Below are 288358 nucleotides of genomic sequence, written 5' to 3'. Positions count from 1 at the left end.
AGCATTAGATTTAAGATGCGAACATCATGTAATTGAGATATGCTCTAAGGGTAGACATAAAACAGCATTAGCACCACTTTTGGTCAGTACCAATATTGTAGGATGCCGTTTGGGGGAAGAAACGCACCGACAATTGCATGGTGTAACTCGACGATATAATTATATTCATTAAAAGCCAAGGAGAGCATGTCCAGCGTTTGGAGCTGGAAAGTGACAGACTGAGAAAGGTTCGACTTATGCTTAACACTGGTAAGTGTCGCTTTGCACAATCACAGATAAACTATCTAGGGCATATAATTAGCCAAAATTAAGCAAGGTCAGATCTGCGATTTACATTAGCAGTACTAGATTTTCTAACCCCTCAGCCTGTTAAATCATTACAATCTTTCCTTGGCTCAGCAAACTACTATAGAAGATTCGTGAAGGGGTTTGCTAAAGTGCCACAGCAACTAACAAAATTATTGTGGAAGGGATTACGTTTAGCTGGACACCTGAGTGTCAGAGAGAGCACTTCAAAATTTAAACGATGTATTAACTTCAGATCCAGTTTAGACTTTTCCAGGTCTCATAAAAGGATTTATATTGTCATGTGATGCCAGTGCTACAGCTTTGGGAGCGGTTTCAGAGCAAATCATTCACGGGAAAGAAAGCCCAGTTTCATCTGCCTCTCGTCAGCTTAATAAAGCTGAACAAAATTATTGTATGACTGAAAAGGAGATGTTAGCGTTAAAATATGGTATTCTTTATTTTAGATGTTATCTATATGGATGTAATTTCACAGTGATGCAGCTTTAAAATGGGTCCTAAAGCTAAAAGATCCATCGTCTAACGAGGTGCGCTTTGAAACTTAGTGTAGTTCAACTGGATGTTAAACACACAGATGCAGACACACTTAGTAGAAAGAATGGGGCATTGCTAATCTCTGGATCTGATCTAAAAGATCTGAAGAGAGCACAAGCAAACGGTAAAGAGTGTCAGATGTATTGCGGATAGCCACAGCATGTCACACAGAATGGGGTTTTGTGTAGATCAACCAAATGTGGACCACATGGTGTAGTTCCAGCATAGAAGTACTATGACAAGCACATGATCGCGTGTTATCGGGTCATGGGGTAAGCGAACAAAAGATAGAAGAGTAGCAGAAAGGTTCTGGTGGAGAACAACATCTGCTCACGTTCAACAGTACATCAGGAACTGTATTTCACATGCACAACGCGCTAATTTATGCCATCAAAAGATACAATTACAGAGCCCACCAGAGTCTGACTAGCCATTCCAAATTATGGGAGCAAATATTTTGGGGCCATTTCACAGAAGTCAATCAGGTAACAAGTATGTGTTAAAAATTTTCGATCACTTCTCAAGATATCTGGTAATGTTAGCAATATCAGATCAGAAAGCAAGCGCAGTAGCTCACATTATGGTAAATCATTGAATACTTAACTTTGGGATGTCACAAAGGATTATTATGGACTGGGGGACAAATTTCATGTCCGATATCATTTAGCAGTTGTGTCGCCCACCGAAAGTTAACAAATTAGGTACAAGTCCATTCCACCCACAGGTGAATGGTTACACAGAAAGAGTTCATAGGTCTGTATCTACGATGCTAAGCAATTATGTGAATCCTCAACATCTAGACTGGGAAGGACTTTTAAATTTTGTAATTTCTACCTATAATTCAAAAACTCATCCACGAACAGTTTATAACCTTATGGGGTGCGGAGAGAGAACTTGCAGCCAGTGGCAGGTAAAATTCTATATTCTCTTGTACAGAGGAAGATGGGATGGCTGAATGCTGCTGGGAAACTACTAAAAACCGTGTTCAGTACAACAGGTAGCTATTATATGTCAAGTCTGAATGGTACAACGGGCCAAAAGCAAGCAGTAGCAAGACATACAGAAACAATAGTGGACTGACATACGATCAAACTATGAGTGTGGAGTAAGGATTGTTAAACATAACTAAAACAATGCATAAAATAACAATGGAATTGCAGCAGTATACTAATGGTACAATGATTCCCGTAAATAAGGTTTTAGGTATAATACAGAATCATCTGGAAACATTGGACAGCAAAGCAGGCACAGCTAGGTAAGAGAGGGAATTCATAAACAGTGTAAATGTTGCTAGAACAGAATTGGAAAAAATTCAAGCTATCCACCATGCTATGCATAAACAACTAAGGACTACAGGCTAACATCGAAAAAAAATTTTGCAGGGGTTATTGCAAGCTGAGAAAGAATTTCCTGCAGGTCTGCAGCATGTTATTTCCATAAAGGAAAGCAGTAAGGCATTCTACTTTGTGTGTTTGTGTGTATGACTGTGTGTGTGTGTGTGTGTGTGTGTGTGTGAGTCATGTTTCAATACTACATATTAAGATGATTTTTCTTTGTTTGCTTTTCCTAAAAATTCCGTAACTAACTTTGGATGGAGTCTCATTAACAGATGGATTAAATTTTCGGTTAATGAAGTATTATTTGTAGCTAAACAACGCGAATTGCACGTAGTTCTGGCAGGAGAAGGTCTTGGTAAGTACATTAACGAAATAATTTATTGTTTGTCGTACAGGAGTAGTTCAAAAGGATAATCGATCATGTGAAGTACAGTTATTCTTGGGAAATATGTAAGAAAATTGTCATGAAGTTCTTGACACACATTCAGCGAGTCGTAAATCATTGGATTTATTCTGTATACAAGCCACAAACGGTAGTAGTGAACTGTTATAAAACAAGACTTTTACAGGAATGATAAGAGTAAAATTACGGCTTAGCAGTACATTAATCAACAGAACAGGATGTGATATAGCGGGAGTAGACTTCCGTCTAGCAGCAACCATCATGGGTACTACAATAATTACTAGTGTACAACCGACATTCTATTGGCCAGAAAATCCCTTCAGGATTTTATCTATTCTGGATATGTCCTTTCGAAATTACACATTAGTTGCTACAGTACTACAGAGCATAAATAAAATGATGATGCAGAGAGGGGCAAATTGCTGCCGATCAAATGTTAAGACATGTTCAGGAGTGTCACCGTTGACTGAAGGAGAACACAGTTACCATCAGTGCAGCAACCACTAGGATAATTGCCGTACTAGCGGTTATTTGTGCAGTTTATGTTTCCCTAAGGAGTCAAATAACGAAAGTGGGTTAAAGCTCACACACGGCATCCCTCTGCAGTGGTTTGTACCAGGAAGGAGAAGAGAAACTGCAACATACGTTAAGTTGACAAAGAATTTTGTAAGTGGACCAAGATAATTATATTAAAGATTAAATTTTTCTTTGTTTGCTTTTCCTAAAAATTCGCGATGACCTGATTTATATTTTTTCTATTTTTTTTTAGAGAAGAGGGGCACGTTGCATGTCAGCCTTGTATAGTACAATCAAACGGGCAAAACGAAAACATTTCGTCACTGAGACTGGGTCAGGACAAAACACAACACCGACGTTTCTGGCGAGCCACGCAGCAAATTTCAGCAGAATGCAGCGGGTGAGAGCAGCCAAATAGGGTCACGTCACCTTCGTTATGTGACGAATGAGATTGTAAAGTGAGTGCAAGAAATGGTACGATGAGCTTCTACGTGCCATTTCTATAGTATACCAAACCCGTTAAGCAAGCACGGCAGACGGAAAACCGCTGACCGTAATAGCAAGACCTATGCGGTCATGACGAATGGCATCAGGTAAAAATTAGGCACCACTTCGCTCCATAAATATCACAGCAGTTTAGCTTACAAGGCAACCGGTCAGAGCGATCGATGCCATACATGACGTTCGTACTCGCTGTGCTGATAGCAGCGAAGGGACGTCTGGCACAGTCTGCTTTAGATTTTCTGCACGCTACGGACAAAAAGAGTCACTACTGGGAGAGATGGCTACATCGCCACATTCACCAGTCGCAGTGTTCAACACCATAGTCTGCCTTCTTCGCTGATCGGAGGAGCTGGAGGTTTTTCCTTGCCATCGGGATCAGTACTTCAGAGTTCACGACATTCTGGATGACAGGCGAATATCATCGAACTTCACGGCTACACGGAAACCGAAATTGTGGTACAACGGATGAAGAACAAGGATGGCGAGCAGGTGGGGACAGAGCACCTCCCACGTCGGCGTATGTAAACTCAATACGTGCCCCGCCATCATTCACTGCCGCGGCGTCGTGGTACATTCGGTGCCAGAACCACTGGGAACGGCGAAACGCCAATGCAGAAGCCGGCTTGAACCAAGTGTGTGGTGTCAGCTGCCTTAAGCGGCTGAAGGCCACTTACAATACTGCTCCTCATGGGGCACTGACAGACGATGCCAACCACGAGTCAAGACGCTTCGTGCATTGTTATGGAAATAAATAACTAATTCTGAAAGTTCTTTCACTGCACCTAAGGGGGAATGCAGATCATTACCATCGCTGAGCGGAAAAGTTGCAAGGAGCGAACTGAGATAGTGCCTCCTGACTAAGAACTAACTCTACTTACACACTCCCAATTATCGCCTTTGCAGTGCTCTAGATATGTTCTTATGTTGCGCACTTACTCTTGTGCGAAATCTGGCAGTTCATGTTGATGATTTGAAGACTGAGTGTACAATGCATAAAGCGTGTCAAAAAAGATTATTTGTGTCACACCAGGAACTACTCCAACTGCATCAGCAACCCCTAATTCAGTTCGATGGCTCAAAAAATATTATTTGAGAAGTTTGTTATACTTGATCTTAGGTCTATCTAACACAACTGAAATCCTACCTAGCATTGCACTAGCATATTTTGGAAGTTCAGCTTCTTTTGTTTCTGCATCTGTTTCTTGAAGTTTAGTGGTACACAAGAAGAAGATATTGCCATCACTAATACGCTATTAAATCGATTGTGCAGCCCAGATATAGACTCATTAATGAATACAGAGATCCTCTAATTCTTCGATATTACGGGTGAACAGAGCTTATTCCTCATTGTGTCCAAATGTCTGTCTGTCACGTTGTTACAACAGAGTTCATATTGCAGTATTTCACCCATGTTAAGACTATTCTGAGTTTTCAATTCCAAAAGCTTGCGAAAGTCTAAATGTGGCGGGTTATTTTTTGCTACAAAATATACAGTGTAAGCAATTACCTTGTTCTTTCAAAAATATTTTTCTGCTACACAGGTAAAACAATTTCTGGAAAACTTTGCCCGCGAAAGGCAAAGGTCCTGAGTTCGAGTCTCGGTCGGGCACACAGTTTTAATCTGCCAGGAAGTTACATATCAGCGCACACTCCGCTGCAGAGTGAAAATCTCATTCTGGAAACATCTTCAAGTATTTTGACCAACAAATGTAAAATGAGCTATTTGGTGTATCATGATTTCATTATATACTCATTATATATTAATTACACAAACACAAACACGCAAAATACATGTATGTAGTATTACAAATACTGTAGTGGAATGTGTTGCAAATGGACATAAAATAATAACAAGAAAACATAATTCACAGGGGTGATGACTTGCTCTCAGTCAACTAAGACTCGTAGTACTGATCTGTTCATTATGCTTCGAAACTGGTCTATTACGTTTCAGCACTCCTCAACGAGTATTGCATAACACTGACATTTTCAAGACACTTCCAGGAAATCCACATAAGAGAGATAGTAATAAGCACAAATTTTAGATAGCAAAATTTGTCAAGAAAAGTGTATGCAAAAGACATGATATACGAAGTATTTTACATTTACTTAGCAATGACATCTTAGTATTACGGGAATCCTGCAAAGAAAGACGTATTTTAAATGATCAAGAACTTATACTCTCAGAATGAAATTCCTCAGTTTCTCCTCTTTCACTGCAACAAGTAATTGTGTCACATAACATATCATATGCCATTTAGTTTTGGAAAAATTGCACACAAATCGTATAAAATTTTCTGAAAATCGCAACACTTCCATAGAGCAACACCTTTTTTTAATAGGTAGAAAGCAGATAATGAAATTATATAAAAATAAAATTAAAAAGAAGCTTCAGTATTCAATCCAGTTATGTACATTAAAGGTAATATCCCTTATCTCCGGATCCAGTAATGTTGATGCATTTTCTTGCAGTCAGTTACTTTGCTACACATTAGTATGTAAAACAACGTTTTCCAATAATGAATGGTGATTCAGTTTGTAATACTGAACCAAAGTCTGTCTTTCCTCATGGTTGTAACATCATGTTTATAAAGCTTAGTAAAATTTCCAGACATATATTTAAATATATAAAAATTATTCCCATCACAAAAGGAAAAACATATCTCTGTTACAATTATCTTTTCCTCCTTATCCTCGTTAGTAATTTTCAGTGTCATATTGGGTAAAACGTCATGTATTATAACCAGTGTCAACAAAATATCTATATGCTATCATGTCTTCCTTTCCAGAACACACACTCTTTTTCAGCTTCCATCATTATTGTAGATAAAGGATTAGATTATTTCTCGAGGGAAATTTGATTATGAGATCTACATATAGAATGTGTTTATGTCAAATCCTATTCACTGAGGAAGCAGTGGGTATGAATAAAGTCACTGAATCAGTTTTGTTCATATTGTAAAACACACATGTGTGTGCACCTGTTGGTGACAAAGTTTTGAAAAATAATTAGAATATAGTTGCGCTAATTTTATCACAGAGCACATTAAACTGTCAAATGTAAAATTGTCAGTCATAAGAGAACATATTTTCCTCTCGATCGACAGTTTGATAACACTATGTTATGACTGACGACATTTTGATTACTAATCAAAGACGGTACCCCTAGACCAAGGGTGCTGCCTCGATAATGATGCAAGAGCATCGCACCCTGCGACGTCACCCTGGGGCTCGGTGACGCTTGAGACCATACGGTGTCGATACAAGCGGAAACGGAAGCGAGAGCTTAGAAGTTAATGTGAGATTCCAATGTCACATTGACACCAAATAGCATCATAATTTTGTCTTACGCCGTAGTGGGCGTCGCACACCGTCGTAAGGTCCTCACTCACCCTCTTAAGCGCATTTCAACCCTTTCTTGACGCCTCTGTGATGTAAGTCAGAGTCAGGAACGCTAAGCCCAGAATTGAAATCACGACAGGTTTCCTTTTTTTTTATCGAAATGAAACGGCATTCGGATTTGGCATATAAGGGAATCGAAGAGAACACCGCTTCCCTTGGGGGCTTGATTCCCACAAATTTCGCGGTCGATCACGACAGTTCACAATGCGATTAGAAACAGGACGACGTTCTTGAGAGTGTTTGGCCCTGATGACACCACTGGACGATTCAACCTTTCCGTAAGAACATCGTGTGTCTACAACACCATACAAATGATCGCACCCCTTTGGACAGAAGCGTAACCACAATTTTTGCACTGGTATCCATGACGATCCACTACGCACTGTTCAAACCCATTAGCCGAAATTTGAACGTAATCCGAAGGAGGGAAAGTTGTTCATGTTTTATCAATCCTTCTGTTTATGGCTCTCGTGTGTTGTGATCACGCGTGCAGGTTGAGGAGGAGGTGGCGGCATTGACTCATGCTTGAATAAAACGACGAGGGATCCCTCTGAGAACTCCCATTCAGCAGCATTCTCAGTGCCACCCAAGCACCTCTGCTGAGCGTTTTGAGAATGCACCAGTTTGGAGACATCCAGTCAGTGATTACTGTCGCCAGTGTGACAGGCATTCCTTTCGACACACCGTAGATTGCGCATGCTGCCGCTAGGCGCTGGTTCAGTGACATAGTGCCTTTTAGCTCAGAGGAGCCGAAACAACAACCTGTCATTCTGACGCCTAGTAATCAATGAATGTATGTCTTTGTAGAGCTACATTTTTGAAATGCTCAACAAAAGTGTGCAGGTGGCATCGTAGCTGTTGCCAAACACGGGGATAGCGGAGGGAGAGGTCTTAGAGGGATCCGTTAATCCCGCAAGTTTCAGTGTTGCAATTACCCGTAGTCATGAGTAAGAAGGGGGTGAAACAGGAGGACTGACAATGCAGAACTACACCGGATCAGCATCAAGTTTCGTTGAATGGTGTTGAAATATTTTATGACTTGTAAGTAGGCTGTTTAGGTTTTTTATTGGTAACGCCACCTCTGTATGAAAATCACTGGCTGTGCTGTGTGCAGTCTGTGGCTGCTTTGCATTGTTGTAATACTGCCATTGTAGTGTTGGGCAGCGGCAGCTGGATGTGAACAGCGCGTAGCGTTGCGCAGTTGGAGGTGAGCCGCCAGCAGTGGTGGATGTGGGGAGAGAGATGGCGGAGTTTTGTAATTTGTCATGAACTGCTATATTTATATATGATGATATCAAGGTAAATACATTGTTTGTTCTCTATTAATATTTTTCATTTGCTAACTATCCCTATCAGTAGTTAGTGCCTTTAGTAGTTTGAATCTTTTATTTAGCTGGCAGTAGTGGCGCTCGCTGTATTGCAGTAGCTTGAGCAGCGAAGATTTTTGTGAGGTAAGTGATTTGTGAAAGGTATAGTTTAATGTTAGTCAGGGCCATTCTTTTGTAGGGAATTTTGAAAGTCAGATTGCGTTGCGCTAACAAAGTATTGTGTGTCAGGTTAAGCACAGTCTTGTGTACAATTGTTCAAAGGGGACGTTTCATATGGCGACCCTGCCAGGATTTATGTAGGACTAACAGCAAAATATACAGTATATACAAACATCATATGTACACACAATTCCATAACATTCTGGAAAATGGTGAATATACAGATGCAAGATGCAATTTCCAAATTTGATAAACTGAAATGTTTTTCCAAGACATTAACTGGATGAAATAGAAAAAAGAGAAAACATTCAATTAAAGAATAAAGGTGTAGAAAATTATCAGATATGAAACAGAGATGCAAAGCATGTGTTAGGGGAACGCTTTGAAGTTTTATCACTGTTATGCATAATGGATCGAAATGAAAATAGCATCTGAGCTCAGTAGATTTAAGTTAGCTTAAGAGGGGGTAGCCTCTAAGGGAATGAGTTGCGATGAATTGGAAGAAATGCATTGAGAAAACAGGTTTGGTAGGATTTTCTTGGAAATAAATGTTGAGGTAAGAAATGTGTGAACATATAAATACAGAAAGCATGCTTAGATAGAATTTTTTTGGTGGAAACAAAGGATGAAATAAGAGGAAAGATATATGAAGTTTTGGGTTGGACTGCAGTACCAAATGTTACACTGAAAACGAACCCTGTCCTTTCCTATTGGTGTTATCCCACTATGTGTTTGTGTACCCTTGAGTATTTGTTTTCTTCCTGTCTCTGTGTAGTTTCATAGAATTTTTTCTTCTTCTAATATTAAGCTACATTCACTATGATGAGGAATACTGTTATCCTCGAATATAATTGGCATTAATAATATGTTATTTACTTTGTAAAGATGTTAGACATTATTAATTCTGTTCTGTTCAATGCTCATGTGTGAAGTTGATGTTTCAAAAGTTATTCTGATCTTTTATGTATGTACTCATGTCATAATTCCACTGATGTATATGTTAGTTCGATTCTTTTGTAAAGCCTGTACTACAAATGTTATCTGTATTATTATGTTCTTTAATGATGTATTTTGTACTTTTGTAATTGTATTCTTATGTTATAAAATTGTAATTGACACCAGTTCATCATATTATTAACTTGTAAGTTACATTTCACTGCACACGTTTCTGTTGGTCATAGTTTATGGACAATATGTGAGAAGTAGGGACTGTTAGTGTTTGCACGTGTGTTAATAATTCTGCAAGGGACTGGATAACAGCATTGCTGGTTCTAAGGACAATTCCAAAAACTTTGTGAGTGCACAAGTGGTGTTTTATGGACTTGCTATATTCTCCGCAATACTCTTCGATGGTGAATGTGCACCTGCACAATCGCAACAGATGGCTGCTGGCCTTCTCTACAAGGACTACAGTGGGTCTGCATCTATAATGACCCACCAACGCCATTATTTCTACCAGGACTACAGTGGGTCTGCTCTGTGATGACCTACCTACCAATACTCTTCAAAACTTCGATTGACTCTGCTGTGGGTTTGCTCTGTTGTGGCCCATTACCTGTATGCATGTCGAGAGTCAGCACTGTCTTTCCGTTGGAAGGACAACACTACTTCTTCAAGACTGCATGGAAATCCACTACTTCTGTGTGCAATTTCTTTTACTAATGAGACTTTGTGAAAAAAAACTGTAATTACTATTATGATGAATGATTAGGACTATCTCTATGGACTGTGAGAAAATTTTAGCTTTTGACCAACATAATATCAATAAGTGTGTGCATTTGATTTCTTTGTTATTGTAATTATGAAAAATTTTTCAAATCTGTATTGGCCACTGCCCAATCCCATTTGTAAAATATTTTTGTGGGGAGCATGGGGGCTATGTAAGTAGGCTGTTTAGGTTTTTTATTGGTAACGCCACCTCTGTATGAAAATCACTGGCTGTGCTGTGTGCAGTCTGTGGCTGCTTTGCATTGTTGTAATACTGCCATTGTAGTGTTGGGCAGTGGCAACTGGATGTGAACAGCGCGTAGCGTTGCGCAGTTGGAGGTGAGCCGCCAGCAGTGGTGGATGTGGGGAGAGAGATGGCGGAGTTTTGAAATTAGTCATGAACTGCTATATTTATATATGATGATATCAAGGTAAATACATTGTTTGTTCTCTATTAATATCTTTCATTTGCTAACTATCCCTATCAGTAGTTAGTGCCTTCCATAGTTTGAATCTTTTATTTAGCTGGCAGTAGTGGCGCTCGCTGTATTGCAGTAGCTTGAGCAGCGAAGATTTTTGTGAGGTAAGTGATTTGTGAAAGGTATAGTTTAATGTTAGTCAGGGCCATTCTTTTGTAGGGAATTTTGAAAGTCAGATTGCGTTGCGCTAACAAAGTATTGTGTGTCAGGTTAAGCACAGTCTCGTGTACAATTGTTCAAAGGGGACGTTTCAGACTGTCTGATAATATTGTTTTTGTAAACGTTTTTTGTTTTCTCTCCTTAAGTTTCTCTATCGGGATGGATACTGAAAGCAGAAGAGAAGTTTCATAAATACTAATTCATGTTTAATACACTACTGCCCATTAAAATTGCTACACCAGGAAGAAATGCAGATGATAAACGGGTATTCATTGGACAAATGTATTATACTAGAACTGACATGTGATTACATTTTCACGATATTTGGGTGCATAGATCCTGAGAAATCAGTACCCAGAACAACCACCACTGGCCGTAATAATGCCCTTGATATGCCTGGGCATTGAGTCAAACAAAGCTTGGATGGCGTGTACAGGTACAGCTGCCCATGCAGCTTCAACACGATACTACAGTTCATCAAGAGTAGTGACTGGCGTTTTGTGACGAGCCAGTTGATCGGCCACCATTGACCAGACGTTTTCAATTGGTGAGAGATCTGGAGAATGTGCTGGCCTGGACGACAGTCGAACATTTTCTGTGTCCAGAAAGGCACGTACAGGACCTGCAACATGTAGTCGTGTATAATCCTGCTGAAATGTTTCGCAGGGATCGAATGCAGGGTAGAGCCACGGGTCGTAACACATGTGAAATGTAACGTCCACTGTTCTAAGTGCCGTCAATACGAACAAGAGGTGACCGAGACGTGTAACCAATGGCACCCCGTACCATCATGCCGGGTGATACGCCAGTATGGCGATGACGAATACAGGCTTCCAGTGTGCATTCACCGCGATGTGGCCAAACACGGATGCTACCATCATGATGCTCTAAACAGAACCTGGATTCATCCGAAAAAATGTTTTGCCATTCGTCCACCCAGGTTCATCGTTGAGTACACCAGCGCAGGCGCTCCTATCTTTGATGCAGCGTCAAGGGTAATCGCAGCCATGGTCTCCGAGCTGATAGTCCATGCTGCTGCAAACGTCGTCGAACTGTTGGTGGAGATGGTTGTCGTCTTGAAAACGTCCCCACCTGTTGACTCAGGGATCTAGACGTGGCTGCAAAATCCGTTACAGACAAGCGGATAAGATGCCTGTCATCTCGACTGCTAGTGATTCGAGGCCGTTGGGATCCAGCACGGCGTTCCGTATTACCCTCCTGAACCCACCGATTCCATATTCTGCTGACAGTCATTGGATCTCGACCAACGCGAGCAGAAATGTCGCGATGCGATAAACCGCAGTCGCGATGGGCTACAATCCGACCTTTATCAAAGTCGGAAACGTGATGGTACGCATTTCTCCTCCTTACACGAGGCATCACAACAACGTTTCACCAGGCAACGCCGGTCAACTGCTGTTTGTGTATGAGAAATCGGTTGGAAACTTTCCTCATGTCAGCACATTGTAGGTGTCGCCACCGGCGTTGTTATACGCTGAAGAGTAAAAGAAACTGGTATACCTGCCTAATATCGTGTAGGGGCCCTGTGGGCACGCAGAAGTGCCGCAACACGACGTGGCAGGGACTCGACTAATATCTGATGAAGTACTGGAGGGAAATGGCGCCATGAATCCTGCAGGGCTGTCCATAAAACCGTAAGAGTACGACGGGCTGGAGATCTCTTCTGAATAGCATATTGCAAGGCATCCCAGATGTGCTCAATAACCGCCACAGGACGTGTTTAAATTCAGAAGAGTGTTTCTGGAGCAATTCCGGACGTGTGGGGTGTCACATTGTTCTGCTGGAATTGCCCAAGTCCGTCGGAATGCACAACAAATGGATGCAGGTGATCAGACAGGATGCTCACGTACGTGTCACCTGTCCGAGCCCTATCTAGACAAATCACGGGTCCCCTGTCACTCCAACTGCATACGCCCCACATCATTGCAGAGCCTCCACCAGGTTGAACAATCCCCTGCTGGCATGCAGGATCCATAGATTCATGAGGTTGTCTCCATACCCGTACACGTCCAGCCGCTAGATACAACTTGAAACCAGACTTGTTCGACCAGACAACATGTTTACAGTCATCGACAGTCCAATGTCAATGCCAATAGCAAATAGCATTGTTTGTCATAAAGCTGTATATCAAATAGTGGAAATGGAAATGAAGTCCCATGCTTCTTGACAGAGCGTGGGGGAATGATGCATGAGACCCGCACCACAGTAATAGGCAAGGTCCTAATAGAGGTAGTTTGCCACTGCCTTCCTCCGACCCTAATGGGAATGAGTGATGATGAAGACGACACAACAACACCCCATCATCTTGGGGGGCAGGTGAAAATCCCTGACCCTGCCGGGAATCGAACCCGGGACCCCGTGCTTGGGGAAGCTAGAACGCTACCGTGAGGCCTGGCGTGTCCAGGCGAAGCGTAAAGCTTTGTGTCGTGCAGTCATCAAGGGTACACGAGTGGGCCTCCGGCTCCGAAAGCCCATATCGATGATATTTCGTTGAATGGTTCGCACGCTGACACTTGTTGATGGCCCATCACTGAAATCTGCAGCAATTTACGGAACGGTTGCACTTTTGTCACGTTGAACGATTCTCTTCAGTCGAAGTTGGTCCCATTTTTGCAGAATCTTTTTTCGGCTCCAACAATGTAGGAGATTTGATGTTTTATCGTATTCCTGATATCCACGGTACACTCGTGAAATTGTCGTACGGAAAATCCCCACTTCATCACTACCTCAGAGACGCTGCGTCCCATCGCTCCTGCGCCGACTATAACACCACGTTCAAACTCTCTTAAATCATGATATGCCGTCATTGTAGTAGCAGTAACAGATCTTACAACTGCGCCAGACACTTCTTGTCTTGTATAGGCGTTGCCGATCGCAGTGAAGCTAGTTTACAGATCTCTGTATTTCAATACGCATGCCTATACCAGTTTCTTTGGTGCTTCAGTGTATTAATTCAAAGCGTGACTGTTTTTAAGTGCTTCGTTGTGCTATAAAGTAATCACTGTAGAAAAGTAAACTCCTGCTAAGTCTTACAGTCTTGAATCTTGACTCTCGCAATCATCTCTCGTCGTATCCGCCCCATTATTGATCATTTCACAATTAGCGATTCTTCTTAAAATTTAGTAATTAATTGAAACAATGCTTCTATGAAAATCTGCTGGCAATTTCTTCATTCTGCTGATCTCTACACATTCAAAATGCTTCCACTGACCCTGCCTGCAAGGCAGGGGAAGAAAACCAATGTGCACTCCGTGTGCATACCGGGGGGGAGTCATTCCAGATGTGGAAAGGGTCCTTCCGGATGCCATGAAGGGTACAGGGTGCACCCATCTGCAGGTGGTCGCTCGTGTCGGCACCAATGATGTGTGTCGCTATGGATCGGAGGAAATCCTCTCTGGCTTCCGGCGGCTATCTGATTTGGTGAAGACTGCCAGTCTCGCTAGCGGGATGAAAGCAGAGCTCACCATCTGCAGCATCGTCAACAGGACTGACTGCGGACCTTTGGTACAGAGCCGAGTGGAGTGTCTGAATAAGAGACTGAGACGGTTCTGCATCCGTGTGGGCTGCAGATTCCTGGACTTGCGCCATGGGGTGGTGCGGTTTCAGGTACCGCTGGATAGGTCAGGAATCCACTACACACAGCAGGCGGCTATACGGGTAGCAGGGGCTGTGTGGCGTGGCCTGGGCCGTTTTTTAGGTTAGAAGTCCTTGGGAAAGTACAGAAAGGGCAACAGCCTCAAAGGGTGCGGGGAAAAGTCAGGACATGCAGGGACCAAGCAGCAATCGGTATTGTAATTGTAAACTGTCGACGCTGCGTTGGTGAAGTACCGGAACTTCAAGCGCTGATAGGAAACACCGAAGCTGAAATCGTTATAGGTATGGAAAGCTGGCTGAAGCCAGAGATAAATTCTGCTGAAATTTTTACAAAGGCACAGACGGTGTTTAGAAAGGATAGACTGCATGCAACCAGTGGTGGCGTGTTTGTCGCTGTTAGTAGTTTATCCTGTAGTGAAATAGAAGTGGATACTTCCTGTGAATTATTATGGGTGGAGGTTATACTCAACAACAGAGCTAAGGTAATAATTGGCTCCTTTTACCGACCTACCGACTCAGCAGCATTAGTGGCAGAACAACTGAGAGAAAATCTTGAATGAATTTCACATAAATTTCCTCAGCATGTTATAGTCTTAGGCGGAGATTTCAATTTACCAGATATAGACTGGGACACTCAGATGTTTAGGACGGGTGGTAGGGACAGAGCATCGAGTGACATTATACTGAATGCACTATCTAAAAATTACCTTGAGCAACTAAACAGAGAACCGACTCGTGGAGATAACATCTTGGACCTACTGATAACAAACAGACCCGAACTTTTCGACTCTGTATGTACAGAACAGGGAATCAGTGATCATAAGGCCGTTGCAGCATCCCTGAATATGGAAGTTAATAGGAATATAAAAAAAGGGAGGAAGGTTTATCTGTTTAGCAAGAGTAACACAAGGCAGATTTCAGACTACCTAACAGATCAAAACGAAAATTTCTGTTCCGACACTGACAATGTTGAGTGTTTATGGAAAAAGTTCAAGGGACTCGTAAAATGCGTTTTAGACAGGTAATTGCCGAATGAAACTGTGAGGGACGGGAAAAACCCACCGTGGTTCAAAAACAAAGTTAGGAAACTACTGCCAAAGCAAAGAGAGCTTCACTGCAAGTTTAAACGCAGCCAAAACCTCTCATACAAACAGAAGCTAAACCATGTCAAAGTTAGCGTAAGGAGGGCTATGCGTGAAGCGTTCAGTGAATTCGAAAGTAAAATTCTATGTATCGACTTGACAGAAAATCCTATGAAGTTCTGGTCTTACGTTAAATCAGTAAGTGGATCGAAACAGCATATCCAGACACTCTGGGATGATGATATTGAAACACAGGATGACACGCGTAAAGCTGATATACTAAACACCTTTTTCCTAAGCTGTTTCACAGAGGAAGACCGCACTACAGTTCCTTCTCTAAATCCTCGCACGAACGAAAAAATGGCTGACGTCGAAATAAGTGTCCAAGGAATAGAAAAGCAACTGGTATCACTCAACAGAGGAAAGTCCACTGGACCTGACGGGATACCAATTCGATTCTACACAGAGTACGCGAAAGAACTTGCCCCCCTTCTAACAGCCGTGTACCGCAAGTCTCTAGAGGAACGGAAGGTTCCAAATGATTGGAAAAGAGCACAGGTAGTCCCAGTCTTCAAGAAGGGTCGTCGAGCAGATGCGCAAAACTATAGACCTATATCTCTGACGTCGATCTGTAGTAGAATTTTAGAACATGTTTTTTGCTCGAGTATTATGTCGTTTTTGGAAACCCAGAATCTACTTTGTAGTAATCAACATGGATTCGGGAAACAGCGATCGTGTGAGACCCAACTCGCTTTATTTGTTCATGCGACCCAGAAAATATTAGATACAGGCTCCCAGGTAGATGCTATTTTTCTTGACTTCCGGAAGGCGTTCGATACTGTTCCGCACTGTCGCCTGATAAACAAAGTAAGAGCCTACGGAATATCAGACCAGCTGTGTGGCTGGATTGAAGAGTTTTTAGCAAACAGAACACAGCATGTTGTTATCAATGGAGAGACGTCTACAGACGTTAAAGTAACCTCTGGCGTGCCACAGGGGAGTGTTATGGGACCACTGCTTTTCACTATATATATAAATGACGTAGTAGATAGTGTCGGAAGTCCATGCGGCTTTTCGCGGATCATGCTGTAGTATACAGAGAAGTTGCAGCATTAGAAAATTGCAGCGAAATGCAAGGAGATCTGCAGCGGATAGGCACTTGGTGCAGGGAGTGGCAACTGACCCTTAACATAGACAAATGTAATGTATTGCGAACACATAGAAAGAAGAATCCTTTATTGTATCATTATATGATAGCGGAACAAACACTGGTAGCAGTTAGTTCTGTAAAATATCTGGGAGTATGCGTACGGAACGATTTGAAGTGGAATGATCATATAAAATTAATTGTTGGTAAGGCGGGTGGCAGGTTGAGATTCATTGGGAGAGTCTTTAGAAAATGTAGTCCGTCAACAAAGGAAGTGGCTTACAAAACACTCGTTCAGTCTATACTTGAGTATTGTTCATCAGTGTGGGATCCGTACCAGGTCGGATTGCCGGAGGAGATAGAGAACATCCAAAGAAGAGCGGCGAGTTTCGTCACAGGGTTATTTGGTAAGCGTGATAGCGTTACGGAGATGTTTAGCAAACTCTAAGTGGCAGACTCTTCAAGAGAGACGCTCTGCATCGCGGTGTAGCTTGCTGTCCAGGTTTCGAGAGGGTGCGTTTCTGGATGAGGTACCGAATATATTGCTTCCCCCTACCTATACCTCCCGAGGAGATCACGAATGTAAAATTAGAGAGATTCGAGAGCGCACGGAGGCTTTCCGGCAGTCGTTCTTCACGCGAACCATACGAGAGTGGAACAGGAAAGGGAGGTAATGGCAGTGGGACGTAAAGTGCTCTCCGCCACACACCGTCGGGTGGTTTGCGGAGTATAAATGTAGATCTAGATGTAGTCTGTAATTCGCTTCTCCGTATTACACATTCCAGTTATTACCAAAAGAGAAACTGCCTCTTCTCCAAAATTATCTCTCTTTTTCGCTGATAAAATGGAACATCCGTTCCGTCCGGCTTAACACATCATTTGTCAGTTCCCTCTTAGTCAATATTTATAAGGATTACATTTCCCCTATCAGACTAACACAGTCTCTTTTCTATAGACATGATACAAAACGTGGGCAGAATCATGTGTGTTATATTTTCTTTACATTTGAGTTGATACGTGCATAATTACATACAAACAATATTCAATAAGAAACGATTACATACATTTCTGAATAAGGTAAACGGTATTTATGGCAGGATTCTTCCCACAATGTTTATGTGTATGCGTACATTGTACAGAGTGGATCGACGTACTTACCACATTTCTTACGACATTACCACTGAGAAATTTCAGTAACGTTATTAAAAGGAACTGTTCTTCTTTAGCACTTATAAACTATGTTACAGTACTAGGTTGTAAAACATTCTGAATTTTCCCGCACAATAATGAACCATTACGAATTAGTTCAGAACACATACGAGGGACATCTCAAGGACTGAGATTAGTTACAGAGCAACACCCTAACAGGATGACAATACCTGATAACGGTGCGCCCTAGCACATCTATAAAAGCGTGCTGAAAATTATTGCCTCCGAGTTTTTATGTAAAAACTTTTAATGCTTTTAAACAAAATAGACGTTATTAACATTCTACAACCTTATTCTTCATATCTACATGTTTGCAGCCCTTTGTCGCTACAAGGCTCCGAAATGTAGCGTCTAACATGAAGGTGGATGACGTCACCATATCGGTGCGGGAGGAAAAACCTGCTGTAATCGAGTTTCGAATTCGAAGAGTTCGTCCACACACACATGGCGGCGGCGCTATGCACAACCCGAGACTCGTAGCGAGTGGTCCTCGGCCACGTACTTTCTGAAGATGCTCGCTTTGTTCGAGTGAATCATATAAAATACAAAGTTACATACGAATTGTGGCGGTTTTACAGTTTTACTAAAGTGGATTGTTTAAACCAAACCGCCACTACTACTATGCTTAGGGAAGACTGCATGACTAGATACTATCACCTACTGAACCCATGAGGTCACGAGCGACGTGGGAGAGGGAGATGGATCAGTGGTTTCTCACCGCATGGCTGGCGTCGTCGGTTATGGGCCAAGGAGTGACGTAGTTGCTCATGTCAGGTACAACTGGCGATGCCCGAAAGTGAGTAACTTAATGACGTATTGCACTCAGTAACCACGACTGGCTACAAAGCGGCACATGCAGAGAGCAAAGAGCATACGCATCCGTATCGTCACAGGGCTGTCGTTCTTCCACATTGAAAGGTGGCTACACTGAGTCACAGCGCCAGAGATTGCGCCAAAGAGTATCATTCAGCCGCCTCCACTGGCAGTGCTTGTTCAGAAGCGGTGGTAGTCAGTGCTTGTTGAGATGTAGTAGTGGAGAGCTCTTGTCGAGAAGTCGTAGTAGAGAGTGCTTGTTGAGATGTAGCAGTAGCGTGTCGTAGTTGAGAAGCTGCGGTAGTGAGTGCTTGTTCAGAAGTTGTAGTATTGTTTTGATGGGCTAGACACCAGATGTTGTTGGATTGGGGATGCTGTAATGATCAGAGTGTGCTTTTCGTCAATATATATGAAGGTAAAAAATTCATTTTTTTTATTATTTCAATGTCTTAAACAATAATGCCTCTTGGTCACAGGTTCAGTCAACAAAGCATCTGGCTCGTGTTCTTGTATTAGACTGTATTTATGGTTTCTATGTGCAATTATAGTATTTCTGGTTTTTTTTAATTACTTCAGTATAAATGGTGTTTAAAATATCTGGTCTTATTGAGAAAGAACCGTGCCAGATGTGTACGTTGAATCACACTTCCACACACAGAACAGCTACACTTGTGTTTTGTTGTTTCATAGGTTTTATAGTTGCTGGGGACTTAATTAATTAATTGTGTTAACGGAAGTTTTCTCTCATTCTTTGTTGTTATTCTACGCATTCAGATTGCGTACTAATACTGGTCAGGACCAACCGGTTACGAGACTGCGTAACCGGACAGACAGTAAAAGTATTTGCATTATATTTAAATAATTAAGCCCCCATGCACGTGGCGACCGCTGCTTCGGATCGTCCCTTGGAATCCTTCTGATTCTAAAAATTGCAGACAGTAGTATTGTTGTAGTAATTTGTAGTTTAGTGATTGTAGTCTATATTGCATGTGTAGATTTGGTAATGAACATTTGTAGTTGTCTTGTCATTCTTCTAATGGTATTTTTGCAGAATTTAATGTTTGATGTCTTGTACACGGGTTTGACAATTTTGTGCAATTATCAAGATTTCAGTTGTTCGTTAATCGTGTTTGTCGGGAAGCATTTCGTGTGAATGGTATTGTTGGAGATAAAGTCTCATTGTGTGTAATTTTCGTATAGTGACGAGTTTTGTATGTTTTGTAAATGATTACACGATCGATGAAAAAGGCAATAATGATGAATATTGAGAATGACGAAATTGTTAACATGGCGAACTCGCCAACACAGCAGAATAGTATGGTGAATAATGAAGTAGAAAGCAATTTAGTGAGCCGGGAAAATAGTCCGGAAACAGTTCAAAATTTTTCACAATCAAAAAATTTTCAGAATACGAGTTGAACGACAGAAGATATGGAGCAGTTGATGAGTGCAATATTAAATTTGGGATCTGAATTAAAAAATTTGGGATCACAAATAGGAACAATTGAAACAGATATAGGAACAATTAAAACCAAGATGAAAGCAATGACAACACGGTTAGACTCACGAATAGGGACATGTTTCAAAAACATGAAAGATGAATCAAAGAAAGAAATTAGAGAAGAAGTACAACCGATTTTGAATGCTCACAATAATAGTTCAATTTCAACAGAATTTAGACAAGAGGAACAGGACAGAGAACAGGAAGAAAAAGATCGCGTGATAGTACAAAAATTTTCAGAATTAAATTTACAACGTGCACACGATAAGGAAGAAATACTTGAAAGAATCGAGGAATCCGTACCAAATGACAGAATAAATAACTTAACACAACAGTATGAACAGTTAACTACTAAATGTGACAATACCGAAACCCGAGTCGCGACACTTACAGAAGACGTAAATAAACAGAAAGAACAAATAGGTGACTTATCGGAAAGAGTTGAGATTTCAGATAAACTGACAAGTCTTAGTTTAAATGGGGACAGAGATTAAGATGATACAGCTTCATTGCCATTTTCAGAAACCGAAGAGTACCAGAACATAAATAAGCATGTTGAAAATAAGGTAAAATTTAATGAACGCGTCAAAAGGGAATTTGAGGCATTACGAAAGCAAATGAAACAAATTGAAGGCGAAATCGTAGGAAAATACAGCAGAAGAAATTTAGAATCACAGATAGCAGAGGGGTTTGAAGAGAATAATTTGTTTCATTTACGAGATGCAACAAGAGAGCGCCAGGCGCGCGAACTTGATAATAACCGACATTGGGACTGGGACAGACGCGGTAGGTCTTTGTCACTACGAGGAGAAAACTTTGACTATAAACACTTCTTAACTGTTCGGAAATTTAAGATCTTTCGCTATTCTAAGACTGACATACATCCATGTTCATGGTTAGATCAATTTATGTACGCACTTCCACCAAATTGGCCACTAAGTCACAAACTGGAATTTATGTGCGGCTATTAAAGTCCTCAGGGAATTCACTACACTAAGTGAATATGTGCCGTAGCGTGCACAGGGCCCCGAGCTGTAGTGGTGCAATTTCCCTTTTAGTTTTCTGCACTGCTGCCTACTCTTTCACTATTCTTCGCATCTATCAAACAACTCTTCGACTATCAATCTATCTAGAGAGACGGTAAAAAATAACCGGATATGACTATTTTACCCAAAAGTGATTTCGGAACTTACTGTTTGGACTTACAATATTTTCTGCAGCATTCATTCATAGTTTAAACGAAATTTTACCTGTTTATCTTCGTGACAATATTACTTCATATGTTGACGATATTATTATTGCTAAACGTTCTTGGAGTGAGCATAACAAAATTTTGGCTTCATTATTACGTATTTTTGCAAGAGTTGGCATTACAGTGAATTTGAAAAAATCTGAATTTGGTTGTTCTCAGTTGAAATTTCTTGGTCATATTATTTCTACAGAAGGTATTCTTCCTGATCCAGAGAAACTAGACGCTATTCGTAATTATGCTGTTCCTACTACAAAACGTGATGTTCGTAGTTTTCTTGGTGTCTGTAATTTTCTTAGACGCTTTGTTAGATTGGACAATTTGGCCACACCTCGTTTATGTGAACTGTCTGGAAAGAATTCTAATTGGTGTTGGGATGAGGAAGCTCAATCAGAATTTGAACAACTTCGTGATGCTTTAGTTGCTGCTCCACTTCTTTCACACCCGGATTTATCTAAAGATTTTTGTTTGGCGACGGACTCATCATACAAAGGCCTAGGTGCACACTTATTTCAAGAGATAGAAGAAGCAGCGTTGTAGTACAGAAAACTATTGCATTTGGAAGTCGTGTTCTCTCTAAATCAGAAAAGAATTATTCGATTACGGAACTTGAAGCTTTGGCTGTTGTATGGGCTTTCACAAAATTTCGCATATTTTTGTATGACAGACATACTAAGGTTTACACCGATCATCGATCTCTGGAATTTCTTATGTCAACAAAATTAACTCATGGAAGATTGTCACGATGAGCGCTGTATCTACAGGAATTTGATTTTAGTATTGTTTACATACAGGGTTCTTCAAATATTATTGCTGATGCTTTATCACGTGCACCGATGGGTTTGAAACAAAGGGCTGAAGAGGACTGCAAGGAAAACAATTATTTTTTGATGCATATTCAGGGTGTTGCGTTTGAGAATTTTATTTCGTCTTTGCTTCAGGACATCGCTAAGGAGCAAAATAAGGATCCAATCTGGAAGGACATTAAGGAGAAGTGGAGGAGAAAGGAAAGCGTAGCGATTAGACAGTATTATTTACTTCACAATGATATTCTTTTTAAACGAAAATCGGTCGACAACTCTGTTTGGTTAGTTTGTATTCCTGATTAGTGGGTCAATAAATTGATTTGGTACACACATTTCAGTTACGCACACTTTGGTCCCAGAAAATGCTTTCATAAATTACGAGAAAATTGCTACTTCAGTAATATGGAAAAACGTATTCGATCTGTTCTTGCCAAATGCAAATTATATCAAAAGGCTAAGCCGCCAACTATTTCTCACAGAGCACCGTTGTTTCCTATCATTCCAGTGAAGTTAAAGGACATGGCTGCAGTCGATTTGTTCGGTCCAGTGGTTCGTTCTACTAATGGTTTTGCGTACATTTTGGTAGCAGTGGAATTGACATCAAAATATGTGTGTTTTACACCTCTACGCAAAGCAACAGCTCGTTCAGTATCTAATGCTTTCATCAAACCGTTTCTTAAAGAAGTGGGTCATGTTCATAAAGTTATATCAGATAATGGATCACAGTTTCGTTCTAAAATTTGGCTTTGTACTCTACGGCGTCGTAAAATTAAACCAATTTTCATTTCACTTTTCCACCCTCAATCTAATGCTTCAGAGAGGTGGATGAAGGAAATCAATAAATTGTGTCGACTTTACTGTCATCAGAATCACAGAACGTGGGATCAGTATCTTCATATTTTTCAAAACATTCTGAATGAACTCCCTAATGATTCAACTCCTTTACCGCCTATATTGATATTAAAAAATAAAGCACCGACAAATCGCATTTCTGAAATCGTTCCTTTTCCGCCTTCACGAAAACTGCGGCATTCTGAAGTTGTCAACATGGCTCTACAAAATATTGCATTTGCGGCTGCTAGAAGAGAGAAATCAGCTAAACGTCCTGGTCGTTTAAAAACCTTGTCGGTTGGTCAAAAGGTGTTAATTAAGTCTCACCGTTTGTCTCACAAAGGAAAGGGCTCGTGTCGCAAATTTTTTCTGCTTTATAACGGTCCATATAGAGTTCGCAAAATTATTCATGATAACACTGTCGAAGTAGAAACTCTTAAATCTCGGCGCTCTAAGGGAATACATCACATATCGAACGTTAAAATTTTTGTGGAATGACATAATTTCGAGAAACGAACAGTTATACGTAAACATGCAGAGAATACAAGGATACCGCGCCGTGTTCCGGCGGCGGCACATACTCAAAGCAACAGTCAAGTCTGCGCGCCGCACAAGGCAGTCGTTGACCGCAAACAATTACTTCCTACGTCACGGGTACCTACAGCCGATCGAGCCCTCAGTGCGAATGCACTGACAGCTGTAAACAAATACACAGTCTAATTTCTCCGAATAAATTCAGTATAAAGCTATAGTGACTTGATAAATTATGTTATTAACGTTCAGTATTTTTCAGGATACGGTTGTATAAAATATTTAAAACCTTCAGGTAAATTCTGTGAGTATCCGACGTTAAGAGGACTTGCCATCGAGAAAATTTCAGGAAGAATGTCATTTCGAAGAAGAAAGTAATAAACTAAAAAGGTAACTATTAATTGAGTTTATTTTTCAGGTAACATATTTCCACTTTGCTACGTACTTTAGACGTAATTTGCTGCTCGCGATTACGTGATTTATACTTTGTGTTATCTGATTTTGACAATGATTGATTAATGAACAGGGTTGTTACTTGTGTATATTATGCATCGCTTGGCTGCTATGCTTTTTCACTGATGTCACATTTTTTTTACTATGTGCCTGCTGCGCCTATTTATTTAAATTATAATTGTCACCAGATTAGTTGTGCTGATATGGTTATGTATGTAAGTTATACTTTGTGATTTATCTGCTTGCGCCTTCATGTTTACTTATTAAGATTACATATGAACATTTATTTGCTTATGTTGATATGATGCTAATGACCTGTTTATTATGTAAGATAACATATTTGCTGCTTTGCTTATGGATTGCATATTTACACATTTCTGTTTTGTTGTCACAACTGCTCTTTAATTTGGTATATAGAAATGCTGATATACGGTGTACGAACATGAAGTTTAGGTCACACTATGGTATTAATTATAGATTGTTCGCTTGGCAGGGCCTCGTGGTAGGAATTGTGCTGCATCCACTTGTTGACATTATGTTCTTTACTGGTATATTGTCTCGCTATTGCATGTTTTACTTACGCTTAGTGCCTTATATTTTAAGATCAGAAAATGAACTGCTATATTTCTACGAACGACATTGGTCCAAGAAACTTCATAGAAGTCACATGAGCTGGAGGTCTTATGGAAGCTGTATAAATTTATGCTAATAGGAACGAAGCTAATGACATGACATACAAACACTAGGTTTAGACCATTGACAGTTATTACACTGCATTCTTCGTGAGCAGTTGAAATAGTAAGTGACACTTGACACAAGAAATACTCCACATGTTTGCTTCTGTTTTGCCATAATTCTTGAAGTGGTGTACACACTGTGAAATATTACGATTTATTCACTCAAAGTCTTATGTGATCTTTCATACAACGTACTCGCACCTACTTACTGAAAGTTATTCAAACTGAAGGCTGTTAGAGGTCATGTATGCATTTCTTTTATTTAATGATGGACAAGGTAACCAAAATGTATTTTATAATTCATAATGAGTAGAAGATTTTGGTCAGATGTATTACACAGAGGTTGTGTGTGGACGTTGTGTCTTTGGATTGTATGGGATGATGAATTGAAGTTTGCACTAGGATTTTATCTGTACTTGTTCGAGGAGACTGACTAGAGGAAAGAGTTGTTATGGAAGTGAAATGATATTGGCGACAAGGTTTATGTGTATCGACGTATTGAAGAGGTATTATTGAGGTATAGAGATTGTCTGAAGTTGATGATTATTGGAGTTTTGGTGGACAAGAGGTAAGGTAAATGATATTGATGATAAGGTTTATATGTATCGATGTAAGAGGTATTATTGAAGTATTAAGATTATATGATGATGATGAGTATTGGAGTTTTGGTGGATAAGAGGTAAAGTAAGTGAGGAGAATATTTTTTTGTTGGTTTATATGGAACAAGGAGGATGAAGATAGCAGACTAGGACACTCAAGTAGAAGGAAGATAGTCTACACACGCACTTTGTTAAATCAATAAGCAGTATATACATTTTTGGAGAGAGGAAGCTTTTGCATATATTGGCACACTGACAGTTGTTCAGCAACAGTACATTTGATTTGGCTTGGCAAATATTGCTCTTGACATGATGACTATGACGTTGACTAACTATTATTGACTGTTATACATTGCTGCCACTACTACTTGATACACAAGTTGAACATAAAATTTTAGACAGAACTGCATTTACACAGTTAACACTATTCAATTACACAGTAGTACTTAATGTGGATGAAAGATGAGTGAGTGTGTTTTGTGTGTTTTCCTTTCCTAATCCCAAATAATTGGTACCGACCTAACTCCTAAATATTGTTTTACTTGTTTATTCCGGCTTGCACTGACACCCATAAATATTATAGGTTTACTGATATTTGTGTATTTGTAATAGTTAATACGACAATTCTCTGATATCATTTGTGTGCTTGTTATAATTTGTATGTTTAGTGTAAGAGCATTGATAATTATTTTGTAAAAGCAATTGTGTGTGCCTTCAAACTGTTGTTCGTGCTTGCACCTTTTCAACATTGCTGGGTGCCACTTGGAAATGTTTAATTTCTGCTGATAAACTCTGATGAACTATCTGATTAGTGATAGTGAATATTATGGACTGTTTATCTGCACCTGTTCAACATTGCTGGGTGCCACTAATGGAACTGCTTATACTGAAATAATGTCACTTGTTGCTGTCTGCATCTGCTCAACATTGCTGGGTGCCACTGATGGACTGCTTCTACTGAAATTATGTCACTTGTTGGTGTCTGCACCTGCTCAACATTACTGGGTGCCACTGATGGACTGCTTCTACTGAAATGGTGTCACTTGTTGGTGTCTGCACCTGTTCAACATTACTAGGTGCCACTGATGGACTGCTTCTACTGAAATGATGTCACTAGTTGGTGTCTGCACCTGTTCAACATTACTGGGTGCTACTGATGGACTGCTTCTACAGAGATAATGTCACTTGTTGGTGTCTGCACCTGCTCAACATTACTGTGTGGCACTGATGGACTGCTTCTACTGAAATGATGTCACTTGTTGGTGTCTGCACCTGTTCAACATTGCTAGGTGCCACTAATGGAACTGCTTCTACTGAAATAATGTCACTTGTTGGTGCCTGCACCTGCTCAACATTACTGGGTGCCATTGATTGAATAATACTTATGTAAACTATTATGTAAAATCAAATGCATGCAAGCATTTGTGTTCCTTACTGTATTTTATATATTAGGTTATTGAAAGGTCAGTGCAAAGCCAAAATTTATTTAGTTATGTGATATTTACTTATTAATATTACCTTTTAATTTTTGTCTGTTTTTTTTGACGAATTTTGTGGTATTTTCACCACCAATGCTGGCAAAAATACCATCAAATTCTAGCCCGTAGAGGAGGGGCATATGAAAGGTGGCTACACTGAGTCACAGCGCCAGAGATTCCTCCAAAGAGTATTATTCAGCCGCCTCCACTGGCAGTGCTTGTTCAGAAGCGGTGGTAGTCAGTGCTTGTTGGGATGTAGTAGTGGAGAGTTCTTGTCGAGAAGTCGTAGTGGAGAGTGCTTGTTGAGATGTAGCAGTAGCGTGTCGTAGTTGAGAAGTTGTGGTAGTGAGTGCTTGTTCAGAAGTTGTAGTATTGTTTTGATGGGCTAGACACCAGATGTTATTGGATTGGGGATGCTGTAATGATCAGAGTGTGCTTTTCGTCAATATATATGAAGGTAAAAAATTCATTTTTTTTATTATTTCAATGTCTTAAACAATAATGCCTCTTGGTCACAGGTTCAGTCAACAAAGCATCTGGCTCGTGTTCTTGTATTAGACTGTATTTATGGTTTCTATGTGCAATTATAGTATTTCTGGTTTTTTTTAATTACTTCAGTATAAATGGTGTTTAAAATATCTGGTCTTATTGAGGAAGAACCGTGCCAGATGTGTACGTTGAATCACACTTCCACACACAGAACGGCTACACTTGTGTTTTGTTGTTTCGTAGGTTTTATAGTTGCTGGGGACTTAATTAATTAATTGTGTTAACGGAAGTTTTCTTTCGTTCTTTGCTGTTATTCTATGCAGTCAGATTGCGTACTGTACTGGTCAGGACCAACCGGTTACGAGGCTGCGTAACCGGACAGACAGTAAAATTATTTGCATTAATATTTAATTAAACCCCCATGCAACATGCAAGCATACGAACCGTGGCCAATGGCGGCTGAGTGCCGGCTCTGTATGACCTCTGTAGTCACTGCACTTCGGTGAGCTTCCGTCTCTACAAAAATAAGGTCTCTGCTAACTATGGGGAAAAGTACAGGCATAGGAGTACCTGTTGCGACATACAGACCTAACCATCTGTTTCGCTTGCAAAGGTTTCACATTCTGCCTCAGCTTCAACCTCTAAAGACGGTGTTCACTGTATCCCTGTGCCCAACACGAGGAATTAGAGCTAGATTCCACTGATCGTGTGTTTTCAAAGACAAGTTTGCTTATTTTCTATTTTTTTTCACATGTACCTGTCAATGTTTCTAGTAAACGGAACAGATACATCAATGAGGAAGGAAATTTTCTTCTTCTTGTTTATTATGACGATTTATGGTTGACTGTGTGCTTTTCTGAGCTGTGGTATGAAACGCTATTGCGAATGTAGATCTGAAACCCTGTGAGTTTAGGTCGAGAGGTTCGTTTACATGTGTAGTACAACGCTTTAACGTTTTCTGCGTTTGAATCTCCATGATCTGTGGACAGCAGAAATGGAGTAAGTATAAATTCATCAAGAAATTTCATATCTTTAAGAACGTATACATTAATAAATTTAGCTTGGAGTAGCATCTGGAATCAGGTGCGACTGAATTAGAACTTCGTAATAAACCGTTTTTTTTATAATCGGTTTATACCAAGAACCTGCAGGTAGTTTTGAGCAGCTACATGATCGCCTTGAAGGCTTATTGGCCTATTTAATGGTAGAAAAATAATGGTAGCTACTGATTTTAATTCAGATTTCCGTAAAAAATATCTTCCAGTAATAATTTATTGCAGTGTGTAACACTGGCATCTAACTTCATTCCTTCTGTAAATTGTTGGGTATTTAACTGATCAGAAAGAGATATTGATAATATCTACCCATACAGGTCTAATGGACAAAATCGTATTACAAAACAGATGGTCACTAGTCTCTAAGACCATGACATGCAATTTCCTATGCAAATTTTAATACTAATCAGAAGAAGTAGAGGTAGAAGTAGTAGTAGAAAATGCCATTATTAATAAGAAGATCATTTTACAAGCTGTTGGACATGGCATTGTACTACAATTGAAAAAAGCTAAAATAATATTAGTCGTACCTACAGGTATTTACAAAATTACCGGTCTAGGTTGGCAAGTGTGGGACAGGTAGTCAGCAATGACCCTATATTAGGGACTATGCTGGCATTTACCGGAATTAACTGAGGGAAACCACGGAAAATCTCCCTCCTGAATGCAAGGCCATCCTGTTTAGGAAGTACCACCTCATTCGGTTTATTTGTTGTGTACTCCAACAAAGAAATTATTTAACAATATAAAATGTTAAATATAATATAAATAATAAATAATATTGAAAGGGTCCTGTAGCCACCTTTCATTAGTCCGGTAGCCCATTTTCATTACCATTTCTCTTTCTTTTCCTTGTTTCTCTATTCTCTTTACTCTCATAGTAGTGTGATTGAATGAATGTGGTTGTGTGTCACGTTGCTAGACGGTGGCGTAGTCTGCTGCAGAAAGTCTGCGATAGTCGTACAGATTCAGCAGCAGTTGCACAGAATAGCCAACTCTCGTAGTGGTCAAGTCGGCAAAGAGGTTTCCGCTACTTGTGAGAAATCCACCTGCGTTAGGCTGGTGGCAGAAATGGCATCTTGGGGTTTTCCGGTCCACGCGGAGCGTGGAAGAGGCTGGAGAAGCGGGAGGCAGTCTGCCGCCGGTACGGGAAGCGTCCACAGCTGTGCTCCAGTCGTAGAAGGGTGAGTTAGACCGACCGCGTGGCGCGTTGTTACTTGGCGAGGGGAGAGCTGTTAGCCTTTGGTCTCGCTTTTCAAATCTGGAAGATTGCTTTGCCTTGTCACAGCAAGGAATGCAAAACTTTGGCAGATTTTTCTTTTAGCAAATTTCTGTAGCAGACTTGGATCCGTCGGAAGAACGCCACACAAAGGTGTCGATAAGAAGTGAGCACTCGCTTCTGTATGAATGTCTGTTTGCCTTCAGCTGTGCCTGTATAAGCTTTCACCTTTCTAAATATTTAGAGCCTTGCCTTCTCGTAAATTTTCCTTACTTTCCGTGTCTTTCGTCCGTGGGGAGCCAACCACGTGGTAGAACATTATAGTTGTTGGGCTACCGGCATCACTAACTGTCCGATCGCATGTTTGTTTTAGAAAATGTTAACATGATTGTATGATGTGATATTGTTGGAATTTGGCACTATACCTAGGAATTGTGCCTCCACAAACCACGTGTTATCAGGAATCGTGTACATGCCTCACATCCTTAGTTTAGGAATAAATGATTTTATCTACAATTTTCTCTTGTGTTCCGAGATTACGTTTTGCGCCTAAGCCACTCACCTCGTAGCTTTCCCATTAGCACATCCAATGCGTTTCCTTATGCACAGGTCCAGTGATTAGTCTCCTCTTGTATTTTACAACAAATGCTTTAGATTAAGTCATATTTTCAGGTGTGTTGCTGGGAGCTGATCTTATGCACTGTTCATGCATTTTCTATTTTATTTTAAATGTTTGATTGTCGTGAACAGCGCACGGGCAATACTATTAATTACATCGTATCCGCTGTGAGTGACCTTACAACGTATGCATTTTTGTGAGTTTTTGGTGTGTGATCAAATTAATTTATTTTCCGACTCAACTAAATCTTTGATTAGTTGTATGGTTTGAGTCGGTGGCGACCCTATTCTTCTCACGTTGATTTCATAAGCAATAAGTATTTCCATTCCCAATAATAAGGAATAACCCGTAGTAACGTGGTTAGTTACAATATAAATAATCAATAATAAATAAAATATTAAACGTAATATAAGATATTAAATATAGTATTTCCTCTCTTCCAGTCACTGCACACAGTGCACACACTGGTCCTGCTATACAGATAAAGACTCTTACAAAATCTGCAAAATTTGTGATCAGGAAGAAAAAATAGTTTACATTAGAAAAATCCCGAGGAGATCACGAATGTAAAATTAGAGAGATTAGAGCGCGCACGGAGGCTTTCAGACAGTCGTTCTTCCCGCGAACCATACGCGACTGGAACAGGAAAGGGAGGTAATGACAGTGGCACGTAAAGTGCCCTCCGCCACACACCGTTGCGTGGCTTGCGGAGTATCAATGTAGGTGTAGATGTAGATGAAGTGATGTAAACAGTTCTCATAGCAACAATGAAAAAATATAACATATGTATTATACGATAACAGAAGAAATCTGCAGAAAGTAAATCAGTGTTGGGATTTTTTAGTATCTGAAATAATGTCCAATATACTTAAAACGAACGTTAAACTACTTCTCAGCTACTTCAATGCGGAATCTGGGAAGGAATAGGAATTTAAGAATATTGTAGACGAGTTCTAGAACACTTAAGAGCAAACAGAAATGGCTAAAGACTGATCAATATGCGTAAAATGTTCTAGTTAAAACTGATGTGCAAACATTATCGTAAACTACCAAGAAAAGCTAAAACTTGTATATCTCCTAATCGAAACCTAGGAGAATTTCAGCTGGATCATATGTCTATATCTAAAAGGAATACAACGGAAATGATGAAGGTTAAATGAATCAGAAATGGGGAATTTGATTCAGATCATTATCTATCTAAGATTAAAGTACGATTTTTCCCACATAAAAAATATAACCAAGAAAGTAATCAGATACAACTCCACGACAGCTAATTTTAATATAGAAAAAACAGAAAAAATTAGAGAATAAATTGATACAACAAGGTTACTAGCATGAACTCAAGACACAAGCAACAGAGAAAATTATTTAGGACTGACCAAGAAGAAAGGAAGACATGATGGAATTAAGAGTGTGAATAAGCACTAGAACCCAAGGCACAAGCAACAGAGAAAACTATTTAGGACTGACCAAGAAGAAAGGAAGACATGACGGAATTAAGAGTGTGAAGAAGCACTAGAACAAATAGCTCAAAAATGGAGGAAATGGAGACATTCAGAAAAAGAAGAACATTTCGGAAATTCAGACAAAAAATAAAAGAAACATAAAAAATAATCCGTTCCAAAAAATCTAAAGAATGTTTGAATTAACTTAGCTTATCGAAATGCAACAAAAATTTGCCAAAAATAGTTCTAGAAATTTTTACCAAGCTTTTAAACATCTATTAAGGGCTATGAATACCAATTATTTGTTTCAAAAGTGAAAATGGCAAATTAGGATTAAATAGCAGAGAAAATTGTGAAATACCTGCAACATTTTTTGACAGGCTCTTAAACTGTCCACTTGCAACAATTAAATTAGGATTTTTTGCAACACAGCAAAATCTGGAGGAAGATTTCCCACTGACACAAGAAATTCATGAAGCCATCTACAGCTACATCTACACTGATACTTTGCAAATCACACTTAAGTGCCTGGCAGAGAGTTTTATATTATTCCAATCTCGTATAGCGCGCGGAAAGAACGAACACCTATATCTTTCCGTACGAGCTCTGATTTCCATTAATTTATCGTCGTGATCGTTCCTCCCTATGTAGGTCGACATCAACAAAATATTTTCGACTTCGGAGGAGAAAGTTGGTGATTGAAATTTCGTGAGAAGATTGAATTGCTCCATTATTTTATCGACTTGGTTAAAAAGAGCTGTTGCAGTTCTATCAGCACTCACATTGCGCAACCCAAGAAGTCACTCCACCATTATTTTCCTGTGTAACTCAAAAGTAACGGAATACGATAGATAACTATGATCTATTGCTTATATATGATGTTTCATCAAACATAACATACGTATTCTTCAATTTATTACAGATTACGTGTCTCCAAATATCAGTTACTGAATTTATCACACCATTTTGAACGCTTGCCGATTTGCCGCAGGACACTGCAGACGTTACTGCATGGTCTTTCAACGAAGGATCAAACTTGGCGCTTGCAAGAGAAACTCCATGTAATCTTTGTTCATACGTTCTGAATTTTCCTCGTGCGCCCGAAAGGATAGTTCCTGATTCGCTAAATAGACAATACATTCCTGTTCTTTCTTAGTTTATCATTGTGCAATTCTTTTTCTACCCTTAGTTGAGCTCTAAAGAACGTTAACTATAGCAAGGCATGTTAAAAAAGTAGAAATATGGATATCAGACTCACCGCGTTTCTTCACTGCAGTATTAAAATGGTTTAAATGACAATACCCTTCCTTATTCCAAACTGTTTTCTTCATAGCAAATAAATGATAGCCCCAACAATAAAATCTGTGTATCACATCATAACTGTAAAGCCAGTCTGATAATTCGTACAACGCCTTACGAAAATGCCTCTTAAAAACCGTTTCCAGCAGAACCACATTTTGCCTTGACACATGTTTAAACTTTTGTTTTAGTACATGGTCTGCTATAGCCAATAACTTGTTTCATCTCTGTGTAAAACAGTAGAGGAAAAGGACTGTGTAATAGTTTTCACGCAATGCTTTCATTTCCCAATTCAAAACTGCCGCAATCTTCACGCCCACAAGAATCACAAGACGTAAGCAAAACAAAGCAGTCAGCCAGTCAGCAACACGCCGAATCGTTGGCAGAAGCAACATCGTCTTGGCTATGGTCTGCCCGAGCAGTGGAAGGAGCGGAAGCAGCATGCACAGTGACACTCGTACAGCAAGGGAGTCAGCGGCGAAGCTGTGCCAGCGCCTTGTGTCATGCCTAGCGCATTGCATGGTGCTAGGGGCCAGGCAGACTGTAGACAGTTGAGCTGAAGCATTACCAAACAAAATCACGAACATAATGTACTTTATACTGATTAAGAATGATGTAATTTCTTAATATTTTTCTGACGTTGGCGCACAGCCCGCTGACCCACAATGAGATGCCACTGATTTTGCAACACTTTCAGAAGATCTGACAGACGCAGTTATTCCAAACAGATCTTCTGGAAGATATAGCAGATAGAGCAGTTCTCAAAATTTCAGCTGAAAAATCTAAATTCATGATAAACGCATTAGAATGAACCAAATTCCATAAAACAGAAAAAGGTAAAATAGAGCTAGTAAGTAATATCAAATATCTTGGAGAAACTATACAACAGAATGGAGTAAAAAATTCACAGTAGATGTAAGAGTTAACAAAATGGAGAGTGTATATGGATTGACAAAGAAAACTATGAAAACGAAAGAGAAACCCTAAACCACAGTCATACGATCAGAATGTTTATATGAATGTGAATGCCTAAAAATGAACTATTAGCTGGACAGAATAGAACTACCTGAAAGACGGATAGTTAGAAAAGTAGTGGGTGCAATACAAACTACAGATGGCTGGAAAAGGGACATAATGATGAGATCTACAAAAATACAGAGAAAATATCAGAAGTAGTTGCTAAAAGAAGATTACTGAACGAATGAGAACAGGCTCACGAAACAAATATTTGTGTATTCGTGGAAGAAGAAATTAACAATAGCATGGATTACAGAAGTAAGGAAATATCTGGAATGAAAAAATATCAAAGAATCGGAAACACCCCAAAGTAGAGGAAGTGAGACTGTTACGTGATCCTAGTTGGGCAGTAAGAATATAAATATAAAACTTCCTGGCACACTCCGCTGCAGAGCGAAAGTCTCATTCTGGAATATAAATATATATTAATAAACATATATTAATAAATTTCTAACTTTATATTAAATCTGTTTCTCCAAAAGTAACCCTAGGCCAGCAGTGTCTACATTAACGCCACAGAATACTCAGAAACTATAGAACTTCGTATGGCAGAAAGGAAACTATATCTGCGAGTCAGTAACAGCAGAGCTCTTAATACTACAGCTTGTAGTATTGACAATAATAACACACACATCAAAGCAGACGAGTTGTGAGACAGCAAAAGACATAGAATATGGAATGTAATGAAGGAGCAGGCTGCTAGAACCTAAGACGAGAAGCAGATAGCTTCAAGAGTAAGTGGTACATTGGTACATTGAATTTTGCACAGAGCACAACTTCATTATAGCTAACACTTGGTTCAAGAATCATAAAAGAAGGTTGTATACATGGAAGAATCCTGGAGATACTAGAAGATATCAGATGGATTATATACTAGTAAGACGGAGATTTAGGATACAGGTTTTAAATTGCATGACATTTCCAGGGGCAGATGTGGACTCTGACCACATTCTTTTGGTTATGAACTGTAGATTAAAACTGAAGAAACTGCAAAAAGGTGGGAATTTAAGGAGATGGGACCTGGATAAACTGAAAGAACCAGAGGTTGTACAGAGTTTCAGGGAGACCATAAGGGAACAATTGACAGGAATGGGGGAAAGAAATACATTAGAAGAAGAATGGGTAGCTCTGAGGGATGACGTAGTGTAGGCAGCAGAGGATCAAGTAGGTAAAAAGACGAGGGCTAGTAGAAATCCTTGGGTAACAGAAGAAATATTGAATTTAATTGATGAAAGGAGAAAATACAAAAATGCGCTAACTGAAGCAGGCAAAAAGGAATACAAACGTCTCAAAAATGATACCGACAGGAAGTGCAAAATGTCTAAGCAGGGATGGCTAGAGGACAAATGTAAGGATGTAGAGGCTTATCTCACTAGGGGTAAGATAGATACTGCCTTCAGGAAAATTAAAGAGACGTTTGGAGAAAAGAGAGCCACTTGCATGAATATCAAGAGCTCAGATGGAAACCCAGTTCTAAATAAAGAAGGGAAAGCAGAAAGGTGGAAGGAGTATATAGAGGGTCTATACAAGGGCGGTGTACATGATGACAATTTTATGGAAATAGAAGACGATGTAGAGGAAGATGAAATGGGAGATATGATACTGCGTGAAGAGTTTGACAGAACACTGAAAGACCTGAGTCGAAACAAGGCCCCAGGAGTAGACAACATTCCATTGGAACTACTGACGGCCTTGGGAGAGCCAGTCCTGACAAAACTCTACCATCTGGTGAGCAAGATGTATGAGACAGGTGAAATACCCTCAGACTTCAAGAAGAATATAATAATTCCAATCCCAAAGAAAGCGGGTGTTAACAGATGTGAAAATTACCGAACTATCAGTTTAATAAGTGACAGCTGCAAAATACTAACGCATATTCTTTACAGACGAATGGAAAAACTGGTTGAAGCCGACCTCGGCGAAGATCAGTTTGGATTCCGAAGAAATGTTGGAACACGTGAGGCAATACTGACCCTACGACTTATCGTAGAAAATAAATTAAGGAAAGGCAAACCTACGTTTCTAGCATTTGTAGACTTAGAGAAAGCTTTTGACAATGTTGACTGGAATACTCTCTTTCAAATTCTAAAGGTGGCAGGTGTAAAATACAGGGAGCGAAAGGCTATTTACAATTTGTACAGAAACCAGATGGCAGTTATAAGAGTCGAGGGACATGAAAGGGAAGCAGCGGTTGGGAAGGGAGTGAGACAGGGTTGTAGTCTGTCCTCGATGTTATTCAATCTGTATATTGAGCAATCAGTAATGGAAACAAAAGAAAATTTCGGAGTAGGTATTAAAGTCCATGGAGAACAAATAAAAACTTTGAGGTTCGCCGATGACATTGTAATTCTGTCAGAGACAGCAAAGGACTTGGAAGAGCAGTTGAACGGAATGGACAATGTCTTGAAAGAAGGATATAAGATGAACATCAACAAAAGCAAAACGAGGATAATGGAATGTAGTCAAATTAAGTCGGGTGATGCTGAGGGAATTAGATTAGGAAATAAGACACTTAAAGTAGTAAAGGAGTTTTGCTATTTGGGGAGCAAAATAACTGAAGATGGTCGAAGTAGAAAGGATATAAATTGTAGACTGGCAATGGCAAGGAAAGCGTTTCTGAAGAAGAGAAATTTGTTAACATCGAGTATAGATATAAGTGTCAGGAAGTCGTTTCTGAAAGTATTTGTATGGAGTGTAGCCATGTATGGAAGTGAAACATGGACGATAAATAGTTTGGACAAGAAGAGAATAGAAGCTTTAGAAATGTGGTGCTACAGAAGAATGCTGAAGATTAGATGGGTAGATCACGTAACTAATGAGGAGGTATTGAATAGAATTGGGGAGAAGAGGAGTTTGTGGTACAACTTGACAAGAAGAAGGGACCGGTTGGTAGGACATGTTCTGAGGCATCAAGGGATCACGAATTTAGCATTGGAGGGCAGCGTGGAGGGTAAAAATCGTAGAGGGAGATTGAGAGATGAATACACTAAGCACATTCAGAAGGATGTAGGTTGCAGTAAGTACTGGGAGATGAAGAAGCTTGCACAGGATAGAGTAGCATGGAGAGCTGCACCAAACCAGTCTCAGGGCTGAAGACAACAACAACAACGGTACATTGGTAAGAGATGTGAGCAGTCTTACAAATCTTTCGACAATCATTTCATAGGTATTACTGAAAAGATGGGGTTGTGAGGTTCGATAAATCCTGTCATGAAGTATCTGAGACCAGCCATTACAAATTAGTTGAGTAATGTGACTATGAAGTTCACGACACCAGTAGAAGCAAAATCTACCATAAAATCAATAAATATGCAGTAGCGTGCAAATTAATTGGGACAAGCTCATATTTTACAAGGAATTTAGATTGGTTAGCTATTACCAATTTTATATACTGTACCCAGTTGTTGCACTTTTTGTGGACTGTAGTCGTCTTGACTATGAACAACAATTGCATATTCCATTCAGTTCATTTAAGTGCTTGAATATGTAGGAACAGCGTACATTTTCTCTACAGGAAAACTTTGTGTGCCTCCATTGTTGGTACAAGAAAATCTTGTGTTTCAAGACTTATTAGGGCATATAGTGATACTAACTTATTGTCTGCAAAGAGAAGTGGCCGATGAGGACGGAAACGAAAACCCACCACTAGTCGTTGTTTACACCTACAATGAAGAAAAAACGGTTGGCATGAATCAAGATAAATAAATCTTGAATTTCCAAGTACTGGAAAAGTGTGATTTTCAGTGATGAGTTACACTTTAGTGTTCAAGGATGCAGAGCAAGTGCTGTCAGGTGAAAGACTCGTGAGGCAGTGAGACATGAGCATCTTGAACCGACTGTAAAATGCTTTCCCCAAAAAATGTTTTGAGGTTTCTTCATTCCAAGTGGCCCTGGGGCACTGGTTTAAGTTGACGACGTGATGAATTCAACGAAATACGTGGATATCCTTAGGCGCAGAATTGTGCCACTCTTACAGACACTTGCAGATGATGGAGGAACTATTCTACTTGATCTGGTCCCGTGTAACACTTCAAGCAGTCAAGACTTTCGTAGGAGGAAGCAACATTAATATGCTTCATTGGCCTAGTAATCCACCAGACGTAAACCCCCTCGAGAATTTGTGGAGTATTGTAAAAATTCGTGTTGGTAAAATACGTTGTTCAATAGAGGAATGCATGTTAGTAACGTGGTAAAAGTGAGGTTTCATGATGACGAATTACGAAACGTTGACTCTATAACCTGGTCTAATCTATGCTGGAACGTGCTCGGTAGCTCTCTGAAACAAAAGGACAAATTAGTTATTAACAATCAGTAAGCTACTAACCGTATTATACACATAGTAATGAATGTGCACAGTTACAGGTTAATCGTTTTGTCCCATTTATTTTCCACACTACTGTAGCAATATTTATTGATATAATACAACAAAAATTAAATGCCATATACAATTATCCACTTGCACGCTATGGCATTGCCGCTACTACTTTAATTTAAACTTGGAAACTTATTGGCGCACAATCGTCATATTATTACGTAAAATATTTTTTCTCACATATGCTGAGCATTTTCAACATGAAACACGAAAAATTCAGACATTTTAATGCAATTTATATGCGCTTTTAAATTTGTTGACATATGTCAATATATATCGAAGACCATGTGCATAGATTTACATGCCCACCAGGGCCTCTATACGCATGACACTCTTCACTTATATACGTTTAAAATGTGGTTTTAATGGGAACGAACTCTTGCTTTCATCTTATGATGTGACATCGGTGTATTCCACACGTTTAACTTTTGACATAATTGGCGCAGCTTCAGTTTTAACTATCCCCATTATTAGATGGCCAATGATGGCCGAAAGCGGTAACCTCTTGTTGCACTATTTATGATTGTCAGCAAAAATAAATCATTTTAACAACACTGCTGAACGTGAGTATTGTTCTCTTGATGACTTTCTGTGGAAATTCGCAAACAGTACAGTCCAAACACAACACTCATAATGTTATTGTTCTCTGAGCCGTAAAATTCGGAAAGGTATATAGATAATCTGGGCAGTATTAGCAAACTCAACAGGGTTCTGAGAACAGCAAGGCAGTGCAGAGGGTGACGTAGTGAACTGTGGATAATTGGCTATTTTGAGAGCACTAAAATTTTATGTTTTGCAAGTAAAATCCAGTTCAGTCCCATTCTCAAGAGCTGTAACAAACACATAGCGAGTAGGTTCTCAAGTGTCACTTAAACGTTGATTGGGTAACTATTGAGGTGTCTGTTTAACACTCCCAAAAGGCCTAAATAGTGGGAAATACCGAAGACGTTAAAATTTTCGAAAATGTGCCCATTTATCGTGAAACCAGTTCATTACAGATACGAATTCTTGATAAAAGTTGCTGTCCACTACTTTCATTCGGAACAGGTGGTTATCCTTGTACTCCTTAAAATAATGAATTTCCCTGTACATACACAAGAGGGCTACATTTTTATTCCTACCTAGGGGTAGACAGAAGGGATATATTATGTTGCAGTGACGTGATACCGTCACCTATTTTTAATGCCAGAACAGGAGATGAGGGAGGATGGCTCTTTTAACTTCTACAGTTCGCTTATTCGAATTTAAAGAAAAGAATGTACCGTTCACTCCAAAATACAGAATCAATTGATAACCTGATTCATTAAGAGCATGTGTTTGGGTATGCCACTTTATTGCGAGAGAAAAATAACCTTGCACAACGCGTGGAATCTCTTCTTACCGAATTTTTTAGCTATCGAGAACTCGTAAACATCCGGAGCCTTTTTGCTGAGTGTTGTAGGTGCTGAATAAAAGCGACCGTCTTGTTGGGAAGAAAAGAAAGTGTTCTTTCGATATAGTTGTTGAAAAACTGGTACAACTCGTTCCTGTATCATAAGGTACTTTACACCTGTTATTGTTCCTTCAGAAACGTATGGCCCTTCAAGTCTCCTGACAGACAGACTACACCACTGATAACCCAGGAAGATTAACTTGGTGAACAGCTGGTGCAATTCGTTCCTTCAACATAAGGTACTTTGAAACTGTTACTTTTCCTTCAAAAACGAATACCGCAATAAGTCCTCTGGCGGATAGACCACACCACGCTGATAGCCGAAGAAGATTAACAGTACATTCTTCCGTAACAGGCGGATTATCTCTTGCCTGTACATACAGTTGTGACGATTGATTGTTCCATTCAATTTAAACGTCGCCTCCTAAGACGAAACAATGACATCATTTAACTGTCCACCAACGCAAATCCATTCAGAAAATTCGAGACGCCAACCCTTGCCGTCCTTAGTCATTGCGTGAAGCAACCTGGAAATGCAGGGTTTCGTATTGCTTGCTTCAAAATGCGGTGAACACTAGATTTGTTAACACCTAATTCACGCGCACCCTGCCGTATGGACTTCCTTGCGAATACTGTGAAATTCTTATGAAGTAATGTGTACTGCAACAGTCACATGTTACTTTTATTAGCACGACGCATCACGGCGGGTGCTGCTATCATCAGGTGTATACACAGTTACTTTTACACTATAATTAATGTGAAATGAAGTTAGTTCCTTTTTTGTGTATCCCCTGAAAAAGACGCCTGTTCAGAAAGATTAATGTGTTATAGTATGTATAGCAGTATGAATCAAACTTCTCTTATACAGAAGAGTACAGCACACTACAGATTTATCATATCACTTCCGACACAGTTCAAAACTGGTCACCAATCCAAAAATTCCACAAGAATGTACATAGCTTTTTCTGTAGTTTGCCGAGGATAACAATAGTCAGCTAGGCATTTACTAAGTGACATGGACGTAACATCTACTGTCGTTGGAAATGTTTTCTTTCATGCGTTGCTTAATGAGAAACAATCTTCAGTCTACGATGGTACAGAATTGTCAATCAATATTACTTGTGACAAAACAGTTATCGTGTAATTAAAATATATAATATAATAAACTTGCATGGAAAACAGTGTCGCAGGACACTTTAATAAAACAGTGCTGTAAGTCACTGGAATAAAACAATCCTATAAGATACTGTAAAAAAATATGATGGAAAACTTACTAGATGTTAAGAAGTACTTTTCTGACACGTTGATATACGCCTTGTTCCATTACATAGGCCAACATCAGTTTTTACAATAAGACTTGGAGACAAAGGTTACAAAAACTCTTGGTTGCTTGGGTCCAATGGAGAGCCTATGTAAGAATCTGATATTCAGTTTAATCTCCCATTGGTCAGTCTGGCGTCAAACAGATGACAACAACCAGAAAGACGAGATACTTATTTTTGCTTGTAAAACTGTCTCAATACTATAAACAACTACTCCTGTGCGAACGTTTGACTCCCACACAAACTCGCTTAAGAGCGATATTCAAATAAGCGCCAGCGGTACTGAAGAATATTTCAAACTGCGCAAAGGTATCAGGCCCTAACACAAATAGACAGATGGAAAAAAAATTGGAATACCAAGAAGGAGTTGTGCGACGTACCCGAAAGTTTGTAGGCTTGTATCTACCTCTGAAAAATGATGTCTAAGAAGTTTCTCGCCAGTCGCGTTAGCATGGCGCAAGTAACCCCACTATGAGCATGCAAACCATGCTTGCTTTAAATACACGCTGTAACGGTCGTGAACGTTAGTTACCTTTAAGATTGGACATAGTGAGCTGATGTTAGTCAATAATGCCTTTAAGATGACAAAGACAACATTATCAGCACCTCACTGAGTTTGAACAAAGTCGTGTAATAGGGCTGCAAGAAGCTGGATGTTCCTCCTGCAATACTGCAGAAAGACGTCGCATGAAAGTTGCCACCACATGATTTCTGGCAGCGGTGGCCACGAGAACGTACAATCCCAAAAGGATCGAGATCCCGACAGCCACGTGGCACTGCCGACAGGGGTGGCTATCGTGTTTGGCATATGGTTCTGTCACATTGTGAAACGTCCCCATGGAAAAATTTAAAAATGACAGTCCTGGAAAACCTCTTCCGTTATTTGATTTTCAAACAGCTTTGCAAAACTGAACCCACTCAGACATTTCTCTCTTTACTTATTGTGATCATCACTAAACTGACACACAATATTTTTAACGCAACGCAATCTGACTTTCAATAACCCCTACAAAAGAGTGGCCTGACTAACAATAATCTATACCTTTCATGAATCATTTACCTCACAAAAATCCTCGTTACTCGAACCACTGCAATACAGCGAGCGCCAACACTGCCAGCTAAATAAAGGATTCTAACTACTGAAGGCACTAACTACTGATAGGCATACTTAGCAAATGAAAGATTTTGAAAGAGAACAAACAATGTATTTACCTTAATAATGTTCAAAACTGATCATATGTATATATATCAGTTCATGATATCCGGTATTACAGAAATGGTTCAAATGGCTCTGAGCACTATGGGACTTAACATCTGAGGTCATCAGTCCCCTAGAACTTAGAGCTACTTAAACCTAACTAACCTAAGGACATCACACACATCCATGCCCGAGGCAGGATTCGAACCTGCGACCGTAGCGGTCCCGCAGTTCCAGACTGAAGCACCTAGAACCGCACGGCCACAGCGGCCGGCTCCGGTATTACAAATTTACTCTTTCTGATGCACACACGTCCAGATCGTCCGCTCTCAAAATTCTGCCATCTCTCTTCCCAAATCCACCACTGCTGGCGGCTCACCTCCAACTGCGCAACGCTACGCGTTGTTCTCATCCAACTGCCCAACACTACAATAGCAAATATTCCAAGAACGCAAACCAGCCACAGACTGCACACAGCACAGTCAGTGATTTTCATACAGACCGCTACGTGACCTTACCAACATAAAAACCTAGGCAGCCTACTTATAATTGTACTGCATCTGCAGCAGAAATTTGAGCAGCAGCCAGCACCACAGTGCCAAGAACAACTCGGAGGCAGATGCCGGTTGCCTGCATTCCAGTGACCCTAATCCACCGCCGACTCCAGTGGTGCCGAGCGAGAGCTCATTGGAGGTCAGTTTGGAGGTCTGTTGTATTTTCTGATAAAATCTGGTTCTTCTTCGGTGTCAATGATGTTGGTTGGAATGAGGCCAGTCATGCCCCTGCAACCAACCGTCTGCGTGTTAGACACGCTGGACCCACAACTTGGGTGCTGTTTAATATGACAGCAGGAGCACTCTCTTGGTTATCCCACGCAACATGGGGGCAAGTCTGTACGTCAATCTGGTGATGGTACCTGTTGTGCTGCCATTCATACGCGGCGTTACAGGGGGTGGTTTCCAACAGGATAACGCTCGCTCATATACCACAGTTGTAGTCCAACAAGCACCACAGAGCGTCGTAATGTTGCTCTGGCCTGCTCAATCACCAGATCCGTCTCCAGTCGAGCACATATGGGGCACCATCAGACCATAACTCCAGCGTCATCCACGAAAAGCATTAAGCATCCCTGTACCGACCGACTAAGTGCAACAGGCATGGAACTCCATCCCACAGTCTGCCATTCGGTACCTTTACGACACAGTTCATGAACCTTCGCATGCTTGCATTCAACATTCTGGTGGTATCATCGGTTGTTTATGCACCAGCAACTCACAATCGCAGCACCTTATCTCGCGCTTACATTAACCTTTGATCTTACAATGTTAATCAAACTTGAATATGTTACACAGACAAATTTATTACCGAAATTTCATTACCCTATATTAATTACTTTCTGGTGTTGCGATTTTTTCCGTCAGTGCAACAGGTGAGAGTTAAGAATAAATAGGTAGCACAATTAACATCTTGTTGTTGTTGTTGTCGTGGTCTTCTGTCCTGAGACTGGTTTGATCCAGCTCTCCATGCTACTCTATCCTGTGCAAGTTTCTTCATCTCCCAGTACCTACTGCAGCCTATATCCTTCTGAATCTGCGTGGTGTATTCATCTCTTGGTCTCCCTCTTCGATTTTTACCCTCCACGCTGCCCTCCAATACTAAATTGGTGATCCCTCGATGTCTCAGAACATGTCCTACCAACCGATCCCTTCTTCTTGTCAAGTTGTGCCACAAGCTCCTCTTCTCCCCAATTCTATTCAATACCTTCTCATTAGTTATGTGATCTACCCATCTAATCTTCAGCATTCTTCTGTAGCAATATTTCCAGCTCGAATTTATCAATAATCTCTCGAACAACGTACAAAGTAATGATAGAGAGATGATTAGGATTTACAGCACCGCCGACGACGGTGTTATGACAGACAGAACCCGAACTAAAACTGAACAAGCAGTCGACAACTGCTTCAGCTATGGGTTCAAATGGCTCTGAGCACTATGGGACTTAACATCTATGGTCATCAGTCTCCTAGAACTTAGAACTACTTAAACCTAACTAACCTAAGGACAGCACACAACACCCAGTCATCACGAGGCAGAGAAAATCCCTGACCCTGCCGGGAATCGAACCCGGGAACCCGGGCGTGGGAAGCGAGAACGCTACCACACGACCACGAGCTGCGGACCAGCTATGGGATTGGTACAACAGTCATGATGGTTACTAATCATTTGCAGCGCGGACATACTATCAGGAATAATGATTATTGACTCTAAAGTGGTCGTCCATGCGAATAGCTGGGCTGTCACAATAGTGGAGACTGGATTCAGCTTGTATTGGCCTTGTTGTCTGCTTCGGGGTACCAACTAAGTACTACCAGCGCCTCCACTAGACACATCTGTGTAAGTCAATCACGCATCGTGACAGTGAGAAATTTCAGTCCCATTGCTTTAGTTTGGTACTGGTTTTGAAACATTACACTTGTCCTGGCATCAGTCTACATTGTCGACGCCTCGTATGACCTATACGGGTAGAAGTTGCTTATTTATCCAGTATCTTCCGTGCACACAGTACGGTGTTAATTACCCATCTTTTTTCGTCGTATTTGTCGAAGTAGAGGCGCAAGAGGAATTCCTTGCAGAGAAATATTCTTTGCCGAGTCTTTGGAGCGTAATGTCTGTGTGTATTCACTTATTACCAGATGTGAAAGAGCCTGAAATCGCATCAGAGCGAAGACTGGAATATGGTGGGTCTCTGATTTTTCAGCGAAAAGGATTTTTAATGTCGCTGTTTTCCTGTTCATATTCTGACTCGTCTTGTTTATCCATTGGGTCAGGTGAGGCTATACACAAGAACGATTCTAAAAGTTCATCGGATGATACACTGTTTTTTATGTTCCTTGTCACATTCCATGTCCCAGTTATTTGTGTTTATTTGCAAACTCCAAAGCAAAAATTTTGCCTTGATTTCCAGTTTTTCTACATTGTTATTTTCTTGACTTTATCTTGTTCTTTCTTAAGAGGAAGAATGATCGCATCGTTAGAGAGAATTTTGTGTTTTCTCAGTTCCTCTTTCCTTGAGGACTGCATGGTATTCTGAATCCCAACCGATGAGCAGTTCGCTCATGTCGTTATGAGGTACTGAGACTTCTTTCGCTTCACTGATAAGCAATACCGTGACCCCATGGACTCCTGGATTCACAGTTTCGATGATCGGATTCAGTTTCTCTTCCAGCAGTGTATCATATAAGTTCCAGTTGGCTTTGTTTTGGTTCGTTTCCTGGCTAACGACATCTTCGACAGTCTTCCTAGGTTGTGAGTTTTTTACGATTTGGATTGGCAAGTGATGCGAACCTATAGTATCGAGTATCACTTCCCTTGCTGTTCCGCTAGACAGTGCAGGGGATGCTAGCCTCAAGTCCACTGCCGTGGGGACTTTATTTGGTTCGCCAATTTGTGTGGGTGAGCCGTCACTTAGTATTGTGAGGTTTTGCGATCTAATACAGCCAACAGTATTTTCCTCATTGTGCTGGCGCTTCTGCAGACCCGCGGTGAAGGTGGTCTTTAATGTCACCTAGTAGAAGAAGGTGTTACCCCAGAGAGACAATGATTGTTAATACCTGTTTCTCAGAAAATCTGTCATTAGGTGCTTTGTACGCCGAGAACAAATTCAGACGGAGATCCTTGTAATGCTTAACGTTAAGTGCCAGTACTGAGAACAAAAAGTGGATATCTTGTTTTACCAACAACGCTGCACTGCCGTAGCAACCATCTCTATTTTCTATAACGACAGGGTAGCCTGGGGTTGTGAACGGCTCGTTTGGTTTTAAACATGTTTCGGTAATGACAGAAATGTCTACATTAGCTTCGAGCAGAAAATGTCGAAGGCTGTCTTTGTTAGCCTTGAGCGATCCAACATTCCAATGGATGATTTTCGAGACCATTTTTGGGTGTAAGTTGCGGGCCCCACGTATTTTGGGTTGAAATTCGTATCGAATCTGTTCGTAAAAGTCTATTCGAAAGTCAATGTCGCATAAAAAATTTCTGTCATCTTCAGGTCTTTAACATTTTTGTGTTAAAACATGTTCATTTTACGCTAAACCTCACGCAGAGCGTAAAATGAGCGTATTTTACAGCAGACAGATGTTAAAGACTTGAAGATGGCAAAAGTGATAGTTAAAACCGGTCATCTTGGGTAAAGATATATTTTATGCGATCTTGGATTTTGATTGGTTTTTAACAACATTAATAGATCGCCTTTCAACACTCTGAAAATGAGAAAATTCAGTCGAATCTGTAGTACTACAATGGGTTCATTAGTAGTCAGCTTATACGATACAGTCACATCATTTGTCTTAGGCATAATTATACTTACAATGTTGTTAACGAGGTAGATCCCAGAATCACTATGTTGAATGAATCTGTGAAGTTGTGGTGGGTAGAGTTTGGAACCCATTGGAGCCAGAGGGAGGCTGAGTTCTGCTTAGTACAATTCTTCATGGGAAACAATGCTTTGACGGGGTCTTCTGTGTTCCGTAGATGTTTTCGGTAGCTGATGGTTTAGTTAGGTGTGGCTGTATCTTGTATAGTAATTTTTAGCGGTGTGGTAACTGCATTTGCATAAGCCTGAATTCAAACACAGCTGCTACTTTTCGGATGGAAAAACTATTAACAAGCATAATTTTGTAAATTTACTTGTGTCCTGTTCGCGATAGGGCACTGTGACCACAGGTACAATGAATACGCATGGTTGACTGGTCGTCACGCAGACATCACTTCTGCGTGGGCCTGTGGAGGACACACATGTTGTGTTATTTCTACACTGTTTGTTGCAATGTCCATATCGGAAACAATTATAGCATTGTAAGACAGAGGGCATACACAAGTCCATTGGACGGCGAACTCCGTTAATACAAACAAACTGTGAGAGCCACTTTGATCTAAATGGTTCAAATGGCTCTGAGCACTATGGGGCTTAACATATGTGGTCATCAGTCCCCTAAAACTTAGAACTACACTCCTGGAAATGAAAAAAAGAACACATTGACACCGGTGTTTCAGACCCACCATACTTGCTCCGGACACTGCGAGAGGGCTGTACAAGCAATGATCACACGCACGGCACAGCGGACACACCAGGAACCGCGGTGTTGGCCGTCGAATGGCGCTAGCTGCGCAGCATTTGTGCACCGCCGCCGTCAGTGTCAGCCAGTTTGCCGTGGCATACGGAGCTCCATCGCAGTCTTTAACACTGGTAGCATGCCGCGACAGCGTGGACGTGAACCGTATGTGCAGTTGACGGACTTTGAGCGAGGGTGTATAGTGGGCATGCGGGAGGCCGGGTGGACGTACCGCCGAATTGCTCAACACGTGGGGCGTGAGGTCTCCACAGTACATTGATGTTGTCGCCAGTGGTCGGCGGAAGGTGCACGTGCCCGTCGACCTGGGACCGGACGGCAACGACGCACGGATGCACGCCAAGACCGTAGGATCCTACGCAGTGCCGTAGGGGACCGCACCGCCACTTCCCAGCAAATTAGGGACACTGTTGCTCCTGGGGTATCGGCGAGGACCATTCGCAACCGTCTCCATGAAGCTGGGCTACGGTCCCGCACACCGTTAGGCCGTCTTCCGCTCACGCCCCAACATCGTGCAGCCCGCCTCCAGTGGTCTCGCGACAGGCGTGAATGGAGGGACGAATGGAGACGTGTCGTCTTCAGCGATGAGAGTCGCTTCTGCCTTGGTGCCAATGATGGTCGTATGCGTGTTTGGCGCCGTGCAGGTGAGCGCCACAATCAGGACTGCATACGACCGAGGCACACAGGGCCAACACCCGGCATCATGGTGTGGGGAGCGATCTCCTACACTGGCCGTACACCACTGGTGATCGTCGAGGGGACACTGAATAGTGCACGGTACATCCAAACCGTCATCGAACCCATCGTTCTACCATTCCTAGACCGGCAAGAGAACTTGTTGTTCCAACAGGACAATGCACGTCCGCATGTATCCCGTGCCACCCAACGTGCTCTAGAAGGTGTAAGTCAACTACCCTGGCCAGCAAGATCTCCGGATCTGTCCCCCATTGAGCATGTTTGGGACTGGATGAAGCGTCGTCTCACGCGGTCTGCACGTCCAGCACGAACGCTGGTCCAACTGAGGCGCCAGGTGGAAATGGCATGGCAAGCCGTTCCACAGGACTACATCCAGCATCTCTACGATCGTCTCCATGGGAGAATAGCAGCCTGCATTGCTGCGAAAGGTGGATATACACTGTACTAGTGCCGACATTGTGCATGCTCTGTTGCCTGTGTCTATGTGCCTGTGGTTCTGTCAGTGTGATCATTTGATGTATCTGACCCCAGGAATGTGTCAATAAAGTTTCCCCTTCCTGGGACAATAAATTCACGGTGTTCTTATTTCAATTTCCAGGAGTGTACTTAAACCTAACTAACCTAAGGACATCACACACATCCATGCCCGAGGCAGGATTCGAACCTGCGACCGTAGCGGTCACGCGGTTCCAAACTGAAGCGCCTAGAACCGCACGGCCCACTTTGATCTAAATGTCACAACCAAATGTTATTACATTTTACTCATGCAAGGTTGTAATTTCACTAAACATTCTGATGGCAATAACTTCGCAGTATCACGTCATTTCCGATAGTAATTCGTCCTCAGTAAGGGAGGTTGGAGCATTACTGACACAGTCTCAATTTTCATGTATTGTTATGTCTGATAACTTTGCTGGAGGGTGGAGCCTATTTTCAACAGATAAGATGGAAGACCCTTTGTCGACAGCTGCGAGTGAGTTAGCAGTGCAACTTACATGTTGATGTGCGATAGTACCTTCTTAGGTGGCGTTGACACGTAGCACATTCTCCATTTTATTTCGTTGGTACTCGTCTCCTTCCTCCCTCCGTTGGCGTTTCTGTGAGGGCTGCTGGTCTCTTTCTGTAGTTGCCTCGAGAAGTGCAACACGTTGGTGTGCGTCTTTGTGGTGGAAGAGGGTGACTGCGTCTCTCTTCACTTCACTGATATGTGTATGAAGTACATTAGTTTCCATTGTAGCATTGTGCCGCAGGTTTTGCGAATTTGTGTTGCAGGAGGACTGTCATTGTCCATGGTGGTGATCGCAGCGCAATAAATGTTTTAACGATTCCGCGGTGCCTATGGAAGTTTACCGAATATCGGAACGAGTTATTACTGTTTACACTTCACGAGACCTAGCCGAGAAACAATGTTCACACAGTCAAAGCGTCTCGATGTCAACACTTCTCCGTCTCGAAGCAAAATGAAGCAGCATGTTACTCATACTGTATTCGAACATTGCGAGATAGTTTTTTCTACTCCTCTGTATTTACTCATATTTTTCCACATTTAGAGATGGCTACCATTCATTACATCGACTATAAATTTTGTCTACAGTTGTAAGTAGGTTTTATGTTGGTAATGCCGCTTAGCGCTCTCTATGAAAATCACTGACTTTGCTGTGTGCAGTCTGTGTCTGGCTGGACTCATTGTTGGAGTATTCGCTAGTGTAGTGTTGGGAAGTTGGATGTGAACAGCGCGTAGCGTTGGGCAGTTGGAGGTGAGCCCCCAGCAGTGGTGGATGTGGACAGAGAGATGACATAGTTTTGAAAGGTTACTATAAGCGGACAATCTGGACGTGTGTTCGCCAGAAAAAGGATATTTGTAAAGATGGATGTCATGAATTGACAGATATATACATATGATGACTTTTGAACACTGATTAGGTAACTATATTGTTTGCTCTCTGTCAAAATCTTTCATTTTCTAACTATTCCTATCCGTAGTTAGTGCCTTCAGTAGTTTGAATCTTTTATTTAGCTGGCAGTATTGGCGCACGCTGTATTGCAGTAGATTTTTGTTAGGAAAGTGATTCATGAAAGGTCAGGGCCATTCTTTTGAAGGGATTTTTGAAAGTCAGATTGTGTCGCGCAAAAAAATATTGTGTGTCAGTTTAATGGTGATCAGAATAAGTAAAGAGAGATCTGTCTGAGTACGTTAAGTTTTGCTCAGCTATTTCAAAATCAAATAACGTAAGAGGTGTACCAGCACATTCATTCATAATTTTTCTAAGGGGATGTTTCATATGTCGACCCGTAGCCGAGGATACCTCACTGGAATCTTTTGATTTTTACTTGTAGCTTGAGTAATTAGTATAGTTATTGTTTACTGCTAGCGCGTAATTGTAGAGAGAATTTCCTTTGTAGATGTAGTTTTTCATTGTTGTACAGTAAAACAGTTGTGCCATGCATGTAGACTCCCACCAAGTATTTCGCAGCAGCGCTTGCAATTGATTGGATATTATTTTCAGTGCTATGTTAATGTGTTTTCTTATTTTTGCTCTTCAAATTGTGATTTTCTTGTTACCGTGTGAAATACGTGATAATTATGGCGTGTGATAAACATAACACTAGGCTGCAAAGTAAACTGAGACTTGACAGTGAAGACTAGAGAAGTTTGTTAACGCCATCATTTAATGAATTAACAAATATTCAGAATAGTAATTTGGTAACTGTGCATAGGGAAATGGACCAGGCGGCAAATAATGGTGTAGACAGTGAAACAATTAGTGAACAGGGAAGCAATGTCGATCGATCGGTCGGCAACAGCTTGCCTCAGTTATCCGAAATGACAGAATACCGTAGATTCAGGGTTTGCTTCCTCACCTTTTTCTCAATTAAGTCAAAACACATTTCCTGCTTTTCAAAATACGAATGCTGCCGGTGCAAATGCACTGCCGGTAGGCAGAAAAGAACATGTTCCAGACACTAATACATTATTATTTCAACAAATGGAACAAATCAGAAACAATTACAGCAACAAGTGGAACAAAATCAGAAACACATTAAAGAAACACTTCAACAAACACATGAAGGTGTAACTGCTGAGTTACTTCAAATCGAATCGAAATGTCGAAAAGTCTGTAATGATGTAAAAACACAAATTTGTGAGCATTTTCAACCTATTTTTTCGCGGCATGAAAATGCTTTACAGATTCACGAAGCAACCATAAAAGAACTACAAAATACACTCCTGGAAATGGAAAAAAGAACACATTGACACCGGTGTGTCAGACCCACCATACTTGCTCCGGACATTGCGAGAGGGCTGTACAAGCAATGATCACACGCACGGCACAGCGGACACACCAGGAACCGCGGTGTTGGCCGTCGAATGGCGCTAGCTGCGCAGCATTTGTGCACCGCCGCCGTCAGTGTCAGCCAGTTTGCCGTGGCATACGGAGCTCCATCGCAGTCTTTAACACTGGTAGCATGCCGCGACAGCGTGGACGTGAACCGTATGTGCAGTTGACGGACTTTGAGCGAGGGCGTATAGTGGGCATGCGGGAGGCCGGGTGGACGTACCGCCGAATTGCTCAACACGTGGGGCGTGAGGTCTCCACAGTACATCGATGTTGTCGCCAGTGGTCGGCGGAAGGTGCACGTGCCCGTCGACCTGGGACCGGACCGCAGCGACGCACGGATGCACGCCAAGACCGTAGGATCCTACGCAGTGCCGTAGGGGACCACACCGCCACTTCCCAGCAAATTAGGGACACTGTTGCTCCTGGGGTATCGGCGAGGACCATTCGCAACCGTCTCCATGAAGCTGGGCTATGGTCCCGCACACCGTTAGGCTGTCTTCCGCTCACGCCCCAACATCGTGCAGCCCGCCTCCAGTGGTGTCGCGACAGTCGTGAATGGAGGGACGAATGGAGACGTGTCGTCTTCAGCAATGAGAGTCGCTTCTGCCTTGGTGCCAATGATGGTCGTATGCGTGTTTGGCGCCGTGCAGGTGAGCGCCACAATCAGGACTGCATACGACCGAGGCACACAGGTCCAACACCCGGCATCATGGTGTGGGGAGCGATCTCCTACACTGGCCGTACACCACTGGTGATCGTCGAGGGGACACTGAATAGTGCACGGTACATCCAAACCGTCATCGAACCCATCGTTCTACCATTCCTAGACCGGCAAGGGAACTTGCTGTTCCAACAGGACAATGCACGTCCGCATGTATCCCGTGCCACCCAACGTGCTCTAGAAGGTGTAAGTCAACTACCCTGGCCAGCAAGATCTCCGGATCTGTCCCCCATTGAGCATGTTTGGGACTGGATGAAGCGTCGTCTCACGCGGTCTGCACGTCCAGCACGAACGCTGGTCCAACTGAGGCGCCAGGTGGAAATGGCATGGCAAGCCGTTCCACAGGACTACATCCAGCATCTCTACGATCGTCTCCATGGGAGAATAGCAGCCTGCATTGCTGCGAAAGGTGGATATACACTGTACTAGTGCCGACATTGTGCATGCTCTGTTGCCTGTGTCTATGTGCCTGTGGTTCTGTCAGTGTGATCATGTGATGTATCTGACCCCAAGAATGTGTCAATAAAGTTTCCCCTTCCTGGGACAATGAATTCACGGTGTTCTTATTTCAATTTCCAGGAGTGTATTGTTCATGAAAATCACGACACTTTGCAAGCTAAAATTGACTCAGTTGGATCTACCGATTCAGTTACGCAACTTGCAAAATCTCAGAAAAACTTAAAGGACACAGTAGATACTCTGAAACTAGGTTCAGAAAGACACACGGAGGAAATCAGTTCATTATCAGAGAAAGTAGTCGAACTTCTGGATCAGCTAAATAATTTATCTACGAAGGTAGATGATAATCTGAAGGCCGGCCGGGGTGACCGAGCGTTTCTAGGCGCTACAGTCTGGAACCGCGAGACCGCTACGGTCGCAGGTTCGAATCTTGCCTCTGATATGGATGTGTTTGATATCCTTAGGTTAGTTAGGTTGAAGTAGTTCTAAGTTCTAGGGGACTAATGACTTCAGAAGTTAAGTCCCCTGTGCTCAGAGCCATTTTTGATAATCTGAATGACACAATACCGATAGTCTTTACTGACACAGAAGAGTACCAACAAATTAGGAAATTCAGAAAAAATCAGAATCAAATTAATACGCAACACAAAAGAGAAATCCGGGAAGTACGAGATCAGTTGCCACAAGTAATACAAGAATTACATATTTCAGAGGGCACTAGCGCTCCAGTACGGTAAGAGGGACATAGAAATACGGAAAAGCCACAAAATAATAACACAGGGCATTTCGGAAATTATGAAAGAAATTGGCAAGGTGCACCGAATTTTGAGATGGAACCGATATGCGACTCGCCGTCATAATAACTTTGACTATAAGCTGTTCATTACACGTAAATTCAAAACATTTAAGAATTCCGGCAACGACATTCATCCCCAAGCATGTCTTCATCAGTTCTCTTATTGTTTTCCTCCGAACTCGTCATTAGAGCACAGATTGGAATTTATGTGTGGCTACTTGAAAAACGAACCTCCTGTAACAATGCATTCGATCATTCGCGATTGTCACAGTGAAGGAGAACTTTATCATGCCTTCCTCTCAGCATATTGGTCTCAAGCTACTCAAGATCGCGTAAAACATAGCATCGTGATGATGAAACGCTTTCAACAATCTGAATTTTCTAGTCCTGTCAAATACTTTGAAGACATGTTGCATAAGAATCAGTATCTGTCATACCCATCCAGCCCCTCAGAACTTATTCGCATTTGCTTAATCAAATTGCCTGAATATTTAAGACATTTTATTTTGGCAGGACGTTGCAAAGACGACATCGAAGCTTTTTAGGAGCTGTTACAAGAATTGGAAATTGACACTGACAATCGCGGGACGCGAAAACAGGATCACAATAAATACCGGTCAGATCCGACACAATTCCGCGATGACAGAAACAATAACTGGACACCACAAGGCTATTCTTACAACGCAAATCGTGACCAAAACAGACACCACACGTATGACAACCGTTGGCAGAGTAATAATAATTACAGGGAAAGATCACCTCTCTGCAGTAATGACTATGACAGAGACAATTACAGAAACAGACAATATGGGAACCAAAATAATTATTATCAAGGGAGACAGAATACCTTCAGACGCAACGGTCCACCACACAGTTACGATTCCAGGACAAATTCTCCATCACGTGACTGACAAGAAAGAAACTATGGAAACTACTGACAAGACGACAGACGATATAATCTTAACAACAGTCCAGAATATAATCAGAACTGTCGGGATTCAAGCAGGGCAGTGCCCTCTCGACATGTCGAAATTGTAGAAATTAGGTCTCCTAATCCCAATGAAGACGTGCGACAACAAAGAGACAGTATACAATGACTCACACCGTTAGCAGCCACAAAACGTACTCATGAAGCTGACGATGTAGCTGCCGTGGCTGTTAATTGCGCAAAAATGGAAGACATTAGGGACATCTTACTCGGGGAGCACGATGTAAAACAGAACAACATTGTATATCCCGTAATTCAGATTACAGTAAATGATGTAACAATTAAGGCAGTACTTGACTCTGGCAGTCGCATTTAAGCAACTAGTGAAACAGCTTTTAGCAAATGCTACAAATCGAACGATTGCCCCACACTTCCGTTACGTAAGATTAAATTATAAGGTGCAATCTTTGGAAAAATTGTAGATGTAAGCCAAGAAACCACCTTAGAACTCTTTTGTCAAAACCACAGATTCTCTACGAACTTTCTTATTGTTCAATTATTGTCGACATAAATTATATTGGGAGTAGACTTTTTGAATGAATACAAAGCAATCTTAAACTTTCACGATGCTGAAATAAGTTTAGAGAAAGAAGGTAAGTCAATAGCTTTGAAATTTGTACATTGGCTCTCAAACCATAACGAGGAAATTAATCGGCTTTACCTCTTGTTAGACAACAGTTCGTAATTTTCGACGGAACTTGACACTAACAATCACTCTGCAAGGATTCACAGGGATGAAATCGATTATATTGATACTAATGACTTAATTCATAATGAAATTCAAAAAATTGAGAACTGTAATGATACTGATAAGGAAGACCTTTTTGATATTTTACAAGCACAGTTTTTAGTCACAAAACAGGACCAATCAAGGGATTTCAATACCAGTTTCGTGTTCGTGAGCATACTGAATTTTGTGTTAGACCATACGTAATTCCGGTACATTATTGGGACCGATTTAGAACAGAAATACAATCTATGCTTCAAGAGGGTATTATTGAGCCTGCAGTGAGCTCATACAACAATCCATTACATGTTGATGAGAAGAAAAATGGATTGATCGGGCTTGTCTTAGATTCGAGACAAATCAATACTATCATCATTCCTGAAACAGACAGACCACAAACGTTGGAAGAACTTCTTCAGAATTTTAATGGTGTAGAAGTGTTGTCTTCTATTGATCTCAGATCCAGCTTTCATCAGATCGAACTTCATCCAGAATGTAGAAAATACACAGCTTTTCTTTGTTTCGGCGTTTGTTATCAGTTTCGGAAACTTCCTTTTGGTTTAAACATTTGTTTGGCAGCATTCATTCGTGGGCTAAATTCCATATTAACTGTGTTCTTAAAACGTCATATCACCTTATATGTGGACGAAATTCTTATAGCAGAAGCCTCATGGGAATGACACAATCTCGTCCTCAACAGTGTGTTACGTATTTTTGCAGAATCTGGAACTACAATTAACTTGGAAAACTCTGTTGTCTGAAGGTCAAAGGTGAAGTTTTTGGGACACATTATATCTTCTGAGGGCATCCTGAAAAGTTACAAGCAATCAGAGTCATTCCAGTTCCATCCACAAAAAACAAGTCCGCAGTTTTCTAGGTCTCGTAAATTTTTACTGTCGTTTTCTGAATATGCAAATTTTAATACCACCAAAACTTTGTTCTCTCACTGGAAAAAATACTATTTGGAACTGGGACGAACAGGCACAGTTGGAATTCAATTCTTTCAAAGAAGCGCTACTTAACGCGCCAATACTAGCTTATCCAGAACTGCCAAGAGATTTCTGCCTTAGCACAGATTCTTCTCTTGTGCCCATTTATTTCAAGAAGCTATAGAAAATGACACTGCTGTTCAGAAAACCATTGCTTTTGCAAGCCGCTTGCTAACAAAATCTGAAAAAAATTATTCCGTTACTGAATTAGAAGCTTTAGCTATCGTTTGGATGTTTAACAAATTTCGTGTGTTTCTTTCTGGTAAACATGTAAAGGCATTCAGTGACCAACGTGGATTACAATTTCTTATGTCTTCAAAATTAAATCATGACAGGTTAAAACGTTGGGGATTGTTGCTGCAAGAATTCCACTTCACAATAATCGACATTTCGCGCAAGGACAACATTGTTGCAGATGCACTGTCACGTGCACCGGCTGGGCTTGAGAAAAGTAACACAGAAGTCAACCTCAAGAAAAAATTTCAGTATTCTTTACATTCAGAAAATCGACTTTGAAAATTTCATCGCCACATCTTTAAAGGCCATTGCTCATTAACAAGATAAATATCCAATTTGGAAAGACATCAAAAGTAAATGGCTTGAAAAGACATACACACAGATTTGGCATTATTACCTGATTACAAACAACATACTCTTCAAATGTTGCACTGTTGATGACAATCTATGGGTACTTTGCATTCCTGACGATTTTGTTAATAAACTCATCTGGTACATTCATTTCAGCTACGCACACTTAGGTCCACTAAAATATTATCATATTCTTCGGATGACTTGTTATTTTAACAATATGGAAAAGAGAATTTGGACAGTGTAATCTATTTGTAAACTTTGTCAAAAAGCTAAACCATTTACCATCTCAAATCGAGCTCCGTTGTTTCCTATCAGTCCTTCTAAATTAAAAGAATTTGCAGCTGTTGATCTCTTGGGACCCCTTGTCGGAACATCTATTGGATTTTCGTACATTCTAGTAGCTGTTGAACTTACTTCAAACTTTGTTTCTTTCACCCTGTTACGTAAAGCTCAAATTGTGCACCGGCCTGTATCCAACGCCTGTGTTAAAAATTTCTTAGATGAAGTTGGCCACGTTGCTAAAGTCATTTCACACAACGGACCACAATTCAGATCTGCTGTTTGGTCATGGATGCTTCAGAATCATAAAATCAAATCTGTTTTTATTTCATTGTACTGACTACATTGTAACCCATCTGACGGGATTATGAAAGAAATCAATAAGCTTTGCAGATTTTATTGTCACAGGAAGCATCAGTATTGGGACAGATATTTATACTTATTTCAAAATGTGCTGAATGAAATGCCTCATGACTCCACTGCTTTACCATCTATTCTTGTGCTGAAGAATGAAGAACCACCAAACAGAATCAGAGAGCCTGTACCTTTTCTGAATACAAGTAAACTTCTACACAAAGACATAATTGATTTGGCTATTAAAAATATAAATTCTGCTGCAGACAAAAGGAAAAAACTACACGGCAAAGGAACTATATATAAGTCAGAAAGTTCTCATTAAAGTTCTTGCATTGTCACCTAAGAAGAAACACTTGAGTCACAAATTCTTTCTGATTTACAACGGACCTTACAGAATCCGATGTATACCACATGAAAATTGCGATGAAGTTGAAATTCTGTGTACCAGGAAGAGTAAAGGTTTACACCACATTTCCCATGTAAAACCGTTTATTGAGAGGTAATTTGCTTTTTGAATTAGTCGTTGCCACAAAATTTTTCACTTCACGTTACTAGTACTCTTTGTCACGCTTAGAAACTGTTAACATGCAACAATGTTTTGTAGTTAACTATCCAGTCAAGAACCTAGGGAACTTATTTAGTTATTTAGACCATAATTACGACTGCATTGTTATAGTGAGCAGACGACACAGTGTTATAGGGTGTACAGCTTGCTTGTTCGTTGCACGGTTACGAAATGACTATAAGGCTTACATATTTATAAAATATACTGCTAATGAGACTTTAATGTAAAATTTTGGTGTACTTGAAAATACATTCTCTATTTAAAGCACTTTCCGTGACATTACAGACGACTTGGTATTTGGTTTGTTTGACAGCTACACAATTATATCATGATGCTATTAATGAGTGACACAATTTACATTGTTGCTTTTGTGCTGTATCTGTTTTATATCTGCACAGTTTCTCTGTATTTTTCTGGAAAGTAAACCATGTTTTAGTAGTAACTTTTATGGTATAGCTACAGTGAGACATCCTTTTCTGTAGCACAACAATCTTTACAGTATAGTACTTTCTTGATCATGGCAATGAGCGTAATAATTACAATATCTATACGCATAGTATTTCATTTTTGTTTATGATGAGGTAAGTACATTGACTTCGCAGAACTTTGCTTATGGAGGACGATAACTTCGACACTTGGCACATATTTACCGTCAAGTAATGGCAGAAATTATCTTCCAGCAAGACTCACAGTTTAGCACTACAGGAAACGCATTTGAGTGATTAAAATTTTGTACTTGGAACATTTTTAGGAAGGCTCTTGAACTACAAAGATACAAAGAAGGTTTTTGGTGAGACGTTTAATTCCGTTGTTGCAATCTGTAACACCTGAGGGCATAATTACATTAATCCTCGTGGGGTACACGCCTACTCTGTGTACTAAGCGTGTGGCAAGCATTAGGAGCCCTAGCTAATATGGTATTTGCTTGTACAACTTTACACATTGGTGTCATGTTTCTCTAAAAAGAATTACACAGCTATCTGATCATTTTACCAAGAGAGACAAACACTTTTTTTACTACATCAGTGACACTTGCTAACGCAGTTACACAGTTGGATAACTTACACTTATGAAATTGTATTTTGTCCTTACTTTGTGAACTCTTCATATGTTTTTCGGAACCATTCTGATACTATGAGAGCTTTGCATAATGTATTTGGTATGGGATCATGATTTTTGAAGTACGTTTGTGTAGATGACTTTATTGAAATGAGCACAGAGCACTTTTTTTAGTTTTGAAATTACTAAAAGAAGCTGCAACGATTTTGAGTTGTTATTGATCTGTTATGATGATGTTATTATTACAACGATGTGTATTATGTTGGTGAGATACATGTACGAGGAATGTGAATATATATATATATATATATATATATATATATATATATATATATATATATATATAATGAGGTTAGGGATACTGGTTTGTGAAAACGATGTTGAAAACCAAGAATCTTACTTTAAGAGTTACGAAATGTGTGTACATGCATGAATGTATCACAATGCTGGTGGAAATTTTTGGACGGTTGTATTTATGGAATTTTGTATCTACACATTTGTAAAGTAAATTCTCAACCTGCGAAATTTTTATATATATGAGACTGTCACTCTAGCGGAAACTGCTGTCATAAATATTTCCGTAAGGAAGTTAGGTGACCTTGACGAAATGTGCTGTGGGCACCCAGTTACACAACAGTTGCCTGGAAAAAAGCCGTTAGTGTAGGCCTTTCAGAGGGACAGGTGGATAAGAAAGAGGCCATTAACCTCACTATTAACATTTATTTGCAGAAAGCATCGCAAACATGACATGCTCATGTGTGTAAACATATGATTACAGTTTGGAGTTCGTACTTTCTGATATTTACTGAAATGCCTAATGAAATGAGGAGAAATATTTTATGTCTATGCACCTGATTATGGCTGTCTGTATAGCTGAGAGATTTTTTTTACTACCTTATGTGTTTGTGTACCCTTGTGTATTTGTGTTCTTCCTGTCTTTATATGTTTATCCGATAAGAGTTATGTTGTAGAATTTTCTAATACTAAGCTACATTCACTATGATGAGGAATACTGTTATCGTCAAATACTTAGGAGAAATATTTGGGTATTATTTACTCTGTTAGTTTTCCTTTAATGATCATATGTCAAATTAATGTTTGAATATTCTCATTTATTTACTTATGTCATAATTCCTGTAACACTGATGTATATGTTTATTTCTAATCTTTTGTAAAGCCCATATTACTACAAATGTTATCTGTATTATTATGTTCTTTAATGATGTATTTTGTACCTTTGTAATTGTATTCTTATATTGTAAATTTATAATTGTATAGACACCAGTTCTTCAAATTATGTTTCATTTCACTGCACACATTTCTGTTTGGGCATACTATATGCACATGGTGTGAGAAGTTAAAAAAAAGAACTGTTAGTGGTCACACGTGAGTTGATGATTCCACAAGGGACTGGTTAACAGCACTGCTGATTCTAAGGACATTCCAAAAAGTTTGTGGATGCACAAGTTGTGAAATGAAATTTTCACTCTGCAGCGGAGTGTGCGCTGATATGAAACTTCTTGGCAGATTAAAACTGTGTGCCGGACCGAGACTCAAACTCGGGGCCTTTGCCTTTCGAGGGCAAGTGCTCTACCAACTGAGCTACCCAAGCTTGGGTCGGTCCGGCACACAGTTTTAATCTGCCAGGAAGTTACATTATTTGTTCTCTATCAAAATCTTTCATTTGCTAACTATCCCTATCAGCAGTTAGTGCCTTCAGTAGGTAGAATCTTTTATTTAGCTGGCAGTATTGGCGCTCGCTGTATTGCAGTAGTTCGAGTAACAAAGATTGTTGTGAGGTAAGTCATTCATGAAAGGTATAGGTTATGGTTAGCCAGGGCCATTCTTTTGTAGGGATTTTTGAAAGTCAGATTGCGTTGCGCTAAAAAATATTGTGTGTCAGTTTAGTGATGATCAGAATAATTAAAGAGAGAATTGTCTGAGTACGTTTAGTTTTGCTGAGCTGTTCGAAAATCAATTAACGTAAGAGGTTTACCAGCACAGTCATTCATAATTTTTCTAAGGGGACGTTTCGCTGTATATTGTGTACTTCTACAGTCACTGAACGACGACACATTCTCGTACACCACAACATCATCAGCAAACCGCTCCTCAACCTGTCGGTCAGGTGATTTAAATATACAGAGAATAACAGTGGTCCAGTCACACTTCCCTGGGCCATTCCTGACGATGCTCTTGTCTCTCACGAACACACTCAGACGTGGACGACGTAATGGATTCCATTACTCGAGAAGTCTTCGACCCACTCGCGAATTTGGGAAACTATTTGGTTAACTGTCCCCAGTGGGATACCTCATCAAACTTTTTCCGGAAATCTAGGAATATGGAATCTGCCTGTTGCCGTTCATCCATGGTTCGCAGGATACCATCTAAGAAAAGGGAAAAGTGATTCATGCACGATAGACGCTTTCTAAATCCATGGGGATTTGTGGACGAAAGCTTGTCCCTCTCAAGGAAATTTGTTATATTACGACTGAAAACATGTTCAAGAATTCTACAGCAAACTGATGTTCTGAACTTATTTCCATTCGCTTGGGACGCATCTCCGGGTGACAGATTCATGATAAATGCAAGCTAAGTAAGGGATCCGTGCAGTAGACTACTCTTTGTACATCCGAATTTGGATTCCATAGGGACATGGCGACTTCATTGTTTTCATCTCTTTCAGTTGCTACTCTACGCCAGGGACGCTTATTACTATGTCTTCAATACGGGAGGTTGTGCGATGGTCAAACGACAGTATGTTTGCACGGTTTCCCAGTGTGAATGATTTCTTAAACACGAAATTTAGTACTTCAGCTTTCCTTTGCTATCTTCCGTTGTCACACCTCACTGATCAACGAGTCGAAATTTTTAAAGTCGTTTCGAGAAGTGGAAATAAAACTATTATTCACATTGGTGTGTAGAATATATGAGACTGGCGATATACCATCAGAATATCGGAAAAACATCATCCACACAATTCCCAAGATTGCAAGAGCTGAGAAGTACGAGAATTGGCGCATAGTTAGATTAACTGTTCATGCAGCCAAGATGAGGATTAGTTCGGCTTTGTAAACGGTAAAGGCACCAAAGAGGCGTTTCCTTGATAGAAGCAAGACTGAAGGAAAATTAAGACCCGTGCATAGGTTATTGTTGACCTCGAAAGAGTGTTCGACAATGTAAAATGGTACAAGGTGTTCGAAATTCCGACAAAAATAGAGGTAAACTATAGAGAAAGACGGATGATATACAATACGTACAAGAACCAACAGGAAAAATTAGAGCCGAAGAACAAGAAGGAAGTACTTGGATTAAAAAGAGTGTAAGACAGGGACGTAGTTTTTTGCCCCTCCTGTTTAATAGATACATTGAAGAAGCAACGACGAAAATAAAAGTAAGGTTCAAGAGTGGGATTAAAGATCGAGGTGAAAAGATATCAAGATTCGCTGATGAGATTATTATTCTGAGTGAAAGTGATAAAGAATTACAGGATGACCTGAATGAACAGTCTAATGAGTATAGAATAAGGGTTGTGACTAAATCTGAAAAAGACAAATGTAACCAGACGTAGCAAAAATGAGAATAGCGAGAAACTTGACATTAAAATTGGTGATCACGCAATAAACGAAGTTATGGAATTCTGCTATCATGCAATCAAAATAAACTATGGTGGACGGCATTCGAGACGAAGGGGCGTCCGCTAGTGTCAAACGTTGGTCTTAGTTCGTGGAAGAAATTTGTGTGAATGTACATTGGAAACACTACATTGTATTGGAGTGATTAATGGGCAGTGGGAAAACCGGAACAGAAGAGAATCGATGCGTTTGAGATCTGGTACTACAACAGAGCACTGAAAATCAGTTGCATTGATAAGGTAACGTGTAAGGAGTTTTTCTGCTGAGTCAGTGAAGAAACGAACATGGAAAACAGTATCGGGAGGAAGGTATGAGATGATAGGACGTATATTTAAGCATCAGGGATTAACCCTCATGGTCTTACAGAGAACCATAGAGGGTAAAAACTGTAGGGGAACGAAGATATTGGCGTAGATTCAGTAAATATTTGAGGAGGTAGGATGCAAGCTATACTCTGACACGTAGAGGTTGGCGATGGAGAGGAATACGTAGCAGGCAGCATCAGATCATTCCCAATAGTGATGACTCAAAAAATAAACACATAAATAACCAAAGCAACAAGGTGATAATATGGGTAGAAAACCGATCTTTCCAAGCCCATAGGCAACATGTGTTTTCATAAGCGGATAGTGAAACACGTTCCGTTCAGAACGTTGTGCAACGCTTAGCTGCAGTCGCCATTATCTTATTGTTAAAGAAGTCTCATTTCAATGCACTTTACCCAATTGCTACGTGCGCCGAGCAGTAAACAGCGATTACCAAGGACTACAGACTGTAGGGTTCTGCGGAAGTCGTCCAGTCGTCCTGTGTACAAGACTCTGGGGGCAAAACACCTCAACAAACGCCGCGCTATGGCAGACTACGAGGTAAGCAAGCATTGTCGTTCCGTGTTGTCATGATCTAACTGGCGTCATGCCGACATCCCATACAGACGATAACATTCTTCATATTATAAACAGAGGTGTAAGATACAGATGAAGAACTCTGACAATTATCTCTTTACTATCATTACCCGTATTTCTAGCACGTTTCCTATGGTTGTTTCCTCTGCGAAAGCAACTGTGACTTCTTGAAGCTGGTTTCTCAGAGAACGCTCCGCACTTGTTATAAAAATATTAAAATCTGTTGTATTAGGACGAGCTGATTCCAACAAAAGTTTGTATTTAGCTAGGGTTGCATTTTTAAGCAACTGTTTCCTGCAAAAACCAGAAACAGGGAACACCTCATTTTTACTTTTTGCAAGACTTGGTTCGTTTGCAAGTATTTCATGCAAAATTTACAAGTACCTACATTAATCGAATACTGCAAACAGTTTTTAAAATGAATACTGCAACTAAACTAGAAACAGAAATATTAAAAATCTGTGCTTCTGAATATGTAGAGTTTCAGGATGGAGTTAGACACAACTTGATTAACGAAATATTAAATTTGAACATATAATAGAAGAACTTGGAAGTTTTGGAAAGTTACAAATACGAATGAACATCATTTTCATTTGCATCACGGTAATATTTTCAACAATGTCTTCATACGCCAGGATAATTGCTCTGACGGTACCTGAACTCTGGTGCCATGTCCCAGGAAGGGAAGGTACCAATATTTTTCACCGACATATTCACTTTGTATGGTATGTGGAAGAATGTTACAATACCAAGGCAAGTAAATAATCTGTTATATTTAGCTAAACGTTTGTATCTAGTATATAGCAAAACGATGGTTCACTAGTTTAATATTTTACAATAATTTATAATTTTTTGGAATAAATAAATTATTCAGAGACTGAATTACACATTAAAGTAGCAGAGTGGCAGGCAAAGGTCTGTTGAGTGGGATGAGAAACGAAGGGTCCCGAATTTACAAACACGCAAGCGTCACTGAACACTCTAAAATGAATAATGAGCTTCTTTCTCTGCAAAATTTGTGACAACACTGCAATGTTTCATTCAGTTTTGTTTGTAATAACATACAAATTGAATATGTCGGTGAACAATATTTAATCCATGCGGTGGTTTCAGCTATATAGCAAACGAAATGGACTGGGGAAGGAAAGACCGAACGCAGACTACTTTAAATCTTTAGGTGGCCTCCTCAAAAATTCCTTCTATTAGGCAGAGGCACAAATATCATGTACGCACATGAACAATTTGTAGGTTTCAGTCTGAGCCAATCTGTAAACGTCGGTAGTCAATAAAACCATGAAGCACTCTGTTCGTCTACTACGTCTTCATCTGTAAATGTTAGTTTACGACTTATACTAAAGATTGTTCAGGAGGAACGTGAATAGAGCATTTCGCTCACGTCTCCCTACTCCTTTGCGAGTCATCAGTGGCTTGACTTGTACGTTGGTCATTACATGACATTCTGGAAGAATACGTCTTGTTTACTAGTGAGAGAACAGTCAAGGCTTTTTGGCTGAGGCTTAAGATGTGTGCGTATGTGTGTGTGTGTGTGTGGGCGGGTGGGTTGGTGGGTGGGTGGGTGGTCGAAGTTACAGTACCTTTAAGTCTTTGCTGTAATTACCTGCCAACTCTTGGTCGCTACAGCACGCTGCTTTTAACATTTAGTTGGTGAGATATATAGTTCGTTTGACGTTCCGTGGAACATTTGTGCGATTAATCGTAATGATGTGGAACGAACCATTTTATATTCGTATTAACAATTCACGTCGTATGATATTCATGACGTAACCACTTACTTGTGTCTGTTTTATACATATGGGAATTAGTAAGCCATACACACCAACATTTTCATACAGCATCTGTGGCATAGAACGCATTTTCAAGGAGAAACCTTTTTAGTTTGTTTTCATACTCAGCTCTTTTGGACGTAACTTACTGTGTATAGTTTGGTAAGTGACAAAAAGCCTGGTGCCAGCATTCATCACCAATTTTTTGAGCTAAAGATTAATGCGGAATAACTAATATCATTTCTCTTCTGATTTTTCGTGATGCACATCATTGTTCCTTCTGAGTAGTAGTGGGTTATTGACAACAAATTTCATGAAGGAATAGATGCACAGCGAATCAGTAGTAGAAGAGAACTATGTATTATTCCCACAGCACACATCTGAGCAATAAAAATTTTCTTTCATGAAGATGGGTTTCCCCAGAGTATTATTCCATACGACATTATTCAATGAAAATACGCAGATCATATTACTTACTGATATCTCTCTCCCCAAGATTTACGATGGTTCAAAGTGAAAAATCAGCTGAAGTGAGATGTCATAAAAGTTCAAGACCGTGTTTCTTCCCGTTTAAATTCTCATCAAATTGCAAACCTAAAAATTTTGGAGTTTCTGCGCTAGTTACATTGTCCTCACTGGGTGTTACCTTTATCAATGGTGAAATACTTCCGGATGTTGTGCTTTCTAAACTGAGAGTGAGAACATTTGTAGAAAACAATCAGTATTATTTATAAGAACACTACTTATAGTTTCTTATGTTACTCTGTTTATGTCAGTATTGATTACAATACCGGTAATGTTTATTTACATGCCGGTTTAATAGCCTTTATGATTTGTTTGTGAAAAACGCTGGCTAGAAATAATGATATGAGTGTATCACAGAATCGATTAAATTTCATATCAACATTTGCTTCATTATAAATTTTATCACATGTCTCCTCTCATGTACTATTTTCAAACATGCCGATCCTTTTGTCATTAATTATTATGGCTGACTTCCACTTAGCGGACAACCATACCGTAATGTACTCTCTTATTCATCCTAACTGTAAATCATGAGCAGACAGTGCGTTTGTTACTGAGTAAACAGTTATTTTCTTGCTTTGAACTCAATCAAAGGAAACATTATTAGTCACGTTTCGATTGTCTTTATCCACCCGTGTTGCAAAAATTACTGAGATTTACTGGTAGGATACAAATAAGGTTCCCACATAATTTTTTCTGTCAGAACCTTTTCGAAAATCTGATATTACCACCGAGTATTAACTACTCGTTTTCTGACATATCATACGGTATAAAAACCTTATATCACATTAATAGTTACGTGTTTCCCAGTACTAATTTACATACACTCCTGGAAATGGAAAAAAGAACACATTGACACCGGTGTGTCAGAGCCACCATACTTGCTCCGGACACTGCGAGAGGGCTGTACAAGTAATGATCACACGCACGGCACAGCGGACACACCAGGAACCGCGGTGTTGGCCGTCGAATGGCGCTAGCTGCGCAGCATTTGTGCACCGCCGCCGTCAGTGTCAGCCAGTTTGCCGTGGCATACGGAGCTCCATCGCAGTCTTTAACACTGGTAGCATGCCGCGACAGCGTGGACGTGAACCGTATGTGCAGTTGACGGACTTTGAGCGAGGGCGTATAGTGGGCATGCGGGAGGCCGGGTGGACGTACCGCCGAATTGCTCAACACGTGGGGCGTGAGGTCTCCACAGTACATCGATGTTGTCGCCACTGGTCGGCGGAAGGTGCACGTGCCCGTCGACCTGGGACCGGACCGCAGCGACGCACGGATGCACGCCAAGACCGTAGGATCCTACGCAGTGCCGTAGGGGACCGCACCGCCACTTCCCAGCAAATTAGGGACACTGTTGCTCCTGGGGTATCGGCGAGGACCATTCGCAACCGTCTCCATGAAGCTGGGTTACGGTCCCGCACACCGTTAGGCCGTCTTCCGCTCACGCCCCAACATCGTGCAGCCCGCCTCCAGTGGTGTCGCGACAGGCGTGAATGGAGGGACGAATGGAGACGTGTCGTCTTCAGCGATGAGAGTCGCTTCTGCCATGGTGCCAATGATGGTCGTATGCGCGTTTGGCGCCGTGCAGGTGAGCGCCACAATCAGGACTGCATACGACCGAGGCACACAGGGCCAACACCCGGCATCATGGTGTGGGGAGCGATCTCCTACACCGGCCGTACACCACTGGTGATCGTCGAGGGGACACTGAATAGTGCACGGTACATCCAAACCGTCATCGATCCCATCGTTCTAGCATTCCTAGACCGGCAAGGGAACTTGCTGTTCCAACAGGACAATGCACGTCCGCATGTATCCCGTGCCACCCAACGTGCTCTAGAAGGTGTAAGTCAACTACCCTGGCCAGCAAGATCTCCGGATCTGTCCCCCATTGAGCATGTTTGGGACTGGATGAAGCGTCGTCTCACGCGGTCTGCACGTCCAGCACGAACGCTGGTCCAACTGAGGCGCCAGGTGGAAATGGCATGGCAAGCCGTTCCACAGGACTACATCCAGCATCTCTACGATCGTCTCCATGGGAGAATAGCAGCCTGCATTGCTGCGAAAGGTGGATATACGCTGTACTAGTGCCGACATTGTGCATGCTCTGTTGCCTGTGTCTCTGTGCCTGTGGCTCTGTCAGTGTGATCATGTGATATATCTGACCACAGGAATGTGTCAATAAAGTTTCCCCTTCCTGGGACAATGAATTCACGGTGTTCTTACTTCAATTTCCAGGAGTGTATAATTAAAATTAAAAGTAAACGATTTCTCAGAGATAATTCACAAGGAAACATTTATACTGGCTGACCTTTACAATATCCGCTTGTTTCAACATTTTCGCATTTGTATTGTGTGTTTATATATCTAACAAGTTCTTCTTTTACCATTTTCATTCTACACGAGTAATATTTCTGAATCTTTCATATGATCCACTTTGGATTTCTCGTACCGTTTAGGATATCTTCAGTTAGTGGCCCATACTTCAACTTTCTTGTACCTCTTTCTTAAAATAATTTTCTGAAATTAAAAACTTCGGAACTTGTTCCCTCATTATTGGATATCGATAATGTTGTAGCTAATAGTAAACTCACTAGCAGGAGCTACCATAGCAACTACAATGAAGCACTGTCTCAAAACTGGGTCATTCTACTGTCTAAGGGTGTAACTGTCTACACGCTCGATTGTTGTCCAGCTGGAATGAACACCTAGTTAGCACCTAGTCACTATCCTATATGAATATGTACAGAAGCCAACTGGTCATCGTTTTTTGCGGTGTATTTGGGATGCGTAAGTTCAGTGACTACATAGCTATTGTTGTGAATGAATACAAATTTACTGGATTCCGGTGACGTCTTTTCTTGTTTCATAACACAGTGTACAACAAAGCACTACCTTCACTAGTAATACGAGCTGTGCAAACAAGTCGCAGTCGCGATAACGTCCCGCGGCGCTTTCGCGACGGTCTCGTTAATCTCTTCCATCGCGGAACTCGTCCGAATTTGCCAATACGTTTACAGATAGAGGTTAAACACTGCGGCACCTTAGACCAAAAAGAAGCGTGAAAACAAAGCATTTAGTTATTTCTAAACGGCTGAGCCTGAGCACAGACTCACAGTTAATTCCGTGAACTTCTTATTTCGGGTATGAAAAGGAACTGGGTTTGGGCAGCTTGGGCACAAATGTCTGGGAATGTAGTGGCAAGCAGGTAGAAGAAATTGTTATATTTAACAAAGACAGTCCATAGAATATAAGTAAATATTCCAGAATTCGAATCAAGAGCAACAGCCAATATGAATAACTTTGTCGTAGATATCCTCCATGTAGTGAAGTAATTTAAATCATTTAATAAAGGCAAGACCTCCGGTCCATATTGGATGCCAGTTAGGTTCTTTCAGATTATACTGATACAATAGCTACATACTTAGCAATCATACACAGTACAACCGCTCGTCCGTTGAAAGATCCGTGCCTAAGAACTGGAAAGTTGCACAGGTCACACAAATACTCAGGAAAGGAAATAGGAGGAATGGGCTGTATTATTGACCCATATGACTAACATCAATTTTGCGGTGGTAACGGTTCGAATATTATTATTTACCCCGAAGAAAATGATTTATTGACAAATAGCCTACACGGATGTAGAAAATACGTATTTGTCAAACAAAACTACCTCATTATTCTCACAAAGTAATGATTGCTATCGACGTGAGATGTCAAATTGATTACATATTTTTAGGTTTCCAGAAAGTTTTTGAAGCGGTTACTCCCAAGCGTTTTTTAATCAGGTAGCGAGTCAGCAGAGTATCATTTCAGTTGTGCGACAGAATTCGTGATCTCCTATCAGATGGTTGCTTTCGCTGTTACAATAGCTCCATACTTAGAAACCAAATACAAGAGCTCGTTTGTCGAAAGACCTGTACCCAAGGACTGGAAAGTTACACACGTCACAACAGTATTCAAGAAAGGAAATAGGAGGAATCCGTTGTATTACAGACCCAAATCACTAACGCCGATCTGCAACGGTAACTGACAGAAAGTCGTCGAATAAAACAGAATTAATGTCACACGTTCCTCAATGTTCCTAGTCTATATGAACGATTAAGGAGACAAACCAAGCATCATTCTTACATAGTTTGTGAATGATGATGATATTTATCGTCTTGTAAAGTCATCAGATGATCAATTGCAAAATGATTTAGACGAAATATCTGCAAGTGCGAACATTTGTCAGTCGACTTAAAAGAACGAAAAGTTTGAAATCCAGATGAGAACTAAATCAAATCCGTTAAATTTCGGTTACTCGATATATATCACCAAATCTTAAGACCTTGAATTCAGCTAAATACTTACGGATTACAAATACGAATGGCCTAAACTGGACTGCATTTACACTGCTGTGGTGGAAGAGAACCAAAAACTGCGGTTTATTGGCACAACGCTTAGAAAACGGAGCAGATCTACTAAAGAGAGTGCCTACACTACGTTTGTCCGTCCTCTTGTGCAGTATTGCTGGGCTGTGTGGTATCCGCATCAGATAGCACTGACGGAGAACATCGAAAAATCTCACAGAAGAGTAGCTCGTTTTGTACTATCGCATAATTGGGAAGAGAGCGCAACGGATATGATACGTGGCTTGGTATGGCGAACATTAAAACAGAGTCGTTTTTAGTTGCGACAGGATCTTCTAATGAAACCTCAATCAGCAACTTTCTCGTCCGCATGCGAAAATTTTCTTTTGGCGGCCACCTACATAGGGAGAATAGATCATCATAATAAAATAAGGGAAGTCAGAGCTCACGCGGTAAGATTTAAGTGTTTGTTTAATCCGCGCGCTGTTAAAGAGAGAAACAATAGAGAAATATTTTGAAGTTGACTCGATGAACCCTCTGCGAGGGACTTCATAGTAAACTGCAGAGTAAACAGCTGTAGATGTAGAGCTGTGACACTTCAAGATCTTCCCGTCAACAGCTGAACAGTATCGTTCACGTTCTTGGGTAAGAAACCACTGTACACATGGTGAAAAATGGTTCAAATGGCTCTCAGCACTTTGGGACTTAACTTCTAAGGTCATCAGTCCAATAGAATCTAGAACTACTTAAGCCTAACTAACCTAAGGACATCACAAACATCCATGCTCGAGGCAGGATTCGAACCTGCGACGGTAGCGGTCGCGCGGTTCCAGACTGTAGTGCCTAGAACCGCTCGGCAACTACGACCGGCACACATGGTGATTCAGCTGCTTCTACCGCTGTCCTTTTTCTGAAATCTGCAGTGCAGTATCCGGTATTCAAAAACCATTCGCGATATTTTCATACTTTCTCGCACACTAAGAGCAGACTATTAATCCTAGAGAAAATATGAGTAGTACCTTTCTTTGTAGAAAATTTCATGTACATTACTGGCCATTTAAATTGCTACACCAAGAAGAAATGCAGATGATAAACGGATATTTATTGGACAAATATATTATACTAGAACTGACATGTGATTACATTTTCACGGAATTTGGGTGCATAGATCCTGAGAAATCAGGACCCAGAACAACCACCTCTGGCCGTAATAACGGCCTTGATACGCCTGGGCATTGAATCAAACAGAGCTTGGATGGAGTGTACAGTTACAGCTACCCATGCAACTTCAACACGATGCCACAGTTCATCAAGAGTACTGACTGGCGTATTGAGACGAGCCAGTTGCTCGGCCATCATTGACCAGACGTTTTCAATTGGTGAGAGATCTGGAGAATGTGCTGCCCAGGGCAGCAGTCGAACATTTTCTGTATCCAGAAAGGCCCATACAGGACCTGCAACATGTGGTCGTGCATTATCCTGCTGAAATGTAGGGATTCGCAGGGCTCGGATGAAGGGTAGAGCCACGGGTCGTAACACATCTGAAATGTAACGTCCACTGTTCAAAGTGCCGTCAATCCGAACAAGAGGTAACCGAGACGTGTAACCAATGGCACCCTATACCATCACGCCGGGTGATACGCCAGTATGGCGATGACGAATACATGTTTCCATGTGCGTTCACCGCGATGTCACCAAGCACGCATGCGACCATCATGATGCTGTAAATAGAACCTGGATTCATCCGAAAAAATTACGTTTTGCCATTTGTGCACCCAGGTTCGTCATTGAGTACACCATCGCAGGCGCTCCCGACTGTGACGCAGCGTCAAGGGTAACCGCAGCCATGGTCTCCGAGTTGATAGTTCATGCTGCTGCAAACGTCGTCGAACTGTTCGTGCAGATGGTTGTTGTCTTGAAAACGTTCCCATCTGTTGACTAAGGGTTCGAGACGTGGCTGAACGACCCGTTACAGCTATGCGGATAAGATGCCTATCATCTCGACTGCTAGTGATACGAGGCCGTTAGGATCTAGCACGGCGTTCCGTATTACCCTCCTGAAACCACCGATTCCATATTCTGCTAACAGTCATTGGATCTCGACCAACGCGAGCAGCAATGTCGCGATACGATAAACCGCAATCGCGTTAGGCTACAATCCGACGTTTATCAAAGTCGGAAACGTGATGGTACGCATTTCTCTTCCTTACACGAAGCATCAGAACTACGTTTCACCAGGCAACACCGGTCAACTATTGTTTGTGTATGAGTAATCCGTTAGAAACTTTCCTCATGTCAGCACGTTGTAGGTGTCACCACCGGCGCCACCTTTGTGTGAATGTTCTAAAAAGCTAATCATTTGCATATCACAGCATCTTCTTCCTGTCGGTTTAAGTTCGCGTCTGTAACACGTCATCTTCGCGGTGTAGCAATTTTAAGGGCCAGTAGCGTAGTTAAATTCTGCTCTACATCTACATCTACATCTATACTCCGCGAGCCACCTTACGGTGTGTGGCGGAGGGTACTTATTGTACCACTATCTGATCCCCCCTTCCCTGTTCCATTCACGAATTGTGCGTGGGAAGAACGACTGCTTGTAAGTCTCCGTATTTGCTCTAATTTCTCGGATCTTTTCGTTGTGATCATTACGCGAGATATATGTGGGCGGTAGTAATATGTTGCCCATCTCTTCCCGGAATGTGCTCTCTCGTAATTTCGATAATAAACCTCTCCGTATTGCGTAATGCCTTTCTTGAAGTGTCCGCCACTGGAGCTTGTTCAGCATCTCCGTAACGCTCTCGCGCTGACTAAATGTCCCCATGACGAATCGCGCTGCTTTTCGCTGGATCATGTCTATCTCTTCTATTAATCCAACCTGGTAAGGGTCCCATACTAATGAGCAATACTCAAGAATCGGACGAACAAGCGTTTTGTAAGCTACTTCTTTCGTCGATGAGTCACATTTTCTTAGAATTCTTCCTATGAATCTCAACCTGGCGCCTGCTTTCCCACTATTTGTTTTATGTGATCATTCCACTTCAGATCGCTCCGGATAGTAACTCCTAAGTATTTTACGGTCGTTACCGCTTCCAATGATTTACCACCTTTGGCATAATCGTACTGGAATGGATTTCTGCCCCTATGTATGCGCATTATATTACGTTTTCGCTGGAGGCGAGGTTATTCAAGAAAAACGTACAAAAGCCACCTCCATCTCCACACTTCTCACCAGTCAGGACTTATAATATGTTGCTGGTGGCACTCACTCTTACAAATGTACAAAAATTACCGACTACTCTAACTATTCTCGATATTCGACCTTTCTTGGTCTTTAATAATTAGATCATTACGCCACCAGCACAGTCGGCTACTCCGTTAACATTATTATTTTAAACGTTCCCGTGAGGTAATGGAAGCAAAACTGATTTTTGTAAACTTTACGCGAAATCTAATCACGTTGACAGTTCGATCCTATCTTAACCAATTCAGTTTCGTACTCAGATGCTCTGACGAATACATTGATGTAATTGTTTATTTCATACTGTTAAAATTCACGGAGTAGTTCGGTAAAGTTTACGCCTGTGTCGCTTTTACATTTTCTAAGTATTCGACTAAGACGGTAGAGTAGTAAGGCTCGTCAGTTAAGAAGTACATCGAAGAAAGACGAAAGTAATGAGAAGCAGCAGAAATGAAAACACCGAGAAAGTTACCATCGAGATTGGTGATCACAAAGCAGATGAAGTGAAGGAACTCTGCTATCTAGGCAGCAAAATAAGCCATAACGGACGAAACAAGGAGGACATCAAAAGCACACTAACACTGCCTAAAAGGGCGTTCCTGGGCAAGAATAGTCTGCTAGTATCAAACGTAAACCTTAATTTGAAGAAGAAATTTATAGGAATCTACGTTTAGGACACAGCAGTGAATGGTAGTGAAACAGACCAAGCGGAAAACCGGAACAGAAGAGAATGGAAGCATTTGAGGTGTGGTGCTACAGAAGAATATCGAAAATTTGGTGGACTGGTAAGGTAAGGAATGAGGAGGTTCTCTGTAGAATCGGTGAGGAAAGCGATGTATGGTAAATACTGACAAGAAGAAGGGGCATTTGTTAAGACATTAAGGAACAAGCTCCATCGTACCAGATGGAGATGTACAGGGAAAAAACTGCAGGGGAAGACAGAGATTGACTAGATCTAGCAAATAAGGACGTAGGTTGCAAATGGTACTCTGCAATGAAGAGGTTGGCACAAGGATAGGAATTCGTAACGGGCCGCGTCAAACCAGTCAAAAAAGCTGATAACTAAAAAAAGAAAGTACAAATAAAAATAAAAAAAGTGGTAGGAGGGAGTGCCACGAACAACATTCTAGAAAACCTGACCGGTGGGGATGAGCGTGGGAGTGGTGGGGGTCTGGAGCTGGGCGTTTGCACGTCACTTCAGTACATCTTTCTTGAACAATCGAAAACTAAGATCTCCAGCGAAAACGTATCCAGAGCAAAACTAAACTACGTTAAATTTACTGCATAAAAGTTCCTGCTCATTTTTTTCTGTTGGACAAATAGTTTGCACATAGTGAGGAAGAGAATATGAAAATCTCGCGCGTGGATTTTGATGGTCAGATAAACATTGTTGGTTGCATAAAACATCAGCGGTGGGAGCAGCCGTATCATCGTGGATATCAAGCAGGGTAATTTAGTGAAGCCAAGCAAAGGACTATAAGAACCATCGAGGGGTAATGTGGGTTTCTTGTACATCATTTTGCAATCGCTTTTACGCAAGAGGTCAAGTTGAAATCATTAACCAACGATCAGTCAAAATTCACAGATTTACGTTAACAACGTCAACATGTTTTCTGTGTTGCGCAATCCATTCCACAGTTGTTATGAAAAATACCCACGGCACTGTTTTAAGGTTACAGCTTCTGGGAATGTAGGAAGTAACCGGCTTGGCACCCTGCCATGAGGGAAACCTAAGCATGGATTAATATGACGAGTTTGCCAATGTGGGTTGTGAAGAGCAGACTGCAGCTATATGAAGCTCCCCTTGTAATAGTTACGTTAAGATTGAATCGAAGAAAAATGTATCATTAGAAGAAGATACATCATTAGAAGGAGATACACGGAAGAGCCAAAATACTGTGACCATTGCCAATGGTGTGGAGAAATGCCAGCTGCTGGCATTGTTATGGGCAATTGACACGTTTAGCTCTTTATTGGATATAGTAAACGAAACTTCTGTTGTACCACATATGCCTCTACTCATTAAGTTTTGAATAATACATAAGCATTTAATACAGGTAATACGAGTACACTTCAGTATTTAAATCGCATCATCACGCAATATATCAAACCCGTATTCACTCTCTTGCCACACATTCTGCAAACTCCCTGGTGTGAGAGTGTCATTGGCATCTCTGACGCTATGTCACAGTATCAGGAACTGTGGTTTTGTAAACAATATTTTTCACATACCTCCAAAGAAAGAAATCTAAAGGTGGTAATGTCAGGTGACCCCAGGCGCTATGGAAATGGGCGGCCTCTGCTAGTCAACGTTAACTTTTTATGGTATTTTAAGTACGAATCCAGTCTCGCATCAGTTACGTTTTATTGTCAGACGCTCTTTTTGCTATTGGAAGTAATTTTAAGAATTATTGTTCCTCAAAACAAAAATACGCATTATGAAAGGTATAATGAAAATAAGAAATCTGAAGGTGGTAATGTCATGTGACCTCAGGGGCTATGGAATTGGGCGGCCTCTGCTAGTCAACGTCAACTTTTTATGGTATTCTAAGTACGAATCCAATCTCACATCAGTTACGTTTTATTGTCAGACGCTCGTTTTGCTATGAGAAGTAATTTTAGGAAATTTTTAACTAATGACTGTGCATGCTGCAATTTAATCACCACATTGGCGACACTGGTTTAACATGCGCTCTAGCTAAAGTGCCCTCTGTTAGCATTAGTCTCTTGTATAAATAACAGACGCATTCTGAGTATTACCAGAACGTACCATGTACTCACATGTTTAACTTGACGATGATTTACATCAGAATATTTTAATTGTATGTATGGCTGCTATACGTGGTTATAAACATTTTATAACTTTATATTTTATGTCTCACTAAGACCTGTTAGATTTAGCGTTAACTTATTGAACTTGTCTCTTACACAATGCTTATCTTTGTAACGCATCCGAGAATTGAAGTATTCTGAAACCGGTAATAAAGTGTAAGAAATCTGTGTAATCAAGATTGACTTGTGAAAACAAAAATAAAGTTTTGGGAAGGATTGATTATGAAAATCGTTGACTTCTAGAGCCCCATAAGTGGAAGCGCCATCTTGCTGAAAGCTAATAGTGTCTTGCAAATTCTGCAACACATGTAGGTAAAAATACCCCTTAATTTGCTTTCAAGGAAGAAAAATGGGCCAGTCACTCGATCCTACATTAACCGTCCCGAATGTGTTCTTCTAAGGCAGAGGATTTCCTGATACCCAGATCCGGACGTTATTGCAGTTAACTGAGCCACAAACATGAAATGTGGCCTCATCGGAAAGAATACACACTCTTCAAGAAATCGTTGTCCTCATCCAAAAGATTCAGCATTGGGCGATCAGCTGGTTATAATGCCTCAACAGTTTAGACTTTGAACGCATACAATTTAAGACATTTGCGAACCACTCTATGCACTGTTGAAGTTCCGGCTAAGCCTATCTAATCGATTTCTGCGGCGACCTCGTGAATGCGGTTTGAACTGCCTGCACGGTGTCCTCCGAAACAGATGGCCTGCCGCTGCTGTCTGTTTCTTAAGCGACCTCGCTGCTAAAAATGTTTCCATCCATGTTCTCATTAATTTGACTTTCGCTGCACAATAATCGGTGACCTAGTTTGTGTTATCTCTCTCATGGGGAAAGCCATTTTTACGATATTGCTCACACGGCTCTCCTGGTAGCGAATGTGTTGAATGAGACACAGCTGTACAGGAACTTCATTGTTCCCTAGTAGACCTGTAACAAAAACCAAACGTTACCGAGACAAAGATAATTAATATTTAATGTTTAAATCATGGTAAACATTTACGGACACCCTGTATACCCAAGGATGAAAGGCAGGCAGGGAATGTTTGCATCGGCGATCCGGACAGTGAAAGGGCTAACCCAGTGACCTCCAGGGCTTTGACAAAGGACCGATGACGACACAGCAGCTGGAAACCAGCCTCACGAAAATCGCGAAACTGATAGGCTGTTCGCATACAGCTACAGTGAGCATCTATGGAAAGTAGTTGATGAACTGTGAAATCACGAATAGGAGAAAAGATTTTGGACGTCCTCACATCATCACAGAACGCGGAAGTCGGGGGCGTCCTTCTGTGTAGGAGGCCAGGCGGTGATTTGTGGTAAATATAATGACGGGGTACAACCCCGGTACAGTCACAAGTGTTTCAGGGCACACATTTCAGCGCACACTGTAGTACTATCATGTGCAAAAGTATCCGAATGACCTGAATTGCGATCCGCCTGATTTGCATGCAACCAACATAACGTAGCTGTCTAGCGGGTCCTCTAATCGCTTTGCGGTACAGTCGTTCGACTATACAAAATGGATACCACGAAAGACAACATTGTTCTTAAGGCAATCAGTGCGATGTAACATCACACCATGATATTGCAAAAACTAGAAAAACATGTAATTAGAGATGAGTTAGTCCCCAACGCTTGTACAGGTTACAATGATTTTCAAAAGCGTTACCATTTCATTACAATCTGAAACAATTAACTATGTAGCAATCCTTAAACTAAGTAAATGTTTGCATGAACAAGATATTCTGAGACAATGTCTGGACTAATAAAGGTCTATGACAGTTCGAAGTGTTTTTCCTCTGTATAAGGTTTGACGCAGCTGCTAAATGTCTCAGTCAAGATTGGTTTTTGCGTAAACTGGTCGTTAACGGAACTAGTTACAGAAAACGCGATAAACAGCGGTAAACGCTCTATAGAAACCGCAATATTAATGGAGTATAAACAGTAACGTCACTGAACTAATTATTCATGAAAAATTATTTGCTCACATGTTTGAACTATAAATGACATGACGAAATTTTTTATTCTGGATCTGGACAGAAACCCAGCAGACGTAGCCACTGCTAACTAAAATACACTTCTGCACCTGCCCGGGTCTTGATCAAGCAACGATCATCAGTGCTGAAGAGACGTGAAATATAAAGGCTTTCACCAGTATTGGTTAACACATCTGAACTTGAAACGAAATGACGAAATTATTTCTACTACATCAAAACCATTATTGCCCTGTTAACTGACCACGAAAGACATTTAATATACTCTCCTTCACAAGTAACCAAGTATGCATGTGCTGAAAATTGGAATGTTATGATTTAAAATGTTGTGACGGGATTTTCTACCCAGCACGTTATCGGATTGTTAACTAAGTAAAGTCAGATGTTAGAAATCGAATTTATTTACCAGCAGCGAGCTGTATCAATATGAGATGAGGGTGCAATTTGTTTTGCTTGCCCAGGAATCGAACCGGCGCTTACTGTCGCTGTTTCCCATCCATAAGTAGACGTTAAGTATCAACTGCTTGCTCACCAGTAGTGAGATGCTCGCATGTTTCACTAAAAATAACGGTACCTATCGTCATTGTTGAATATTCATGAACAGACATTAAATATGCAAATTATTTTTCGGTGGTAGGTCAGTGTGCACATGCTAGGGCGTAAAATGAAATTATGAATGTGTTTGTGCTGGACCAGGATTGCAACCCAGATACGTTCCATTCCTAGAGATCCGAATTTGAATTCAAGTCGAGGACCAAAAATTGCAATGTCTCAAGTTCAGATTAAATACGAACACTGTGAACGAATTAACCATTCCTAAATTAAATGAAATAAACTTTTTAGTGCCAGTTTACTGACGATAGGGTTTGTGCCTTCGGCGGCTGCCGCCTTTGTTATGCGCTGAAGCCATGGAATGTGCGGCTGGTCCCGGCGGAGGTTCGAGTCCTCCTTCGGGTATGGGTGTGTGTGTTTGTCATTAGGATAATTTAGGTTAAGTTGTGTGCAAGCTTAGGGACTGATGACCTTAGCAGTTAAGTCCCATACGATTTCACACGCATTTGAACATTTGCCTCTGTTATGGCGCCATTTACACAGGCTCTGTCACTGTTGGTAGTGAAAGGATATTGTGTTTAATGCGGATTCTGAACCACTGTGCGACCTAACATTCTGGAGAATTAGATCTTTTCGTGAATGTTAAAAATGGACGCCATGAGTGAGAATCGAATCTATACCCCGCAATCACCAAACCACAATCAACCCGCAGACCACTGCAACTTACAGTTGGAAACGTCCTGATTGTAATGTTGTGGCCGACGATGCGCCTAGAAGCTGCGAAAACATCCGGCTCTCTCAACTAACTGGTTAATTACCTGCTAGTTTATAATCTCATGACTGCGTGATATAAGGACCAGTCTAGTCTTCATAGCTCCGATTTGATGCCAATATGAAATTTTTTCTATGACAACTAATGTTTTAGTTCGAGAAATACAAACGCAGCGTGTGAGGTTACCAGATAATTCAAAGATTACTGTCATGGTAGCTATTATTGTCTTCATTATACTGCTGCTACACATGTGATTGAAGGAAAGGTTTAAGCTCTTTGATCATTTTTAGAACCATCTACCCAAATACAGAAATTATGTAGTTCCTTCCATGTATAGGGAATACATTTCGATTTAATGTTGGGAATCTCCAATTCTTCGTTAATCACATTAAAATTAAATTAATTCTGAAACCTTTATTTGAACAGCATATCCCAGATATGCTCAATAATGTTCATGTCTGGGAAGCTCGGTGGACATGAAAGTCTTTAAATTCAGAAGAGTGTTCCTGGAGCCACTTTGCAGCAATTCTGGACATGAGGGGTGTCGCTTTGTTCTGCTGGAATTGCCCAAGTCCGTCGGAATGCACAGTGGAAATGAAGACATGAACGGCGGTAGGTGATCAGACAGGATCCTTACATACGTATCAACTGCCAGAATCGTATCTAGACGAATCAGGGGTCCCATATCACTCCAACTGCACATGGACCACACCATTACAGAACCTCCACCAGCTTGAATAGTCCTGCTGATATCCAGGGTCCATGGATTCATGAGGTTGTCTCCACACCAGTAAACGTGCATCCGCTCAATAGAATTTGAAACGAGACTCGTCCTATCATGTAACATGCTTCTAGTAATCAGCAGAGCAACGTCGGTGTTGATGGGCCCAGGCGACGCGTAAAACTGCGTCGCGCAGTCATCAAGGGTACACGAGTGGGCCTTCCGTTCCGAGAGCCCATAGCGATAATGTTTCGTTGAATGGTTCACACGCTAGCACTTGTTGATGGTCGAGCATTGAAATCGACAAGAATTTGCAGAAGTGTTGCTTTTCTGTCACGTTCAACGATTCTCTTCAGTCGTCGTCGGTCCCGTTCTTGCAGGATCTTTTTACGATCGCAGCAATGTTAGAGATTTGATGTTTTGCCAGATTCCTGATGTTCATGGTACACTCGTGAAATAGTCGTACGGGAAAATCTCCACTTCATCGCTACCCCAGAGACGCAGTGTCCCCTCGCTCGTACGCCGACTGTAACATCACGTTCAGATTCACTTAAATCTTGATAACCTGCCATTGCAGCAGCAGTAACCGATCTAACAACTGCGACATACACTTGTCTTATACAGGCGCTGCTGACTGCGGCTCCTTATTCTGCCTGTTTACTTATCTCTGTATTTGAATACACATGCCTATACCAGTTTCTTTGGCGCTTCATACGAAATAATCTGCCCACATTTCCCAATCTCTGTACCGGTGTGTTAAAGTTTCCCGCTTTAGGTGTTAAAAACCCTAGCAAACCATCTCCAGTCACGTGTGTGTTGAGGCGACAATAGTGATTGACGATAGGCACAGCAGACTAAAGGAGAAAGGAAGTCAGTGGCAATGAGAGAGAGAAAGAATTGGACAAAGACAGCGTCAGGGGACAGAGAGAGACAGTGAATGTGGCGGAGTAGGGGACAGTAAGGAAGAGAGAGAAATGGATGAAAACAGTGACAAGTGCAGAGACAGACGCGAGAAAGTGCCGTATGAAGGAAAAGCAATCACTGGGAGAGAAATATATAGATAGTGGCAATGTGAGGGAGATGTTGAGTATCAACACTTCACTTTAAAGTGAGACTGGGTGAAGGGATTTAAATGATCTGTCCTGTAAGAGCGCGAATACTTTTGCTTGTCAATATTTTTGGCAAGCTATGAGGATTGTGGATGCTGTAACCCCTCTTCTCTTTCAGAGTCTTTTAAAGAGGAGCATTTTCGGTTTTCTTATGCGCCGACAGGAACATTTTTCAGTTGGTTTCGAATATGTATGGTTAGCTGTGTGACGTATGTTTTTTATATATTTTCGGTGCCTACAATGTCACGTCTTTCAGTGTCACACAAATTTTTATTTTAAGAGGAGATCACTTAAGACTATTTCCATGGGTTCGCCCCTCAAATTTCTCCCTCATATCACAAAATTGTCGTCTGATGTACAAACTAAAAAAATAAATTCCTTTGAAAGCACAGTTTCGTATATAATTTATATTCAAAACCTTACACCTGTGTCACAGAACAAATCCTACATCGAGAATACTTCGCACAAGTTTAAGGGAAGAAATGTTGCCGGTAATTATTACAGTATTTAAAGAACATCAAAACATGAACTGGATGAAATGAACAAACAGTACATGAGACTATGTTAATCAATTCAACTGTAAAAAGCTAAGGAGCGTATTATTAGCAAAATGAGAAATATGCAAAAGTGAAATGCTAAAATGAGCACTTCTCAATTGGGAGTAAATCAAAGCAATCAGAATGACTGAAAGAGAGCACAATAACACGAGCCATAAACGAATAAGAGTTAAGCAATTAAGCAAATAAGAGTATAGGCAAAAATGAGATGCCAACAAAATGAGAGATGGCCGAACTCCGTCGGCACTTGCATACGGTTGCGCTCGTGGCGGCACCTCGCGGCCCGTACGCAACACGTGCGCCTGCGATCGCAATGCACTCTTAGCGCTCTCGGCGGCGTCTAGCGGCCCGTACGCAAGTTGTGCGATTGCTGTCGCAGGTCGACCATTAATCTATGATATTACATGGCCCCCAAAGTGGAAGGCGGTTAATTTATTAAATGCCTGACACATTTTGTCAGTTTACTCCGACCGCAAAATTTTACTTTTCATTTTAAATTACTATCACTTTTTCTACCACCTTTACGTTCAGTGTTTCACAAAATAATAACTGATTATCACATGTTGTTGTTGTTGTGGTCTTCAGTCCTGAGACTGATTTGATGCAGCTCTCCATGCTAATCTATCCTGTGCAAGCTTCTTCATCTCGCAGTACCTACTGCAAACTACATCCTTCTGAATCTGCTTAGTGTATTCATCTTATCACATATAATGACATAAATACAAAACATTTTAATCATATTTCAAAAGTATGACGACAGTAATACAAAACATTTTATTATATATTCTTCTACCTCTATTGAACAGAATGTACTGTACAATATTTCAGTTGATGCTTTGGTGTAAATATTTCATTATTTTACAGGTCTTATTTAACTACAAAAGCTGTAATGATTAACTGGCATTTACACTGTTTGAAAATTCATTTTATATACATTGTGACATCTACTGTACATGGAAACGTCTGGAAATCGTTTATGTAGATAAAATTTTTCTGTAGTGTACTTCGTTAACTTCGAAGGTACTACTTTAAAAATGTGTATGGAAATATATAGCGCACACATATCTATCAAACCTTTTGCATCGAGAAGTTATTGTTCAAAAAGAATATATCTAAGGTTGCCTCGAAAGACCCCAAATTATCCGAGTCCTTTGAGTAATGATGTTCAACAGACATACATTTCAAATATATAAGGTAACATTTGTATATCCCTATCCTTTCCAATTTACTGGCTATTGACATAGTTAGAGTGTGGTTAAAGAAGTAGTCCAATAGCACCTAGAAATTCTGAATATTGCCCTTTTTGTTAAGGTCCTCAGGTCAAGCAATGGTGTATCACTCATTGTTGATAGGGTACATCGTTTACCATTACACATATTTCCTTGTTTCTCTGCCCTTTGTGGACTTATCACTACTCAGAATGTAAGTACTACAAATTATAGGCGCTACGAATTTCGTGCGACTGTTGTCGTGTTGTTTTGCTTATCTTCACATAACTATTAGCTATAGTCAACATCGTTATGTAGTCAAATTTACATTCACACAACTCCGTTTTTTTCTTTTTTCTTTTTTTTCTTTTTTCTTTTTTTTCTTTTCTTTTTTTTACGAATGTAGGAAATATCTTTAAACAGTTAACATGTTTAGCTGAAAATTTTGAATAAAACAGTGAAAGAGCAAATTTATTAGTAGCAACATACGATGTTCAGTCCAAGATGGTTATCTGTACAGCCATTCTGTTTTTTTTATCTATATACTTTTTAATATCTTGATGAGGATATAGTTCCTTTTGTTTAAGGGTACCAGGATCCATTAATATATACACGCTGGGATGGGGTATATTCTCTATTAAAAAAGGTCCAGTATATAATAGCTCTCACTTTTTATTCTTTTTTTGACAATACTGACGATTTCACATGACTTCTAATCTGGACTTTATCAGCGACTAAGAATGTTCTTTTCCCATTTAGTCTATTATCAAAATATTCCTTCCTCAATTGTGATTGGAGATGTAGAAAAATGGTCGCCTGCCTGATCTTTTCGTCAAAAGAGATGCTTTCATTTGCAAATTTCGGCCAAATTTCTGTCCACTCATTTTGTTTGGTCATTTTAAACATGAGCTCTTCTGGAGTGTGGTTTGTCGCCGAATGCGTAAGATTATTTTCAATTTCCTGAAAGTGTTTTACATAACTGACCCAAGCAGTACGGTTGTTATGGCAATACGTCCTTACAAATCTATTGAACTCAAGGAATACCCTTTCTATGGGGTTCGCTTCCGGAAGATATTTGGACACAAGTATTTGCCTAATTTGCAGAGCGGCCAAACATCTTTTCCACGTGGATGAGGTAAATGTGGTCGCATTGTCTGACAATATCGCTTGCGGTATTCCCACGTGCGGTATAAAATCAGCAATTAATTTTTGAAGTATGGAAGAGCTTTTGGCCGACTTAAGAACATAATCTGAGGTACTTGGTAAAAACATCAATAAATGACACTAAGAATTTTGCACCAGCCCTGGCTACTGGGAATGGCCCGAAAACATCGACTGCTAAAACCTGCAATGGAGAGTCTGGTAAAATTGGGTGTAGTTCACCTTTTCTACATATATTTATGGCTTTCGCCTTTTGACAAATTACACAAGTGCGAATCAAGTTCTGGATTTTTTTTCTAAGATTGGGGAAATAACAACATGTCCCAATTTTATTAGCACACTTAATAACCCCAAAGTGCCCCCAGGTGTTATGGGTATACCATACTAATTGGTCTAGACAATCAACCGGAATACATGCACACCATTTTCCAGATGCAGGATTCTTCCTATAAAATAACACCTGTTTTTCAAGTCTATAATGGTTGCCGATTTTTGGATTACGACCTGTCAATAGCTCCTGTTTAACCGAGTTCCACCGAGGGTCGTCATCTTGCAATGCTGCTATATTTTTACCTAAGTCAACAAAATACTGTCAATTTGCCTCATCTTTCGTTAGAAACACGTTAAATTCCAATGTTAGATCTGAGGATGGGGAATATTCGTTTAGTCCTTGGGACATCCGAGATAGGGCGTCAGCAACAATGTTGTCCTTACCACTGATATACACTATCTCGTAACTGTATTCTTGCAAAGCAAAACACCACGCTGCAAGTCGTGCATGCAGGAGTTTGCAACTATGCAAAAAGCTTAGCGCCTTATGATAGCAATACACTTTGGTATGTTCACCAGCTAAATAATAATGGAATTTTTGGAACGACCACAGATTGGCAAGTGGTTCCAATTCTGTAGTATACTAAGATCATTCACATGAGGTTAAAGTCCTACTCGCGAATGCAATTGTGCAAGAGGTGGGTTGTCCATCAATATTTTGAACTTGGAGCAGACATGATCCTAATCCCACATTGGATGCGTCTGCATACAAACAAAATTCAATACTCATATCAGGATGATGGAGTAATTTTGCATTTAATAAAGCCTCTTTGATTTTTTCAAAATCCGATTGGCATTCTGGAGACCAATTCGAGTACGTATTCTTTTTGAGAAGACGTAACAACGTCTCCGCATTTAGTATTTGATGTGGAACACATCGACGATAGAATGACGCCAATCCCAGGAAAGATTTTAATTGCCGTTTTGTTCTGGGCATTGGAAATTTCGCTATGGCATTCAATTTTTCACCATCTGGAGGATACCATACGAATCAATCATATGGCCCAAAAATTTAATTTTCTCTAGTGCAAACTTCGATTTACACAGATCAGCTGTAATACCAGCATGCAAAAACTTATTTAATACATTCTCTAGTATTTCCATATGTTCCTCCCAACTATTTGTTGCGATTAAAATGTCGTCTACAAACAGTGATATCTTACAGGTTCGGGACCCAACGCTTCAGCAAGTGCCGCAGTAAAGACACCTGAGCTTATATTTAAACCGAATGGTAAAACTTTGAATTGATAACTTCTTCCTGCGTGAATGAAGGCTGTATATTTCCTAAATTGTGCCGCAATAGGAACTTGCCAGCAGGATGACGGAGGTCGAGGCTAGAAAAATATTTTACGCCATGATATCTCTGTATCAATTCGTCTATACTCTTGGGCCTTGTTCTCACCGGTATTATAATTTTACTGATTTCTCTTACGTCGAGAACTAGTCGTTCTTGTCCATTTGGTTTGTCTACAGCAAGTAAGGGGTTCGAATACGGACTGTCAGATGGTCCTATGATGTTCCATGCAAGCATCTCTTGAATTTCATTACTAACTGCGTTTCTTCTCGTCCATGGTACTTGGTACGAACTATGACAGAAGGTTTTATGTGGCATGACATTCATCCTATATTCATATCCCCTAATCGAACCAGGTTTTTTTTCGAATACCCGTTTGTATTCACGAGAACCTTAAACAATTCAGAACGCTGCTCTGAGGACAGCTAAGAAGATTCTGAGACTATTTTTTAACATTTGTTCATGTCCGTCTGATTTTATTTCTTGAACCTGATTCCCTGAGCCTGTAGTTTTATTTTTTGAAATAACTTCATTTGTATACATAGGCAAAACCTTCCATGTGTGTCGGTTATCCTCAGTAATTGTAGAGAGACGATTTTCTGTTTGACTTTCAACTCAAATACCTCGTTAGAAAAGTCGATCTTTGCGTCCTTTTCTTGCAAAAAGTAAAACCCTAAAACACAGTCAAGTATCAGCGCATCAATTATGAGGAACGTGCATTCATTCACTACATTTACAAATTCTATCTCTAATTGGGCTTGTATTTTCACGCTTCTACTTCTCCCCCCCCCCCCCCCCCCGCTCCCCCATCGCTCAAAAAACCTTACAATTGCTAACCGGCAATATTGGCACCTGTTTTACTTTAGTGATCTGTCTAAATAAGTCCATAGAAATCACATTAATATCAGACCCAGTATCAAATATTAAACTGCGTTCACTGAAATACCTTCGATTAATATTTTATTGGCAGGTTTCATAACTGCCGGATGATTGGTGCTGTATTTAGTGTCTTCATTATACAATTCATTTCTCATGTCAGTGCCATCAATGTACCGTAACATTTTTAATCTTAAATCTTGCCCACGCGCCTGCGCTACGGGACTTAATGCGGCGGTAATTTGTTTTCCGCTGGCTGAGAAATCGGCCGCATTTCAGTATCATTTACTTCATCGATAACTGTTGGTGGCGGATGCTGTCGCCAGTTTTGATTTATCGGGTTTTGTGTCTTGGTATTCTGTCTCCCTTGATTTCAGTTTTGTGTCGTTTCGTTATTATTGTAGTATCCTGGAGTGTACTTACGTTCCTGCCTCCTATCCGCAGTACCTCGTTCCCACCAGCCTGTTCTACTGTAGCCATATGCGTTGTTATCGTCTTGGCTTTGGTACGCCGAGCTGGGTTCTCTGCCAAACGGCTCGCGACGCTGAATATTTCCATTCCTCGACGACTGACTGTGATTTAGAGATCTTGCCCGCACATCCTCCTGCATCATATCAATTGCATCTAGGATGGGCATAAACTCATCAATGTTTGCGTCGGGGGCGTGAATTAATTTTTCGCGTTTATCAATAGGCATCTTACTCTTAAGAATGCACAACGAATCTTTACGCGAAATTGGCTCGTCCCAGTATTTCGTTTTATTCAGATACTTCTCGAAATACTTTCGGAGCGTTCCTTTGCTGTAATTTAACTGCTCGGGGCTCAATACAGCCTCACGAAGTCGTTGCTGTACCCCTAAAGACCAATATTTCGCGAGAAAACTTTTTTCAAACTCGTCATATGTGGAACTTTGTTCAGTGACTTCAGTGGCCCACAAGGCCGCATCATTTAACATGAATCCACTTACCTAACGCATCTTTTGTAATTCCGTCCATTTTGTGGGTAACACGCCACGAAAAGAGCGAATAAATACTACTGGATGCAGCCCACTCATGGCAGGTGAGAATGACTGACCCCTCCTGTGTTTGATAATGTTTTCTTCCATAATGACATTTACATAAGGTGTCGTAGCCCCCGGTAATGAATATGATTCCTGATCCCGAGTTACCTCAGAATTTACTTCGGTGGCTTGCCCCCACTTTTGTGTACTAGCATCTACTACGTTCTCTGCACATGTCGGCGTGGAAACATCATTCTTGACTACCTCTTTAATATCGGTAAACCCATTACCAAATTTGTTTAATTGATCATATACTCCCGTTTGCCATTGAGATAATTCCCGAGTAATTTGCATTTTTACTTCAGAAATCTGAGCAGTTGGATCTATCGATTGTCTTTCATGTTCTTTTGAAATGGAATTTACGGATTCCGTTACCCGAGAATCTACTTCTACAGATATTTCCGTTTGTTTTAATGACAATTCGTCGAGTGTCGTAGACAGTTGATTTACTATGACCTCGAGAGTACCTTGATTTCCTTTTAACTGTTTTACATCCGAATTTAACTCTCTGACCGCGTCCTCGTGTTCGCGTCTGAGATTTATTATTTCTTGAGCCATTTGTGTTAGATTTTGAGAAATTGGCCCTATCTTACGAGACATTTCGCCCACTTGTGCCGACACTGATTCCTGACTTTTATGTATGTCATCTACTCGTACCGACACGGCTTCCTGTTTTCTATTCATCTCACCTACTTGAAGAAATATAGCGGACATGGTGCTCGTCATGATTCGTAATTGCTTTTGTATACTGGAAAGATTTTCAACAACTTCTAATTCCTCTGTCTCACTAGTCTCCAATTGTACTTCACCTACTTCCTTTAAATCCATGATTACACACGTCAATTTCAAATCTTAAGATAGTCGTCACACGAAATACGGATAAACATTCAAGGACGCATGTCCGTCACGCTTACTCGGCGGCCTGTTTTGATTACACTTGGCCATGGTTCCACTTATCTACAGCACTACACGCTACGCTACGTACCGAAGGAAAGGGAAATTGTTCACTAAGTATCGATTGGAAACTATTCACTACACTTGGGTGCTCTACAGGTAGATAAACCACTAGGACAAAATAAAGTATGTTGCTCACCAAGTACCTCGTTTAACCAGCTGAACCGTCAATTTTGAAGAATCCACTTTTACAAAGCAGAATGCCACTTTTTATCAGAAAAAGAGAGATATACATATAACTACTATTTTAATGAATAAATTGTGAACTAACTTTAGAAATAGGCTTAAGCGAAATCCCTCCGGTGCCTCCAGTGTGACGTATGTGTTTCATACATGTAAATTATCGGTGCCCACAGTGTCACGTCTTTCAGTGTCACACAAATTTTTATTTTAAAAGGGGATCACTTAAGAATATTTCCATGGGATCACCTATCAAATTTCTTCCTCATATCACAAAATTGTCGTCTGATAGTACAAACTGAAAAAATAAATTCCTTTTAAAGCACAGTTTCGTATATAATTTATATTCAAAACCTTACACCTGTGTCACAGAACAAATCTTGCACCGAGAATACTTTACATAAGTTTAAGGGAACAAATGCTTCCGATAATTATTACAGTATTTAAAGAACATCAAAATATGAACAGTCTAAAATGAACAAACAGTACATGAGACCATGCTAATTCAACTGTAAAAAGCTAAGGATATATTATTAGCAAAATGAGAAATATGCGAAAGTGAAATGCCAAAATGAGCACTTCTCAATTGGGAGTAAATCAAAACAATCAGAATGGCTGAAATAATGTTCATGTCTGGGGAGTTTGGTGGACAGGAAAGTGTTTAAATTCAGAAGAGTGTTCCTGGAGCCACTTTGTAGAAATTCTGGACATGAAGGGTGTCGAATTGTCCTGCTGGAATTGCCCAAGTCCGTCGGAATACACAGTGGAAATGAAGACATGAATGGCGGTAGGTGATCAGACAGGATCCTTACATACGTATCAACTTCCAGAATCGTATCTAGACGAATCAGGGGTCCCATGTCACTCCAACTGCTCATGCGCCGCTCCATTACAGAGCCTCCACCAGCTTGAATAGTCCACTGCTGATATCCACTGTCCATGGATTCATGAGGTTGTCTCCACACCAGTAAACGTGCATCCGCTCAATAGAATTTGAAACGAGACTCGTCCTATCGTGTAACATGCTTCTAGTCATCAGCAGTGCAACGTCGGTGTTGATGGGCCCAGGCGACGCGTAAAACTGTGTCGCGCAGTCATCAAGGGTACACGAGTGGGCCTTCCGTTCCGTTCCGAAAGCCAATAGCGATAATGTTTGTTGAATGGTTCACACGCTAACACTTGCTGATGGCCGAACAATGAAATCGACAACAATTTGCAGAAGTTCAAAAATGGTTCAAATGGCTCTGAGCACTATGGGATTTAACTTCTGAGATCATCAGTCCCCTACAACTTAGAACTAGTTAAACCTAACTAACCTAAGGACATCACACACATCCATGCCCGAGGCAGGATTCGAACCTACGATCGTAGCGGTCGAGCGGTTCCAGACTGCAGCGCCTAGAACCGCTAGGCCACTCCGGCCGGCTTTGCAGAAGTGTTGCTCATCTGTCACGTTCAACAATTCTCTTCAGTCGTCGTCGGACCCGTTCTTGCAGGATATTTTTACGATCGCAGCAATGTTAGAGATTTGATGTTTTACCGGATTCCTGATGTTCATGGTACACTCGTGAAATAGTCGTACGGGAAAATCTCCACTTCATCGCTACCCCAGAGACGCAGTGTCCCCTCGCTCGTACGCCGACTGTAACATCACGTTCAGATTCACTTAAATCTTGATAACCTGCCATTGCAGCAGCAGTAACCGATCTAACAACTGCGACATACACTTGTCTTATATAGGCTTTGGTGACTGCAGCGCCTTATTCTGCCTATTTACTTTGTATTTGAATACACGTGCCTATACCAGTTTCTTTGGCGCTTCATACGAAATAATCTGCCCACATTTCCCAATCCCTGTACCGGTGTGTTAAAGTTTCCCGCTTTAGGTGTTAAAAACCCTAACAAATCATCTCCAGTCACGTGTGTGTTGAGGCGACAATAGTGGCTGACGACAGGCACAGCAGACTGTAAACGAGAAAGGAAGTCAGTGGCAATGAGAGGGAGAAAGAATTGGACAAAGACAACGGCAGTGGGACAGAGAGAGACAGTGAATGTGGCAGAGTAGGGGACTGTAAGGAAGAGAGAGAAAAGGATGAAAACAGTGACAAGTGGAGAGACAGACGCGAGAAAGTGCCGAATGGAGGAAAAGCAATCACTGGGAGAGAAATATATAGATAGTAGCAATGTGAGGGAGATGTTGAGTATCGCCGGCAGCGGTGGTCTAGCGGTTCAGGCGCTCAGTCCGGAACCGCGCGACTACTACGGTCGCAGGGTCGAATCCTGCCTCGGGCATGGATGTGTGTGATGTCCTTAGATTAGTTAGGTTTAAGTAGTTCTAAGTTCTAGGGGACTGATGACCACAGATGTTAGGTCCCATAGTGCTCAGAGCCATTTGAACCATTTGTTGAGTGTCACCACTTCACTTTAAAGTGAGACTGGGTGAAAGGATTTAGAATGTTCTGTCTTAAAAGAGTGCGAATACGTTTGCTTGCCAAAATTTTTGGCAAGAAATAAGGATTGAGGACGCTGTAACCCCTCTTTTCTTTCAGAGTCGTTTAAAGAGGAGCATTTTCGGTTTTCTTATGCACCGGCAGGAACATTTTTCAGCTGGTTTCAAATATGGGTGGTTCGCTGCTCAAAAGATTAAAACTGATACTGAAGTTACACCTCAGTTTAGAAAAATATACAGAAGAACTAAAAACATTCCAAATCATTCGTAAACATATTTAGGTAAGGAATTTGACAACACTCTTTCATGGGACTAAAAGAAAATAATTAGATTAATCATTATTCGTAACCTTCCACCTAGAAAGCTTCAATTGTGGAGTGATCCAGCAGAAGTCTTAATAGAAAGATGTTAAACATTTCATGATCAGGGTTCGTTCAAATGGATTGATCTGGCACAATATCTAATCAGTCATTATAATAATGCAAAACATAGAACAATTTCGATATGTAAAGATTACACGCTTTTATCTACTGTGCATAATAAGACCAAAATTATACACTCCTGGAAATGGAAAAAACAACACATTGACACCGGTGTGTCAGACCCACCATACTTCCTCCGGACACTGCGAGAGGGCTGTACAAGCAATGATCACACGCACGGCACAGAGGACACACCAGGAACCGCGGTGTTGGCCGTCGAATGGCGCTAGCTGCGCAGCATTTGTGCACCGCCGCCGTCAGTGTCAGCCAGTTTGCCGTGGCATACGGAGCTCCATCGCAGTCTTTAACACTGGTAGCATGCCGCGACAGCGTGGACGTGAACCGTATGTGCAGTTGACGGACTTTGAGCGAGGGCGTATAGTGGGCATGCGGGAGGCCGGGTGGACGTACCGCCGAATTGCTCAACACGTGGGGCGTGAGGTCTCCACAGTACATCGATGTTGTCGCCAGTGGTCGGCGGAAGGTGCACGTGCCCGTCGACCTGGGACCGGACCGCAGCGACGCACGGTTACACGCCAAAACCGTAGGATCCTACGCAGTGCCGTAGGGGACCGCACCGCCACTTCCCAGCAAATTAGGGACACTGTTGCTCCTGGGGTATCGGCGAGGACCATTCGCAACCGTCTCCATGAAGCTGGGCTACGGTCCCGCACACCGTTAGGCCGTCTTCCGCTCACGCCCCAACATCGTGCAGCCCGCCTCCAGTGGTGTCGCGACAGGCGTGAATGGAGGGACGAATGGAGACGTGTCGTCTTCAGCGATGAGAGTCGCTTCTGCCTTGGTGCCAATGATGGTCGTATGCGTGTTTGGCGCCGTGCAGGTGAGCGCCACAATCAGGACTGCATACGACCGAGGCACACAGGGCCAGCACCCGGCATCATGGTGTGGGGAGCGATCTCCTACACTGGCCGTACACCACTGGTGATCGTCGAGGGGACACTGAATAGTGCACGGTACATCCAAACCTTCATCGAACCCATCGTTCTACCATTCCTAGATCGGCAAGGGAACTTGCTGTTCCAACAGGACAATGCACGTCCCCTTGTATCCCGTGCCACCCAACGTGCTCTAGAAGGTGTAAGTCAACTACCCTGGCCAGCAAGATCTCCGGATCTGTCCCCCATTGAGCATGTTTGGGACTGGATGAAGCGTCGTCTCACGCGGTCTGCACGTCCAGCACGAACGCTGGTCCAACTGAGGCGCCAGGTGGAAATGGCATGGCAAGCCGTTCCACAGGACTACATCCAGCATCTCTACGATCGTCTCCGTGGGAGAATAGCAGCCTGCATTGCTGCGAAAGGTGGATATACACTGTACTAGTGCCGACATTGTGCATGCTCTGTTGCCTGTGTCTATGTGCCTGTGGTTCTGTCAGTGTGATCATGTGATGTATCTGACCCCAGGAATGTGTCAATAAAGTTTCCCCTTCTTGGGACAATGAATTCACGGTGTTCTTATTTCAATTTCCAGGAGTGTAGATACACAAGAAGCTCAAGCGGTAATTGTCGAATTTGTTAGTAGTAAACATAAGTCGATTTTCAAGAAAGGTTCCACCCCCGACTGGTCCGCTGAGATATTAAAAAAATCATGTAGTTAAGGATATCAACTCTTATCTGCTGGGCGATTTCATGCCACGACCTGTAATAGGAGCTGCTGCAGTATGTAGTAACTATTACGTAACACATATCTAGCTAAGAAAAGTGTAGAAAATTTTACATAATGGCTGTGTTTTGATAAAACATACAATTCTTGGCCGGCTTAGTAAGAGATAACCTGAGAAAGAGAGAGTACATACGTGGTTTATCTTTTCTGTCTGCAGGGCAAAAGCGGGAGTAGCAGTGGCTAATGTGAAAGACACCTCTTAATATTCATTGCTTCAGGCAGTCGGTTATGTTACCAAACAGCTCCACCGATGATGTAAGGAGGCTTCTCTCACACTATCACAAAGTATCTCTCTTTCTTTCTTTCTTGGGCATCCTGCCAGCTGCTGGATTGGTGTTCGTAATGTGTTCCTCAGATGTGGTGTTTATGTGTACATGTGCCTGTGTGTGTGTGTGTGTGTGTGTGTGTGTGTGTGTGTGTTAGTGTAGAAAAGGAAAGAGGTTTCGTCGTAACACATGGTTCCTGGATTATTGTGCCAGTTTGTGTGTGTATGGGTATGTATATGCGTGTGTGTGTGTGTGTGTGTGTGTGTGTGTGTGTGTGTGTGTGTGTGTGTGTGTGTGTGTTGTGTGCACTGAATGACGCCAATTCACACAGTTTAGGTGAAGACGGTAACATAATGAGAATGAATTTCTCATTCTGCAGCTGAATGTCCGCTGAGGATGAAACTTCCTGGCAGGTTAAAACTGTATCCCAGACCGAGACTCAAACTCAGGAACTTTGCCTTTCGCGGGCCAGTGCTCGACCGAATGAATTACCAAACACGAATCACGAGCCGTCCTCACAGCTTTACGCTCCACCGATACATCTCCTACCATCCCAACTTGGCAGCAGTTGTGCAAAACTTGCGGGAAGTTTGGAAGATAGGAGATGAAGTACTGTCGGATGTACAGGTGTGAGGACCGGTTGTTAATCATGCTTGGGTAGATCAGTTGGTGGAGCACTTGACCATGAAAGGCGAAGGTCCTGACTTCGACTCTTGGTCTGCCACACAGTTTAGTCTGACAGGTACTTTCATATCAGCATACACTCTGCTTCATTCTCGAAACATCCCCCAGCCTGTGGCTAATCCACATGTGCGTAATATCGTTTCTTCCTAAGTGCTAGTACCGCAATTTTAGCAGGAGAACTTCTGTTACATCTGGAATGTTGTAGATGAGGAACTGACGGAAGTAAAGCTGTGAGGAGGAGTCGTGAATTACGCATGAATAGTGATATGTGATTCGTTAGTCGTACCATACCTACACAGTATATCTTAAATACCACGAAATAGGAAGCGGGATGGAATCATGATTGGTAGTCACACTTTATAATTAAGACACTTTACTGGCATTACGCTTTTTAAAAAATAATAATAATTTAAGGATTAATAATTGTGGACGAGCCACTAGATAAAACCTTGCAAATACAATTAGAAACCCAACGTACCCAGTACTCTAACAAACAATTCCAGATTAAAAAAAGGGGGTTACTGACAAACTTGAGAACTTCTAACTCTCATATAGATATAAAGAAACAATTACAGGTAAAGGGTGACTTAATAACACTTGAGCACTAGTGCCAATCTAAGATGCCATCACATAACATGATAGAATAACTTAATTAGAATAAAACTACAACAGAGACACTGATCTTAAAAAGTAAATGTTTACGTACTCAGACGTGCTAATAAGAAAATCACTAGAAAAAGCTGCACAAGGAACTCAGCGGATGCTATGCAGTTTGAGGTTTGGTCAGTTGCCTGTTCGTAGTGTTTAAGAGAACAAGTTCATATACAAACAGGTTACATACAAATATTTATCTACCAGCTTAACCTGCCTTGACGGAAGGAAGATAAATACTAAACTTTGGAAGGGGATATGTGACCATCTCCGGTAGTGACCAGGTTCTTAAACACTGCCACGCCAAGGCGCTGGCACAATTAAAAGTTTCTGCCCGAATCACAAAGCCATACCAATAACTCTGAAACATAGAAACACTGGGCAGAACCTTTGACTCACACATGAACGACTGTATTAATAGAGTGCAGGCTTCAAAAACAGCAACATAAGACATTTGATTGCAAGAGACACACAAAAAAACGAAAAAATTTTCAAGTAACAGCCACCTTTTAACCAGGGCAAGAAAGTCTCCCATAATAAAAATAAAATTTAAAATCTCTGAGTTCGTCGGAGAACAGACAATTACGACGGCTTACTCCGTATCAGGTACACAATACGAGGGAGCGGGTTCCACAGCTCCACTGCTTCCCTTCAAATTTTGTTCCCAGCAAAGACACAGAACTTGTACCTCCAAGCTTCCCATGTCGGCAAAACGCCCAACCAATTTCACAGCACAACGTGTAACGGTCATCACACTCGTTCGGCACCCGTTGACACTCGTCTCCCCCGCGAATTACTCGAGATCTCGAGGGTTCCCGTCGAAGGCTAACAACCAACTCGCTTCGGCTGCGAAGCCGCTTGATAACACACGCGAAACGCAAAGATAGCTTACCTCAACCACAATCCATCTCATTGATACATGAACAAACTATGACTGGCACCAGCTCGCCACGGCTCAACTAGCTCAGATGGTAGAGCATTTCCTGTGCATAGCAAACGTCCCGTGTTAGGGTCTCGGTCTGGTACAATTTTATACTGTAGTACTGACAATATCTTTTTTTGAACATGGCGCCATTTTCACAATGCAAGGAAGATGAAACATTTTTCGATATGGAGATATTGTATACTTTTGAACATGGCGCCATTTTTTTCGCAGTCAAGTACTTCGAGAGCTACGTTATGTTGGGTGCATCATGCCCATTGCCTACTACACACTGACTGGTTGGAGAGGGAACGGTTGAGGACAGAATGGGGAGGAGAGGAAGGTGGGTCGGGTGGCATGATGACATCACTGAAACGGGACGAGGCATCTCCCATGATGATGATGATAATGATGATGATGATGACGATAACGATGATGTCGTAGATAAGGAATGTGTGGATTGTGTTCACATTACAACATTCGGTTACATGACAATAAGTGTGTCCAAGGCCCTATAAATATATCACTATCGAAATCGCTTATGCCAGTGGATTTCTTCACTTGCGGTCCGTATCATCCCTACAATGATTTCCCATATATCTCCGCTCCGCTTATAAATTTTCCTTGTCGTGTCACAGTTCGCAACGCTACCGGGAGACGTTCAGTCTCCTATTGGCAACAGTGTAAATGATTTAGATCATCGGTATATTGATGGTGTAGCTCTTCCTGGAACTGGCTCCGTAAGTTTAAAAGAGACATAACGAATAGATGATAGCAAAAATACACAGCGAAATCGACAAGCGGACTGCACAAGGCGGACAAGCTATTTTTTAGATGATAACCTTTTACTTACTGCTTTATTAATACTGTTAATAATAATACATTTTTCTCCCTTTTGATTCAGTATTCTTCAAAATGGTTTTATATAAGCTGACCTGAATTCGTCTCTTTTTCCAATCTCTTCATCTAAGTCATTCCCAACGTCCTTAATTATGTGTTTCCCCTCTACGAACCACTGTATCGTTATGGAAGTTATTCGCTGAGGCTGATGATTTTTAAGGGTGCCACCTGATTTATCTGTTCATTTCATTTTCAGCATCCTTTTGTAGCATCACGTACTAAACGGTTCGATTCTCTTCTTTCCTTTGTTTCCCACAGGCCATGACTATCTTCTATATTACGCTATGCGCCAGACGTATATTCTCAGAAATTTCTTACTCATTTTCTGTGCTTTATACGCTTGATATTGTCGACTCCTTTTGCGAGAAGCGAAATCTTTGTCTTGCTATTCTGCTTCGTATGTGCCCCTTCGTTCAGCCATAATTCGTCATATTGCTTTGAAAATTCTTTATTTGGATTACTGCCAGTACCAAATCTTGTTAGATACAGTCTTCCTCTGAGATTTAATCCCACTTCAAATTCTTACGTTTACTTGTTACATTGCTTGTCCAGTATACATGTTGAACAGAATAGCACAAAGGCTGCTTCCCTTCATTCCGCTGTTTCATATCCAACCGCTTCCCTCTTAGTAGTCACACTTCTTGTTTCGTCTTGTTTCTTGTACACATTGTATACTACCATCTTCCCCTATACCGTATATCTATTTTACTTAAGATTTCTAAGTTCTTGCACAATTTTCTCTAGGTCGGCAAATCATTCAAAGGTACCTCAGTTTTTCTAATCTTTGCTTCATTTAGTAAGCGTACCATCTGAAATCCCTTTCGTGAGTCTTTACCTTTCCTTAAGCTAAATTCGTCGTCAGCTGTCATTTATCTTAAGTTTTCATATTTATTCCTAGTGTGTTCTAGCCATCAACCTTAATTCAAGAGCTGTCAATCTGTTCGTACGACAGTTATTGCGTTATCTGCTCAAGCCATCTTCGTGATTTTGAGACTCATTTCCTCCGGAATTTCCGATAGCATGTCACCGTTATTATACATTCTGCACCTTAACCTGAATAATCGTTTGACTGCTACTTTTTCTTATCAGTTTGGTTATAATAATTACCTACCCCACTTTGCCTCATTTGATCCGAGGTCTTTCAGAACATTTTGAAATACTGGCTCTCACGCCAGATCCGTACATCCTTCGAATCAGTATCTTCTTACTTTTATATCACGTTAGGAGGTAACTACTCCTCCTGATACAAACCATTACTGTCCTTTTCCACATGTCTGCCATCTCTTCTGGATTTAGTAGTTGAATTCTTTCTTCACTCTAAATGTTGATAGGCTTTTCTTTTAAATGATCCTAAATTTTTTTTTCACTTTCATTTTTCGATTTCTTCGTGTTTTAGTTACAGCCATCTCGCTTTGTGTGCATAGTAAATAAAAAAAGCACAGAGGTGCATTGGAATAAAAGGAGGCACATAATAATTAAATCGTAATTTCGAGACGTGACCACGGCGAAGACAGTGTCCAATTTTAAATTCTCCTTTGATTTTAACTTTAAGAGAAACTGTTGTAGGATATTTGCTTCCTCTTCTTTTCCTCTTTTAAAATATATTATTTGTCAGATATTCTTGGTCTCTTCTTTAAAAATCTATAAATAGCGCGTCATCTGCTCATTCATACATCGTATTAGTTAATAAAAAGGTATAGCGCTGTGTGTTGACTACCTGATGGATTATTGTTCTGAGTGTCATTCTGAATTAGCAAACATCGCTGACATGGCGTGACAGAATTTATGGACGTAATTCGTGTAAATAGGTGAATACCATTGCGGTCATATGACATACGGACGTATGACCCGTTCAAAGACTACATTTTACCTGGAGGACTTTGTGCCAAGTACAGATATTGCTACCTAAGACAAGTATGTGACCATATGATTATGACAACAACCAGAGTCTAAACTGTATAATAAGTGTTTAAAACTCCAGTTGTTAGGGATGAGTACTTCGGGAAGTTCATTTGAAATTGTCTAATAGTGTATTATCGTGCAGGTTCTTTACAGAGGTACAATTGCTACACAAGCAATTTATCTGGTCACATAGCAATAAACATGAATAATTAAAGTGCTACATTTGACCAGAACAATTTCAGTGGGTGTCCATATTTTCTTGTTACAGGTCGACTGCTGCCTTTGTTACCTTCACCCTACTTTTTAGCAACAACTGTTTCGGGGAGAATCCTTTCGTAGCATTCATCGGGCATGGATCCCTGCAACTAGCTGCTTCATACTCTGCTCATGTTGTTGGAAATAGATTTGGAAGGCGGATAACACACTGCCTCGTGCTATTGGCTGCTGGTTTGTTGTGCATCATCCTCATATGCTTAACCGCAGGTATCTCTTTATGTAATCCCTTCTTGCATGTTTCCTATCAGAAACTGATTTATAGATACCTTTAAAGGAATTTAAGCGTGGAATATTATTAGACTGTCCTTTAGAAGTATTTATTAGCACTCTTTAAAGTGTACATATTTAGAATTGTGTTATCTCAACAGAATTGCACTTTTTCAGCACACTCAACCCAGTGGATCATAACTACACTTTCTCTTGCGCTACTCTTCTGCTGTGACTGCTCATATTTACTCACAAATATACAGAGCTTGGAATTGCATCCAACGAGTTTACGACAGATAGGCATCGCAATTGAATACGTCTTTGTTCAATGCAGTATGAGTGTTCCACCTTACGTTGCTCACTTGGTATGTGCTCCACTTACTTAAAACAATTCCATTAGTACATATATAGAAACTGTGGCGTAAACTAGTTCTGTCTTAGATATTAGACTACTTCTTATTGTAATCACAAACTCGTGAATCGAAATACGAAAGTTGAAACTTTAATAGTGGCAACTATTTATTCACAGCTCGTACAAAATAGATACCTGTTTCAAAGTTTTACTGACCTTCAAAATAGTCACCAGCATAGTGTATAACCCGTTGCCAGCGATGTGGAAGTCGTAGGATACTCTTATCGGTGCCAGTTGTGTTGACAGTTCGAGCGGCGCGGTTTATTTCCCGACGAATTTGTAGCAAATCTGAAACGAATGCCGTGAAGTGTTCAGTTTAGAAATCGAGTTGACCTTACGAGGGCTTAAGTCAAAGGAGTGCAGTAGGTGGTATAGCACTTAGCAGGCCCATCGGTCAAACAAATCAGTAAAAGCGTGCACTGTACTTGATTGAGCAGTGTCCTATAAAATGATGGTCAGGTACTGCAGAAAGTGTAATCACTTATGTCTGTATGTTGTTCATTTTTGGAACACACTCCCCTGACTTAAGCCCTCGTGAGTTCAACTCAGTTTTTAAACTGAGGGAAACAATTCACGGCATTCGCTTCAGAACTGCTACAAATTCGTCGGGCAATAGACCGCGCCGCTTGAACTGTCAACGCAACTGGCACTGCGAAGAGTATCCTACAGCTTCCACATCGCTGGAAAAGGGTTATACACAATGCTGGTGACTACTTTGAAGCTCAGTAAAACTTTGAAAGACATATCTAATTTGTACGAGCTGTAAATAAATAGTTGCCACTATTAAAGTTCCAACACTCGTATTATTCCTCCTCCTACTCCAACCGTGTAACACCTCAGTGTCGGTAGCCAAGACTCACTATGGAATGAATTGCAGTAAATTTTTTATGCAGGAGACATCCGTGATCGAGCATACCTTTCAGAAAAATCCATACACATCAATTACAGTCAGCGGGTATGCTGGCGTTTGACGAGTTATCCTGGAATCCTGTGTTTATAAGACTTTCATTTGTGCATCCTTTGTTCAAATGTTCAAATTGAAACACGCATGCAGCGTGTGCGAGGCATTACAGAATCTTTGACCAGAGAGCTTTTTATCGTGGCTAGTCTGCGCTTGACCGCGCGAGTGTTACGAGCAGTAGTCTGTGGGTAGCAGTCTGTGGGTAGTCTGTCGGCAGTGCAGTTGTCTGTTGCACTCTGTCGGTAGCAGTAGTCGAGTCCAGCTGCGAATGGCAGTCTGTTAGCAGTAGTGGTCTTGTACGTAGCGTGCGAGACGCAGTCCGCGCGCGTCGACATGGGCCTCTGGTCAAGATGCTGAATGAGGTATATTGTTAATTAAGGTAACCAAGCTGCATTGCGCACATCAGATAACGTAAAGTTTATTTATTGTAATTAATTTTCAACAAGTGCCCCAATAATAATTTTGATTTCAAAGCAAATTTTTATAAAAGAACCATTTAAAGTTTCAGTTAAATTTCAAAGAAATAAAAAAAAAATAAAAAATTAATACTTGCAATGCATTTCCTCCAAGCCGCGGCCAACAATAAGAGCAGAACTTTGACATGCAGTTATACTGAGGTAAGAAATTAATTCTGATTTTTGCACAGGGCCAAAGACTGATATTTCGGTGTAATTGAGTTTACATTGTGACTGAAGTTTCATTAGCATTAAATTGTCTCTCATTATTTTTGTGGGAGCTTGCACGTTGAGTCAGATTGCGAGTCAAACATTTAATTGTCATAGTCAGTACATTTCATGCAGGGAGGTTACGCTTGGCTCCCATTTAGTATTTCTGTCTTTCGAAATTTCGGTGGGGAGGTTACACTTAGTGTAATGCTAATGAAACTTCAGTCACAATGTAAACTCAATTAGACCGAAATATCAGTCTTTGGCCTTGTGCAAAAATCAGAATTAATTTCTTACCTCAGTATAACTGCATGTTAAAGTTCTGCTCTTATTGTTGGCCGCAGCTTGGAGGAAATGCATTGCAAGTATTAATTTTTTATTTTTTTTATTTCTTTGAAATTTAACTGAAACTTTAAATGGTTCTTTTATAAAAATTTGCTTTGAAATCAAAATTATTATTGGGGCACTTGTTGAAAATTAATTACAATACATAAACTTTACGTTATCTGATGTGCGCAATGCAGCTTGGTTACCTTAATTAACAATATACCTCATTCAGCATCTTGACCAGAGGCCCATGTCGACGCGCGCGGACTGCGTCTCGCTCGCTACGTACAAGACCACTACTGCTAACAGACTGCCATTCGCAGCTGGACTCGACTACTGCTACCGACAGAGTGCAACAGACAACTGCACTGCCGACAGACTACCCACAGACTGCTACCCACAGACTACTGCTCGTAACACTCGCGCGGTCAAGCGCAGACTAGCCACGACAAAAAGCTCTCTGGTCAAAGATTCTGTAATGCCTCGCACACGCTGCATTCGTGTTTCATAACCCTCCACTGGGGGGAAAAAAATTTGGTGGCGATGGTGAGTCATTTGGACTCGCCATGAGTACCAAATTTTTTCTTAACTAATTAATTATTACAATTACAGCAAAAGTACAAAACATGAATTAAACTTGATGCTCATGCACTGAGTACAAAACATTAGAAAATCACAAAATGTATACAAAGAGTACAGAGCGTATTAGCAAATTCAGAAAAATGTATATACAGATCATATTGATAAATGAAAAAAGTGCACAGTTACTGACGTTCAGCACAAAACATATTAACATATGACATAAGTGCACATGTACTGTAGTTCAGAACATATCATCAATATAAAAATGTATATACAATATAAAAGACAAGAGTGCACATATACTGTACTTCAGAACAAATCGAAAAAATGTCTTCAGCATTTTCACAACAAATAAACATAATGGCAAAAAAATCATGTCGACAAGTGACATAAGTGTACTCCCACTGGAGTTCAGCAAATCGAAAGAAAATATATAGCCCATGAACATAACTGATGTTAGAAAAAAATGATTGTCACTATTAGGATAGGAAAGGGAAGGATTGCATCATGGTTGTAGCACTTTAGATTGCACACAGCTGTTCTGAAAGTCCATATCTTTCCACAGAAGTACATCACCAAGTGACACAAATTGCAGTTCTTTTCCCATCAGAATTTATCAGCGTAGCCAAGACACTGAATTGTCGTAGTAATCTTCCATGTTTTCATTTTGGTAGTACATTAGGTACACCAAACAGTGGGACCATAATAACGTCTCCATTGCTCACGGTGGTGGACAGCATGTCGTGTCAACACCACACTCTTACAAGGCACACCAACGCAGAATTAGTGCAAAACCAAATATAGTGCTCCATGATCACTAGGATAGACAGGACAAAATGGATATTGCAGTAATTCAGGGTAGTTAGGTCAGTAGTTGAAGGACATTAAGTCACATACCAGTCTTAATTAGCAATTACATTAGTAGTTTGCGGCATTCATAGGCCAGTTATTGAACATTTCTGTACCATGTATGTAGTATTACAGAAAAATGTTCATTAATTGTTTTACATGGAATCAGTAGCCTTCTTTTCCTAGTTACAAAGCATTATTAAATAATCGCATTCTTTTCCAGTTACAAAGTATAGCATAGTTAATTAATCATTTGTCATTCCAATATAGTATTAATCATTAGCCTTCTCCTAACTACAAAGCATTATGAAAGAATCGCATTCTTTTCCAGTTACAAAGCATAATCTCCTAATTACAAAGCATTATTAAACAATCGCATTCTTTTCCAGTTACAAACCATAATTAATCATTTGTCATTTCAATATAGTAATAATCATTAGCCTTTTCCTAATTACAAAGCATTATTAAACAATAGCATAATTAATTAATCATTTGTCATTTCAATATAGTAATAATCATTAGCTTTTTCCTAATTACAAAGCATTATTAAACAATCGCATTCTTTTCCAGTTACAAACCATAATTAATCATTTGCCATTTCAATATAGTAATAATCATTAGCCTTCTCCTAATTACAAAGCATTATTAAACAATAGCATAATTAATTAATCATTTGTCATTTCAATATAGTAATAATCATTAGGTTTTTCCTAATTACAAAGCATTATTAAACAATCGCATTCTTTTCCAGTTACAAACCATAATTAATCATTTGTCATTTCAATATAGTAATAATCATTAGCCTTTTCCTAATTACAAAGCATTATTAAACAATCACATTCTTTTCCAGTTAAAAAGCATAACGAATATCATAATTAATTAATCATTTTCCAAGTGACATATTATTCATAGCTGATCAGCATTACTCAGAACTCTCTTAAACTGGTATCATTATTTGGGACTGGTAATACATTTTTTTTTGTTAGCAATGCATTGCGTTAGGTAATGACAGGGGAAAGCAAGAGAGAAGAATTTGCTTCTGGGTGATTGGTATAAATGAAAATGTGTAACGTCATTCATCATAAGTCAGCTGTGGCAAGATTATGAAACAGGTAGAGTATATGTAATCACATTCATAGATTTAATGAACAACTGTTTATAGCACATTAATCTCATAAATAATGTCTCCTGCAAAACATATATTAAAAAATGGATTATTAAGCTGAAAAGAGAAATGCATTTTATGCTGAAAGGTAGTGAACTTCGAATTAACAGGTAGTGAAATGTGTATAAAAAATGTTTTCCATAGCTGTCCTTTCCAAAACCTTCAGTCATTATACTATGCAATATAACACCTGCTGTCAAAGCAAACTGCAACAAATACTTAAATAACTACATAGCATAAACATAACTTCAACATTATCCTCATCTGCAAAGAAAAAAAACTTCATTATACATCTCATCATAACTCCATTATCATCATCACCTGTAAAGAAAAACTTTATTATTCATAGTAGCATATTCTTCATCATTACTCTTCATCAGTATTCATTATCATCTGCAAAAAAATCACTTCATTACTCATTATACAACTATTCCTTATTTCTAGCATATTTCATTACTAAAACTAAGATGTGTAGTTCTGTCTGACAGCCTGCATCAATCACCTTGTATTCTGAAAGAAAAAATTAGTTAAGACTGCTATTCTACGATGTGTATAGTATATTCTTGTTAATGCTTGTTACTCCTGATCCATTTACTCTTCCCCATAAAGTTATTGCATCTTCTTTCGATCATTCCGTAGGTGAAGTTCCCATTTCTGTGTAATTTATTTCCTTTACACGTTATTTTTTCTGAAAATGATGAACAAAGATTAATGTCTTGCATTTAAATCATATACCCACTAAATAATGACTGGTTAATGGTGACACAATAAAGCATACAGCATAACATGACAGCAAACGTAATATGTCAAAAGCATAGACAGTGTTCAAAGGCAAAAAATGTACAATCACAATGCAGCAGCAAAAAAAAGGAAAATGTAAATAGTCACGATGTTGAGATATCATAGGGCAAAAATGTGTCAAAGTCAACTGGTGTGTTATACCTTAACTATTCCACAGTGCATACGAACAAAACTGGAATACAATCATACACACAAAAAAAATGGAAAATGTGCACGGTCTGATGTGTAACGACAAGAAGAGCGACCTGCTAACCTTACCTTGCCGGGCACTTGCCAAGAAAAAATACGATAATCATCAGTAATTAGTCATGTGAATATAATTGCATAAGTGGTGATAAAGATTAGTAAATGGCATCATAGCATGTTACATCATAAAGTGGTTTCATTCAATAAACGGTTTAATGTTTGAGATATGGTGATTGCCTTTCGATTTTCTGGTTCTCAAAGTTTCGACGTGTACAACATTGGGGTGAGGGATGCTGCGAATCCGATATGGACCTGCGTATAGAAGTTCAAATTTACTGCACTTACCTTTTATTCTGCTGGATAAATAGTGTGTACGTACTAATATTTTCTGTCCAATGTGAAAGTCACGGCGTGTACAAACCTGTTTTTGCTGTCTTCTCTGGCGCTCTGCGGCACGTTTGATGTTGTTCAGCGCAATGTTAAATATTTCATGGTGACGTAGGCGACGACTTTTAGGGAAGTTTACTAATTTTGTGATTTTGTTAGGTGGTTCAACATTTTTCAGTATAACACGCGGAGATAGCATAGTGGATTCATTTGGAATGGAATTAATTACATCTTGGAATGAGAATATGTGTGTGTCCCAATCAATATGTATTTTGTGACAGTATATTCTACACAGTTTACCAATTTCTTTCATTAATCGTTCACAAGGGTTCGAAGAAGCATGATACTTGGATATATAAATCGGAGAAATGTTTCTAGCTCGTAACATACGTGTCCATGTAGAAGATCGAAATTGTGCTCCATTGTCAGAAATTACTTTCAACACATGCCCTACATGAGATAGAAAATGTTTTACAAATGCTTTCGAAACAGTTTTAGCAGTAGCTTTGCGTAACGGAGTAAAAGTAACAAATTTTGAAGTGAGCTCAACAGCGACAAATATGTAGCAAAAACCTCTGTTAGTTCTCGGAATTGGACCAAAAATGTCTACAGCGGGCATGTGTCTTAATTTAACAGGTACAATGGGATATAAAGGAGGAATATGTGAAGTGGTGTCTGACTTAGCTTTCTGGCAAATTTTACATGACGCTAAAACTCGTCGTATACGTATACAATTGCAAATTTCAGGGAAAGCCTACAGCAGTTAGACTGGGATGAGGTGTACTGTGAACCTGATGCCAATTTAAAATATAATTTATTTCATGACATTTTTGTAAATGCATTTGAAAACTGCTTCCCCAAGAAAATAGTTAAATATACTCGTAAGAAACCTTGTAACAAACCATGGCTTACTAAGGGTATAAAAATATCTTGTAACCGGAAAAGGGAAATGTATCTGACAGCAAGAAAGAGTAGTGACCCAGAAACTATCAAAAATTATAAAAACTACTGTGTTATATTAAGAAAAGTTATTAAAAAATCCAGGAGTATGTGTATCATGTCGGAAATCAGCAACTCTGATAATAAAATTAAAACAATTTGGAATATTATTAAAAGAGAAACAGGCCAACCAAGAGCAGAGGAAGACAGTATTACCATCAAACTGAATGAAAACTTTACGAACAAAAAGTCAGAAGTTGAAAATATTTTTAATAATCATTTTCTAAATGTTGTGGATATAGTAGGATCCAGGTGTTCATTAGAAGATGCTAGGCTGTTAATGGAAGAGGCCATACCTATGCAATTTGATACAATTGAAATCTCACCCACTTCTCCCTCTGAAATTAGGAAAATAATAAACTTGCTTAAAAGCAAAAACTCACATGGAATTAATGGCATTTCCAGCAAAATACTAAAAGCTTGTTCTCAACAGATAAGTAAGATTCTCAGCCACCTGTGTAATAGCTCTCTGGAACAGGGCATTTTCCCTGATAGACTGAAATATGCTATTGTTATACCTTTGCATAAAAAGGGGGATAGATCTGATGTCAACAATTACCGTCCAATCTCCCTTCTAACAGCTTTATCCAAAATTTTTGAGAAAGTAATGTATTCAAGAGTAGCTTCACATATCTGTAAAAATGAAGTACTAACAAAATGTCAGTTTGGTTTCCAGAAAGGTTTTTCAACAGAAAATGCCATATATGCTTTCACCAGTCAAATTTTGAATGATCTGAATAACCAAACACCACCCATTGGGATTTTTTGTGATCTCTCAAAGGCTTTTGATTGTGTAAATCATGAAATTCTGCTAGACAAGCTCAAGTATTGTGGCATGAGTGGGACAGTGCACAAATGGTTTAATTCGTACCTAACTGGAAGAGTGCAGAAAGTTGAAATAAGTAGTTCTCGTAACATGCAAAGATCAGCACATTCCTCAAACTGGGGAACTATCAAGAATGGGGTTCCACAAGGGTCAGTCTTGGGTCCTTTGTTGTTCTTATTGTATATTAATGACTTACCATTCTATATTCATGAAGAGGCAAAGTTAGTTCTCTTTGCTGATGATACAAGTATAGTAATCACACCTGAGAAACAAGAATTAACTGATGAAATTGTCAATACTGTCTTTCAGAAAATTACTAAGTGGTTCCTTGTAAACGGACTCTCACTGAATTTTGATAAGACACAGTACATACAGTTCCGTACAGTGAATGGTATGACGCCATTAATAAATATAGACCTTAATCAGAAGCATATAGCTAAGGTAGAATATTCCAAATTTTTAGGTATGTCCATTGATGAGAGATTAAATTGGAAGAAACACATTGATGATCTGCTGAAACGTTTGAGTTCAGCTACTTATGCAATAAGGGTCATTGCAAATTTTGGTGATAAACATCTTAGTAAATTAGCTTACTACGCCTATTTTCACTCACTGCTTTCATACGGCATCATATTTTGGGGTAATTCATCACTGAGGAATAAAGTATTTATTGCACAAAAGCGTGTAATCAGAATAATAGCTGGAGTCCACCCAAGATCATCCTGCAGACATTTATGTAAGGATCTAGGGATATTCACAGTAGCTTCTCAGTATATATACTCTCTTATGAAATTTGTTATTAACAACCAAACCCAATTCAAAAGTAATAGCAGTGTGCATAACTACAATACTAGGAGAAAGGACGATCTTCACTATTCAAGATTAAATCTAACTTTGGCACAGAAAGGGGTGAATTATACTGGCACTAAAGTCTTTGGTCACTTACCAAATAGTATCAAAAGTCTGACAGATAACCAACAAGTATTTAAGAAGAAATTAAAAGAATTTCTGAATGACAACTCCTTCTACTCCATAGAGGAATATTTAGATATAAATTAAGAAAAAAAAGAAAAAAAAGAAAAAAAATAAAAGAAAAAATAAAGAAAAACAAAAAAACACAAAAAAATAAAATTGTTATATTAACTTAAGTATGTTGTTAAATTAACCTAATTATGTCATGTATTGGAAAATTCGACTCGTTCCACATCATTACTAAATATCGTATTCATGATCCATGGAACTAGTATTAATCTAATCTAATCTAATCTAATCTAATCCATATTGGCAAAATAACAGTTCTGTCTCAGTATAAGAAAACATTTTCTGGCTCCGTAATGTGCGTAGCTTAAATGAGTGTACCAGATTAATTTGTTAACAAGTTCGTCAGGAATGCATAATAACCAATTGTTGCTGTCTGGATGAGAGCGGCGAAACAGAATGTCATTGCGTACAGTGTAGTGGTTCCTAATCGTAACATTATTCTTATCTTGCCAGAGGTGTTTAATTTCTTTCCACACGTTGTCTTTATTTTGCTCTTGTGCTATGTCCTGTAATGACGACGAAATAAAATTTTCAAATGCTATTTGTTGGATGTACATTACGCTGAAATTTGCTTTGCAGAAGTTAGTTGCGATGTCATGTTGATTGTTGCTGAGAGAACGGGATAGTGCGTCTGCTATAACATTTTGTGTGCCGGGAATATGAACTATCGTAAAATTAAATTCCTGTAAATAAAGTTTCCATCTACTTAGGCTGTCGTGCGTAAATTTAGCTGAAAGTAAGAATTGTATCGCTCTGTGGTCTGTGTAAACGGTGGTATGTCTGCCATAAAGAAAATGCCGAAATCTCGTAAAAGCCCATACAACACATAACGTTTCCAGTTCTGTAACAGAATAATTTCGCTCAGCAGGTGACAGAATGCGGCTTGCAAATGCGATGTTTTTAATTACTGTAGAGCCATCTTCTTCAGTTTCCTGAAAAATGTGTACGCCTAAAGCGGTGTTAGAACTATCGGTGGCAATGGAAAAATTTCTGGCAAGGTCTGGGTGCGATAAAAGTGGTGCATTCAACAGAGCATGTTTCAGGTTCATAAATTCACAATGTGCTTGCTTATCCTAAGACCAAATACTGTTTTTACCTGTTAATTGGCATAATCTAGGCGTGTCTAAAGCGGAGTGATGAATAAATTTACGAAAAAAGTTAATTAAGCCCAAAAAACTGCGTAATTGTTTTTTTGTCGTAGGAACAGTAATGTCACGTAGAGCTTGAAGTTTTTCCGGGTCAGGCGCAATGCCTTCTGCTGAAATTACGTGTCCAAGAAATTTTATAGAAGTTTTGCCGAAGTGCGATTTACTGAGGTTAACTGTGAGTCCTTGTGCATGAAAAGTTTGTAACACTCGTTCTAGAATCACATTGTATTCAGACCAGTTAGCTTCTGCAATAAGAATGTCATCTACGTACGTCGTAATTCTGTCCTTAAGTTCTGTCGGAATTATTGTGTTCAAACCGCGAATAAAAGCTGCAGAAGAAATAGTTAAGCCGAATGGTAATTTGCAAAATTGATAACAGTCGCCAAAACAAAGAAATGCTGTATACTTTCTGCAGTTCGGATGAAGTTGAATTTGCCAAAATCCCGATTTCAAATCTAGTGTGGAATAAATAGCCGTACCATGAAATTTCTGTAGAAGTTCCTCTAATGTCTGTGGTCGATCAGTTCCATTAATAATAATGTCATTAATGTGACGTGTATCAAGTACAAGGCGAAGTGAGCCATCTTTTTTCTTAACAATATGTAGCGGGTTTGTGTACGGACTAATTGCCGGTTCTATAATTCCTTGATCAAGCATATCCTGCAATTCTTTTTTAACTTGTTCTCTGTGGATTTATGGAATGGGATAATGTTTTGCTTTAAATGTGTCGTGCTGTTTTACTTGAAATTCATACATAAAGCCGGACATAGTACCACGAACATTGTCGAAAACTGGAGCTTGCTGTAAAAGAATTCTGTGTAGTTGCATGCGTTCGTCGTCTGTATTTGCACTGCTTTGTTTAACTTTATCAGAAATAATTTGCATTACGTCGTAGTCAGCTTCGTCTGGAGTATTATAGTTATGTACGTACGTATCTGTCAACAATGTGGGATTACAGTCTATGTTACGCGATACGGAAATGACCTCTGTGCGATTAATTGTTTGCTCTTCCGCAGATAAAGTGTGCTGAAATTCTAAAGCCAATTGTACATTTTCATCCTTTAGCATTAAATAGGAATTTTGAAAATCAATAACTGCGTCATGTTGTACCAGAAAATTCGTACCTAAATAACATCTGTTGTCAATAAAGGAACAATCCAAAAATTTGAGTGGAAAGTATGACCTCCAATACAAAATGATAAATGCGTCTGTAATTTAACGTCTACTCCTTTACTCGATACTGCTCCTTTCACTTTTGTTTTGCCTAATGGTAATGTCGGATAGGTATTCTCTTTGTTACACTCTTTAAAAGTTTCTTCATTTATTACTGATATAGGTGATCCGGAATCAATTACTGCTGAAAATTTCGATGAACCTACTTTAATTTCGATGACAGGATGTGAAATAGTTGTCTGAACAAATGGTCTTTCCTGCAAAAGAGTATCTCTGATATCATCAAAAGTAATTACATTTTCGTGAACTACATTTTGCGTGTCAAAGGTAGTGCTTGTGTTACGGGAAGATGCGACTTGTACAGTATCTAGTCAGATTCTATCTGATGTGTTACTATTTTCAGCTGGATGTTGTGGCATTTCTACTATTTGAACTGTTCTATTACTTCTTCCAGACGTATTACGTTCTGGATGGTACCTACTGTCGGGTTCATTCATGAGAATATGTTCTTGCGCATGATTTTGCTGTTGGTAAGACCGACTGTTATTATATGTACGCTGATAATTGTGCTCATCGTTTTTACGTCTGTCGTGATAGTCATTCCTATACGGTGCATTGCGATAGGAATTGAAATACTGTCTTCTCTGTACGTAGTTGTTTCCTTGCTGCCGTGCGTTACTATTTGTTGGATCTGGGACTATACGTGCACGCGGCGGAACATTAAAGCCTGGTTGACCTTGTGCATTACATTGTTGTTTAGGTATGCTAACCGGCTGGTTTTGTTGCTGTTGTTGTGGAAAACCTCTGTTGTTGCTAAAATGTGGTTCCTGTTGCTGAAAATTTTGACGATATTGATAATCAAAATTTTGTCTGCTATTAAAGTTCTGGTGATTGTCATTCCTAAAGCGTCTGTTACCTTTCCTATTAAAATTACGTGTCTGATCATAATTACTGTACGTCTGTTGGCCTTGGTTGTTATATGAAAAATTTTTGTTTACGAAAGAATAATCTGATTGTTGTACTTCCAAGAGCTGTAACAGATCTCTGAATGCTGAAATATTTTCTTTTTGTTGACCTGTTAAAAGTGACACTCTTAATGACCGTGGTAATTTAGAGATACATAATTGAATGAGTGCGGATTCACTATAGGGTTCACTTAAATACTGATTTTGCTGGACCATGTGCTCAAAAAATTGCGTCACATTGGGAAAATTTGTGTTTTCATAATTTGGTAAACTAATTAACTGATCTTTAATTCCGCGCTGTGTCGTCTTCGACCAGTACGCTGACAGAAAAGCATTCTGAAATTCTTCTACCGAGTAACATTGCCTCGCGATCGGTCTCATACGAGTTGCAGGTTCGCCTTCCAAAAAGCTGCAAATAAATTCAAGTTTATGCGTAACGGGCCAAGTCGGTGGAAAAGCAAAGCTAAATTGTTGTATCCAATCTAGCGGATGAATCTGTGTTCTGTCGTTTTTAAACACTTTAAACTTTCTCACTGACAGAAAATGTTTGTAATCAGAATTATCGTCTCTGTGTGATGTAACAGGTTCAGGATTGTAAGAGAATCTGTTGAACTGTGGTTGTTCGGAATCAAAGTCCCGTACTCTCTGTAGATTACCCAAATTATACGCGCTCCGTGAGTCTGGCAAACGTTCGAAAAGAGGCGTCTGCTGTGATGTGTTATTAACTGAAATATTTTTCATCTCTGTTACGTCTTGCTGTAAGCTTGTCAATTTTCTATGTAAGGTGTTATTAGACGAATCGATCTCATTAATCGTCTGCTGTAAATTTTGAAATTCAGGTGTTTGGTTAAAGGAAACCAGTGCAGTATCGTCTGATTTATTGTCATTAGTACTTTCAATAACATCAATACGACTGGCCAATTCATCATATTTTTCAGTCAGTATTTTTGTCTGATCATCGGTTTTAGTGTCAGTGGCATTAATCTGTTTTTGCAACTTACGTGCAGTTTCGTTCAGTTTTTTAACATCAGCTTTTACGACATCGGAATCCAGTGTTAGTTCTAATTGTTCGAGTCTGTCGGTCACTGTTTGAAAATCTGTTGTGTATGTATCTGTTTTTGTTTTAAGGTCAGAAATCTCATCATGTAATTCAGTGTTCAACTGTTCGATGGTATTAATTTTGTCCGATACTGTAGCAATATTGTTGTCTACATATGTTTTTGCCTTCGCAAACATTTTACGTTTGTCTTCCTGTCTTTGTGCAGTGATTGTTTCCATTACCTGACGTTTTACTTTATTTTGATCCTGAATAAATTTACGGAAACGTGTATCACTGTTTTGTATGTGAACACTAAGACGTTCGTTAATTTGAGAGTTCTGTTGCTCGAATTTCGCGTCTATCTTTTCATCCAATGTGCGCGAAAGTTCTGCTGTCATTGTTTTAAACTCGTCGCGTAATTGTGTAGCCTTTTCAGAGCATTGTTTAGCGACAGTACTAATTTCCGCTCTAAGTGTTTCTGTTGCGGCTGTTTGCAATTCCCTTAATTCTTGCGCAACAGACCTAATTTCTTCGCTACTTTTCTTTGAACAAGCCTCAATTTCCTCGCGTAACTGTTCCTTAGTGTCATGACACTGCGCGGCAACGGCTCTAATTTGTTCACTAAGCTGTCTGGAATTGTCGTCTAATTTTTATTAAGCTGTCTGGAATTGTTGTCTAATTTTTCATTTAAGTGTTGTTTGAGATTTTCACTCTGTTGTTTGGACTCTTCCTTATTTTGTTTGGAATCATTATCTAGTTTTTCAATACGTTCATTAATTCGTAGCAACAATGCCACGATTGGATCCTCAGCAACATTACCTACTCTATTATCTGTGCTGTTTAGTGGTGTACCTGGACTTGTCGCGCTTTGTGTGACCATTTGGTCATTCTGCAATTTACAAAAAGGATTATCAGTCGGACGTACACTGTCACTCACTATTTCGGAATTAAATAAATCCGTCATACTTTGTGTATCCTGTTCATTTTCATTAGACAAATTTGTCTGTACGTTACTTGAATTTTCCAAACCGGGTGTGTTAAGCTGGGCATCGCTCATTACAACAGAACGCCCCGCGTCATCGATTGTCGTCAATCCAACAGAGGACATAACCGAGTTCGTTTGTTCATCATTAACATAATAATCATCATTAGAGGTTGGAACGCACTGATTGTCGGTGAACGCGGGATTGTCATCATTACACTGCGTGTCACAATTACTACCGGTCACGTTGTTTAAGTCGGTAATTTCGTTCATAATACCTCGCGATACACTATTCACAGTCTTTCGCGGCATTTTTACAATAGTCAAAATTATTCACAAAATAAATAAGCACAATGTAAAAACAACACACAAATACAACAGAGCAACGAATTGCCGATGATCTGTGGAAAGAAATTCACAAAATTAGTAAAAGCGTTGCGCCAATTCTTAATCATATTTATGCAAGTAAGAGCAGAATCTGACTACTTTTCAAAAGATTCTCAACGAAATACGATCCTGGACTGGGTGTCGCCAAGTGTAACCTCCCCACCGAAATTTCGAAAGACAGAAATAATAAATGGGAGCCAAGCGTAACCTCCCTGCATGAAATGTACTGACTATGACAATTAAATGTTTGACTCGCAATCTGACTCAACGTGCAAGCTCCCACAAAAATAATGAGAGACAATTTAATGCTAATGAAACTTCAGTCACAATGTAAACTCAATTACACCGAAATATCAGTCTTTGGCCCTGTGCAAAAATCAGAATTAATTTCTTACCTCAGTATAACTGCATGTCAAAGTTCTGCTCTTATTGTTGGCCGCGGCTTGGAGGAAATGCATTGCAAGTATTAATTTTTTATTTTTTTTATTTCTTTGAAATTTAACTGAAACTTTAAATGGTTCTTTTATAAAAATTTGCTTTGAAATCAAAATTATTATTGGGGCACTTGTTGAAAATTAATTACAATACATAAACTTTACGTTATCTGATGTGCGCAATGCAGCTTGGTTACCTTAATTAACAATATACCTCATTCAGCATCTTGACCAGAGGCCCATGTCGACGCGCGCAGACTGCGTCTCGCACGCTACGTACAAGACCACTACTGCTAACAGACTGCCATTCGCAGCTGGACTCGACTACTGCTACCGACAGAGTGCAACAGACAACTGCACTGCCGACAGACTACCCACAGACTGCTACCCACAGACTACTGCTCGTAACACTCGCGCGGTCAAGCGCAGACTAGCCACGATAAAAAACTCTCTGGTCAAAGATTCTGTAATGCCTCGCACACGCTGCATGCATGTTTCAAAATGTATGTGAAATCTTATAGGACTTAAGTGCAAAGGTCATCAGTCCCTAAGCTTACACACTACTTAACCTAAATTATCCTAAGGACAAACACACCCACCCATGCCCGAGGGAGGACTCGAACCTCTGCCGGGACCAGCCGCACAGTTCATCGCCATAGACCCCTCGGCTAATCCCGCGCTGCGCATCCTTTGTGTCCCGGTCAAATTTATTTACTGTACTCTATCCACAAATCCAAAATAAACATTTTAGACCGATTGATCTGGGGTCATCTTGAAAAAAAAAAAAAAAGATTCGTCATTGTGTATTTTATAGTCATGAGCTAAGTGAAAATGGGAACATGAAACAGCCAGATTTTAAACATTTTTTCAATATCTGTCCTTTTCCTTCATTATTACTAAAGTCTCTGAGCTATTTCTAACTGCATTGAAAATAATTTGCTAATCTCTTATTTGGATCCATTGTTATTCGTGATGTTCACAGTAACCCTTGTATTCTCTGAAGTTTTCTTTCTTATTGTCTACCCTTTTTCTTATTTCTCTGGTGCAGTTTCCATCTTGAATTAAAAAGTTTCTCATGTAAGTGAAGCACATTACTTCTTTAATTTCAATCTCTACAGCGTTTTACATGTTGCGCTGTATTTCTATGTTTTTTTCATTAGTTTTGTCTTTGAAAAATTTACAAGCAGGCAAACTCTTTAGTCTGTGTTTTGCATTGCATCGACCATTTTCTGTTTACCTTCTTCACTTTCCGCTGAGACAACTTGAAGATGATGCTACTTTCGCATTCTTGGTAACTTCATTTATATTCCTACATTATTCGAGGCTTCATTGAGGATCTTGTCACCGAAACTACAAACAGGGCTAGAAAAGTGGAAAGCAGCATCTGACTCTTCTCTAATAACTATTTTACCCAATTATTCAACCTGTACTTTCATCACACCTCTTTGATGTAAACGTAGCAACTTTATTAGTCTCCTTCCATTCTATTCAATTGCTTTTTATACTTTAAATATGATCTTCAATCTTACTGCATCATCAACATTTCCACAATAACGCTGTTAACTTTAATTAAACTTTTCATCTGAGTACTGACGCACACAGTGCCGTCTCATGCCCTTTTGTATCCTATTTTCAAAATATTACTCCGACAGGTTATTCTTTCTTGTCTAATTTTCATATTATTATTGAATTAGATGTTTTGGAGGTGACAGGTGTATACTAATAGTTCTGTAATATTTGTACAGTTTTTCACTATGTTTCTTTGGTTTTTTATTTATTTTTTATTTATTTATTTATTGTTCCTTGGGACCAAATTAAGGAGAAGTCTCTATGGTCATCAAACGAGTCAATACATGAAATTACAACACGATATTAGAAACAGATAAAATGAAACATAAAAAAACATATTCAGGTGACAAGTCATAAGTTTAAATGAAGAAAATCAACAATGTAACACTGGAATTTGCTTAATTTTTTAGCTCTTCCAAGAGCTCCTCGACAGAATAGAAGGAGTGAGCCATGAGGAAACTCTTCAGTTTAGACTTAAAAGTGTTTGGGCTACTGCTAAGATTTTTGAGTTCTTGTGGTAGCTTCTTGAAAATGGATGCAGCAGAATACTGCACTCCTTTCTGCACAAGAGTTAAGGAAGTGCATTGTACATGCAGATTTGATTTCTGCCTAGTATTAACTGAGTAAAAGCTGCTAAATCTTGGGAATAGGCTAATATTGCTAACAACAAACGACATTAAAGAAAATATATACTGTGAGGGCAATGTCAGAATTTCCAGATTTTTGAATAGGGGTCAACAAGAGGTTTTCGAACTTACACCACATATAGCTCGAACAGCCCGTTTTTGAGCCAAAAATACCCTTTTTGAATCAGAAGAATTACCCCAAAAAATAATACCATACGACACAAGCGTATGAAAATGTGCGAAGTAGACTACTTTTCGTGTTGAAGTGTCACTTATTTCAGATACTGTTCTAATGGTAAATAAAGCAGCATTTAGCTTCTGAACAAGATCCTGGACATGGGCTTTCCACAACAGCTTACTATCTATCCGAATGCCTAGGAACTTGAACTGTTCCGTCTCGCTTATAATATGCCTCTTCTGTCTGATCAAAATATCGGTTCTTGTTGAATTGTGAGTTAGAAACTGTAAAAACTGAGTCTTACTGTGATTTAGCATCAAATTATTTCCCACAAGCCATGAACTTATTTCATGAACTACATTATTTGTTACTATTTCAATATTACATGCAAGATCCTTCACTACCAAGCTGGTGTCATCAGCAAACAGAAATATTTTTGAATCACCTGTAATACTAGAAGGCATATCATTTATATAAATAAGAAACATCAGTGGCCCCAGCACCGACCCTTGGGGAACGCCCCACTTAACAGTGCCCCATTGGGACTGAGCATCACTACCACTCTCAATATTGCGGAGAATTACCCTCTGTTTTCTGTCCTTAAAGTAAGAGGCGAACCAACTGTAAGCTACTCCCCTTACTCCATAATGGTCCAACTTCTGCAGTAAAATTTTGTGGTCAACACAGTCAAAAGCCTTCGTTAAATCAAAGAAAACACCTAACGTTCGCAACCTTTTATTTAATCCATTAAAAACCTCACAGAGAAAAGAGAATATAGCATTTTCAATTGTTAAACCATTTTTAAAACCAAACTGAACATTCGACAGCAAATTATGTGAATTTAAATGCTCCAGTAACCTTGTATATACAACTTTCTCGATAACTTTAGCAAACACCGATGGCTTAGAAATAGGTCTAAAATTGTCAACATTATCAATGCCTCCCTTTTTATAAAGTGGCTTGACTACCGCGTACTTTAATAGGTCAGGAAACCGACCACTCCTAAAGGATAAGTTACAGATATGGCTGAGAACTGGGCTAACACGCATAGAACAATACTTCAGTATTCTGCTAGATACCCCGTCATATCCATGAGAGTTCTTTGTCTTTAGTGATTTAATTATTAACTCAATCTCCCTCTTGTCAGTATCATGGAGGAGCATTTCAGGTAACAGTCTCGGAACACTTTTTTCTAGGATCGCTATATGAATCCCTGTTGGGACTAGGTTTCTATTTAGTTCACCTGCTATATTCAGAAAGTGATTATTAAATACTGTACATATATGCGACTTATCAGTAACACGGACATTCCCACTACGCACTGATTCTATATCCTCGACCTGTCTCTGCAGACCAGCAACTTCCTTTACGACTGACCATATGGTTTTAATATTGTCCTGAGACTTAGCTATTCTATCTGCATACCACATACTTTTTGCCTTCCTAATAACGTTTTTAAGCACCTTACAATACTGTTGGTAATGGGCTGCTGCATTTAGATTTTGACTGTTTCTAACGTTTTGATATAATTGCCACTTTGTTCTACAAGATATTCTTATCCCTCTAGTCAGCCACCCAGGCTGCCTGTTTGTGCTAGTACCCTGTTTGAAACGTTCTAACAGAAAGCAACTTTCAAAGAGCATGAGAAAAGTGTTGAGAAAAGCATTATATTTATCGTCTAGTGTATCAGCGCTATAAACATCTTGCCACTCTTGTTCCTTTATAAGGCTTACAAAGGTCTCTACAGGAACTGGATCAGCTTTCCTGAAGAGCTGATGACCTTACTATCTTGAGAAAACCTTCTGGTAAGTATTGTGCACCATATATTTGGTTTGTAGACACAGTCTTCTAAACACTTTGGCGTTTCACACAGCATGTTAACACTACACGTGGTTTTCTTTTCCTGAGACCTTCCACGGATTTCTCAACATTTCCTTTGTAATATTTTGACCATTCCATTTCTGTCACATTCCTCTTATTTTTCTCCTTCTACCTATTCCATTAATCCCATTAATTCTGCATGATTCTGAGAATAACATGATGCTTCTACATTATGATTTCAAATGTTATCAACAATTTTATTTCTAGATACATTCATTTGATTATTTAGAATGTCTGTCACAGCTGTTATCTTTGGCTTCATCTTCGTTATGTGTCTGTCTTAGATTTATTAACGTTACACTGTGCTTCCGTGAAATCGACGCAAACTATGTTTGTTGTTCTTATCACGTTATTGTTCAGTTGATGGTGAGGTTTTCCTCTAATATGTGTAGTAACATTATTTCATTTCCAACTAACATTCATTTTTCTTTGATTTTGTGTGGGATTTATTACTTTCTAGACTTCTGAAATTTATTTTTGTATTTTTATTTTTTAGAAAATCACCTCATATATTTTAGTACTGTTTCTTGCAAATCTGTGCTGTGTTCTAGAATCCTAGATTTATTGGTAGCACGCTCACTGCACAATGAAGCATAGTTCTTTCTCGGACTGGAGACCAGTAGAAAATGATTCTCATATGTTGGATGCTCTCATGGAAATGTTGGCTGAATCTCTTGGAAATTGGTTCCTATTTCCTGTTCGTTCCTTAAGACACCTTCTGGAAGAACTAAACATTTTGTGCATAACATGTACATTTTGGTTAGAGAGATACTGATATTAAAAATGTACCTTTTTTGAAGATAATTCCCATTCCAGGTAAAGAATGACGATCAGTGACGATCGTATGTAGGTAGCCCATAAAAGTGAACAACTTTACGTATTGTTATAGAACTGGTACAACTGTAACAATCGCTAACATGTGATAATCACACAAAATCATTTATTGATTTATTCGACATGCATGGAGTTCCTGATTCACTATATCCACAGTCCCACAATGCGTGCATGTGATTGTGTTATATATTTATACCACTGTTGTCACAGAATAAAGTACCATCAAAATATAGATTGTATTTAGAAGACAATATATGAAACTGATATTTTTTTCTGTCTATAGGGTAAGACTGCTGGAATGCATATCGCTTTCGTCATACTTGCGGCCGTGACCCTGATTATGTCTGTTTTGATGTCATTTGTGCCGGAGTCTTTTAATGAGAAGTTTCCAGAGACAAAACAAGATATTTCACTCTTTGGAACGAAGCAGAAGTACTGGAGTATTCCAGCTGGAAGTCAAATGTATCAGAGAGAACGCCAATGTAGGATATATTGACAACCAGAACTGGAGCTCTGGGAATGGTCTCACAAAACTTTACAGAAAAATCTTTAAGGAAATACCTTGACTAAACTAAACTTGTAGTCTGTTTTCTGTAGTGTATTAACAACGACAGCAGTTTAAACTGGAAATGATAATACAATTGCGATTCAAGTGGTATGATGAGAAAGTGGTAAGGTGTTCCTGTTACATGCACATGTGAGATGATACATTATGCGAACACATTGAAAACAGACATGTTGATTGTATCTGCAGATAGTAAAATGTGGAAGTTACATTATATTTTCTAAAGTACCTTCCAAATTGTCTTCGGGATATTATTAGTATATAATTACATTTTCATACATATGCAGCAGATGAAATCTTAGTTTGGAGACCTTAACATCCAAGAAATTACACCTACAGTTCATAATTGTTTAGCAAAAAGGAATAAAGTTACTGAAGCAAAACCAAGCCATCCATAAACAATGGGGCAGGCAAATACATTAATGAGAAAACTGAGGTGTTATTGGAACTAATAATAAAATCGTTAGTAGTAATAATAGCGGAAGGTTCGGTAAAGTGGTAGTCTATCAGAAATAGAACTTTCATCTTACAGTGATATTGACAGAAGTTTGTGGTTTACATTTTTTGAATCTGCATACTATAAGTTATCATAAAGAATATTTACAAGTAAAATATATAATTATGTATACTCATACGTTTTTATGAAACCTCTCAGAATGGCCACTTTTCTCGACCTAAAGCATTAAGTGGCCAGTGTGGACACACGTACCCCGAAAGTGTACAGCAAATCTATTTTTATTGAAGTAACGCCACCGGCTTGCCGTCTTTGTTTAAGACAAACGCTTTGCAACCGTTGAATTGATCGGTGAACGGTTTTATGCATATTATAAATGTGATGAGCAGGAAGGAACTGATTTTGTTGCACTATTTTAAAGATATCACAAAACGGGTCTACATTGTCTTTGTTAAAAGGTTGTCCTCCAGCACAGGGGCTCCCAAACTTTTCATCTGATGGAACACTCTGAGAATCCTGACACTCTGATGGACCACCTTGCTTATTTTGCAGTTTTTTTTTAAACATCAGTCTTCGGGCTGGTTTGATGCGGCCCATACGAATTCCTCTCCTGTGCCAACCTGTTCATCCCAGATTAGAGCTTGCAACTTACGTCCTCAATTAGTTGCTGGATGTATTCGAATCTCTGTCTTCCTCTACAGTTTTTGCCCTCTACAGTTATCTCCAGTCCCACAGTACCATGAAGTCATTTCCTCTTATCTTTACAGACGTCCTATCACCCTGCCCCTTCTCCTTGTCAGTATTTCCTACTTATTCCTTTCCTCTCCAATTCTGCGCAGAACCTCCCCATTGCTTAGCTTATCAGTCCAACTAATTTTCAACATTCGTCAGTAACACGACATGTCAAAAGCTTCGATTCTGTGCCCCAAACGTACATTCCCAGAAATTTCTTCTTCATATTAAGTCCTATGTTTGATGTTAGCAGACTTTTCTTCGCTAGGAATGCCTTTTTTGCCAGTGCAAGTCTCCTTTTGATGTCCTGTTTGCTCCGTATGTCACTGGTTATTTTGCTGCCTAGGTAGCGGAATGCCTTATCTTCATCTACTTCGTGACGGTCGATCCTGGTATTAAGTTTCCCGCTGCTACTTCTTTCTTCAATTTACTCTCAATCCATTTTCTGTAATCATAAGACTGTTCATTCCATTCAGCAGATCAAGTAATTCTTTTTCACTTTCACTCAGAATAGCAATGTCATCAGCTAATCGCATTATTGATGTCCTTCCACCTTCAATTTTAAGTCCACTCCTGGGCCTTTCTTTTATTTCGATCATTACTTCCTCGGTGTACAGAAGGAACAGTAGGTGCGAAAGACTACATCCCTCTCTTACACCCTTTTTAATCCGAGCACTTCGTTCTTGGTTATCCACTCTTTTTATTCCCACTTGGGTCAAGTACATATTGTATATTAGCCGTCTCTCCCTATATCTTGCCCCTATTTTCCTCATAATTTGAGCATCTTGCTCAATTTTACATTCTCGAACGCTTTTCCTAGGTCGACAAATCCAATGATCATGTCTTGATTTCTCTTTAGTCTTGCTTCCATTATCACCAACAACGTCAGAATTACCTATCTGGTGCCTTTACCTTTCGTAAAGCCAAACTGATCGTCACCTAACGCATCCTCCATTTTAATTTCCGTTCTTCTGTAGATTATTCTTGTAAGCAACTTGGATGCACTAGCTGTTAAGCGGGGTTGTGCAATAATTCTCGCACTTTTCGGATCTTGCAGTCTTCGGAATTGTGTGGCTGATGTTTTCCGAAACTTAGACGGTATATTGGAAACTCACCCATTCTACACAACAGCGTTTATAGTCTTTTTGCTGCCCTTTTCCCCAATGATTTTAGAAATTCTGATAGAATGTCGACTATCCCTTCTGCCTTATTTGATATTAAGTCCTCTAAAGCACTCTTAAATGCTGATTCTAATACTTTATACCCTATGTCTTCTATATGGAACCCTGTTTCTTCTTCTATCATTCTTTTCCTATTTCTTCACATTTTTCTTGTAGCTTCCCTGCACGTCATGAGTATTTCATTCCTCAGCGACATGTATTTCTGTATTCCTGAATATCTTTGTACTTTCTTCTTTCATTGATCAACTGAAATATTTCTTGTTTAACCAAAGTTTCGTCGCAGTTTGTTTTTCTTTTCAACTTCAGTGATTGCCCTTTTTAGAGATGTACATTCCTCATCAACTGTACTGCCTACTGGGCTATTCTTCATTGTCGTATCTACAGCCTTAGACAACTTCAAGCGTATCTTGTCATTCCTTAGTACTTCCGTATCACCCCTCTTTGCGTATTCATTCTTCCTGACTAATCTCTTAAACTTCAACCCAATATTGATCACTACTACATTGTTATACCATTCTATATTTGCTATTGTGTACGTTGAAGATCAATAAAATTGGATTACTTCAATTGTAAGTCATAACTAGTAACACATAAATCATAACAAGATTCTGAAATAATAATTAGTATCGTCAAGACGTCGAGGAAAAAATGCCACGATATTAAAGTTTTCACGGAGCACTCATTCATTTCATGCAAAACACCAGTGTTTGGGGGAAGACAGTTTGGGAAACCCTGCTCTAGTTATTGGGTGGGCTTCCTAAGAGTAATTAGTGTTTAGTCTTTGCATACCATCTCCGACTGTTTGTTAAAATGACACGATATTTTATTCCAGTCTATCAACAGGAACGCCAATCTCGATAGATCGTTCGCTGTAGATCCAGAAAACCGCTTTTCCGTTTGAAAAACGTATTAAACGATATCTTCTTCTTGTTCTTTATTGAACACACTCCAGATGTTTCGCTGAATTATTTCACCAGTTACTGCATTTTTGGTTTTTCTTAGAACTCTCCTCTTCAGAGCATTACGTGCAACATGAAATCGCTTTGCTGGTATATAAGACGGCGTCTTATCATTCTTTACCTCCTAAATAGAATTTTTTTATTGCTGTAGGATCCCAAGTATATTCCTCTGATTTCCGGACATATTTTCCTGACATCGTGATGCCCTAATATCTGGATGACTACAAGCGTTGCAGCAGAACATTTTTAATCAGATTTTTTGTATTAAGCCAAACATAACATATCAGGGATGGTTTTAAATAACATAGTTCATTCAAAATTGTCTTAAAGGGACAGAATTAAGGATGATGGCTTTATAAGGAAAAGGATTTAGAAATCAATCTGTGTATTACGTGTGAAATATGGAAGAAACTAGCTCCCAATGGCGCAATCAGATTAAAAATGAACAGTCGGGGAAAGTGGCCGCCTTTGTGTTAACGATTCACAAATGAAACTATCCATCCGAAAGAAACAGCAAGGAACTACATCTGTAAACCGAAAAATGTTGTTTAAGAGGACATTGTATGTCCTATGCCGCCAATGTTAAATTATCCATTTTCGTGACCCTTCATGTTGGAAACTTTTGAAGACACAAACTTACAATTTTCTGTAATTATTGAATGCACCTTCATAGATAGACTGAACTGGAATTATTACTAAAATTGTATTGTGGGTATGTTATCTTTTTTACTTCAAACACTCAATTTTTTGACAGAATTTTGTAAATAAATGGACATAAAACCAAATCAACTGAGGATATCTTACTTATTCCAGTTTCATATGTGTTGATTCTCACACTTGGCATGATGTGAAAAATTCGTATGTCTACCATCAGTACTTTTTTAGAAAACGGGTCATTTATTGCAAAATATGTAGTTAAGAGATATTGAGGCTTAAAACGTTTTTTATTACAAATTCTTATACAGACTTACATTTTTTCCTCTTTTATGGACTAGAATTGCCGTGGCCCATATTATGTGTCTTCTTTAGTGTCAAAACAGACCTGTGATTGCCTCCTCCTTTTCTTACTTGCTTCTTTTATCATTTGCTGAGCATTTCATCCATCTCTGTGGTAGTGAGGCGCATTACCCTCTTGTTTATATAAAATCTTTCATTTCCAAACACCTCTTTGATGGCTGGTAAAATCTATGTTCATAACATATGAAAATACACCTCAGCAGTTACGGTTCCTTCAAAGAAGACTGGGCCAATCAAGTCTCTCAGTGACAGACCGCAGCACACATTAACACCCAGAAGATTAACATATTTGTCCACGTGAAGGTGAGGATTGTTAGGAGCACTGTACACGCATTTGTTGCGGTTCACAGTACCATTCAGTTTGAACTGCACCTCGTCAGACCAGATAACCATCCTTACAAACCGTTTATCCTCGCTAACCATGCCTTCAAACAGCTCGCAGTACTGCACTCTTTGAGCTGTGTCGCCCTAGGTAGTAGTGGGACAAAGTATGTGCTACCCTACTCTATGTATCCACGTTTTTGTTTTGCATGCACTATTTATTTAAACAGTTAGAGGTAGTACCACCATCAAGTGCAGTTGCCATGAGATCCGGAGTCCAACTGACCTAGTACATAGTACTGCCACCAGAGGGCACTGTTGTCCATTCTGTGATGTAATCCAAGATGGTGGGGGAAATCATGGGAAACACTGTGGTCGCCATGGAGTCCTGAGTCCAACTGACCTAGTACACAGTACCACCAGCAGAGGGCGCTGTCGTCCATTCCATGACGTAACCCAAGATGCCTGTCTGCAGGGGATAATGACTCACTCTGTGCTGGGCTGCTGGAGAGAGAATGTAGGTACTTTATTTATTTTTGAACAATTTATTTAGGGATGGATTTCAGACAGTATATTTACCACACTGATACAAAACACTAGCTCAGACATGCTTGGGGTCACGCCACACAGCCTACAGACCTGTAAACTACACCTAAATTACCGAAATAACGTTCTGCAGACACACAAACAACTCCTAAATTACCGAAATAATGTCAGTACACAACACACGGACATGCAAACTCCTCCTATATAATACGGTACACTGATGTGCAGAGATGAAATCACCTTATTAACTATCCAAATAACGCTTAGTACAGCCTACAGACCTGCTCGCAAAATAATACAACAGACACGCAAACAACATACACATGCACCACCCACTGCACACCTCTCCACTGAACAACACAGGATACTACCACACATGCTCAGAGAAGTTGGGATGCACTGACATCCCCCGTGAAGTGACATGGCCGTCAGCTGCCAAGCCACACACAGGGGCCCGTTTTGTCATTCAAGCATGAGGCAGCAGCATCCCTTTCATACTTGACACCTGAAAAATTCCTCTCAAAATACGTGCTCACCTAGGCACCATTGCTGACACAGCCGGATGGGAGTGAAGACCTATTTGCAGAGTGCAGAAGATCCAAGAGCGCGAGTGAGTCGATGCCACTGCGAGCTGCCACCGGACACAAGCCAGGTGGAGCCATTGCTCTCACGCAGCTGCTGCCTACAGCGAGCAGGTGAAAGTTGGCTCTACTTTCAGGTTTATAGTTAGAGTTCTTTGGGTGTTATATAATGATGTCACAGGACTCCAAGGCGCGCTCATGCCAATCCCATACTCGAGACGCCTCTGGACAGCATGTGTGTTTACCATTGCTGATGCAATACCTATGGATACTGATGTCACAGAAAAGCACAGGGTACATTGTTCCTAATGATCCTAACGGAACATGCGAGCTGTGTCTAGCCATGCACACATACCCAGTGTGGCTGACACATCATGTGAAATGCTCGTCCTGCCACCAATATACGTCTCAGAAACGTTAAATGTTCTCACCACTAAAAGCCTGTGCACACTCGCAAAAACACCATTAATCATAAAAGCATTCTTTTTGTTTGGAAAGAGAGCACTCTCTAAGCACAGACGGAGGGAAATCAGAACAATTATGCAAACAGAATTCGAAGCATTGTCTTTCAGAAGAGAAAAAAATGGCCGCAATTTTTGGTATCCTACAGCTACAGGTCTGGAAATGTCCTAAAGCCACAGTGACGTGTGAGTGACGGCACCCCCACCAGAGATGGATGGTCTACTTCAACTTGTCTTTGAATACTTGCTTTCTCAGAACTTTCCATATATACCTTGCCTCCGTCTTGTTCTAATCAGTTTGTAGATGCTCCTACATCACACCACAAAGGATGCCTTGTGAATGAATAGAGCATTATGATTGTATTTTGTACAAATCACCTTATTGCACTGACAATTAAACTCTGCAGAGTGACCTACAGATCGTTAAATACAGAAAGACTCTTACTCAATTACACTGCTCTCCCACTGAGAACAGGAGCGTGAATGTTAGAGCGCGAAACAGTTCTCCAACCCAGCAGTATATCACTGTATACCGTGGCTATGTAGTAAACACACAATTCGTATCCTGAGCAATACAAAATCAGGATTTTTAAATCATTCGTACATTTACTGCAAAGGAGACAGCCCTGTAAACACTCCTCGCAGCATAGATATTTTCCTGCAAGGTCGGCAGTCATCCACCCCCAGCAGGTGACCAGAGCACCCTCAGCGGACTGAAGTCACTCTCAGAAGTGTTCTACAAATTTGGGCTCATTCCCCTTAGCACAAACGAGTTACTCTTTCTGGTGTGGACCTGCTTGCTTGCTTGCTTTTCTACACCCATGTCCAGACTCTGGGATTACAAGAACACATGCATTTTCGCAAGGTTTGCCATAATATTATACCATTTTCGCGGGACTTCTCGATATCAAGCACACAGCAGTACCCTACCGATCGCTTGTGCAACATAATTCCGAAGATATATACTGGAATGTATTTCTCTACAAACCCAAAACTCTAGCTAGGTGGGGCGTGCTGTAAAACACTGACTAACTAGAAACTTGTCACGCCTGTGAAGACATTTACACGGAAACTCGAAAAAAATAGAGAAAACTGGTATTTCCATTCTCCAGTACCGATGTCAGTGATATAGCAGACTCCAAATCATCCCTATAATTTACAAGGTCAACTAAGGTGTTTTTCATGTCTAGAGAACTGGCAAATGTGTCTTCCACATGCTAGATGCACACACCACAATCGACCCTTTCTCAACTAAATGAAGGTGTGAAATGTGCAGAAGCAGTTAACTGAACAACTGACATGGACGGGAGTAACGGTCCAGCACAACACACTTCCATATTCAATCTTCTCAAATTTCCACTCGATCATGAATGCTATCCAATACATACTAAGTATTAGTTCGCTATTTGGTCGTCTAGACGACAATACGGTTAAGTCATCTACATTCCTAACATTCCTACACTCCAACAGGCCTCTCCATTTGGATAGCTCCTACAGTTAACAGGCAACGTGAATCATCATCAGGTCACAGGTGATGCACGCTGAGCACGCTCAGGTAGAACCATTGTCCTAAGAAATCGGTTACATATATATTTTATCTCTGTACTTACAACTAAATGTTACAATCATGGTCTCAGTTGAACGACATTTGGCAGTGAGTTAAGTATGGGAGTGTAGTGTTCCACAGTACGAAAAAAGTCAGCGTTCTGGAAGTCAGACCTCAATCATTAGAAAAAGGAAAGTAAATGTTCCAGAGAATAAATTCATACAAATGAAAAGAAAACTGCTTGGCTTTTGCACAGGGGGTAGAATTTCAGAATAGCCAACACAGCTGGAGGCAGGATTCAAAATTTCTCCTAATTAGAAGTAAATAAATTAGGAAAGGGTCGAACTTCAAGCACCTTGCAGGAGTAATGTACTAAAATGGATTAGGAAGATATGTGACTGATAATCTAATCATAAAAATAAGCCTTTATTTGGGGACGACTAGGAACGTCTGAAGCGTAACATGCATGTCTACAAACGTCAAACCAGACGACAGTAAAATACTGAATGAACTGCTTAAGTTTATGTGAATGCCTGACAGCAAACTATGCAATAAGGAAATTAGTCAATGAAGGAAAATGGATAAAGGATTACAAAAAAACTGTAGTACAACGACCTTCTGCAACAAATAGTGAATACGAGACTTATTAATACAACAGCAAAATTTACTCAATAATGTTAGATGAAGTCCAACAGTTTTAAAAGCCTAGAAAATCGTAAAACCCAGGTGGAATTAGTACCTAAATTGTAAAGTATGGAGGGACACTGTGTGAATTATGAGTTGTTTTTATTCAATGGACACTAGTGAAGTCATAAATTACATGCTAATTGGAAGACTGCAGAGGTAATTTTTATTTTCCGAGCAGGATTAAGAAACATATGTGACAGTTGCAGAGGTATTAAATTTTTAATTCAGTCTATAAATTTTACTGAAAATTATTTAATAGTCGCTGATGAGCAATAGTTGTTGTATCCCAGGGAGAAGACCAAACCGGATTGAGGAGAGGACGCTTCCCAAACGATTTCATATTCATTGTTTTAATAAATGTAGGTAAACGACATGAAATCACCCTAGAAACACATTTGATTGTATTGACTTTGAGAATGATTTTCACTTACATTGGTAACAGGCTATGGACAATAACAGAAGACATACATGAAGCCCTCAAAATATGCATATCCGCAAGCAGATCAAAAACAGAACAGTTAATAGTAAATCAAGGCGTCATTCAACGATGGAGCTTGTCACCGACAAATATGTATTATCAGGATCTCATAAGGAAATGACGGAATGAGGTACATGAAATTATACTACTGAGAGAAGCTGATCGCTATATTGTATGCAAACGATCTAATCCGTAAACAGAACCACTCAAATTTACTGCATGTCGTTATTTACACTACATGAGCTAAGAATCCAATGCTACAAACTGTAAATATCCATCGCTCAAACTTCAGTTATTGCTCACTAGTCATCATAAAGGATGACAGAGAGTGTACTGGGTGATCGATTGAGATGGAGCTGTAACGAGGTACGATTTAATGGTAGTCTGACGATGCATTCTAGGGAGGGGGAAGTTGCTGTAGATCAATTTTTCCACTGTTCTGCCAGGTTGCATCACTCGTGTGACATAACCTGCGTTCATCTCGTATATTGCCACGTGTTCTGTATATGATTTAAAGCACTGTCTACTTGCGATCATTAACGGTTGACCTGTTGGTCATCAGAGGACTTGAAACATGACACATTCCTCTAAATGAACTATGATTTATGCGATGTAGTCCATTCCGCCTGTCGCATGTTAAATGCAAAATCGATACTTCAGTTTCATAACTAAGTTAGCGATAGATGTTTGTGAGACACAGCAATCCCCTGCGTATACATCTGCTTGACAGATATGCTTTACAGAGTTATTGGCGGAATGACTTGCAATTTTCACATGTCGGACGCTGCTGCTATATGTTTATCTGTTTCCTTGTAAGAGGTATTCCCCGTTACTAACAATAATTTTATATCGGGCTGATGCAGGCATAGTATAATTTCTGATGCGTGATCGGATGTGAACAGTGGACGCAATACATCTCTGGAAAGCTATTTTGTGCTCGTATCACACACAGCCAATGTTTTAAGGAAGTAATTTTTTCGTTTTACTATTTGATAACATAGTTTATTGTAGAGAGACTGGGAAGAGGGATGTATGTCATGCGCTTGAAATATATTTCGTACATTGGAATATTAACAGCGCCCCATTCCATGTTACTGATAGGTCGGAAAAGCAAACGATCTAACATTAAACCCATTTAAGTGCGGAAAGTTGTAGCCTTAGGAGTGCATGTGCTTATGTTCTGTCTTACGAATACCTTCCAGGTACAGATCCTTGACTGTGGGATAATACTTTAAAATTGATAGCTTGGTTGATTTACGTAAAAATGCCTCGAACTCCATCCATCAGGAGTACCATCACGCATAAAGTCACCGGTTTCTTGATCATCTTCACCGTCTGCTGTTACATCAAAACACTTTCAAATCTGTTACTATACATCGATATGGGGTGCTAACCTCCTCAACATAGGCACATCTCGAAAAGTCTTGCGCACTTGGATGGGTGAGGACTCGGCAAGCTCCATTCATTCACGAGACGTGGAATGAAGCGGTCCACTTCTGGCCGACTGCAGATTAAATTGGTAATGGAGATGCAGGGTTGGTTAGTCACTAGCAAGGTGAGGGGGGTCTTTCAGTCTCAAATGTTACCCTAAGACTGCGAGAATGCTCTGTGACTCCTATCAGTGTAGAGATAGATGGTAAATGAAGAACTATGTTCGAAGTGTTAGAAATATAGAGTGCTGTCTGATATACTTTGATGATGTATGTGTTCAAGAATTAACAATGCACAATCATCTATCCACATTCGCAATGATACTTGCAAAGTTGGGGGGAAAGGGTGGTTTAGCTATGATACTGAAATTGGGGAAACATGCTGTCACATGATTGGTCGTTGTTGAAATTACAGTAAAATTGTTAAAATTATTCGAACAATCAACTGTAAAGCTTATTATTCAGTACATTGGGGGTGTCTTTTCCATCTCATCCATCCACTGGTAAGCTATTGGTTACCACATAATGATTGACTGACACCGCTTTTTTGAGTTGGAGAAAGAGTTTTGGCAGAGGCACAACACCTTCTTGGGATGGATAGCACCGAAACAGTGATCGCGTACATGACTGCAATATTAGGAATCAGTCAAAACGGAAAGTGGAGTCATCAGCTATTTCGTCACTGTGGCTGACAAGTTTAAATGTAGAGGTCGTCCATCACTTTCGGACAGCAGTTTGGAAACTCTCCACAACGCCGCCAAACTCTTCCAGTTTCCTTATGTTCCAACTGTTTTTTATTTAAAATAATCCAGTGTGTGGCATGTTATGATACGCACAGTAACAACATGATTTACACCATGCAATGTCCAGCTTTCTGTGAGAGGCAATGGCTCAGAACTTGTTAATGTCAGTTTAGAATCTGACACAGACCTTGAAGTTGTGGTGGGAAAACAAAATAAGTGGCAGTGTACAAAGCGTGTTACAGCAGAAAAAACAATGTTTCAAACAACGACACAGGGTCATAGGGCGTGTCTCTTGTGACTTACAGTATAGCCTGTTGGATATGGTCATCCTCCTACAGTATAGGTGATGAAACTTTTAAACTGGTCTGCACAGTGGATCAATACTTGTACATTTAATAGGATTGTCACATGTGCTCGAAGCCGGCATGCATGTGGTATTTGTTTTCGATGTATAGGAGAAGAGAGATATGGTAAAAAGCTTATCGAGTTCTCTATTGGATGAAGTTAGTGGAGCTTTTATAGTTAGTAATTTTTCTCTGATGGATGGAACAGAACAACGATGATAGAATGTTGGGGTGATAGTCTGCTATATCACTGACATCGGTACTGGAGAATGGAAATACCAGTTTTCTCTATTTGTTTCGAGTTTCCGCGTAAATGTCTTCACAGGAGTGACAAGTTTCTAGTTAGTCAGTGTTTTACAGCACGCCCCACCTAGCTAGAGTTTTGGGTTTGTAGAGAAATACATTCCAGTATATATCTTCGGAATTATGTTGCACAAGTGATCGGTAGGGTACTGCTGTGTGCTTGATATCGAGAAGTCCCGCGAAAATGGTATAATATTATGGCAAACCTTGCGAAAATGCATGTGTTCTTGTAATCCCAGAGTCTGGACATGGGTGTAGAAAAGCAAGCAAGCAAGCAGGTCCACACCAGTAAGAGTAACTCGTTTGTGCTGAGGGGGAATGAGCCCAAATTTGTAGAACACTTCTGAGAGTGACTTCAGTCCGCTGAGGGTGCTCTGATCACCTGCTGGGGGTGGATGACTGCCGACCATGCACGAAAATATCTATGCTGCGAGGAGTGTTTACAGGGCTGTCTCCTTTGCAGTAAATGTACGAATGATTTAAAAATCCTGATTTTGTATTGCTCAGGATACGAATTGTGTGTTTACTACATAGCCACGGTATACAGTGATATACTGCTGGGTTGGAGAACTGTTTCGCGCTCTAACATTCACGCTCCTGTTCTCAGTGGGAGAGCAGTGTAATTGAGTAAGAGTCTTTCTGTATCTAACGATCTGTAGGTCACTCTAGAGAGTTTAATTGTCAGTGCAATAAGGTGATTTGTACAAAATACAATCATAATGCTCTATTCATTCACAAGGCATCCTTTGTGGTGTGATGTAGGAGCATCTACAAACTGATTAGAACAAGATGGAGGCAAGGTATATATGGAAAGTTCTGAGAAAGCAAGTATTCAAAGACAAGTTGAAGTAGACCATCCATCTCTGGTGGGGGTGCCGTCACTCACACGTCACTGTGGCTTTAGGACATTTCCAGACCTGTAGCTGTAGGATACCAAAAATTGGGGCCATTTTTTTCTCTTCTGAAAGACAATGCTTCGAATTCTGTTTGCATAATTGTTCAGATTTCCCTCCGTCTGTGCTTAGAGAGTGCTCTCTTTCCAAACAAAGAGAATGCTTTTATGATTAATGGTGTTTTTGCGAGTGTGCACAGGCTTTTAGTGGTGAGAACATTTAACGTTTCTGAGACATATATTGGTAGCAGGACGAACATTTCACATGATGTGTCAGCCACACTGGGTATGTGTGCATGGCTAGGCACAGCTCGCATGTTCCATTAGTATCATTAGCAACAATGCACCCTGTGCTTTTCTGTGACATCAGTATCCATAGGTATTGCATCAGCAATGGTAAACACACATGCTGTCCAGAGGCGTCTCGTGTATGGGATTGGCATGAGCGCGCCTTGGAGTCCTGTGACATCATTATATAACACCCAAAGAACTCTAACTATAAACCTGAAAGTAGAGCCAACTTTCACCTGCTCGCTGTAGGCAGCAGCTGCGTGAGAGCAATGGCTCAAGCTGGCTTGTGTCCGGTGGCAGCTCGTAGTGGCATCGACTCACTCGCGCTGTTGGATCTTCTGCACTCTGCAAATAGGTCTTCACTCCCATCCGGCTGTGTCAGCAATGGTGCCTAGGCGAGCACGTATTTAGAGAGGAATTTTTCAGGTGTCAAGTATGAAAGGGATGCTGCTGCCTCATGCTTGAATTACAAAATGGGCCCCTGTGTGTGGCTTGGCAGCTGACGGACACGTCACTTCTCGGGGGATGTCAGTGCATTCCAACTTCTCTGAGCATGTGTGGTAGTCTCCTGTGTTGTTCAGTGGAGAGGTGTGCAGTGGGCGGTGCATGTGTATGTCGTTTGCGTGTCTGTTGCATTATTTTGCGAGCAGGTCTGTAGGCTGTACTATGCGTTACTTGGACGGTTTATGAGGTGATTTCATCTCTGCACATCAGTGTACCGTATTATATAGGAGGAGTTTGCATGTCCGTGTGTTGTGTACTGACATTATTTCGGTAATTTAGGAGTTGTTAGTGTGTCTGCAGAACGTTATTTCAGTAATTTAGGTGTAGTTTACAGGTCTGTAGGCTGTGTGGGGTGACCCCAAGCATGTCTGAGCTTGTGTTTTGTATCAGTGTGGTAAATATACCGTCTGAAATCCATCCCTAAATAAATTGTTCAAAAATAAATAAAGTGCACTCCATTCTCTCTCCAGCAGCCCAGCACAGAGTGAGTCATTATCCCCTGGAGACAGGCATCTTGGGTTACATCATGGAATGGACGACAGCGCCCTCTGCTGGTGGTACTGTGTACTAGGTCAGTTGGACTCAGGACTCCATGGCGACCACAGTGTTTCCCATGATTTCCCCCAGCATCTTGGATTACATCACGGAATGGACAACAGTGCCCTCTGGTGACAGTACTGTGTACTAGATCAGTTGGACTCTGGATCTCATGGCAACTGCACTTGACGGTGGTACTACCTCTAACTGTTTAAATAAATAGTGCATGAAAAATAAAAATGTGGATACATAGAGTAGGGTAGCACATACTTTGTCCCACTACTACCTAGGACGACACAGCTCAAAAAGTGCAGTACTGCGAGCTGTTTCAAGGCCTGGTTAGCGAGGATAAACGCTTTGTAGGGATGGTTATCTGGTCTGACGAGGTGCAGTTCAAACTGAATGGTACTGTGAACCGCCACAAATGCGTGTACTGCGCTCCTAACAATCCTCACCTTCACGTGGACAAATATGTTAATCTTCTGGGTGTTAATGTGTGCTGCGGTCTGTCACTGAGAGACTTGATTGGCCCAGTCTTCTTTGAAGGAACCGTAACTGCTGAGGTGTATTTTCATATGTTATGAACATAGATTTTACCAGCCATCAAAGAGGTGTTTGGAAATGAAAGATTTTATATAAACAAGAGGGTACTCCGCCTCACTACCACAGAGATGGATGAAATGCTCAGTAAATGACAAAAGAAGCAAGTAAGAAAAGGAGGAGGCAATCACAGGGCTGTTTTGACACTGAAGAAGACACAGAATATGGGCCACGGCAATTCTAGTGCATAAAAGACGAAAAATGTAAGTCTGTATAAGAATTTGTAATAAAAAACGTTTTAAGCCTCAATATCTCTTAACTACATTTTTTACAATAAATGACCCATTTTCTAAAAAAGTACTGATGGTAGAGATATGAATTTTTCACAGCATGCCAAGTGTGAGATTCAACACATATGAAACTGGAATAAGTAAGATATCCTCAGTTGATTTGGTTTTATGTCCATTTATTTACAAAATTCTGTCACAAAATTGAGTGTTTGAAAAAAAAGATAACATACCCACAATACAATTTTAATAATAATAGCAGTTCAGTCTATCTAGAAAGGTGCATTCAATAATTACAGAAAATTGTAAGTTTGTGTCTTCAAAAGTTTCCAACATGAAGGGTTACAAAAATGGATAATTTAACATTGGCGGCATAGGGCATACATTTTTCGGTTTACAGATGTAGTTCCTCGCTGTTTCTTTCGGATGGATAGTTTCATTTGTGAATCGTTAACACAAAGGTGGCCACTTTCCCCGACTGTTCATTTTTAATCTGATTACGCCACTGGGAGCTAGTTTCTTCCATATTTCACACGTAATACACAGATTGATTTCTAAATCCTTTTCCTTATAAAGCCATCATCCTTAATTCTGTCGCTTTAAGACAATTTTGAATGAATTATGTTATTTAAAACCATCCCTGATATGTTATGTTTGGCCTAATACAAAAAATTAGATTAAAAATGGTCTGCTGCAACGCTTGTAGTCATCCAGATATTAGGGCATCACGATGTCAGGAAAATATGTCCGGAAATCAGAGGAATATACTTGGGATCCTACTGCAATAAAAAAATTCTATTTAGGAGGTAGAGAGTGATAAGACGCCGTCTTATACACCAGCAAAGCGATTCCATGTTGCACGTAAGTGGTAAAATTATTCAGCGAAACATCTGGAGTGTGTTCAATAAAGAACAAGAAGAAGATATCGTTTAATACGTTTTTCAAACGGAACAGCGGTTTTCTGGATCTACAGCGAACGATCTATCGAGATTGGCGTTCCTGTTGATAGACTGGAATAAAATATCGTGTCATTTTAACAAACAGTCGGAGATGGTATGCAAAGACTAAACACTAATTACTCTTAGGAAGCCCACCCAATAACTAGAGCAGGGTTTCCCAAACTGTCTTCCCCCGAACACAGGTGTTTTGCATGAAATGAATGAGTGCTCCGTAAAAATTTTAATAACGTGGCATTTTTTCCTCGACATCTTGACGATACTAATTATTATTTCAAAATCTTGTTATGATTTCTGTGTTACTAGTTATGACTTACAATTGAAGTAATCCAATTTTATTAATCTTCAACGTACACAGTAGCAAATATAGAATCGTATAACAATGTAGTAGTGATCAATATTGGGTTGAGGTTTAAGAGATTAGTCAGGAAGAATCAATACGCAAAGAAGGGGGATACGGAAGTACTAAGGAATGACAAGATATGCTTGAAGCTGTCTAAGGCTTTAGATACAACAATGAAGAATAGCCCAGTAGGCAGTAAAGTTGATGAGGAATGTACATCTCTAAAAAGGACAATCACTGAAGTTGAAAAGAAAAACAAACTGCGACGAAACTTTGGTTAAAACAAGAAATATTTCAGTTGATCAATGAAAGAAGAAAGTACAAAGATATTCAAGATATTCAGGAATACAGAAATACATGTCGCTGAGGAATGAAATACTCATGACGTGCAGGGAAGCTACAAGAAAAATGTGAAGAAATAGGAAAAGAATGTTTGTCGGAAGGACTGACTCAACGTACAGGAAAGTCAAAACAACATTCGCTGACATTAAAAGCAAGGGTGGGAAGATTAAGAGTGCAACGGGAATTCCACTGTTAAATGCAGAGCAGAGAGAGGATAGGTGGAAAGAGTATATTGAAGGCCTTTGGGAGGGGCACGATTTGTCTGATGTGATAGAAGAAGAAACAGGGTTCCATATAGAAGACATAGGGTATAAAGTATTAGAATCAGCATTTAAGAGTGCTTTAGAGGACTTAATATCAAATAAGGCAGAAGGGATAGACGACATTCTATCAGAATTTCTAAAATCATTGGGGAAAAGGGCAACAAAAAGACTATAAACGCTGTTGTGTAGAATGGGTGAGTTTGGCGATATACCGTCTAAGTTTCGGAAAACATTAGCCACACAATTCAGAAGACTGCAAGATCCGAAAAGTGCGAGAATTATTGCACAAACCGCTTAACAGCTAGTGCATCCAAGTTGCTTACAAGAATAATCTACAGAAGAACGGAAATTAAAATTGAGGATGCGTTAGGTGACGATCAGTTAGGCTTTAGGAAAGGTAAAGGCACCAGAGACATACGGAGCAAGGAGGACATCAAAAGGAGACTTGCACTGGCAAAAAAGGCATTCCTAGCGAAGAAAAGTCTGCTAATATCAAACATAGGCCTTAATATGAAGAAGAAATTTCTGGGAATGTACGTTTGGGGCACAGAATCGAAGCTTTTGACATGTCGTGTTACTGACGAATGTTGAAAATTAGTTGGACTGATAAGCTAAGCAAGGGGGAGTTTCTGCGCAGAATTGGAGAGGAAAGGAATAAGTAGGAAATACTGATAACGAGAAGGGGCAGGGTGATAGGACGTCTGTTAAGATTAGAGGGAATGACTTCATGGTACTGTGGGACTGGAGGTAACTGTAGAGGGCAAAAACTGTAGAGGAAGACAGAGATTCGAATACATCCAGCAACTAATTGAGGACGTAAGTTGCAAGCTCTAATCTGGGATGAAGAGGTTGGCACAGGAGAGGAATTCGTATGGGCCGAATCAAACCAGCCCGAAGACTGATGTCTAAAAAAAAAAAAACTGCAGAATAAGCAAGGTGGTCCATCAGAGTATCAGGATTCTCAGAGTGTTCCGTCAGATGAAAAGTTTGGGAACCCCAGTGCTGGAGGACAACCTTTTAACAAAGACAATGTAGACCCGTTTTGTGATATCTCTAAAATAGTGCAACAAAATCGGTTCCTTCCTGCTCATCACATTTATAATATGCATAAAACCGTTCACCGATCAATTCAACGGTTGCAAAGCGATAGTCTTAAACAAAGACGGCAAGCCGGTGGCGTTACTTCAATAAAAATAGACTTGCTGTACACTTTCGGAGTACGTGTGTCCACACTGGCCACTTAACGCTTTAGGTTGAGAAAAGTGGCCATTCTGAGAGGTTTCATAAAAATGTATGAGTATACATAATTATATATTTTACTTGTCAATATTCTTTATGATAACTTATAGTATGCAGATTCAAAAAATATAAACGACAAACTTCCGTCAATATCACTGTAAGATGAAAGTTTTATTTCTGATAGACTACCACTTTACCGAACCTTCCGCTATTATTACTACTAACGATTTTATTATTAGTTCCAATAACACCTCAGTTTTCTCATTAATGTATTTGCCTGCCCCATTGTTTATGGATGGCTTGGTTTTGCTTCAGTAACTTTATTCCTTTTTGCTAAACAATTATGAACTGTAGGTGTAATTTCTTGAATGTTAAGGTCTCCAAACTAAGATTTTATCCGCTGCATATGTATGAAAATGTAATTATATACTAATAATATCCCAGAGATAATATGGAGATACTTTAGAAAATATAATGTAACTTCCACATTTTACCACCTGCAGATACAATCAACACGTCTGTTTTCAATGTGTTCGCGTAATGTATCATCTCACATGTGCATGTAACAGGAAAACCTTACCACTTTCTCATCATACCACTTGAATCGCAATTGTGTTATCATTTCCTGTTTAAACTGCTGTCATTGTTAATACACTACAGAAAACAGACTACAAGTTTAGTTTAGTCAAGGTATTTCCTTAAAGATTTTTCTGTAATGTTTTGTGAGATCATTCCCAGAGCTCCAGTTCTGGTTGTCAATATATTCTACATTGGCGTTCTTTCTGATACATTTGACTTCTGGCTTGGAAGACTCCAGTACTTCTGCTTCGTTCCAAAGAGTGAAATATCTTGTTTTGTCTCTGGAAGCTTCTCATTAAAAGACTCCGGCACAAATGACATCAAAACAGACATAATCAGGGTCACAGCCGCAAGTATGGCGAAAGCGATATGCATTCCAGCAGTCTTACCCTATAGACAGAAAAAAATATCAGTTTCATATATTGTCTTCTAAATACAATCTATATTTTGATGGTACTTTATTCTGTGACAACAGTGGTATAAATATATAACACAATCACATGCGCGCATTGTGGGACTGTGGTTATAGTGAATCAGGAACTCCATGCATGTCGAATAATCAATAAATGATTTTGTGTGATTATCACATGTTAGCGATTGTTACAGTTTTACCAGTTCCATAACAATACGTAAAGTTGTTCACTTTTATGGGCTACCTACATACGATCGTCACTGATCGTCATTCTGTACCAGGAATGGGAATTATCTTCAAAAAAGGTACATTTTTAATATCAGTATCTCTCTAACCAAAATGTACATGTTATACACAAAATGTTTAGTTCTTCCAGAAGGTGTCTTAAGGAACGAACAGGAAATAGGAACCAATTTCCAAGAGATTCAGCCAACATTTCCATGAGAGCATCCAACATATGAGAATCATTTTCTACTGGTCTCCAGTCCGAGAAAGAACTATTCTTCATTGTGCAGTGAGCGTGCTACCAATAAATCTAGGATTCTAGAACACAGCACAGATTTGCAAGAAACAGTACTAAAATATATAAGGTGATTTTCTAAAAAATAAAAATACAAAAATAAATTTCAGAAGTCTAGAAAGTAATAAATCCCACACAAAATCAAAGAAAATTGAATATTAGTTGGAAATGAAATAATGTTACTACACATATTAGAAGAAAACCTCACCATCAACTGAACAATAACGTGATAAGAACAACAAACATAGTTTGTGTCGATTTCATGGAAGCACAGTGTAATGTTAATAAATCTAAGAGAGACACATAACGAAGATGAAGCCAAAGATAGCAGCTGTGACAGACATTCTAAATAATCAAATGAATGTATCTAGAAATAAAATTATTAATAACATTTGAAATCATAATGTAGAAGCATCATGTGATTCTCAGAATCATGCAAAATTAATGGGATTAATGGAATAGGCAGAAGCAGAAAAATAAGAGGAATGTGACTGAAGTGGAATGGTCAAAATATTACAAAGGAAATGTTGAGAAATCCGTGGAAGGTCTCAGGAAAAGAAAACCACGTGTAGTGTCAACATGCTGTGTGAAACGCCAAAGAGTTTAGAAGACTGTGTCTACAAACCAAATATATGGGGCACAATACTTACCAGAAGCTTTTTTCAAGATAGTAAGGTCCTCAAACCAAAGAAGCATAGTGAAAAACTGTACAAATATTACAGAACTATTAGTGATACACCTGTCACCTCCAAAACATCTAATTCAATAATAATACGAAAATTAGAGAATAAGAATAACCTGTCAGAGTAATATTTTGAAAATAGGATACAAAAGAGCATGAGACGGCACTGTGTGCGTCAGTACGCAGATGAAAAGTTTAATTAAAGTTAACAGCGTTATTGTGGAAATGTTGATGATGCAGTAAGATTAAAGATCATATTTAAAGTATAAAAAGCAATTGAATAGAATGGAAGGAGACTAATAAAGTTGCTACGTTTACATCAAAGAGGTGTGATGAAAGTACAGGTTGAATAATTGGGTAAAATAGTTATTAGAGAAGAGTCAGATGCTGCTTTCCACTTTTCTAGCCCTGTTTGTAGTTTCGGTGACAAGATCCTCAATGAAGCCTCGAATAATGTAGGAATATAAATGAAGTTACCAAGAATGCGAAAGTAGCATCATCTTCAAGTTGTCTCAGCGGAAAGTGAAGAAGGTAAACAGAAAACGGTCGAGGCAATGCAAAACACAGACTAAAGAGTTTGCCTGCTTGTAAATTTTTCAAAGACAAAACTTATGAAAAAACATAGAAATACAGCGCAACATGTAAAACGCTGTAGAGATTGAAATTAAAGAAGTGATGTGCTTCACTTACATGAGAAACTTTTTAATTCAAGATGGAAACTGCACCAGAGAAATAAGAAAAAGGGTAGACAATAAGAAAGAAAACTTCAGAGAATACAAGGGTTACTGTGAACATCACGAATAACAATGGATCCAAATAAGAGATTAGCAAATTATTTTCAATGCAGTTAAAAATAGCTCAGAGACTTTAGTAATAATGAAGGAAAAGGACAGATATTGAAAAATGTTTAAAATCTGGCTGTTTCATGTTCCCATTTCCACTTAGCTCATGACTATAAAATACACAATAACGAATCTTTTTTTTTCAAGATGACCCATGATCAATCGATCTAAAATGGTTATTTTGGATTTGTGGATAGAGTACAGTAAATAAATTTGACCGGGACACAAAGGATGCGCAGCGCGGGATTAGCCGAGCGGTCTATGGCGATGCAGTCATGGATGTGCGGCTGGTCCCGACGGAGGTTCGAGTCCTCCCTCGGGCATGGGTGTGTGTGTTTGTCCTTAGGATAATTTAGGTTAAGTAGTGTGCAAGCTTAGGGACTGATGACCTTTGCACTTAAGTCCTATAAGATTTCACATACATTTGAACATTTGAACAAAGGATGCACAAATGAAAGTCTTATAAACACAGGATTCCAGGATAGCTCGTCAAACGCCAGCATACCCGCTGACTGTAATTGACGTGTGTGGATTTTTCTCAAAGGTATGCTCGATCACGGATGTCTCCTGCATAAAAAATTTCCTGCGATTCATTCCATAGTGAGTCTAGGCTACCGACACTGAGGTGTTACACGGTTGGAGTAGGAGGAGGAATAATACGAGTGTTGGAACTTTAATAGTGGCAACTATTTATTTACAGCTCGTACAAAATAGATATGTCTTTCAAAGTTTTACTGACCTTTAAAGTAGTCACCAGCATTGTGTATAACCCTTTTCCAGCGATGTGGAAGTTGTAGGATACTCTTCGCAGTGCCAGTTGCGTTGACAGTTCGAGCGGCGCGGTCTATTGCCCGACGAATTTGTAGCAGTTCTGAAGCGAATGCCGTGAATTGTTTCCCTCAGTTTAAAAACTGAGTTGAACTCAAGAGGGCTTAAGTCAGGGGAGTGTGTTCCAAGAATGAACAACATACAGACATAAGTGATGACACTTTCTGCAGTACCTGACCATCATTTTGCAGGACACTGCTCAAGCACGTACAGTGCACGCTTTTACTGATTTGTTTGACTGATGGGCCTGCTAAGTGCTATACCACCTACTGCACTCCTTTGACTTAAGCCCTCGTAAGGTCAACTCGATTTCTAAACTGAACACTTCACGGCATTCGTTTCAGATTTGCTACAAATTCGTCGGGAAATAAACCGCGCCGCTCGAACTGTCAACACAACTGGCACCGATAAGAGTATCCTACGACTTCCACATCGCTGGCAACGGATTATACACTATGCTGGTGACTATTTTGAAGGTCAGTAAAACTTTGAAACAGGTATCTATTTTGTACGAGCTGTGAATAAATAGTTGCCACTATTAAAGTTTCAACTTTCGTATTTCGATTCACGAGTTTGTGATTACAATAAGAAGTAGTCTAATATCTAAGACAGAACTAGTTTACGCCACAGTTTCTATATATGTACTAATGGAATTGTTTTAAGTAAGTGGAGCACATACCAAGTGAGCAACGTAAGGTGGAACACTCATACTGCATTGAACAAAGACGTATTCAATTGCGATGCCTATCTGTCGTAAACTCGTTGGATGCAATTCCAAGCTCTGTATATTTGTGAGTAAATATGAGCAGTCACAGCAGAAGAGTAGCGCAAGAGAAAGTGTAGTTATGATCCACTGGGTTGAGTGTGCTGAAAAAGTGCAATTCTGTTGAGATAACACAATTCTAAATATGTACACTTTAAAGAGTGCTAATAAATGCTTCTAAAGGACAGTCTAATAATATTCCACGCTTAAATTCCTTTAAAGGTATCTATAAATCAGTTTCTGATAGGAAACATGCAAGAAGGGATTACATAAAGAGATACCTGCGGTTAAGCATATGAGGATGATGCACAACAAACCAGCAGCCAATAGCACGAGGCAGTGTGTTATCCGCCTTCCAAATCTATTTCCAACAACATGAGCAGAGTATGAAGCAGCTAGTTGCAGGGATCCATGCCCGATGAATGCTACGAAAGGATTCTCCCCGAAACAGTTGTTGCTAAAAAGTAGGGTGAAGGTAACAAAGGCAGCAGTCGACCTGTAACAAGAAAATATGGACACCCACTGAAATTGTTCTGGTCAAATGTAGCACTTTAATTATTCATGTTTATTGCTATGTGACCAGATAAATTGCTTGTGTAGCAATTGTACCTCTGTAAAGAACCTGCACGATAATACACTATTAGACAATTTCAAATGAACTTCCCGAAGTACTCATCCCTAACAACTGGAGTTTTAAACACTTATTATACAGTTTAGACTCTGGTTGTTGTCATAATCATATGGTCACATACTTGTCTTAGGTAGCAATATCTGTACTTGGCACAAAGTCCTCCAGGCAAAATGTAGTCTTTGAACGGGTCATACGTCCGCATGTCATATGACCGCAATGGTATTCACCTATTTACACGAATTACGTCCATAAATTCTGTCACGCCATGTCAGCGATGTTTGCTAATTCAGAATGACACTCAGAACAATAATCCATCAGGTAGTCAACACACAGCGCTATACCTTTTTATTAACTAATACGATGTATGAATGAGCAGATGACGCGCTATTTATAGATTTTTAAAGAAGAGACCAAGAATATCTGACAAATAATATATTTTAAAAGAGGAAAAGAAGAGGAAGCAAATATCCTACAACAGTTTCTCTTAAAGTTAAAATCAAAGGAGAATTTAAAATTGGACACTGTCTTCGCCGTGGTCACGTCTCGAAATTACGATTTAATTATTATGTGCCTCCTTTTATTCCAATGCACCTCTGTGCTTTTTTTATTTACTATACACACAAAGCGAGATGGCTGTAACTAAAACACGAAGAAATCGAAAAATGAAAGTGAAAAAAAAATTTAGGATAATTTAAAAGAAAAGCCTATCAACATTTAGAGTGAAGAAAGAATTCAACTACTAAATCCAGAAGAGATGGCAGACATGTGGAAAAGGACAGTAATGGTTTGTATCAGGAGGAGTAGTTACCTCCTAACGTGATATAAAAGTAAGAAGATACTGATTCGAAGGATGTACGGATCTGGCGTGAGAGCCAGTATTTCAAAATGTTCTGAAAGACCTCGGATCAAATGAGGCAAAGTGGGGTAGGTAATTATTATAACCAAACTGATAAGAAAAAGTAGCAGTCAAACGATTATTCAGGTTAAGGTGCAGAATGTATAATAACGGTGACATGCTATCGGAAATTCCGGAGGAAATGAGTCTCAAAATCACGAAGATGGCTTGAGCAGATAACGCAATAACTGTCGTACGAACAGATTGACAGCTCTTGAATTAAGGTTGATGGCTAGAACACACTAGGAATAAATATGAAAACTTAAGATAAATGACAGCTGACGACGAATTTAGCTTAAGGAAAGGTAAAGACTCACGAAAGGGATTTCAGATGGTACGCTTACTAAATGAAGCAAAGATTAGAAAAACTGAGGTACCTGTGAATGATTTGCCGACCTAGAGAAAATTGTGCAAGAACTTAGAAATCTTAAGTAAAATAGATATACGGTATAGGGGAAGATGGTAGTATACAATGTGTACAAGAAACAAGACGAAACAAGAAGTGTGGCTACTAAGAGAGAAGCGGTTGGATATGAAACGGCGGAATGAAGGGAAGCAGCCTTTGTGCTATTCTGTTCAACATGTATACTGGACAAGCAATGTAACAAGTAAACGTAAGGATTTGAAGTGGGATTAAATCTCAGAGGAAGACTGTATCTAACAAGATTTGCTACTGGCAGTAATCCAAATAAAGAATTTTCAAAGCAATATGACGTATTATGGCTGAACGAAGGGGCACATACGAAGCAGAATAGCAAGACAAAGATTTCGCTTCTCGCAAAAGGAGTCGACAATATCAAGCGTATAAAGCACAGAAAATGAGAAAGAAATTTCTGAGAATATACGTCTGGCGCATAGCGTAATATAGAAGATAATCATGGCCTGTGGGAAACAAAGGAAAGAAGAGAATCGAACCGTTTAGTACGTGATGCTACAAAAGGATGCTGAAAATGAAATGAACAGATAAATCAGGTGGCTCCCTTGAAAATCATCAGCCTCAGCGAATAACTTCCATAACGATACAGTGGGTCGTAGAGGGGAAACACATAATTAAGGACGTTGGGAATGACTTAGATGAAGAGATTGGAAAAAGAGACGAATTCAGGTCAGCTTATATAAAACCATTTTGAAGAATACTGAACCAAAAGGGAGAAAAATGTATTATTATTAACAGTATTAATAAAGCAGTAAGTAAAAGATTATCATCTAAAAAATAGCTTGTCCGCCTTGTGCAGTCCGCTTGTCGATTTCGCTGTGTATTTTTGCTATCATCTATTCGTTTTGTCTCTTTTAAACTTACGGAGCCAGTTCCAGGAAGAGCTACACCATCAATATACCGATGATCTAAATCATTTACACTATTGCCAATAGGAGACTGAAAGTCTCCCGGTAGCGTTGCGAACTGTGACACGACAAGGAAAATTTATAAGCGGAGCGGAGATATATGGGAAATCATTGTAGGGATGATACGGACCGCAAGTGAAGAAATCCACTGGCATAAGCGATTTCGATAGTGATATATTTATAGGGCCTTGGACACACTTATTGTCATGTAACCCAATGTTGTAATGTGAACACAATCCACACATTCCTTATCTACGACATCATCGTTATCGTCATCATCATCATCATTATCATCATCATCATGGGAGATGCCTCGTCCCGTTTCAGTGATGTCATCATGCCACCCGACCCTCCTTCCTGTCCTCTCCATTCTGTCCTCAACCGTTCCCTCTCCAACCAGTCAGTGTGTAGTAGGCAATGGGCATGATGCACCCAACATAACGTAGCTCTCGAAGTACTTGATTGCGTAAAAATGGCGTCATGTTCAAAAGCATACTATATCTCCATATCGAAAAATGTTTCATCTTCCTTGCATTGTGTAAAATGGCGCCATGTTCAAAAAAAGATATTGTCAGTACTACAGTATAAAATTGTACCAGACCGAGACCCTAACACGGGACGTTTGCTATGCACAGGAAATGCTCTAACATCTGAGCTAGTTGAGCCGTGGCGAGCTGGTGCCAGTCATAGTTTGTTCATGTATCAATGAGATGGATTGTGGTTGAGGTAAGCTATCTTTGCGTTTCGCGTGTGTTATCAAGCGGCTTCGCAGCCGAAGCGAGTTGGTTGTTAGCCTTCGACGGGAACCCTCGAGATCTCGAGTAATTCGCGGGGGAGACGAGTGTCAACGGGTGCCGAACGAGTGTGATGACCGTTACACGTTGTGGTGTGAAACTGGTTGGGCGTTTTGCCGACATGGGCAGCTTGGAGGTACAAGTTCTTTGTCTTTGCTGGGAACGAAATTTGAAGGGAAGCAGTGAAGCTGTGGAACCCGCTCCCTCGTATTGTGTACCTGATACGGAGTAAGCCGTCGTAATTGTCTGTTCTCCGACGAACTCAGGGGTTTTAAATTTTATTTTTATTATGGGAGACTTTCTTGCCCTAGTTAAAAGGTGGCCGTTATTTGAAAATTTTCTCGTTTTTTGTGTGTCTCTTGCAATCAAATGACTTTATGTTGCTGTTTTTGAAGCCTGCACTCTATTAATACAGTTGTTCATGTGTGAGTCAAAGGTTCTGCCCAGTGTTTCTATGTTTCAGAGTTATTGGTATGTCTTTGTGATTCGGGCAGAAACTTTTAATTGTGCCAGCGCCTTGGCGTGGCAGTGTTTAAGAACCTGGTCACTACCGGAGATGGTCACATATCCCCTTCCAAAGTTTAGTATTTATCTTCCTTCCGTCAAGGCAGGTTAAGCTGGTAGATAAATATTTGTATGTAGCCTGTTTGTATATGAACTTGTTCTCTTAAACACTACGAACTGGCAACTGACCAAACCTCAAACTGCATAGCTTCCGCTGAGTTCCTTGTGCAGCTTTTTCTAGTGATTTTCTTATTAGCACGTCTGAGTACGTAAACATTTACTTTTTTAAGATCAGTGTCTCTGTTGTAGCTTTTTCTAATTAAGTTATTCTATCATGTTATGTAATGGCATCTTAGATTGGCACTAGTGCTCAAGTGTTATTAAGTCACCCTTTACCTGTAATTGTTCTTTATATCTATTTTTAGGGAAGTCCTATATGAGAGTTAGAAGTTCTCAAGTTTGTCAGTAACCCCCTTTTTTTTAATCTGGAATTGTTTGTTAGAGTACTGGCTACGTTGGGTTTCTAATTGTATTTGCAAGGTTTTATCTAGTGGCTCGTCCACAATTATTAATCCTCAAATTATTTTTTTTTTAAAGCGTAATGCCAGTAAAGTGTCTTAATTATAAAGTGTGACTACCAATCATGATTCCACCCCGCTTCCTATTTCGTGATATTTAAGATATACTTTGTAAGTATGATACGACTAACGAATCACGTATCACTACTCATGCGTGACTCACGACTCCTCCTCACAGCTTTACTTCCGTCAGTTCCTCATCTAAAACCTTCCAAATGTAACAGAAGTTCTCCTGCTAAAATTGCGGTACTAGCACTTAGGAAGAAACGATATTGCGCACATATGGATTAGCCACAGGCTGGGGGATGTTTCGAGAATGAAGCAGAGTGTGTGCTGATATGAAAGTACCTGTCAGACTAATCTGTGTGGCAGACCAAGAGTCGAAGTCAGGACCTTCGCCTTTCATGGTCAAGTGCTCCACCAACGGATCTACCCAAGCATGATTAAGAACCGATCCTCACACCTGTACATCCGACAGTACCTCATCTCCTATCTTCCAAACTTCCCGCAAGTTTTGCACAACTGCTGCCAAGTTGGGATGGTAGGAGATGTATCGGTGGAGCGTAAAGCTGTGAGGACGGCTCGTGATTCGTGTTGGGTAATTCATTCGATCGAGCACTTGCCCGCGAAAGGTAAAGTTCCTGAGTTTGAGTCTCGGTCTGGGATACAGTTTTAATCTGCCAGGAAGTTTCATCCTCAGCGCACATTCAGCTGCAGAATGAGAAATTCATTCTCATTATGTTACCGTCTTCACCTAAACTGTGTGAATTGACGTCATTCAGTGCACACACACACACACACACACACACACACACACACACACATGCAAACACCTGTCTATTTCATATTTCACCTATAAAAATGTGTACATCGAAAACTGTGCTCATATCATCACTCTATCTCTCTCTCTCTCTCTCTCTCTCTCTCTCTCTCTCACACACACACACACACACACACACACACATATATATATATATATATATATATACACGTAACTACCACATCTGAAGAACACATTACGAACACCAATCCAGCAGCTGGCAGGATGGCCAAGAAAGAAAGAGAGAGAGAAACTTTGTGACAGTGTGAGAGAAACCTCATCACATCATCCTGAAGCAATGCATAGTAAGAGGTGTCTCTCACATAAACCATTGCTACTCCCGCTTCTGCTCTGCAGACAAAAAAGATAAAACACGCATGTACTCTCTCTTCCTCACGTTATCTCTTACAAAGTAGGCCAACAATTGTATGTTTTATCAAAACACAGCCATTTGTACATTTTTCTACACTTTTCTTAGCTAGATATGTGTTACGTAGTTGTTACTACATACTGTAGCACCTCCTGCTAAGGGTCGTGGCATGAAATCGTCCATCAGATAAGATCTTGAGTTTATGTAATGAACTACATCAATTTTTAATATCTCAGCGGAGTAGTCGGGGTGAAACCGTTCTTGAAAATCGACGTATGTTTACTACTAACAAATTCGACAACTGCCGCTTGAGCTTCTTGTGTATCTATAATTTTGGTCTTATTATGCACAGTAGACAAAAGCGTGTAATCTTTATACATCAAAAAGTCTCATAGTAATTATTCTACATTTTGTGTAATTATAATGACTGATTAGATATTGCACCATATCAATCCATTTGAAAGAACCCTGAGCATCAAACGTTTAGCATCTTACTTTTAAGAGTTCTGCTGGATCACTCCACAATTGAAGTTTTCTTGGCGGAAAGTTATCAATAAGGATTAATCTAACTTTTTTTTTCTCTTAGCCCCTTGAATGAGTGTTGTAAAATTCCTTACCTAACTATGTTTATGACAGATTTGCAATATTATTAGTTATTCTGTATATTTTTCTAAACGGAGGTGTAATTTCAATACCAGTTTTAGACTTTTGATTGCCTGTACCATCATAGATTAAGGGTCGACCTGCGACAGCAATCGCACAACTTGCGTACGGGCCGCTAGACGCCGCCGCGAGCGCTAAGAGTGCATTGCGATCGCAGGCGCGCGGGTTGCGTACGGGCCGCGAGGTACCGCCACGAGCGCAACCGCATATAAGTGCCGACGGAGTTCGGCCAGCTCTCATTTTGTTAGCATCTCATTTTTGCCTATTCTCTTATTTGCTTAGTTGCTTAGCTCTTATTCGTTTATGGCTCGTGTTATTGTGCTCTCTTTCAGCCATTCTGATTGTTTTGATTTAATCCCAATTGAGAAGTGCTCATTTTGCCATTTCACTTTTGCATATTTCTCATTTTGCTAATAATATGCTTTTAGCTTTTCACAGTTGAATTGATTAACATAGTCTCATGTACTGTTTGTTCATTTCAGCCTGTTCATATTTTGATGTTCTTTAAATACTGCATTAATTTTCGGAAACATTTCTTCCCTTAAACTTGTGTAAAGTATTCTCGATGTAAGATTTGTTCTGTGACACTGGTGCAAGGTTCTGAATATAAATTATATACGAAACTGTGCTTTAAAAGGAATTTATTTTTTCAGTTTTTACTACATCTGACGACAATTATGTGATATGAGGGAGAAATTTGAGGGGCGAAACCATGGAAATAATCTTAAGTGATCCCCTCTTAAAATAAAAATTTGTGACACAGAAAGAAAAATATACGTCACACAGCGAACCACACATATTTGAAATCAACTGATAAATGTTCCTGTCGGTGCATAAGAAAACCGAAAATGCTCCTCTTTAAAAGACTGAAAGAAAACAGGGGTTACAGCGTCCTCAATCCTCATAGCTTGCCAAAACTATTGACAAGCAAACGTATTCGCACTGTTATATGACAGATCATTTAAATCCTTTCACCCAGTCTCACTTTAAAGTGAAGTGTTCATACTCAACATCTCCCTCACATTGCCACTATCTATATAATTCTCTTCCTGTGATTGCTTTTCCTTTATTCGGCACTTTCTCGCGTCTGTCTCTCCACTTGTCACTGTTTTCATCCTTTTATCTCACTCTTCCTTACTACTGTCCCCTGCTCTGCCACATTCACTGTCTCTCTCTGTCCTACTGCCGTTGTCTTTGTCCAATTCTTTCTCTCTCTCATTGCCACTGACTTCCTTTCTCGTTTACAGTCTGCTGTGCCTGTCGTCAGTCACTGCTGTCGCATCAACACACACGTGACTGGAGATGATTTGCTAGGGTTTTTAACACCTAAAGCTGGAAACTGTAACACACCGGTACAGAGATTAGGAAATGTGGGCAGATTATTTCGTATGAAGCGCCAAGGAAACTGGTATAGGCATGTGTATTCAAATACAGAGATAAGTAAACAGGCGGAATAAGGCGCTGCAGTCAGCAGCGCCTGTATAAGACAAGTGTATGTCGCAGTTGTTAGATCGGTTACTGCTGCTGCAATGGCAGGTTATCAAGATTTAAGTGAATCTGAACGTGATGTTACAGTCGGCGCACGAGCGAGGGGACACTGCGTCTCTGGGGTAGCGATGAAGTGGAGATTTTCCCGTACGACTATTTCACGAGTGTACCATGAACATCAGGAATCCGGTAAAACATCAAATCTCTAACATTTACTGGCTATTGATGTAGTTTGAGTGTGGTTAAAGAAGTGGTCCAATAGCTCCTAAAAATTTTGAATATTGCCCTTTTTGTTAACGTCCTCAGGTCAAGCAATGGTGTATCACTCATTGTCAATAGGGTATATCGTTTATCTGTCCTATGATTAAGGTATTTTCTTTTGTTTAGACATAGAAACATAAAAACAATTTTTGCACTCTATGTCCATTATACATATTTCTTTGTTTCTTTTCCCTTTTTGGACTTATCACTACTCAGAATGTAAGTACTACCTATATTTGAATAAAACAGTGAAAAAGCAAATTTATTAATAGCAACATACGATGTTCAGTCCAAGATGGTTATGTGTACAGCCATTCTGTTTTTTTTTTTTTTTTAATCTATATACTTTTTAATGTCTTGATAAGGATATAGTCCCTTTTGTTTAAGGGTACTGGGATACACAAATAAATACACGCCGGGATGGGGTATATTCTCTATTAAAAAAGGTCCAGTATATAATAGCTGCCACTTTTTATTCTTTTTTTGACAATATGACGATTTCACATGACTTCTTATCAGGACTTTATCAGCGACTAAAAATGTTCTTTTCCCATTTAGTCTATTATCAAAATATTCCTTCCTCAATTGTGCTTGGTGATGTAGAAAAATGGTCGCCTGCCTGATCTTTTCGTCAAAAGAGATGCTTTGATTCGCAAATTTCGGCCAAATTTCTGTCCACTCATTTTGTTAGGGCTTTTTAAACATGAGCTCTTCTGGAGTGTGGTTTGTCGCCTAATGCGTAAGATTATTTACAATTTCCTGAAAGGGTTTTACATAACTGACCCAAGCAGTATGATGTTATGGCAATATGTCCTTACAAATCTATTAAACTCACGAAACACCCTTCTACAGGGTTTGCTTCCAGATGATATTTGGACATAAGTATCTGCCTAATCTGTAGAGCGGCCAAACATCTTTTCCACAAGGATGAGGTAAATGTGGTCGCATTGTCTGACAATATCGCTTGTGGTTTTTCCATGTGTGGTATAAAATCAGCAATTAATTTTCGAAGTATGGAAGAGCTTTTGGCCGACTTCAGAACAAATTCTGAGGTACTTCGTAAAAACATCAAAAAATGCCACTAAGAATTTTGCACCACCCCTGGCTACTGGGAATGGCCCACAAAAATCGACCGCTAAAATCTGCAAATGGAGAGTCTGGTAATATTGGGTGTAGTTCACCTTTTCTACATATATTTATGGCTTTCGCCTTTTGACAAATTACACAAGTGCGAATCAAGTTCTGGACTTTCTTTCTAAGATTTGGGAAATAACAACATGTCCCAATTTTATTAGCACACTTAATAACCCCAAAGTGCCCCCAGGTGTTATGGGTATTCCACACTAATTGGTCTAGACAATCAACCGGAATACATACACACCATTTTTCAGATGTAGGATTCATCCTATAAAATAGCACATGTTTTTCAAATCTATAATGTTTCCTGATTTTTGGATTACGACCTGTCAATAGCTCCTGTTTAACCGAGTTCCACCGAGGGTCGGCATCTTGCAATACTGCTATATTTTTACCTAAGTCAATAAAATACTGTCTATTTGCCTCATCTTTCATTAGAATCACGTTAAATTCCAATGTTAGATCTGAGGATGGGGAATATTCGTTTAGTCCTTGGGACATCCGAGATAGGGCGTCAGCAACAATGTTGTCCTTACCACTGATATACACTATCTCGTAACTGTATTCTTGCAAAGCAAAACACCACGCTGCAAGTCGTGCATGTAAGAGTTTGCTACTATGCAAAAAGCTTAGCGCCTTATGATCGCAATTGACTTTGGTATGTGCACCAGCTAAATAATAATGGAATTTTTGGAACGACCACAGAATGGCAAGTAGTTCCAATTCTGTAGTGTAGTAAGATTGTTCACATGAGGTTAAAGTCCTACTCGTAAATGCAATTGTGCAAAAGGTGGGTTGTCCATCAATATTTTGAACTTGGAGCAGACATAATCCTAATCCCACATTGGATGCGTCTGCACACAAACAAAATTCAATACTCATATCAGGATTATAGAGTAATTTTGCATTTAGTAAAGCCTCTTTGATTTTTTTCAAAATCCGACTGGCATTCTGGAGACCAATTGCATTACGTATTCTTTTTGAGAAGACGTAACAACGGCTCCGCATTTAGTATTTGATCTGGAACACATCGACGATAGAATGACGCCAGCCCCAGAAAAGCTTTTAATTGCCATTTTTTTCTGGGCACTGGAAATTTTGCTATGACATTCAATTTTTCACTATCTGGGAGGATACCATACGAATCAATCATATGGCACAAATATTTGATTTTCTCTAGTGCAAACTTCGTTTTACACAGATTAGCTGTAATACCAGCATGCAAAAACTTATTTAATACATTCTCCAGTATTTCCATATGTTCCTCCCATCTATTTGTGGCGATTAAAATGTCGTCTACAAACAGTGATATCTTACTCATAAGTTCAGGACCCAACCCTTCAGCAAGCGCCGCAATAAAGACACCTGAGCTTATATTTAAACCGAATGGTAAAACTTTGAATTGATAACTTCTTCCTGCGTGAATGAAGGTTGTATATTTCCTAGATTGTGTCGCAATAGGAATTTGCCAGTAGGAAGCTTGGAGATCGAGGCTAGAAAAATATTTTACGTCATGATATCTCTGTATCAATTCGTCTATTATGATTTTATTGATTTCTCTTGCGTCGAGAACTAGCTGTACTTGTCTATTTGGTTTGTCTACAGCAAGTAAGGAGCTCGAATAGGAACTGTCACATGGTTCTATGATGTTCCATGCAAGCATCTTTTGAATTTCATTACTAACTGCGTTCCTTTTTGTCCATGGTACTTGGTACGAACTATGACAGAAGGTTTTATGTGGCATGACATTCATCCTATATTCATATCCCCTAATCGCACCAGGTTTTTCTTCGAATACTCATTAATATTTCACAAGAACTTTAAACAATTCAGAACGCTGCTCTGAGGACAGCTGAGAAGATTCAGAGACTATTTTTAACATTTGTTCATGTCGGTCAGATTTTATTTCTTGAACCTGATTCCCTAAGCCTGTAGTTTTATTTTTTGAAATGAGCTTCATTTGTATACCCAGGCAAAACCTTCCATGTGTGTCGGTTATCCTCAGTAATTTTAGAGAGATAGGTTTTCTGTTTGACCTTCAACTCACATATCCCGTCAGAAAAGTCGATCTTCGCATCCTTTTCTTGCAAAAAATAAAACCCTAAAATCCCGTACACTATCAGCGCATCATTTATGGGGAACGTGCATTCAATTGCTACATTTCCAAATTCTATCTCTAATTGCGCTTGTATTTTCACGCTTCTACTTCTCCCTCCAATCGCTGCCAAAACCTTACAATTACTAACTGGCAATATTGGCACCTGTTTTACTTTAGTGATCTGTCTAAATAAGTCCATAGAAATCACATTAATATCAGACCCAGTATCAAATACTGCGTTCACTGAAATACCTTCGATTAATATTTTAACGGCAGGTTTCATAACCGCATGCTTTTTCTTATGTTAGTGCCAACATTGTACCTTAACATTTTTAATCTTAAATCAGAATCGTCCCTATCTCGCCCACCCGCCTGCACTTCGGGACTTAATGCGGCCGTAATTTGTTTTCCGCTGGCTGAGAAATCGGCCGCATTTCGGTATCATTTACTTCATCGATTACTATTGGTGGCGGATGCTGTCGCCAGTTTTGATTTATCGGGTTTTGTGTCTTGGTATTCTGTCTCGCTTGATTTCTGTTTTGTGTCGTTTCGTTATTATTGTAGTATCCTGGAGTGAACCTACGTTCCTGCCTCCTATCCGCAGTACCTCGTTCCCACCAGCCTGTTCTACCGTAGCCGTACGCGTTATTATTGTTTCGGCTTTGGTACGCCGAGCTGGGTTCTCTGCCAGCCGGCTCGCGACGCTGAAATTTCCACTCCTCCACGACTGACTGTGATTTAGAGATCTTGCCCGCACATCCTCCTGCATCATATCAATTGCATCTAGGATGGGCATAAACTCATCAATGTTTGCGTCTGGGATGTGAATTAATTTTCCGCGTATATCAATAGGCATCTTACTCTTAAGAATGCACAACGAATCTTTACGCGAAATTGGCTCGTCCCAGTATTTCGTTTTATTCAGATACTTCTCGAAATACTTTCGGAGCGTTCCTTTGCTGTAATTAAACCGCTCGGGGTTCAATACAGCCTCACGAAGTCGTTGCTGTACCCCTAAAGACCAATATTTCGCGAGAAAACTTTTTTCAAACTCGTCATATGTGGAACATTTTTCAATGAATTCAGTGGCTCACAAGGCCGCATCATTTAACGTGAATCCACTTGCATAACGCATCTTTTGTAATTCCGTCCATTTTATGGGTAACACGCGACGAAAAGAACGAATAAATACTACTGGATGCAGCCCACTCATGGCAGGTGAGAATGACTGACCCCTCCTGTGTTTGATAATGTTTTCCCCCATAATGATATTTACATAAGGTGTCGTAGCCCCCGGTAATGAATATGATTCCTGATCCCGAGTTACCTCAGAATTTACTTCGGTGGCTTGCCCCCACTTTTGTGTACTAGCATCTACTACGTTCTCTCCACGTGTCGGCGTTGAAACATCACTCTTGACTACCTCTTTAATATCGGTAAGCTCATTACCAAATTTGTTTAATTGATCGTTTACTCCCCTTCGCCATTGAGATAATTCCCGAGTAATTTGCATTTTTACTTCAGAAATCTGAGCAGTTGGATCTATCGATTATCTTTCATGTTCTTTTGAAATGGAATTTACGGCTTCCGTTACCCGAGAATCTATTTCTACAGATATTTCCGTATGCTTTAATGACAATTCGTCGAGTGTCGTAGACAGTTGATTTACTATGACCTCGAGAGTACCTTGATTTCCTTTTAACTGTTTTACATCCGAATTTAACTCTCTGACCGCGTCCTCGTGTTCGCGTCTGAGATTTATTATTTCTTGAGCCATTTGTGTTTGATTTTGAGAAATTGTCCCTATCTTACGAGACATTTCGCCCACTTGTGCCGACACTGATTCCTGACTTTTATGTATGTCATCTACTCGTACCGACCCGGCTTCCTGTTTTTTATTCATCTCACCTACTTGAAAAAATATAGCGGAGATGGTACTCGTCATGATTCGTAATTGCTTTTGTATACTGGAAAGATTTTCAACAACTTCTAATTCCTCAGTCTCACTAGTCTCCAATTGTACTTCACCTACTTCCTTTAAATCCATGATTACACACGTCAATTTCAAATCTTAAGCTAGTCGTCACACGGAATACGAATAAATATTCATGGACGCATGTCCGTCACGCTTACGCGCCGGCCTGTTTTGATTATACTTGGCCGTGGCTCCACTTATCTACAGCAGTACACGCTACGCTACGTACCGTATGAAAGGGAAATTGTTCACTAAGTATCGATTGGAAACTATTCACTACACTTGGGTGTTCTACAGGTAGATAAACCACTAGGACAAAATGGAGTATGTTGCTCACCAAGTACCTCGTTTAACCAGCTGAAACGTCGATTTTGAAGAATCAATTTATAATTGCAATTGCTCATACACTCGTTTACATGAAATAGAAAACGGACAGATTAGCAGAATGCCACTTTTTTCCACAAACAGAGAAATATACATATAACTCCTATTTCGATGAATAAATTGTGAACTTACTTTAGAAATAGGCTTAAGCGATATCCCTCCGGTGCCTCCAGTGTGACGTATATTTTTTATATATGTAAATTTTCGGTGCCTACAGTGCCACGTCTTTCAGTGTCACACAAATTTTTATTTTAAGAGGGGATCACTTAAGACTATTTCCATGGGTTCGCCCCTCAAATTTCTCCCTCATAACACAAAACTGTCGTCTGATATAGTACAAACTGAAAAATCAATTCCTTTTAAAACACAGTTTCGTATATAATTTATATTCAAAACCTTACACCTGTGTCACAGAACAAATCCTAGATCGAGAATACTTTACACAAGGTTAGGGAAAGAAATGCTTCCGATAACTATTACAGTATTTAAAGAACATCAGAAAATGAACAGGCTGAAATGAACAAACAGTACATGAGACTATGTTAATCAATACAACTGTAAAATGCTAAAGAGCATATTATTAGCAAAACGAGAAAAATGCGAAAGTAAAATGCCAAAATGAGCACTTCTCAATTGGGAGTAAATCAAAACAATCAGAATGGCTGAAATAATGTTCATGTCTGGGGAGTTTGGTGGACAGGAAAGTGTTTAAATTCAGAAGAGTGATCCTGGAGCCACTTTGTAGCAATTCTGGACATGAGGGGTGTCGCATTGTCCTGCTGGAATTGCCCAAGTCCGTCGGAATGCACAGTGGACATGAAGACATGAATGGGGGTAGGTGATCAGACAGGATCCTTACATACGTATCAACTGCCAGAATCGTATGTAGACGAATCAGGGGTCCCATATCACTGCAGCTGCACATGCGCCACACCATTACAGAGCCTCCACCAGCTTGAATAGTCCCCTGCCGATATCCAGGGTCCGTGGATTCATGAGGTTCTCTACACACCAGTAAACGTGCATCCGCTAGATAGAATTTGAAACGAGACTCGTCCTATCGTGTAACATGCATCTAGTCATCAGCAGTGCAACGTCGGTGTTGATGGGCCAAGTCGAGGCGTAAAACTGTGTCGCGCAGTCATCAAGGGTACACGAGTGGGCCTTCCGTTCCGAAAGCCCATAGCGAAAATGTTTCGTAGAATGGTTCACACGCTAACACTTGTTGATGGCCGAGCACTGAAATCGACAACAATTTGCAGAAGTGTTGCTCTACTGTCACGTTCAACGATTCTCTTCAGTCGTCGTCGGTGCCGTTCTTGCAGGATCTTTTTACGATCGCAGCAGTGTTAGAGATTTGATGTTTCACCGGATTCCTGATATACATGGTACACTCGTGAAATAGTCGTACAGGAAAATCTCCACTTCATCGCTACCCCACAGAGACGCAGTGTCCCCTCGCTCGTGCGCCGACTGTAACATCACGTTCAGATTCACTTAAATCTTGATAACCCGCCATTGCAGCAGCAGTAACCGATCTAACAACTGCGACATACACTTGTCTTATACAGGCGCTGCTGACTGCAGCGCCTTATTCCGCCTGTTTACTTATCTCTGTATTTGAATACACATGCCTATACCAGTTTCTTTGGCGCTTCATACGAAATAATCTGCCCACATTTCCCAATCTCTGTACCGGTGTGTTAAACTTTCTCGCTTTAGGTGTTAAAAACCTTAGCAAATCATCTCCAGTCACGTGTGTGTTGATGCGACAAAAGTGATTGACGATAGGCACAGCAGACTGTAAACGAGAAAGTAAGTCAGTGGCAATGAGAGGGAGAAAGAATTGGACAAAGACAACGGCAGTGGGACAGAGAGAGACAGTGAATGGTGTGGCAGAGTAGGGGACAGTAGTAAGGAAGAGTGAGATAAAAGGATGAAAACAGTGACAGGTGGAGAGACAGACGCGAGAAAGTGCCGAATGGAGGAAAAGCAATCACAGGGTGAGAAATATATGGATAGTGGAAATGTGAGGGACATGTTGAGTATGAACACTTCACTTTAAAGTGAGACTGGGTGAAAGGATTTAGAATGATCTGTCTTATAAGAGTGCGAATACGTTTGCTTGTCAATATTTTTGGCAAGCTATGGGGATTGAGGATGCTGGAACCCCTCTTCTCTTTCAGTCTTTTAAAGAGGAGCATTTTCGGTTTTCTTATGCACCGACAGGAATATTTTTCAGTTGATTTCAAATATGCGTGGTTCGCTGTGTGAATTATATTTTTTATGTATATAAATTTTCGGTGCATACAGTGTCACGTCTTTCAGTGTCACACAAATTTTTATTTTAAGAGGGGATCACTTAAGACTATTTCCATGGGTTCGCCCCTCAAATTTCTCCCTCATAACACAAAATTGTCGTCTGATCTAGTACAAACTGAAAAAATCAATTCCTTTTAATGCACAGTTTCGTATATAATTTATATTCAAAACCTTACATCTGTGTCACAGAACAAATCCTACATCGAGAAGGTTACAGTATTTAAAGAATATCCAAATATGAACAGGATGAAATGAACAAACAGTACATCAGACTACGTTAATCAGTTCAACTGTAAAAAGCTAAGGAGCATATTATGAGCAAAATGAGAAATATGTAAAAGTGAAATGCCAAAATGAGCACTTCTCAATTGGGATTAAATCAAAACAATCAGAATGGCTGAAAGAGAGGACAATAACACGAGCCATTACGAATAAGAACTAAGTAACTAAGCAAATAAGAGAATAGGCAAAAATGAGATGCCAACAAAATGAGAGCTGGCCGAACTCCGTCGGCACTTACATGCGGTTGCGCTCGTGGCGGCACCTCGCGGCCCGTACGCAACACGCGCGCCTACGATCTCAGTGCACTCTTAGCGCTCGCGGCGGCGTCTAGCGGCACGTACGCAAGTTGTGCGATTGCTGTCGCAGGTCGACCCTTAATCTATGATGTTACATGGCCCCCAATGTGGAAGGCGGTTAATTTATTAAATGCCTGACACATTTTGTCAGTTTACTCCGATCGCAAAATTTTATTTTAAATTTCAAATTACTATCCCTTTTTCTACCACCTTTACATTCAGTGGTTCACAAAATAGTAATTGATTAGCACGCATAATGATGCAAATACAAAACATTTTAGTCATATTTCAAAAGTATGTCGTCAGTAATACAAAACATTTTATTATATATTCTTCTACCTCTATTGAATAGTAGGTATTGTACAATATTTCAGTTGATGTTTTAAGGTAAATATTTAATTATTTTACTGGTATTATTTAACTACATAAGCTGTAATGATTAACAGGCATTTACACTGTTTAAAAATTCATTGTATATACATTGTGACATCTACTGTACATGGAAACGTCTGGAAATTGTTTATGCAGATGAAATTTTTCTGTAGTGTACTTCGTTAATTTCGAAGATACTACTTTAAAAATGTGTATGGAAATATATAGCGCACACATATATGTATCCAACCTTTTGCATCGAGAAGTTATTTTTCGAAAAGAATATATGTCAGGTTGGCTCGAAAGACCCCAAATTATCCGAGTCCTTCGACTAATGGTGTGGCCCATGTGCAGTTGCAGTGATATGGGACCCCTGATTCGTCTACATACGATTTTGGCAGTTGATACCTGTCTGATCACCTACCCCCATTCAAGTCTTCATGTCCACTGTGCATTCCGATGGACTTGGGCAATTCCAGCAGGACAATGCGACACCCCTCATGTCCAGAAATGCTGAAAAGTGGCTCCAGGAACACTCTTCTGAATTTAAACACTTTCCTGTGCACCAAACTCCCCAGACATGAAGATTATTGAGCATACCTGGGATATGCTGTTCAGAAGAGATCTGCACCCCCCGTACTCTTACGGATTTATGGACAGCCCTGCAGGATTCATGGTGTCAATTCCCTCCAGCACTACTCCTGATACGAGTATTAGACGAGTCCATGCCACGTCGTGTTGCGGGACTTTTGCGTGCTCGCGGGGGCCCTACACGATGGCTCTTCAGTACAGTTCGCTGGTCTTGGGAGGGTGGGTGGGGAGGATGGGGGCGAGGGGGAGTGGTTGGGGGTTTTTACTCTCTTAACCTATATTTGGTTTCCAGACATCACTCTCTTTCATTTCCACTGTCTTCTCTCTCTTTTACTCCTATTGCTGCTGTCCGCATCCTTTTCTCTTTGTATTTTACTGCCACTATCTCACCTCAGTTCTCTCTTTGGTTCCCACAGCTCTTGTCTTCATTCATCTCTCTTCCTCCTTCACTACCACTTTCTTTCTGCTACTATCACTGTCTCCTCTCTCTGTATCTCTACCACTGACACTGTCTCCTCTCTGTGCCAATGTCACTGTATTTGTGCTGCTCTCTTTGAACACACAAAAGCGCGAATATATTTGCATGCCAAACTTTTTGGCGAGGATGGCGAAATTAGGATCAAGGCGGCTGGTTCCCCACCTTTCTGTCAGAGTCGTTTAAAGAGGAGCATATTCCCTTTTTTGTGCGCCAACAGAAGCATTTTTTGGCTGGTTTCCTCCTTTCCCCTGTTACATCGGGGCATGTTGCTTATATACATATAAGGAATTGTATAGGTCATTAAAGTTTTAGCGGTTTACTAATAAACGTCAACACATTTACATAGTTTGACATTTATAAATATCAAAGAAATATATATATCAATATATATAAATATCAAAGAAATACACTCCTGGAAATGGAAAAAAGAACACATTGACACCGGTGTGTCAGACCCACCATACTTGCTCCGGACACTGCGAGAGGGCTGTACAAGCAATGATCACACGCACGGCACAGCGGACACACCAGGAACCGCGGTGTTGGCCGTCGAATGGCGCTAGCTGCGCAGCATTTGCTCACCGCCGCCGTCAGTGTCAGCCAGTTTGCCGTGGCATACGGAGCTCCATCGCAGTCTTTAACACTGGTAGCATGCCGCGACAGCGTGGACGTGAACCGTATGTGCAGTTGACGGACTTTGAGCGAGGGCGTATGGTGGGCATGCGGGAGGCCGGTTGGACGTACCGCCGAATTGCTCAACACGTGGGGCGTGAGGTCTCCACAGTACATCGATGTTGTCGCCAGTGGTCGGCGGAAGGTGCACGTGCCCGTCGACCTGGTACCGGACCGCAGCGACGCACGGATGCACGCCAAGACCGTAGGATCCTACGCAGTGCCGTAGGGGACCGCACCGCCACTTCTCAGCAAATTAGGGACACTTGCTCCTGGGGTATCGGCGAGGACCATTCGCAACCGTCTCCATGAAGCTGGGCTACGGTCCCGCACACCGTTAGGCCGTCTTCCGCTCACGCCCCAACATCGTGCAGCCCGCCTCCAGTGGTGTCGCGACAGGCGTGAATGGAGGGACGAATGGAGACGTGTCGTCTTCAGCGATGAGAGTCGCTTCTGCCTTGGTGCCAGTGATGGTCGTATGCGTGTTTGGCGCCGTGCAGGTGAGCGCCACAATCAGGACTGCATACGACCGAGGCACACAGGGCCAACACCCGGCATCATGGTGTGGGGAGCGATCTCCTACACTGTCCGTACACCACTGGTGATCGTCGAGGGGACACTGAATGGTGCACGGTACATCCAAACCGTCATCGAACCCATCGTTCTACCATTCCTAGACCGGCAAGGGAACTTGCTGTTCCAACAGGACAATGCACGTCCGCATGTATCCCGTGCCACCCAACGTGCTCTAGAAGGTGTAAGTCAACTACCCTGGCCAGCAAGATCTCCGGATCTGTCCCCCATTGAGCATGTTTGGGACTGGATGAAGCGTCGTCTCACGCGGTCTGCACGTCCAGCACGAACGCTGGTCCAACTGAGGCGCCAGGTGGAAATGGCATGGCAAGCCGTTCCACAGGACTACATCCAGCATCTCTACGATCGTCTCCATGGGAGAATAGCAGCCTGCATTGCTGCGAAAGGTGGATATACACTGTACTAGTGTCGACATTGTGCATGCTCTGTTGCCTGTGTCTATGTGCCTGTGGTTCTGTCAGTGTGATCATGTGATGTATCTGACCCCAGGAATGTGTCAATAAAGTTTCCCCTTCCTGGGACAATGAATTCACGGTGTTCTTATTTCAATTTCCAGGAGTGTATAAGGTTAACACAAAACTGTCTCCCATCCCGACAGGTTCATTATGCACTACTTTACATGAAAACGCACAACGTTTTAATGCTACACCTAATATATACCAATATATTCCATGCTTGATTTGCAAGTACAAAGAATTTCAGCTCATAAAATCATTTTTTGTAAGCTGCTTATGCCGACAGGTGGCACCACCGAATTATTTGCGGGTCAAGCCAGCCTGTATAGGCGTGAAGTGTCCATTATAGAGAGACAGCGCGTCGTAAGGTTTTAGTGGTGAAAAACTGGCTATTGAAAACGTAATTGTGTGGCCCCAGAACACTTTCAATAATCCCACAACTCTTGCCATGAGTTCATTACGACAATTAAATCCACATTTACGCCTCAGAGCGGATATTATGTGTATATCTTACGTACATACACACGCTAACTTTGAACCTCTAGACCTCGCCAACGGACAGTCATATCAAAAAATGTTTCACGGCTCGGTTAGAGCTTCATCTTAAGAAATTATGGTAAAAATGTCTATAACTTACAATGTAAAGAAATTGTAGAAGTGGCCATCCCTACAACCGGTATTTTGGTACCGAAAAATAATCGTTTTAGGTGTTTTCTGACGAATCGCCAATGAGCAAACGGTGTATTTATAAGTCATCGAAGACCACACCTGATATAAAAGAATCAACTAATTTGCTCAATACGTCTGGGGTGTAGGAAGTATGAAATGTTTAAATTTTGACCCTGTACTGTAGGAAAGCCACAGTATGCTCATTTGTCCAGTAGGCAGGCCTACACAAATGGAACAGGACCTGAGATATGATCGCTTGTAAAAGCACAGTTTCCACTTGATTTTTTGGAAAATACTGGTAGCTTGCACTACGTTAATAACTGTTAACAGATATTTACAGCACGAGTTTTCTTTGGAATCTGCAATCAGGCTAGGCAAATCAGTTTGATGAATGTCACAAAATCCTTGAGCAACAACCACTTACCTCGGATAAACTTTGAGTACGGCAATGTAGTTTCTCATTTGTTTGAGCTTTCATGCTAGTTGCAAAGAAGGCAGTAACAAGAGGTAGTTCTCATTACAATGCGGTATCAACAATAAAGTGTTTCTTTATATAAAATATTACAGAGCAAAAAAAAACAATCAAAACTAGTCTAGTTATAAATTTTATTATAAAACATTACTTTTGTCTCGTTGTCCTACAAAAATTTGCTTTCCTGTCAATGCCGTCATGATATAGATTTCGCTATAAAAATTCTACATTTCTTTTACTGTTCAGTAACAATGTCACTGTCGTTAAGAAACATTACATTTTTTTCATTCCGCTCATTAGCATCAAATGAGAAACACTCAAGTCACCTGTGATCCAACAACTTCACATTTAAGTCAGCAGTCATTGGTTCTTATACGACAAAAAAATTTCAATCGAAGTGCAAGAAGTGAGAGGCAGCCCTCGTCCTCAATATTGTCATGTCATTTTGTGGTAACATGTCCGTAACCCTGTCAACCAGATCCTTCTTTTAATCATTTTGTACCTCAAATTCGTTGCCTCCCCAGTTCTGTTCAGTACTTCCTCATTAGTTACGTAATCCACCCATTTAATCTTCAGCATTCTTCTGTAGCACCACTTTTCAAAAGCTTCTATTCTCTTCTTGTCTAAACTGTTTATCGTTCATATACAGCTACATTGCATACTAATACCTTCAGAAAAGACTACCTAACACTTATTCTATATTCAGCGTTAACAAATTTCTCCTCTTCATAAACGCTTTTCTTGCCATTACCAGTCCACATTTTATGTCCTTCCGTCGTTAGTCATTTTGTTGTCATATTTGAAAAGTCATCTACTGTTTTCAGTGCCTCGTTTTTCAATCTAATTCCTTCAGCATCACTTGATTTAATTCGATTACATTCCATTATCCTTCGTTTGCTCTTTCGTTGATTTTCATTTTATACTCTCCTTTCAAGGCACTGCCCATTCCGTTCAACTGCTCTTCCAAATCATTTACTATCTCTGACAGAATTACAAAGTCATCAGCAAACCTCAAAGTTTTCGTTCAATCTCCCTGAACCTACTCCAAATCTTGGTTTTGTTTCCGTTATTTCTTACTCAAAGTAAAGAATGAAAAATGTCAGTGATAGGCTGCGATCCTTGTCTCATTCTCTTCTCAATCGGCGCTTCTCTTTCGTGCCTGTCGACTATTACAATTGCCGTCTGGTTTCCAGTCAATATTGTCAAAAGTTTGCTCTTAGTCTACAAATGCTACAAACGTAGGTTCGCCTTTCCTTAATCTGTCTTATAAGTCGTAGGGTGAGCATTGCCTCACGTATTCCTGCCTTTCTCCGGAATCCAAACTGATCTTCCCCGAGGTATGACTCTGCTAGTTTTTTCACTTTTACATGAAAATTTCGTGTTAGTGTTATGAAATCATGACTTACTAAACTGATAGTTCGGTAATTTTCTCCCCTTTACAGCAACTGCTTTCTTTGGAATTAGAATTATTAATTCATCTTGAAGTCTGAAGGTATTTCGCCTGTCCTATACATCCTGCACACCAATGTAAGAGTTATGTCAGGGCTAACCCACGCTATCAGTAATTCTGGTGGAATTCCCGAGGCCTAATCTCGCAGAATCGTATCTCCTATATCATCTTCATGTATTTCCTCTTCCATTTTTATAATATTGCTTTTGATTTCCATTCCCTTCTGTAGACCTTCTACACACTCCTTCCTCCTTTCAGCTTACTCTTATTCGCTTAGGACGGGTTTTCCATATGACCCCTTCGTATTGTTCAGCTGCTTCTATTTCCACCTAAGGCCTCTTTAATTTTCCTGTAGGTAGTATCTATATCCCCCTTAATGAAATATGCTTCTAAATCCTTAAATATGTCCTACAGGCATTCCTGCTTAGACATTTTGCATTTCTTGTCAATCTAATTTTTTAAATTATCATAGTGGAATTTTGGGCTCAGTTGCCGTCCTTCAGCTTGAATCCAACGTTCCTAACTAATAAATTGTGTTCATAGTCCACATCTGCCACTGGAAATGTCTAACAATTTAAAATCTAGTTCCGAAATTTCTGTCTTATCATTATCTAATCAGTCTGAAACCTTCCGGTGCCTCCAGGTGTTTTCTATGTAGAGAACCTTCTTTCAATATTTTTAAACCAAGTGTTAGCGATGATTAAATCATGCTCTCTGCAAAACTCTACCAGGTGCCTTCCTCTTTCATTCCTTTCCCCTATTCGATATTCACCTACTATTTTTCCTTATCTTTCGTTTCCTACTTCGAATTCCAGTCCCCCATCACAAATTTTCATCTCCATTAACTACATGAAAAGTCTCTTTTATATCATCAAACATTCTTCATAATCTGTGGGGCTATTTGGCATATAAACTGATACTACTGTCATTGGTGCGGGCTTCGAGTCTGTACTGGCAACGATAATGCGTTCACTATATTGTAAGAGGTCCATGATTAAGGAATTTGTTGCTAGCGCACTCGAGCAGAAGTAATTTCGATGGATTGCTCACACGCTGCCTGCGGTATGTAAGCTATAAGAGAATCTCAGACCGGAGAGCAGTGTTGACTGCAGTAGGAACTGTGTAGCAGTTGTAGTGCTAGTAGCGAGGAGTCGTGTGTACGAAGATGGCTGGGCCGGTCGTGGGGAGCTATGGCGGAGTCTGAGCGATATAATATAAGGTAAAAGCAGCCTCGCGCATGTGTAGTATTGTTATATCAAGTCCCATGTAAATGTTTAAAAAAATCTCTTAATAATAATCTTTTTTATAAAAATTAGCTTTTGACATTCATTCATCTCAATTTAAAGAATTTACTAATTTCTCCAATCCATGGTCATCCCGATTATTGTAAAGTTCTTTCCTTTTATACATGACAAATCTATCGGCCAGCATTGCACTGGGCTGTGCCAGAAAAATTTATTATGAGAGCAGATATATATGCGTTATCCGGCGACTTCATTGGGGTAAGAATTTTCAATTTATTCAGTATGATCTTTCAAGGCAATGACGCAGCGCTGCTGACGTCCAAAATTTACCAGTTTAAATTCACAGTCATTATTGAAAGGTTATAAGTGAGCGACAATTTTATTGAGAGGTTAGTCACATTGTATTATTGGTAGGTTACGGAATTCATTTATTGGGAGGTTACGCTGAATGTGAATGATATAATTGTATAATTATTTTATCTTTTGGGAGGTTACACTAAATGTCAATGCTATACATATTTTCACTGTTAGGTAGTTACGCTAAATGTGAATATCACACATATTTATATTTTTCTGTTGTGAAGGTTACAATATCCTTCATATAAGCTTGTCCGTATCTTCTTATTCATTACTAAACATACTCCTGCATTACCCCTATTTGATTTCCTATTTATAACCCTGTACTCACCTGACCAGAAGTCCTGCTACTCCTGCCACTGAACTTCACTAATTCCCAAGATATTTAATTTCAACCTATCCGTTTCCCTTTTTATATTTTGTAACCTACCTCACTGATTAACGGATCTAATATTCTACGTTTCGATCCGTAGAGCGCCAGGTACCACTCTCCTGATGACGACATCCTCTTGAGTAGTCTCCACCCGGATATTCGAACTGGGAACTTGTATGCCTCCGGAATATTTCACCCAAGAGGATGCCACCATCATGCCCTCGGCAAAAATTATGTCTTTAATATCTCCTTGTTTTCAGCTGTTCGTAGTACTAGCAAAGCAGCGTCGATTTGCTTTATGTTAGCAGGCGATATCAGTCAGTCGTCCAGACTGTCTCTGGAACTGTGAAAAGGCTGCTGCCCTCTTCAGTAACCAGATGTTTGTCATAATGAGGTGTCGAAATTCGACAAGTACGTTATCACTGTAATTCTCAGTAATGAAAGAGGACTGCGAATTTTTGTGTAGAAAAAAGAAAACTTGGCAATGAGTAATCTCACACAATCCAACGCCCTTCCTAAGTATGAGAGAAATTTTCATCCCCTTACTTTGAGCAAGATGTTTAACGATAGTTACAGAGTGCCTAACAGTTGTGACTCTCAACATTATCGTATAGTCCAAATATCCAAGATGGTCACACTTCCAGCCACATGATCATGACGTCACTTCTTGTTTAGGAATTCATATGTACTGAATTAAATCTCCGATATATGAATACCCCTTGTCACCCAGTTAGTTGCTGATATAATTTCTATAACTGAATCTTGAATAAACAGGCAGTATTCTGTGGTGTTTTCTGGGAACTGTGTAGGTATCTGCATTTCAGTTTTCTCTGACGGACGATTTCAGTCTTCCTTCGTGTTGATGTGACCAAAATGTATGGGGCCCTTCAGAAACACTGTAAGACCCATGAGCGGAACTTCTCCTTAGTACTCTCTATCTGTAATACAGTGACTAAATTTAAAACGCTTACTCAGTATTCTTTCTACTACAATCGAATGACTAATTCATACATGCATTATTCCTTGTTCCCTAGATCATGAATATGACATTTCATAATGATGTGGAAAGTGTCACTTTATCGTAAGTTTTCTTTACTGAAAATAATTAAGTTTTTGCAGTTACTTCTTCATATCTAAAAATTCATCTATTGAACTTTTTTAGATAGATTCAGATATAACTTCAACTCTGTTATGTCTACTTCACTGTATATGCTGCATTCACAGGAAATCAGACTTCTGTTTGTCCGAAACGCTGGTTGGACAGTTGTATTCAGTTTAATTTGCCATGTATATCTCCTAATTCCTTATGGAACACATTCTATTAAATCACAATGAGGGAATGCTCGAGTGAGGCTTAGATCATTTCTTAAGATGTTCCACAATGATATCTGCTCTTTCTCGCACATTCGTTTCTGGAATTTCCTGGTACATTTTTTCGAACTCAATTTCCGTCTTGGTGTCTGCCCTATCTGAGATATTACATTCACTGTCTTGTCTGTTGCGAATCAGTACAAGCTCACGGCGAGCGTATACGATTCCCATCATGTTTCCTTACATGTAGTCTATCAGTTATTTGTTCACCATCGAAATCCCCAAGTTTTCCGTCTTGATATCTTATTGATATACTTAATACTGAGACGTATCATATCGTAACTGGCACATAAATGGATATAGTGATTCCACAATTTTATATCCAGGTGCTACTGCAGGTCAGTGCTTAGATAACATGTGTTTAGAAGCAGCACTGTGAAATGAACCTCAAGAAGACCTTCAGTAACTGCATAGAAAATTAACATTCCGAATACGTAGTGGGAGTCTTTCTGTCTTTAAGGTTCCTTTTACAGTCCATTTACAGTCAATGAATGTACTGCTGATCATTTTAGAATTTTAGTATGTGTGATGTTCAGTTTGGCACGGATTCTTTTCGTTGTTTCTGAGATATGTACGTAGTCATTCTTGACGGTTTTGTGCTCTATGTGCCTCAACATGGCGAAAATAGTGTCATCGAATTCGTAAGTTTCACGTTTTTACACTCTGTCCAGAATTTCCTGAGCACCTATCTGATAATAAAGGTAGAAGTTATTGTTCCTCGATATAATATTCAGTATAGAATTGTAGGTAAATAAATTTAACAAAGAAATTTCGTACGTGCGCCGAGGATAATTTAGTTTAGGGGTAAAAACAAGAGTCATAATCGAGTTTTTACCAGACAGGCTAAACGTTAGACCATGCTCGATGACTCCCTCTGAGAGTCTGTCAATAAGTTTTAAGATTTCTCTGATTTATCTAGAGTTCAGAACCGTTAAATAATAGCGTCCATAGCTCCGACTTTTAGGTGACTGAAAGCCACTGTAGTTGTACTTCATTGCTTAGTTTTTGGAATATGACATTATTTCTGTTGGAGGTGGTAAATGGTCGAAGCTATCCGATATAAATACAACATCATGCTTCTTCTTGTAAGATACCCAATGTGAACCAGCTTCACTTTCTGTATGGAAGTTGGCAATCACCCTCTTGTATCTTTTAGGCATTGTGGTTAAAGTATCTCTAATAAACACATCCCGAAAAGGTGGTGTTTCCAGTTTTTCATCATAATTCTCTAAGACAATATTAATAAATCCTCTGGTTGGAAGACTGTCTAAACAGAACATTTTTGTCAGTTACGAACTATTATTCATAGTTGGTCGAGGAAATAAACCACTTCATTCACAAATAGCTACTGCTTACACTACATGATTACGTCTTTGTTTTTTATTCATCTGTTTGCAAAAGGGTTTTACATAATGGAGTACCTCAGCAATCCCCATCACACCATCAGATGATCCTCAAAGTGCTAATTGTGCAGCAAATATTGGAGTGAGAAGTAACACTCCACCTGTTTTTGGGATGGATAATATATGTTCCCTGCAGAGTGATTTTGCTTTTGAGGAAACTGTAAAATAATTTCACGAAATGTCACAGCTGCTATGCGTCACTTCTTCTTCTCCTTCTCCTTCTTTCTTTTCTTGCTCTCCGCCTTCTTCAACCCGTTACCATTTTCATTTTAGCTTTCATCACACAAGTTACTGCTAAAGCACTTAGCTTTTCCTGAGCTTACCGTATTTTGCCTTTAATCTACGCCATGTCCGTCGGCCAAAATCTGTTGTCCTTAATGCCTGTCTGACAAACTGTCTGGTTGTACTGCATAAGTGATGCCAAGTTCCTTAAATCCTGCAATTAATGGGCTGCGTTCGTTCCGTCAACGTTGTTGCTGGCTGCAGTATGTTTAAGAAGTCCTATGGATAAACTGTTAATCACACGATTAAGGATGGATCCACCTTGCACCTTCTTCTTCTTGTCCATAGCTCTAATTTCATATCAAGAATAATGTACCAGAACGTAGACAATGCTTTTGTGCATTAGTTGCTGCAATATGGAAGAATCCTTAGTTTGTTTGAAGATGTGATTCAAGAACTGTGCACTTCTACTTTCCATCAGACATATTACCGATGAAAGCAGGTTTTAAACACATAATCGCAAGGAATATGGAAATCTATTCCCAGATAGAATTTTTGGTTGTTTTAACTGTGGAAAGACGCATGTGATTATTGACCTTCTCCTTCACGAAAATGGTCTATATATAATCCAAATCCCCTCAGTAATGTAAGAATACATTTCTATGTAAAGTGTCTGAAGAACTGTATGATTTCATATTTTCAAGTGAGAAGAGATTTTTATTTTCAACAATATTGATTGCGACAAGCATGCTATGAGGGCATACTTCTCTACAGATCACCAGTATGTGCACATATCATTTATCGGTGTCAAAGATATAGCAAATTATTGACACAGTTAATTAAAGGCAGTGCTAACGTAAATATTCTTTGTCAACAAGATGAATGCAGTTTGTGGCTGTATATACCAATCATATGACATTCTATGCTCGAAATGTGCAAACAGACATGGAGTGAGAGTGCATATAGTTTATCAAGTTAAAAGCAATGATGATGAATTAAATAATGGGCAGTGTCATATTAGTTTAGATAACTATATTTCACTGGACATCAAAAGATAAATTTGAGAAGCTCTCTATTGGGTATAAACTGCGACATTTGGTTGTTATCAGTTCAGATATTGAACGAGCGTTGTGTCAACATATCTCTCAGTTACACTGGACAAAAAGTTCATGTCAGAAGTTAGGAGCTGAAATATAAAAGAAATCTCGACACGGAACTGGCGTTACTGCAAAAAAATTTAGACTGAATCTTGAGAGTCTGTACTGGAAGTGATATTTAGACCTTTTCCCACCCGATACGGAGATTTATTAAAGAAGGACAGCTATTTTGAAGGAGAAAAGACAGACTACGAGAAAGAAGCTGAAGCTAAAGAAAACAATGCATTGATGAAAGCAGCAGAAGAAGATGATGAATAGAATGAGGTATATGATGACGGAAATGAGAAAGAGTGATGAAATAAAATTATGAGAGAGGCACTGGATAAATTGACAAACATAATGTTTTAGTAGATAAATAGGTAATGCAGTGTATTGTATACACTATTAGATTTGATCCGATGGCAAGAGTGTGGATGGTTGGTGATTCACAGGTACATGTCCAAAGGGAAAAATTTAAGCATTTAAAAAACTAAAATACAAATAAACTCCATCCGCAAAGGCCTTGGAAGGCCCAATGGTACCGACCGGACCGGCCACTGTGTCATCCTCAGCCCACAGGCGTCACTGGATGCAGATATGAAGGGGCATGTGGTCAGCATACCACTCTCCCGGTCGTATGTCAGTTTACGAGGCAGGAGCCGCTACTTCTCAATCAAGTAGTTCCTCAGTTTGCCTCAAAAGGGCTGAGTGCACTCCGCTTGCCAACAGCACTCGGCAGAACGGATGGTCACTCATCCAAGAGCTAGCCCAGCCCTACAGCTCTTAACTTCGGTGATCTGACGGGAACCGACGTTATCACTGCGGCAAGAAAGTAGGCAACAAAATTTAAGCATTTACAAATGGTGATCGGGAATGAGGAGATAGCACAATCTATTGTTTAAAACTAAACGTTTTAGAACGAGCTGCAAATTATACGATCTTCAAAAATACAAAAATAGGTTAAAATTGTCAGGGGTAACCCTGTACCAAATAAAAAAAAAAAAACTACTTCTACTACAACGGATATAAATATACCAATATCACTAAGTCTGATTTAGATAAAAGTGATGGCGAATCATGATGACGACATAAATATCAGTGATGGAGAGAATGAGCATGCACTTGACGTTCGCGACTAGAAGACACTCTCCAGTTATCACCATTATATATCGATTTTGTTGACAGTAATATTCTGAATGAATTGTTGGACTGATTAGTTTTCTTACCAGCTTTGAAATTGGCAAGCAATAATTCACATGATAATAAAATAAAGACTATTGAAGATAAGTTTCAGGAAACATCGATTACTGTTTGAAGTTTATGGTGGCTGTGAAACATATTAAAATGAAAGACCCGATTTCAGAGTGGGAAGTGGCATAGGAGAACTTTCCGTGAGTTGAAAGTACATTTCGCTGATTTGGGAATAGCTCACCTTATTATTGTTTGGGATTTTCCGTATCGAACAGCAGTCTGGATCTTGGGAAAAGATGGTGGGAGATTGAACCTGATTTCAGAGTAGAGTTGAAATTAGATGTCGAATTAAAAGTACAGGGCCAGTATTACGATATCATCTTGACAAATGGATGATGCGTAGTGAACTGACACGTGAGATGCCATTCTGTCAAGCACATATCTAATCCTGTCTCCCAGCTAGCCCAGTGGCTGACCACATCTCTTTTATCAGCTCATAAATGATAGTTCAGCTTGTCATCTGTTTCTGGCCATGAGTTCAACATTGTCAATTAATTTTTTACCTCAGAACTATGGGTATTACCCGCCAATGAAACCATGTAGCACAGAAGTGAAGGGAGGCAAGAGCTCCGTCTGGGTTTCTTCAATCTGCACCTCTTCAAGCTTTTGTTTCCTATTCCTTGAAATGTGTAATAGAAACTTGATGACAGCATAGAAGCAAAGCTGCAACATGTGCATTTGATGCTGCATTGCATTTTGCTTGCCTAAGCATATCTGTAGATACACAAAGCTTTGAGACCATGTGTTACTCGTATGTTTCAGCAAGGTAGGACTCGCCACAACTTGCTCAGTACTGTCACAGTTTACTGACTTATGGCTAAGTCGGTAAGTATGAACTAATTTCAACGTTGTGACTTAGCGTGAAGTTGTGTTATAAAAGCAGAGCCCCTACTGTGAGTAGTGTGTTATTGTTGTTGGACGGACATAACCATCATGTTTTCCCCATCTTCAACACTTTATTGATTCTGGACACAAAATGTAAGTCTGTGGTAGATTACATCCTACTTCTACCAAGAAAATTTGTATTTTCGTTTTCAATTATTGTAGTAATTCAAGAAATCGGAGATTCTTCTGCTTCCATCTTGTAGAACTTAATCAGTCTGTCTCAGCACCATAACTAAAACAAAGATCGGCTGTCGAAAAATTGTTTCTACCTGATGGAAAAGGCAGTTTTTTGTGAGAGCAAGAGATTGGTGCATTATAGGTCGTTATTTAAATACTCCAAGCTGAGAGGGCTAAATGGCAAGTTGGATACCTACATGAACTTGGGGGAAACAGTTCAGATTTAGAAGAGGGAAAGGAATATGAGATGTTATAGGCCTTGTAAGTCCATAGGGGGAAGGTGTTGTTTTTATTGTTTTGGAGAAAGCTTTCAACGGAGTTAAATGGAACAAGCTGATTTTGATGAATAATGGAGTATACTGGAAGGAGAGACGATTGTTACGGGACGAATATTTACAACAGTAAGTAAGAGTAAGGGCTCGAAAAAAACTGTCGGAAGTAAGCAGTATTGGAAGGGCCGTTAGACAGTTATTGTTACCTCTTCCCTTTGCTATTTGTAAGAGATATTACGAAAGGCTAAGTTCCAAAAAGAGGAGTATATATTGGTTGGAAGAGAATATAAAGGGTAAAACTAGATTATGACGTGGTATTAGTGACTGAAAATGAACTGAATTTAAATAAAATGCTAAAAGATGTGATTGAAATTTATATATCATAAAGGATGAGAAACACTACCGGACAAATATTATGATAGGACAAGTTATTACTAGCCCAGTAAGAGCTTTTAAATATCTTGGAAATATTTTCACTAAAGAACTGAGATATTATCAGAACGTGAAAGCTCACATTTTTATAGTGAATGAGATATTAGATTGGAAAAGGAGATTATAATGTGCCAAACGGATAAAAGTCTGCAGAAAAGGTTCGCCAAGTGTTTTGTCTGGAATGTGTCACTTTATCGGGCAAAAACATGGATTCTGTGATGAAAGAATGAAAAAAGGATAGAAGCAGCTGAGATTTGTATGTGGGGGAGATTGTAGATAATAAGCTCGTTAGAAATAGTGAGCAAAGAAAGTGTTTTGGAAAGGATAAGGTGAAGCAGAGGAAGCAAAAATAATAGATGGAAAATTCGTTAAGACAGAAGTACATACTAACAGACGCTTGGAACGACTAGTATGCGGGAGGACACACAAAATGACATTAAGGGAAGCGGAAATTACGCGAACCTGACGAGGATGGCTCAAGACAGGAGAACGTGTAGAGTTACTCCGTGATAACCTACATTTGGGCAGAATACTAACACATGAAGCTGAGGGTTATTCAATAAATACTGCTCCTATTTTTCCTTTTTTTAAGTTGTTTCAAATTTGATATTTTTTTTTTTTTTTGCATTCGTGTAAAATTTAAAATAACTCTAACAGATGGCAGGACCATATTGAACTGTGAGAATGACATCGGCCCAAGACACTCGTTCTAAACAACGTGCTGCAATTAAGTTCATTGTTGCGGAAATAAAAACGGTGGTGAACATCCGTAACTTTCGTGGGCAGTGTGTGGTAATGATCCAGTTGATAGGCATGCGGTTGTTCGATGGGTAAAAGTGTTAAAGCGTCAAGAAGTGCTAAAACTGAGCTCCATGATCAGCCACGTTCGGCACGACCTGTCACGGCTACTGTTTCTAACGTGGTAAATCGATCGGATGCGGTTAATCTTTTTAATCATGCAGGTAGGAGCATAACAACTCGACAGCTGGTTCTACAGCATTCGAAGAGCATTGTAAGACCCTATGATGTTCTACAGTGTGCTCAGCGTGAATTCCACGAATGCTCATAACAGATCACAAGATTAAGAGGAAAGCTGTTTCATCTGAACTGGTGCGCTAGTTTGAGGCCTATGCAGAGACCTTTCTGTGACAAATCGTTACAGTCGATGAAACACCACATTGAGCTGGAAACAAGAAAGAAGTTGCAAAATTTGCAACATCTTGGATAACCAAAAAAGAAGAAATTCAAGGTAGCTCCCTCCGCAGCAGTCTTTTGGAAAAGAAAAGTCGTCGGTCTCGTGGATCTGTTGACAAAAGGGACACTCGATAATTCATAGGCATACGCCAAGGCTGTGAACGAACTCAAGAACAACCGTGTTGTGTCTGCAAGGATCCAAAATAAATCTTGGTTCAAAAATGGTTCAAATGGCTCTGAGCACTATGGGACTTAACATCTGAGGTCATCAGTCCCGTAGATCTTAGAACTACTTAAATCTAACCAACCTAAGGACATCACACTCATCCATGCCCGATGCAGGATTCGAACCTGTGGCCGTAGCGGTCGCGTGGTTCCAGAGTAGAACCGTGCGGCCACACCGGTCGGCAATAAATCTTGCTCCAACTCGATAATGGACAGCCACATACAAGTCACAGAACCGACAACACATCGTGTAATTCGGATGTCGTTGCCTCATTCACCCTATTGCTCAGATATAGCGCATCGGACGTCCATCATTTTGAACCACTAAGATTATCTGTGTGGGACACACTTTGAAGAAAATAGTGTGCTATTCATGGCGTGAAAATATGGCAACGAGCACAAGACTAGAGCTTTAACCAACAAAGAATACATCCCTGGTGCAAGCCCGTAGAACATGATGTAGACCATGTAAAAAAAAAAGAAATACTGGCCAATATTGTCACCAAATTCCATGTCTTGTGAATAAAAACGCTCTGAGAAAGAAATTGTGGGGCATTATTTATTGAAAGACCCTCTTAGTTATGTTATTAACAGAAATTATTTAATTTTCGAAAGGATAATAAGAAAGAATGTTTTATCATCAGTCTAATCTAATTGCAATGCATTACAAACTAATGAACTTAAAATTTTGCTCCACTCACCTGCTGAGCACAAGTAAAATCGTATTTTTCAGAAGGTTCTTGTTGGTTATGATGGTTCCAATCCCCATGTTTACAGTTCTTTGTTGAGACAGAAAAGTAATCTTTTTCTTGATGTCAGGAGACAAAGTTTTACCGTTTGTGCGCGCTATACGTTCCAGGACCTTGAAAGCCTCTTCTGTGTGCCCTTTATTTATCAGCCATCGTGGTGACTCAGGAAGATACCTTCAAAATAAACACCAATTAACTACCACATATTTTAAAAATTTCTATTTGCTACGCTTCATTGAAGTCTGAGCACATATTTGCAGATGACAAGTGTCTTAAGCTACCTTGGAATGAAACCATTGGGATAAGTTCAGAATATTTCAAATCCTGTGTTAGTAAGTATACTATTTAGTTCAGTTCTATGTGTTTCACTGCACACTTCATGCAAAAACATGATGGCATTCTTATGCGCAGGAGGGGAAAGGCAATTGGTGCAGATTATTTCTGTGTAGGGGTCGAGCGAAGGGGTTAGTGGCGGCTCGAGTGTACGTGACAGAAGTGGGTTTATTTCATAAGCATAGCCATATAAAATGTACTGTTTGGTGGTAAGTAGTAGCTTCACTGTTAACAAGACGTTCGCAGATCTTTAGAATAATTGCAGACACAACTGCACATGACAAATACTTTTTAAAAGAGTAATGCGCCATTTGACTATTTATTATTTATTAATCTTTTGTATTATCCAGCCTTCTTCCTTTATGCCATTATCAAATACAATGCTAAAAGTTATTAGACCATTGTTAAGTCATGTCTGTTAAGGCAGTCCAAGGGAGGTAAGCAAGGCCAACGCCTCTATGCCATTCTCAAGTACTATGCTAAAAGTTGTTCGACTTTTGTTAAATCATATCTGTTAAGGCAGTTAAAAGCAGGTAAACAAGACTAACAATGTGTTATCCTTGTTTGCCTGCTTTGGACTGCCTTACAAAACATGGCTTAATAATGGTCTAACAGCGTCTAGCATTGTACTTGATAATGACATATAAGCCCAAATCTGAATAGTACAAAAGTTAATATAATAATACACAGTCAAATGGCGGTTTATTCTTTTAAAAAGGATGGAATGACCGTGGCTAAACACCATCAAAAACTTTTTACATTACAAATAATGCAGGCCATCATTTGACAAAATACTGTGGATCTTTCACTATCACTATTTCCACACACGAAACACATTTAGAAATTATTCTACCTACGATTCTGTTTAACTTCCTTTGGCAGTGTCACTTGATTCACTTTCATTTTCACTAGCGGAATCAGTATTGCTTCCATCACTATGACTATCACTATTACCTTTTCCTACGTTTATGATCGTCTCCAAAGTTTGGTCCACTAACCCTTCACTTGGAACAGAATGATCTTTCATTTTCTTTGCGTTATCATAGCATTTCTTCCATTTTTCTTTTGTTATAGAATCAATTTTTCCAGCTATAGGTTTTGGTATTGTGTCCAATCTGACTGTCACATTTAGAAACGCTGTTCTTCACTCTTGCCCATATCACCACTACAGGACTGAATTCTGGGTGAGACGGAGGAAGTTGCAGCACTGCGTGACCATATTCGGATAAAGTACTGTCTACTTTATAATGATGCGGCCTGGCCTGTCCATTTTGATCAGTGACTGCAACTGGGGTTTCAGCTTGTCCTTGTGAATCGGAATTCTCTTTTCTGTTAACCAGAATGTCATTTCTTTCCTCGCAGAGTTCAATGTTGGAGTACTGTTGTTTTACTTACTGTGGTAAGGGCCGATATGCATAACGAGGTGAGTAAAAGTCAGTACAATAAGTATTAATCAATCCCTTAGCCACTTTTCATAATTGTCTATGTCGCTGTAATAATCTCTTGCTCTTTGGCCAGCTTTAAACTTTACGCAGGCATTCGATACAAAACCATCCTCCCAGCCAGCATGGATGATGATAATTCTGCTTTCGTTTCGTAACAGGTTTCAACAGGTCCTGTAGTGATTTGCCATTCCATCCATACCGTCCAGTGTAACGAGTGTCAACATATGTCTCGTCCATATAGACAATAGTATTACATTCAAGTTTATACTCTCAGATTCTTTTTAAGTAAGCAATTCGTTTTGCCATGATGCTACTTTCTTGCTGAAGAATTTTTTGGTTATTCGCCATCTAATTCGGTCTAAGATCTAGAGAGCGAAGGATTTCAGGAAGTATGTTCATACTTTCTTCAAAATTTATCACACTGTGTAGCTTTTTGTAAATTCCCTTTTAAGAGAGTCTTCTTTTACTTGAAATGTACAAATTATTCACCACATAGAGAACGACTTGATAATTAAAATTCCCTACATTGAAACTGCCAAAGATTCAATTGCGTGAAATCTTTCCAGTTCTCTCTTGATTTGCTGAAGGGAAGTAAACGATACACCTGTTGCTCTGGCCACTCGTATCAATGTGGATTTTAGTTTCAATGGACCGCCTAGCACAACTTCGTTCTTCATAAAATGGTAGGCATTTGTAACCACTTGGCGTGTTTGACTATGAGGAATTTTGTCCTTTAACTTGTTTTGCACTGGCGGCATCTTCAACTTCGATTGCGTTCTGCCTGAATATTTTTACTAGCCGAGCTGTGCACCTGACTCGATGGCAACACGTCCTACGCTGGCGTTCGACTGAGCGGGATCTATTTTTGCATGACCTGTACTCTTACCTGGCACAAAAATGTCAAATTTTAATAGTTAAGCCCACTAGATACGTCGTCCCAAGAGACACGCCAGTGGATAGCAATCACGTCCGAGCCGCTGATGACCGAATTAGCTCCGACCGTTACAGTAGTAACACTACCCTCCTCTCTCCCTTCTCATTCATGTGCAAGTTTTATAGGCATACAACAAACAGTGCAATATATTCACGGTGCCCTACAGCTCTTGCGAATTACAGAAGCTTCACGGTGACTACAAGTCGACAACAGCTGCATGGTACTTATTTTTGACATTTTGAAGCTGTAAATGCGCATGGTGGCACCGATAAAGGTCAGCCATGATAAAACTTTAAAAATAAAATTAATGCAGCCATTGTCTTATTTCACTCATTTTGCGTCCCCTGACTTACGGTATTGATTCGAGAAGTGGGATAACATAAACGTTTAAAAACAAATATAAAGTAATAATGGTAAATAAAACTAAACTCCGCTCGATTAGGCCATAAAGGCCCAACGGTGCCGACCAGCCGCCGTGTCATCGTCAGGCCACAGGTTTCACTGGATGCGGATTTGGAGGGTCATGTGTTCAGTAGACGGTTCTCCCGGCCTTTCAAATGGTTCAAATGGCTCTGAGCACTATGGGACTTAGCTTCTGAGGTCATCAGTCCCCTAGAACTTACAACTACTTAAACCTAACTAACCTAAGGACATCACACACATCCATGCCCGAGGCAGGATTCGAACCTGCAACCGTAGCAGTCGCGCGGTTCCAGACTGTAGCGCCTAGAACCGCTCGGCCACCTCGGCCGGCTCTCCCGGCCGTATGTCAGTTTACGAGACCGGAGCCGCTACTTCTCAATCAATTAGATCCTCAGTTTGCCTCACAAGGGCTGAGTGCACCCCGCTTGCCAACAGCGGTCGGCAGACCAGATGGTCAGCCATCCAAGTGCGAGCCCAGCCTCACAGCCCTTAACTTCGGGAGCTGCTGTTACCACTGCGACAAGACTGTTGGCCTAACTATGATAAATAAAGAAAGAAATGATCAAGTAAACTAGAAAACATCATTATACACGTCTCACACCCCAGAAATTAATACCGCTGGGATACAGTTGCATGAATGTTCGCAGAATATAGTATAGAATTTTTCTTCGTAGTCTTAAGGTAGCAAGTGAAGTGAATTTCTGTGTCGTGTGACGACTGCATCGAACACTGGGAAAAGTGCTGGTCAGTTTCTGCTGTCTCAAGCTTAGTAGACATGTAAGGAGGGTACAAGAGGAAAATTATTGTCAACAGGTAGCCTATGTCACACACAAAAAAAACAGAGCGTCGTTTTTAACGTGCTTATCCGACGAATGGGCCACCATCAACATTCTCACTCAACGAGATACCACAGTTTGTCTTGGGGCTTAGTCCAGAGTATTAGTTCACAGTCTTGTAGTCAGGAACTGTACGCCACGACGTCTCCTCAAGTTGTCAACTAAATACTGATGATAATACTTTCTTACCCAAGAATCGAAACAGCTGCCCTCACTCTAGTGTTACTGCACGGGTATGAATTAACGCGGAATCGCGTATTCTTCACAAGGCAAACATGGAAGTCAACTCTGCAATTTGAATTAATATCCAGGTGGTACTGAATACGACGGTTACCATTAACTGCGCGAAATATTATGTAAGTAAAGTATCACGTCTTGATAAGTACCAAGATAAACTTAACTCAAAAGATTAAGAATTGTGATGCAATGAATGAGATGTTTACAAATGGAGAGCTTAAACTAAGAGAGTGTGAAGTGGTAAGCTCCGTCAAATGGCAGATTTAATACCAATGATGACCTTGATGAGAAAGTAAGCCAAGTATTGGACAGTATCAACAACGGGAAAGAGATATAATTCTTATAGACGGTTTTAGTGTTCATGTTGGGTCCAGGCTAATGGATGCAGCCGTTGAACCATATGGAGAAAAATATGTGAATGATAGCGGGTTACGACTTATAGAACACGTCAGCAACATTCATTAACGATTTAAATTAGTTCAAGCATAAAGATCGAAATCAATTAATTCGGACGTGACAGTGAATGCAAGTGCAGAGTATTATACTGACCATTACCTTCTGAAAACTACAATATTTTTCAAATTAGTAAAATCTTTTAAAAATTCGGGCGAAATGCGGTGCTGATGAGGCACACGAAGTACACCCTAAAAATTTGGAGAATTCAAAAATCAAATGGCTCTGAGCACTATGGGACTCAACTGCTGTGGTCATAAGTCCCCTAGAACTTAGAACTACTTAAACCTAACTAACCTAAGGACATCACACACATCCATGCCCGAGGCAGGATTCGAACCTGCGACCGTAGCGGCGGCGCGGTTCCAGACTGTAGCGCCTTTAACCGCTCGGCCACTCTGGCCGGCTTTGGAGAATTGATGAACATTATTGTTGTATGGGCGAAGACGGAATTTGAATTGAATAACGCAACGTACTCTTCCGGGAACAACACTTTTGAAGATATTGTTAGATGTGTTGGGGAAGCAGCTAATGAAGCTTTAAAAGTACTGCAGGGCAGCTCACGATTTCTAAAGACAAGTGAATTGTGGAATAAGAGCATTGAGAAATTTGTACAGAAAGGAAGGGGACATGCAGCTTATATGTCAAGTGAAAGAACAAAGAAAATAACGGCTACGCTAAAATACGGAACACAGCTGAAGAAAGCTGTCAAGAATGCCAAGAATGATGCCTAGGGTAATACAAGTAAGCAGACTGATCAGCATATTGGAGATGGATGAAGCATTGAAGCATGGAGAACTCTGAAATCTATGCGATGTAACAGAATAGAAAGAATTCTCCTGTTGGAAGAATGGAGAAACTGTTATGGGAATATCTTTACTGAAAACCATCCAAATTTTTCTGGAAAAAATTAAGATGAATTGTTTATCTGGGATGAACTGTATGAAGAGGATAAAATAATTATGCCCCTAGAAGTCAAAATAATGCTTATCTCTAAGAAGAATGGACGAGCTTCAAGCCCAAATGGATGCCCACCGAAATTTTCCAAAACTTCTGATATTGATAGCTAATGTTTTCACTCTATTCCTAAGAGGGAAGCACTTACTAGAGGACTGAATACATCACATATATCTAACATACATGAGAAGAGTGGCAGGAAAAAGTGCTCAAACAATATAGCAGTGTGTGTCACAACTTCAGTCTCTAGATTATATGGGAGAATTATAAAGAAAAAAATCGAATCACGGATTTTGGATGAAAAAGAGCAGTCTGGGAATCGGGCCAGAAAATCATGCACAGTGAATAATGTTTTATCTAAGACAAGTTGCGGAAAAAAGACTGGACAGGCATTTAAAGAAGCAAATGGTTTTCATTGATCTTAAGAAAGTCTATGACAGCGTTCCCCCTCGCCTAATTGTGAACTGCAGTGTTAGAGAATGGAGTGAGTCATTTTTATGTTCATGCTGTTAGAGCTTTATACAATGCCGCAACTTGTAGAATTAAAGTAGGTAAAAAATATCTGGAGAGATTACACTGACCAAAAGAATATGAGGAAGTGCGACAGCACCAACGTATTTTAAAACATACCTGAATTCAGCGTTAAGGTTATGGAAAAGTTCCTGTTGTAGTATGCGTGAGTCTGTAAATGATGAAAAGTTATTCACTTTGTATTGTGCTAATGGCTAAGCCATTTTAGTAGAGGATGAGGATGAAACCTGCACAGAGAATATCAGAAATAAGTTTTAACCATTAATCTGGAGGAAACTGAGTAGTTGGTTAGTGGAGTAGTGAGTGAACACCTGACGCCAGATTTTGGAGTAGTAAGGTCCGTTGACTCATAAAAATTTGGGAGTCATAACTAACAAACTTGTACCCAGTAAAAGCGAAATTTAGAACCACATTCGCCAAGTTAGAGAAATAGCCAAAGAACAGAACGGAGTTTAATGTGGCACACGTATTAGGTCAGAAATAAGGATTAGGATACTTAAAACTTTCGTAGAACATGTAGCAACCCATGGAGGGGAATTATTGGAAACGTCTGAAATAATTAAGAGGAAATTATTGTCAGTGGAGATGGGATTTCCATGGTGTTGAATTGGTTGGCGCCACGGGATAAAATTAAGAATGTAGAGACAGGAGAGAGACTGAAGCTGGACACCACTGTGACTAGCAGCAAAACGACTGAAATGGTGTGAACATGTACGCCGTTTGGGTGAGAACAGATGGCTTAAGAAGATAATGGAATGGGTTCCAACTAATAGAAGAAGAGGACGCCAGAAAACAACGTGGGAAGAAGGAATCAGGGGAGCTAAGTCAGAGAGGAATTTGCAGGCGTAAGATCGAAAAAGACGGAAGCTGCGATGCGAGAAACAACTGTAAATACTGTATTAAATCGCAAAATTAAAAAAAAAATTATCACATTTACGACTACGCAATTTTCGTAATAAGAATGTCAACGGCTGTACCAACGTGAACGCACTCGTTTCCGCCAGATCATGAAGTTTGGCGTGGCCGATATTTTGATGGCTGACCGACGGTCAACATGTCCTTGCAGCGAGCTCCGCTTGCGTGGTTGTGTTTACATCCTGTGACTTCATGGAAGCGACTTCGCTACCCTCATCTGTGTTGCTGAGATTTTGCTGACTTTTTTGAAATTCGGAGAGTGGAATGGCTGCAAACTCTTTGTAAAGGGACAGCCTCCTCTAGCATTACTTTTCGTCAACAGTAGTTGTCGATGCCAGTTATTATTTTTCGAATTTTGGACAGGTCAGTATTATCTCTGAAGCATTTCTGAAAATTTTCATATAATTTTATACACAGTATGCTATATATCAAGTTAAAATTTATGAAAAGGAATTACTTCACAAAGTATTTTAGTTTCGATGTTATATTCGATAAGCACTAGTTCTGAATGTATTGTTTTTTAGAAACATTTTTAGAAACATTAGAAATTACGAATAATTTTCACACACAAAATTTCCATTATTATTTACGCAATCCTGTACTGTTTACTATGTTTATTTCTGGATTCATTTATGAAATAATAATCAAACTTAAAAATGTAACGAAAACTAGTAATAATTCATACTCTTTGGAATATTGTTATTTCCGCAAAGCTTGCCTCTGATGTGATCGGAAGTATTTTTGTATAGTAGGTGAGAACAATGGAATTTCGGCTTTGTTAATGTGAAAAATCAAAGTACTGTATGATATACTAAAATGTGGCAAAATCAGTGGAAAATATATTTACCCAAAAAATTCTGTAACAACACTCTTCCAAATTATTTAGTTCAAACCAGCCGTGAGGACCCGAGGTTAGATTTTAAGCTTCAAGAATCAGACCCTGCAATCTCCTCCCCCTCCCCTTCCTAATTCCAGCTATTGTCCACAATAAGCAAAGTCGTTTATAAAAAATTTGTGAGGAGTAAAGATTACAATAAACTGTCTAGTTTACACAGCTTTTCGTTTAGGTTTGGCTCCAGTTTTTCTTGTCTAGGGGTCTGCTTCTTGAACTTGAAATTCTCATAGTTTAGGTCCTCATGGCTAAAATGATCTAAATAAAATTGGAGATTGTTGTTGCAGAATTTTTGCTGTTACGTTAATATATTTTATCACATTCCAGCATATCATACAGTATTTTGAACTTTCATACTAACAAAGCCGAAATTACATTGTTCGCCCAGAATACAAAAAGACGTCCGATCACATCAGAGGCATGCCTGCAGCCATTTCGCTCTGCGGTAATAGCCATATTCCAAAGATTTTACAGTTTTTCTTGACAAACTAATTTCTATTAATTTCGACTATTATTTCATAAATGAATCCAGAAACAAACATAGTAAATAGTACTATAATGCGTAATTAATAATAGAAATATTAAGTGTGCCAAATAATTCGTAATTTCAAATGTTTCTAAAAAAATAATTTTAACTGTACATTCAGAGCTATTACTTATCGTTTGTAACATCGACAATAAAGTAATTCCTTTTCATAAATTTTAACTTGAAGTATAACATACTGTGAATAAAATAACATGAAAGTTTTCAGAAAAGCAGCTGAGATAATATTGACTTGTCCAAAATTCGAAAAATAATACTTGAATCGACAACCACTGTTGAGGAAAAGTAGTGCTAGAGGAGGATGTCCCGTTACAACCCCTAGACAAGAAGAACTGGAGCCACCTCAGTATGGCTAGCTAACTAAACTTGGAAGTTTATTTTAATCTTCGCTCCTCTCAAATCTTCATAAAAGACATTGCTTATTAATTACTTGGACTGGGCATTGTTTAATGTGGACAATAGATGAAGAAGGAACTAGGGTGAGGGGAGATTACAACGTCTACGAATTCTACGGTGCAATGCACTTTTGACAGGAATGCACGAAGGCCAATAGGATTCGAAACCCACGCTTGGATATGAGATGTTTCGTGCTTCCACGAGACGAATTATAAGGAATACAGTTGGACTTCTACCTGTATTCGTGTTTTCCCAAGTTAGAAAAGCAAGTTGTCTGTGAAAGGCTACGGTCGGAAAATGACGGAATCCAAAAATTCTGGCATGTTGACAGAAGTATTAGCGATGTTACTGTACAACATGCCGGCCACTGTAGCTGAGCGGTTATACGCGCTTCAGTCTGGAACCGCGCTGCTGCTACGGTCACAGGTTCGAATCCTGCCTCAGGCATGGATGTGTGTAATGCCCTTAGGTTAGTTAGGTCTAAGTAGTTCTAAATCTAGGGGACTGATGACCTCAGATGTTAAGTCCCATAGTGGTTAGAGCCGGTTATGGCATTCGAACCGTCAGAATAGCCAAAGCACGGAACAGCAAAATGCTTTACGTTCGTACGGACATGTTATCGGTGTAACAAACGGAATATGGTGCAGTGTGTACTCCTATCGCATAGACAGTGTTGTTGGATCTATTCGATCTGATTTACGTAAGCACATCGCTTCGTACTTGCCCATCGAGCCGGCGTAGGGCATACATATCATATGGCGGTCAGCCGCAGACGTGACGGGTTTGTAGAGCGATGGACCACCCTCCGAATGACTACACGAATGAAAGGCGGCGCCCTGTGCAACTGCCAATGGGAAGTTCGATTGGCGACAGACCTACACCAGAATCCCTGCTGAGTGAGACAGTTCAAGGCTTTACAGCACCAGTTTCAGAACCACCGCATGTTTAGCAGGAAGAGGCGGAGATTCACGCTGCATGGCAGCCTGACACAGCTGGAAAACCATGTTCATTCACCAATCAGGAAGCAATGGGGGCTCGCATGCCGTCCCACGTTCGTTCAGGTGACACTCAGATGAATACGAAAGTTTCGAAAACAAGAAAGAAGGGCAAAAGTAAGGCCACTTTGGATGCCTTGCACACGTAGCAAACTAGTGACCAGAACGACCAGCATGCCTCTCAGCCATCGTCGTTCATGAAACCAACGAACGGAGCGCCTAGGCGTGGACAGAGGGAGCAACATGCTTTGCTGACAGCACTACGTGAGAAATTTGTAGGACCGGCAAACTGTAAATGCGGGGACTGCCCACCGGCGCTGCACCAGCGCACGCGCCGGCACCCGCCCAGCAAAGGCCCCGAGGAAACCAAAACACCACTGGCTGCTGCAAGGTCTTCGATAGAAATGTTCACTGCCGTGGACTGGACGGAGGAATTGGAGAGAGGAGCGGGTGCAGGGCCAGGTGCTGAATTTTCATCTTCATAAGTAATCTTGTTTTTCATATGTATCTTATAATGCATCAGAATGCTTTTGTTGTTACGACTCATAACATCAATAAAGTTGAATGTTGCTTTCAACTAGAGCCCTTGATAGATTGTTAAAACAGACGTAGCTTTCTCACAAGAAGTGAGCACAGCTGAAATCGAGATCCTACCAGATTTTACGACTCTTTTAAACCTCGACCCAGAATCCAATTGCGGGACTGCAATTTTAGTCAAGCAAATGTTAGATTTTAGAAACTCTCCAGATCGCGTGTAATTAGTTTTTCACTTCTGATTTGTGCCCACTACTACGAGGTCACGACGGCGTCGCTGTTCTGGGAGATGACTAATTCTGTCACAGACGACGCAGACCAACAGCCGGTGCCTACGAAGTGTCACGAACTAAAGGCGTTAATACATGACCTTAATTTAATAGACACTGGAGACAGCTTCATCCTACTCCCTCCGAATTCACATTACGACTCAACAGCACGGAGTCGAACCGAGCACTTTTGCGTGGCAAGAAATCGCACCACTGCTGTAGTGAGCACTGGGGTGCTTTAGATTTTACACTGATTTGATAAAAGTCTTGGGGTTCCTTCTAATATAGTAGCGAACCTCTTTCTGTCTGGATTAGTGCCGCATCTCGACGTATTATGGGCTCCATAAGTTGCTGGAAGTCCCCTGCAGAAATACTGGGCCATGCTGCATCTATAGATGTCCAAAACTGCGAGTATTGCCGCTGCAGAATCTTATGTCTCCTACACGTTCGATTGGCTACATGTCGGGCGATCTGGGTGGCCAAATCATTGTCTCGAACAATTCAGAACATTCAGCAAACGAACTGATAACGGTTGTGGTCCCTGGACATGAAACGGTTGTTTGGGAACATGAAGTAGATGAAAGGCAGCAAATGGTCTTCAAGTTGCCGAACGTAACTACGTCCAGTCAATGATCGGTTGCCTTGGATCAGAGGACCCATTTCAAGTCGGGTAAACACAGTCGACACCATTATGGAGCCACCACAACCTTGCATAGCTCCTCGTTGAGGGGTCCATGGCTTCTTGTTATCTGCACCGCGCTCGAACCCTACCTACAACTCTTATCAGCTGAAATCGGGACCAATCTCATCAGGGCATGGTATTACAGTCATCTTGAATCCAAACAATATGATGACGAGCTCAGGAGAGGCACCGCAGGCTATGTCGTGCTGTTAGCGAAGGCACTTGCGTCGTTCGTCTGCTGCCATAGCCCATTATCGACACATTTCACCATACTGTCCTAACGGATATGTTCGTCGTACATCCTACACTGATTTTTGCGGGTATTTCGCGCAGTGTAGCTTGTCCGTTAGCACTGGCAATTCCACACAAACGCTGCTGCTCTTAGTCCTTAGATGAAGGCCATCGGCCGCTGCGTTGTCCGTGGTGAGAGGTAATGCCTGAAATTTGGCATTCACTGTACTTTTTTGACACTGTGGATCTCGAACATTGAATTCCCTAACGATATCTAAAATGGAATGTCCCATGCGTTTAGCTCCAACTACCAATCCTCCTTCAAAGTACGTTAATTCCATTCGTATGACTCACCTGACTATTCAAATGGCAGCTCCGCCAATGCACTGTCCTCTTATACGTTGTGTGCGCTATACTACCGCCATCTGTCTATATACATATCGCTGTCCCATGACTACTGTTAGCTGTGTATAGAATTTTACGACAGAGATTTCCAAACATAATTTTAAATTATAAAATATTTTCGGTGTCAGATGTGACCCTTACCATAATTTATTCGCTGGGCCCTACAAAACAACAGACTGCAAAAAAGGTAGGAAATTACGGGGAAGAGATGAAGATAACTTGCAAGAACCAGACGTGTTGAATAAAGGGTAACATTAGGCAACGACTGACTTAACAGGAGAAAGGAATGCAACAGACGCAGAATGGGTAACTTTAAAAGATGAAATACTGTATGCAGCGGAAGATAAAATTGTCAAAAAGGCAAGCTCCAGTCCAAATCCTTAGATAAGACACTAGACATTGAATTTAATTGACAATACGGTACGATGACAGGGTGAGCATCAATCAGCTACTATTTGCATATGATGCTATTGTGTACGGGAAGATGTCGTCGTCCACCATGCACCATAGGTTGGCTTACGGAGTGCATATATAAATGTAGATGTACATGTATAGATGCGAAATTATAAAAATTTATTGAGAATATAGACATCGAAACACTGAGATGAACGGCAAATGGAAAACTGATGACAGGAATTGGTAGAGGCCATATGTAAGACTGCAAGCATGCATGGCTACATGAAAGGTAGATAGTGCCTGTAAGAACGTTAGAGAGACTCGGGAAAAAAACGAAGCACCTATGTAAATCTCAAGTGTGTGGTATAGTCTTAAGACTGCGATGCCATAGCAAAGTCGGCAACTCGCATCAGTACCACAGAAGACAGTAGGACAGAGATGTCCCGATGCATACTCCGACGACGAATGGGAGGTGCTGACGAAGCCACATCCTCACTCCCAGCTCAGCAGCGCCACCACACGCTGTCGGAGATACAGCCGAGCAGAGGAAGGCGTGTCCCCAGTTCGTGGTTAATGGTTAAGACGATCGCGTCGCCTTAGATACTTATATAGGGCACCAGTCAATATTATGTCATATGCTGAAATTAAACTATGAACATTGTCTGTGTACTTCAGCTGAAGATTCTTGTAAAACTGTCATTATCAACATTGAGAGACACTTGTAAATAATCAGAACGTTCCTGTGGAAATGGATTATACAAAGTTACGTAAATCTTCATATAATAATAATAATAATAATAATAATAATAATAATAATAATAATATAGACAAAAAATAGGAATAGATAATACAAATATTAATAAAGCAGAACTAAAAGAAAAATATAGACAAAGACTAACAAAAATACTGAAAACAGAATTTACAGCAAGAAACAAGACAAAAGCTATAAATACTTACGCTATACCAATATTGACCTACTCATTTGGAGTAGTGAAATAGAGTAACACAGAACTAGAAGCACTCAATACACTTACACGATCACAATGCCACAAATATAGAATACATCACATTCATTCAGCAACAGAAAGATTCACATTAAACAGAAAGGAACGAGGAAAGGGATTTATCGACATAAAAAACCTACATTATGGACAGGTAGACAATTTAAGAACATTCTTTATAGAACTAGCAGAAACTAGCAAAATACACAAAGCAATCTCTCAAATACATCGGCTACACCACTGCAATTTCATAACCGCTTCTACAACCCTTTAGATCACATAACATCAACAGATACAAAGAAAGTAAATTGGAAAAACAAAACACTACACGGCAAGCACCCGTATCATCTAACACAGCCACACATCGAACAAGACGCATCCAACACATGGCTAAGAAAAGGCAATATATACAGTGAGACGGAAGGATTCATAATTGCAATACAGGATCAAACAATAAACACCAGATATTACAGCAAGCATATTATTAAAGATCCCAATACCACAACAGATAAATGCCGACTTTGCAAACAACAAATAGAAACAGTAGATCACATCACAAGCGGATGTACAATACTAGCAAATATAGAATACCCCAGAAGACATGACAATGTAGCAAAAATAATACATCAACAACTTGCCATACAACATAAACTAATAAAACAACACGTTCCCACATACAAGTATGGACCACAAAATGTACTGGAGAATGATGAATACAAATTATACTGGAACAGAACCATTATAACAGATAAAACAACACCACATAACAAACCTGACATCATACTCACCAATAAAAAGAAGAAATTAACACAACTAATCGAAATATCCATACCCAATAAAACAAATATACAGAAGAAAACATACATCCAACTGGCTGAGGACGTCAAGGACATGTGCCATCAGGATAAAGTTGACATTAAACCAAGTATACTATCAGCTACAGGAGTCATACCACACAATATCCACCAGTACATCAACGCAATACAGCTACATCCAAACGTATATACAAGACGTTACAAAAAGGTACGGCCAAACTTTCAAGAAACATTCCTCACACACAAAGAACGAAAATATGTTATGTGGACATGTGTCCGGTAACGCTTACTTTCCATGTTAGAGCTCATTTTATTACTTCTCTTCAAATGACATTAATCGTGGAATGGAAACACACAGCAACAGAACGTACCAGCGTGACTTCACTTTGTTACAGGAAATGTTTAAAATGTCCTCCGTTAGCGAGGATACATGCATCCACTCTCCGTCGCATGAAATCCCTGATGCGCTGATGCAGCCCTGGAGAATAACGTATTGTATCACAGCCGTCCACAATACGAGCACGAAGAGTCTCTACATTTGGTACCGGGGTTGCGTAGACAAGAGCTTTCAAATCCCCCATAAATGAAAGTCAAGAGGGTTGAGGTCAGGAGAGCGTGGAGGCCATGGAATTGGTCCGCCTCTACCAATTCATCGGTCATCATATCTGTTGTTGAGAAGCGTACGAACACTTGGACTGAAATGTGCAGGAGCTCCATTGTGCATGAACCACATGTTGTGCAGTAATTGTAAAGACATATGTTCTAGCAGCACAGGTAGAGTGTTGTGGCTTGGCAAGACAGCCAAGCCACTATGAGGAAGCCGAAAGGCACGCGTTTAAGCTCACGCAGGCTGGCGTGAGGTCTGGAACAGGACAAGGACTTTATAATAGCAAAGAACGTACGTAGATGCTGGAATACTTAACTTTAATCTACAATTGGTGAACATCGCTCTTGACGGTACATGTTTTACAGCATCAGTAGTAACTGCTAATGGCGCCTTGCTAGGTCGTAGCAAATGACGTAGCTGAAGGCTATGCTAACTATCGTCTCGGCAAATGAGAGCGTAATTTGTCAGTGAACCATCGCTAGCAAAGTCGGCTGTACAACTGGGCGAGTGCTAGGAAGTCTCTCTAGACCTGCCGTGTGCCGGTGCGCGGTCTGCAATCACTGATAGTGGCGACACGCGGTTCCGACGTATACTAACGGACCGCGGCCGATTTAAAGGCTACCACCTAGCAAGTGTGGTGTCTGGCGGTGACACCACATAGAGTATCCCATATGAAATCATGATAACGTGCTCCATTGAGCGTAGGTGGAAGAACATGGGGCCCAATCGAGACATCACCAACAATGCCTGCCCAAACGTTCACAGAAAATCTGTGTTGATGACTTGATTGCACAATTGCGTGCGGATTCTCGTCAGCCCACACATGTTGACTGTGAAAATTTACAATTTGATCACGTTGGAATGAAGCCTCATCCGTAAAGAGAGCATTTGCACTAAAATGAGGATTGACACATTGTTGGATGAACCATTCGCAGAAGTGTACACCATCAACTGCACGAAGAATTGCCTCGTCCATTGCAGGTGTCCTCGTCGTTCAAGGCCTTCCCCAGTCGCGAGTCATAGGCTGGAATGTTCCGTGCTCCCTAAGACGCCGATCAATTGCTTCGAACGTCTTCCTGTCGGGACACTTCGTTCTGGAAATCTGTCTCGATACAAACGTACCGCGCCACTGCTATTGCCCCGTGCTAATCCATACATCAAATGGGCATCTGCCAACTCCGCATTTGTAAACATTGCACTGACTGCAAAACCACGTTCGTGATGAACACTAACCTGTTGATGCTACGTACTGATGTGCTTGATGCTAGTACTGTAGAGCAATGAGTCGCATGTCAACACAAGCACCGAAGTCAACATTACCTTCCTTCAATTGGGCCAACTGGGGGTGAATCGAGGTCGTACAGTACATACTGACGAAACTAAAATGAGCTCTAACATGGAAATTAAGCGTTTCCGGACCCATGTCCACATAACATCTTTTCTTTATTTGTGTGTGAGGAATGTTTGATGAAAGTTTGGCCCTACCTTTTTGTAACACCCTGTATACAACTACAGAAATCTGTAATTATTGATACATGTTCAATTACCCGAAATTTCCTAAATGCAATGTAACATATACCGTACGGTTAAAAGGAAGTCACGCTTTATCAAGGTCCGCGTCACTTTCCATTTTTAACCACACATAACGTTTGAGAAAGGAAAGAAATAATAATAACAATTAATACTTTATCTGTTGTAATTTCCACTCGTTTCCCTTTCGTAGAAAGTAAAGAATCGACTGTTTGCTGATAACAGTCTTTCAGGTGAAACAAATTGATGAGAATTAGCGATTGCTCGCCTGCTGCATGGCTACTATGTGTGAGTGTGCACGTCCTTTCACTTCCTGGTGTTGCCACATTTCTGTTTTTGACTTTTTTGTATCTAGTGTTTCACCACAAGTAATGTCTCCAACTGAAATTGTCAGTTTCAGGCGCAGCAGGGTGAATGCCTGCTGCTCATTGTACAACCAATATTCAGTCGCCAAGCAGAACCACCGCGGGATGCTGCATCTAAATTTAGCCCATACCATAGTCAAGAACAAGAATGGTCGTAATACTGGTCACAACTGGATGCTCGTTTTGCTGCTTACAAGATAACACGTATGGAGCACAGTGCTTATTTCTTGTCAGTGATGGGACCGGACATTTAACGCCTGTATGCAAAGCGATGTCCAGACATTGGTCCAGAATCAGTCACAAATGACGACCTTGTTAAAGTGCTGGGCAAACATTTCAATATTCAAGGGCATGTCGCAGCAGTAAGGTTTAAAATTTTCCGTCTCAAGCAACAGTCTGGACAAACATTAAAACAATGGATAGCTGAACTTACGGGCTTGCAAGGCATTCCAAGTTTGTGTTCTTGGGGAATTAGCTATAGGGGTGCCATGTTATGTGATGGAGTCATACAGAGTGCATCAGATACACGCGTTCGTGATGCAGTCCTCGAACTGCGAGACCCTGATTCAAAAACAGTTCTGTCTGTTGTGGAATCGCAAACAGTTGTGGACTGAACAGAGTTTTATTTTGAGGCTCCATACATTTTAGTTGTTTAAAGTGCACAAGATACTAGGTCTAAAGTATCCGATAGTGTTAAAGTAATTAAACACTGGACTCAGACAAACAGTAAGATAGAAGTAAAAACTTGCAGTCTGTGCAACAAAATCAATGAAGAAATCTTGTCTTCAGTGCTATTTGAATCATGACCGGAAAGCTATCAACGTGAATGGAAAGGCCACGTGTAATAGTGTGTATGTATGACGACACAGGCGTAGCAAATAGCCACGGCAGGGCAACCGCGCGACCGTAGCTAAGTTGTCAAACGGTGCAAATGATTGCGGTGAAGCCATTCACGACATAACTTGCCGTCCTCGCACTTCCACATCGTGGATATCTTCTACTGTCATAAGCAAGCTGGCGAACAAACCTATTCACGTAGCAATCGAACAAAAGACAATTGAGTTACAGTTAGACACTGATGCTTCTGATGCACTGATTAATAAAGACACGTATGACACACTCGCTAGCCGACCGCGGCAGCAGTCCGCTTCTGTCTGCCAACAGAAGACATGAAATTCCAGTCCTTGGCATCTGTAGTTAGAAAATTTCCGTGGAATGACAAAGTGTGTTTCGTTTCATGTACTCAATTCGAGAAGTGGTGCAAAAATTTTTTGATTAGATTTATTTGATTTTTCAACTTGTGCATGCAGGACAATGTTTAACAAATCAGTGTTTCAGTGTCTCACAGTAATGTTTCTGACTTCTTTAGCAAGTACAAGAACCTGTCTGCCACTGATTTACGAAGGGCTAAACTTTGAAGTGCGCATTACAGATAAAGACATTTTGCAACCGCTATCTTTTCGTGCTCGACTTGTCCCTCACGTAACACATGAGCAAGTTGCTCAGGAAATGCAAAGTGGAAAGAAAGTGAGATTAGCCAACCCATTTCTGCAAGCTAATGGGAATCATACTTCATAATTCTAAAGAATCTTTCGGGTGGTTCGTGTCTGTGTGCTGATTTTAAAGCAATACTAAATCCAAAAACTGTCACGGTTTCTTTTCCACGTCTGGAGGAGTTGATGGGCAGACTGGGACAGGGCAGACACTTTTAAAAAAATTATTTTCGTAAGGCATATTTACAGTTACCGCTGGATGAGTAGTATAAGCAATCTTTGTAATAAAACCTTACTTCGGTTTCTTTCAATTACAAAGAGTACCATATGGAAGCGCTTCATCTTCTGCAGTTTTTCAACGGTTCCTGGAACAGTTATCAGCAGAGGCCCCGTACTGTACAACCTACTCAGACGATATTGTAGTCAGAGGCCGTACACATGCTGAGCATTTAACAGATTTAGACTGTTTTTATCGATTTGTTTCCGTGGCTGGACTCAAGCGCAGCAAAGAAAAGTGCTCCTTCTTTCAAGAAGAACTGAACTACTTGTCTCATGTAATTAATGTACAAGGTATTCATCCTACTACATTTCATCTGACTAGTGTTAGAGATCTTCCAGCGCCCCATAACATTAAGGGAGCTCAGATCAGTCATTGGGAAGTTCACCTATTATAAAAAATTTATTCCCAACGCAATGCAAATTGCGGCTTCACCCTTAACTGGCTGTACCGGGAAAATATTCCTTGGTCCCTAAGATTTGACCTTAGGTGCACACAAGGTCAAATCTTAGGGACCTTACTTTTCTTGTGTATATCAATGAACTACCATCAGTAACATTACCAGATGCCAAGTTTGTTTTATTTCCAGATGATATAAAGATTGCAATAAATAGGGAATCAAGTATAGCCTTAGAAAGGTCGACTAATGAAATTTTCATGGGCATTAAAAATGGTTCCTAGCCAATTCTCTGTCGCTAAACCTTGAAAAAATGTACCATATCCAGTTCAGGACTTGTAAAACGGTTCCTGCGACTATATGCTCAAAATATGACGACAAGCAGGTAGAAGATATTGACAGTGTTAAATTCTTGTAGTTACAACTTGATAATAAATTTAAACACGAGGAGCATACAACAGAACTGCTGAAGCTCCTAAATAAATCTGTTTCCTATGCGAATATTGTCAGAAATAGTTGATACAAATATAAAAAAAGCTAGCGTACTATGCTAACTTTCGTTCTCTAAGGTCGTACGGGATTGTTTCCTGGAGTAACTCAGCAACCCAAGCTAAATTTATCCGGGTCCAAAAACGTGCAGTACGAATTATTTATGGTGTTTTCTCAAGAACATTCCAAGGCGGGCTGTTTAAGGAACTGGGGATTCTAACTACTGCTCCCCAATATGCACACATCAAAAGAAGTTTTGCATCACCTCGATTCCGAAAGTTCCGGAACCCGTACAGAAAATTGGAAAAGAGATCAGCATAAACATCATTTCAGCCCTTTTTATTGCTCATGAAAACCACACATTGCATGTTGTATCACCATACAGCCAGGCCTTCAGAGATGATGGTCCACACTGCTGTACACACCAGGACCTCTAACACCCAGTAGCACGTCCTCTTGCATTGATGCATGCCTGTATTCGTCATGGAATACTATCCACAAGTTCATGAAGGCTCTGTTGGTCCAGATTGACCCACTCCTCAATGGCCACTCGGCGTAGATCCCTCAGAGTGGTTGGTGGGTCACGTCGTCCATAAACAGCCCTTTTCAGTCCATCCCAGGCATGTTCGATAGGGTTCATGTTTGGAGAACATGCAGGCCACTCTAGTCGAGCGACGTCGTTATCCTGAAGGAAATCATCCACTAGATGTGCACGATGGGGGCGCGAAATGTCGTCCATGAAGACGAATGCTTCGCCCACATGCTGCCGATATGGTTGCACTATCAGTCGGAGAATGGCATTCACATATCATACAGCCGCAGCGGCGCCTTTCATGACCACCAGCTGCGTGCGTCGGTCCCACATAATGCCACCTCAAAACAGCAGGGAACCTTCACCTCGCTGCACTCACTGGACAGAGTGTCTAAGGCGTACATCCTGACCACGTTGCCTCCAAACACGTCTCCGACGATTGCCTGATTGAAGGCATACGCGACACTCATCGGTAAAGAGAACTTGATGCCAATCCTGAGCGGTTCATTCGGCATGTTGTTGGGCCCATCGTACCACGCTGCATGGTGCCGTGGTTTCAAAGTTGGATCTCGCCATGGCCGTTGGGAGTGAAGTTGTGCATGATTCAGCCTATTGCGCACAATTTGAGTAGTAACACGACGTCCTGTGGCTGCACGAAAAGCATTATTCAACATGGTAGCGTCTCTGTTAGGGTTCCTCCGAGACATAATCCTTAGGTAGCGGTCATCCACTGCAGTAGTAGCCCTTGGGCGGCCTGAGCGAGGCATGTCATCGACAGTTCCTGTCTCTCTGTCTCTCCTCCATGTCCGAAAAACATCGCCTTGGTTCATTCTGAGACCCAGGGACACTTCCCTTGTTGAGAGCCCTTCCTGGCACAAAGTAACAATGCGGAAGCGATCGGGCCGCGGTATTGACCGTCTAGGCATGGTTGAACTACAGACGAACACAACCCTTGTACCTCCTTCCTGGTGGAATGACTGGAACTGATCAGCTGTCGGACCCCCTCCGTCTAACAGGCGCTGCTCATTCATGGTTGTTTACATCTTTGGTCGGGTTTGGTTCAAATGGCTCTGAGCACTATGGAACTTAACTTCTGAGGTCATCAGTCCCCTAGAACTTAGAACTAATTAAACCTAACTAACGTAAGGACATCACACACATTCAAGGATTCGAACCTGCGACCGAAGCGGTCGCGCGGGTCCATGGGCGGGTTTAGTGACATCTCTGAACAGTCAAAGGGACTGTGTCTGTGACACAATATCCAGTCAACGTCTATCTTCCGGAGTTCTGGGAACCAGGTTGATGCAAAACGTTTTTTGATGTGTGTATTAATTCATTAATGAAATTTGTCCTTTTTTTTTAAATCAACAGCTCAGCTCATGGGATCAGTATCCATGGAATCAATAATAGAAATAATAATACCTTTCAAAACATTTAAAGTCACTTACTTTAATTCAGAAAGGTGTCCACTACTCAGTGACACACATTTCAATAACATACCAGCAGACATACAAAGTTTAATAATAACAAATTTCTGTTTGGGAAGAGTCTACAGGATTTATTGGCAACGAACTCCTTCTACTCCACTCACAAATTTCTTAGTAGAATCGATTGATGCGTGTATGTCATTGCGCGCAGTCCGGAACCGCGGGACTGCTACGGTCGCAGGTTCGAGTCCTGTCTCGGGCATGGATGTGTGTGATGTCCTTAGGTTAGTTAGGTTTAAGTAGTTCTAAGTTCTAGGGGACTGATGACCACAGAAGTTAAGTCCCATAGTGCTCAGAGCCATTTGAACCATTTGTATGTCATTAATACCGTGACATAACGTGAGTATTGTGTACAATCTGACTTGTGTACAAATTTTGTGCAGTAATGCGATCATTGTAAGTAAGTGCTGTAATTTTTTTTCTGTTTTATTTTTTTATTTGATGATGCATGGCTGTAATAGCCTAAGAATTATCATATACACATATGTATATTGAACATTTACTATTTGGTGACAAGTTTTACAGCCTTTTAAATGTAAATATACTTGAGATTTTATTTTTGACGGGTCTCACATCCGAAACGGCAATTTGATTTGGGATCTGCTGAAGGTATATTAGCATCTCTGTTCTTATTTTGTAAATATTTCTCGTGTATTCTTGTTTTCTGACAAGTTCTTCATCCCAGAGGATCTTCTCACTGTGGATCAATTGGAATGATAAGTGCATCCAATTTAATGAAATCTAATCAGGAGCATCGTCGATAGTTCTAGTCGAAAAAATGCTCAAACGTGACTGAAATTCTTCAAACTTATCGTTGCGCACCTACCAGTTGAATACAGGAGCTCATTAGAATTCGTACAACCACTTTGTATAGCATTATAACTGAAAATTTGGGGGAAAAGAAGATCTGCTGTCGCTTTGTGCTCCATTCACTCTATGACGATCAAAAAGTGAACATTGTAGTTGTCTTGTTTGAAAAAAGGTTGCTAGTATTCATAAGTCCCAATCGACCCAGATATATTTTGAGAGTGGGACTACCAATTACTGGGAGTAGGGCTGCCCAGTATTGACTTTGCATATAAATCTTTCAGGGAGGAACAATTTAAGCCTGGTGCCGCAGGATCACAGAGTTTCATCCGTTCTGTAAGAGAACTTTTCATTTCCACTCCCCATGTCTCCTTAATTTCAGTGAATACAAATGATGTGGTTGTGAATGTGGGCAATTCGAACTTCATCACCTCTTGCCCCAAAAATCTACCAAATTTCTACTGTTACGTGAGCCCTTTAATGATGTGCTTACCAATAAACTGAGGGTGACCAAGCAAGAGGAGTACAAAATTCAGCCCATAGACCAATTACCAGTTATGCATCTTCCTCATCTACTTTTATACCCCCATACAACTGAAGAAACTGACTATTTGCTGGTGGACGGATATTTAGGCCTCTCACCTCATCACACTCTTCACCATTTTTTTGTACCAAGGACACAAGATGAAGTCACGCCAGTAGTCGATCATAGGGTTCTAAATAAAATGGCTGTTTTGCGGTTCATCGTATTAGCCGATTTATATTTTCGCTTTGTTGTGGTTCAGCGAGATCTAATAATTTACTACCTTAGGTCTCAATCAGGCGTGCTGTGAGAGTCCGATTCCAGAGGAATCAAAGCTGTTGGCTCTCTTTGACATAGATCGTAACCTGTATGAGTTCAAGAGAGTATGTTTTGGGTTTTCAAATGGAGACGCAGTTTTGTCCCTCTTTCGGACAATAAGGTTTGCAGGTCATTATTATGACCACTTTCTGATTTTTAGTGAATGTTCTGGGGGTCATCCTCAACTTACAGCCCAGGTTTTGGGCCGATTTCGTCGGACCAGATTTATTATTAAACAAAGCAAAGTCAGGTTTGGCCTGTCTCAAATGTGATTTTTAGGTCATATTGAGCCACCTGGCGGCATTAGCACTAACCAAAAACATACTTTGATTTATCAGCATGGTAATTATTTTCACAAACTAAATTTACCTAGATGAATTCAGGATGTGCGGAAAAAATTACAATGAGGTGAGTCCCAGGAGTCCTTGTTTCATTGTTCAAAAAGAGTCTTGGTCAGCACGCCTCCCCTGCCAATTCCAGGTTACTCCTTCAGACTAATGCACTTCCGTCCGGTGTTGCCGCAGTATTGTTTCAGGAATACCCCATGCGTAAGTGTCGGGTGGCTTATGCTGCACAAGCTTTATGTGGCTTGTCCCTCTTTTGTAAGGATATGTACGTGTATCAAGATGAAGATCTCAAGCTTAATGTGTGTAAAGATAAGCAGAGAGTGGATGAAAAGATGCTCCGGTATCAACTGAAAAATAATGTCAGATTTTTCATGAAAGTTGAAATGGTAGGATTATGATTTTCACCAGTTTCATCCCCACTGTACTCAAATATTATGATGAGTGATCGGTTGGTCGTCATTTTGGAGTGTTTAAATGTGGGATGAAGATGGGCAAAGACATTGGAACGTTTGTCCAAGTACGTAAGCTTTGAGGGGCGTGCAAGCCAATCTGCTTACAAGTTTCGTTGGTCATTCCCGACAAAAGGGGCTACAGTAAGGGCTACTGCTCATTGATTGACAGTCTACGATTTGGACATATGTCCCTATCCCACCGCCCCCTCCCTTCCTCTCTCAGATTTCGTTTCCGATAATTCCTGTGGTCTGTCGGTAGCATCTTAGATAAGTAATCGAAATGTCCTCGGTACCGTGTTCGAATCAAGCCATCTCTTGAATTTAACTTAATAACCAACATTGTCAATGTCAAAGAGAGTGGAGGAGCGGACAGAAGTTTAGGGCACTCTCTTGTCCTTGTGGTGGGAAACTGCCCCTAAAGGCGGAAGAACCAGCAATGATCAACAGCATGAGGACGCAGAAGGCAATGGAAGCCACTGCATTAAAGACACGTAACGTGTATCAGTGGACATGTGGCCTGTAATTGAAAAGTGTCGTGATGATCTCTCCATTGGCAGAAGATTCCGGAATAGCCCCTGATTGGGATTTCCGGGAGGGGACTGCCAATGGGGAGGGACCCTGAGAAAAAGATCAAATAACCAATGAAAGGGTAACGTTCTATAAGTCGGGGAGTTGAATTTCAGAAGACTGACATGGTAGGGTGGCTATAAAACTGAAAAGGAAAGTCATAAGGCTCAATGTAGATACAGTAGGAGTCAGTGAATTAAAATGCAAAGAAGACAAGAATTTTTGATCAGATGTGTATAGGGTAATATCAACAGCAGTAGAAAATGGTATAATGGGAATAGGATTCGTTATGAATAGGACGGAAGGGCAGAGAGTGAGTAACTGTGAACAGTTCAGGGTTAGGGTTGTTCTTATCAGAATCGATATTAAACCAACATCGACAATGGTACTTCAGGTATACATGCTGACGTCGTGAGCTGAAGATGAAGAGACAGAGAAAGTATATGAGGGTATAGAGAGGAAAATACACTGCGTATAGGGAGGTGAAAATCTAATAATTATGGGGTACAAGAATGCAGTTTTAGTGGAAGAAGAAATCGTTACATGAGAATATGGGCTTGGGATAAGGAATGAGAGAGGAGAAAGATTAATTGCGTTCTGCCAGTAATAGCGAGTTCTCTTTTTCAAGAATCACAGGAGCATGAGGTATACTTGGAAAATGCCAGTCGATACGAGAAGATTTCAGTTAAATTACATCTTGTTGAGACTGATACCGAAATCAGATATTGGATTGATAGGCGCACCCAGGAGCAGATACGGACGGAGATCACAGTTTAATCTTGGTGGAGAGTGGGCTGAAGTTTAACAGATTAGTCATGAAGAATCAATACCCAAGGAAGTGGGATACAGAAGCACTAAGGAATGACGAGATACGCTTGAAGTTCTCTAAGGCTAGAGATTCAGCAATAAGGAATAGCTCAGTAAGCAGTACAGTTCAAGAGGAACGAAAATCACCGAAAAGGGCAGCCACAGAAGTTAGAATGAAAAACATAGATACAAAGAAGGTAACTGGGAAGAGACCATGGGTATCAGAAAAAATACTTCATTTGATCGATGAGAGAAGGACGTACAAATATGTTCAAGGAATTCAGGAATACAGAAATACAAGCCGCTGAGGAATGACATAATTAGGAAGTGTAGGGAAGCTAAGGCGAAATGGCTGCATGAAAAATGTGAAGAAATCGAAAAAGAATGGTTGTCGGAAGGACTGTCTAAGCATGTAGGAAAGTCAAAACAACCTTTGGTGAAAGTAATAACAAGGATGGTAACATCAAGAGTGCTACGGGATTTCCCTTGTTAAACGCAGAAAAAGAATGGTTAGGTACCCACCAGGGTAGCCGAGAGCACTAATGCGCTGATTCCTGAACTTGAGTAGGTGCGCCGGCTCCAGACAGAATCCGCCCAGCGGATTAACGACGCGAGCGGGTATGCTGGCCTGCCTGGATGTGGTTTTTAGGTGGTTTTCCACATCCCACTAGGTGAATACTGGGCTGATACCCACGTCCGCCTCAGTTACCCGACTCGCAGACATTTGAAAACGTTCACACTATTCCATGGCTTACACTAGACACAGACAGTTGGGGTACACTAATTCCGTCCTGGGGGATTCGGGGTGGCGGCAGGAAGGGCATTCAGCCATCCTCTGTAACTAACACTGCCAAATCAATAGTAACACGGCCGACCCCGCGAGACGCAGGACAAAGGCCCCAAGAAAGAAAGAGCAATTAGGTGGAAAGAGTACATTGAAGGCCTCTATATGGTGGAATATTTGTCTGCTGTGATAGAAAAACTAATGGGAGTAAATTAGAAGAGATAAGGGACCTAATAGTAGAACCATAATTTAAAAGAGCTTTGGAGAACTTAAGATCAAATAAGGCAGGAGGGATAACATTCAATCAGAACTTCTAAAATCATTGGGAGAAATGGCAACAAAACGACTATTCACGTTGGCGTGTAGACTGTATGAGTCTGGCGACATACAACATGACTTTCGGAAAAATATCATCCACACACTTCTGAAGACTGCAAGAACTGAAAACTGTGCGAATTATGGCGCAATAAGCTTAACAGCTCATGCATCCAAATTTCTGACTAGAATAACATACAGAAGAACGGAAAAGAAAGTTGGGGATGTGTTAGGTGACGATCAGTTTGACTTTAGGATAGGTAAAGGTACCAGAAAGGCAATTCTCACGTTGCAGTTGATAACGGAAAGAAGACTAAAGGAAAATCAAGACACGTTCAAAGCATTTGTCTGCCTGGAAAGAGCGTTCGACCATGTAAAATGGTTCAAGATGTTCGAAATTCTGAGAAAAGTAGGGTAAACTACAGGGAGATATGGATAATGTACAGTATGTACAAGATCCAAGAGTGAATAGTAAGAGTGGACGACCAAGAACGACGTGCTCGGATTGAAAAGGGTGTAAGACTGGAATGTAGCCTTTCGCTCCTACTGTTCAATCTGTACAACGCAGAAGCAATCATGGATAAAACAAAGCTTCAAGAATGGAATTAAAATTCAAGGTGAATGGATATCAATGATAGGATTAGCTGATGACATTGCTATCCTGAGTGAAAGTGAAGAGGAATTAAGTGGATCTGGTGAATGTCACGAACAGTCTAATAAGTACAGAATATGGATTGAGAATAAACCGAAGAAAAATGAAAGTAGTGAGAAGTAGCCGAAATGACATCAGGATTGATGGTCACGAAGTAGATGAAGTTAAAGAATTCTGCAACCTAGGCAGCAAAATAAACAATGACGGACAGAGCAAGGAGGACATCAAAAGCAGACTAGCGCTGGAAAAAGTGCATTCCTGGCCAAGAGAAGTCTGCTAGTATCAAACATAGACCTTAATTTCAGGAAGAAATTTCTGAGAACGTACATTTGGAGCATTGCATCGTATGGTAGTGAAGCATGGTTTGTGGGAAAACCGCAAGGTAAAGAATTGAAGCATTTGAGTTGCGGTGCTACAGAAGAAAATTACGTGGCTCGCTAAGGTGCATAGAAATTGAATCCACATATTCGAAGATATTTCCACATTTGGGGCACACTCTCCAGCATGACAATACTACAGGTGCGCTGTGACATCTGCAAGAATCCAACGTCTTGGGTTCACTGTTATCGACAATCCTCCATACAGTCCCTACTCGGCTCCATCTGATTTTTGTATAAAGAACAAAAATGTAGGACATTAACAAAGTAGCATCTTTAAAAAAGTATTTTAGAGTTTTCACATAAAAAATTCGGAGCCATAACTTTCCAGCATACTCTCGTTTCTAGTCACTAACTCTACGGTCAGTCCTCGTATTGGGTTTCGTATCTCTGGAATTCTGCAGTCCACTAGGCACTTAAGCAAACTCCAGTTTCCCTCATGTTTGCTTTTAATCCCAGTTGTCCACTAGGCAACTTGTAGAATATTAAGTCTCCTCCCGCACCGTATCAGTGCGTTGCGCATCCGGGAAAAATGGAGGATGGCCAGAGCCAATTTTAAATCCACCCATGTTATCACCCTAGCGGTATCAACGCTTTTTACATAATGTGTACTACCAAGGAGCAGGGAGGGGGTTGTACGTCTGCCCAATACAAACAAAATTTAAAAAAAAAACAATTTCGTTAGTTGTTGTTACCTTTGATTAGTAATATACTTTTCAGATCGGTACTGAAGTGTAATAGGAGTCCAGAAGATGAAAATTTTAGTACAGTCCTAGTAATACCAATGCATTTTTCTTAACGAGTACCATCAAGGGTCTGTAATTTATGACCACCATACTAGTAATACCAATGCATTTTTCTTAACGAGTACTATCAAGGGTCTGTATTTTATGACCACCATACAATAATTTTTAATACAAAATTCCTTAATTGTCGCTGACTTTTATTCGCAACTTTTCTTTGTGTGAGAAGGTTCCTGAACCTGAAAATATGAATATGACATTTGTTGTGAAAAGGCACATTCACTACTAAGACTTACGTTTCTAGTTAAGATTTCCTTCAAAATTTAAAACATTTATGGAATCTAGTACAAGAATTCATTAAAAACAATAAATATATTTTTCTAAATTTTAAAATATAATGTTCCTGACTATAAAGGCGGACATAAAATACCATCACGCTCTTCCTCCTCCCCCCCCCTCCTCCCCCCCCCCCCCCCCACCACACGTACACATCCCTTGGAATTGTGAGATTTAAGCAGAGAAGTCGGCCAGCCTCAATGAATCACGAGACTAAGATGTGGATTCGTAACTTTTATCCTGCTGGTAGGGTTGCAAACAGGATTATGACCGCGTTGTTAACCCAGTTTAGGAGGAATGTGAAGGCCATAATATTTGTTACTCAAGTGGCCGTCCCACTCTGGGATCCCAAAGCTCAGAGAATACTACGAGTCTATCTCCCTCAACCCAAGGCCTGTTCAGCACAACGAATAATTACTATTTTTATCAGTATTACTAATGTAAATGTAATCGGGAAGGGCAGTAACGCCATTTGCATTAATTGATATCTTGCTTGTTATCGTAACCAAGTCTTAAAACGGGATGTTTGGTATCTGTTTAACATAGCGTAAGGTCTTTGTTATTCTTGTGTTTAAGCATTAATCCGTTCCCGCCCTCCACCCCCCCCCCCCCCTCCCTTTCTCACATCCATCCACCGCCCCCTCCCGCCTATTTCCCGCGGCCCACCGACTTTAAACTGCCAGCTGTACTGCTCCTCCAATTGGGAAGAGGGCGTTGCCCGTTCCTTGAGGAACAGACAGCGGTGCTCTGGTAACAGAAGGGGTATGTCTCTGGCCGAAGCAACAACACCTTGGCGGTGGAGGGCTCTCTTCGGCTGGACGGAACAAGTGGTATCGAGGCAGCGGACGGGTGTGGCGTGATGTGAGTCTGCACTTGGACGGTATGAAAAAGGCTTGCGCGCCATTACTGGCCCTGACAGTGTTTTCAATCTGTTGCTTATGAATTTCTTTGATGGTTCTATGGAGTGACTGATACTAGACGTCATTCGCACAGTGGTGTTATGATTTTTTCGACCTTTTTATATCTTGTTTTGTGGCGTTTATTCAATAATCTTAGAGCTGCCAGTTAATACTATGTCCAACCCAAGCGTCGTCTATCTTAAAATTTGACAGACATTATTGGAGACCTCAATACCGAGTTCCAAATTAGTGTTAAACTCTTTCAATTTGTAAAGTGTTAAAGCTCTGTTACCGACGTTTGTCTTGAACATATAAACGTCTAATGGTTAACCAAATACGCTCGTTAACAACCGAACCCAGACTTCTACTCCACATCCTAACTAGTTGCCCTGTTAAGTATTGGTAAATATTTGTATAACCCCACAGAACTACCGCGGTTTGAAAATAACTGACATCTTTTGACCAGGATATCCCACTTGCGACCTGTTAGTCAACTCATTATAACCTCCTTGCTTCGTCTGTCATATGGCAGTCAGTTACGTTTATTGCCAATCTCATTTCTGCTAGTCGTCATTCCTTTCCTCTTTGTTCTGTTTTCACTGGGAACAGCTATGTCATTAGTGAATCTTACCACTGACAACTTCTCATTCTGAATATTAATCACAAATTGCTATGTCTCAAGTCAAGCCAGACATTAATGTTTTTCTCTTTAAACGGGAATGGCGAGGTTTATATATTACTAAATACAGACACTAACGATTTTCTCTTCAAGTAATATGGACTCTTATTGGTTTGATGCCTACCAAAATACAGTGCAGTATCGGAAGTTAATAAGTACGCATTAGTAAATTAGGCTGTTATGAAAGACAAAATTTTCTTCGGTCTTTGTGGGCATTTCTCTATTAACGAATAACATTGAAACTATTTGGAAAGTATTTAATGTCAGAAAATTAATTTTCATTTCTACTTTACAGCTGAACAAGGGGTATTTCTAGTTAATCACTTTAAGTACACTCTGCAGTTTCTAAAGGGTGGAGCAAATAAAAGTGGCCCGGAGAACAGGGTTCCAGGTTACAAAGAAACACAGCAGAGGAATAGAAATACTAACCTGACTATAGCAGGTGCTGAAAGTGATCACCATTCAGTTATTTTCACTTCTGTGCCCTGGTCAACAAGTTCCTCGAGGCAGATTGAAGCTGGACGGCTGGAATTGCTGTAGTCTCAGCCGAAATGTTTTGCTGCTGTGCTTGAAGATTATGAGGGTTGGTGGGATACACCTAAGACTTGAGGGCTTCCCTCACAAAGTTATCGCACACTGACAGATCAGGAGACCCAGGTTTCCAGCTAGGGCCGCAACCAGACTGACCTCGGCTAACAACTCTGTCACGCCTGAAGATTGTGTAAAAATGTTCTAGCGTTCGGTCGGCTGTATGGGCATTTGCTCCATCCTAAGTAACTGTAGGTCTTTTCCTCCTCCGTTAATGCTGCCACAAATCGTTTCCACTCGTCCGGACCACTTTTATTTGTCCCACCCCGTATATCTGATATACTTGCCTTTGAAGCAGTAGTGGAATAAAACAAGGGACAGACGCAACCAGAGTGAAGTGCACCCAGTTCTTGAGTAACCAAGCCAATAACGATATGGCAATTATACCAAGGCAGTAAGACATGAAGGACACAAAATTGACGGAAGAACGGCGTTTGATACTGGCCAACTCGACTCCTGTAAATAAAATTAAAGAACAAAGTTTAGAATGTAATTCATTTGGTAGCCCACATGATTAAACTATCCACTGATTATCTCGAAAATTTTCACTGATTATCTCGTATTCTTACATGAAACGCAGGTGAGACATGACGAAAAAAATAAAAACCTGAAAGTAATATTGCCTTTTTGTAAAGGGGCAATCAAATCAAGAGAGCGATGCAAAAGAAACTGTATAGTATTTCAAAAGTAATCGCCATAACTGTTAATACGTTTATCCCACTCTGAGACAGGACGGTCAAAGTCGTCATGGAGAAATATTTGTGGTTGCCTGTTGAACATGATTGTATCCAAGTGGGCGCCAACTAGCCCCAAAGAAATCATCCAAAGGTCGCCAAGCTTGTTCCAATACACTTAAAAAGTTTCGCTGGGAAGCCCTCACACATCCTCCATACAATCACAGTCTCTCCCCATGCGATATACATATTTTTTGAGTTCCGAAGAAAGACATTCATTGATTTGCTTCGTTCGAAAACATGCCCGTCTGGGTACAATCATGGTGTCGTAGGTAATCGTAAAAATTGTATTGAGGAAGGCATTGACCGTCATATTTAACAGCAGGACAATCGTTTTAACTGTTATAGTGGTTACGTTTGAAATAATAAACGGTCTATTTACTTTTTTCCATGAGTCTCATTTTCATTTCACTTTCTTTCGACTGGCCTGTATACCTAGGTGCCAGAGGTCATGGGCTAGCTATTTGGAAAATATACAGATGGCGGTAGTATCGCGTACATAAAGTATAAAAGGACAGTGCACTGGTTGAGCTGTCATTTATACTGAGGTGATTCATGTGAAAAGGTTTCCAATGTGATTATAGCCGCACGATGGGAATTGACAGACTTTGAACGTTGAACAGAAATCGTTAGGAGTTTCAATGTTCCAAGATTAACAGTGACAAAAGTATGCCGAGAATACCAAATTTCAGGCATTACCTCTCATCATGGACAATGCAGTGGGTGACGTCTTTCACGTAACGACCGAGAGCAGCGGCGTTTGTGTAGAGGTGTCGGTGCTAACAGACAAGCTACTCTGAGTGAAATAACCGCAAAAATCAATGTGGGACGAACGACGAACGTATACATTCGGACACTACGGTGAAAAGTGACGCTGGTGGGATATGGCTGCAGACGGCCGACACTTGTGCCATTTGCTAGCAGTACGACATCGCTGGCTGTGCCTCTCCTGGGCTCGTGATCATATTAGTTGGACTCTAGATGACAGGAAAACAGTCGGGTGGTCAGATGAGTCACAATTTCTGTTAGTAAGAGCTGATGGCGGGGTCGACTGTGGCCCAGACCCCAGGAAGCCATGGATCCAGGTTGTCAACAAGCCTTTGTGCAAGCTGCTTGTGCCTCCGTAATGGTGTGGGCTGTGTTTACGTGGAGTGGACTGGGTTCTCTGGTCCAACTGAATCTGCAAACGGATACTTTCGGTTACTTGGAGACCATTTGCAGCCATTATGGACTTCATTCCCCAACAACGATGTCATGTCACCAAGCCGCAATTGTTCCCTGTTGGTTTGAAGAACGTTCTGGACAATTCGAGCAAGTGATTTGGCCACCCTGATCGCCCGGCATGAATCACATCGAACATTTATGGGATATAATCTAGAGGGCAGTTCGTACACAACGTCCATATGGGATATAATCTAGAGGGCAGTTCGTACACAACGTCCAGCACTGGTAACACTTTCGCAGTTCTGGACGGCTATAGACGCAGCATGACTTAATAATTCTGGGGCGGACTTCCAACGACTTCTTGTCTCCATCGCACGTCGAAATGCTGCACTACGCCGGGCGAAAGGAGGTCCGACACGATATTAGGAGGCATCCCATGACTTTTGTCACCTTGTAAGGAAGCAGCCTACTCACGCCTTATAAAATTGTCATCAATCTTTCCATTGTGTGCCAGCCTAGTCCGCTGTAACTAGCTCTGACGTCATAAATGTTGTGCAATACTTTAAAAATCAAGTAAATTACCTGAAACGTTTCTGGCATGTCAGGAGTAATACTAAATCAATATGTGTTGAATATCAGTTCAATAACTTTAAGCAGTTTCGTAATTTGGACGTTTTTCTGTAAAAAATCATTGGCGCAACAGAAAAGAGCTAGAGACTTAAAAATTTATATTTAGATTCCTTTTTAATAATAATTTAATAGAAACAGTACTTTGGATCTCACAAATTAAAATTTTAGTGGAAATTCATGAATTTCTGGTTTTTGTCTTAAAAATTAAGGAAGCAAGGTAGATTAAGTAGGCTAATAAATAAGGCTAGGATGTTTAAATTTAAGTAGAAGGGAGATTCGCTATAATCATAAAGATGTGAGAAGTTTCAATTGAATAACTATAAAACTATAGCGATAGCGTATCTCCAAAGGGCAAGTTCAGAGCTCGTCTACTGCGTGTAGTGTAATTAAATTAATTCTCTCGCCCAAAATATTTTACTTAGCCACGTCAGACTTTTATTGTGATTACTTACCTGTGTGCTGATTGCACATTTAAATTGAGAGCTTCGTCGGCCATCAGCAAAGGAAGCGATGATTTATTCAATAACTTAAAGTGGTGCATTACTAGCCCAGCGACTAGTTGGGAGAGCCGATTTGATCAGGCGTTCCCTTAGCCGTCCGCACCGCGGCTTTATATATAAGAACGCTGCGCGAGGAAAGAAGGCCCCACTTCTCTCCAGACGCTGAATAGCACACCATCTGTGTCGGGAGTCGCGTCGCGTCGGTATCATTGCTATAAACAGCCTCGGATGCCGTATTAAGTTACTCGGGTTACGCGTAACCATGAAATCATTTTCAAGTGAAGTGTTAATTCTGGGATGACTTTAATGATCTATCTTCAGTTTGCGTATGTCGTATTTTCACGTGCCGTCGCGGGACAAACATTCTACCATTATTTAGCGTGGCGTTTGATGAACATTATCATCAAATTATGGCGAGCATTCACTTAAACCTTTAATTTGAACAGTTATAATTGCATCAGCGCATTAGACTCTGAACTGCTCTGGTAGTTGGATTGTTTGGATTCGTTTTTTTCATCTGTGACTTTCAGAATATAGCGAACGTTTTTTCACGATCGTTTTTGATTATGAATCCCAGACAACCTCCTAATTCCTCAGAGCTATAAGCTGTAGCTATAAGTGTATTTCTCAGATGAAGTGGGCACTAGGAATTCTAATTACAGGCTTCACGTTTTGTTAATCACTTTCTGGTTGCCAAAATTGTAGTTAGAGAGCCAGTGTTGAGAACGGCAAAAGACAGCATAAATAATAGGAACATTTAAATATAAAACAATTAATTCCACCCGCCACCCCACATATGCTTAATCGGCCGGGAAATGCTTCTACCTTACAAACCAAACATTAAATAATAAACAGCAAAATTTCCACCAGCCGCCCCACATATGGTGCATCGGCCGGGAAAAACAAACAAAACATTATTTCAAATAAACAGCATAATTCCACCCGCCGCCCCACAACCTCAGTGTAGAATAACTAGCAAACACACAACCCAAAAGAACACTGAATTATTACAGACTACTACATTTTCTGTTACCTCAAAATTGTTTATAGGCTTGATAAAAGACAGTAATTAAGATAAGTAAGCGCAATGAATAATACGATATGAGAGAAAAATTTTTTTAGACTGGTTTTAAGTAGATGTGTGTGAGCATAATGCTGATCTAGGTACATGATTGGACAACCTTTTCCACTCCTTTCTTTGGGTTATCAGTTTTCTGAGTGGTTTGAAGTGACAGCCACAACGTCCTCTTCCACGTCAACTTCTTCATTTTAGGGTAGTACTTGCACCCTTGCACCAAAAGTTCTTAGTTGTTTGTTCGATATATTCCAATCTCTGGCTTCCACTGTACCTTTTAACGCCTACACCTCTCTCTTGTTTAATGGATGTTATTCCCTGAAGTCTTAGCACAAGTCCTCCAATTCTGTCCTTTCTTTCTTTCCAGTGATCCTTACTTTACTTTTCTCGCCGATTCTGCGGAGATCATCTACTTTTCTTACCTTGTTCGATATCTTTGAGTAACACCACAACTTACACGCTTCGACTCTCTTCTTTTCTAATTTTCCCATAATCCATGACTGACTTCCACACAATACTCTGATTACAATCGTGACCATTGATGCCCTATGTGCTATCCTCACCATCGCTTTTGCTTCGTTTCTTTTCCGATCATATTTCTTCTGTAAGTATTCATTACATGTGTGGGATACTTTTGGAAGAATAACTGAACGTGATATACGTGAAAGACAAGAAATAGTCTACAAATCAATGAAACATCTAAGCAAAAAAGAGAGAGCTGTATATATGAATGTAATAGAAAAATTTGACTGGGTTATTTAGGGCTACGGCACAGTTCTGAAACCACAGAAGCAGATACTAAAGAACAGCTGCTCATAATAGATTGCATAGGGATGATGAAGTTAAAAAAGTTCTAAAAACGTAAAAAATCGGAAATCATTAAGAATGGAATAAATACTGACCTTATTAAACACGGAGGAATTATCTTAGAACTGAGAATGGTATGCCTCTTTAAACTATGCTGGGAAAAATATGACATATTGGAGGAATAGAAAATACCAAAGGTCACTTCAACATGTACAGACCGGAAAAGAGGCATTACTACTAAATAAAAGGGTATATAAGGGGTGGACAAAAACATGGAAGCACAGAAAGCACAACACATTACCATGACTAATTCGGTGTAGGAAAACAGTTGCAATTCAAAACTACCACTAGAAATGGATAAATACAGCTCTTGTTCGGTTTTCAAGGGACTTTTATACCATTCTTCACTCAAAACTGTGCAAATAACAGGTAACGAATGTAGGTAGCTATCACGCCACGTCTGTTCAAACTAGACCACAAAGGCCTTGTCGTCTTTAAACACAGCATCACTATTGGTGAACAAGTATTGTGGCATGGGATGGACCTGATGATCCAAGTCTGTCGCGTAACCCTTGGCATAAAAGGGCCTTGCACAGTAACTAGGAGGCCCTTGGAATACTGCGACGTGGCTGCCCAAACCATCACTGAACGTCCCTCCCCCCACCCCACACCCCCACCCACACCACACACACCGCCATTTTTCATCCTCGGGACGTAAACTGGTCTGGAAGTTGGAAACAGAAGCGAGAATCATCCGACCGAATGGCATTCTTTCATTACTCCATAGGCCGGTTTCTAGGGCTTCGGCACAACGTTTTCCATTTGTAGGAATCTTCATCACTAATGACAGGTTTTTGAATTCCATTTCGCCCTGCAATTCCCGTCTGATGGACCCCCTTCATGTTGTTTCGGTGCTGGCAGGGTTCACGAGTTGGACAGACATTTCTGCAGTGACTTATGTAGCATTCGCCCTCTTTTTCGTCAAAATACTTTTCGATGACCATCCGTCATGATCACTCAGAACACTCTTTAATCCGCGTTATGATATAGTGCATGACGTCAAACTCTACCTACGTTAGAGAAGCACCCACTATACAATTTGCCCACGTTCGATTTTACGTAGCTCCGACATAAGGCACTCACAACTAACAGAAAACTGCTCTGACTAAACATTTTTCGAAGGTGACTATCAACAGCCGTCAAGTAATGTATAAAATGCATGTTTGACCATCAGCTGCTTTTATTTTAAACCCAAATATCGACCGGTTTCAGTCAAAGACCTTTTTCACGGATTAGTGTTAAAACAGTTTAAGCCACAACAAAACATCTGTCATTACTCAAATGGTTCAAATGGCTCTGAGCACTATGGGACTTAACTTCTGAGGTCATCAGTCCCCTACAACCTAGAACTACTTAAACCTAACTAACCTAAGGACATCACACACATCCATGCCCGAGGCAAGATTCGAACCTGCGACCGTAGCGGTCACGCGGTTCCGGACTGTAGCGCCTAGAACCGCTCGGCCACCCCGGCCGGCTGTCATTACTCAAATAATGGCCACGTCTCATGTGTATGGCATGCCATGAATTCCAGTATACGACACAGGACTTCCGATTTCTCTTCAGTGCTGCTCTGTTTATGCTTGTTACTAGTATACTGGAATTCAGGACATGCCCAACACATGAGACGTTACCATTATTTAAGTAATCACAAATGTGATATTGTGGATTCAAATGGCTCTGAGCACCATGGGACTTAAAATCTGAGGTCATCAGTCCCCTAGAACTTAGAATTACTTAAACCTAACTAACCTAAAGACATCACACACATCCACGCCAGAGGCAGGATTCGAACCTACGACCGTAGTGGCCGCGCGGTTCCAGACTGTAGCGCCTAGAACTGCTCGGCCAAACCGGCCGGCTGTGTTATTGTGGCTTGAAATGTTTTAACCCTAATCCGTGAAGACAGTCTGTGACTGAAACCGGTCGATATTTTGGTTTAAAATAAAAGCAGCTGATGGTCAAACATGCATTTTAGACATGCTCTGGCTAAGACTGACGCTTACAACGTGTTGAGGACATTGCACAGATGCCTCTCGTGGTCAGATAAGACAGCGGAATCTGCGGCATGACTAGCGTCTGGATTTATGTTTAACCATGCATTTCTCGCGGTACTTCTATGTTTTTGTCCAATCCCTGCAAGTATTCTGATTAGTGCTTACTGATCTAAATAATAAGAGGAAGGCTTCGGAATCTCTCGGATATACTTTTAATGGAGGGACAAGCAGGTTTCCGAAAAGGAATATCACGCACAGCGGGTGTTTTCGCAGTGAAAGAGATAATACAATAAACGAGAATTTAATTTGGAAACTCCCATAGCACTTAAGGAACATGAAAACTCATTTCACAGAATTCACAGATATAAGGTATCGGTAAGAATGGAAAAAAGAATTCCAAAACATGTGATCCCAGTAGCAAAAAGCCTGTACATGAACACCAGAACTATAACTGGCTCGGCTAAAGATTTAACGCCTGAAATACTAATAAATCAAAAAGAAGAGCAAGGGTGTACCTCTATGTCGGCGATTGCTGCGCAAACACCGTTTCCACACGTACGCGTACACCACAACTACTCTACCACACAAAAATTTGGGGTTACGCTCGTCTGGTATGAGACATTCTCAGGTGGGTCCACTGGGGGCAGAACCGCACAATACCCCTGGTTTCCGTGTGGGGCGGCGGTGGGGTGGGTGGACTCCTGTGGCCTGTTATGGTGTTGTGAACAACGGAGGGGTACCGCGGGACGAAGCCTCTCCGTCGTTTCTAGCTCCCTGGTTTAATACAATAAAAGGCTGTACCTAATCATGAACATTATCAGTATCTACAGGGTGTTACAAAAAGGTACGGCCAAACTTTCAGGAAACATTCCTCACACCCAAAGAAACAAAATATGTTATGTGGACATGTGTCCGGAAACGCTTACTTTCCATATTAGAGCTCATTTTATTACTTCTCTTCAAATCACATTAATCGTGGAATGGAAACACACAGCAACAGAACGTACCAGCGTGACTTCAAACACTTTGTTACAGAAAATGTTCAAAATGTCCTCCGTTAGCGAGGATACATGCATCCACCCTCCGTCGCATGGAATCCCTGATGCGCTGATGCAGCCATGGAGAATGGCGTATTGTATCACAGCCGGCCACAATACGAGCACGAAGAGTCGCTACATTTGGTACCGGGGTTGCATAGACAAGAGCTTTCAAATGCCCCCATAAATGAAAGTCAAGAGGGTTGAGGTCAGGAGAGCGTGGAGACCATGGAACTGGTCCGCCTCTACCAATCCACCGGTCACCGAATCTGTTGTTGAGAAGCGTACGAACACTTCGACTGAAATGTGCAGGAGCTCCATCGTGCATGAACCACTTGTTGTGTCGTACTTGTAAAGGCACATGTTCTAGCAGCACAGGTAGAGTATCCCGTATGAAATCATGATAACGTGTTCCATTGAGCGTAGGTGGAAGAACATGGGGCCCAATCAAGACATCACCAACAATGCCTGTCCAAACGCTCACAGAAAATCTGTGTTGATGACGTGATTGCACAATTGCGTGCGGATTCTCGGCAGCCCACACATGTTGATTGTGAAAATTTACAATTTGATCACGTTGGAATGTAGCCTCATCCGAAAAGAGAACATTTGCACTGAAATGAGGATTGACACATTGTTGGATGAACCATTAGCAGAATTGTACCCGTGGATGCCAATCAGCTGCTGATAGTGCCTGCACACGCTGTACATGCTACGGAAACAACTGGTTCTCCCGTAGCACTCTCCATACAGTGACGTGGTCAACGTTACCTTGTACAGCAGCAACTTCTCTGACGCTGACATTAGGGTTATCGTCAACTGCACGAAGAATTGCCTCGTCCATTGCACGTCTCCTCCTCATTCTAGGTCTTCCCCAATCGCGAGTCATAGGCTGGAATGTTCCGTGCTCCCTAAGACGCCGATCAATTGCTTCGAACGTCTTCCTGTCGGGACACCTTCGTTCTGGAAATCTGTCTGGATACAAACGTATCGCGCCACGGCTATTGCCCCGTGCTAATACATCAAATCGGCATCTGCCTACTCCGCATTTGTAAACATTGCACTGACTGCAAAACCACGTTCGTGATGAACACTAACCTGTTGATGCTACGTACTGATGTGCTTAATGCTAGTACTGTAGAGCAATGAGTCGCATGTCAACACAAGCACCGAAGTCAACATTAGCTTCCTTCAACTGGGCCAACTGGCGGTGAATCGAGGAAGTACAGTACATACTGATGAAACTAAAATGAGCTCTAACATGGAAATTAAGCGTTTCCGGACACATGTCCACATAACATCTTTTCTTTATTTGTGTGTGAGGAAAGTTTCCTGAAAGTTTGGCCCTACCTTTTTGTAACACCCTGTATATAGATGACATGATCGGAGGACACCACCACGCACAAATATTGCGAGGAAGAAACACAACAGTACCATTTTGTTCGCGGATGACCATGTTATCAGACAAGACAGCAACGATAAACTGCAAATGACACTATGTAAACTAAATGAAATGATCGCAAGCTGTAGTTTGACTGAATCTATGAGTAAAACTAAAACATGGTCTTTTTAGGTAGGTATTCACTCAGCACGAACAAAAACATCGTCGATTATAAACCAATATAAAAGGTATCCCATTTACATTATTTACGATGTGACATATCATGCGACTAAGACGTGGATGTAAATAAAAAATATATGTGGCGAAATAAGGGGAACACTTAATGATAAAACAAGGAAAGCACCGCAACTGAAATTTTACGAAGTCACGTCAGCCCTCACTTTATTATACCGTTCGGATACCAAGACGGTGAAAAACAAAGTTTTACAACTCAAATTATTATAAATTAGATTTGTAAAATCTATGAAAGGCTGGACTAAGAAAGACAGAATTAGAAGCGAAGGAATAAGGGTAAAGTTAGCGAAGAAACCAAAAATCTGAAAGAGAATCCAACACAAAGGAAAAATGGAGAGAACATGTACATGGTATGCCATCACAAGGACTTCCTAAACTAGCAACGGAATACAAGCCGTGCGACAAGAGAAGTGTGGGAAGACCAAGGATGAATTAGTGACACCGGAACAGGCCCTAGGACCAACCCTGTAACTGCAGAAGAAGAAGAAGAAGAAGAAGAAAATTGTGTGCTCCAACCGTACATCCCCGGAAATTTGTTCTTCAGAATATGGCCGGTGCTCTTCTTTTTGCCATAAATATCCTCTTTGCCGGTGATAGTCTGCTTTTATGTCCTCGCTTTGTCCGATGTGCGTTATTATGCTCTAATGTAGCAGAAATTCTTAGCTTTTTCTACATTGCGTCATCTATTTTGATGTTAAGTTCATCACTAATCTCTTTTCAGCTTCTCATTATTTTCTATTCATTATTTTCTTCTCCGTTTACATTCTGTACTGACTAGGTTGTTTATTCCATTCAACTCGTCCTGCAGTTTTTCTTCGCTTTCATCGAGGACAGTGATGACTTCAGCGAATCATATCATAGATGTACTTTCAACCTGAATTTTAATCTCGTTCCTGAACGTTTCTTTTCCCTCCCTCAATGATTCAACGATGCACTGACTTTTGTCTTAATGACACTAAATTATATAATTACACCACACAATTTTGAAAAGTTTTCGTGATTGTAAAATAGTCATCAAGCCGAAGATTGTTTTAAACGCCACAGTGCTTTACTAGGCATAGTCCTTTTGGAGGTGATATGCCGTTACCTTACTCCGACGTCTAAACTCGTAACTTACGCAACCAATCATAGGGGGACCTACAGTTTACCGTGAATTCCGAACCACGGTGCAACTCTGCGTTTTACACATAAGCAAACATTGCCAGAGGTGAAAGAAGTGATAAGTGAAAGATAAAAATCCTTGGACAGAAGGACCTTTGTATTTGTAGTGTGACACTTATTTTTACCACTTTCCTTTTTTTAATTATTTACAATGACGTTTGTGTTTTACAGTTGCCTAGATTCTACATTACAGACCACAATCTCGTAAAGAAGTACATGTCACCAAAGTCTCATAAATAATCACCAGCTCAACATCCGTCTACAGTCAAGCACATAAATAATTTATCGTATTACCACTGAATAATATGAAGAATTCTGCCAATTAACGAAGCTTCTACTAGTTTTTCCGTAAGCCATCAGCACTGCAGAAAGTTCTCCATCTTCGTAATGCCTTCACTATCCATTTCATCTTCGTCAGTGGGGCTTCAGTGCAAAAGAATTCACCTTCAATAGCATGCTCTTTCATGGTCACTGAACCACCGAGCCTCATTGTATATTGTATCTAACTATTATAGATAGGTAGATATTATAGACAGATATTATGATAATCTATCCTAACCTGAGCTTGTAAAACTGTGTTAGTATCTTTGATCTTAAATGTCTGAATATTACATTACTGTCTAATGATTAATGACGGGAATACTATGCAAAAATAAGTTTACTCGCTGTATTCCAAACTCTGCCTCCCTTACCGTTTTTTCCCTCTGTAGCTCCCTCTAGTACCGTGGAAATTATTACCTGATGTCTTAACAGATGTCCTAGCAATTTGTCCCTTCCTCTTTTCATGGAATATAGCTGTACGAAACACAGTTAAAATATCTTCAAGGGTTGAAGAAATTGATCTAATTTAACAGCAGCCAGGCAATGAAACAACAAAGTTCAGTGGAAGAGGGAGGAAGAAATATGGTCCACAGGATTCATCCAGAAATGAGGATGAGGATGGAAGCCACTACGTTAAAAATATATAAAGTGCATCCACAGGTGAAGTGACCTGTAATTGAACAAGCGTCATGATGATCTCTCCATTGGCAAAAGATTCCGGATTAGCCCTCAATTCGGATCTCTGGGAAATGACTGCAAACAGTGAGGCGACCATACGAAAAAGACTGAACAGCCAACGAAAGGATAATGTTCTACGAGTCGGAGCATAGACTGTAAGATAGTTGAAGGATAGTTATAGCGAATACTCAGTTCAAGAATCATTAGAGAAGGAGGTACACTCGGAAAAGGTCGGGAGCATATGATAAGATTGCAGTTAAATTATATCATGGTCAGGCCGAGGTTTCGGAATCAGATACTGGATTGTAAGACTTGCCCAGGAGCAGATATAGACTCAGATCACAATGTAGTAATTCTGCGGAGAACCTACTAATTCTTCATCTTAGCGAGCCACCTAATTTTCTTCTGTAGTACCGCATCTCAAATGCTTCGATTCTTTCTGTTGCAGTTTTCCCACAATCCATGTTTCACCATCAGACACTGCTGTCTTTCAAACGTACGTTCTCTGAGATTTCTTCTTCATATTGAGGCCTATCTTTGATGCTAGCAAACTTCTCTTGGCCAGGAATGCCTCTTTTTTTTCAATTCTAGACTGATTTTTATGTCTTTCTTCTCCGTCCATCATGGTTGGTTGGTTGATTGGGGGGGATCCAACAGCGAGATCATCGGTCCCATCGGATCAGGGAAGGATGGGGAAGAAAGTCAGTCGTATCCTTTCGAAGGAACCATCCTGGCATTTGCCTGAAGTGATTTAGGGAAATCACGGAAATCCTAAATCAGGATGGCCGGACGAGGGTTTGAACCGTCGTCCTCCCTACTGCAAATACAGTGTGCTAACCACTGCGCCAACCCCCTCGGCCGTCCATTTTGCTGCCTAGGTAGCAGAATTTCTTTATTCCGTGATCCCCAACTCTAATGTTAGGTTTCTCGCTGTATCCTTTTTTGGTACTTCTCATTACTTTCATCTTCCTTCGATTAACTCTCGATGCATATTCTGTACCCATTAGCCTATGCATTCCGTTCAACACATCCTGTAATTCTTCTTCGCTTTCACCGGATAGTGACTTCACCAACGAAACCTCAGCATTAATGTCCTTTCACCCTGAATTTTAATCCCTAACTTGAACCATTCTTTCATTTCCGTCATTGCTCCTTCGATGTAGGGGCTAAAGACCATGTCTCTGTCTTACACCCTTTGTAATTCGAGAACATCGTTCTTGGTCTTCAGTCTTATTGTTCCCTTTTGATTCTTGTACCCATTGAGTATTACCTGTCCTCCCCTATGGGCTACCTCAATTTTCTCAGAATTTCAAACGTATTGAAGCATATTACATTGTCGAACGCTTTCTGCGGGTTGACAAGACCTACGAAATTGTATGGATTTTTCTTCATTCTAGCTCTCATTATCAACCGCGACATCAGAAATGCCTCTCCGGTGTCTTTACCTTTCCTCAAGCCAAACTGATCGTCGTCTAACAGATTTTATTTCCCATTCTCCCATTCTCAGCCATACTAGTGCATGAGCTGTGAGCGAATTGTGCGATGATTCTAGGCGCTTCAGTCCGGAAGCGCGCAGCTGCTACGGTCGCACGTTCGAACCCTGCCTCGGGCATGGATGTGTGTGATGTCCTTAGGTTAGTTAGGTTTAAGTAGTTCTAAGTTCCAGGGGACTGATGACCTCAGATGTTAAGTCCCATAGTGCTTAGAGCCGTTTGAACCATTTTTTTTTCTTTTGCGATGTTTCTCGCACTTGTCGGTTCTTGCTATCTTTGGAACTGTGTGGACAACGTTTTCGGAAAGGTCTGAGGGTGTATCGCAAGTCTCATACATTCTACACGCCAACGTAATTAGTTGCTTTACTGCCATGTCCCCAAATTATTTTAGAAATTCCGACGGAATGTTATCCAATCCGTTTGCCTTTTCTGATCTTGAATCGTCCAAAACTCTTTTAAATTCTTGTTCTAATACTGGATCCTCTATCTCTTCGCTGTCGATTCCTGTTTCTTCTTCTTTCACGTAATCTGACAGGTCCTCCCCCTCACAGAGACCTTCAGCGTACTCTTTCCACCTATCTTCTCTCTCCTCTGCATTTGACATTGGAATTCCCCGTGCACTCTTAACGTTATCGCCCTTACTTTTTATTTCACGGAAAGTTGTTTCAATTTTTCTATACGCTGATTCAGTCTTTTCGACAATCATTTCTTTTAGTTTTCTTCACATTTTTCATGTAGGTATTTTGCCCAAGCTTCCCTCTAGATTCGGTTTATTTTATTCCTAACTTGTACGTCTGTATTGCTGAACTTCCCTGAAAATTTTTGTACTTCATTCTTTCGTCGATCGACTAAAGTGTTTCTTCTGTTACCATGCTTTCTTCGCAGTTACCTTCCTTGTACCTACGTTTCGCTTTCCAGACTCTGTGATTGCCCTTGTTAGAGACGTCCATTCCTTTTCAATTGAACTGTCTACTGAGCTACTCCTTATCGCAGTATCTGTAGCCTCAGAGAACTTCAAGCGTGTCTCTTCGCTCCTTAGTACTTCCGTATCCCATTTCTTTGCGCAATGACTCGTCCTGATTAGTCTCTTAAACCTCAGCCTACTCTTAAACATCACTACATTGTGATCTGAGTCTATAGTATATCTGCTCCTGGGCAAGTCTTAGAATCCAGTATCTGATTTCGGAATCTCGGCCTGATCATGATGTGATTACACTACAATCTTCTTATATGCGTCCAACCTTTTCCCAGGATACATCCTTCTCGCTATAACTATCCTTCGACTGTCTGATATTCTGTGCTCCGACTCGTGGAACGTTATCCTTTCGTTGGCTGTTCAATCTTTTTCGTATGGTCGCCTCACTGTTTGCAGTCATTTCCCAGAGATCCGAATTGAGGACTAATCCGGAATTTTTGCCAATGGAGAGATCATCATGACATTTGTTCAGTTACAGGTCATCTGTGGATGCACTACTTTCTCCACCACTTGCAACATATTCACCAGAATCTTCAAACACATCTTCATCAGAACTTGAAACTGCGTCTGGCAGTAACGATGAACATGCATTTCCTTCTGTACTGGTACTGTGATGACTTTAAAGAAAATAAAAATGAAATAAATTTAATAGGTGGTTGATAATATTTTAGATTGATATTAAGTAGAGATACCAGTTCATTTATGGTTTTGTGTTGGAAAAATTAGGGATAAATGCCCCTGATACCAGTTTATTTTAGTAACCTTACCTCCAAGGCAAAGTGACGACGTCAGCGGTGACATTTCAGGATCAGTTTGTTCCTCAAGCTCTTCCTTATTGCCTCTGTTTGTACGCACCAAGACACTCTAGACTCCTCACTAACGATGCGCCCAATGGTTAGGGGAATTGTTAAAGGAACAACTCTTATTATTGTGTATTCCCGCCAGATTTAATTCCAATGTCAAAGCACTGTTTCAATTGTTGAAACCATCTGTCAGCAAAAAAGACCAATGTCGACATTGGCCCTTCTTACAACAAATGTAAAATAAGAGGGAGGGCCAATGTCAAGATTGGCCCTTTTATGCTGATTGGAAACTTGATAAAACAGTTTCGGGCTTACATCTTAAAACCTCCTCTCATCCTATATGGCCGGTTTAACATTATGAAGAGCACCTGAAACTTTATGGGGAACCCAATAAAACCAGTTTTGACAAATATTGACATTGGCCCTTTTAGAACCGTGCCACAGAATTATTGTGGTTGTTCAAAAATTGCCTTTGAAAACATTTTTAGATAATATTTTAGTGATTGTTAGATGGTAGTGTTGATAACAAATGGTATCGTTGCTTTACATATGTCTGCTTTTTTATTACCCCAGCTTAACTCACCTGTCGCCATGGTTGCTTCTAACATGGGCAAGTGCGTGCCTTCAGAGGCTGCTGACAGAGCAATGTAGAGAGGGAAGACGGACACTGAAGCGGGGAGCAGTGTCTGGGACAGCGCCGTGGCACTCAGGCCTAGCAGAAACTGCTTCTTTCGTCCAAATCTGTGACAGGCAAACACATTTTATGGAAACACCGAACACTAAAATGATCACAAATTTCTTATCACTCCATTGATAATGACATACAACATGAAAATACTTATTTACAACAACATCGTGACACAAAAATATCATGTCACTATTTCTCTGCCAATCATTTCTAATCGCTTTCAGGTCATGTGTGAAATAATAATGTCAATCTCTGACATAATATAGTTTTTTGTGATCTTCTAACTTTTAGCGATAGCTTTAAAGAAGCTCAAGGTTCGTAGAACTGGCTCGTAAATAAATCATTACCGTATTGTGCAGTGAGCTGTAATCTCAGTGTTGCGACGTGTCGTCGGAGAAGGTTCTAGCTAGGTACTGGGTTAGCCGTTACTGACGATTGATGATGGCTTCCTCATGCATGCAGTGTCTGGCGTTTCTGAAAAGTTCTTTTCAATAAAACTTGTCGTTTAATAGCAGACAGCCTATGAATGTGTGTTCACCGGATAGACTGAAATATCACGAAGTAATAAAAGAATCATGTCTCTAGCTTAAGACTAACATTCGAACTCAAGTCGCCGGTTACCACAGTTTCATCCCCTGTCAGTGCCATATTCCATATTAAAAATGTGTGAAATCTTATGGGACTTAACGGCTAAGGTCATCAGTCCCTAAGCTTACACACTACTTAACCTAAATTATTCTAAGGACAAACACACTCACCCATGCCCGAGGGAGGACTCGAACCTCCGCGGGGACCAGCCGCCCAGTCCATGACTGCAGCGCCTAAGACCGCTCGGCTAACCCCGCGCGGCTATTCCATATTAACTGGAAAATGTCTTGCGCAAAAGGAATGCAGATTGATGGCAGAATTAAACAGTTATCCACGTCGAAAACACCACGATTCTTTCGGTAGGATGCGGTACACACATTTTAATTCGTTATGTAATATTTTCTAGCAAGATACATTTAATACGGACAGCTCTTTCTCAATCTAGTATTCCCAACAATCTTCCTCAGTGCCAAATTCTTGCAAGACAGAAGAAATAGATATTAAGATAAATTGGCTTTGCCGCATAAATAACAGAAATTTCAAGTCTCAGCTTGCATAAATTTTACTTAAGTTCTCAAACGAAACTGTTGTCAAATGTATCCTACATTTACAATATGAAGCGTATAATCGTCCGGTGACCTGCCTTGTGAACTGATAGTGCTTCACTACCGTATCCGAAGAATACTGCACATTCGGAAACAACAGCAGCGGCATCTCATGCTGTATAAAAGTGTAGGCATTCTTAGGAATAGAATGTTGAATGAGAAACTAAGCTATTTCTAATAGCAAACTGATGAAGTTATTCGTATGTGTTACATGAGGGAAAGTCAACGAGAACTGTAAAAGTTCGCAGTTTTTCCCCACGAGTTGACAGAAAAACACAGTGAAAACGTGAATAGATGATGTGATTGAATGTATAAAGACAGTTGAAGATGTAGTAACAAACCATTTGATCTCCTTAAGGCAAGCCTTAATGTTGAGAGAAATTTAAACTGGTTCACTTTCTCGGAAATCTTGAGAGAAATGAATATATTTAGAAATGTCTCATAGTCATCATCGGCTTCCAATTTGTCTACCAATATACCAGATATTAAAACTTGGATAAAGAATGTAGCCTTGTGGGAATTTCATTATGAGATGATACACTGTACTTTCTCCTGTTCATTATTGTTCAGGTGATAACTGCCGAAGATAGTAATGATTCTAGCAACAAACTAACAGCCGCGCGGGATCAAAAAATGGTTCAAATGGCTCTGAGCACTATGGGACTTAACATCTGTGGTCATCAGTCCCCTAGAACTTAGAACTACTTAAACCTAACTAACCTAAGGACATCACACACATCCATGCCCGAGGCAGGATTCGAACCTGCGACCGTAGCAGTCGCGCGGTTCCGGACTGAGCGCCTAGAACCGCATGGCCACCGCGGCCGGCCGCGCGGGATCAGCCGAGCGGTCTTGGGTGCTGCTGTCATAGACTGTGCGGCTGGTCCCGGTGGAGGTTCGAGTCCTCCCTCGGGCATGATTGTGTGTGCTTGTCCTTAGGATAATTTCGATTAAGTAGTGTGTAAGCTTAGGGACTGATGACCTTAGCAGTTAAGTCCCACAAGATTTCACACACATTTGAACATTTTTTGAACAAACTAATCAATGAAAATATGTCCAGTGTTTTTCTGATACATTAACATTTCCAATAATTTTCTGTAGGGGTTAAAAATAACTGACTAGCACAACATGAAAACTCGTAACGTAAAGGTGGACTAGAAGAGATAGGAAATCCAGTACCACACAAACATGAACTGGTAATGGAAAAAAAATTGAAATGAGCGTGTGGTACTTTCGGCTGGGAGGCCCCATCCGGGGAAGTTGGTCCGCCGTGTACAAGTCTTATTTCAGTTGACGCCACATTGGGTGACTTACGTGCCGGTGATGAGGATGAAATGATTATGAGAACAACACAACACCCGGTCCAGGAGCGGAGAAAATCTCCAACCCGGCCGGGAATAGAACCCGGGCATGCTGCATGAGAGGCAAGCACGTACGTAAGCACTCAGCCAAGCAGGCAGACGGTAATGTGAAATCAGCGATATATGAACTACATGTAGCGTCTATCCTGCTCGCTAGATCTGGCACCACTCGACTTCCCTCTACTCCCTCATCTGAACAAACATGTAATCTAAAACGTTTTCAATCTAATGTGAAATTCTGACCATTGTTTATGGGTCTTAATAGTCCTTCGGGTATCATACTGAAGGAATCGAATGTACTCACTGAAAAGAAAAGTTATACACACTGGACTCATCTAAAAGAATACCAAATTAAAAATAAAAGAAAAAATTTTCGACCTGAAAACCACGGTCATTTTCTGCGTGACAGAAATTTTCACTTTTCTTAGAAGACACTGCATCGGCATGAGCAACAAATGTTCTCCTCCTGTTTAGACTCATGTGTTTATACGGCCATATAAAAGTCAGAATCAAGTACTGTGAAGTAATAAGTATGAAAACAAGATCCTGAGTGTCGTCTTCTAATTGACCTGTAAATCTAAATTAAATGTGGGCCACCCGAGCGGACAGGGTGTCAGATGAATCATTTTGCCCCTTTGTTTATTTTCCTTGGTAACAGCTGTGACTGTATGTCGTCAAATGAGCAACGTAAGTAACAAAACTATGCACCTGACCCCATTTTACTTGATAAAGAGATGTTTGACTTCTTGTTAGACATACGTTCACTGATAAATTGTTTTCTGCAGTGGTTTTATTGTTTCATCTTCCACTAACGAATTCTAAATTTGTTTAGTAATCAAATTTGCTAAAACTGTCACGTCCTAACCACAATAAAATCCAGATCCGAAAGTAGGGTCGTCAATGATGAACAGCATTTAGCATTGTGGTATGTTTATTACGCGTAGTCAGAATAGAACTACACACCTGCGTGCTACAACCAACGACACTCATAGGAGACGGGTTGAAGACTTAGCCACATCCGATTTTGATTCGTTTCCAAAACTTAAAGAAGACCTTCGAGAATGTCACTTTGATAGCGATGAAGCAGTGCAAGTAGAGGTGAGTTGAACATTCTACAAAACCTAAAACTCCTCCCAAACAGGCCAGGAAGGTCCAACGGTACCGACTGACAGCCGTGTCGTCCTCAGCCGATAGGGGTCACTGGATGCGAATATGGAGGGGCATGTGGTCAGCACCCGGCTCTTCCGACTGTATGTCAGTTTCCGAGACCGGCGCCGCTACTTCTCAGTCAAGTAGCTCCTCAGTTTGCCTCACAAGGGCTCAGTGCACCCCGCTTCCCAACAGCACTCGGCAGACCGGATGGTCACCCATCCAAGTGCTAGCCCAGCCCGACAGCGTTTAACAGGCAGTATCAACATACCGTCTCCTGTTTGGAGAAATTTTTGCGTCGCTGGGATGACTGGGTTGAGAAATAAATATGTAGACATGAAGAATAAAGATGTATAATGCTAAAACGTTTGCTTTAATTAAGAAAACTTTAAGAGTTTTCGTACAATATTTTAGAGGAATTATTTTTCAGCACGCTCTCACAAAGAAGTTATAAACACCACAATTTCGAGCACTAAATAACTAATAAGGGCTTGTGGTTGACTTCGAACTGGAACCCCACAGCTTGTCAGCGAGTGATGTTAACTACTACACCACAACGGATTCAGCCAAATTTTTCTAGATGTACGTTATTTATTACATCTGATGAGGAAAGAGCGTCTTGTTGTTTCAGAATATCTCATTCGAACCTATGACAGCACCCTGGACCTGGGTCTTGTGAGTGATTCTCTTTTGACAGCGCGGAAGGGTCCACAGGTTCTGGTCGTGCTGTCACATCCTTTTCACTATGGTGAGCGTCGAAGATAGTCCCACCAGTCGAAGGCTCGTGATGCATAACAAGAAGCCTCAGAACTATAGTATGACTTCATCGGAGGACGTCTCGGAACTGTATCATGGCTTCATCGGAAAAGGTCCCTGCACTTTTGTCTTCTTGCTGAAGGGCCTTAATTCTCGATTTTATATCGATGCGATACAGCCCAAAGAAGCATATTAGTCCCACTTTCGATAAAGAAGTACAAATTCGTGCCAAATCTACTGTGGTATATCTCATTGGGTAATGAATAGTGTTCTACGCTCTCGGCCCTTCTCCTGGGCAACCAGCGTCCGTCTGCAGGTCGTCTGTACTTCTTCTTCAGACCCATTGATGAGTGTTTCATGTAGTCATCCTGAGTATCTTCTAATTGAAAAAAGAACAGTGTACCCATTATTGTTCCGAACTCGTGATCATGGAGCAGAAACAACTGTTCGAAATCTGTAGTGTCTATTTGTGCTGTGGTGCACGAGAATTTCGAGATGGGCAGTATTGTATCCGAATTTGTATATCAGTCTCTCTGTTCGACATCAGTGTATTTAAGCATTCTCCGAGGCCATTCACATGTGGGTAGTACACAATTATCCTGCGGGTGACGTCACAAAATGGAATTTCCTCTGATACTAGTCTCGACTGGAAAACCTAGCAACGATCAGAAATCATCACATGGCACGCTTTTTGCTTCAAAATGATATATTATACAATCAACCAATTAATTTCCAGATCTTTGGCAGTTGTCACAGCTATGGTGACAGTGTAGCAAGTGAGGTATTCATTGCAGATTGTTATCCAAGGATTCCTGTTTGTCGACTTTGGGAAACCCCACTAGAAATCGATTCAGCGGAATGGCAGTGCAGTAGGTATAAGTACGAGATGCCCTGGAGGTAACTGTGACATGTGCTTCCATCGTTGGCATTCATCACAATGGCTCACATAGTGTCTAATAGATCAGTATCCACCTGGCTGGCGATTTAAGTCCAGCGTCTTCACGAATACCAGGTAACTAACGTTGGAGTTTCTGAACAAACTTGAATAGCTGACTGTAAATGAGCTGAGATGATGGGCAACCTTTTCTGCCCCAGTGTACACAGTTCCTCTTGCACAATGTTCTATTTAATAACTAGAATTCTTCTTACCTTGGTTCTTCCTTCTTCAAGTCTTCTATAGTTTTCAGATTTTCTGGATCGTCCCTCTGTTCACCGGAAATGTCATTTAATGCAGCGGTGACTGAGATTTCGACGCGCTTTTATGTTCCACTTAAGGATTAGTTGAATGTCCCTTGTTGTACACCCACAGTGACTTCGTACTCCTGGAGCCTCATTGCCCAAATCGGCAGTGGACTGATGGATCCTTCAGCCTAGTCGGCCAGCGTAGAGCTGGTCCATCATAGTACTGAATGTTTTGTCAAATATATACGTCTGCAAAATTTGAAGACACAAATTACTGCAAGGCAGTCTTTATCTGTTATAGAGAAATTCATCTCCAACTTGAAGAGTCCTCTGAAAGCATAAGCTATCATCTTTTCAGCGCCTCCCTGAATTTGTACCAGAACCGCACCAGTATCGTAACCACTAGCATCGGTGTGTTCTGTCTCAGAATTCTTGTCATACAGTGCTAGGGCTGGAGAAGATGGTAGCCCCTCCCAGTCAATGAGGAAAGATCTTTCTTCCATCTTGTTTCCAAAAAATTTGGCATCTCGCAGCAGTACCTTTTGCAAGGGATGTGTCTTTATACAGAAGTTCTTAATGAAATTCTGGTAGTATGTACACATTCCGACAAAACTTCTCATATCAGGAATGTGCTAAGGAGTCGGGGAACCTGCTCTTATTTTCTCTGGACTCTGGGCTCCATCGCCATTAACTAGGTGGCTGGAGTATTTTGTATTCCAAACAGCATAACTTCGAAAATATACAGGCTGTCAGGAGTCATGAAGACAGTCTTCTCCCAGTCAGCCTCGAGATCAGTCTCAGCCATATTTGAGATATACTTTATTCGTTTCAAGCATTCCAGCGAGTCATCAGTGCACAGCAATGCATAGGCATCTCTTTTCGCGATTTTGTTTCTACGTCGGTAGCTGACACAGGAACGCCACGTGGCAGTCTTCTTTTTCACAAGGACCACAGGAGAGGACCATAGACTCTCTGGAGGTACAGTAATGTCATCTTGCAGCATCTTTTCTACTGTTGTTGTTGTGGTCTTCAGTCCTGAGACTGGTTTGATGCAGCTCTCCATGCTACTCTATCCTGTGCAAGCTTCTTCATCTCCCAGTACTTACTGCAACCTACATCCATCTGAATCTGCTTAGTGTATTGATCTCTTGGTCTCCCTCTACGATTTTTACCCTCCACGCTGCCCTCCAATGCTAAATTTGTGATCCCTTGATGCCTCAAAACATGTCCTACCAACCGATCCCTTCTTCTAGTCAAGTTGTGCCACAAACTTCTCTTCTTCCCAATCCTATTCAATACCTCCTCATTAGTTACGTGATCTACCCACCTTATCTTCAGCATTCTTCTGTAGCACCACATTTCGAAAGCTTCTATTCTCTTCTTGTCTGAACTATTTATCGTCCATGTTTCACTTCCATACATGGCTACACTCCAAACAAATACTTTCAGAAACGACTTCCTCACACTTAAATCTATACTCGACGTTAACAAATTTCTCATCTTCATAAACGTTTTCCTTGCCATTACCAGTCTACATTTTATAACTTCTCTACTTCGATCATCATCAGTTATTTTGCTCCCCAAATAGCAAAACTCATTTACTACTTTAAGTGTCTCATTTCCTAATCTAATTCCCTCAGCATCACCCGACATAATTCGACTACATTCCATTGTCCTTGTTTTGCTTTTGTTGATGTTCCTTTAAAAACACTGTCCATTCCGTTCCGTTGAACTGCTCTTCCAAGTCCTTTGCTGTCTCTGACAGAATTACAATGTCATCGGCAAACCTCAAAGTTTTTACTTCTTCTCCATGAATTTTAATACCTACTCCGAATTTTTCTTTTGTTTCCTTTACTGCTTGCTCAATATACAGATTGAATAACATCGGGGAGAGGCTACAACCCTACTTTTCTACTAGGTTTCCTAATTACCCATTGCTTAGACAAAGACACCCTCTATGACTGCTAGCTAATTAGTGGATGATCCGCAGTGCTGATACAGTGCTTTGCCATGGGCCATTTGGTCTGTCTTTTTTCCATTCCAGATTAGGAGGTATCCAGAAATTGGTGCAGAAAAGTTATCACTCACTACGTTGCTCCTCAGTCATGCCAGATCTTATCGTCAGCTCGAAAGTAGCTCTCTCCCTTCCATTGTCTGTAGTATCTGAGAATGATCTTTCATCATTGGTGCTAAGCTCATTCAGTTTTTCCTATGAATATACCGTTAGGTACGATTTGTGGCTGCTCGTGACAGTCACTGGTCTAAAGTTCTCCTTCTTATCTGACCATAAAAACATTTTACTAAAACTTATTGCTAACAATATTAAACCTGTTTGTAAGCAGATTGAACAACTCAGGATAATTAATGACACAAGTGCTGCTGATTACAGGACCAAACTACAAGTGATAAAAGAACATGCAATGCTCTCTATGTTAATATTGATGATGCCATTAGCAGATTTATTATTATGATTTCTGGTACACTTGAACAACATTGTACCAAGGTAGCTATAAGACACTAATCTTCAACTGTAAAGCCTTGACAGACATCTTTATGTGAATGGTTCAAACTTGAATTACACAAACTTAGATCTTTAGTCATGATTTACTATAATCATTCAAAGAACTATTATAAAGATAAAGTGAAGTACATGAAGTCATTATAGGGTAGTGATTAGAAGTGCTGAATGCCAAGCAAATGATGAATTTATTAGTAATGCCCATCATAAGTGTAAAGCTGCCTGGTAGATTGTGAAGGCTAAAATATGTAAAAGTAAGAACCATGGAAATCTTTCAAGTGGTGTCAGTATCACACCTGATGAATTTAATGTATTTCTTGTCAACATCTCAAATGTAGCTAGCTCAAGCTTAGATATCTCTCAAAAATGTCAAAATGAACAAAACTTTCAAGTTACAAATGTGTTCCTGAAACATCCACAAAATGTAACGAAAACTGATAAGTGGTCAACATTTAAGGTCCAAGAAATCAAGATATATAAAGCAATTAAAAAACTTAAGCTTTTTAGGGATTATCCAATTATATTATTAAAAATATAGTGCACACTGACTAATCAGATGTTTGAAGAAGGTTCTTTCCACCCTGCATAAAAATAATTATGGTTTTGCCCTTACACAAGAAGGGTTATCTAATAATTTCCATTCCACATCCCTTGATCCCGTACTGTTAAAAATAGCAAAATAATTCGTACAGTTAGAAATTTGTATGTATTTGGCATGTCATGGATTTCTGTCATAATTCCAATATGGATTCAGCCTCGGTCTGTCTACGGTACAGACAGACAAAAGTATTGTATCATTTATTTTAAACTCATTTCAGCCAAATTATTTGCTTCTGTTACACTTGTGAACCTCAGTTAGGGTTTTGACCCAGTGAATCACAAAATCCTGTTTCAGAATCTGTGGCAGCATGACTTTAGATGCAAGGTAGGCTGCTTCCTCTCATGGAATCTTACTTGAATGATATAAAACAGACTTTAGCAGATTAAGATCAGGTGCATGAAGTATCATGCAGGTCTTCCATAGGGATCTGTACCGGAACCTTTGTTGTTTAACATTTATATAAATGATATTGTAAATGTGGTAAAATGTAGATCAGTTCTTTGTGCAGATGATACTACTTTTATACTAACAGGGAAGGACTCTGATATATTAAAATTACAAAGTAAAGAACAGCTAATGATTGGTTTGAAATCAATGTGCTAAGATTCAAACCTCAGAAATCAATAAATCTTCTTTTTACTCTATGCAATATAGAAACAGATAACAAATCAGTAGAACTCCTTGGTATTCACCTTGACTAAAGATTAACTTCAGATACACATACGAATTTTATATAATACAAAGATAGCAAGAATCACTTAATCATTGGGGAAACTTAGAGCTTGTGTAAGTGGTAATACTTTACTTACTTCATATCGTGTCTTCTTCTGTACACACTTAACATATGGAGTGTTGCTGTGGGGTATCTCACCAAGAGCAAAGACAATCTTTATTTGGCAAAAAACGACCATTAGTGCACCTTACGAATTTCTGAGAGTAGGATTTATTGCAGAGTCCATTTTAAAAAACTGACAATACTGACCATCCCATCATTGTTAATATTCAGTTGTTTATTACATGTAAAAGAAAATCAACACAAAATGTATCCTACCACAATCAGCTCATCTACATGACACATGACACAAAGAAACTTTATATATGCCTGCAAGTATGCTTCAGAAGAGAGTTAACATTTACCAATATACAAGGTAAGTTATTTAATTATTGCCTTCACAGGCATATGACGTTTAATTATCTGTGGTTAAAAATGTTACAAAGAAGTGGCTAACAGATAAAGCTTTTTATACGCTAGAAGTCTATTGTACATGCTATAAAGGAGGCCATATTAACTGACTCTCTCATCTTTGAGGATGTTAAAGTCCTGTAGTTCTGATTTGCAGATATTTTAAGTAGCATTCTGCATTCGACATTCTTTGTATAAAATGTTCGTATATTTTCTATGTATTTGTTTTTAAGTACTCTATTTAATGTATTTCTGTATGATGGCATCAGCTGCATCGTAAAATGTTTGAAGATGAAATAAAATGATTTGATTTGACGTGACTTGAAGTCCTGCAGTCCCTACGAGCTCCACTGGCATATGGATTTCATGGGTGAATCTGAGTGGATTTTTGCAATCGACAAAAGCTTCACAGTTCAACTTAGCATCTGGACTGATAACTGGGACTCATCTCGACAAATGTCATGGGTGTAATGTCTTCACCGGCGAACAGCCATCCAGGACAATCTTTGTTATGTGATGTGTGCCTGTTGGAACAGCTTCTTCAAGCTATAGCCCTGATGATGCACGGTCTATGACTGCTTGTGAACCCTGCAAGACGTCCTGTCCGAGAATAACGTTATGACTACATTAAAAAGACACATTCAGCGAGATCGGCTCTTTTTTTAACAGTTATTCTTACAATACATGTTCTTGTAGGCAGGATGTGTTTCCTGTTAGCGTTTTTCAGCACACACAGTTTTCTATAACAGAATGTAGTCTTAATTAGGTGGCAATGATAAACTTTCGACATTGTGGAAAGGAAAGCCCTTGAGTCGACTAGCGCCTGGGCAGGTTGTCCATCGGTGATGACGTCAATGAGATTTCCTGAACTCATTGTTACTGTCTTCCACAGAGGATTTACATCTGTTGTGGTCCCACCTTCGTAGATAGTGGCCTCAGTTTTAGTGAATTAAGCTGCTATGAGAGCATCTGGTACGTCACTGCGCATTACCTCTTGACTAATAATGTCGTCATTCTTGGCTTAGTTGATGTGTCAGTTCTGGCTGCCATAAACTGCCGTCTCTCTTCTTTTACTATCTGGCATACAAGAGAAACAAAGTCATGGTGGACCTGGGCCACCACAACTGCAATTTTTTTTCTTCTTTTTTTTTTTTTGATTCATCAGTCTTCTGACTAGTTTGATGCCTATGGCCATGCATCCTCAATTATTTGCTGAATGTATTCCTATCTCTGTCTCCCTCTACAGCTTTTGCCCTCTACAGTTCCCACTAGTACCACGGATTGATTTGATTTGATTTTATCAGGAAAGCAAAAACATTGGTCAAGCCCACTGCTGCCCACACCGAAACAGAGTGTATGGTGCGGTATCGTTCCCTGTATCTCTAGTAAAGCCAACCAATGCCCTTGAACAGTACAAGGAGATCCTTTACCAGTGCCTTACTAGACACAGTTTTTTCAGATCTGGTTGATCCGAATATTTAATCTCCAATGCCTTGCGTTCGAAGATCAGGTGTGATGCGATTTCCTCACCCACACCACACGTCCTATATTTTTGGTCTTCTTCTGTTAACCCCATTGTATTTGAAATTCCCATGGTCTATCAATAGTCCTACTATGAGCATCATTTCTCTCCAGTTCAAGCCCAGGATTGAGAGGCTTCTCTTAGAACATGGCTTCAGCATCAGTACCTTGCTATGTTTTTGCTTTTGGACCTTAGCCCAACATTCTACAAGCTGTCTCCTTGTCCACTGTCGAAGTTTTATTTTGATCATCGCCTTGGTGATTGTCAGGACAGTTTCCGGTCCAATAAATGGTGTCATCGTGTAATGTCTCTTGCAGCGGTCTCTCCACGATATTTTCAAATGGCTCTGAGCACTATGGGACTTAACATCTATGGTCATCAGTCCCCTAGAACTTAGAACTACTTAAACCTAACTAACCTAAGGACATCACACAACACCCAGCCATCACGAGGCAGAGAAAATCCCTGGCCCCGCCGGGAATCGAACCCAGGAACCCGGGCGTGGGAAGCGAGAACGCTACCGCACGACCACGAGATGCGGGCACGATATTTTCAGTACATATCTCGAAATATCTCTTCCTATCTTACCGATGCCTGAACTTTAATATACGATGATTATCAATGCAAAGTAGTTTCAAGCCCTATTATTCCTTGGAGCGTCCATTTACTCCATGGAATAGCTTCTCTGCTATCTATGTTTTCTCTTATGAAAAGAATGAGGGAGTTCTTGCCGATTAGCCGTGAAAGAAGGAGGATGTATATGTATGTATTGTTGAGCTAGTCGCCATCTTGATGAGATTCTGTATGAGAAGGAATTTAATACATGAACTAAACTAAAGTAAGTGTGTTCACGTATTATTTAACTGATTATTATTGACAGTGTCTGCTTACTACGCTGTGTTGCACGGGATCAGTGGGGAACGTCTGATTTTCACTGGACAAACCTGCCATTTTGTATGCTCATGATATCCAGTTCAAATAAATAGGCAAACACGGTCTTACCAGCAGATCTCCGGTCTTCCCCATGTGATCACCGAAAGTTAATAATTATTACAAATGTTTTCAGGAGATCGACTGACAATTTTCGTCGCACCGAGACTTCGCAATTGCTTCACTGCCTTATGGAATTTAAGTTAAGCTCAATTTAATCAGGATAGAACTGTGTGAATGTGATAAGCCTGCTTTGTGAATGAAAATTCCCTTAATATACGCATGTTTTTACTATCCTGATCAGTAAAGCTAAATCAGGCCGGTATGAGAGAGGTTTAGATCCCACAAGAAAAATATTAAAATCGCCCCTACCCTGGCCAACCTATCGGATTGTTCATTACCACTAGTACCACGGAAGTCATTCCCGGATGTTTTAACACATGTCCTACCATCCTGCCCCTTCTCCTAGTCAGTGTTTTCCACAAATCCTTTTCCTCTCCGATTCTGTGCAGAACCTCCTCATTTCTTACCTTGTGAGTCTATCTAATTTTCAACATTTGTCTGTAGCACCACATCTCAAATGCTTAGATTCTCTTCTGTTCCACTCTTCCTGCAGTCCATGTTTCACTATTGTACAATGGTGCGCTCTAGACGTACATCCTCAGAAATTTTTTCTTCAAATTAAGGCCCATGTGTAATACCAGCAGACTTCTTTTGGCCAGGCACACCTTTTTTTGCCAGTGCTAGTCTGTTTTTAATGTCCTCCTTGCTCCGTCCGTCATTGGTTATTTTGAAAGGTATGTGCTAAGGTCTGATCAGGGTAGCTCCAGGAAATAGTTGGTAGTTGCCAACCGCAAGGTGGAACGAGTATAATATGTATGAGTAGGAGGTTCTTTGATGGTTAAGAGAGCTGGGCACGCGCAGTAAAAAACCGAGGGGTCGCAGGTAGGTGCCCAGAGAAAGCACACGTGTGCAGACAGCTTTAAGGCAGGAGTGGCAGGTAGGTGCCCGGAGGAAGCAGACGTGTGGTGACAGCTGTAAGGTAGGTCTCGCTCGCTGCCCTACACCAAACCTTAGCACGTAAATGAGAGAAGATATATAATGATTTCAAATTGGTTTTGTTAGATAATATTCAGAGTTAGGATTTGTATGTCCAAGGTTTGACACAGTAAGCGTTTGGTAAAATTTTTGTAAGAATGTTTCGTGCTACGGTAGGTTTTGTGTATGACTTAAAATTGTAGCAATATATATATTGAGATCAACATTGTGTTTCTAACAGCCTAAATCATAATCGAAATCCTTTGCTTAAATTAAATATGAAAATGAGTAGTAGAGTGAAGTTACCCACCAATGAAAGAACCAAGTAAACATCAGGGCCAAAAGTTGATTTTCCAGTACCATCTTAATGCCATTGCACAAATGGCATTATTCTCTTAAATTTTATTGCTGAGTCAAATACATGTTGTATTTCTGACAAAATGGAGGACTGCAAGAAACAAGTTCACAGACGCAGTCAGATGCAGGTTTGCTGAATAATTAATTTAGAACAATCTTATCACTGATACTTTCAATTTTGCTGCTTAGGTAACAGATTTCCTAAACTACATCTACTTCTTGACCATCAATCCTGATGTTAAGTTTCTCGCTGTTCTAATTTCTGCTACTTATGATTACTTTCGTCTTTCTTCGATTTACTCTCAATTCACATTCTGTACTCATTGGACTGTTCATTTCATTCAGCAGATCATGCAGTTCTTCTTCACTTTCACTCAGGATAGCAGCGTCATCAGTGAATCATATCACTGACATCCTTTCACCCTGAATTTTAGTCCCACTCCTGAACCTTTCTTTTATTGCCATAATTGCTTCCTCGTTGTACAGACTGAATAGTACAGACAAAAGACTACATCCATGTCTTAAACCCATTTTAATCTGAGCACTTCATTTTTGGTCGTCGACTCTTATTATTGCCTCTTGGCTCTTGTCTATATTGTATATTACCCTTCTCTCCCTGTAGCATACCCCAGTTTTTCTCAGAATTCCGAACATCTTATAGAATTTTACATTGTTGTACGCTTTTTCCAGGTCTCCAGGTCGACAAATCCTATGAACTCGTCTTGCTTCCATTATCAACCGCTACGTCATAATTGCCTCTCTGGTACCTTTACCTTTCCTAAAGCCAAAGTGATAGTCATCTAACACCGCCTCAGTTTTCTCTTCCATTCCTGTGTATATTATTCTTGTAAATAACTTGGCTGCAGGAGTTGTTAAGCTGATGATGCGATAATTCTCGCACTCGTTAGCTCTTGCAGTCTTCAGAGATGTGTGGATGATATTTTTTTCCGAAAGTAAGGTGATTTGTTGCCACCCTACACACCAAGGTGAATAGAAACCAATCCGAGAGACCAGTAATACTTAATTCGTCCGACTCTTTTCTGCTGCATTTCCTCGATTTGCTGCTACTTTGTGATGAATTCCTTAGCTATTGCAACATCCTTTACCAGAAGAGCTTTATACGTATCTTCCGCAACTTGTTTCATCAAATATGAGGTTTTGTTGGAGCCTTTCATAGTCTGATTGACCATGTGGCACAGGGCCAAAGCATACCGTATATAAGACTATGTCGTTTGTCATGATGTTGGGCCCAGTTCTTAAATCGCACTTCTGGGAATTGGATTTCTTCAGTACAGCTTGGAATTTGTCCCAGCTAAATGGCTTCTCTTAGATGTTCTCGAACAACCTCTTGGCTGTGCAGTGCAAGTAAAACAACACGTTTATCAACCCATCTCCTCATCCCACATGTTGCATTTGGCGAATGTATCGGATCCGTTTAGTGATTTCGTTGGTCCTGACCTTCGTCTCCGGAATACGCTGATGGATCCCTGAAGTGCCATTTAGGAATCTTTTGGTTACCTGAACATACGGACTTTGGGAGCTCTATGCAGCTGGTATTCCAGTTGCTGTTCGTGTAGACGACAGCTTATTGTTGGCTAATGTTGGAACCACGGTGATGTAGACGTTCCAAAGTACCCACTATCTACACCAAATAATGTCACATAATAACCACAATCAAGTCCAAATTCGAAAGCAGGATCATCAATGAAGTACGAGGGTGACTCAATGACTACTGCCCCAATCTTCTATTTTTCTCTTTACTTACAACTATTACTTATTAGGGTTTTTGGAAAACATCCTTTCAGGCGCTTCAAATTTGGTGTTTCATCTACATGTATGTAACGTTTCTAATAATGCCGACATATTACAGGTCTACAATGAATCATCAGAAGGACGTCTGCGCAAGACAATCGTTACAAGCAACGTGCTGTCACAATCATCGCTCCCGGCGTGGTGAGCTGCGGGGCTGGCATTATCCGTGGAGACCAGTGCATCACAACTCGGTCGTTGGCTCGACACAGTTTGAAGATGGTGAGATCGTAATTCAAGGAATGAAAACATGGCTTCGGGTGCAGGGCTCTACCTCTTAAAGGAATACCTGATTGTATACAGCACAGGGGCATAAAATGTGATTGGGGCTATGTACAGAAATCACGCATGTAAAAGAAATGTTGACTGATACTGTCGTCAAATTCTCTCTTACAAATACATATATTTTGAGAAAATATTGCGGAGGATTCTTTATTCAACGACCGTCGTATAAAACCAAGTACTGAAAGCACCTTTATTACGAACACGAACGTACAGTCGGAACAGAACTCACTTCGATGGAGAGTGCTGCTGTTAGCACATACATGGAATATTTCAAAGTATGTAAACGTTAAAAATATACGAAATTCAGAGGGCCTTTCGGAAATATTATATACTAAATATCTGATCTTTGAGAGCGGTTGAAATGGCGACGTGCAGAAAACAACACACTAACTCCAACCCCCCTGTGCCACATCGCATGCAGCACTGCATTTGGCAATACATTTTAACTGTGGTTTCAGGCACTCACCTGTCACCAATGTAAAACATAAAAACTCCAACGGCGGTGGAAACGACGTGGCTCACGGAATACACAGTGTTTGGGTACAGTTCCTTATCGCACACCCAGTTCCCTTGGGAAGCGGCAGTCACAGAGAACCATGTGGTGTCGTAGTCCCAGCCGTGGATACAGGCCATCGTTTCGTTGTCTTGCCCTGGCGTCTTCATTAGGCATCTGCTGTACTTTCCATCTTCTCTACGAAATTCAATCCATTTCAAAAACACTGTTGATATGAGAGTACGTTTATGTTTTGGAAATACGTTTTGAGTAGCCAGAGTGTGGTCAACAACTTACGAGTAGAATAGTCAAACATTGTTCGATTTCTGATAACAGAAAATACACCAGACTATGAAAGAAACAGTTTGATAACAAACCAGAAATATGAAACAGCATAGAAACAAACGTGTTCTATGTAGCTTGTGAAAAATTACAGTATACTAATTTCCATTACATCGTCACAGAAAATACAAAATAGTCAGTACAGTTGCTGAGCTGAAGTGTCACCTCTCTTATTAAATTTTTCTCGGGTATATTCTTTTATGCTCACTAGAGACGACAGCACACTGTCGCATATAATGTCTACACAACAATGTCAACGACTCGCAAGTAAAACGACAAGTAGATGAGTGAACTACTTCAAAAATGTAATAATTTTCTGGGTCATCGCATTTCAGAGCTCTAGCGGTAGATATTTTTAAGAAAAATTCAGTAATAAATGCGAATAGCTGTTTATGGTTATCTAAGAGGATTACCTTCTAACTCATCAACCGTCTGTCAGCTAATAATATAAGACGAAGTCCATACCATCCAGCCGATGGAGACAAAGAAGGTTACAAGGAAATTGTGATGTCTGATTCAAGTAACGTGGAGACATTAAGTCACATGTATTATATTTACAAACAACCAATGAGGAAAGATGTGCCATCCGATCAGGAGGAAAGATGGAACAGTATTTGTTGTACTTGCTACAACAGTGAGCGTAGAACGCACTTCAACAGTCGAACAAATATAGGCGCATCTCTGAAAGACTAAGAAGAAGAGGGAAAACGAAATTCTTCCACAAAATTAAGATCTGTGCTTACTCGAATATGATGGAAACATTCGATTAGGACATAACATCATAAAATAAAGAAATTCTAAGAATTTCATAATTGATTCATGAATATAATATCCCACTGTCGATGGAGTACTGCGACACAAAGAAATTTCGAGAGACAGTCATTCATTTATCGTCCGTCAGAGGCATGCGGGTGATCGCACATCAGTTAACAGTTCCGGCGTTACCTCGACGTGTAGCAACACCAGTAACGGGGCACCGACTCAATATTTCCTCTTGAACTTTATTCCCAGTTGTGAATATGAACCACCTCCAGCTGCATAATGGAATGGCGATAGTGACAGTCTGTGCTGCAGGGGCACTCGCACCCGGATTTCCCGCTTTACGCGAGCGTTCACCTTAACAACTTTTATTTTTTTGCGTATGCCGAGATGCTATACTATATCTTTCGACTCCAGAAACCAAAACGTCATCTATTACTGTAGTACTTTTTTCGAAAAAGCGAGCATGGAGGGCAGAATGGATAGGGGTCGTAACCCGAGACCTGGCCTCGGTATGTCCCTCACTGTCTGGAGATTGGGAGTGGTGAGGGGAAATCATTATTGGGACTTTTTCTTGTTCTTTATTTTAATCTTTTCACTGGATCTACAGTACATTCAACTGGCAGCGCATCCTGCTTAGGAAACAAAACATTCCTATGCCGAGGCAATATACGTGTACTTGGGAAACGGAAACTGTACTTCGTTGCACAATGCAGAAGGGTGCGTCGTTGCTCTCCTAACGCTTGATCGTCCAGGTATGTCTTCATGCATGTCGTAGGTTATTCCACCGATAATCGGTCGTGTGCTCGTCAGCTCAGTCAATGGGTACCTTCTTCTACTTGTTGATGATCCAGCTGCGTAGAGGGTCGCATAGCACAGTACTTAAATAACTAGAAAAATATTACCTGTACCTTGGGTTTCGTATAATCCTACAATAACATTCTTGTAGGTAGTTCCAAAGTCCAATATTTCTTCAGGTCCATCGTGAAACAAATAGTTCACTAAGTGCCACAGACCCATGTGTGCTTGGGTTTTGATGGGCAAGAAATCCGGTTGATCCGGAAAAAGTAGAAGCCGAAATGCAATATGTTCGACGGTCACTCGTATAAAGTACACCAAAATTTGTTGCAACAAGCGCCATACATATTCTGCTCCGCTACATCTGAGACGGTGCTCATCCGTGTCTGGTACTCAGCATTCCGCGCATATAGACGAGTTCGCCATGTGTATCTTCTGGAGCTGCCATCGGGTGACCTGTTTACCGTTGACTGCAATGTACCATGTTGATGGGACTTTATACCCAGCGTAACCCCATGTATTGTCCGCCACACCATCTTGAAACTGACATGAGGGTTCTTCGCCTCCACGACGTTTGGTGGATGCCTCCGTCGTAAAACGTGATATATGCCCCGCGCCGTCGCCTGTTTCGTCGTTGGTAGTGCGATACAGACACAACTGTGTTCGAAGCAAAAATGACCGAAATAGGGGTATGTCTTCCACCGTCAGTAGGGACGTAAGGGAGGACAGAGCCAGGGACTCCAGCAGCTACAGCAGGTTGGCAGCCCTGCAGCCAAGCGACTAGCGCGAGGTTTGGTGTTCTCGTAAAGATAAGTTATTTTAGATTATAAAACACATAGATTAGTACTGATTACGTGGTAAATAAGTGTATTAGTGTGCCGTTTAAGTGTACCATTAAAGGTTTCATTTCTCATTACGTAATATAGCAGAAAACGCGAAAAGACCGTACAGTCGTATTTTCTGTTTACGTTCTGCTGCAGCAAATCTATAGAATTTCGTTTAGTTGTTCCTTGCTCTCTCCAGCAATTTAACTTAGCGTACCTCTTCATTATTTAACTAGCATTTCCGGAAAGTAGCGTAAAGTTTAACTTGTTGTTTCAGAAACTTTGCACTTTTGTTTTTGTTTACACACAGTTGCGTATAGGCCAAATTTGTGTAACCATATTTTCGTGTTTATCTGTAATTTAACTGACTTATTCTTAATAAATTATTACGTTTATCATGAGTGAAAAGTGCTTGACTTGCCGTAGAATTGTTAGGTCGGGGCTTTGGTGTGATGGGTGCTGTAGTTTTTTCCATGTGGGTGACTGTAGTGGCGTGGGAATAGGGGAAGTAAATGAGACTCATCAGTGGTTTTGTAGGATTTGTAGTAGAGATAGGAAGATACTGGAACAGGAGGGGAAAATTGCTGCCCTTCAGGCTGAGTTAGACAAGGCCAGGGGAGATCTTGACAGGTTAAGGAGGGAGAAGGGTAAAGAGAGGTGGGAAGTGGCAACAGGCAACAGGAGGAACAGGCCTAGAACTTTGTCTGACAGCTTTATGGTGAATGTGGAAAATAGATTTGACCTGTTGCTTCAGTTAGAAGCTGGTGAGCCTCAAGCAGTTACAGGTGTAGACAGGGCACAACAAACTTTCAGCAGCAAATTGAAAAGTAAGAATGTAGGGAAATCAGTAAAGAGAAAGAAAGTGTTGTTGTTAGGTAGTTCCCATGGAAGAGGTGTTGGCCAACTCTTGCAGGATGAACTAGGATCAGAATACCAGGTCACCAATTTTTTTAAACCTAGTGCTGGTCTGGAGCAGGTGACAGAGGATTTAGGATCACTTTGCAAAGATTTCACTAAGGAAGACACCGTGGTTATAGTGGGTGGGGCAGGTAACAGTATTGACAGAGATCCTGGGTACAGCATAGAGTGTGACCTGGCGAAGATTGCATCAGCATCGAGGCATACCAGTGTTGAGTTTGTATCTGTTCTTGGGCGCCATGACCGACCTCATTTGAACTCTTCTGTCAAGAGAGTTAATTTGGAGCTGGAACGGCTGCTCATGTCGGGTGCGGGGTCACACATTGGTGTGGTTCATGTTGATTCTGTCAGTAGGTGGGATTATACTAGGCATGGCCTTCACCTCAACAGGAAGGGGAAGGGTAAATTGGCTGGGGAAATAGCAGGAAAGTTAAAGGGGGGAGGCACTGTCATGAGTGGTAAAATACCAGTGGTTATAGGATTCAGAAAAGACCCTTTTTTAGGGTAGGGAGGACAGAAAGAAAACAAATTTTAAGAGAGGTTAGAACTGAGACAAACCTTCAGTTTGAGAAAGAAATCAAAAAACATAATTCCAGCTTATTACATCAACATAAACAGCCATTGGTTAAGAATTTTCAACTGTCAGCAGATATTTTAACTCCATCCAATTGTAAGTCAGTCAATGTGAAATGTCAGCTATCTTTATTGCATCAAAATATTCGAGGACTGAGAAATAAAATTAATGAATTAACTATCTGCATAGATGAATTAGAGTCTTCAAACCCAGCTGACATAATCTGCCTCTCTGAACATCATGTGACCACTGGTATAGAACTTTTAAGTGTTACAGGGTTTAGGTTAGCATCTCACTATTGTAGATCAGAAATGGAGAAAGGAGGAGTTGCCACATTCATCAGGAACTGTCATAAATTTAAGAACATAGACATTCATAAATTTTGCCTAGAACAGCATATGGAAGCATGTGCAACAGAATTAGATTTTCACAAAAAATCTTTCATAATATTAAGTGTATATCGAGCACCTGCAGGTAACTTTAATCTGTTTGTAAACCACCTTGAAGCTGTACTGGCCCATTTAACAACCAAAAACAAAGAAATAGTGGTTGCTGGTGATTTCAATGTAGATTTCCTTAAAGACTCTCCCAATAAGAACCTATTTGAGTTAGTAACACTATCATTCAACTTAATTCCCACAGTAAAGTTCCCCACTAGGATAACCACTTGCTCACAAACAGCCATTGATAATATCTTTATAGAAAAGTCAAATGAACAAAATTATATTACAAAACCAATAGTCAATGGCCTCTCAGACCATGACATGCAGTTCCTTCTGTTAAATGTTAATACTGAACAGGATATAAAATCTGTTAAATCTGAGCTCAAGAGGGTAATCAGTAAGCCAAAAATTGATTATTTTAGGACACTCCTCAGAGACATTCACTGGACTGATGTTTACAGTGCTCATGGCATGAATGAAAAATATAACATTTTTGCTAATAAAGTGCTTACCTTATTTGAACACTGCTTTCCCCCAAAACTTACCAAGGTTAGAGCAAAGTCTACAAAGAAGCCATGGATTACTCGAGGAATAGGGGTATCTTGTAAAACAAAAAGAAAACTGTATCTGTCAATCCGAAACATTTCCAATGTTGATGCTATAGCACATTATAAGAAATACTGCAAAATATTAAAGACTGTAATACGGATGTCAAAGCAAATATATTACAAGGAAAAGATAGTCATATCAGATAACAAAATAAAGACAATATGGGATATAGTGAAGGAGGAGACCGGTAGAACCAGACATGAAGAGGAACAAATAGCATTAAGAGTAAATGATGCATTGGTGACAGATGTGTATAGTGTTGCAGAACTTTTTAACAAACATTTTATAACTGTTACTGAAAAGATGGGGTTGTCAGGTTCGGTAGATGCTGCTATGGATTACCTTAGACCAGACATTTCAAGTAACTTCCATAATATGAATTTGACCCTCACTACCCCAACAGAAATAATGTCCATCATAAAATCTTTAAAATCAAAAACATCTAGTGGGTATGATGAAATATCAACAAAGTTAATTAAAGAATGTGATTCTGAGCTAAGTAACATATTAAGCTATCTGTGTAACCAGTCGTTTATCAGTGGAATATTTCCCGAATGGCTGAAATATGCTGAAGTTAAGCCACTGTTTAAGAAGGGAGATAAAGAAATAGCATCAAATTTCCGTCCAATTTCACTGTTGCCAGCATTCTCAAAAATTTTCGAAAAAGTAATGTACAGTCGTCTTTATAACCATCTTATCTCAAATAACATACTGTCAAAGTCACAGTTTGGATTTCTAAAAGGTTCTGATATTGAGAAGGCTATCTACACTTACAGTGAAAATGTACTTAATTCATTAGACAAAAAATTGCAGGCAACTGGTATATTTTGTGATCTGTCAAAGGCATTTGACTGTGTAAATCACAATATCCTTTTAAGTAAACTAGAATATTATAGTGTAACAGGAAATGCTGCAAAATGGTTCAAATCTTATATCTCTGGCAGGAAACAAAGGGTGTTATTAGGAAAGAGACATGTATCAAGCTATCAGGCATCATCCAACTGGGAACTAATTACATGTGGGGTCCCACAAGGTTCCATTTTGGGGCCCTTACTTTTTCTTGTGTATATCAATGACCTTTCATCAGTAACATTACCAGATGCCAAGTTTGTTTTGTTTGCTGATGATACAAACATTGCAATAAATAGCAAATCAAGTGTAGTCTTAGAAAGATCAGCCAATAAAATATTTGTAGACATTAATCACTGGTTCCTAGCCAATTCTTTGTCACTAAACTTTGAAAAAACACACTACATGCAGTTCAGAACTTGTAAGGGGTGTCCCAAGAGTATATGTCTAACATATGATGACAAGAAGATAGAAGAAGTGGACGGTGTTAAATTCTTGGGATTACAGCTTGATAATAAATTCAACTGGGAGGAGCACACCACAGAACTGCTGAAGCGTCTTAACAAATCTCTGTTTGCAATGCGAATTTTGTCAGACATAGGGGATATAAAAATGAAAAGGCTGGCATACTATGCTTACTTTCATTCCATAATGTCATATGGGATTATTTTCTGGGGTAATTCATCAAGCCAAGGTAAAGTTTTCCGGGCACAAAAACGTGCAGTAAGAATTATATGTGGTGTGAACTCAAGAACATCCTGCAGAAGCCTGTTTAGGGAACTAGGGATACTAACTACAGCTTCCCAATATATTTATTCCTTAATGAAATTTGTCATTAAAAATATATCACTTTTTCAAACCAACAGCTCAATTCATGGAATCAATACTAGAAATAAGAATAATCTTCACAAGGATTTAAAGTCACTTAGTCTTGTACAAAAAGGTGTGCATTATTCAGGAACACACATTTTCAATAACTTGCCAGCAGCCATAAAAAGCTTAACAACCAATGAAATTCAGTTTAAGAGAAGCCTAAAGGATTTATTGGTGGCCAACTCCTTCTACTCCATTGATGAATTTCTGAGGAAAACCAACTGATTTGTATATAAGTACAACATAACTTCTGCACAATTTCAGTGCAGTAATGTGTTCACTGAAAATTTGTGTGTGTGTGTGTATGTGTGTGTGTGTGTAAGTATAATCTAACTTCTGCACCATTTCAGTGCAGTAATGTGTTCATTGTAAATAAGTATTACAGTAGTTGCATTACATGTTTCTTACCTTATAAATAAATATAAAACTTTTTTATTTTAAATTCAGTGCAATAGTATTTGTAAAATGACTCTTAGTGTTCATTAAAAAATGACGATCATTCCACTTGGGACCTGTGGAATGGTACATTAGCTTATTTGTTTTAGTTTAAATATTTGTCATGTATTGTTGTTTTTCTGACATGTTCCACATCCTGGAGGACCTCCTCACTACGGATCAATTGGAATGAAAGTAAATCTAATCTAATCTAATCTAATCTAGTCAAACTCTCCGGGCAACTTGATATGCAAGCTGCCGGCCGGTGTGACCTAGCGGTACTAGGCGTTACAGTCTGGAACCGCGCGACCGCTACGGTCGCAGGTTCGAATCCTGCCTCGGGCATGGATGTGTGTGATGTCCTTAGGTTAGTTAGATTTAAGTAGTTCTAAGTTCTAGGGGACTGATGACCTCAGATGTTAAGTCCCATAGTGCTCAGAGCCATTTGAACCATTTTGTATGCGAGCTGATAAACAGAGCCGCCACTCTGTCGTGAACGTCCTCTGTCTGTGTGAAGGGTCAGCGATTCATAAATGACTTCGAAGAGCATGTCTGTACATACGTACGCTCCGAATGCCGCTATTATATGTCGAGTCATTAGTAACGATACTGGAAGTACATGCATTATCTGTGGAACGCGTGATGCTAATTAAGTACGTACCTAGTGTGTCCTTTGAAGAAAGTCGAGCATCAACACACGAAGATTGGCGATCTTGACCCTAATTCGTTATAGCAAGCTGCGGTAGTTAAGGGCCGCAGTGCACCATATGTCAACGTGAATTTTTGCTTCGAGGTATTTGAGGTATCAGTAAGCTGTATGGGGTTGACACATGTTGGGGGGTCTCCTATGTTCATGGCTACCACTTGGTGACATTGAGACCGCTGCCGGGAACCACACCATATGTGTCAATACAGTGTAGTACGTTGGTTACATCGTCACCGTTGCGGAGCTCGAGAACCAAGTCGTCTGCATATGCTGTACTGCGAAATGTGACGCCACGTAACGTTAGTGCGGTTAGGGATCGACGTTGGCCGCTAAGTAGTAGTTGCAATCTCAGGGCCTAGAGTAAGGTTGACAGGGGGGGAAGCCTTGACGCACTGTTGTGGGAATCTGGAGGAACTGCGTGAGGCGACAGTAGACGAGCACCCTGGGGGTCGCCCTTCGGAGGAGACGCATTACGAAGTCTATGAATTGCTATGTGTACCGCATGTGTTGGAGAACGGATGTAAGGAACAAGTGATCCACCCGATCAAATCTTGACTAAAATCTAGTGATGGGTCGTGTACTCGCTAGGGCTATTATGTCATGGAATCGACATAGAGCTGTATGGATGTTATTAATTCCCCCTAGGAAATCCTGATCCAGTGAGATGACATCAGACAGGGTCAGCCATATACAGGTCGCTAAAAGACGACCACAGGAGACAATCGTTCTATGTTCCGTCCATGATCTCTGTTTGTGTATGTGGGTTTCCATGTTAAAATGAATGTGTGATTTCTGCACATCAAACCCTCAGGGAGAAAATGAAATGTCGGTACAACCCTAGTGTGCAGTACCATTCTCTCGTCTGAATCTCTCTGTGAAGTCTATGGGCCTCAATCTGAGACGAATCTTTCATTGTGTCGGTCAGTCCCAAACATGCTACTGGTGCGCACTTTGATTTCCCTGTCTTCCAAGTGGCTCTCCGTTTGCCATAATGTTCGACGTGTCACCCCTGTGTAATTGAGGGTGAGGGCTGTTATCGTAGGGGCTGGCGCCGTTTCACCTAATGGGATTTGTGTAAGCCGACGTTGGATATGCGTCGAACGTACAAGACCTTCCCGTCAATAAGAACGCTGTGGTTACTGGTGTCAGAGATGCATCATTCTTAGGTTAGTACCAGGATTCAGGCACCCTGTTTAGAAAGAAGTGAAAATAACATAAGAGCAAAAATGAATGGTTCAAATGATTCTGAGCACTATGGGACTTAACATCGGAGGTCATCCGTCCCCTAGGTCTTAGAACTACTTAAACTTAACTAACCCAAGGACATCACACACATCCATGACAGAGACAGGATTCGAACCTGCGACCGTAGCAGTCGCATGGTTCCAGAATGAAGCGCCTAGAACCGCTCGGCCACTTCGGCCGGCAACATAAGAGCCCCCTATAATGTATAAGAATGCACCGAAAGGTAAGGTTATCTTATTACATCGGAATATTAGAGGACTAAGTAATAAGGTATAAGAGATGCTTCTTGTCTGTCTGAACACCACATAAGCACGGGTTAGATAAGTTACATATACAAGATTACATTATTTCCAGCTTACTCACGTAGAACTAACGTGAGAAAGGAGTTGTTACATATATAAAGACAGAACTCAAGTCCAGAAACAGTAAAACAAGCAGATTGTGTAGTGGTCAACACACAGAAGTGTGTGCTTGTGAATTAATGCTGAAAAATTGTCCCTGTTTAATTGTAGCTGTATACAGATCCCCTTGGAAAATTTTGAAATATTTTTAAGGAATCTGGATTCCTTAATGTGTAGAATCTGACACCAGCAAGCAGTTAATAGTCCTTGGTGACTTCAGTGTAGATTTTCTAGCGGATTCTGATAAGAAAAATGATCTGGAAACCTTATTTGAATACTACAATTAGATCTCGGTAATTAACTTTCCAACACAGGTGGATAAAGACAGTAGAGCCCTAACTGATGATGTTTTCTTTGCTGACGCAAGAAAATAACTGTTACCCAGTAACAAATGCTCTCTCTGATCATGATGCACAGTTAGTTACGGTAAATAACATACTGTCTTACAGTCTGGATACTCCTCAGTGGGAAACAATTAGAATAATTAATGACTCCAGGACAAATAAATTCATATCATTATTTGAAAATTACTTTATAAATAAGCTTGTAAGTAGGCTGTTTAGGTTTTTATATTGGTAATGCCACGTAGCGCTCTGTATAAAAATCACTGGCTGTGCTGTGTGCAGTCTGTGGCTGGTTTGCATTGTTGGAATTTGCTATTGTAGTGCTGGGCAGTTGGCTGTTAACAGTGCGTAGCGTTGGGCAGTTGGAGGTGAGTCGCCAGCAGTGGTGGATGTGGGGAGAGAGATGGCGGAGTCTTGAGAGCGGATGATCTGGACGTGTGTCCATCAGAAACAGTAAATTTGTAAGACTAGATGTCATGAACTGATGTATATATTATTACTTTTGAACACTATTAAGGTAAATACATTGTTTGTTCTCTATCAAAATCTTTCATTTGCTGACTATGCATATCAGTAGTTAGTGCCTTCAGTAGTTAGAATCCTTTATTTAGCTGGCAGTATTGGCGCTCACTGTATTGCAGTAGTTCGAGTAACGAAGATTTTTGTGAGGTAAGTGATTCATGAAAGGTATAAGTTATTGTTAGTCAGGGCCATTCTTTTGTAGGGATTATTGAAGGCCAGATTGCGTTGCGCTAAAAATATTGTGTGTCAGTTTAGTGATGATCAGAATAAGTAAAGAGAGAAATGTCTGAGTACGTTCAGTTTTGCTCAGCTGTTCGAAAATCGAATAACATAAGAGGCTTATCAGCACAGTAATTCATAAATTTTTCGAAGGGGACGTTTCAAGCTAATCAGAAAGAACACTATACAGCCCTGTGAAAAACCATTAATCACTAGAGGGATAAAAGTTTCTTGTGAAAGGAAAAGGGAAAGATATCTTCTGGCATGAACAAGTAGGGATCCTGCAGTATTTGCACTCTACAAAAACTACTTAAAATTACTAATAAAGGTTATTACAAACATCAATGAACATGACATAATGTCAGAAATCAGTTATTTCGAAAACAGACTTAAGGTTGTATTGGAATGTAGTGACACGGGAGACAGGAAAACCACAAACAGAACAAGACAACATCACTACTGAACTAAATGGAAAGGCTATAAATGAGTCACAGGTATCAAGTACATTTAATAATCATTTCTTAAATGTAGTAGACAAACACTTCCAGAGCAAAATCACAACAGTAAGTTGAACATGCAACATTCATGAAGCTGAATCATATGAATGTATTAACCAGCTTGTCCTCCTGAAATAGATAAAATTGTACAATGTCTCATCTGGTTTTGATGGTGTTTCCAAGAGTACTACACATCTGTTGCAATGCATTAATCCTAGTCTTATCCGAAATATGTAATGCATCACTAACTCAAGGCATTCTGCCAGAGAGACTGAAATATGCTGTTGTTAAACTCCACTTTAAGAAGGGTGATAAGTGAGATGGCTATAACCACCGATCTGTTTCACTACTGACATCATTCTCCAAAATTTTTGACAAAGTGATGTATTCTATTATAGTATCTCACTTTAGCAACAATAACATCCTTAGCAAATCACAGCTTGTGTTTCAGAATGGTTATTCTATTGAAAATAAAATAGCGTCAATTGGTGTGTGTTCAAATGTGTGTGAAATATTATGGGACTTAACTGCTAAGGTCATCAGTCCCTCAGCTTACACACTACTTAACCTAAATTATCGTAATGACAAATACACACACCCATACCCAAGGGAGGACTCGAACCTCTGCCGGGATCAGCTGCACAGTCCATGACTGCAGCGCCTAAGACCGCTCGGCTAATCCCTCGCGGCAGCGTCGTTTGCTGTTTCCTGCAACATATCTACAGCATTTGACTCGAATCACACTATTCTGCTAGATAAATTGATATTTTGTAGGATTGATGCTATACCCAACCAATGGATAATGTCGTATCTAACAAAAAGAATGTAGAAAGTTGTGCTTAATAATTCAAGCAATATAGTCCAGGGACGTAATTCTGACTGGGGAGAAATCACGTGTGGGGTTCTCCAAGGTTCGATCTTAGGTTCATTACTATTCCTCAGATATGTAAACAATCCTCTGTCTAATATAGAACAAGCAGGATTAGTTCTTTTTGCAGACCACACTAGTATTGTTATCAATACAAGCATACACACAGATACAGAAGAAATGGTAAACAAAGTTCCTAAACGTATCGTTGACTGGATTTCTGCGAACGGTCTGACCCTCAGTTTTAAAATATATAACGTATTGAGTTCTGCACATTTAGTATGGGTACTACACCAATGACATGTGTAACACATGTTGTGAAAATGATAAACAGGGTGGAAACTTCCAAATTCTCAGTGGTCCATAATGAAGAGAAATTAAATTGAAAAAAACACACACATTTCGGAACTCCAAAAAATAAATAAATAAATAAATTTCAGACGTATTTGCGCTTGGGGTCATTGTAACTGTTGGGGAGAGACAGATCAGTAAGTTGATGTATTTTGCATATTGTCACTCGATAATATCGTATGGAATAATGTTCTGGGATAACTCATATATATATATATATATATACATATAAAAAATAAAGTCTTCATTGCAGAAAATCGTGCAAGAAGAATAATATGCCACGCTTGTCCGGAATCATCTTGTAGACATCTGTTTAAGGTGCTGGGCATTTGACTACTGCTTCCCGGTATATTTATTCTCTCATAAAGGTTGTTGTAAATAATCCTCTACAGTTGAAAAGAAACAATGGGATACATAATTACAATACCAGAAGGAAAAATGGCATTAATTACTTCACATTGAAGCTGTCTTTGGGATAAAACGAGGTACACAATGCTGCAACAAAAAATTTTGATCACTTATTCAGTGACATAAAATACTTGACAGACGGTGTAATAAAATTTGAAAACAATCTGAGAAAGTTTCTCCTTGATAGCCCCTTCTATTCCTAGAAGACTTTCTATTAATGTAATGTGTAAAAGATTATGGATAGGAATTAATAACTACCTTTAGAACATTTTATATTTTATATTTCTGAAAGAATATTGCCTCATACTTACGGACTTGCAAATAAAATGTCTGTCGGTATGGGAGTAACATTAATGGTATGTAGAGTACAGGTGTAACACATGCACGATGACATATGGAAGTTTGGGTCTGGCTGGATAGCCGAAGGAGTCTAAAAGGACAAGATTTTTGTATTCATATACACTCCTGGAAATGGAAAAAAGAACACATTGACACCGGTGTGTCAAACCCACCATACTTGCTCCGGACACTGCGAGATGGCTGTACAAGCAATGATCACACGCACGGCACAGCGGACACACCAGGAACCGCGGTGTTGGCCGTCGAATGGCGCTAGCTGCGCAGCATTTGTGCACAGCCGCCGTCAGTGTCAGCCAGTTTGCCGTGGCATACGGAGCTCCATCGCAGTCTTTAACACTGGTAGCATGCCGCGACAGCGTGGACGTGAACGGTATGTGCTGTTGACGGACTTTGAGCGAGGGCGTATAGTGGGCATGCGGGAGGCCGGGTGGACGTACCGCCGAATTGCTCAACACGTGGGGCGTGAGGTCTCCACAGTACATCGATGTTGTCGCCAGTGGTCGGCGGAAGGTGCACGTGCCCGTCGACCTGGGACCGGACCGCAGCGACGCACGGATGCACGCCAAGACCGTAGGATCCTACGCAGTGCCGTAGGGGACCGCACCGCCACTTCCCAGCAAATTAGGGACACTGTTGCTCCTGGGGTATCGGCGAGGACCATTCGCAACCGTCTCCATGAAGCTGGGCTACGGTCCCGCACACCATTAGGCCGTCTTCCGCTCACGCCCCAACATCGTGCAGCCCGCCTCCAGTGGTGTCGCGACAGGCGTGAATGGAGGGACGAATGGAGACGTGTCGTCTTGAGCGATGAGAGTCGCTTCTGCCTTGGTGCCAATGATGGTCGTATGCGTGTTTGGCGCCGTGCAGGTGAGCGCCACAATCAGGACTGCATACGACCGAGGCACACAGGGCCAACACCCGGCATCATGGTGTGGGGAGCGATCTCCTACACTGGCCGTACACCACTGGTGATCGTCGAGGGGACACTGAATAGTGCACGGTACATCCAAACTGTCATCGAACCCATCGTTCTACCATTCCTAGACCGGCAAGGGAACTTGCTGTTCCAACAGGACAGTGCACGTCCGCATGTATCCCGTGCCACCCAACGTGCTCTAGAAGGTGTAAGTCAACTACCCTGGCCAGCAAGATCTCCGGATCTGTCCCCCATTGAGCATGTTTGGGACTGGATGAAGCGTCATCTCACGCGGTCTGCACGTCCAGCACGAACGCTGGTCCAACTGAGGCGCCAGGTGGAAATGGCATGGCAAGCCGTTCCACAGGACTACATCCAGCATCTCTACGATCGTCTCCATGGGAGAATAGCAGCCTGCATTGCTGCGAAAGGTGGATATACACTGTACTAGTGCCGACATCGTGCATGCTCTGTTGCCTGTGTCTATGTGCCTGTGGTTCTGTCAGTGTGATCATGTGATGTATCTGACCCCAGCAATGTGTCAATAAAGTTTCCCCTTCCTGGGACAATGAATTCACGGTGTTCTTATTTCAATTTCCAGGAGTGTATATGATACATCTTTTATAGCTAATTCAGCAGATGCGTTTTAAACTAGCAATTGTCTTTTTAAGAGAACGCTGAAAAGTTGTGGTAACATTGAGGACTTATTTTGTGTACAAATATGAAACTGTTTTACTACCCAACCTGTAATAAGATAGTTCTATAGCGAAAAAAATGCGGTTAAGGTAACCACTCGCGCAAAGCAGGAAATCTCGGTTCGTGTCTCGGTCCGGCACAAATTTTCACTGTCGTCATTGCATTATACAGCTGGAGATGGTTCACGTTCGCAACTGTGAATACACTTCAAGTCTTTCATACTGCAGTGCCTGTTCGTTCGAAGATGCATACATGTCCGAAGGAACGTTGATCGTACTTCTTCACAACACAGGCACTGCGGTATCGCAGGATCTCGTCAGTAGCTCGTGCGTGCTAACCGTCGCTCAGTGGCAAAAAACAAGTACGCACAGGGACATTATAGACACACATGCTCGTGAGACAAGCAGCAGCGATGAGTCCGGCGACACAGCTCAGCGGTTCTGCGTCAAACAACCTGCTTCATCAACAGCCGGTTAGGCTACTTGGAGTCCGTGGTTCGACGCCGGCAGCCTGCCCACGGAATGTAGGCAACGTTGCGAGCCTTCAGGTCGCGGCCACTGGACGTGCTAACAGCGGCTATCCTGCTTTACAGTCGCTGCGCACACACCATCTGGCCCCCGCCACATGCTTCATCAGCATACTGTTTCAGCCAAAGGGCTTCTAGTGTACCAGGTACGGAGACCGTGTGGATAGAGGCCTGGCAGCACCCACTGGACAAGGACACGCAACTGTGTCTGCTCCAGCTGTATGTGATAATATAGAGTTTTTACGCCTGTGTACCTGCAGTGACGCTCGAATTCAACAGATTCCTGTCTCTCTCGCCCACCGTTCGAACACGTAACGCCCGTGTGAGACGGCAAAATGGTTCCAATGGCTCTGAGCACTGTGGGACTTAACATCTGAGGTCATCAGCACCATAGAACTTAGAACTACTTAAACCTAACTAACCTAAGGACATCACACACATCCATGCCCGAGGCAGGATTCTAACCTGCGGCCGTAGCGGTCGCACGGATCCAAACTGAAGCGCCTAGAACCGCTCGGCCACAATGGCCGGCCGTGGGACGGCAGCTGCATCGTCCCGACAGACCGAATATTCACTTCCAATGACGGACCTTCTAAGCGGTCCGTTATACAGTGAAGCGCCAAAAAAACTGGTACAGGCATCCGTATTCAAATACAAAGATGTATAAACAGGCAGAATACGCCGCTGCGGTCGGCAACGCCTATGTAAGACAACACGTGTCTGGCACAGTTGTTAGATCCGTTACTGCTGCTACAATAGCAGGTTATCAAGAATTCAGTTTGAACGTGGTGTTATAGTAGGCGCCCGAGCGATGGGACACATCATCTCCGAGGTAGTGATCAACTGGGGATTTTCCCGTACGACCATTTCATAAGTGTACCGTGAATATCAGGAATCCAGTAAAACATCAAATCTCCGACATCGCTGCGCCCGGAAAAAGATACTGCTGGAACGGGACCAACGACGACTGAAGAGAATTGTTCAGCGTGACAGGACTGTAACCCTTCCGCAAATTGCTTCAGATTTCAATTCTGGGCCATCAGCAAGTGTCAGCGTGCGAACCATTCAACGAAACATTGTCGCTATGGGCTTTCGGAGCCGAAGGACTATTCGTGTAACCTTGATGATTGCATGACACAAAGCTTTACGGTTCGCCTGTATACCTCAGCACCGACATTACTCTGTCGATGACTGGAAACATGTTGCCTGGTCGGACGAGTCTCGTTTCAAATTGAATCGAGCGGATGGACGTGTACGGGTATGGAGATAATCTCATGATCCATCGATCCTGCATGCCAGCAGGGTACTGTTCAAGCTGGTGGAGACTCCGTAATGGTGTGGGGCGTGCAATTTGAGTGGTATGGAACCCCTGATACGTCTACATACGACTCTAACAGGTAACACGTACGTAAGCATCCTGTCTGACCACCTGCATCCATTCATGTCGATTGCGGATCCCAACCGACTTGGGCAATTCCAGCAGGACAATGCGACACCCCACAAGTCCTGAGTTGCTACAGAGTGACTCTAGGAACACTCTTCTGAGTTTAAACACTTCCGCTGGTCACCATACTCCGCAGACATGAACATTATTGAGCATATCTGGGATGCCTTGCAACGTGCTTTTCACATGCGACCTCCACCCCCTCTTACTCTTACTGATTTATGGACAGCCCTGCAGGATTCATGGTGTCAGTTCCAACCATCACTACTTCAGATATTAGTCGAGTCCATGCCACATCTTGTCGCGGCGCTTCTGAGTGCTCGCACGGGCCCTACGCGATATTAGGCGGGTGTACCAGTTTCTTTGGCTCTTCAGTGAAGTAACTGTCAAGTTCACGATGTGACGTTTGTTGTAACTGCTTTATTCCATGAATTATCCAGGCTGCTTGATGGTATTAGAACAAAGACGTCAGTCACATGTCAGCACAAGCAATAAAATCAGTCGCATATTGTCAGTGCCTTCGTTCCATTGAAACATTAAAGACTGGCGGTGGACCTAAGAATTACAACTTACTGTACGTTCTAACCAAACGTAACCAAGAAAGTATTTTGAATATTTCGTATGGGCGTAAGGAAGCATTTCATATAATGCTGTACTTTCTGCTTCTGTGTGTTTCTCATGATTAATGTGATTATAAAGAGAAGTAGAAAATTAGCTCTAATATGGAAATAAAGCGTTCCGGACCCATGTCCACATAATACATTTTATTCCTCTGTATTTGAGGAATATTTCCTTAAAAGTCGGCCATACCTTTTGGCTAAACCCTGTATAGAACATTTATTCCGAACATAATGTATTGTGTAAATAAAAACTTGCAATAATTACATTATTTCTGGGATGTTTCCTATTAATACTATATTTTCTTCTTCTAGATAACAGTTCACACAACTAGGAATGTTAATAATATCTTACAGTCCTTTACTTTCTAATGAACTTTGTTGTAAGTATCCAGCGAGAATTAGAACATTACGGAAGCGTTTCACGAAGAGTTGCTTCTGATAGTTGTTTTCTCATTTACAGAAGAGTATAATATTACATACTGGATTTTAACAATACTCAAGTCACTCGCAAATACGTCTCGTTCATTTAGTACACTGATGGCAGTGCTTTCCGATTTTATACATTCGCTTTACTATCAGGGGTGATCAAAACGATGCCGTTTGAGAGCCGTACATTCCAGAATCGGCGTGTCAATCAGGCAAAATAGTCCTGGGCATTGAGGCAATCATCCCATAGACGCACCAGGTTGAAGATACGCCTTTGGTAGAAGACCGTGTCCTGCTGCTTGAAGAAGTTCGTAACTGCCAACTGCACATCCTGGTCCGACAAGAACTGGCGGCCTCTTTCAAGGGCCCTAGGGCGTGATATTCGCATGGGGAGAATTCATGATTATAGAGAGGAGAGGGGAATGCTCGAATGTCTCCCATGGAAGTCTTCCAGTTGAAGCTGGCCTCCCTGATCGACCGGCGTCTCGTGTCGAATCACGACCACCGCGGAACTTGGCCCACCATTCCACAACGGTGGCTTTAGACAGTTTGCATGCATTGGTAAAAAGGTCGCCGTAGTTCACGTTGCCTTAGTTGGTTATAATCCACAACGACGCCCTAAAACAGAAACTTTTTGGTTACCCCCATGTAATTTAGTGAAGTATATCCATGTTATATGATCTATATTTATGCTCTACAAACATATAAATATTCTGCAGAGCACTGAGGGTAGTACGGCTGTGGGCACTTCTAACGTACGACAGGTCAGAATTTCTTCCCATTCCATAGAGGTATGGAGCACGAGAAGAATGATTGCCTAAATACCTCTGTGCGTGCTCTTTAATTAGACTAAACCTGTCTTCGCGGTCCGTACGGAAGCGATGAGGTATTCTTCACTTGATATCAGTTCTTGAAACTTTGTAAGAAGTTTTCTGCAGGATACTTGACATCCATCTTCATGCGCCTGCCAGTTCAGGTTTTTAAGCAATCCCCAATGCTATCGCATGACTCAAACAAACCTCTAATCGTTCTGTTGCTCTTTGTATATGTTCACTATGTCCTGTTTTCCCTATTTGGTATAGATCCCGATAGGTCAGACGAATGATTTGTAGGACATCTCCTTTGTAGATTCACTGCATTTTCCCAGTATCCCACAAATTAACTGAAGTCTGTGACCAGCGTTACCTGCGACTGAACCTTTGTGATCATTCCCTTTCATATTCCAACGAATTTTTATACCTAGGTGTTTGTATGTGTTGATTGATTCCACTTGAGACTCATTGATATTTTAACCATAGGGTAATACGTCTTTGCACTTTATGAAGTACCCAGTTTTACGTTTCTGAACACGCAAAGCAAGTGACCAAGATGGACTCACGTTCGGGAGGACGACGCTTCAAATGACCAATCTGGACTCGCATTCGGGAAGCCGATGCTTCAAATCGGTGTTCTGCCATTCCTGATTTTGGGTTTTCGTGATTCCCTAAATCGCTTCAGGCCAATGCTGGGATGGTTCCTTTGAAAGGGAGTGATCAATTTCTTCCCCCGTTCTTCGATAATCGGAGCTTGAGTTCTAATGATCTCGTTGTTGTCGGGACATTAAATACTGATCTCCTCCCTCCCCCTCAATCCTTTCACCACACTGAAATAATATCGAGGTCTGCCAGGATTTATGTGAAACCGTTCTCAGAGAGTAAATTCATTTCACAGGATGTTCGGAAATTCCCATTACAAACATCTGGGATTTATAGAGGCGAGCGAGTATATAATATTCTAATCAGGAACCCATCTCCGGAAACGTTCAATTTTCGTGCTACAGCAGTTCGAAAAAATGTTTGCTAGATAGGCGTACAACAGGGTAGCCATAGTCGGGGCTGGTTACGTCGGATCTGTCGGTATTATCTGACGTCTATCCTATCTATCTGACTTGGCTCGAGCCTAGCCGCGCGGGATTAGCCGAGCGGTCCAGGGGTGCTGCAGTCATGGGCTGCGCGGTTGGTCCCGGCGGAGGTTCGAGTCCTCCCTCGGGCATGGGTGTCTGTGTTTGTCCTTAGGATAATTTAGGTTAAGTAGTGTGTAAGCTTAGGGACTGATGACCATAGCAGTTAAGTCCCATAAAATTTCACACACATTTGAACATTTGGTTCGAGCCTCATTCATGCGTCTGTCAGTGTCAAAGCAACATGGTTGAGTCATGGTTTGCAGAATACTCCCACATGATCCTGAATGGCGAAGCTCATGGTAATGGAAGAGCTGCTCGTCGCCTTTATCAAGATCGTTCTCCACAATGTCTGACTCAATCGCATAATCTTTTCCCCACAATCACGCAACTGCTTCGAGAAAGGCGTAACTTCGCCGTCAGGAGGCGTGACTTTGGTTCTCCGAGGAAATGCCGCATATCCAAATTGGAAGAAGCCGTACTGCATCACGTTGAAGAGAAACCGTCAAGAGCATACGAGAAATTTCTTTGCCTATTAATAAGGGAATTGTAAAACAGGTTAAGTACTGAGTCACGCCTCATCAACTACATGTAAAACTGGTTGTTCCAGCAACATGTTTTCAAATGGTTGTAGCACGCAAACGGTATGTTTCAGGACATGGGTTCCAATTCAGAATATCATTGACTCATTTCCTTTTACAAGTCCTAGAAGTTTGTAACGGGAATTTCCAAACACCCTGTATATAAGCTACACACTCAATCACTGCATAGTTGTGGTTTACTGGAGACTTCTCGAATATTTTCTGTTTGACATTTGCAGCTACACTCTAACACATTACTTTTTTTCTTACAATACCACCAGTAAAGGAAAGAACTGAAACGGAAAATTTTACAAAATTGAGCTATTATCTCCCTTAGCCTCGCAACTTGTTCGCGAAACTGTTACAGATAAGAGCTTGAGAGAGCTAAAGTGAGACAGTTGCATTTTCTTCTGAAAGACTTTAAAGAAAAGTACGGTACAATGGTATGAGAAGGCCATTTAACATTCAGTATCAAACGACACTGCATCTGTCCTTTGCTCCCTTTACACACTTGGCTACTCCTCCCCCGTCCCCTCCTATCGAACATCAAACACTTCAGTAGTAACATTACATAAACCATGGTTAAAATTATCTTCTGAAGCCTATACTACTAACTTCCACTGTTTATTGGCACAACGTGGTTTCGACAGAATGCTGCCACCATCAGGATATTTATATACCACTTGTTAATTATAACTGCTTCTGAAGTGTAATGTTTTTTTTTTAATTTTTTTGGAGAAAGAAGAAGTGGTTATTACCTTTATAAATACTGAATAACGGAGCTGTAAAACATGTGCCATGATGCATATTGTACCCACACAAAAATTTCTCTATTCATAGGGTAATATCTTAGCAATTGAAATATTTATTAACTTACCACTTGATGAATCTTTTGCACACTCTACGTACTCCACTGTCGCCAACTGTATGACAAAGTGTGAAACAATAGTATTGTGTATGTTCTTATCATCTGTGTGCCAGATAATGACATATCCACACAACATGTAATTAAAAATATCCTTAAAAATTTTTGAATATGCAACATACCGAATGCTGGGCAGTGGACAGCCTAAAAAGGGTCGTGCCAATAAACTTTGGAAAATAACTGTGACAAAATTTCAGAACATAACCTCACTGGTAACCCGAGAGAAATAGAAAACAAAAACACCGCAGTCAAAAAAAAAAAAAACTGTAACTGCCAACTGACTTACACGGTCCAGTTGTTCGATGTCAACGTGCCATAACCACTCGCAGACGGCTGGTGGCAGCAATAGCAGTGGAGGTTATATAAAGCGAATCGAGGAGTCGCGGAAAAGAGTCCAGACGTTGCCGTAATGTGAAAACGGATCAATTTATCTGACGTTCAAAAGGACAAGATCATTGCGTTTCAGGGCAAGCGTGGGATGGGAGCACATCCCAAAACCCTGCACGGCAAAATGATGCTTTCCAAAAACCGGCGCAGAGGAGACTGTGGCCGAGGAAACTGTGGTGCAGCACTGGCTGTAAATAACAGGACTGAACGACTGCTGCGGAGATGTGTATGGGTGAACAGACGTGCAACTGTTGAGCAACTGACCGCCCAGATGACCTAAGGGTCTATCAACAGAGTCTCCTCAACGACCGTATAGAGAACGTTGCCGAGTATGGGCCTCTACAGCAGGCGCATGGTCGTACCCCCATACTGACTGCTGTTAATTGGCTTCGAAGGGTGGAATTTCCGCGCCAATACCTCAACAGGATGTCCAATGTGTGGGGACAGTTGGCCTCTTCAGAAGAATCGCGTTTTATGCTCCATCGGACAAAAAGCAAACACTCTGCAACAATCGTCAGAAGGATCCAGGCTGGAGGAAGGAGCGTTCTGATCTGAGGAACATTTTCGTGGCATTTCCTGAGCGATCTTGTCATTCTGGAAGGCACAACGGATCACCACTAGTGTGCACCTCTCTTTGGGGGCTATGTCCACCGCAACGTGCAGTTCGTTTTTCTCGGCGCGATGGTATCTATCAGCAGGACACAGCTTGCAGTGTACGTGCATGGTTCGAAAAGAACCAAGACGAGTTTACCGTATTCTCCTGGCCAGGAAACTCCCCGGATTAAAACCCAGCCGCCGCGCGGTATGGCCGTGCGGTTAAAGGCGCTGTGTCACGAACTGCGCGGCCCCTCCCGCCGGAGGTTCGAGTCCTCCCTCTGGCATGTGTGTGTGTGTGTGTGTGTATGTGTGTGTGTGTGTGTGTGTGTTGTTCTCAGCATAAGTTAATTTAATTAGTGTGTAAGTCTAGGGACCTATGACCTCAGCAGTTTGGTCCCTTGAGAATTCACACACATTTGAACATTTTAAAACCCAACAGAAAATTTATGAGACCCCTCGATCGGGCTGTTCACGGCATGGATGCACAGCTGGCCATGGCGCTGGAGTCGGCATGGCTCCACGTCCCTTTCGGTACCTTCCAGTACCTCAATGATTCTCTACCTGCACGTCCGGCAGCGGTCTGCACTGCAAAAGGTGGCCGTTCAGGCTTTTGGTAGGTGGCACGTTAATGTGACTGGGCAGTGCATAAATAATAATTAGGCACTTGAAAGTAGCATGCAGCCTGAAACGCGTCGTGAGAATAACTTCGGAAAATAACTGTGAGTGAAACTGAAAAGTTTTATTTGATACAACTGTAATGCGTTTTCACGAAAAGCAGTACTCAACAAGCGTTACTGCTGGATCGCCTTATAGGAACAGGAAGCAATACGATAAGAATAACTAGAACGCTAAATGTATCTTCTTTGAGTTTGAGTCCGCATAACCAATGATCTTAGTGTAGGCTCATCCATGTGGAAGATTGTCTCTTACATTCAATTATACACTGAGGAGTCAGAAGTTATGAACAGCTGATTAATACTGAGCTGATCCATTTTTGCAAGGCAAAGCATTTCTGCTTGGTGTGCATTTGCCAACTACTGTACTTGGTAGGATTCCGGAGGTGTGTGGCGCCATATTTCAACTCATACGAGGGGCGTTTGAAAAGTCCGTCCAAAAATAAAAACTACCTACATGTTTTGGGTAAACCTCTTTTATTTTTCGACATAGTCTCCTTTTAGACTTATACACTTCTTCCAACCCCGTTCTAATTTGTTGACCCCTTCCGAATAACAGGAATTGTTCAAGTCTGCAAAATAGCTATTAGTTGCTGCGATCACCTCCTCGTTTGAAAAAAATCTTTGTACCGCCAGCCATTTCTTCAAACTTGGGAACAAATAGTAGTCCGAGGGAGCCAAGTCTGGAGAACATGGGACATGTAAAACGAGTTTTAATCCTATTTCCAATAACTTTGCTACTACAACTGCTGAGGTGTGTGCTGGTGCATTGTCTTGATGAGAAAAAACTTTCGTGCGGTCCAATCGCCAGCATATTTCTTGCAGCTCGGTTTTAAGACGGTCCAATAACGATGAATAATATGCACATGTAATAGTTTTACCCTTTTCCAGATAGTCGATGAGGATTATCCCTTGCGAATCCCAAAAGACAGTCGCCATAACCTTTCCGGCCGAAGGAATGGTGCAGATTCTCCGTTGGTAACCCATTGTTTAGATTGTTGTTTGGTCTCAGGAGTATAGTAATGTATCCATGTTTCATCCCATCCACAGTGACGAAACGACGCTTAAAGTCCTTCGGATTCTTCCTGAAGAGCTGCAAACCATCCTTGCAATACTTCACACGATTCCGTTTTTGGTCAAGCGTGAGAAATCGCGGAACCCATCTTGCGGATAGCTTTCTCATGTCCAAATGTTTATGCAAAATATTATGTACCTGTTTATTCGAGATGCCCACAGCACTAGCAATCTCATGCACCTTAACTCTTCCGACATCCATCACCATATCATAGATTTTATCAATGATTTCTGGAGTCGTAACCTCCACACCTCCACAGGGCGTCCAGAACGTTCATCATCGCTTGTGATATGGCCATTCCGAAAATTTTGAAACCACTTATAAACTGTTCTAATCGAAGGTTCAGAGTCACTGTAATCTTTATCAAGCTTCTCTTTAGTCTCCCGAGGCGTTATGCCTTTCATAAAGTAATGTTTAATCACCACACGGAATTCTTTTTCGTCCATTTTTTGACAATCACTCGACTTTCTAGATTCACATGAATGCCAAACACAAATAAATAGACTAATACGGCTGAAACTTGGTGTGCGTTCTTTCCAAAGATGCTACTAACTAAACATGACCTCGATACGCGCCAGTGGTGCCATCTCTCGGACTTTGCACGGGCTTTTCAAACGCCCCTCGTATGTCATGCTGTTCCGGTACATTAGGAGCCGTTGGTTTGTCAGTGCGTGGTCGCTTCCGACAGGGTCACAGATGTTTTCCATTGGGTTCCGATTGTGCGAGTGTGATCGTCAGGACACCAACGTGAGCTCGCCTTCATCCTCTTCAGAACAATATCGAATGATTCTGGTTTTGTGAAATTGAAAGTTATCCGGCTGGAAAGTCGAACGGATGCATGTGGTCCGCAATAACGTTGGCATAGTCCACAACTGTCGTGGTGCCATTGATTACTGCTACAGATTCCACTGAAACACATGTTAATACCCCCATGACACAATACTGCTCTGCTCGCACACAGCGGTCTACGTGCAACCATTCGCCTCAGCGTGCCCGGACACTACCAAGGGTGTGGTGTAACAAGGAACGTGACTCATTTTCCAGCGACACGTTCACATTCACCGTCGGTGCAGTATCAATGATCCGTTGTCCACTCCTACTGTAGTTGAAGATGTCGTCAGGGAGACATGGGACCACGTAGTTGTCATCTGCTCTGGAGCCACATGTTCAGCGATGTGTGCTGAAATGTGTCCTCCGAAAAACTTATACCTGCACCATAATTATACTCTGTCGTTCCATCTGCCACAGATCACCGTCTATCCTGCTTTACACAGGTATCGAGCTTCCGACTTCCACTTTCGTGGATGATTTCACCGTCCTCCAACTACTTTCCGTAGATGTTCTCGACAGAACGCGAACACCCCACCAGCTTCTCCATCTGCTAAATGCTCGTTCCCAGTCGACGAGCAAAAATCAGTCGTTTCTCAAAATCTTTCATACTGGTGGAAGTCTACATTTGTGTCCCGCGACGCCACTAGAACGATTCCTAACTCGTCTCTGCTCAGTTTACCAACTTTCCCTACCTCCTCACGGCGAGCAGTGGTCATAATGTTTTGAACCTTCAGTTCTGTTACCGACACATTTCTCTTTGATTCTACAATGACGCAAATGGTTACAGAGTGCGCTGCGCATTGCCACAGTTCGCTCCTCACAAGTTTCCTCTGTGCATTCGTCGTCTACATTCATTCTCAAGGTTTCCCCATGGCAAGGAATATTACAGACATTCCCTTTCCTTCCAGCAAAATTGTTCCCGGGATAACAATTTCGTGTGGCCGAACGGTTCTAGGCACTTCAGTCTGGAACCGCGCGACCGCTACGATCGCAAGTTCGAATCCTGCCTCGGGCATGGGTGTGTGTGATGTCCTTAGGTTGGGTTAGGTTTAAGTAGTTCTAAGTTCTATTGGACTGATGACCTCAGATGTTAAGTAGCATAGTGCTCAGAGCCATTTGAACCATTTAGCGATATCGTCTTTTGGGTAGCAGTAGTGAACAGTCGGCACAAGGCAGAAAAGAAGTTGCATTTTTTGGCCTAAATTTGTCAGTTCTGTCTGATTGTTGGCTATTTATTACAACCTGGCCTCTTGTACAAGAACTGTTGCAAGATGATACTCGAGAAACAGTTACGTATATGTTTTGACCAGACCCCTTATGTTGGTGTGCTTGGCTTGACTAAATTATTCTGCTTGCACCCTCAATTGTTTACCTAAGATCGTGGACCATACAGTTCACTATCGTCGAGAAAGTGTTCTAGTTTTCGTCTACTATGCAATGCATTTGTACAACGTAACAGTTTCTTCTACTCACGTGCCACAGTGCTTACAGATTTTTCTTTCAAGCCTTCCCAAAGCTAATTTCTCCCCTAAACCGTTGTACGACCTGCACTAAATAAAATTGATTCGGCACTCACCTTTCTTTTTTTTTTTTTTTTTTTTTTTGTCATCAGTCTACTGACTGGTTTGATGCGGCCCGCCACGAATTCCTTTCCTGTGCTAACCTCTCCATCTCAGAGTAGCACTTGCAACCTACGTCCTCAATTATTTGCTTGACGTATTCCAATCTCTGTCTTCCTCTACAGTTTTTGCGCTCTACAGCTCCCTCTAGTACCATGGAAGTCATTCCATCATGACTTAGGAGATGTCCTACCATCCTGTCCCTTCTCCTTATCAGTGTTTTCCATATATTCCTTTCCTCTCCGATTCTGCGTAGAACCTCCTCATTCCTTACCTTATCAATCCACCTAATTTTCAACATTCGCCTATAGCCCCACATCTCAAATGCATCGATTCTCTTCTGTTCCGGTTTTCCCACAGTTCATGTTCCACTACCATACAATGCTGTACTCCAGACGTACATCCTCAGAAATTTCTTCCTCAAATTAAGGCCGGTATTTGATATTAATAGACTTCTCTTGGCCACAAATGCCATTTTTGTCATAGCGAGTCTGCTTTTGATGTCCTTCTTGCTCCGTCCGTCATTGGTTATTTTACTGCCTAGGTAGCAGAATTCCTTAACTTCTTTGACTTCTTGACCATCAATCCTGATGTTAAGTTTCTCGCTGTTCTCATTTCTACTACTTCTCATTACCTTTGTCTTTCTCCGATTTACTCTCAAACCATACTGTGTACTCATTAGACTGTTCATTGGTTCTGCAGATCATTTAATTCTTCTTCGCTTTCACTCAGGATAGCAATGTCATCAGCGAATCGTATCATTGATATCCTTTCACCTTGTATTTTAATTCCACTCCTGAACCTTTATGTTCAAAGGTTCAAATGGCTCTGAGCACTATGGGACTTAACATCTATGGTCATTAGTCCCCTAGAACTTAGAACTACTTAAACCTAACCAACCTAAGGACATCACACAACAACCAGTCATCGCGAGGTAGAGAAAATCCCTGACCCCGCCGGGAATCGAACCCGGGAACCCGGGCGTGGGAAGCGAGAACGCTACCGCACGACCACGAGCTGCGGACGAACCTTTCTTTTATTTCCATCATTGCTTCCTCGATGTACAGATTGAAGAGTAGGGGCGGAAGGCTACAGCCTTGTCTTACGCCCTTCTTAATACGAGCACTTCGTTCTTGAACGTCCACTCTTATTATTCCCTCTTGGTTGTTGTACATATTGTATATGATCCGTCTCTCCCTATAGCTTACCCCTACTTTTTTCAGAATCTCGAACAGCTTGCACCATTTTATATTGTCGAACGCTTTTTTCAGGTCGACAAATCCTATGAAAGTGTCTTGATTTTTCTTTAGCCTTGCTTCCATTATTAGCCGTAACGTCAGAATTGTCTCTCTCGTCCCTTTACTTTTCCTAAAGCCAAACTGATCGTCACCTAGCGCATTCTCAATTTTCTTTTCCATTCTTCTGTATATTATTCTTGTAAGCTGCTTCGATGCATGATCTGTTAAGCTGATTGTGCGATAATTCTCGCACTTTTCAGCTCTTGCCGTCTTCGGAATTGCGTGGATGACGCTTTTCCGAAAGTCAGATGGTATATCGCAAGACTCATATATTCTACACACCAACGTGAATAGTCGTTTTGTTGCCACTTTCCCCAATGATTTTAGAAATTCTGATGGAATGTTATCTATCCCTTCTGCCTTATTTGACCGTAAGTCCTCCAAAGCTCTTCTAAATTCCGATGCTAATACTGGATCCCCTATCTCTTCTAAATCGACTCCTGTTTCTTCTTCTATCACATCAGATAAATCTTCTCCCTCATAGAGGCAGTATTCTTTCCACCTATCTGCTCTCTCCTCGGCATTTAACAGTGGAATTACCGTTGCACTCTTAATGTTACCACCGTTGCTTTTAATTTCACCAAAGGTTGTTTTGACTTTCCTGTATGCTGAGTCTGTCCTTCCGACAATCATCTCTTTTTCGATGTCTTCACATTTTTCCTGCAGCCATTTCGTCTTAGGTTCCCTGCACTTCCTATTTATTTATTTCCTCAGCGACTTGTATTTCTGTATTCCTGATTTTACCGGAACATGTTTGTACTTCCTCCTTTCATCAATAAAACTGAAGTATTTCTTCTGTTACCCATGGTTTCTTCGCAGCTACCTTCTTTGTACCTATGTTTTCCTTCCCAACTTCTGTGATGGCCCTTTTTAGAGATGTCCATTCCTCTTCAACTGTACTGCCTACTGCGCTATTCCTTACTGCTGTATCTATAGCGTTAGAGAAGTTCAAACGTATCTCGTCATTCCTTAGTACTTCCGTATCCCACATATTTGCATATTGTTTCTTCCTGACTAATGTCTTGAACTTCAGCCTACTCTTCATCACTACTATACTGTGATCTGAGTCTATATCTGCTCCTGGGTACGCCTTACAATCCAGTATCTGATTTCAGAATCTCTGTCTGACCATGATGTAATCTAATTGAAATCTTCCCGTATCTCCCGGCCTTTTCCAAGTATAACTCCTCCTCTTGTGATTCTTGAACAGGGTATTCGCTATTACTAGCTGAAACTTGTTACAGAACTCAATTAGTCTTTCTCCTCTTTCATTCCTTGTCCCAAGCCCATATTCTCCTGTAACCTTTTCTTCTACTCCTTCCCCTACAGCTGCATTCCAGTCGCCCATGACTATTAGATTTTCGTCCCCCTTTACATACTGCATTACTCTTTCAATATCCTCATACACTTTCTCTATCTTTTCATCTTCAGCTTGCGACGTCGGCATGTATACCTGAACTATCGTTGTCGGTGTTGGTCTTCTGTCGATTCTGATTAGAACAACCCGGTCACTGAACTGTTCACAGTAACACACCCTCTGCCCTACCTTCCTATTCATAACGAATCCTACACCTGTTATACCATTTTCTGCTGCTGTTGATATTACCCGATACTCATCTGACCAGAAATCCTTGTCTTCCTTCCACTTCACTTCACTGACCCCTACTATATTTAGATTGAGCCTTTGCATTTCCCTTTTCAGATTTTCTAGTTTCCCTACCACGTTCAAGCTTCTGAAATTCCACGCCCCGACTCGTAGAACGTTATCCTTTCGTTGATTATTCAATCTTTTTCTCGTGGGCCACATGTCCTGTGGATACACGTTACGTGTCTTTAATGCCTTCTGCATCCTCATGTCGTTGACCATTGCTGATTCTTCCGCCTTTAGGGGCAATTTCCCAGCCCTAGGACAAGAGAGTGCCCTGAACCTCTATCCGCTCCTCCGCCCTCACCCGTTTACGAATTTCAAAATTCATTTATTTTCTTTTCAACTAATAAAATTTTGTTTCTTAATTTCGCAATTGAGCTTAGAGGCCCAACGACACGAGAGATTAACGAATCAGTTGTGGAAGCGAGTGAGACTTGTTGGGGCGGTTCATACACAACTCGCCATTAAAACCGCTACACCAAGAAGAAATGCAGATGATAAACGGATACTCATTGGACAAATATATTATACTAGAACTGACGTGTGATTACATTTTCACGCAATTTGGGTTCATAGATCCTGAGAAATCAGTACCCAGAATAACCACCTCTGGCCGTAATAACGGCCATGATACGGCATCGAGTCAAACAGAGCTTGGATGGCGTGTACAGGTACAGCTACCCATGCAGCTTCAACACGATACCACAGTTCATCAAGAGTAGTGACTGGCGTATTGTGACGAGCCAGTTGCTCGGCCACCATTGACCAGACGTTTTCAATTGGTGAGAGATCTGGAGAATGTGCTGGCCACGGCAGCAGTCGAACATTTTCTGTATCCAGAAAGGCCCGTAGAGGACCTGCAACATGCGATCGTGCATTATCCTGCTGAAATGTAGGGTTTCACAGGGATCGAATGAGGAGTAGAGCCACGGGTTGTAACACATCTGAAATGTAACGTCCACTGTTTAAAGTGCCGTCAATGCGAACAAGAGGTGACCGACACGAGTAACCAATGGCACCCCATACCATCATGCCGGCTGATACGCCAGTATGGCGATGACGAATACACTTTTCCAATGTGCGTTCACCGCGATGTCGCCAAACACGGATGCGACCATCATGATGCTGTAAACAGAACCTGGATTCATACGAAAAAATGACTTTTTGCCATTCGTGAACCCAGGTTCGTCGTTGAGTATACCATCGCAGGCGCTCATGTCTCTGATGCAGCGTCTAGGGTAACCGCAGCCATGGTCTCCGAGCTGACAGTCCATTCTGCTGCAAACGTCGTCGAACTGTTCGTGCAGATGGTTGTTGTGTTGCAAACGTCCCCATCTGTTGACTCGGGGAACGAGACGTGGCTACACGATCCGTTACAGCCATGCGGATAAGATGCCTGTCATCTCGACTGCTAGTGATACGAGGCCGTTGGGATGCAGCACGGCGTTCCGTATTACCCTCCTGAACCCACCGATTCCATATTCTGCTAACAGTCATTGGATCTCGACCAACGCGAGCAGCAATGTCTCGATGCGATAAACCGGCATGAGGTCTATGATTGTGGAATTTGTTGCTAGCGCACTCGAGCAGATGTAATTTCGATGGATTGCTCATGCGCTGCTTGCGATATGTAATCTATAAGAGAATCTCAGACCAAAGAGCAGTGTTGGCTGCAGTAAGAACTGTGTAGCAGTAGGAGTAAGTGGTAGCTAGCAATCTGGTGTATGGAGTTGGCTGGGGCGGTCGTAGGAGCGATGGCGGTGCCTGAGCGTTGTAGTATAAGGTAAAAGCAGCCTCGCGCAAATGTAGTATTGTCATCTCAAGTCCCATGTAAATGTTTTTTAAAAAATCTCTTAATAATAATCTTTTCTATAAAAATTAACTTTTACAATCATTCATTTCAATTTAAAGAATTTGCTAATTTCTCCAATCGATGGTCATCCTGATCATTGTAAAGAAAAATCAGTTGTTTCTTTTTATACATGACAAATCTATCGGCCAGAATTGCACAGGGCTGTGCCAGAAAAGTTTAGTTTCATATAGGAGCAGATATATACGCGTTATCCAGCGACTTGACTGAGGTAAGAATTTTCAATTTATTCAGTATGATCTTTCAGGGCCATGACGCAGCACTGCTGACGTCGAAAATTTACCAGTTTAAATTCACAGTCAATTATTGAAAGGTTATAAGTGAGTCACATTTTTTATTGAGAGATTAGTCTCGTCATATTTTTTATTGAGAGATTAGCCACATTGTGTTGTTGGTGGGTTACGGAATTTATCTGTTGGTGGGCAACGCAGAATGTGAATGCTATACTTATATATATTTTTTACTGTGGGGAGGTTACAACCGCAATCGCGATAGGCTACAATCCGACCTTTATCAAAGTCGGAAACGTGATGGTACGAATTTCTCCTCCTTACACTAGGCATCACAACAACGTCTCACCAGGCAACGCCGGTCAACTGCTGTTTGTGTATGAGAAATCGGTTGGAAACTTTTCTCATGTCAGCACGTTGTAGGTGTCGCCACCGGCGCCTACCTTGCGTGAATTCTCTGAAAAGCTAATCATTTGCTTATCACGGCATCTTCTTCCTGTCGGTTAAATTTCGCGTCTGTAGCACGTCATCTTCGTGGCGTAGCAATTTTATGGCCAGTAGTGTACTACGTGAGATGATGTTTCTGTGTGGTACACTGTGTCATTAAACTAGGAAAAACGTTACCGATCTCCAGTAAAAACTGAAATTAGCTCCAACTTGTTAGTTTCATAGGAATGACTACATAGCCACTGAACTGAATCAAGCCCAAATACACCGCAAACAACATTCGCCGGTTGGCAAATGAACAGAATCAAACGGGATGGTGATGGGTGCGAACTGGGTGTTCATACGGACTGAAAACTATAATGCATGTTCTCAATAAGACAGATACACAGTAGCAATTCTATGACCTGATTTCATCAAAGTGTCATTACTTTGTTTTTTGCTCCTCCTGCTGCTCTCGCATTGCTATTTAATTTGGAACACATGACACACGTTGTATTAGTTTCCAGCGTTACCGATCTCCAGTAAACCGGAGAATAAACTCAGACATTGGTTAAATCACAAATTTTTTTCGGAAAAACGATTACAAGAATTTAAAAGTACGAGGTAGACATTGAATATATCCTAAATTGTACTAGAATACTTAAAGAACTCAAAAGAGATGTGTATCAAGCATTGTACTGTTATTATACTCTATTAATATGAGAAAAAGTGCAGTTATTACGTATATAAGGATATAGCACAAATTTTAAAACGTTGAAGCAAGTAGGCTTTATAGAGACCAAGGTAAAGAAGCTTGTTCTTCTTATTTGATACTGAAGAACAGATCAGTTTTAAATGTAACTGTACGTAGAACCCTACTGGGAAACTCTGAACTACTTATTAAGCAGATAGATTCCTTACTGTTTTATCTGTCAGACAACAACAAGCAGTTAATAGTCGGTGGTGATTTCAGTCTACAGATTCTGACACCAGAAATGGTCTGGAAATTTTATTTCGATCCTGCAATTTTATTTACTAAATTTTACGTACGCAGATCGATAATGTTTTCTTTGATTAAACCCAAAGTAAGAGAATAAGTGTATACCCACTAACAAATGCGTTCTCTGATCATGAGTTAGTATGAGTTAGTATAAATAAGACTGTTCCTTATGGTACATGTTCCCCTCAGTGGAAGTCAGAATAATTAATGTCTCCAGGACAAACATTTGTTAGAATAGTTCACAAGAGACGACCTGGGATGAATTTAAAAGCGAACCAAATGTTGGTGTAAAGTTTAATCTGTTCCATGATAAATTCATATCATTATCCGAAAGAACCACCTTCGTAAATTAATGAAAAGAACAGTTAAACAGACATATAAAAAACCATTGATCACAAGAAGTATTATAGCATCTTGTGAAAGAAATACGAAAATGCACATATTGGTAGCAGCAAGTAAAGCTCTTACAGCAGTTGCAAACTATGAAAACTACTCAGAATTGCTGAGAAGAGTCATTGGATGTCAGGTATGACACATTATGTCAGAAGTCAGTAATGCCTTCGACGTGCTAAAGCCTGTATATAATGTAGCGAAACGAGAGACGTAACAAAAGCTCACATAAGAATATAACTATTGACTTAAATGGAAAGTATTTCAAGTACCTCAGTCACAGGTAGCAGGTACGTTTAATAATTGTTTCATTAATGTAGTAGAGAAAATAGAGACAAGGTGTTCAACAGTGTGTGCAACCCATGTAAAATCTAGTCGCATAGTTGTCTCAATCATTTTCATTTCTGAAATTAAGAAAATTGTATATACAACAAACATGATTAGTTAATTTTGGAGACGACATTTGTAAGTAATCAATAGAAACATACCTACAGCATCAGAAGAAATGATAACTAATGAGTGGTTTTCTACAAATGGTCTTTCTCTCAGCTTCAAAAAGGCGAGCGAAAGGCTATTTACAATTTGTACAGAAACCAGATGGCAGTTATAAGAGTCGAGGGACATGAAAGGGAAGCAGTGGTTGGGAAGGGAGTAAGACAGGGTTGTAGCCTCTCCCCGATGTTGTTCAATCTGTATATTGAGCAAGCAGTAAAGGAAACAAAAGACAAATTCGGAGTAGGTATTAAAATTCATGGAGAAGAAATAAAAACCTTGAGGTTCGCTGATGACATTGTAATTCTGTCAGAGACAGCAAAGGACTTGGAAGAGCAGTTGAATGGAATGGACAGTGTCTTGAAAGGAGGCTATAAGATGAACATCAACAAAAGCAAAACAAGGATAATGGAATGTAGTCTAATTAAGTCGGGTGATGCTGAGGGAATTAGATTAGGAAATGAGGCACTTAAAGTAGTAAAGGAGTTTTGCTATTTGGGAAGCAAAATAACTGATGATGGTCGAAGTAGAGAGGATATAAAATGTAGGCTGGCAATGGCAAGGAAAGTGTTTCTGAAGAAGAGAAATTTGTTTACATCCAGTATTGATTTGAGTGTCAGGAAGTCATTTCTGAAAGTATTCGTATGGAGTGTAGCCATGTATGGAAGTGAAACATGGACGATAAATAGTTTGGACAAGAAGAGAATAGAAGCTTTCGAAATGTGGTGCTACAGAAGAATGCTGAAGATTAGATGGGTAGATCACATAACTAATGAGGAAGTATTGAATAGGATTGGGGAGAAGAGAAGTTTGTGGCACAACTTGACCAGAAGAAGGGATCGGTTGGTAGGACATGTTCTGAGGCATCAAGGGATCACCAATTTAGTATTGGAGGGCAGCGTGGAGGGTAAAAATCGTAGAGGGAGACCAAGAGATGAATACACTAAGCAGATTCAGAAGGATGTAGGTTGCAGTAGGTACTGGGAGATGAAAAAGCTTGCACAGGATAGAGTAGCATGGAGAGCTGCATCAAACCAGTCTCAGGACTGAAGACCACAACAACAACAACATATTTAGTTCTGCACGTCTGCAGTTTCTGCACCAGTGATAAATGTAAAACATAGTGAGGAAAACATGACTAGGGTGGAACCATAAAAATTTTAGGTTTCCACTTTGATGAGAATTTAAACTGGATAAAAAGTTTTTGAACCTTTAAAACAATGAAGTTCAGCCACATTTGCAGTTCACATTATTGCCAAACTTAGGGAGAGACAAATCAGTAAGTTAGAGTATTCCACTTATTTTTATTAACTAATATTGTATGGAACAATGTTCTGGGGTAACGCATCTTCAAAATAGAATGTTTTCATTACTCACAAACATGCTGCAAGAATAATAGGAAGTCCTTTTTGATTCCTGCCTCATAGTATAATTTTTCCTTCAAGACATTTATTGTGAATAATCCATACATCACAAAAAATATGATCATTACAACGTCAGACGAAACAATAACATCCTTTATTCCACATTAAGATTGTCTTTGGCATAAAAAGGGATGCAAAACGCTGCCAGGAAAAGTTTTGGTCACTTACCATCGAAAAAAATTTCTGAGATACAGAACAGTTAAATTTGAGAACAAATCGCTGAATTTTATTCTTGTTACGTCCTTCTATGCCGTATAAAAATTTCTGTTTGTGTGATGTGTAAAAAGTGATGGGTGGGAATTACTCATTGATGTATGTATAAAAAAACACAATTTAATGCTCGGCATGTAACCATATTTACATATAAATCGATAATATGAATGTAAAATGACTTGTTCCTCAACATTACAATCAAGCGTACAAACGGTACATAGAACTTATAACTAATTAACCAACTAATACACTAGATGTCGAAAGCAGCCTGTTGTAGAATCTAAGAGTCAGATGATAATAGGAAATTAAAAGACGTTTCGCCCTTTCGGTGAAGTCCATACCCCAAATGGCCTTTTCAAAGACTCCCGAACTCATCTTAGCATAAATACCAAAACGAACATTGAGACTGAAATTTAACTTTCAGTACCAGTTTGTAGCTATAATTTAACAATATTTACTGAAACAGCGTAGTTCAGTTATAGAAGGAAAACATAATGCCAAAAATAGAAGGATTTAATTTATTGCTTTATCGGCTTCAGTGTTTACACATTGGTTCTAACTAAAAATCTTCAAATTGCACATATGCTTAATTTATATTTTTCGCTGTACCCTACAGAATGAAATTATCAGTAAGATTTCAGCAAGCGTATTTAATATCGAATGTAGCCTGCACTGAGCCTTCCCCTTCCCAATCCCAATTAGGATTTTAAAACAACATCGTTAGCTTTTCAACCGATACTTTTGCTCGAAAATATTAAGTATCCATCGTTTCCACTTCCTACTTAATTTCAAACAAAACTTAATTTCAAACAAAACTGAATAGAGCATTTAGCTTTATTTATGTCTTTAATTTTAACAGTCTTGTCACAAGTTCGTCAAAGAAATATTGTCATTATAGATTTTACAGTCCTCAATGTACCTCTCATTCGAGACCCCTCCGTTTCTCATCTCAGTGAAAAACACTTTGCTGGCCACTCTTATATTTTAATGAGTAATTCTGCCGCTGAATCATTAATGTATCCAAGAAGTTTATAAAATATTGTATACTGTTAAATCATCCAAGTCCAGCTTTTTGCTGTGTAGTAGGTACAAACGTTTAACTAAATAAAATGGGTTAGTTACTTACTTTGGAATTGTGAGATTCTTCCACATTTCCACTGTTAAATTTGTAGATTCTCTTCCTGGAACGTGGCACCAGTGTTCAGGTACTGTCAGAGCAATTATCTTGGCGTATGAAGACATTGTTGAAAATAATATTGCGATGAAATTGAAAATGATATTCATTTGTAACTGGAACTTTCCATCACTCCCCAGTTCTTCTATTATATCTTCAAACTTCGTATTTTCATTAATGATGTTGTGTACAGCTGCGGCCTGAAAATCGACACATTCACAATGGCAGAATCCTGGTATCTCTGCTTCTTGTTGAGTTTTATGTAAGTAACCGAACTCAATTTAAAAAAAAATGTTTTTAGGATTCGATTGCTATTTATACTGGGAAGAATTTTGCATGAAGTACTTGTAGTTCAAATAACACGTTCAGCGACATGCTTCAGAAATAACTGCTACAACGGCGCGAGGCGTTTTCTGTTCTGATCCTGCTAGAAACAGCCACTGCAAAATACAACACTGACGGCGAACGTTTGTTCAAATCAGTTCCCCCTAGCATGACAGATTTAGATATTTGTGTAACATGAGTAGAGAAAGAGAAGTCTCTGAAAACCAGCTCCAGCAAGTAAGTCACATTTATTTTCGAAAAGAATATAGCAAAAGTAAACGTGGCAGAAGCACTACTAATGATAGTAAAGGGATAACTGTCTGTTTAGTATATAAGAAACGTTATCATCGACTGAGGAACTCGGCAGGTCAGTTCGACCACTACCTCAGACTACCAAAATACCTTGTATTCTTTGTATTCTTCCATAATGAGGTCTGCTTCCACCGTCGTGCACGCAGGTACACTGGACGGCTTTTGCAGAGCACTACGCTCTATACACCTGGCTAATTGCTACTGATAAGCTGAACTGACCAACATATTTTACGACCGTGTTTCGTGTGATGGAAATTGCAGCGACAACCGCAGAGAGATAGTTGGGACAGCGTAGGCAGTAGGCAAGCGTTGTGCACTGCTCTGACCTCAACGGCTTTCCGTATCAGGACGCGGAAATGCACGAATGTATGAGAACATCTGATGCCTGTTTTTGTCAGGGACTATTTTCTACACAAATAACTTCTTTGTTGTTTCAGTTGTACGCTCTTTAAATAGTGACACATCCGAGACAAGAAATACATATCGCTTTTATCATATTTTTCCAAAATATAAACATGAAAAATTAGAAAATAATACAAAACAACAGTCTTTCAACATCTGTGAACTTTAACATCATCATTCGAAAAATTGCCCGATCACAGAAAATACAATTTCGACAGTTGCGAAGTCATTATACAGGGTGTTACAAAAAGTTACGGCCAAACTTTCAGGAAACATTCCTCACACACAAAGAAAAAAAATATGTAATGTGGACATGTGTCCGGAAACGCTTATTTTCCATGTTAGAGCTCATTTTATTACTTTTCTTCAAATCACATTAACCATGTAATGGAAACACACAGCAACAGAACGTACCAGCGTGACTTCAAACACTTTGTTACAGGAAATGTTCAAAATGTCCTCCGTTAGCGTGGATACATGCATCCACCCTCCGTCGCATGGAATCCCTGATGCGCTGATGCAGCCCTGGAGAATGGCATATTGAATCACAGCCGTCCACAATACGAGCACGAAGAGTCTTTACTTTTGGTACCGGGGTTGCGTAGACAAGAGCTTTCAAATGCCCCATGAATGAAAGTGAAGAGAGTTGAGGTCAGGAGAGCGTGGAGGCCATGGAATTGGTCCGCCTCTACCAATCCATCGGTCACCGAATCTGTTGTTGAGAAGCGTACGAACACTTCGACTGAAATGTGCAGGAGCTCCATCGTGCATGAACCACTTGTTGTGTCGTACTTGTAAAGGCCCATGTTCTAGCAGCACAGGTAGAGTATCCCGTACGAAATCATGATAACGTGCCCCATTGTGCGTAGGTGGAAGAACGAAACTAAAATGAGCTCTAACATGGAAATTAAGCGTTTCCGGACACATGTCCACATAACATCTTTTCTTTATTTGTGTGTGAGGAATGTTTCCTGAAAGTTTGGCAGTACCTTTTTGTAACACCCTGCACTATGACGGAAAAAAATCTCAACATCAAGTAGGTGTTGTGCGACATAAACGAAAATTGCTAGCCGTGTCCTACGTTTGAAAGGTGATGTATATTCAAATTTCGTGCCAGTCGCATAAGAAGGGCACTAGTAATACCTCTAAGAATATGCAAATCAGGTTTGCTTTAAACACACGTGGTGTGTTGATTTTAGACAAGAACACCTCGAAGACACGTAACGTGTATCCACAGGACATCTGGCCTGTAATTGAACAAATGTCATTGGCAAAAGATTCCGGAATAGTCTCCCATTCGGATCTCCGGGAGGGGACTGCCAAGGGGGAGGTTACCACGAGAAAAAGATTGAATAATCAACGAAAGGATAACGTTCTACGAGTCAGGGCGTGGAATGTCAGAAGCTTGAACGTGGTAGGGAAACTAGAAAATCTGAAAAGGGAAATGCAAAGGCTCAATCTAGATATAGTAGGGGTCAGTGAAGTGAAGTGGAAGGAAGACTAGGATTTCTGGTCAGATGAGTATCGGGTAATATCAACAGCAGCAGAAAATGGTATAACAGGTGTAGGATTCGTTATGAATAGGAAGGTAGGGCAGAGGGTATGTTACTGTGAACAGTTCAGTGACCGGGTTGTTCTAATCAGAATCGACAGAAGACCAACACCGACAACGATAGTTCAGGTATACATGCCGACGTCGCAAGCTGAAGACGAACAGATAGAAAAAGTGTATGAGGATATCGAAAGAGTAATGCAGTATGTAAAGGAGGACGAAAATCTAATAGTCATGGGCGACTGGAATGCAGTTGTAGGGGAAGGAGTAGAAGAAAAGGTTACAGGAGAATATGGGCTTGGGACAAGGAATGAAAGAGGAGAAAGACTAATTGAGTTCTGTAACAAGATTCAGCTAGTAATAGCGAATACCCTGTTCAAGAATCACAAGAGGAGGAGGTATACTTGGAAAAGGCCGAGAGATACGGGAAGATTTCAGTTAGATTACATCATGGTCAGACAGAGATTCTGAAATCAGATACTGGATTGTAAGGCGTACCCATGAGCAGATATAGACTCAGATCACAATATAGTAGTGATGAAGAGTTTGCTGAAGTTCAAGACATTGGTCAGGAAGAAACAATACGCAAAGAAGTGGGATACGGAAGTACTAAGGAATGACCAGATACGTTTGAACTTCTCTAACGCTATAGATACAGCAGTAAGGAATAGCGCAGTAGGCAGTACAGTTGAAGAGGAATGGTCATCTCTAAAAAGGGCCATCACTGAAGTTGGAAAGGAAAACATAGGTACAAAGAAGGTAGCTGCGAAGAAACCATGGGTAACAGAAGAAATACGAGTACTTCAGTTGATTGATGAAAGGAGGAAGTACAAACATGTTCCGGGAAAATCAGGAATACAGAAATAAAAGTCGCTGAAGAATGAAATAAATAGGAAGTGCAGGGAAGCTAAGACGAAATGGCTGCAGGAAAAATGTGAAGACATCGAAAAAGATATGATTGTCGGAAGGACAGACTCAGCATACAGGAAAGTCAAAACAACTTTTGGTGACATTAAAAGCAACGGTGGTAACATTAAGAGTTAAATGCAGAGGAGAGAGCAGATAGGTGGAAAGAATACATTGAAAGCCTCTATGAGGGAGAAGATTTATCTGATGTGATAGAAGAAGAAACAGGAGTCGATTTAGAAGAGATAGGGGATCCAGTATTAGCATTGGAATTTAGAAGAGCTTTGGAGGACTTACGGTCAAATAAGGCAGAAGGGATAGATAACATTCCATCAGAATTTCTAAAATCATTGGGGGAAGTGGCAACAAAACGACTATTCTCGTTGGTGTGTAGAATATATGAGTCTTGCGATATACCATCTGACTTTCGGAAAAGCTTCATCCACACATTTTCGAAGACGGCAAGAGCTGATAAGTGCGAGAATTATCGCACAATCAGCTTAACAGCTCATGCATCGAAGCTGCTTACAAGAATAATATACAGAAGAATGGAAAAGAAAATTGAGAATGCGCTAGGTGACGATCAGTTTGGCTTTGGGAAAAGTAAAGGGACGAGAGAGGCAATTCTGACATTACGGCGAATAATGGAAGCAAGGCTACAGAAAAATCAAGACACTTTCATAGGATTTGTCGACCTGGAAAAAGCGTTCGACAATATAAAATGGTGCAAGCTGTTCGAGATTCTGAAAAAAGTAGGGGTAAGCTATAGGGAGAGACGGATCATACACAATATGTACAACAACCAAGAGGGAATAATAAGAGTGGACGTTCAAGAACGAAGTGCTCGTATTAAGAAGGGTGTAAGACAAGGCTGTAGCCTTTCGCCCCTACTCTTCAATCTGTACATCGAGGAAGCAATGATGGAAGTAAAAGAAAGGTTCAGGAGTGGAATTAAAATACAAGGTGAAAGGATATCAATGATAAGATTCGCTGATGACATTGCTATCCTGAGTGAAAGTGAAGAAGAATTAAATGATCTGCTGAACGGAATGAACAGTCTAATGAGTACACAGTATGGTTTGAGAGTAAATCGGAGAAAGACGAAGGTAATGAGATGTAGTAGAAATGAGAACAGCGAGAAACTTAACATCAGGATTGATGGTCACGAAGTCAATGAAGTTAAAGAATTCTGCTACCTAGGCAGTAAAATAACCAATGACGGACGAAGGAAGGAGGACATCAAAAGCAGACTCGCTATGGCAAAAATGGCATTTGTGGCCAAGAGAAGTCTACTAATATCAAATACCGGCCTTAATTTGAGGAAGAAATTTCTGAGAATTTACAGCTGGAGTACAGCATTGTATGGTAGTGAAACATGGACTGTGGGAAAATCGGAACAGAAGAGACTCGAAGCATTTGATATGTGGTGCTATAGACGAACGTTGAAAGTTAGGTGGACTGATAAGGTAAGGAATGAGAAGGTTCTACGCAGAATCGGAGAGGAAAGGAATATGTGGAAAACACTGATAAGGAGAAGGGACAGGATGAGAGGACATCTTCTAAGACATGAGGGAATGACTTCCATGGTACTAGAGGGAGCTGTAGAGGGCAAAAACTGTAGAGGAAGACAGAGATTGGAATACGTCAAGCAAATAATTGAGGATGTAGGTTGCAAGTGCTACTCTGAGATGGAGAGGTTAGCACAGGAAAGGAATTCAGGAATTCGTGGCGGGCCGCATCAAACCAGTCAGTAGACTGATGACCAAAAAAAAAAAAAAAAAAAAAAAAACCTCGACGACAATAATTACCGTATTATCAGCACCTTGCAGTGTTTAAAGGTCGTCGTGTAATAGGGCTACGATACTGTAGAAAGACTTAGTAGGAATCTAGCCACTGTACATGACGGCTGGCAGCAGTGGTCTTGCGAACGTACAGTCTTAGACAAAATAAACTGATCGCCCGCCGGCTGCTGCAGAGATGTTAAGTCTTGAGTCGTTTACTTATGGTGGCCAATAAAGCAAATCGCACCTCAGAATTATAAGTCCGGCGATATGCACGATCTGATAACACTGCAGAGTGAGAAAATATGTGGAGGAAGTGTTGCCCTTTACTCGAGAGAATGCAAAGCTGGAAAAGCTTGTTGGCTAGTGTTAAACATCGCGCAATGTAACCTCGAAGTCGCGAGATCGAATCCACTCCATTAGTTGTTCTTTAAATCGCATTTCGGCTGTCTGAAAAAGAAGTCGGATGCAGCTCAAAAGTACTTCCATTCACTTCGTGATCCACCCGTAATACCAGAATTCTCCACAACAATTATGCCACACAGGTCGCGGCGGTGTCAAGACCAAGTTTAAGCTCTGGTATTTCCTCGCCCTACAGCGGCCCCCGGGAGCCGGCTACTGCCAATTTCGACAGGCGTCGTACGACCAGGTGAACGCGGCGCTATAATTGTGTTCATCAAGTGGCATCTTCTAATCTGAAGTCTTTTATCTTGCAGTTACATTTTGGGTTATTAATGCTCGAAATTTATGAACGTTGTTCAAGAGCTGTAAAATAGAGTAGCAAGTGGAAAATGTCGAACATTTTCAACATACATTATTGTTTGTCCTGGGTTTAACAGAGGTGTGATGGCAGCAAGGCAGCTCGCAACACTTGCACCGTGTGTGTGGAGCGAGAGCTTTCGAGCAAGACACGTCAGCAAAGGATTTTACAGCTTCAAGAAACTTCGTTCGTTCCGTCATGACTCATTTTCTACATTTAGGAAGTCTCGATAACTGACATATGTGATGAACCGCGATCCTTAACTGCAGTACGCCATTTGCGTTCAATAGGTCCAGAAGCCGGGTGGTGGAGTACAACGATCTCTAATTGAAACCAACAAAAATCAAAAGGATGATTATTTCTGCATTTTAGCTAGGGCGTCATCATTTCGCTCATTGAGAAATCCTATGCAATATTGTTATGGGTGGCTTTACGTTAACTTCTTATGAGGACATTGATGGCTGAGCTGTAAGAAAAGACATCTCCTCGAGCAAAGGGCAGTGTGAAGATAATATTTTGCAGCTCGTGGCTCTATAAGGATGTTGTGCACCACGAGTGTGTGTGTGTGTGTGTGTGTGTGTGTGTGTGTGTGTGTGTGTGTGTGGTTTGAGGTTTTCGGGCACTAAACAGCATGGTCATCAGCGCCCAAACGCATAGAAACAGGAACACATGCGGTGAAGGGACGAAGACGGACAGCAAACAAGGAGAACGACCAGAAGACACAGACCTGACGAAATTCCAAATCCTCACATACAGAGGCAAAACAAGAGGAGAAGAAACGCACTAAAAAAGGAAAGGAAACACAAGGAAAAGAGAACAGAAATCGAAGTGAAACAAGTAAGTAATCGTGACTGGCGGATCTCTTACGAAACCCCAGTGTCGTGTCTATCGCTCTATCCTAGATGGTGTTTGTTGCCAACAACTAAGAACTATAATTACGATTACCATGGGAACCTTACGACGAAAGTCTATTTTAATAAAAGAGAAAGTTCTGTAACATGAGCATGCCTATAAGAGCACGAATGAATAAGATATTACTCGAACTGGACGCCAAAAAGTATCTTTGTTTATTTGCTGTCACATGTCCCACTGAAAGAGTACGCAAATTTGGTATTTCACTGTTATAATTTATTTATTGATATGGGATCTGACTGCCTGTAGCTCTGACACGAAACGGCTAAAAAACTGGCCTTCAGCGAGACTTGTAACGTCACTCAAAGCAGCACTCGATTCACAAGCATACACGTAGATAATGTAACACTGCTGTGAGTGTTTCTACCTTATTGTCTCAGTGGTAGCTAGATGTGATAAACTGCAACGTAAAGGGCGAGGCTGGTTGCAATTTCTGCGTGAAATTACCTCCCTGGACACAGAAGCATATAGTCATACACCGATGTCACACCTTTAAATAAATTAACTCAGATTATTCAGTCAAACTGACAAGGAAATATCAAGTGAATTTGTCAGCATATTTATATGTAATCCAAGAAGTAGTTCGGCAGTCACACCGTTGCCAAACATATTCTATGTTTCTACCTAGTTTAAGTTGTACTGTGAGCAGGAAGAATTCGTTTCACCTGGCACTCTCAAGCCTGACGTGGAAGTGAGCACCTCTTCTGTCTGAAAGAGACGGCAAATGAGGGCCTTAATACCAAAAATATGTCAATAGGTTTATTCGCGTTTCTGAACTACAACGTAGTTGCTAACAATACTCATATACTTCGGGTGCAGATTGAACATCATAAGTCAGTAACTGTCACTATTAATTCTGTTTTTCTGTCGTAAACACACTGAAAACTGAAAAGGTAGGTCAGGTCACCAAAACGCAGTCCACAAGTCTGGATCGTCTCCAGTGAACATACTGCATGCATTGTGACAAAGTAATACGTCTTTTCATCGTCACAGACCTTGAAACCGTTTCTCTGTCTTTGGCGCCGTCACCGAAACAGAGGAACACAAATGAAAAAAGGGCTTAGCTTTCATTGCAATACGTCAGTATCCAAGGAGAGGCTTTGTCTGCTACAAATAACGTTAAACCAAGAATTAGCTGAAAAATGGGCTGAAAAAGCGAATGGGTACGGTACTATTTCCATTCGAGCTGCTGATAAAGTGAAATGAGAAGCAGTTGTCATCAGGACAACGAATAAGGAACGTAAAATTCAAACAGGGATGTCTGGAGTATGTCATCCTTAAGAAAAAGTGCCTCTAAGCCTATAAATACTGAAAGAATGATGAGTATCTACTCATAATGATTACAGTAAAACTACTACTGACGTGTTGTCAGTAAAAGTGAAGAGCATCCACGTTGAAGAGTTTTTCAACTTGCATTATGCTTAAGATAGAGAGACATTGAAATAACAATACGTTCATCATGCTGAGCATTGTACTAATTTTCTATGCAGTGCATCACAGTCGGTGCATGGTACTGTTAACTGAATCCCTATGGCCTCACTTATGGACGATGCCTCTGTCCTGCGCAACACTCAGATGAGAATTATCAGCGTGCAATACGATGGCACAGACGGGCAGACAGTTCTAGTACTTGCAGAGACCATATACGCTGCAGATTCTTGACGCGAAAATACCACTACTTTGGATTCTTGCTCAGACTTATTTTCTGCTCGCGAAAGAGTTGCTCAGCAGTGGGTGAATAGCACTAACACCCAAGTACCCCGTTTATAACAGACACCCATAATATACCAGTTAATCGTAGTGAAATGCCATATGCTTGCGTGTTTTTGGTAGCGTCTTCGTATTCTTTCTTCTGTTCACTTTTCTCTTCTTCTGCGGTAGACTGTCTCCTCGTTTTCGAACTGATTAACAATTGTTACAGTCTACCACACAATAACCCACCGCCACTCCCTTCCAGAGGATGTTTATTAAAATATAGCACAGGATTCCGCCTCATACCTACCTTACCGACTACTTGGAAGAGGAATACGTAAGGTAAATATTAATATTTTATTGTGATGACATACAATGTCTCCATTTTTCTAGCTCCACCATTCATAACGCAGCGGATATGAGCGATGCTTATGAGGGATAAACAATATTATAGTAGTAACTCTGTCAGTCTGGCTCTGAGATCTATTGGACTTATGATCTGTGGTCATCAGTCCCCTAGACCTTAGAACTACTTAAACCTAACTAACCTAAGGACATCACACACATCCCTGCCCGAGGCAGGATTCGAACCTGCGACCGTAGCGGTCGCGCGGCTCCAGACAGAAGGGCCTAGAACCGCTCGGCCACAGCGGCCGGCTAACCCTGTCAGTCATCCGACGATTACCGACTCAAGTGTTTCATAGGATTCCTTTAGTTGATGTCGTTGTGGTCGTTTTCAATTAAGAATGCAGGAAGAGGGAAACGTCTGGCTTTAAATACACTTGTGTAGTGGGATGCGGATGTATGACTACAGTTGCAGCTAGTGAGATTCATCCTCTCACTGCTTTAATGCAGGCCAAGATAGAAATTAGCTGCTATAATTATTTATTTTATGTTTATTTTAATATATAACAACCCATTTCAAATATGGTTTGCCTATCATTACCCGTTCATGCATAATAAAGAGTGTTATTTAAAGACATATTGTCTTAGCTTAGAACTGTTTTGTTTAATGTTCGCCGCTGGGGTGGTTGTTGGAGAATTTGAGGGGAACCGGTGCCAGTGAGTGACCAGAGATCGATTGGCAGCTGTGCGTTCTGTTTTCTTGGAGCTGCGGCTCGTCGTTTCTCGTGATGGAAATCTTGGCCTGTGCGGGTTGCGGATAATGTTTCTTCAGCTGCTGTGGTGCGATGTCGTGTGATCCATTTCTTATAGGTCGTGTGTTCACTTGCATTTTATATTAACTTACATTTTACATTTTATACGCCGGGTGATCAAAAAGTCAGTATAAATTTGAAAACTTAATAAACCGCGAAATAATGTAGATAGAGAGGTAAACATTGACACACATGCTTGGAATGACATGGGGTTTTATTAGAACAAAAAAAAAGTTCACAAAATATCCGACAGATGGCGCTGGACAGCAAAATAACTGCTACCGTGAGAGGTACGCCGATATGTTACAGAATCGCATCATCCACAGACTGGCTGATAAACACCTGCTGGAACGTACGATGTTTATGCAGGATGGGGCTCTACCCCATATTGCTAGACGCGTGAAAGACCTTTTGCGCGTGTCGTTTGGTGATGATCGTGTGCTCAGCCGCCACCTCCCAGGTCCCCAGACCTCAGTCCGTGCGATTATTGGCTTTGGGGTTACCTGAAGTCGCAAGTGTATCGTGATCGACCGACATCTCTAGGGATGCTGAAAGACAACATCCGACGCCAATGCCTCACCATAACTCCGGACGTGGTTTACAGTGCTGTTCACTACATTATTCCTCGACTAAAGCTATCGTTGAGGAATGATGGTGGACTTTTATTGAGCATTTCCTGTAAAGAACATCATCTTTGCTTTGTCTTACATTGTTATGCTAATTGTTGCTATTGTGATCAGATGAAGCGCCATCTGTCGGAAATTTTTTGAACTTTTGTATTTTTTTTTTTTTTTTTTTGTTCTAATAAAACCCTACGTCATTCCAAGCATGTGTGTCAATTTGTACCTCTCTATCTCCATTATTCTGTGATTTATTCAGTTTTCAAATTTATATTGACTTTTTGATCACCCGGTATATCTGTTTTTGTGGCGATACTTGTAACAGGACTTTAACGGCATCCTTTCGTTATTCATTGTATTGTGATGTGGCTAAAACACGTTAAATACTTGTGAACCGAAGTGAAACGTCTACGGATACAAATAACTAATGAGCAGTATATTTCATAAAACTGAAAGCAATACTACAGTAAACTGACTTCTTAACTAACCGTAACATGTAGAACCTTTGTAATGACTGCGACTGCCGTCTCACTTCCGTAGCAGACGTAAATTTGACTACGCAATTATCTGAAGGATTAATGTATTTAAAATAAGAATTAATTGTTTCTGCTTAATACTAATGAGATAGTGGTGGATAGCATTTTGGTTGGATCTGATTGACGAGTGTTTCCCTTCAAACTTTAAGGGTATTTTTGTTCCATTCTCTGCTTGTTCTTGATGGAAACGTCAGGCAGTATAATAGCAAGGTATTCGTAGTAACACAGCAGTACATTCCTTGTGGAGCACAATAATACAGGAAGAGCCTCATAAGAGCTGCTGGTCATAAGAAGGGGAGACCACACCACGCCGTCTTTATTTAAGAAGTCAGCAATAGGTTAAGTGCTCCAAAACTACTCGCGAGGTTCCGGGTTCGATTGCCGGCCGGGTCAGGGAATTTATCCGTCCAGTGGCTGCTTGTTTGTGTTGTCCTCATCATTTCGTCATCATTTGGGAAAGTAGCGAGACTGGACAGTGTAGAGACTGGAAATGTGTACTGGCGCTGATAACCACACAGTTGAGCGCGTCGCAAATCAAATATCATCAAAATGACTAACGTCACGAGAAGCTGGTGGACAGCGCGACGCCATCTTGTTCTCTGAGCATCCTTACCATTCTGATTGTACAGTTTTCACTGCCGTCTATTAGCGATGGTTGCAATATAAGTGCTGCTGATGCTTTGCCAAGATATGTGGAAAGCGCCTTATAGACAAGAATTTGTATTTTCAGTGTGCCTCGATTCTTGAGTTTGAACATAATAAATTGCTGACAATTTCACACCAATGGGCCCTTTCGGATATCGACTTATTTGTATGGCATTTACCCAAGCGTGATTACTGGAACACGCGGCTGCTTTGAGTAAGACGTTCGTCTGATTTTCAGTCCATGTACTGTTGACCTATTGAATACTGTCTG

At 40.6% G+C, this 288358-nt stretch overlaps 2 protein-coding genes across 2 annotated transcripts; one reads left to right on the top strand and one right to left on the bottom strand.

Moving 5' to 3' along the window:
* The first annotated feature begins 64259 nt into the window (after positions 1 to 64259).
* LOC126474618 (solute carrier family 22 member 13-like) lies at positions 64260 to 120432 on the top strand. Its single transcript, XM_050102095.1, has 4 exons — positions 64260 to 64342; positions 99305 to 99519; positions 99697 to 99884; positions 120220 to 120432. The coding sequence occupies exons 1-4, from the start codon at positions 64260 to 64262 to the stop codon at positions 120430 to 120432; spliced, it is 699 nt and encodes a 232-aa protein (XP_049958052.1).
* An 18155-nt stretch (positions 120433 to 138587) lies between these two features.
* LOC126474617 (carcinine transporter-like) lies at positions 138588 to 288033 on the bottom strand. The gene is made up of 9 exons (XM_050102094.1): positions 288001 to 288033; positions 276441 to 276688; positions 239696 to 239920; positions 223241 to 223398; positions 207873 to 208041; positions 176943 to 177164; positions 143386 to 143600; positions 143021 to 143208; positions 138588 to 139447 (listed from the first exon to the last, which is right to left on the bottom strand). Exons 1-9 carry the CDS (start codon positions 288031 to 288033, stop codon positions 139244 to 139246), a joined length of 1662 nt encoding a protein of 553 aa, XP_049958051.1. The 3' UTR covers positions 138588 to 139243.
* Positions 288034 to 288358: the final 325 nt, after the last annotated feature.

This window comes from Schistocerca serialis, chromosome 4, assembly GCF_023864345.2.
Source record: "Schistocerca serialis cubense isolate TAMUIC-IGC-003099 chromosome 4, iqSchSeri2.2, whole genome shotgun sequence".
NCBI classification, from domain to species: domain Eukaryota; kingdom Metazoa; phylum Arthropoda; class Insecta; order Orthoptera; family Acrididae; genus Schistocerca; species Schistocerca serialis.
The sequence above is the reverse complement of the archived record's forward strand: the minus strand, read 5'-3'. Positions and strand labels throughout refer to the sequence as shown.

Coding starts and splice junctions, on each gene's coding strand:
- LOC126474618 (XM_050102095.1), top strand. CDS start 64,260: ATGTCCCAGGAAGGGAAGGTACCAATATTTTTCACCGACATATTCACT. Junction 99,520..99,696: donor CCTCATATGCTTAACCGCAG/GTATCTCTTTAT, acceptor GCACTTTTTCAG/CACACTCAACCCAGTGGATC. Junction 99,885..120,219: donor CACCTTACGTTGCTCACTTG/GTATGTGCTCCA, acceptor TTCTGTCTATAG/GGTAAGACTGCTGGAATGCA.
- LOC126474617 (XM_050102094.1), bottom strand. CDS start 288,033: ATGGCGTCGCGCTGTCCACCAGCTTCTCGTGAC. Junction 239,921..276,440: donor AAGAATCTCACAATTCCAAA/GTAAGTAACTAA, acceptor TGAATTTCGTAG/AGAAGATGGAAAGTACAGCA. Junction 177,165..207,872: donor ATTCCACTACTGCTTCAAAG/GCAAGTATATCA, acceptor TTTATTTTGAAG/GTATCTTCCTGAGTCACCAC.